This window comes from Adiantum capillus-veneris, chromosome 9 (genome assembly GCF_014529385.1).
Source record: "Adiantum capillus-veneris isolate H3 chromosome 9, ASM1452938v2, whole genome shotgun sequence".
NCBI classification, from domain to species: domain Eukaryota; kingdom Viridiplantae; phylum Streptophyta; class Polypodiopsida; order Polypodiales; family Pteridaceae; genus Adiantum; species Adiantum capillus-veneris.
The window spans coordinates 436,213-724,570 of NC_140939.1; the positions used below are offsets into that span (position 1 = coordinate 436,213).

General features: G+C 45.0%; 1 protein-coding gene across 3 annotated transcripts; it reads left to right on the plus strand.

Annotated features, from left to right (window-relative positions):
* Positions 1–27,306: 27,306 nt before the first annotated feature.
* LOC147450014 (C2 domain-containing protein At1g53590-like) lies at positions 27,307–217,199 on the plus strand. 3 transcript variants are annotated; one of them, XM_086519382.1, is made up of 12 exons: positions 27,307–27,502; positions 57,145–57,219; positions 57,291–57,434; positions 119,634–119,729; positions 119,806–119,937; positions 120,027–120,179; positions 120,296–120,337; positions 162,953–163,031; positions 215,289–215,381; positions 215,512–215,695; positions 215,763–215,877; positions 215,954–217,199. In XM_086519382.1, the coding sequence occupies exons 1-12, from the start codon at positions 27,323–27,325 to the stop codon at positions 216,836–216,838; spliced, it is 2,178 nt and encodes a 725-aa protein (XP_086375508.1). In that variant the 5' UTR covers positions 27,307–27,322; the 3' UTR covers positions 216,839–217,199. The 3 variants fall into 3 exon arrangements, with proteins under 3 accessions (XP_086375508.1, XP_086375510.1, XP_086375509.1); XM_086519384.1 differs by having other exon boundaries at positions 57,145–57,200; XM_086519383.1 differs by lacking the exon at positions 120,296–120,337 and having other exon boundaries at positions 27,308–27,502.
* Positions 217,200–288,358: the final 71,159 nt, after the last annotated feature.

Genomic DNA, 288,358 nt, shown 5'->3' on the forward strand with positions numbered 1-288,358 from the left:
CTACTGTCACTATATCAGTTTGAGAGAGAGAGAAAGAGAAAAAATAAAAACTTGACACTAGACGTGGTCCTAGAGCATTTCACACTTGACACCAAATTAAGCCATAATAGAATTTTGAATAACAACCCCTAGCTTAGGTCTTGGTAATATAGGCTCTATATCCATCGTTTTACAAAATTTTAAACTTGAAAAGTTTGCTAATGTGATGAATATATTTTGACAATGACGTGAACATCAACTCTAAGCTATGAAAATGATATAGAACACGCACAGTATGTGTGTGTGTGTATGCATATTTCAAAAGGTCATACAGATCAAAATGAGGCAATCCTTGTGAATCTAATCCAATGCTTGGGTACAAAAATAAAATTAAGTAAAGCGAAAGACTAAAAGTCTAAAATTTTTGGAGTAAACCATTATCATCATCCTCATTGCCCGCCAGTGTAAGCATGGGGAAGACAAAAATAGAGAAAGTGGGATGCAATGTTGATATTCTTTCCACTGAGGACAATCCACCTAATCGCATGGCAGTTCATCCAAAAGGGCATGGTATTGTGTGCTTTTTCACACGAAGCTGCCGGCTTTTTGAATGGTGAAGACCAAAGGGTCGGAGCCTGAGAATATGAAGCTTTAACCAATCCACATAATCGCAAACCAATGTTGCAATATCCAAAGATGCCAAATATATAACCAAATTGCGAAAAAGAGGTTGTTTGTAAAAAAAGAAAAAAATATAATAAAGAAATCATATGAGGGACATTAATCACCAAAAAGTACAAATAATTCAGGCCCACCACGACATCCGGCCATTGGCAAATCAGTGCCAGTAATGCAATATACATGGCATTCAGCTATGTCGATTGATATAAACTACCACCCAGAAGTCAATAAAAGGAGACAATCGATATCACACGCAGTACAACTCTCAATATTGGACTTTCCAGTTCTTCATAGAACTGATAGAGATGTCAGTTGTGGCACAACGCTCATTGGATTTTCCAATGCTATTACACATACATATATCATGGCGTCATGGAATTGATATATCATGGCGTCGACAATGTACATATTGGCCATCATAAGCAACAGTGCAGCTTCTCTATGTCTACAGGAATGATTTCACGAACATAGTTTCTCTCTGAAGATCGCGTCCATGTGTGCCTAGACTTCAATACATAAATAAATTGACTAGTATCAGTAGACTTGGGGTCCGATATGCCTGCAACCTTTGTCAAACTGCTGTGAAAATTTGTATGCAGCTTTGAAGCTCTCGGCATACTGCTAGAAATAGCTGCTTGTCATGCTTCATAAATTTTCGGGTCCTCCTCAAAAATGGATTTTAAGCTCTCCACTGGTGGTGGTGAGAAAAAAATGAGAGAGAGAGAGAGAGAGAGAGAGAGAGAGATAGAGAGAGAAGAGGGAGAGAGTAGCTGTTGTTGCTTGTTAAGGAACAGACGGGTAAGGGTAAACCAAAATACGGTGGAGAAAAAAAAAAGAGAATGGCAGATGAGAACTGCAGTTAACAAGCTGGAAGCCGCCAATTTGCTCATGGTTGGAAAACGAATGTGGGGTGTGGTCGAGAGAGACTGGGTTTCTTGCAAAAGCACAGGTGGGGGACATGTTTAAAGGCTTGGTGGTTGAGAAGGTCCATTCGAGTTGATGGCGCATGCAATATGCAGCTGCATGGGGGGGAGGACGTTGAGTGAGTGTCCATCTGGCTTAGAGAAAGAGAGCAAGACCGACTGCCAATTGATTGTGAGAGAGAGAGAGAGAGAGAGAGAGAGAGAGAGAGAGAGAGAGAGAGAGAGAGAGAGAGAGAGAAAGAGAGGAGGATAAAATTGCTATGGTTGGTGAGCAGGTGGAGAGGCAGCCGCCATATGGGCTTGTTGGCATGGTGGGTGATTCTGGGAGTCAATTGGGAGGAGAGATAAGCTGGTTAGTACAAGTAATTCGTCCGCTAAGAAATAGAGATAGAGTGGGTGGGATGTTGATGCCACCGAAAAAGGGGGGGGGAGAGAGAGAGACGTAGATAGTGATTCTTCAAATCAAAGTTGAGTTTTGTGGCAGTGGATGGAGCCACGACCGAGAGTGGTTGGCGGGAATGCATGCATGCAATGATGGAGGGTGGCCCACTCCAGCTTCTTCACCCCCCATCCGACTCAGCTCCTCTCCGGGTTCTTCTTTTGTCTGCGCCATCCTCTAGTGGAGTGGGCCACCCTCCATCATTGCATGCATGCATTCCCGCCAACCACTCTCGGTCGTGGCTCCATCCACTGCCACAAAACTCAACTTTGATCTGAAGAATCACTATCTATGTCTCTCTCTCTCTCTCTCTCTCTCTCTCTCTCTCTCTCTCTCTCTCTCTCTCTCTCTCTCTCTCTCTCTCTCTCTCTCTCTCTCTCTCTCTCTCTCTCTCTCTCTCTCTCTCTCTTCCCCCCCCTTTTTCGGTGGCATCAACATCCCACCCACCCTATCTCTATTTCTTAGCGGACGAATTACTTGTACCAACCAGCTTATCTCTCCTCCCAACTGACTCCCAGAATCACCCACCATGCCAACAAGCCCATATGGCGGCTGCCTCTCCACCTGCTCACCAACCACATCAATTTTATCCTCCTCTCTTTCTCTCTCTCTCTCTCTCTCTCTCTCTCTCTCTCTCTCTCTCAATCAATTGGCAGTCGGTCTTGCTCTCTTTCTCTAAGCCAGATGGACACTCACTCAACGTCCTCCCCCCCATGCAGCTGCATATTGCATGCGCCATCAACTCGAATGGACCTTCTCAACCACCACAAGGAGCTTTGGACGGCTTACCATATGGCAAAAAATATATAATTGCTAGATATTTTACTAGTTTCAATACACACATCTAGCAAAAGTGCAAACTAGTAAGCGTGAGACAACTCCTAAATGCTTCAAGTAGCAATCCTCTTACCATCTAGTAAGTTGAGTAGCTATATGGTAAGATAGTTGCTAGATGAATCAAGAGAGTTCAAGCTCACTTGCTAGTTTGAGATGTATTATGAAACTAGTAATACATCTAGCAACTCGAATACGTAAAATAGTAATTCATCTAGTAACTTCAAGACGAAAAGTCCTAGCCCTACTCAGCGTGTCTCCCGAAATTACCTCAACCGTGTGAAAATATGTGGACTTTCAATAACTCAATCAACCCACGACATTTGGAACAATCCACAGCAAGAGACTTGACTCTCAAGTAACCCAAAACCCTACACACCCACACACAACTATAGCCAGATGTATTGTGCCTGGTTCACAATCACCTTGCAAAGCCTTTGACCTGACAAAATAGTCCTCATATGGTAAACGTCAATCCAACACGACTGCCCACAGGCAATAGTATACTTCTGCAAGAAATCTCCCATCGTATACATCAACCCACCATGTAAGCTGAAAGTTCCACCTGCTGCTCCAGGATCAAACCACAAGGGGTTACCCTTGTCCTCGGTAGAATTTGTTTTGGTCTATCCTTGAGCAATGACTTACGCGAGTACTCCAAATCCAGCTTCACCATGTTGCTTCGCTCAGCACTTCACACTCATCCCTGCACTCTTACAACCCTGCATTTATATATATAAGCAATCAAACAAACACAGCGTAGATAATCCATGATTATTTATTTACATAAGAACTTTAAAAACAAACAATGTACAATCAAGCCTTGTAATTCACTTAAGAATTTAACAATTACTACGTGAGTTATGCTTGATTTGCAACAAGCACGTCAAAGGAAAATGTCACCTTAACTTAAGCTAGATTATGGAGTCACGGGAAGCATTTACAATCGTTTTCCACTTCTAGTACATATACAAGAATAATGTTCCGCATATCAATGAGGTATTCTCTGCCATTTGATTCGATGAACTGTTATGACCTCCTAATAATCTCCATAATAAATCTGGCACTAATGTTGATAGAACTAAATAAAGTGCTTAATAGTAATGATTGTCACAAATTTTAGCTTAAATAAAAAATTTCATTACATGATGATAATCACACATCTTTCAAGCTATCCAAACAAAGAGATTCCAACAAGGCTATTTTCTTCAGCTAGGAAATTGCAAGGAATTCACAGCAAGGACGAAAAGAAATCCACCTAGGGTACCTCAAGCTAGAACCTAAGACACTGACGAAATGAAATAGTAATGGGTGGGTAGAGTACAGCATAAATAAGGGAGCCCTCTGTAAGGATTTGCATCAGCAAGTTCACCACTGCCATCATATGATCTGTAAAGACAATTCGTTGGATACAAACAGCCATGCAACATAAATCAACCTTCAAAGTAAAGGAATGCATGGGGCTTGTTTTACCTGAATGATTCCATCATCGATCAGCACCAGAGCTTGGTGTTATCTCTTGCACAAGATGGCCGTCCTCTCCCGCAGTGGCACCACCCCTTTAACATCAGCTCTTGCGTTGCTGAAATGTCCACCAACGTCATGAGCCGCCATGTCTACTCCTAGGATCGTGCCATCGAACTCGGCAAAGTCGTTCAGGTTCTGCCGCAACTTTTCAAGGACATGGAGCAAGTGGCTTTCCCGTTCGTCAGTGACTTCATTTCCTGGCTGTCATGGCTTGACATACTTACAAAGCGGCACATGCATTATCTCCAGCATCGGATGGATGCCATTGCGACTAGCATAATTGCCAAGCACAAGCAAGCCATGATGCAGGATCATACTCCCAAATATGACCTTCTCCATGCCCTGCTCAACAAAGAAAGCGAGGGCTTCATCGCCATGGATGAGGTCAAGAGCATTGTAATGGCGCTCTTTGCTCCCATCATCTCTGTGGACATGACCATGCATGCTGCCCGCAAGATGATGACATCCATGATTGTGATGCATGCTGTCACAGTGGATTAAAACATCCCAAAGCTTCCTTGCACCAGCCATGGTGAGCATATGCTACAATACACGCGCTCCACATCAGTGATTTCCTAAGGGAAAACAAAGGAAGCAAAGGCAAAGCTAGGAGGGAAGGGTACTCACACAGTAGCAGTAACGTCAACCTTGCCAAAGATGGTACTGATGCAAAATCGAAAACACCTCATAAGGGAGCCCTCTGTAAGGATTTGCATCAGCAATTTCACCAGTGCCATCATATGATTTGTAAAGACAATTCGTTGGATACAAAGAGCCATGCAACATAAATCAACCTTCAAAGTAAAGGAATGCATGGGGCTTGTTTTACCTGAATGATTCCATCATCGATCAGCACCGGAGCTTGGCGTTATCTCTTGCACAAGATGGCCGTCCTCTCCCGCAGCGGCACCACCCCTTTAACATCAGCTCTTGCGTTGCTGAAATGTCCACCAACGTCATGAGCCGCCACGTCTACTCCTAGGATCGTGCCATCGAACTCGACAAAGTCGTTCAGGTTCTGCCGCAACTTGTCAAGGACATGGAGCAAGTGGCTTTCCCGTTCGTCAGTGACTTCATTTCCTAGCTTTCATGGCTTGACATACTTACAAAGCGGCACATGCGTTATCTCCAGCATCGGATGGATGCCATTGCGACTAGCATAATTGCCAAGCACAAGCAAGCCATGATGCAGGATCATACTCCCAAATATGACCTTCTCCATGCCCTGCTCAACAAAGAAAGCGAGGGCTTCGTCACCATGGATGAGGTCAAGAGCATTGTAATGGCGCTCTTTGCTCCCATCATCTCTGTGGACATGACCATGCATGCTGCCCGCAAGATGATGACATCCATGATTGTGGTGCAGGCTGTCACAGTGGATTAAAACATCCCAAAGCTTCCTTGCACCAGCCATGGTGAGCATATGCTACAATACATGCGCTCCACATCAGTGATTTCCTAAGGGCAAACAAAGGAAACAAAGGCAAAGCTAGGAGGGAAGGGTACTCACATAGTAGCAGTAACGTCAACCTTGCCAAAGATGGTACTCATGCAGAATCGAAAACACCTCATAACTTGCAGCTTGCTGACCTGCATCACGGGAGTCGGGAGATTCAAAGCGTGCTTCAATCCCGCCAGAATGCTTCAGCGTTAAGCTCTGCAGGTTTCGCACTTCTTGATAAGTGTGTCCGGCCACTATCACAGATTCGCAAGCTCTAAGTTGAAGTTGAACTGTGTCCGGCCAATGTCCTCCTACGCTCTAGGTTGAAGTTCCATGGCCTAGGATTAATGTAATCCCCCTATAAATTTTGAGATTGACCTCTAAATTTGAATCTGAAGGTGAGAAAACCTGCAAATTTAGTCAACTTACCGCTATTGTTTCCCATCATTAGGTTTGCTAATTTTTTGGAAAAACGTTTTTTTTGAGCACTAGCTCTACCTTCTAAGGTTCTAAGTAGGTTTTTTTTTTGTCGGACGTGTCTGCCATAGAAAGTTGTGGAGCATTGATGTGTGGTTGCAAGTGAGGAACGATATGCTTGGGTAAAAAAACCTTGGGCTACCTATGCCACGACTTCAGACTTTGATTCCCTACCCACAAATAAGTAAAATAAATCCCTAAAAGCCAAAAAAAATAATGGGTTTATATTGGGCAATTTACCTGAGATGCCATACCTCTAACACCCTCTATGCAACTCATAGTGTACAAAAATAGTGAGACGAAGTCGATGAAGAAGCTACCATGGACACTCCAGTAGCAATCAACTATTGCGTATACCCTGATTTTGCTATTTTCAAGTTTTTACCTTAAAAGAATTACATCTTGAGCATCTGTTGTCTTTAGAATATTGAATTGCAGACCACAAAGAATCCCCATTCGTGAACGTCACATCCAATACTCCAAGATAAAGAACTGGTGAACACATCCTATCCATGACTTGACCAACAACAATGGATTGGTGCACTCATGCATAGTGTTTTAGATACGACTGATTGCTTCCCTACAAGATGCATGTTCCTTGAATTTTGACCCTAGTTTCAAAAATCGATAAGTTGGACTCCAATACAAGGCAAGGAGAACAAGAGAGGAGAACGAGAGGAAGCTAGTGACCTTTCCTTTCTATGCATGATCATCATGAGCTGCAGAGAGGGTAAAACTTTTCTCCACAAAGAAAACCTAGCCTTTTCCAAGAAGCTGGCTTTTTGGTTAAAACTCTGTGGGGCGACATCAGCTAGGCTATGAGTGAATGTGAGAGATAGAGAGAGAGAGAGAGAGAGAGAGAGAGAGAGAGAGAGAGATCTAGGATCTTGATATCTCATGACTCTAGCCAACGGTCCAAAGCCCTCTCTAAATAGACAGTGAAAGGTCCCTCGTATCTCATAGTATACCAGACAATGACAATGTGATGTAACTCTGCGGATCTGGCTCTATATGTCATAACTTGCATATCCTCGCTTGTGTTGGTACTCTCCTAAAACACTCCTCGTTGTTGTACCCTCTTCAGTGCTCCACCTCCTATCAACTCAAAGGAAGAGACAAACACTGTCGCCTTCCACGTTTACATGATGCACTAGAGTTTTGGGAGAGCAGCCCAACAAAGGCCATGCCAACAAGATCTACACCTGTGTGCAGGCCTATGACTCACGCGTTCCAAGCACTAAAGTGCTCCATTTGGGGAAGTCACTACAGTGCGCATTGTACATGCTGTACATTTGCAATGTGTGTTAATAGAGAGAGAGAGAGAGAGAGAGAGAGAGAGAGAGAGAGAGAGAGAGAGAACATGGGCTTTAACTTATTTTATTAAGTATGGGCTTTAAAGAATACGTTGTGTGTGCGTTTCTTTGCAACCCTAATTCCAACAATTGGTATTAGAGCAGGTTACGTTCTCCCGGGCTTAGTCCCCAGAGCTGCTCCAGCACACGCCTGCTCACTTTCTCCGATTACAGTGAGGTTTGGTGAGCGTACGCAGGTCGACAAATGTTTCGGGCTCAGATTTTCGATTCGGACTCATTTCGGCCTCCGTTTCCACTACAGGCAAGTCTGCACAGACTATTTCGTCATTTTGTGCAGAATTTTTGTCAGTGCCATTTTCTGCATAACAGGTGCCTTATAGTCTTCTATGGTTTGTGCTATATAGCACGTGTTGTTCCCGCTTCGTTTCTCCTCTTTTTGGGCAGTTTTCACATCAGGTGCAGCATTTACCATGGCTGACAACAACACAGATGTGTTCAAGATGTTTGCTACTAAGGATAGGTTGGATGGGGACAATTACCCTATGAGGGCTTACATGATGCAACATGTTCTTGTGTCAAAGGGCGTCTGGATATTGTGCAGGGCATTGATGTACGTCCTGGTTCTGAGGATGCAGGCGATGTTGAGGATGTTGCAGGTCTTCCTGCAAGGATTGCTGCTATTAGAGTTGTTTTGCCTACGACAGAACAAGCTCGTTGGCATGTAAAGAATGCACAGGCTCATGCATTGATTGCGTTGTCTGTGAAGCGCACCATTGTTCCTCACATCTGTTCAGCAAAATCTACAAAACAGGCTTGGGATATTTTGGCTGGTCTTTATGCAAGTCGCAATGACGTTAAAATTGCTTTGCTACGTAAAGAGTTGGGAGTCGAAGATTATGCATGAGGAAGATGATATGGACACTTTCCAGCTAGTATCAAGGATATTAATGAGCAACTTTTTTCTGCAGGTGAAATCGTTTTTAGACAGTTCCGTTGTGCCGACTGTTCTTGATGCCTTACCAGATTCTTACCAGACTTTTGCTAGTACTTGGAGACTTATTACCCAAGGAAATCCAGAAGTTGTCAAGTTTGATGCATTATGCACATTGTTGTTGCAAGAGTCACTTTCTAGAAAAAACACGACTAAACAGCGTGCAATTGAACAGGCTTTTATTGCTTCTCAAAGAAAGGGTGGTAACAGCAATGCAGCCACTTCTTATGGTTCTGCTGCTAGTGGCAAAACTTCTGTTCCCAATGCTTCTGCTGGCAGCACTTTGTCTGGCAATTCTGGTGATAAGGGCAAAAAGAAGATGCGTTGCCATTGTTGTAAAGCTAATAATCACTTGATCAAGTCGTGTCCTAAGTTGAAGGCCAAAGAGGCTAAGAAGAAAGAGGGTGGTTCCATTTGCAAATGCTGGTTCCACTACAAATGCAGCCATTGTTGAGTCTTCTATGAAAGTAGATTGTAATGCTGATGTTGATGTAGAATGGGATTTTAGCGCAGAGTTAGGTTGCAAAGTGTAGATATGGAGCAGGCGTAGAACAATGTCAAAAATTGAAAGGGAAGGGTGAATACTTTATACATTAAAATGATGCTCTTATTGAGAAATGAGAATACCATAAGTCAGGGAGTTAAAATGACGAGGTTTCTATGATGGACAATGTAGGTTCCAAAATACAAAGATGAGGGACAATGGTAGACGTTCTTAGTGAGCACAAGGAACTAATGGCTCTGACTTGCACATTTGTTGGTGCTTCAATCGTTCAGTGCCTTTGTGGGTGATTATGAACTTGAATTCTATATGAAATCATCCCACCTATAAACGGACTTGAGAGAGAATGGATCTCTCCTCGGTGTCATGAAATGTTGAATTTGATCTCATAATACGAAAGAGCTAATGACACACGTGCATGGAAAAGGTCAAACAGGTCTCTCTCTCTCTCTCTCTCTCTCTCTCTCTCTCTCTCTCTCTCTCTCTCTCTCTCTCTCTCTCTCTCAAACACACACACACACACATACACACACACACAAGACGTGCTTGAGGTTGCAAAGATCCCTTTGTGCTTATTGTTGCAGTCAAGGAGCACAAGAAATGTAGACGGTCTAAATCTCAAGGCTGGGGCTACAATTTGAAGGCTTTCGTTGGGTGGAGTCAATATAGTAGAGAGCTTCTATGTTGTTTAGAGTTGGCACAATCCTCCATATTGTCCATAATATTGTAATACAGAGAAGAAAATATGGAATCAAATACATCATATCCATTTTGATCAATCGCAAGGTGCCTCAACGTCTTCTCTCCTCTCCTTTGGACCCATAAAGCGAGCCTTTCTTTTAAAAAGGCCACACATCCATATAGAGAGGTAGGGCTTCAATTTCCTTCCTCTTGGCTTCTATTCCCCTTTGATCTATGTATGCTAACGGTTATGGAAGATACTTTATGGAAGCTTGGCTCACGCTCATGCTACTATCATTAGGTTATTCTCTTTGTAAACTCAAGCATCCACTTGGAACCACCTCAAAGATTACCTCCCGTTTTGCATCATAGTTCCCTAGAAATAAATCCCTCAACTTGCTTCATTTAAAGCTCTTGCTCTAACATAGTTTTGAGGATAGGCTAGTAACAAGTGTGCTTTAATAAATGTAAGATTATATATTTGGATCAAAATGATGGGTCTCTTTTTAGATAGCCTTGGATATTGCATTCTAGCTATATGCTAAAACAAATCATTTCTATTGGAGATTGCAACTCATAAGCATAGGATCATTCTACAGTCTCTTATATTTTTCAAAAATAATACATGCCTAGAGTGCCATACTGTGAAAACAACATCATAATAGGTGTGTTTTTTAGAGAGAATGGTGTCTAGTAGTCTTGGGGCATATGTATGAAGGAACGGGGCTAAGCACAAATGGTGGATCTATTGCACTACATACCCTCCAATAGCTTTACAAAAAATAATTGCACCTTCCTACCGCTTATGTTGTCTCATAAATTACCACCTTTTTGAGGGAGTCTACTTCCCTTCATTGAAGCTAGTGAGACAATGGAGTCAGATATAGAAGTAGAACATGATGCTCGTAGTATACTAAACACTGAGAAATCCAAGAAAGCAATCCTCCTCTACTACACAACCACAAGAAAACCAACTAGCATATGAACCCTTCAATGAGAAATGGGCAACCCTATTCTGGAGAGAGGTAAGGACTAAGCTAAAAGAAATGCTGAAGTGAATCCCCCCCCCCCTCCTCCTTTATTCATTAGTACCACCTTCTAGGGACTGTGGAAGCCAAAAAGCGATGAACAATCCCATGAAAACGTTTAAGTAAAACATGATAATACAATGATGCAATGTTGTCTTTAACAACCGTCGATTATGCTACTTCAGCTCCTTGCCCTTTCACCCCTTCTCAACACCAAACGCTATGTCTCAAGGCCCTTGGCCTTCCTTCCGAGGATCCTAGAAGGGAAATCTCTTTTGTCATTGCAACTATGGACTCACATTGCCTACAAGTGAATAATAACAAACCACACTCACTACAGAGGCCACACACTACTAAGCACTTGATAGGCAACTAAAACCTTTGAAAGACAAGAATGGAGGAGTGAGAGCCAAAATCTTGTTACAACAATTTGTAGTGAAGACAAATGAGAGGAGATACACAAAATTTGCATCCTTGAGCATTTTAAGTCAATGTGTGTGTGTGTGTTTTTTTTTTTCCGAAGGGGGGGGGGGGGACGTCGTGAGGATGAAGAGCCTACAATAAGGTTTGGGAGGGCATATCAAATTAAGAGTGAAATATAAGATAAAAGAAAGGTTTTTACCAGAGGAATATGGAGAGAGAGAGAGAGAGAGAGAGAGAGAGAGAGAGAGAGAGAGAGAGAGAGAGATGTCTACGATTACACGTATCAAATTAAGAGTGTGAGATAAGCTATCATAATGGTTTTTTGAGGAACATAGAGAGAGAGAGAGAGAGAGAGAGAGAGAGAGAGAGATCTACGATTGCATATTGTAGCATACACCTCCCCAAGGCTTTCACTGGCATTAATTTGTCTGTGCACAAGAGCTAGAAAGCTGCAAGTATTAAACTCCAAGCCTAGCCTCTTTTTTACTAGACTTTTACCACAGTAATGCTACAAGGCTACAAGTTTAAAATTTAACGCTCCTCTTGAGAGTCTTTTCTATATATTTTTTAAAAAAATACTTCCAATTTTTCTAACTTAGAGAATCTTTGAAGATATCAAAGATATTAATTGCCCTAGTCCTAGTCGTAAGGGGTATATTGCTACATGCTTAGGTTTTGTTAGGAATGTATATTGAATATGGAAAACCAAAATTGCTATAGAGTAACTATATTGGTATTTCAAATTGCTACTTCCAAGTAGCAACTACACAACGTTACTATATAGCAATTGCATAGCTCCTATGATATTGCTACTTCCATCTAGCAAACATTATACTACTATATAACAAATTCATAAGAACCTTCGATCACTTTGCTAGTTGCATCTAGTAATTAAAGTACAAAACCTCACATTTGCTAGCTCCATGAGTTGTTTTTCCAACTTCTATCTAGAAAAATCCCTAACGTGCCAAAAGTATCCATATGGTAAGTCGTCCAAAGTTCGTTGTGAAGTGGAGTGGGAAAGGGGGGGAAAGGTTTGCCAAATGCCTCATCGGTGGGTAGGACTCTCCGATACGTTACTATAGCTTTACCTGCAATCGCCATTGGATAACCATGGATGGCCTGTGCTAAATAGCCAGTAACAACATCTCACGTCAGGTTGTGTCAGTGGGTGTCGGAAGCCCAATATTATGCATCGTTTCAGCGGAAAAAGTGTGTCGTACTGTGCCGGTGGTTGTCGATGGCTAATTGTGTATCGCACAGAGGCTGCTCTGCTAGCACTAAGTATGCCAGACACAGGCAGGCTATAGAAGACAAAAAAGAAAAATGTTTTACTTAAGTATATAGTGCTCAAAAGAAATTTTAAGTGGGGTGGTTTCTCACGGGCCTTATCCTTCCGCAATGATGGGGTTTCTCTTTTGGTCGAGTATGATAGTTGATTATCATAGTTCCCTATTGAGTATCAGGTTTTAAATTTTAGACTAGGTCTTTGGGCGTTGTTCTAACGGCATTAAAGTTTCCCAATTTTTCCTCTATCAGACTTAAGACAAAATTCTTAAGCTTCATCTTCTTCTTCTTCTACTGTTATACAGATCCTTGATCTAGTGAAGTGCTCTCTTAATCATATGCAACCGCAAGTGCATCCTATTACCTTTATTTTTTCCCTTTTATAATCACAAGCTATGGTCTATATACATATATGTATTAACACTATATAAGCTCTTCTCACGATATAAATACCTAATCAGATATCTTTTACTAATTACCAAGTGAAGAGGATTGGCAATAAGTTCAAAAAATTTACAAGAAAGTAATATAATAAAGGATGTATAAATGATAAGCGCACTTATCTTAAGTTCATAATTGCACAAATCTTTGCTCGAATGCCGATTGTGGTATCTCCTTGATTAATCCATACCAAGAACGTAGCTCTCAGCTCTGATACCACTGCTACAGACGGGAGCGCGATGGCCCTGCAAGATACTCAAAATAGTACAATACATACCATAAAATGATAAATTGGCATACTTGAATCGTCGCACAGGCACACAATCGAGCTATTCATTTAACAGCTTCACTTGGATTACTAATGGCATAGTCATTATCTTTAAATAATTTTGAAAAAATTTCACCCGCTTCTACTTTTTCTTTTGATGGCCCTTCATCCTGCTTAATCTTCCAAAGTGCACTATCATGTGAGAAAAAATTTGAAACCCAATTTAGCATAATTGCTTCAACTACGCTAGCATCATCTTGTAGATCCTCGATATTAGTTTCATCATGAGCTTCAAATAACCAAGTTAACTAATACTCACACGATTCATCCCTGGGAATCTCCTTAGGTTTCTTGAAAGAATTCTGATCGCTACTTTGAAAACTCTCATGCTCACTTTTTCCATCATACAATCTGAAACTAGCATACCCGGTTTCAACTATGTCCAATAATTTGTTGTCCCTCAAATCACTCAAACCTAGAAGACCTTCTAGCTGGGTACATACCGTTGTAGAAGCACTTGATTTATCCCTTAAATCATCTTCACATTGCCTTTGTTTGTTGGATGTAAGCTATTCAATCTCAAGATCTAGTACCATAAAGCTTGCATGGATCAAAGCATTTGCAAGTTCACTCCACTACTGGAAAGAAAATTTTGTTATCTCTTGGTACACTACTTTGAAATCCAAATCCACAAGTTGTTCAAAAGCCAAAATCATTTGGTCCTCGTCTACACCTCGGCTTTTCATCTTTGCTTTGTAGTGCAAGGTGACCTTCGGGATCGTACCCTGCAAAAACATTCCGTTCTTCATACACAACATCTAGTGCTATGTCAACACCCTTGTACTAGTTCTAGCATCTTTTGCATAGTCTGGAGTCACAATCATCCCATATTTTTTATTTTCCATCTTTGTTGCTCTCACCTGGTTGCTCTCACCTCGTTGCTCTCACCAGGTTCCAGTTATTCTCATCTCTTCAATCTCCCACCTGGTTCCTTTTGCGTCAGTTTCACCAAACATGTCGGGGGATACATGTTCGAAAGGTGAGTCGGGAAGGTGTGGGGCCTCTAGCTGTGAGAGATGTGTGTGAGAGAGAACAACAAATGCTGATAGCTTCAACAACCACCATAATCATAAATAAACCTTGAGTATAGTTTAATTAAGATCGAAAGCGAGTGTTAACGACACCATAACTTGGATTACATCAGGGTTGAGTAGTTTAAGCTCCTTAAAACACGTTAACCCACTTTATCACTGCAATTAATAGGAAAAAAGAAACTTTGATGATCTTAATGTTGATGGTGGTGTTGATGATTATGGAGCTCTCCTCTGTCGCAATTGACATAAGCTCTCTCCTCCTCTCTTCATTTCTCCTCCTCATCCTCTTCTTATTTTCCTACTTATGGTCCTTCTTTATGCCTCCCTTCTCGCTCTTCTTAGTACCGAGAGAGAACAAAAACAACATTTTAGCCCTTTTGATGCTTTCCTTCAATTATGGGGGCTAGTTTATGGCAATGAGACCAAGAGATCCTTGGTTATGGATGCTTATACTTGTGAAGGCGCATATGAGAGTTTATCCCCTGAGCATGACGAAGAGAGAGTTCACTTAAACCGCTTGAACTAAGGTTAAGGGAGATCAGCTATGGCAGTGAGAGGAAGATAGGAGAGCATAGGGCAATTAATATTATGGTTTCTTAAACATGAGAGAGAGAGTAGGCTGTGGGAGCTTTGAAGCTCAAGTTGTGGCTAATTCCCCACGAAAGAGAGAATAAATCCTAAAAAACAACTTTTTCATGGTTTTATAACCCCCCCATATGCATGCACTAAGTCCCACTTCTAAATGTTGCTGAAAAATATCCAGCTCCCCCACCCACCCTTACCACTAGCGCTAGTGCGAGGGGGGGTTCTACCTCTTGATGATGTGGTAAGCCCAACTTTGGACATCACCAAATCGACCAAGAACGGTGCCAAATGGAATTGCCCCAACCTCCCCTACAATTCTCGTTTCTTGGCCACTCTCATCCGAGCTCTGGAGCGATCGCTGTGAGCACATCTCCTGCTTCCTGCGTTGATGCTCATTGTTTGAGGCCTTGCTTCCCTTATTTCTCTTTTTCACATTTATTACCCAACCCCCCCCCAACCTCTTGGGCAGCCACTCCAATGGCCTTGGGCAACCTTTGGCCCTTAAGTGCACCTCATTTGGTTTACATGTTGACCAAGGCATTGCCAACCACATTATTTATGTCTCCATTAGCCATCCGACATACAACTCAAGTAAAGCATTACCAAGCTTCGCATCTTTTTCCAACATTCCCCCGATCATACCCTTCATCAATGAATTACAAGTAATGTCTTCTTGGATGGAAGCCCTTCAAGAACTCTGTGCTTTCTTAAAAGCATCACACTTATCATACATATCAATTCCAAACACAAATAGAGATCATCAATAACCTTATGTGCTTCCGTAAGGGTACTACAATGGATTACATATCAGCCAAAGCATCACATTTGGTAGACATGTCATTGAACTTTCTTGTTACTGAGCCATGATCACTGCTCAATAAATAAGTAGACTTCAATTAGACTCAATCTCAATCCTTTTGTTCTTTTTCCCATTATGAAAGTGCAGCGGCACGACATTGTCTTCTCCAAGCCGTGTGTGTTTCCCTGCAACCCTAATTCCAACAATTGGTATCAGAGCAGGTTGCATCCTCTTAGGCTAAGGGGTTAGTGTTGCCAGCACACGCTTGGTCACTTTCTCAAATTTTAGTGAGCTTTGATCAGATTTTTAATTTGGGCTCATTTCGGCCTCTGTTTCCACTAGAGGCAGTACTGCACAAGCAATTTCGTCATTTTGTGCAAAAAAGAATTCAGTGCCCTTTTTTACATAACAGGTCCCTTATAGCCTTTTATGGGTTGTGCTATATAGCACGTGCTAGTCCTGCTTCATTTCTCCTCTTTTTGTGCAGTTTTTACATTAGGTGTAGGCATTCACCATGGCTGAAAACAACACAGATGTGTTCAAGATGTTTAATGTTTGAGGATAGATTGGATGGGGACAATTACCCTATGTGGGCTTACATGATGCAATGCGTCCTTGTGTCGAAGGGGCAATTGTTATTGTGCAAGGCAATGATGTACGTCCTGGTTCTAAGGATGTAGGCGATGTTGAGGATGTTGCAAGTTTTGGTGGCAGGGTTTTTGCTGCCATAGCTATTTTGCCCATGTTGAGTAAGCTCGTTGTTGGGATGTAAGAGATGCGCAGGCTCATACATTGATTGTGTTGTCTGTGAAGTGCCCTATTACTCCTCACATTCGTTTAGCAAAATCTACAAAACAGGCTTGGAATATTCTAGATGGTCTTTATGCACGTTGCAATGAGGCTAAAATTGCATTGCTGCGTAATGAGCTGGAATTGAAGATTATGCATGAGAAAGATGAAATGGAAACTTTCCTTGCTGGTATCAAGGAAACAGTTCCCTTGTGCAGATTGTTCTTGATGCTTTGCCAGATTCTTACTAGACTTTTGCTAGTACTTGGAGCCTTATGACCCAAGGGAATCCTGACAATTTATTGCCTCTTTTTAGTGGTGGAGTTTGAATGTAAGCTCTAATGAGGCAAATGTACAGCCTATTGGGGTTTCTGAAAATGTTACAGATCACCCAATTTTTGATGCAAACGTACATGATATACTTGATGAGGAAAGGGCTCAGAATGAGCAGGCTAGAGGCATGTCGAAATGGTTGTTGCATACTTTGAGTGACAGTAAATTGGATACACCTTTGTCTAATAGTACTCGTTCAGGTTCTTTCCATGCATCTTATGCATTATATTGTTATGCTTGGCTTTTTCTAGCTTATGTGATGTTGAGGAACCTTTGTCTTTTGATGAAGCACGTATTTTAAAAAAGTGGATGGCTGCCATGCAATCGAAATATGATGCACTTATACAAAATGACACATGGACTTTATGTCATTTTCCTCCTAGCAAAAAGGCCATTGGTGAAGTGGGTTTACAAGTTGAAACAAAAGCCGGATGGTGAAATTGATCGCTATAAGGCTCGACTTGTTACAAAAGGCTATGCGTAGCTGAAAGGCATAGATTATGAAGAGACCTTTTCTTCCACTTGTTGTGAGACTATTGTGCATTTTCTATGGGCATTGGTAGCTCATTTTGGTTGGGATGTACATTAATTAGACATTGCTAATGCTTTCTTGAATGGTATATTTGAGGCAGTGTACGTAACACAGCCTCGTGGTTTTGTTAAGAAAGGACAAGATGATAAAGTGTGCAAATGTAAGAAATCTTTGTATGGGTTGAAGCAGTCTTCTTATGCTTGGTATGAGAAAGTTGACACTCATTTGGTCAAACGAGGCTTTTGTAAATAGTCCAACAGAAAGCACCTAGTATATAAAGCGTAAGGATGATGTACTTCTCATCGTTAATCTATATGTGGATGATTTCATGATCATGGTCCAAATGAGGCACATATTGCGAAATTTAAGGCTTGAATACTTTTAAGATGAAATATTTGGAACTGTTGCATCATTACTCGAGGGTGATGCACTTCTCATCATTGTTCTATATGTGGATGATTTGCTGATCACTGGTCCAAATGAGGCACATATTGCTAAACTTTAAGGTTGATTTGAATGCTACTTTTAAGAGGAAAGATTTGGGACTGTTGCATCATTACTCAGGCATACAATTTAAGTAGCGTGATGGTGGTTTGTCTTGTGTTAGACAAGCTACATAGAGACATTGCTATGTAGCTTTGAACTTGAGGATTGCAAACCTATTGCCACTCCCATGGTAACAAGTTTGGAATTGAGTCTTCATGATGTTGGTGATATTGTGGATGTCACTCTTTACCAAACTATTGTTGGATGCCTTATTTATGTATGAACACAAGGGCAACTATTTAGTTTGCAGTCTCACAGTCAGAAATATTATGCATAACCTAGGGTCTAATCATTGGCAGGATGTCAAACAAATATTTTGCTACTTGAATGGCACTTTATATCTTGGGTTGTTTTTATCCCAAGGGGTAATCATTGCCGCCTAATTTACATGCTTTTTTGGGTTCTTATTGGGCTAGTTGTTTTGACAAGCGAGTGTCCACAAGTGGTTTCTGTTTCATGCTTGGTAGCTCATGCATATCATGGTTGAGTAAGAAGAAATTTATTGTGTCTGCTTCCAGTTGTGAGGCTAAGTACAAGGCAGTCTTCACAACTACGGTTGAGTGTGTATGGCTCAGACTCCTTATGGCTGATTTGGGTGTCAGATAGGACACTACCAACATCATCTACATTGACAATCAGAGCGCATTGGCAGGTTGTGAGAAACCCAATTTTTTATGCTCGCACAAAGCACATTGAGGTGCATTACCACTATGTCAGAGAGAGGCTCTCGACAAGAGAGATCAGCTTGGCTTATGTGCCAACATGACAACCTCGCAGATCTTTTCACAAAGGCATTGTCTCGTGAGAAGTTCGAAGCTTTTTGCAAATCTTTGGGCTTACTCCTCTTTGTGGACTGATCATGTCCTCAGGGCATGGCACTTCCCTATACTTTAAGTACCAACTCACGTTCATCGCATCACTCCAAAGGGGGATTTGTTACCATATACATGTGGTAGTGATGTGTGTGAATACACTTAGGACCGCCAAGGCATTTTTTCCCTCATCAGGAGGTTTTTCCCCCCGTGCATTGTATATACATCCATCACTCTAGGGATATCTTATCTTTCCATTGCACACTAAGTAATGCTACTCTCTATTGTATGCCTTGAGATTCCTTCGTCTTCTCCAACCTGTGTGTTTTTCCCTGCAACTCTAATTCCAAGAGACACCTTACAATCTATCTAGGTTGCAAGGTTTGCCCTTTTTTAGAGCTCACCCTAGGAAGGAGAAATTACACAACAATTATCTACAGCTACCAATCATGACATTTTTTGACACAACCAAGAACCAACACATAGCATCTCATTGGTGAAATTGCTCTAGTTGGGAAATGGGAAAGAACCACTTGAAAGTGTGGTAATACTACTTTTTGACTACATATGCTATAGTCTAAACTCAAACCAGCTTCATATTCAACTCCTCATTATAATAGTTATGGTTAGCAGCATTGCCAATGTAGTCGAATTGAACTATGTTTACTTTCTATTTTTATAGAAATATCAAAACTTATTCACCTAAAATGACATGGTCTAGGTTGTAAAGGCTAAGCTGAAAAGGCAGTTGGCTATAGTAGCGAACACAAAGGACTATTTTGATGAGTTCCACATAGCCATGCAATACCTACAATACAGGTTGCCATTGGACCTAAACATAAAATTACTCAAGGCATAAATGTGGAAGTGGCCACCGGAAGAGCTACCACTTTAGAAAACAATGATTGGCTCACAATGCATAGTGCCTATAACTATTAGATAACCATGAAGCAGGAACACTTGAAATAGACACCAAATATCCTACTCACCTTATGATGTTCACTCAGATGATCAACAAGCATGGGATCTACAATAGATCAATCTCAACTTCATGAACATTGAGCCTCTTCACATCAATGATGCCCAAGCTTTCGTTAAAGGATACGACAATCAGGATATCAATGTCACATAACAACACTCAAAGAGATAACGTAGATTTTGATTATCTGGTTGGCCTAAGGCATTATTTTGAAATGAGCTTGCACACTACTCCACGTAGCTAAATCTGAGTCATGGAGCACGTACTTGAATTGTACGCTGCACCGTTGGGCCTCTCTTTAATGTAGCCAACTCTACGACTGAGTGCTTTTCGCATGTCACTTTTTGCAACCTATTCCAATTACATCAATGGTGCTTTCCAAGGATTATATTTTGACTCTCCTCACTCTCACCATAGCCAACATTCTTTTTAGGTAGACTCGATCAAAGTGTTGTTGCCAATGGAGGTGCTAGACGAAGTGCTTAAACTACAAGTGGCTGAATTTTGTATGGGCATGGATGCTACCGGTGCACTGCGTATAAGAATGAGGGAACTACCATGAAGGATTCTCTACCCTACCACCCATAATATATGCCCTTGACCATCCATACTTAGAATCTTCTATCCACAACTGGCAGCCGGCCCTTGGCCTGGGTCCATGACACCCCCCGGGTTTCCCCATGGCACTACATTACTCCCCCCTTGGAGAAACTTTTTGTCCTAAAAAACAAAAGTGGCGATATCTTCATAAGAACACTAATGTTTTCCACAGTGGCATCCTTCATGGATCCAGCTATTCGTTTGATCGAAACACGGTTCAGAAGGAGGTTCAATGAAACCAAGAGTAACTTGTTGATTTTTAACATTATTGTCCCTTTGCAGCTGTCTTGTGTAATCGGCTCATATACAACATAGAATATAGACTCCATTTAGAACTCACTTGAATATGCTAAATGTGTAATCACAACTACGATGTACTTAAAATAGTACCTCTTTTCATTTTCCATGAAAGTAAATGGCTGACGTAATTTATCAACAAAATATACGTCCTTGACTTGTTATCAATTTTCATCAGTAAACAACCCCACCATAACCAATAATCAAAGTTGATAACCTAACTTAAACATGAAGGGACTAAACCAAGTCACAAACATGTTTTACCTTGTGGTAAGCGAACTCCAACTAGAGTGACACTTGCTTGCTAATTGGATTGCTTGGTGCTAATGTACGCTCTTTGCATATCCTTTAGCACAAGATTACACTTGTAATCTGTTTATCCTCTTTGGATAACTAATGTTTAAGTTTATTTTCCCACGGTTTACAATCAGTCACCCAAAATGACTAGTAAACGGGGATCACAATGTCTTACAGCATTGCTAAGGAATTGACAATGTCCAGAATAACCATAACTTGAAAGATTCACAAGCACCCAAACCGAGCCACGACCTCTATTATTGATTGGTAGATCCAAAAGTAATCTCATAGAGATACTGCACATAGAGTGCAAAATGATTTATAAGCAACTAATGTGATGAATATGCATGCCGCTCCAAATCAGCCTTTGCTAAACACTAGGACCCATAATACCTAGTGTGCATGCATTAGCAAAAACAGATATGAACCTACATATCCATGATCATGCTTGTTGCCAATACTCATGGCGAATGTGATGCCCCTAGCACACATGAAAGGAGAGCGTAAATAAGAATGAAAAGAAACTAAATACTTTCTACTGCGATCATTTGCAAGCCTTGCCGAAATGTTTGAACCATAGTAGAAGATGAAACATAAGTCACTTCTAGGTACAAACAGTGAAACTTTTTTGTTAACAACACATAGCCTTGCAATATGCATTAACAACCATCTGTTAATGTTGTTTAACAGCACTTGTAACCCTAACAAGTCGTTCTTAGTATCTAACAAATTTTTACCATTGAAAAGTGTCAATCCCAGATTCTCATATTCTTCACTTATGGAATATGTCTCAACTAAGGATATCTAAAAAAAAGATCATCCTTCAAGTATGAGATGGATGTACTTGAAGGGTGGTGGTAACTGCAAAGACTCTACGGGAGTAAGAGGGACCCTCATTAGCCTTGCTCCACACTGGCTAAACTGGACCCCTTGAGTTGTTAGACCATGTTGTATCCCATGTGACAACATGTGCCAAAACTGCATAATGCAGGAAAGTGTATTGGAAACTAAGGTTCATAATACTTTGCTCCTACATGACCTTGTCATGTCTCTTAAAGAGAAAAATGGATGAAAACATAGAAATTTATGCATCCTACTTGGAAAAGCAAACAAAAACATATTCAAAAGAGAAACAAAACCAAACCAAATGCGTACCTGGAAATTGAAAATAGTGTTCATTTACCTATAGTCAAAGGCACCTACCCAAAATTCCAGCATGCAAAGGCCTAAGAACACTAGTTGAATATTAGTAAAATTCAAGTAGTATTACACATGTAGCCCTGGGTGTTGCCTTTGCAATCCAAACCCCTTGGTTAAACGTTGCAAAGAAGCTACTCAACTAACAACCAATAGTAATTGAAGTCAACTTTGGAAGTTGAAACTGTCCATGGCCCCTTGGCAACTTATGGACCTCTTTCCTTGAAAGTGCAAGAGTGAAGGTTCCAAGAATTGACCATCAACACTTATAAGTGATTTAATAATCACGAGCTGGGTCTTACTCCAAAAATGTACTCGTATAAACACTCTTAGTGATATAGATAAAATAAGAGATCCATTCAAGTTGGAATCGTATTCACAACTGGATCTTTTCTAGACCCAAAAATCCATAATGTTGGGTTTTTGTCAATAGCCATGCTGCCTGAAATGCTTGCTTCATCTATACACCTTGGTAGAGATAAGCCTTTATGAGTTTAAGACTTTCAAAAACTCAACGTGATCTTTAGACTTAAAGTATGTAGTGCTAAAATAACACCCAAAAAATCAATAATGGCAAGACTCTTGCTTGTCAATTAGAATTGATGGGAACTCAACTTAAAAAATAGATGGCTCTTAGCCCTTCTTGTTACTATGTCGACATAGAAAGATTTTAGTAAAATCATGGCTAGTTTCACTTTTCCCGTAGAGAATTAGGAAAGAGAGAGAAAGAGAGAATGATGGACTGAGGAAAATATCTTATTCTACTGTGTTGTATGCCCCATGCGTATGCCTCTATGCAGACAATGGTTGTGGTAGAGCTTATCCTATAAGCGTATAACAATGTGCTTGTACAACGCTCTCATAGAGAGAGGTAATATAAAATCACGTCTTGACCCAAGCACTTTGGATGTGGTCGTGATCATACCAAGGTGACTTAAGTATGAAACTTTTCCTGTGAGTAAACATAAAATAGAAATGTTTTAAGACATCAATAACTTACCTCGTCCTTGACAGAGTAGCTAGTGTTATAACAAAAGCGTAAACAGTAATGAGATGGAATTTGTCGATCTCACTAGAATGCAGTGCATACAGGAGATCTAAACCCTTGGTAACAATGACGGCCCCTATAGATTAAGATGACATTGAAAGTGCCTTGCACAAGCGGACATGGATACATCACAATTCGTCGTTGTCATATGTAAATTGTGAGCTTATATCCTCATTTTGCCAAATTTCTACAACTGTGTGACAATGTTGTTGATTCGAAGTCAATGGCAGGATCTCAGCATGGGTTAGAAGCCTTGCTTCCCATGAATGCTATTAAAGCATTTTGCTTTATACAACAGGCAATCCTTTCCAACTTAAAGGTTAAAATGTAGAAAAACAAGAAAACATGAAATTATCTAACCTTGTTGCTCTGCTGTGGTTAGTTGTCTTGAGTTTTTCAAAGAAAAACTCGGTTGAATCTGGCTTGTAGCCATATCTGCTGCACGAGAGAGAGTTATCGTATGCACCATATACGTCGTCTTGGCACATAGTGAACTAACATGCAGACACTTGCCAAGTCCTCCCCCAAGTTCTTATGCTCATAGCATATTCCAAACGTGGGAAGTCTTGTCTTTGCATAATACATCTCAGTAGCCCCACTTTGGATGCTACCATGGCTCATAGTGAACAAATACTCTTGCTCACAATTAGATATCATAGCAAAAGAAAGTCGACCTTGTCGATCATTCACAAAAAATTGACCTTGGCGATAGATGCTCTATTTCTCTTGCCGAGGGCCTTGCCCGATCTGCAATTGAATTGGAAGCTCGTAAAAACTTAAATGCTCTAGTTGGGTTACACAAACTGTGCCCATGAGCGTCTTCGGATCGAGCCTTGCTCCCTTGTCCCAATTATAAACAATCTAAACAATCTTTAGAGAGATAGGAAAGATAGTCGTACTATCTTCCTCAATTGCATAGAATGTTTTTGCAAAAATAAACTAAATAAATCTGCGTGACCACGACCTTGTCGACCAATTGAGGTTGTCCTTTGGTAGTCAATATTTGATCACATGATCCATAATCAAGCATAATCGAGGTGTTGTGGCCAATTTGATGGCCCCAATCTGGCACCTTTTAATGCAATTTTTTGTAAGCTACGCTTGCCTCATGGCACCTTGGCTTCAGCTTTTGGCACCTTGTCAATCCTGTAATTCATGGTTGCATGAAGGAAGAGGTATCTTGCATGTTGCATGGCTTTCCATGCAAAAAGAGTCGTCCATGTCAAATCCCTTGAATCCCTTGTTGATGGCCTCCACGATCCCCAAGAATGTGCACTTTGCCCAATCATGAACCCTTGTATAATCAAAATGTGACTTTGAACAGCTAATTTGAATACTGAAGTTTATCATCCACCATCGAGTATGTTGGATGTTCCACTACCATCATGCCTTGCACGGATTGTGTGACTGTCTGATGAAGATGCCCTGCGTGGACAATCTCCCCGTGATTTTGAGATTATGAAATAGAATTTTCCCCACGAGCTGGTGTCAAAACAGTTAGTGAGTTTTTGCAAACATCACGTCTTTGTGGCCCATAACCAACTCGGCCATCTCATCCTTGTATAGCCTTGGCATGAGTACCTTGCCAAGATAGTTGCCTCGGCATAAGCTTGGTGGGAACGATCCTTGGCCAATAATAAGGACCAATTAAGGTGAGTAAGTGTGAACCCTACACCCCCACAATGGGGAATCAGCGAGTCGTCGCACAGAAGGAGGGAAACACCTTATCGCTCACACAGAGGCCGTCAGAACAGGGTGACCCTGTGTCAAATTTTTGCCCTGACGTCAGAGCGATCCCGTAGAGCCAAGCCACGGTTGATTTGGTGGCCCTTGGATTTTGGCATGCTTCCCTTCCAAGTGGTGGTTCCTGCATGTTTCCTGTAGCATCTTCATCCTTAGATAGCCTTGTGTCCAAGGGGCCATGCATGCTCCCCCTCCTCCTCCATAGTTCCCCCCTCCCTGAGCTCTGATACCAGTATAAGACTGAGGGAATTTCCGTGAAGGATTAACCACCCTACCACCCATAATATAGCCCACATTGCAGCATCCAGAAGAGGATCTCCTCATGGAGCTTGCACACACACACACACACACACACACACACACACACACACACACACACACACACACACACACACACACACACACACACACACACACACACACACACACACACACGCACGCACGAGAGAGAGAGAGAGAGAGAGAGAGAGAGAGAGAGAGAGAGAGACAACGCATGCAAAGCCATGCAACGCTTCTCCCTCCTTCTCCATAGTTCCCCCCTCCCTGAGCTCTGATACCAGTATAAGACTGAGGGAACTACCTGAAGGATTCGCCACCCTACCACTCATAATATAGGCCCTTAGCCATAATACACTCATAATATAGGCCCTTAACCTATATTACGAGAGAGCACGCATGCAAAGCAATGCAATGCTCTCCCTCCTCCTCCATAGTTCCCCCCCCCTTAAGCTCTGATACCAGTATAAGACTGAGGGAACTGTAGTGAAGGATTAACCGCCCTACCACCCATAATATAGGCCATCTATACTTAGAATCCCCTGTCCACAACTAGTAGCCGGCGGCTCTTGGCCTGGGTCTGTGACCCCCCTTGCGTTTGCCCTTGGCAATACACCGCAAGAGGAGCTGAAGCTGGTGACGAGCCTGACTGTTGACAAGTACAACATGATGATAGAGATTGTGGTAGACATGATCGACATGGTATGAAAGATGAAGAGATCATGTTCAATAATTGTTGACTATGTCCTGTTTTTCCACTACATAACTGAATGTGCCAGTCAACAAGATGACATTATTAACAAAAGAGATGATGATCGAGATCATAGTAGACACGATCAACACGACGATGGAGATCCCATATAGACATGATCAACATGAGAGAAGGTATGAAAATTGAAGAGAGCATGATAGAGAGGATGAATGTGAAAGGGCTCAAAGCCATAGGGTGTCACCTATGAAAATCGTAAGATATCCAGACGGTTCATTTCAGAGAGTTTCCATGACACAATTTGCTTTAGCCAGAGAGAGCAGAGTGTTGCGAGAGAACAACAACGAAGGACCATGCTTGATTCCATCCCTGAATATTTGAATCGTCCTTGGGAAGCTCTTGCTCGAGTGGAAAAAAATGCATTTGGTAAGGCCAACACATTTGGCCAGTAGTCAAAGCTTTCATAGAGGAGCAACAACAAAGTCTTTCCATTTACAAGCTGAAAAATGAGCTGGTTAGAGTACTTCATGAATACCTGGCTTTACTAGTGATTGAAGAAACTGGTTTTGGGGAATCATAAAAGTTACATCATCATATCTAGTAGAGCTCTTACCCTTTGTGCCACAATATACTCTGTCTACAATGAGGAAAAGCTTTTCAAATGGACAATGAGAGCATCTACAAAGTGATAGACAAAACTCTGTATTTGCAAGTCATATAGGCTCTTTATCTGCATCCCAATCTCCATGTCTGTGTGTTTGCTTGGACCTCACAACGAGACTACGGGGGAGGCACGACATAGCTTAAGTTCCTTATAACTTTTGGGGAGACACAATGCCAACTCTCCACCATACTTCTGTATGGCATTTCTGTTTGATGTGCACTATCTGTCTATAATTTGTGTCATTTTCTCATTCCATGACAAATTAACTACTGGCGTGGTTTTCATGTATTTGGACAAAAGAACATTCTCTGCCTTGCACTTGGACAAGATGCCTACTCAACTACTAGGTCCGTAGTCCAAGTTAATTTTTGCTTTTCTCTACATTACATTCTATTATATGTAAACATATTGTTTTTGTCTTGCAACAACACATCAATACTAAATCGCGTCAACAAATTTCTTTGGCAAGGCGAAACAAGTAAGACTAGTTTCTCATGTTGTTGTGTCTTGCCATTTCTTGGTAACAAGCGAATACCTTGAGTGCATGAAACCTTTCTTAAATATAGAAGTCCGGATGCCATCCAATAACTATACGAAAGCTTGTGTTGCATTGACAACTCTAGGCATCTATAATAGCTACTCTAGTTCTCTCTCTCGTTTTCATATTTTAACATTGCTCTACAACGCCACCCAGCATCTCTACTATTTTGGCTCATAAAGGAAGGCCGTAAAACCTTGGAAATTTGCACAGTTAAAAGGTCAATGTTAGACGTTTGACTTTGCGCTGATGGGATTGCGTATTGGAGTTACGAAGAGAGAGCACACCATGCACGCCTCTGGCAGAATTTTAAAGCAGCAACCTATGGTCGTGTACGTGGGAGTAGTGATGTTCCTGCTATGGCTGGCTTCCATCTTTGATATCTCCTCCTCGTGGCTCTTTGCCATGGCGTTTCTATTTTTATTTGAGGTGAGCTTTGTACACAGTATGATAATCGTCATCTAACCAGGATGTTTACACCCCCCCCGCCCCTTCCCCGGCGACCCCCCAACACTTTCTTCCATCTTGAAATACAGACATTTGGCACGCTTTAGAAGGGGCTAGTTAGCCACGAAACAGTGCAAATGCATGAGGATTTGCGCTGGTTAAGAGGTGCGAGTTACCATTGGCTTGATCTAGCAACATGCAAACTGTTACGGTTCCTGGCAGTTGTATGGCTTTACTAGTGGCTAGACATCCATTGCGTTGAAAAAGTTGAATGTAGGGTGCATGGCTGAACACTTTCAGTTTGATCCGGTCTGTCATTTAAGTTCTAGATTTGGTTTTCCATTTTTACCCAGTTTATGGGGTTTTTAGGTTTTTCTCAAAATTTGTATTTTGGGTGTTTGCCCTACCCAGCCCTATTACATCTCTCTCTCTCTCTCTCTCTCTCTCTCTCTCGTATTTTGGGTGTTTGCCCTACCCTTCCCTATTACTCTATATATGGGCATATGGTGGGCATTAATTCATTATGATTTTAACTTGCAGAGTTTGCTCACATCTCTCTCTCTCTCTCTCTCTCTCTCTCTCTCTCTCTCTCTCTCACACACACACACACACACACACACACGCACACACTCTTTCTCTCTTTTTTTTTTGTAATGTCAGATTGAATTACAAATGGGAAACCTCAAAGCGAGGAAAACCCATAGAAAGTATTACAAACTGTAACTCAGAAACAATCAAAGTAGAGTTGGTAATGGCTAACAGGGAGCTCATTCAAGTCATAGGCAACTTGAAGAGACTTCTTGAAGAAAGAAACATATTCCACTTGAATTTGCTGAAACATGAGGAAATTCCGTGCTCTCCACACTGTCCATAGTACCTAGAATCTAACCCAGCCAAAGCCAAAAAAGTATGCATACGACCAAAGCAAAGGCAGAAGCACTCCAAAGATCGAGAAACAATTACCAAATTGTAAGCCAGGGAAACACAAGCAAAGAGCTGAAGAGATGCTATCCACAAACTGTCGCATACGAGAACAAGACCATAGTAGATGTGGAATATCCTCAATGCCTGCACCACAACGAATGCATCGCGAAGAGGCTAATCTCCTAGAGCGCAATAATTTACTAGTGGGGAGAACCCCAACAATACATCTCCACATAAACAATCGCTCCTTGAGAGGTAGCTTAACATGTCACACTTTCATTTTCTTTACTCCGCCACCAAGTAACACTTTTATTCATATTCCACTCTCTCTCTCTCTCTCTCACACACACACACACACACACACTTTTTTTGTAAATCTGATTTGATTAATTTACACGTGGGAAACCTCAAACCGAGGAACACCCACCAAAAGGATCAGATACAAGGGGAAGAATACATCTGTGTTCTGCGATGTAAAATCGCTAAAATCAAATATAGAAGAGTTGCAAGATTGTCAGGGATATGTCCCCAGTGTCAAAGGCAAAATGTAACGATTGCCTCAACGAAATCTTGAAGGATGGAAAAGGATCTGCCTCACGACAGTGAAACATATGGAGATTGCGATGGTGCCGCAGAGACCATAGCGACCAAAATCTGACTCACGTGAAGAAGATGGTAAAACGCTGGAGGGAAGTTAGAAGAATGCCAAAAAGCCAGAAACGTTTGTGGAAAACCGCCGAGGGAAATCGAAGATTCATACAAGCAGAAACGCATCGAATGAATGTCCTGGTGCAGCGACAATCCCAAAGTAGATGTCTGACATTCTCATCAGCAGCGAGGCAACTGACACAACGAGAGGAGCTAATGCGACGCGCTGCAAGGAGAGTTGCAACGGAAGAACTTCCAACAAACAATGCCAAAGAAATAGACGCTCCTTAAGAGGCAAGCGAGACTTCCAAATCGCAATGAGAGCCTGTCTCCACCATTGTTCAGAAATGTGCAAAGCCCAGAGCGCATTACAGTGATCAACCTGCCAAGAGTCTTGCACAAGAGAAGCATAGATATGACGGGCAGAAATTGCATCCATAGGAGTATCCCATAGAGTCCAACCCTGAATAGGACAACCACCTGCAAGTGGCGGAATAGGGAGAAAATCAGCCGTCACAAGCTGAAGCAAGCGCCAAATCTGACGATAATGCAAGCCCAACCCAAAGCGTGCTGTTTGTGCGCTCCTTGCCGCACTGTCGAAGCAAGGGACTTGCCAATACACCGTGTGCGAGCCACAAATGGCTCCAAGCACACAACAAGCCTAAACTAGCAAGCTCAAGAGAGCAAAGGGTGTGTCACTCACCGCTCTACGCTCGCCTTCGTGGTGGATTCCTCGCCGCGATGAAGAAGAAGCTGCAGTCGTGCCGTGCTCAACCGCTTCGCCGCCGTCGTGCCTTCGTAATGCTCGATCGCACACACACTCTCCCTCTCTCTCTCTCTCTCACACACACACACAAGGAGGTGAAGAAGAAGAAGATGGAGATGGAGGTAGAGCAAGAGCACTCTTCTATTGCACAAATGAGAGAATGAGTAAAAATTAGGTTTAGTTGGCTTTTATAGGAGCTCACCCCATTCACACTTGGGCGCCCATGCTTAGCCAACTAACCCTAGCATGTTCGTGTTAGAGTGCGCCTCTCATCGGCGATCACTCTACCTTTCCCTATTGGACCGACAAGCCCGGTACCTGACTCTAAATAATACAACGTTTATAGATCATAGGATGTCCGTGTGCCGTGAGGGTTAACATGCCCCCCTTCCTGATGTAGATTCCGTCCTCGGAAGCTATTGAGTTGAAGCTGGTTCGTCGAGGTGGAAGAGCATTTGAGATGAATGTCCTTAGCCTTCTTCAGTCACTGCAAAATCAAACAACATTGGCACAGTAATTGCATTCTCTTAAAAAGCATATGCAGTTTGAGGTAGACAAATTGATTGGTAAAAGAATTTCAAACAATTTGGCAGCAATGAACATTAAATTGCAATGTAATCAAATGCATAAACAGATGTAAAGGTAAAAAATTAAACAAGTCTGGGGTCGCTAATTTGACGGTCGAAAGGCACTAGAGATCGAATATTAATACCATGGGTAAGCTTCTTAATTTTCTGTGGTCAATTAAGTTGTTTAATCGCGAGAGCCAAGTATTCATGTTCGAGGGCTGACTAGAGGCTATATCTAGAAGACCTTGTAGTTAAGCTACCATAAAAGGAATTTCTCATGAAATCATCGCCTGACTGATTACTTTTTCGTTGACCCCCCAAAGTCTTTTCACATTGATTCAATTATGATGTGTGTGCTTATTTTGTATGCCTTGGGTTTTTTGCTTCTCAAGGAAAAGCGCCCACACTGGGAACCTCTAGGGCTCTAGTACCATAGGCGATACATGTGAGTGAAGTACCAAATTAAGCCGAGATTTCTCTTCCAGCTTAAGATTTTACAGTGTGGCACTTTGATTTTTTGTTTGTTCATTTTCAGCATTTTAATTTTGTAACTTTGGGGGGTCATATAACACTGTTACCCTCCCCAGGCTCATCACATTAGTAAACTCCCTTTATAATACTTAAGCTAAAGGTCACTAGGGTTAAGCCCACTAGAAAGCCCTAGTACATTTCATACAATGCTGCCTAAATCGGATTAAGAACCTAAGTAACCATTGTTTATTAGGAAGGCATTCCCCATGGTATTAAGAGAAGATTTCTAATACCTAGCTTGGTCAAACTAGCTTAGTCGGACTGCTTGATTTTTAAACCTAGACAAGTGACTATGACAAAACACTACATTGAATTAAATGTTTGATACTAAGCAAATGCGCTGAATATTATGCTACCAATCACAATCAAAGCAGACAAACATGGATGCAAAAAGATAAGGGCAATGCTAATGGACAAGAAACACCTGTTTGTGTTGATGGTCGCGCTTGATCTGAAGGTTTCATGAAGGTCCAAATCCTAACCACAGCAACACGTTCCTGTACACACTATGAAACACAAACAATACCTCTAGGAGGCACATCAGTGGGAAAAGAGAACTTTGCTAATCACTCAACTCTAAAACAGAAACACTCCTATCGTACTAATCTTACCTACCCTCCATCATTCAAGTGATGAGGATCAAAGGTGTTTTATGGCATAGGTTTCTGTTTCACTGTACCAATTGTGACATGTGTAGGTCTGAGTCAATGTTTTGACTTTTATTGTGCATACTCGTTTGCTAATTGCTCTTGCTCTTTATTTTTTTTTAATTTTTTTTTTGTGAGTATAAAGCTTTATATGTACATTCCCTAAGATCGGAGATTAAGAGGTCAGGGAGAAAGGTTGAGAGGGAAGCAAGTGAATGATGACTGTCAGCAAACACTCCCCCCTTCCTTGGGTAGATCATACCGTTTGAAATGAGCTTGTCACCCTTTGAAACCAATTGTTCCAGTTGGTAATAGGTGAGGATTTTTGCCAGTAGTTTTCTATTACCCTAGGTGCCTCGTCAAGTTGCAAGGGTGGTAAGGTACTCTCCCAGGATCGAACTTGAAGTGGTTCATCAGGTGATTCTTGAACACTGGGAGGTGTGGATTCTTTTGTAGCTTCATGGAGGTCCACTACTATAGATGGAGGTTGTGTAGAAGCTTTTACCTCTATGGATGTATTACATGAGGAGCTAGAAGCTTCATGGGACTCCCCCATTCCTGAGCTAGGTGGAACAAATCGTTCTTTCTTTGGTACCCAAACTAGCTCGGGAGCGGGTGTGTAGCATTCTGTGATTTTTTTCTTTCCACGATCATTGATTCGTTTTGGAGCTACGGGATTGGGCTCACTTGGGTCAGGTGATAGGTAAGAGCACAATCTATGTTTTGGCACCCAGATTTGATCATTTCCTTGATAGTAGCCTTGGGCTTCCAATAGTCGTTTAGGGATCCATCGCAACATTTTCTTACTTTTCTTGGAGCGAGTGGTACGTTTCTTACAAGGCTTCTGTTTTTTAGCACTAGCTATGGTCACTAAAGAAGCTTTAGGGACCCACTTGTATGTTTTCTTCGCTACATTAGGATGAGTCTTGTCGGAAGCGATATGCATTGCTTGTAGCATATTTAAGGGTATAGGCATTTCATCTCCCTCAGGTGTTACCCAGGTCGTCCCCCTATTTCCCCAAGTATCTATGGTTGATGCTAGGTGGACCCAATCCACATTGTCTGATTCCGTCATCCCAGGTAGGATATCCATATAAGGAGAATCTTGGCCAATGTCTGTATCCTTCTTACAAGTGTAACAATATTGTAGTGGGGCAGAGTGAACTGTGGTGTCAGAGCGATGATCAATAATGGTTTTACTCCCTAAGGGGTGTACCTTACCAGTCACCAAATCCACTCTAAGGACAGAGTCTTGGAATTGTAAATAGACATGATTTTTAGACCAATCATGAACCATTTGTGCTTCCCTCATGAATGGTCGTCTTAAAATCATTTCATATGACATAAGGTGTTTAGAGAAATCCATTACAATGAACGTATGTCGTACCTTGTGTCCTAAAACTTTGATCTTAAGATCCTTGAGCATCCCCATAGGTTTGGCTATGGTACCATTTGCCTTCTTTACCACAATGTTAGTAACACAGGCGGGGTTTTCCCATGGATTCCCAACAATCTTTTGTAACGATGCTAACTCCCGCACCACCATCAAGAATTCCCTTTATAGTTAATCCCTTGGTAGTGATGGGTAGGGTCGCATTAGACTCGTCGCCTTCAAAATACTGCCCTAATTCGTTAATGGGTACCTCAATCACAGACTCGTGTCCATCTAAGTCAAGTGATTGCACATGATTTTCCTCATCAATCATAATCGAGTCAGGCCTATTTGGTTGCGCAAACTGCGGTAATCCCGTTCGTAGCTCTCCGTTAAGGAATGCTCGAAGTGCAAGGAATAACTCAGAATCTCCATACAGCTTTGCTATGATCGTGGTTCGGACCTCAGAAGACATGAAGTCCACTAGTTTGGCAACATTCATTGGCGTTTTGTAGGGTTTAGGTCCTTGACTAAGAACTGGTGAGGATGGAATCTCATATTCCTCAATGGGATTAGGTATTCCTTCGTTAAACATCCTTTCCAACAAGAAAAGTGTATGCTCACTTTCTGATGTCCCGTCCTCACTCCCTTCTTTGATGATACTAGATATGGCTAACGGTCTATGGTTCATGTGGGGTGGATGAACTTGTGTGGGAAACACTGTGTCATGAATTTTGACATGCATGGGTTCTGGTTCTAGTTTCCTTTGAGTCTCCTCCACTAAACCTCTTAGATGTTTCACCTGCTTAATCTCGTCTACTGGGTTTGGGTACGTCCCAATCTTCTTTTTACGATTCTTCCCTTTTTGCCCCTGCGGTTTATCTTGGGGGTCTTGGATTGGATTTGGAAACACTTGTGGTGTTTTCAGAGGCTCTTTATGATTTTCTCTTATTCGGTTTTCATTTGGTTCCATGTTACGGTTTTCTGTGTCGGTCTTTCCTCTTGTGGTATTGGTTCTAGTCTCCATTGTCTCGATTGAATCTGAATCATCCTCGAGGCCATTCATATACACAGGGTCATCTCCTGTTCCTATGTTTGTTTTGGAACTTGGCTTTGAATTTTCCGTATTCTGCGACTTCTTCCTTCGTGTCTTCTTTTTCTTTGCTTGGATAATTGACGCGGTATCTCTCTCTTCGAGGATATGGCCTGGCCCTTGAAGCATGGACCGTGTAATCGCATAAGCGGGTGCAACGGGTGGTATTGGCGATGTCACACTAACAATTTCGACCAAATTCAGGGGTGTGATTTTAGGCGCATTTGGGTTATAGGGGCATTGGGCAATCAAGTGATCTATGCCACAACGATTACATGTGAGTATTGGCATTGCAGACGTGCTCCCTTGATTCATTTGCATCTGTGCAGCATTCTTTTGCAGCCTAATAGGGCACTCCGCTGCTCGATGTGGTCCACCACACTCGTAGCATTGAAGAGGTGGCCTCCTAGCCTGGGTGTTGATATTTTGACCTCTGGATGCGAGAGCAGCAGCTTGATAAACCGGCTTGACTTACCCCCAACAATCTTCCATGTAGTATATAGGACACTCTTCCAATGTATCAAGTCCGTAAGCAATACTAGTGTCTATTTCCTTCTCACAGCCATCTGGATAAGCATTTGATGGCTCGCAACCCACTTGGTTCATAGGGGCGACTCTTGGATGCGGGGGCTGCGGTCCTAGCACAGGAGGTGGTAGCGGTGTAGCTTGTACAACATTTTGAGATCTAGGGACCATGTGTTGCGGTAGTTGCTCAACAGGTGGAGTAGGCATCAATACAGGAGCTCGAGGCGCATCCGTCCAGGCTACAGGTGGTCTATTTGCCATCATACGTTTGATCATTAAACAATCCTTAGCTTGGTGACCATACCTACCACATGCGTTGCAAGTTCCATTAAATTTTACTCTAAACGTAGGGCACTCACTAGTGCTATGTGGACCTAAGCAAATGGAACACCATTGTTGCTCCTTTCTTGGATACATGTGACTATTTTGAGGGGGTCGATTATCCTTAAGAGACTCTTGGATTGCCTTGGTGAGGTCTGTCAAGAATGTCTCAAATACCTTTGGCTCATTGGCAATGGGCTTTGCAGTCATGGGTTCATACTCAATGGCTTGTGAGCTAGTGGATCTCGTGTCAGTAGACACCCTCATGCCTGCTATCATCAAGTTGTCCTCTAATTGGATTGCATTGGCAGTGACATCTTCCCAGGTTGTGATACCTCTAATCACTAGTCCATTATAGATTCCTTCATTCCTCAACCCTCGAATGAATCGATCAAGCAGTTGGTTATTGTTGAAGCGCTCATTTACAGGGCAGCGAGAGTTTAAGTGCTTTAGACGACTAATGAAGTCCCTTACTGACTCTCCTTCCTTACGTTCGGCCTTCTGTAGCTGAGATGCTACACCCCAAAGCACACCTTCTCGTATGTACTCCTTTAGAAACAACCTTCGAAGGGTAGGGTAGATTGTTTTCTCGTCCACCCTTAGGGTCCTATACCAATCTCCAGCCTTCCCACTTAATGTCAAGCTTAAGGCATTGCACTTATGTAGTTCGTTGCGTTCCCCTAAGGAATCACATACTTGTTCAAACACTTCAATGTGTTTTCTAGCATCTTCGTCCCCATTGAATTTTTGCGTGAGTTTGGCAATTTGTACTGCCTTACTTCTAGGCTCTCTATCAGATGCGTGGCGCATATTTTCCGCGATAGATCGACCTATGGTTTGAGCAAACGCTGCCAAGTCACCTATGTGAGGAGGCAGGGCCGGTGGAGGTACTCTTGGAATCATATGTGGGAGAGGAACGGGTACCGGTCTTGGCATATGTGTGGATGATGCAGGATATGGAACATAACCGGGCATAGGTCCACTCGGATAAGGGCTAGGGAGCGGCACTCGAGGAGCATGAACAAGTGGTACAATTGGAGGTGTGGGGGCCATGTGTGCATAAGGGGCTAGAGGCACATATGGTCGAGGCCCCATATTAGGTACTATGACACTAGGTAGTGGCACTGCGCTAACCGTAGATGTCATCGGTACATTCTCTGTCAGGCCTATCCCTGGAGTGAGCACTGAGTTTTCCTTGATAGAGGGTTGAGCCAAGTTAGGGAAGCTAAAGTTTTCTCTCGGAGGCTCAGATTGCATAGAGACCCCAGGTGAAATGACGTAAGATGGGTCCATGGGGCTCATTAGAGGAGTCTCCATTTGTGATAGAATAGGCTGTTGAGCCTTGCTCGTATCCAGAAATCTCATGGGGCCAGTTGAGAGTATATTTACCCCTCGGTTTTGCCTTTCTGATTGAATAATGCCATGGATAACATTACAGATCATTTTCTGTTGATCTTCGATGCTCGTGGCACTAGAGGTGGATTATACAATCTCTATCCATCCTACATGGTAGGCGTGGCCAGAGTGTAGATCCGTCAACACCTCAGTGTGGAGGTCGTATGTCCAATGATCATTCATGAACAATCCTTCTAGAGTCGACGTGTTAACGGTTTCTTGTGAGGTAGAAGCAATGTTGCTCCCCGTGGTTTTACTTGTCACCAACGGTACTCTAGAGAGAACTTCTGAAGGAGGCAGCTCAACAGGGCCTTCTTGGTAAGAAGTTGGTAGGATATCCACATGGACACTCTTTGGGGGTGTGGGGTCCACGTGCGATGTGAAAGGAGAGTCCACTTCCCCACCCCCTTCGTGTGCTTCATTTGCATCAGGTTTCGAGCGAGTAGCTCTACCTAATGTTTCCATGAAACGGCTAAACATACTAGTACTAGGCTGTGGAGCTTCGGGAGGTGCATGGCCTTCTCTCTCAGTGTTTTGGTTAGGGTATGCTTCCATGATTTCTGAGTCGGAGGAGGAATCACTAGTGGCTATTTTAGGGTCTTGGGTGGTGCTACCTTGTGTCCCCGCTGAGGGTCTAGATCCTATCGTGGATGGGTAATGGGTGTCCGTATGAACAGAGGCACCCTCAATATGCTCGTGTTCTAGCACCCGCCCAGAGCGTAAGTGCATGTGCTTTTGATACCCTAAGGTGTCAAAAAGCTGCTCTAGGAGGCCTTGTGACTAGTTTTTAGCGTGCTTTTTGTTTGTTTTTTTGCTAGATTTTTTAGAGTGTCGTGGAATGGGCCGTGTGATAGCTCGAAACGAGCGTATCGCTAGGAGGGACGCGCCGTGCTTTACAGCCCTCCGTTTGGTCACTCTATGCCCTCGGAATCCCTAAAACTGTCAATTTCTAGTAGGGAACTAGGCCCAAACTAGAAAGTCTAAGGGTGCAAGTGGGAAGAGAAAGGAGGAGAGTGGAGGACTTGTCCCACATGCTCTCATTCTCTCTTGACGGAGTAGGGTATATATATAAGAGTGAGTCTAGTATATATCATAAGACTGAGGACTGAGGCCTGGGCTTGGGCTTGGGCTTGGGCTTGGGCTTGGGGAAATGATCCCGATCCCGATCTATCTTTTATACAGACCAGCCCGTCCGTTTTAAGAGTCACGTTTTTTATTTTCGAAAAATTTCACCGCCCGCTCACTCGCGTTTTTGTTTTCCGAATTTTTTTTTTATTTATTTATTTTTTTTTCAGATTTTTTTTTCAAAAATAAATAAATAAATAAATATATATATTTAAATATATAATGCAGAAAACGCAGAAATTGCAGAAAATTGAAAACGCACAGAAATTGTAGAAATTGAAAATTGAAAACGCAGAAATTGCAGAAATTGAAATGCAGAAAACGCAGAAATTGCAGAAATTGAAATGCAGAAAACGCAGAAATTGCAGAAATTGCAGAAATTGAAATGCAAAAAACGCAGAAAATTGAAAAAGCGCAGAAAATGCAGAAATTGGAACTTGATAGAAAATTTAACACAGAAAACGCAGAAAATTGCAGAAATTGGAACTTGAAAGAAAATGCAGAAAATGCAAAAACGCAAGAAATGCTAACTGTGCACTGCAAACCAGAAAACGTAGAAAACGCAAAAAACAGAAATCTCCACACAACTACACACCCTCATTCCCTGCCTTTCCTATGATAGAAATTGCACCACAAGAAAGCGTAAAGTGCTAACCGAGCTTAGTGTAGGGCATATCCCCGGCAGCGGCGCCAAAAATGTGCGCTCCTTGCCGCACTGTCGAAGCAAGGGACTTGCCAATACACCGTGTGCGAGCCACAAATGGCTCCAAGCACACAACAAGCCTAAACTAGCAAGCTCAAGAGAGCAAAGGGTGTGTCACTCACCACTCTACGCTCGCCTTCGTGGTGGATTCCTCGCCGCGATGAAGAAGCTGCAGTCGTGCCGCGCTCAACCGCTTCGCCGCCGTCGTGCCTTCGTAATGCTCGATCGCACACACACTCTCCCTCTCTCTCTCTCTCACACACACACACACACTAGGAGGTGAAGAAGAAGAAGATGGAGATGGAGATAGAGCAAGAGCACTCTTCTATTGCACAAATGAGAGAATGAGTAAAAATTAGGTTTAGTTGGCTTTTATAGGAGCTTACCCCATTCACACTTGGGCGCCCATGCTTAGCCAACTAACCCTAGCATGTTCGTGTTAGAGTGCGCCTCTCATCGGCGATCACTCTACCTTTTCCTATTGGACCGACAAGCCCGGTACCTGACTCTAAATAATACAACGTTTATAGATCATAGGATGTCCGTGTGCCGTGAGGATTAACACTGTTGCTTCAGAAAAGGTAAGAAAATTCCCAGATGAATCCACCACATCATCCACTGTCATATGCCACGACCAGAGAGAAAGTAGGCTTGACGAGGCGAGTGATCAACCAAGGTAAGAGAAAACACCTTACTCCAATGAATGCTTTCCAAACGCAAGGAATTGCCATCTGCTTGCTGCCTACCATGCCAGCAGAGATGATCCGTAACAACTTTCCAAGCGGTACACACACACACACTTTTTTTGTTAAATAATTTGATTAATCTACCTGTGGGAAACCTCAAAGCGAGGAAAACCCACCAAAAAGATCAGATACAAGGGAAAAAACACAGACGTGTTCGGCTGTAGAAAATGGCTAAAAGCATTCGTAGGAAAGCCAATGTATCTCTGCAATGATATCACCAACTTCCGAGGCGAAGCGTAAAGACTGCCTAAGAGAAAGCTTGAAGAACGGGAAGGGATCTGCATAAGTGCAATGGATCATATAGCCATTGCACTGCTGCCATAGGCTCTAGTAAGCCCAAAATCTGACCCACATGAAGAAGACCGCGAAGCACTGCAACACTGGCGAGAAAATGCCAAATGCCCAAAACAGTTTATGGAAGACCGTCGTGGGAAAACAAAGCCGCATGCATGCCGATACACGGCGAAGGCAATTTGGAGTAATGCAACAATCCCACAAGTGACAAACATCCTCTTCTACAGCCGAGCAATGGACACAGGATGAAGGGCGGATATGGCGCATTCTAAGAAAAGTGCCGACTGGAAGGACACCAAGCAAACAACCCCAAAGAAACAACCGCTCCTTCAGAGGAAAATGGCTTTTCCATAAGGCAGACAAAAGCTTCCTCCACCAGACATCAGATTTATGCATGTGCCAAAGAGCATTACAATGATTGGCAAGCCAGCGTTGAGGGAGAAGAAGAGCATAAACTCCACTGGCAGAAAGATCCTGAAAGCTTTTCACTGCCAGCTTTTGGGCCAGATGCTTTTAGAGTTCGATGCTTTTCATATAATTGCTTTTCAGAGGCCAAGGGCCTCTAAATGTGAGCCAAGGGCTCATTCTCTCACTCTTCCGGTGAAGGTGTAGAGGATGGAGTACCGGCGTTGTACTGAGTTCAGGCAATATAAAGAAATACCGAAAGGGGCGCCAAGGTTTGAGGCTAGTACCAAAGTTACATGAAACGGGAACGGGGACCTCCGGAACATTTTCGGAACTGGGGGCCCCTAGAAAAGTGGAACAAGAACGGGGGCCGGAACGGTAAGCTTAAAATATGCTTAAATTAGGTTTTTATTTAACTTATATGTTAGTAGAGACTCGAGAGCCATACTCACCCAATAGTCCAAGTAGAATTCTTTTAGGCATGCTTTGCAATGATTCTTCAGTCTTAAGGCTTACACGCGATTACGCCACACGCCGACACAATAACCGGTTACAAATGCACTGCACACAACACATGAACTGGGATCATCCTTCACAAAAGCATCTTGATTCTTCATAGAAAGAACATTTACTTAAAGTTGAATAGAGTCTAGTCTCCACACAAAAGCTTGGAGCAAAAAGATGATAGATTATGAAGATGGCTTACAAGGCCAGCCAAGGCGCTACAAGTAGCTACAAAAAGATATGTAGAGGCTAGAGTGCTAAATAACAAGTCACTAGGTGACATGTCAAGACTAAATCACTCATATGGTGGTGCAATACAAAAAGGGGGCAAAACCGGCGACAGCAAAGGAAACAAATGTCAAAAGCCAATGAGCAATGAGTCACGACTCATGCTTGATGTTCACCTTTGGGTAGGGGCATAAGAGCATCCCACCTCCCAATTTGTAGTGGTGTTCTGGATGTCACGAATATCATCCCAATCCTCCTGCATAGGGTCATCCTTATGCATAGATCCTCCTGCCTCTCCAAGCACCTCTACCTCTGCCTCCATCTCCCATTGTAGAAAAGGGTCTGTCACTTTGGATGTTGACTTGCAAAGCATTCTTAAGTTTGCACTGACAAAAAACAAGGTCATTTGCTTTCTTCCCTCCAAGTCGGTTCCTCTTTTGAGATGCAATGTGGCTATATACACTCCACAATTGCTCCAAGCAAGAGGAGCTAACCGCTTGGCTGAGAATACAGATGGCAAGTCACTGAAGATCAGGACCATCTGAACCATTTTCTTGCCACCACAAGACGAAGGAAATTTTGGTGCAATCAATTTGGGCATTGGCTGTCCCAAATGATCCTCGCATATCCTTGTAAAATACAAGCTGATCCTTGATTTTGCGCTGCATGTCACGATCAGGGTGAAGCTTCTTCAAGTTAGTGTTCCACTATGTATTCACCTCCGAATCATGCTCCTATCTTGCACCCTGGAACTTTGGATCCAACACAAAAGCTGCACCATGAAGAGATGAACTATAGGCGTTCCACCTGCTACTGCGAAGGTCTTTGATTTCTTCGAGCCTATCTGGATCCTTCTCAAGATCTTCAATAGCCTCCACCATGCGATCCATTGCTTCATAGACCTTGCCAATGCAAGGTTGCATACCATCCATCACCCTAAGCAAGTGGATCACTGGTTTCACCATCTTGTCAAGAGTCTGGAGAGATTCTCAAAACTCAGGATCCTCTACCTTCTCGTACAAATGATCCCTGTGGCTGTACTTGCATGTGAAGTCTCAACAAACTCTGTGCTAATGAAGAGTTGATGCACTGCACTTTGATACTCTACAAAGCGGTTCGCCATATGATAGTTGTGGGTCTCACAATACTTAGGAAGCACTTTGCCCCCCGACTGCTTCAAGAACTCGGCTCGAAGCACGTTGTGGTTGTTGATGGAGGAAACCACTTTGGACGTAGATAGAATGAGAGGTTCTATCCAAGGTAGTTTGCCGAAATCCTGCAGGAGGTTGTTAAGGCAATGTGCCATGCAAAAGGACATCGTGATATGAGGATAAATGCCTTCCAAAATAGCTCCGGCTGTCCTGTTTGATGCCTCCCCATCGGAGTAGCCCAATCACAAGATCTGTCCCAATGGTCTCTATGGCGGAGGTCCACTCTCTCGCAAGGACATGTGCTGATTTTTCTGTTTCCTGTGAGAGTGCACGTGTACGGAAGAGAGAGAGAAATGAAATGAAATGTTATATTAACGTCTTCAAAAGGCCAAAATGACCTATGAGACCAATCAGTTACAAAATAGTGAATCTAATACCATGTCTGGGTACAAAAGAACTAGAAAAGAACTAGAAGTGGAACAAAATACTACTACTACTACTACAATCTAAAACTACGTGGGTGTAGCAGCTGATACATTAGGTACCCGGTAAACTGGATGTAACAGTGTGTGAAACAAAGATGGAAGAAATGGTGAGGATCCATCCTCATCTGCACTCTGGATGTCGAGAGAGTATGGCTCGAATCTTCTGTTGTAGTCTCCGTCGATGCTGTGTAGCTCCTCTCCTCAGTCGCGGTCGTCTGTATCTCTGTAGCTCCAATGCTCGGTCGATGAGAGTGCCAGTAGTGGTCGAATGAGTGTGGGACGAGCTCTGTGGTGGTGGCTGCTCCTCTGGCTGTCCCATATCTAGTGAAAAGAAATCTGTAATGTGTCTCTGGGACTGCCTCTCTCTAGCTCTCCCCAGTAAAGTGTCTCTATACCTGTGTAACTCAAGTAGATATAGTCCAAGACATCTCTGATCCTCATAACTCATGACCCTAGATAGAGGACCAAAACCCTTTCTGAATAAGCAGTGGAAACGCCCCCGTATCTCATAGAACACTGTGCAATGACATATGTAGTGCAACTCTGTCTCTGGCTCTCTCTGGCATAATCGGCATATCCTGCTGTCTGCTGGTATCCCTCTGAATCTACCAGTCTCAATCTCGAGCTGATGTGAGGATGTGCGTATCTGACCAATGGCACAACGCAAACCATGAGACATATGTGTGTCCATGTAGCTGGGTCGAATCACAAACCCATCTCCTGTGAGGTGGAGAAGATGCTCTCTATAGAAAGCCATCTTCGTGCTCAACTCTTGAGGCGGCACTATCCATGTCCTCCTGGTGTCGAGCTGGATCAGGTCCTGATGAATGAGTCTAGTGATCTCCACCCGTGTAAGAGACAGCGAGGGTGCCTGAAGAGAATACTGGAAAGGGGGCAACCTGTCCATGGTGAAGCCATGCGTCTGAAACCATGAAGTCATCTGTGCATACCAGCATGAAGCGTCCCCCTGTAGAGCTAACTGTCTGGAAGACTCAAGGGCCAGTCTAGCATATCTGTCTCTAGTAGTATCCCATAGGCTGTGCACAAAGGACACTGATTTGGTAAGCGCCTCAATCTCCATGGGGGGGGCAGCTAGCTCTGCTCGAATGATCGCGTGAGGTACGGAGGCCTTGGCTCTAATCAATCGGGAGATCATAGATACCAAGGGCCTCTCCATACGTCTCCAACCATCCTGGCCTACAGAAGGTCCCCATACCTGTACCCCATACATCATAGCTGAGGCTACTAAAGTATCAAAGAGCCATAACTTTGTCCGAGGTTCCTGGAACTGAACCTGCGAACACATCCTCTCCAAGCCTCCCAAGGCCGCATAAGCTCTGGTCAGTCTAGTCTCTGCTGCTCTCCCCAAAGAAAACCTCGGCCCAGTGAAGACTATCCCAAGGTAAGTGTATGCATGAGAGAGAGAGAGAGAGAGAGAGAGAGAGAGAGAGAGAGAGAGAGAGAGAGAGAGAGAGAGAGAGAGAGAGAGAGAGAGAGAGAGAGGGCGATCACCCTCCCATGACTACCATCAACCACAAGACCTGTCAGTACATCAGATGTTGGAAGTGGGTACCCCCCCTACCCCCATAAATAGGTGCCCAAGGGGAGGTAGGGCAATGCGTGGAAAAATCCCCCACAACCCAACAAGAAAATGCGATATGGAAATATATGAGGGCCCCCGGACAAAGTGGGTGGCCGGACAATGATGCAGTCTAAATGCATATGCAAAGGGTGTCCAGCTCGGAGGCACATTAGCCGTATATGTATGCCCTAGACCTGTGAAGCAGCAGAGTGGTGCATGTCTAACACCCCCTCTCAGCACCTGATGCTGAACAAACCGCGTGAAGTCGAAGATGTGAGGCAAATGATGAAGATGTCTGTTGCAATGTCCACTGAAGAACAATACTCCGGCGAAATCTGCGAGTGTAGCAGCAGTCTGGGGTGTCCCTACCGCCAAGAAATCTCTGTGGTAAAGTACCGTCACGAGCAGTGTAGCAAACTGCTGTACTTCGCTAATGCAATGTGAACGTACTGCGTGAAGGTCCCGAACTGAGTGTGAAAACAACTCCTTATCGTAAAAAAAGTGCCAATAGACCTGTAAGTGTCCTGCCCAATATGACATGTGGTGTCAAACAAGATAGTTAGGTACGTAGTGTTCGGTACAAATTCGGTATGTAGGTACGTAGTACAGAATGGATTGAGTTTTTAGGTCCGTAAAAATTCGTCCTTTTTTTCACAAAGCCTAAAACTGAGAGTACTTAATACATTTACTTATGCATTCACCAAGACTTCAAATAAAGACTAGCAAATCAACAGTACACCGTTACAAATGCCAAAAACTGGAGTCCACGTTCCCAATCCGAATGCTCTCGCCGTGTGCTATCAGGATCTGCAGCCTCCTGCTGCAGAGGGATGCTCGATGCCCGAGCCCGTGACTTGGTGACTCGCCTATCCACACTCTCCAACTCTCTATGAAGCTCTCGCAGTATCTCCTCCTACTCGTCGCTGATACGAGTATCTATCTCATCTACTGTAGGGTCTGGAACCATCTTCATCCATGGTAGGATCCACCTGCACCAACATTGATAAAATTCCATAAAGATTTAAAGATGCTTCAAGTAATTTAACCTAGTCTATCTACGAGCCTTTAGTGGACTGAAGCATGGAACAAAGTTCAAACCTGCTTGGGATTTCCCAAAGCATGGAAAGAGCGCACTAGCCTCATGTTCGCTCGACAGTACACCAACTTCTCTAGCTAGGTCGTGCTCAATTTGTTCCTGATCTTCGTGTGCACTAAGGAATATGCACTCCAATTGCGCTCACAAGCACCAACTGAACAATCCTGATGGCAATGTACACGAGGTGCAAATTTTTAGAGGACAAAAGTGCACAAGGTCAACATTTTAGGCACAACTCACAAACATGTTACAACTCGAGTACCTGAGAGAGAATACGTAGAGCTAGCTTGCAAAGCTGTGGAAGACCTGAACTTCCATAGTTCTTCCACCAATTGAGGGGAAGCTTGGTAGCCTCGGGTCTCACTGCAACACTCCTCATGAAAGTAGAACCCAAGTTGTTCATGAAGCTTAGCATCCCACCATCTATGATTAGCTGCTCATCCTCACTGAACATGAGATTGAGGTACTCCGAACGAAGGGTCAGCAAGGCCATGTTTCCAAAAATCTTGGGCTTCTTGTAGAAGGGACGGAGTATAGCCGCCATCCCATGAATGGGACGACGCATATAATGCCATCGACTATCTACAATAGTTAGAATGTCGTTCTCTCTGCAAGTTCAAAAAGAACAATCATTGAATCTGAGATTGGCAGATTGCCTATTATTCTATAAAAAAAAAAGCAAGGTAAGCAGCCTAATGATTCTTACTGCTCTAGAAGTAGTGTCCTGCACGTCTCAACGTGTCCTCTCATCTGCATGAAAAGGTGAAGTACTAGACCAAGGGTAGATCCCTCCATATCTGTCACACATAAGAGAACAAAGAGTGGCTGAAGGGCCACGGAAGCTATGCACCTTTGTCCAGAAGGCTTCATCTAGAACCTTCCTCTGAATGGCCTTGGTAGGCTCCTATCTTGCATGGCGCATTAGACGCCACTTTGGATCCACAATAGTCTGCAAAAGTGGGTCCCTCAACCTGTACAGTCTCTGAAGAACAAGATACATGTATGCAAACCTGGTCTTCGAGGGCCGCACCATATCCAATGTACTGTGGCTCCTGAAGATCGCTAGAGCTTGGTGCTTCTTGCGGAAAAAAGTGGTAATCCTCGTTGCCTCAGACACAATAGGTTGAACCCACGGCAATTTTCCTATGTCCTCCATGAGTAAGTCTAGGCAATGGGCGGCACATGGAGTCCACACAATGCGAGGGAAATCCCCCTCTACCATCTCAACCATGGCCTTGCAATTGCTAGCATTATCGGTAACAACCTGCAAGTAGCCAAACAATGTACATTGTAATTAATGTGGACTCGTAGATATACAAGTCTGAAGAGGTGGTCCTCTTGAAATAGTAGAGATAGAACAAAAAACACAAGGAGAAGAGATGCCAGATGGGGAGATTGAGTTTACCTGCACCACATTCTCCTTTCCCACCTCAAGAATGGCCTGATGAATATGTTTGTAGATGAACTCTATAGTGATCTTCTCACCTGCCTCTCCGGCATCCACGGCTCTCAGAAAGTACGTACCAAGGCAAGATGAGACTAGAATGTTGATGATGTGGCGTCTACATACATCACTTCATCCATCAGAAATGATAGAACACCCAAAAGTCTGCCACCCAGCTTTAACTGGAGTGACTGCTCTGTCAATGACTGCTTTCTGCTCATCTAGCATAATTGTACGCATCTTGTTGTAATCCAAGCTAGTCCACGACTCCGTGGGGCCAACCTGAGAAATGGCTCCGACCATCCTCTTCCATTGATCTGTTTGAAGCACATTGAAACAATATTGCACTCTACAAGAGTGCGAGCAATCTCCATCTTTGCTATCTTTTGTCTCTCTTTCACCCAAGACCGAGAGTTTACGCGTGAAGCCAACGTGGTCTGCCTCGGTGCATTGTTGGGAGCTGTAGACCGGTCATCCCCAATCTCCTCCTCATCATGCCCTGCTACACGAGCTCTTTTCCTACTAGTGCCGACACTGGAGGGCACAGTAGTCTGAGAGCCAGAACCCATCCCTCCATCTCCTGGATTGTCACCAAGGTCCCCAAGTAATGCATCTTGCAAGGCATCCTGTGAAATCGAAGACCCCCTCGAAGGTGCATTCGATGCTGAGGAGAAATGCTCTCGAATTAGGTTTTCCTTGATTTGAGGTGGGACCTTCTCACAGCCATCGCAATGATTTGTAGTACCTATGCCTATAAGATGCTTTAGAACACGAGTAATAGTACTTGTCTTGCTTTCCCCACAGTACTTGCACTGCCATTGACGAGTACCCGACCCTTGCTGAATAGGCGTAGTAACTACTATGATCATGTGGGTGTGCGTGTCCCACACTGGGTTGGGTTTGCGAAGCATCTTGTTGATCACCTGCAAGAGAGGAGCACTCACTGATCAACTGCACAGTGCACAGTACATGCAAGTTCTAACCAGGAGCTCTGAAGAATCAGGCGCAAAAGGCGTTTTGCGAAAATAGACCAAATGCCTGAAATAGGGCTGATTTTTTTATTATGAAAAGACAATGGTGTGGAACCTATCCTACGTACTGAACCGTACGGTACGGCTGTATGGTACGGATACAATCCATATGTACATATGGATGCAACCTTGTAGTCAAACCGTCCGGAGAAAATGGAGAAGCCTAGGAAATTGTCATGAGAATGACCGGAATCTTGTCAATGCATGAACCTGCAACCTAGGGTAGCTAGGTGGCTAAGTTGTGTAAAACTCCAGGAAGGCCAGATGTAGCAATCTGCGCTGTACACGTCCTCCGAATTAAGGAAATCTAGACTAAATAGTCTGTACTGTAGAAGCTACTGTAAGCTGCAGTAGTCAACGGGAGACTGCACAGACCACCACCAGATGGTGTCCTGTCAGTAGGTAGGGTAATCCAAGATGAGGGGAAAGCCAGACTTAGCAGTCTGCACTGTGGAGGGCCTTTGAGAAGAGGTGTGGTTAGACCAGCTGTCTGCACCGTAATTATCCTGTATGAAGAAGGGAAGCCAGACTTAGCAGTCTGGCTTGCGAAGATCCTCTGAGAAGGGGAAAGGCTAGAACAATTTGTCTGTCCCGTCTTGCCTGTATTCTGTAAGGTCTAGCGGAAGTGAATGTTGAACTTTGCTCAAGGTTCCTTTTACTTACGGAAGGGAGAGCCTTCCGTTTCTTTAGTGAGAGAGTGCAATGGACACAAACAAAGTGGTGAACACTGTGAATGAAGGTGCTGAGACTGAGAGAGAAGAATACGACACCGGAATGTTGTCAAACCCTCCTTCGAAGGCCCCACTCTCTATGGCGAGAGCGGTCTACTATTGATTGCACAAATCTCTACAATGCTTTGGACTTGCCGACGATGTCGACGACGATGAGGACGACAATGAGATGGGCTGAAATCTGCAAACCTTTATCTGCTGAATTCTGACTCTATGTCGGACGATGTCAATGGCGACGATGCAACGACGACACACTGAAAATGCAGATGCTGAAATCTTCGTTTTCGTTGCTGAATCTACAAACTACGCGGGATCTGACCGTGCGGCGAGGATCTGCTGTGGGAAGGTGAGATCTGCGAGGTTTGGGGGCTCTACTGCAGAATCTGACTGCTGAAAACTGAAAACGCTGGTGCTATTCTTGTCGTGATGAATCTGCAAAACGCTAAGGTTGTTGCATGATCCAAAAACGCTAGGGCTAAATCTGTCTTGCTGTCGCCAGATTGTCTTGCAAATGCAAAACGCTAGGCTGGTTGTTGGAACCTGCTACTGCCGGGCTGATCTGCTGTAAGGTGCAACGGAAGTGAATGTTGAACTTTGCTCAAGATGAGTGCTCCGAACTGTGCTCAAGGGTTCCTTTTACTTACGGAAGGGAGAGCCTTCTGTTCCTTTAGTGAGAGAGTGCAATGGTCACAAACAAAGTGGTGAACACTGTGAATGAAGATACATGAGACTGAGAGATAGAGAGAGAAGAATACAACACCGGGAAGTTGTCAAACCCTCCTCCAAAGGCCCCACTCTCTATGGCGAGAGCGGTCTACTATTGATTGCACAAATCTCTACAATGCTTTGGACTTGCCGACGATGTCGACGACGACGAGACGAGCTGAAATCTGAAAATGCTAAGGGCTGAAATCTGCAAATTTTTTATCTGTTGAATAACGACTCTATGTCGGTGACGATGTCGATGGCGACGATGCGGCGACGACGCGCTGAAAATGCAGATGCTGAAATCTGCGTTTTCCGCGCTGAATCTGCAAACTTCGACGGATCTGACTGTGCGGCGAGGATCTGCTGCGGGAAGGTGAAACCTGCGAGGTTTGGGGGTTCTACTGCGGGTACTGACTGCTGAAAACTGAAAACGCTGAGTCTAAAAGAGGTTCTGTCGCGAAGGTCTGCAAAAACGCTGATGGATTCAGGTTGATGCAAAAACGCCAGGGCTGAAAATGGTCTTGCTGCGGAGAATCTACTACGCTGGGGAGTCTGTTGCTTCTTGTTGTCAAAGCAAAAACGCTGGCTGATCTGAGGTTTTGTCCAAAAACACTAGCCTTCTGTTGTGGAGCAAAAACGCTAGGGCCTCTTGGGGGTTTTGCTTAGAAGTAGCCTGTTGAGCGAGTGCTCCTGCTGCCTCTTCTGCCAGAAAGTGCTAGCTCTGGTTTTCTTATATATTATCTTAGCAAAATTGCCCTACCTAGTTCCCAACAAAAGTCACTTAATAAATAAGTGAAAAATATCAAAAATAGAAAAAATAGGTCTATGCACTGTAAAAATGCTACTGATGGGATTTGACTGGAATCTGATGGTCATGCTGTGTGCAACCAGAGGATATGCATCTAATCTAAGTGTCTAGACATGCACGGTCTGCGAACAGACTCACAAAAGTGCCAGATCACTTCCTATTCTAGACTGACTAAACTGAGCTGAACCCTTGTCATGAAGTAGCTTGTCCACGTACACATAGGGTTAGAAGTGTCACGTGACATCTGCTATCCAAAAACGCCAGGGCTTTGCTGTTGATGAAAACGCTGGCTGATCTTGGCAAAAACGCTAGGCTGGTCTTGGGGGGGGGGATCTTGTTGAGAAGGTGCCTGATGAACAAAGTGTTCTTGCCCTCTTCTGCCAGAAAGTGCTAGCTCTAGGGTTTCTTATGTACTTGCTTATCAAAATTGCCCTACCAGTTTCCCAACAAAAGTCACTTAAAAATAATAAGTGAAAAATGTCAAAAATAGGGAAAATAGGTCTATGCACTGTAAAAATGCTCCTGATGGGTTCTGATGGAAATCTGATGATCATGCTGTGTGCAACCAGAGGATATGCATCTAATCTAAGTGTTTGGGCATGCACGGTGTGCGAACAGACTCACAAAAGTGCCAGAACACTTCCTAATCTAAGTGAACTGAACCCATGTCATGAAGTAGCTTGTCCACGTACACATAGGGTTAGATGTGCACGTGACATATCCCTTGTCTCCAATTCTCCACTGTCAACCAAAACAGAATCCGCGCCAACAACGCCACCAAGCCACATCTCGGTGTGGCTCTCAAGGTGAATGTAAGGTGCAGCGGAAGAGAATGTGGATACTGCTTAAGATGAGTGCTCCGAACTGTGATCAAGGGTTCCTTTTACTTACGAAAGGGAGAGCCTTCCGTTCCTTTAGGGAGAGAGTGCATTGATCACAAACAAAGTGAATGCTACTATGAATGAAAGTGCTGAGTCTGAGAGAAGAGAGAGAGAGGAATACGACACTAGGCGGCTCTCAAACCCTCCTCTAAGGGGCCCCCTCTCTATGGTGAGAGAGGTCTATGCTATAGATTGCACAAATCTGGTACAATGGTCTAGATGTAATGGACTTGCCGACGATGTCGACGACAATGATGACGACGACGAGGACAGGCTGAAAATTTAAAACGCTAGGGCTGAAATGCTGAAATCTGCAAAACACTGACTTTCTGCTGAAGATTGACACTGTGTCGGCGAGGATGGCGAGGACGACGACTCGACGATGATGCGCTGAAAACGCAGATGCTGAAATTTGAAAACAGCGGGCTGAAACTGCAAACGTTGGCTGACTTGACGGTACGACGAGGATTTGCTGCGGGTAGGTGAGATCTGCGAGGCTAGGGGGTAAATTTGCAATGGCTAAGTGCTGAAATCTGAAAACGCTGATGGTCTTGGCTGATCTAGCGTTGTGAAACTGCAAAACGCTAGGCTTGATCTGCAAACTGAAAACGCCAGGCTGATCTGTTGCAGAAAACGCTAGAGGATCTGGCTGCTGCTGTTGGCTGAAAATGCTAGGTTGTCTTCTGCCGGTCTTGCTGAGGAAAGAACACTGCAAGTTGCTGGAACTTCTTTTGTCTCTTCTGCCTTCTATTGCTAGCGCTAGGTTTCTTTTATATTCCCTTAGCAATTTTCCCTACCTACTTTTCCAACAAAAGTCACTTATTGATAAATAAGTGAAAAATGTGTATTTTGGGAAAAAGGTTCTATGCTCTGTAAAATGCTCATGATGGGTACTGAATGCCATGCTAATGAATATGATGTGTGCAACCAGAGGATATGCAACTAATCTAAGTGCATGGACATGCACGGCCTGCGCACAAGCTCACAAGGGTGCCATAACACTTTCTAGGTTGACCTGAACATTGGACCTGAGACAGCTTGTCCACATGCACATAGGGTTAGATGTGCACGTAACATCCCCTCCTTTTCAAAGTGAGGTACCGGTACCGAACTGTATGGCGTCGACAGAGTGCGCCAACAACTCCTTGTATCCTGCGAAGAACTCTTCGCCGGCCCACTCTGATGCGTGGGCCATGTGATATTTGAACTTCTTGAAGGTCTGCTATGCTTGCTTCTTTGGGCCACGCCGAAAGCAACACAAAAGAGATCTGTGGCGGCTTCAATGCTCCAATTGCGTCTATGGTCGTGGGTCCATCTTCGTCAAGAATCTTTGAGGAGGAAAATTCTTGAAACCATTGCCAACACAAAACCATAAACATACCCATTCCATGTAGAGTAACTGGAAAAATACTAGTCTTCCTAAAAGACTGTGCATGCAATGCAGATGAACAAAGTGACGGAGTCAAACCGTTCTCCAAACACATGCAAAAAGTGAGATTGAATCTTGACCTTTCGACCTAAACCTATTAATTGTGGAAAATCACAACGGAAATGCTGATGCTTGATGGACAATCTTTCTCAAGCTCTCTGTAAGAGTGTGTCATGCCAAGGAAGAAACATGTAAAAGTGATTGACAAAACGGACAATCGGAAAACGAAAGTGAATTCCTTGAATGCAAACTTTTTTCCTTTTCGAGAGTGATTCGCATATACCCGTGCTCATCCGTGAGTGAATCATGTGCATCGTACAATAGGGCATGCTTGTGAAAAGGGAACACATAAAGACGCTGACAAAAAGACAAGAAACCGTCACGAATGAGAAATTCGAACAGTGCATTCTGACTAATCATGCGAACACACAATACTTCTTGAATGATTTCTTTGGACCTCGACTCGAGAGCCAAAATCGGTCCGCCGTTTGACTGATCGTATCTGCAATGAGGTTAGCTTCACTAGAAAAATCATCATGCAAACCATCACCCTTGCGAACAATCACATCTTGTCATGCAAAAAATGTGTGTCGTGCTTCGGAGAAGAAAGGACTGAGAGAGTCTCCTTCTCACGTTTCTTTTCAAGCTTCGCTTGCACATTAGAAATGAGAGGGAAAGAATGAATGCCTTCCTTACCACGAATGATTACATTTGGCATTTAGAGTGAGTGTATTGTTTGCCCAATCAATGAGAGGGTTATGTTTACAAAACCATCGAATGCCCAAAATTATATTACATCTTGAGAGAGGAGACACGACAAATTTTCTACGGAAGGACGCTTGCTGAACAATGAATAACACATAAGGCACTCTCGTGTAATGAGAGTCCATAACGGGAGCGAAGCCCGACACCTCGAGAGGAGTTGCCTGCTAACCTCCAAGCGGGCTCTTTCTACAAGAGAGGCACCAATCACATCATGCATACTACCTGAATCAAACAAGATCACCATGCGTTGACCATTCACATGACCATAACATTTCATGAGAGACTCATTAGCTAGATGATCATTAGAAACTTGGGACACACTAGTGTTCTCATTTATGGCATTAACAAAGGATGTGGGTTCTGTGGGTTCTTGAGGTTCGTTGGATGCGTTTTTAGGACATGTCTTCTTTATATGACCCTTGACGGGACATTGATAACATCGACCTTCCTTAGCATAAATGACTTGTTCTTTTGGCGTTATATATCCTCTTATAATTCCTTGTGCAGCTTTTTCATATGGGGTTAGCTTAGGTTTAGCAGGTGTTTTAGCTTTACCCTTAGATTCATTTTGAGATTCCGAAGGATTAGAGGAAGATTGGCTAGAAGAGTTACCATTCTTACCGTTCTTACTGTTCTGTGGGTTCTGAGGAGTCTGAGAGGTACTGTGAGAAGATTTGTTCTCCTTAGCTTTTCCTTTGTTGTGCTTCATCTCCTGTGCGAGAGCATTCGCTACTGCCTTGTTGAGATCCACGGGGTCGAGTACTTCGGCATCAAACTTTGATATACTCGTCCAACCCAAAAAGGAATGCCTCTTTGCGCTCATCATCTGATTTGCGTAATTGGGTGCCGTGCTGCAAAACACGGTTAGAGAAATACATGACTGGCATACCATTTTGCTTGAGATTGCACCAATCTTCTTTCAACCGTGCTAAGTACTAAGGTGGCATAAAACGAGCCTTGAGCTTGTCTTGGAAGTCAGCCCAATTGAAAGAAAGGGGCACGCCATCTTAGGCTTCCTCTAGGTGCGCGGCCAACAATGCCTCTTGCCATGCGTGATACCAATTAATGGCATCACTGGCAAGATACATGGCTGTCGTCAAAACATTGCTATTTCCTGTTTTCTTAGTTGTCGCAAAGTAAGCATTAAATTGATGCAACCAAGAATGAATAACATTAGCATCCATCTTACCGTTATACTTACTGAACGTCAACTTCTTAGTGATTGGATTGTTGGAGTGTGCATCTCTACTTGTGCTACCTGATGAACTGCCCACATCTTTGACCGGCTCGGATTTCGAGGTGAGTACCTGTAGGACCAACTCTTGCATACGTTGGTCTCTCTACGCCTCACGCTCTAATTCCAAGGCCGCTCGCCTTTCTTTGGCCGCTATGCGTTGGGCTTCGTGTGCTTGCTCACGCTCAAGCTCCATGACTGCCTTTCTTTCTTCAACCGCCAAGCGCGCTTGATCACGCTCGTAATCCAAGGCGGCGCGTTGTGCCTCTTGTTGTAGCATCATGTCCATCATCGACTTGACCAAAGCCTCCATAGGATTTGATGCAATCCTTGGCGTAGATGGAAAAGGGGTAAGGATCGGGAAAAAATTCTCCTAGTAGGGAAAATTCTTTGTCACCAACTCCACTCTCGTCACCTTCACTCAAAGTATTCATTCCGCATCGGGTGATGACCATACACTGAGATCTTGGGTACTTCAGTTCTTGAGGAACTTGGGTTCTTGAGGTTCTTGGGTTCTTGAGTTCTTGAGTTCTTGAGGTTTTCGAGTTCTGTAGCTTGGAGTCCGTGTTTGAGAAGGCTTTTCTCTTACCCGAGCTCGACTCTTCCCTGCGGGCGTGCACCCCTTGGTGGCCTTGTGCTCACACCAAAGTTGCTTTTTCCCACCTCACGTCGATTGGCCGGCCGTTAAGTGAACGGTCCGCTCTTAATGAGTGAAAAGAGGAACAAGGGGAGACTGGACAAGCCTTTCTTTCTTGGGTTACCTATCACTCTTCAAAAACACGATTAGGAATCGACACGCCCAAGTGGACTTGGGTTATGTGCGACCGCAACAAGCAAAAAAAATTCTTGTGGTTCTTTCCTTGAGTGATACAGAACACTGCCAAAAGCTCTTATACCAATGTAAGGTGCAACGGAAGAGAATGTTGATATTGCTCAATATGAGTGCTCCAAACTGTGCTCAAGGGTTCCTTTTACTTACGAAAGGGAGAGCCTTCCGTTCCTTTAGAGAGAGAGTGCAATGATCACAAACAAAGTGAATGCTATTGTGAATGAAAGTGCTGAGTCTGAGAGAAGAGAGAGAGAGGAATACGACACTAGGCAGTTCTCAAACCCTCCTCCAAGGGCCCCCCTCTCTATGGCGAGAGAGGTCTATGTTATAAATTGCACAAATTTGGTACAATAGTCTAGATGCAATGAACTTGCCGATGATGTCGACGACAAGGACGGGCTGAAAACTGAAAAACGCTAGGGCTGAAATGTTGAAATCTGCAAAACGCCGACTTTCTGCTGAATATTGACAGTGTGTCGGCGAGGATGGCGAGGACCATGACTCTACGATGATGCGCTGAAAACGCACATGCTGAAATCTGAAAACAGCGGGCTGAAACTGTAAACGCTGGCTGACTCGACGGGACGGCGAGGATCTGTTGCGGGTAGGTGAGATCTGCGAGGCTAGGGGCTAAATCTGCAATGGCTAAGTGCTGAAATCTGAAAACGCTGATGGTCTTGGCTGATCTGGCGTCGTGAAACTGCAAAACTCTAGGCTTGATCTGCAAACTGAAAACGCCAGGCTGATCTGTTGCAGAGAACACTAGAGGATCTGGCTCCAAAGACGCTGGCTGCTGCTGTTGGCCGAAAATGCTAGGTTGTCTTCTGCGGGTCTTGCTGAAGAGAGAACACTGCAAGTTGCTGGAATTTCTTCTATCTCTTCTGCCTTCTATTGCTAGCGCTAGGTTTCTTTTATATTCCCTTAGCAATTTGCTCTACCTACTTTTCCAACAAAAGTCACTTATTAATAAATAAGTGGAAAATGTGTATTTTGGGAAAAAGGGTTCTATGCTCTGTAAAATGCTCATGTTGGGTACTGAATGCCATGCTAATGAATATGATGTGTGCAACCAGAGGATATGCAACTAATCTAAGTGCCTGAACATGCATGGCCTGCGCACAAGCTCACAAGGGTGCCAAAACACTTCCTAGGCTGGTTTGAACCCTGGACGTGAGATAGCTTGTCTACATGCACATAGGGTTAGATGTGCACGTGACAGTGAATGAGCTGGGAGTGGCCGACTGCCCAGGTTGGGGAATAAGTCTGCTGTAAGGTTACCGAGGGTGAGTGTAAGAAACTCTGAAGGTAGCAATCCAAATGATCAGAAGTGTAGCGGAGCAATTGTACTACCATCCAAGCCAAGCTCCGGGTGACTCCGGATGTAGTCGCGGGATGCTCGATCTCCCGCATCTTGCAGGTAAACTCTCCAAGAGAGTCCAAAGCACTGAAGTCCCACTAGATCCAATGAACCTATCTAAGAAGAGATCCAAGATCCTTTCCCTGAGGCCATGTAGATGCTCCTATGTAAACAAGTGATCTGATGTGTTGAGGTCAAGTGGTAAGTGTCTGTCCACCCAAGATGGTGGTGTCTTCTCTGGGAATGTCGGAATCTCATATGCCATGAGCATGGCCATACCTCGTGTGAACTCCTCTGATGAGTGCATAGGTGTGCCCATAGCAAATCACAAGTCACTACCCCCTCTGGAGTGCGCAACCGCCGAATGATGGCTGGAATGAATGGAATGATGGCTGATGAGTGCATAGGTGTGCCCATAGCAAATCACAAGTCACTACCCCCTCTGGAGTGCGCAACCGCCGAATGATGGCTGGATCGTACGCCTGTAGATGAGCAAGCTGATGTTGAAGATACCGTGTACTGCAGCAGTCACTGAGAGACCGCATGGGCCACCACCGGATGGTGTCCTAGCAGGAGGTAACTTCATCCTCCGTGAAAAACACAAGCCATGTGGCTGCCGTCCACCCAAAAACGCAACTGCGAGGTGATGAAAATGTTGCTGTCCAGCGATTTTCAGCATGCTTGTACGCTCCCGGCAGGGTCCGGAGCGGTGCAGAGGATGTAGGGTCCGTGTGCACAGCCGTCGGACGGCTGAAACAGAGAATCGAGGGCTGAAAACAGAGAAAAAAACAGCAGGTGTATATGGTTGAAATCTGTAGCAGATGAAGAGGAATCTTGCCGGGAAGGCACTGGATGCCAAGCTGGGTAGGAGGCAAGATCCAGTGGGGTACGGCTAGCGCTCCCCCTCTGTTGCACAAAACGCTGCCCTGCTGTCCAAAACAAAGGCATTTCAGCCCAAAACGCAGATTTGCCAAAAAAGCAGATCTGGCTGAAAACGCAGGTAGAGGGGAAGGGTTTTTCGGCAACGAAATTGCCCAAAAAGCCCAGTGTACTGGAAGGTACTTAAACTGGAACTCTATGCATGGTGTAAATTGTATGTCGAAACATTCATGTATCATTAGAACTTTGTTGGGTTACTATTTTGGACATCACAGGTTTTGTTAATAATAATTACTGGAAGGTACTTAAACTGGAACCTCTATGCATGGTGTAAAAGACCCGTGTTATTGAAGCCACCACAATCTTGTGCTAGATTATGAAGGTTTCCCTTGACAACTTCTCGTGCTTATGATTCTAGGTGGATAGAAACTGTACAAAGAAATTACGAAGAGAAATACGCAGTAAAGAAAGAAGGTTTGCATCTCAAGGACGGGTAATTGAAAAATTGCTTAGTAATCTGTTGTATTCATACATTTAGCATGCTCATAGTTTATCCTGTCACAGCCGCTTTCTGATTTCGAGTCAGCTGAGTGGATTAATCAAGCCGTGGAGAAAATTTGGCCTCTTTTTCTGGAAAAGATTATTTCGCAAGAGATTTTAAAGCCTATGGTACCATGGTTTCTGGACAAACATAAGCCATGGACAGTAGTGAGTTCTTTTTGAACACCCTAAGATCTTATTTCACTTGTAATAATGTTTCTATCAATTAGTGTTGCAGTTGCACCATGTACAGTCGTTTAATTCCTACTATTAACTCACTGAGTGTCTTATGCAACTTAACAGGTCAATGTCAGGGTCAAGTTATCTAAATAACGTGTATGAATGTGTGCCTTTTGTCAATGTGATGCCCCATATTTGAAGTGAAGTAACAAACGTAGCAAAATTTGTGTAGTGAGTTGACATATCTGTGGGTCCTCATGTCAGAGCTGGATGATGCTGATGCGTACCATTACCTCGTCCCTCTGATCGAAAGAGGGGCAAAGTTGGCTTCAGAATTCTCTCTGCAGCTCAGCTTCATTTTGTCCTTGTAAACAGGGGCTCTTACCTGTCTTTAGTTAAGACCACCTGAATGTCTAGTGTAGGTTCAATTTCTAGTGATTGTAATCAACTCATGGCTGAGATTGAAAAAGAGAATCTGCATAAGGACGTACGTATCTATCTAACTTTTGTATGATTCTAAACATGTTCATAGTAACTAATAGGAGTACCTTCTAAGTGTGTAAGGCACATTTTGAACACTGGCATGATGCAGCCATAGCCATAGAAGGTCTCAGTACAGAAAACTTAATGCATAGTTCAAAAAGTTGGCCCAGGCAACCATTATGAAATGAAATAAGTAATAGCACAACAAGGCAAGAAAGGGATGTTTGCATTAGTTTGATTTGCAATTTTGCCACCTTTCTCATCCATTGTGCCTGACATTGGTGTTACAGCTTTCTCTCCTGAGAGCTTTATCTTGATTTTCGAACTTAAGTCTGACCATAACCCAAAGAAAAGAAATTAAGTTTGACTGTAACCCAATTTTTTTTCTTATGTTTAGTGTTGGCTTTCATTGACTACCTAAGGTAAGACTCCTCCAACTCTAGGAACTACAGGGCATGCAATTGCATGTAGGACCATCGCCTTGAGTGTATAGGCAAAATTAAAGACATTGTATACCGGGTGTTGCAGTTGTGGTAAACTTGCGAGTGATAGATAGTTCCTCGGAGTGATGGCTGTTACCACCTAAGTCACTCAAGTTTTCCCTTGCATGGTTGTGACAGGTAGTGGCATGGATACCTCATCAAACAGAGATCCCCAAAAGAAGAAATCTTGTCAGTTAGAGAGTATCAAGAAGTACCAAACAGTCCTGTCAGCCCTCCACCACCTCCACCTAATTCCATGGAAGTCGTGATGAAGATGATGGTGGAAATCATGATTCGGTAAGAGGAGCCGTGCTGCTAGGAGGGGCAAGAGGTAGCAGAGCGAAAAGAATGACGCTTAGCTCATGAGACTTAAAAAGATGTAGAGAGGCTTGATTTGGAGACCAAAAAAGAGGGTATGCATGAGGAGTCCGCAAAAATCTTGTTGCGGCTCTGGGGGACCATAAGGATACACCGTCAAGATTTGAGCCGAAAATCTTGCCAAGACAATCACATAGGCAAATGGTGTCTTCACACATCGATGCACAATTTGAGAGACGATTCAGACAATAAGGATGATGATAAGATGGATTGGTTGCATCAATTCAATGTCTATTTCGAAGTTGTTCCATAGTGTGAAAAGATTAAGGTTCTTGTTGCTATGCATCTTTGGGTTGATGCCATTATATGGAAAAAAGAGTGGATGGAAAAGAAGTTGGCTGTGCATAAGGTGACCAATAAAGTTTCTTTGCTAGATACCTGTCTCACAAGTTCTAGAAATACCTCTAGGTGCACTTGTTGCCTCCACAATATCTGAAAAGAATGAAAGAGGAATTTTGGTCTTTGATGCGAAATCGTAAATGTGTGGTCTTTTGCTAATTGAGTGTCACAGCTAGGTTGATAACTGAGAAGGAGAGTCCAGAGAAAATTCTCTTTGGGTTTGACCACTCAATCGACTTCGATGTGGAGACTGATGGCCCATTGATGTTTGGAGAAAAAGGGAGACTCTCCCATGCTGAAAAAATAAATATACAACGGCTAAGTAAAAAATGGGAGGGGGAAGAGCCACGCATGATGTCGATAGGCCCACTAGATGCCCTGGTCCACCGCGAAGAAAGACCCTGGCCAGTGGGTCTGCCATACAAACCATAGGCGTAAGCAATTGATAAACTCCCATTTAAAGTCTCTCTCTTGTGTCCAAGATGCTGTCAAGAAATCAAGCACCGAGCAGTGCTGAGGTTCTCCAGCTTGGAGCGTGATCTCTAAGTTGTCGTGCTCTCTCTCATATCCAAGTGCTGGCGCTGAACAAGCTGACCTTGCTACCACTCCCCAAGTGAAAGCAAAAGGGACAACATCAGTCCCATCACCTGAAGAATCCTGCTATTGTAATGGCTTGCTGTGTGGACATCAATATACTGAGCAAAGCCGAGTCATATACTAGAGGGAGGGAATCCCTACATGGTTGGGAGAGGCAAGGGATCTCGTAACCACCACCCACCAGGGTCCCATTGGAGCTGTACTAGAGGTTGAACTCTGAAGGCCCATAACAGCGAGTCCCCTTTGACTACCGACTTTGAAACTGGGTCAAGAACTATTGCCATCCAGATGTAGTAAGCACCCTAATCATTTGAAGCATACACTCTAAGACCACAGGTGCCTTGCACTGATAAAGACCTTCAAGTCTTCACTTTTTAATGCTCAACATATCCGACAAAGTCACGAAGGAGGTTTGCAAAGAGGAGCATGCCAATGGCCTCGGATAAAGGATGTCGCAAGCTGCTACGTCTCAAGCCACTGAAGACCTAGGGGGTTGGGCACCCTAGCCCTAACCCTAGCCAAATTGCAGATCCGATTCTCACCAGCTTACTGATCCTCACCGAGTGGCCCATACTTATGGAACCCTTGTCCAATGGGGCCTAAAATAAAAGGCGCACACACCCACTCAGTGAAGATCCAACGTGGAGATCGATGACATGGTGCTGTTCCGAAGCCCGCAAATTATGCTGACATGCTGACATGGCCTGCAGTACTGAAATGCTTGCTACGGAAACCCTAACAGATTACAACTTGAAATTTCTAGACATCTATCAGCAGGTGTCTCTCCTCGAGCTGATAACCTCGGAGGCCTGTGATTGCTATATCATTGTACTTCCAGCACCGCTACAAGAACACTGTCTGTCCAAGGTAGCTTCGACCATTCAAGGCCTTATGGACCATGTTGCGGTTGGCTACAACCTTATGGAAGGAATATAACCCTAAGTTTGGTGCAAGTCTTAGCATGGAAAGCGAGTCGTCTTTTTGAGCACGACTGACCAAGTGTAAGGTGCAGTGGAAGTGAACGTTAAGTGCTCCGAACTGTGCTCAAGGGTTCCTTTAACTTATGGAAGGGAGAGCCTTCCGTTCCTTTAGTGAGAGAGTGCAATGGTCACAAACAAAGTGGTGAACACTGTGAATGAAGGTACATGAGACTGAGAGATAGAGAGAGAAGAATACGACACCAGAATGTTGTCAAACCCTCCTCCGAAGGCCCCACTCTCTATGGCGAGAGCGGTCTACTATCGATTGCACAAATCTCTACAATGCTTTGGACTTGTCGACGATGTCGACGACGATGAGGATGACGACGAGACGGGCTGAAATTTGAAAATGCTAATGGCTGAAATCTGCAAATCTTTATCTGCTGAATTTTGACTCTATGTCAATGAGATGTCGATGACAACGATGCGACGATGACGTGCTGAAAACGCAGATGCTGAAATCTGGTTTTCTGGGCTGAAACTGCAAACTTCGGTGGATCTGACCGTGCGGCGAGGATCTGCTACGGGAAGGTGAGGTCTGCGAGGTTTGGGACTTCTACTGCGATGTTTGATTGCTGAAAACTGAGAATGCTGGTGCTTATTGAGGTTCCGTCGCGATGAATCTGCAAAATGCCGAGGCTGATCTGCAAACCAAAAACGTTAGGGCTGGTTCTATCCTGTTGGAGAAAACTGCTATCGCTAGGGCTGATCTGCCGTGTTGCTGTGGAATCTGCCAACGCTTGGGCTGATCTGCTATCTTGCTGTCGCCGGGGCTGATCTGCAATGCAAACGCCAACGCTGATCTGTCATGCAAAAACGCTAGGCTTTCAGATGTGTTGAAAACGCTAGGTCTGTTGCGGGAAGGTGGTCTTGCTGAGAAGGTGCCTGTTGAACGCAAAGTTCTTGTTGCCTCTTCTGCCAGAAAGTACTAGCGCTAGGTTTCTTAAGTACTTGCTTGGTAAAATTACCCTACCCAGTTTCCCAACAAAAGTCACTTAAAAATAATAAGTGAAAAATGTTAAAAATAGGGAAAATAGGTCTATGCACTGTAAAAATGCTCTCGATGGGTTCTGATGGGAATCTGACGATCATGCTGTGTGCAACCAGAGGATATGCATCTACTCTAAGTGTCTAGACATGCACGGTCTGCGAACAGACTCACAAAAGTGCCAAATCACTTCCAAATCTAACTGAACTAAACCCATGTCATGAAGTAGCTTGTCCACGTACAGATAGGGTTAGATGTGTCACATGACATCCCCTCCTTTTCAAAGTGAGGTACTGGTACCGAACTGTATGGCGTCGAGGGAGATTGCCAACAGCGTCTGGAATCATGGAAAGGACTCTTCTCTGGCCCACTCTGATGCGTGGGTCATGCGATACTTGAACTTCATAAAGGTCTGCAACACTTGCTTCTTTGGGCCGCGCCGAAAGCGACAAAGTCTTCTGTGGCTCCTTCAATGCTTCAACTTCGTTTATAGTCATGCGTCTACCTTCTTCAAGAAACCACTTCCAACACAAAAACATGAACATACCCATTCCATGTAAAGTGACTGGGAAAATTTTAGTCTTCCTGAAAGACTGTGCATGCAATGTAGATGAACATAGAGATGGAGTGCCAAACCGTTCATCAAACACACGCAAACAATGGGGTCAAATCTTGACTTTTTGATCTAAATCAATCAACTTTTGCAAATCACAATGGAAATGCCGATGCTTGATGCTCAATCCTTCTTGTGCTCTTTCGAATACTGTGTCATGCCAAGGAAGAGACATGGAATATGAATTCCTTGGGAGCAACATTTCATATTTTTATGAATCATCCACATATATCCGTGCTCATTCATGAGTGAATCGTGCTCATCGTACAATATGTCATGCCTATGAAAAGGGATCACATAAGGACGGTGATTAAAATACAGGAAAGCATCACGAATGAAACACTCGAACAATGCGTGCTGACTAATCAATCGAACACATAATACTTCCTGTGGGGGTTCTTTGGATGTTGACTCCAAAGCCAAGATCGGTTCTTCGTGATCTATCGAATCAGCAATGAAGTTAGCTGCACTTGAAAAAGTATCAACTAAACCATCATCCTTGTGAACAATCACATCGTTATCCTGCAAATCATCATGATTGTGAACAATCACATCTTGATCATGCAAATCATCATGCTTATCATTATCATGCAATTCATCATGCTTATCCTGATTATGCAACGAATCATGCTTATCATTATCATCCAAATCCTGTGTCATGCTTTGGAGAAGAACACTGAAAGAGTCTCCTTCTCTTGTTCCTTTTCAAACTGCACCTGCACATTAGAAAAAAGTCGCAACAACTCTTTCAGGTGTTGGTCGCTCATCTCTTTTCTTGCTTTGTTCTCGCGATCAAATTCTGCTTGTCTTTTTTTGTTCTCGCGATCAAATTCTGCTTGTCTTTCTTCGCGCTCACGATCCAATGTGGCTTTTCTTACTTTGGCTTCCAAGCGTGCTTGCTCGTGCTCACGTGTGATGGGTGCCATTCTTTCTTCATATTTGCGCTCTATGGATGCTATTCTTTCTTCTCTTTCTAACTTCCTGTCCATCATCATCTTGTTGAAAGCCTCCATAGGAGTTAGTGCAATCCTTGGCGTAGATGGGGAAAGGGGAGAAAAACCTCGTGGTGGGGAAAACTCTTCTTCGCCACTCCCATGCTCACCACCTCCATGCGAAGTATCCATTCCGCTTCGGGTAACGACCATCCACTGAAGTCTTGGGTTCTTAAGTTCACGAGGAACTTGGGTTCTTGAGGTTCTTGGGTTCTTGAAGTTCTTGAGGTTCGGGAGTCTTGAGGTTCTTGAGGTTCTTGAGGTTCTGGAGTCTTGAGGTTCTTGAGGTTCTTCTTTAGCTTGCAATCCTTGTTAGATAAGGATCTTCTCTTACCCAAGCTCTTCTCTTTCCCGCGGTGTCGGGGGATATGTGAAACGTGAGCCGGGCAGGCGTCGGGCCTTTGGTTGTGAGAGGTGTAAAAGAGAGAGAACAAGAGACACTGACAGCTTTGGCTATCACCGTAATCATCAAATAATTGAATAATACTTAATCCTTAGCCAAGGCGGACTGTTAACAGCACCGTCACTTGGATCATCTGCTAACTAGGAGTTTAAGCTCCCGTTTTACAGGATTAACCGGGCTGTTAACGACACCGGGCTGAAAATGAAAATGCTGGTTCATCTGGTAGCGTTAGTGGAAACGCTGGCCAATCTGGGACTGTGGCGACGACTGCAATGCTGAAAACGCCGGAGGGCTGTGGGCGATGGGGGAAATTGAAAACGCTAGGGCTTGGAGAGGGAAATCGCCAAGGCTTGATGGTGCTTGGGGGTTCTTGTTGAGAAGACGCCTGTTGAGCGGGAAGCTCCTGCTGCCTCTTCTACCATTGAGTGCTAACTTGGGTTTGCTTATGTATTTTCTTAGCAAAATTGCCCTACCTACTTTTGTTGGAACACACTTAAAAAGAATAAGTGGAAAATGTCAAAAATAGGGAAAATAGGCTAAATGCACTGGGAAATTCCCCTGACTGAATTTGATGGATTCTGGAGGGAATACTGATGATCCTGCTGTGTGCAACCAGAGGATATGCATCTACACTAAGTGACGCACGGTCTACGAATAGACTCACAAAAGTGCCAGATCACTTCTAATTTAGACTGACTAGACTGACTGAACCGTGATCATGTTGTAGCTTGTCCACGGACACATAGGGTTGGATGTGTCACGTGACATCCCCTCCTTTTCAAAGTGAGGTACTGGTACCGAACTGTATGGTGTCGAGGGAGATCGCCAACAGCATCCGAAATCCTAGAAGGGACTCTTCGTCGGCCCACTATGATGTGTGGGTCGTGCGGTACTTGAACTTCATAAAGGTCTGCAACGCTTGCTTCTTTGGGCCGCACCGAAAGCGACACAAAGTCTTCTGAGGTTCCTTCGATGCTTCTTTGTTCTTCAAGAATCTCCATGGCTGAAAATTCCTGAAACCATTTCCAACACAAAACCATGAACATACCCATTCCATGTAAAGTGAGTGGAAAAAATCTTGTCTTCGCTAAAGACTGTGTATGCGATGTAGATGAACATAGAGACGGAGTGACAAACCGTTCATCAAACACATGCAAACAATGAGATCGAATCTTTCTGTTATGATCTAGAGCAATCAACTGTGGCAATTCACAATGGAAATGCCCATGCTTGGTGCTCATACTTTCATGTGCTCGTTCGGAAACTGTGTCATGCCAAGGAAGAGACATGGAATGTGACTTCCTTACATACATACCTTTCAGCTTTTCATGAAAAATCCGCATACATTCGTGCTCATCCATGAGAGAAACGTGCTCAACATACAATATGTCATGCCTAGGAAAAGGGATCACATAACGATGCTGACTAAAATATAGGAAACGATCACGAATGAAACATTCGAACAATGCGTACTTATCAATCATGCGAACACATAATACTTCCTGTGAGGGTTCTTTGGACCTAGGCTGGAGAGCCAAGATCGATCCTTCGTGATTGATCGAATCTGCAACGAGGTTAGCTTCGCTAGAAAAAGCATCCACTAACACATCATCCTGGTGAACAATGATATCTTCTTCATGCAACTCATCATGCTTGTGAGAAATCACATCTTGATCATGCAAATCATCATGCTTATCTTTGTCATCCAAACCATCATGTAAATCATTATCATTCAAATCATCATGCTTCTCATAATCATGCAAATTCTGTGTGTCATGCTGTGGATAAAAAGAGACTGAGAGAGTCTCCTTCTCTTGAATCCTTTCAATCTTCTCCTTCATATTAGCAATGAGAGATGGAGAATGAACAATGTCCTCTCCATGAATGACAATAGGAGAATCACTTTTGGCATTGAGAGTTTAAGTGTTAGCCGCAAAATCAATGAGAGCGTTATTATCACGAAACCATCGAATGCCCAAAATCATCACACATCCTGAGAGAGGAGAAACAACAATCTTCTAGTGAAGGCAGCTTGTTGAATTGCAAACAACACATCAAGGCACTCCTCCGTGATGAGAGCGTCCATACCGGGAACAAAGCCAGAGACCTCGAAAGGAGATCTCAGACTAACTTCGAGGCGGGCTCTCTCAACAAGAGAGAGACTGATCACATCATGCATACTACCGGGGTCAAACAATATGACAAAACGCTGCCCCGACGTACGACCATAACATTTAATGAGAGAATCATCAATGGGAGGGTCATGAGAAACTTGGGTCACACTCGTGTTATCATTTATTGCATTGATAGAGGAAGTGGGTTCTGTGGATTCTTTAGATTCATTCGATTCAAGCTTAGGACATGTTCTTTTTATGTGACCCTTTATGTGAAGTTTGATTTCTAGGATTAAGTTTTTAAGATGTCTTATTATTTTTTGCTTAAAGTTGAGTACTCGTTTCAAGCCAAGTAAGTTGCGTCAACTTATTTTACACATGCCTTTTCTAAAAACATTTTGAAGTTAATAATGTTTTGTTTTATCTAGTTTTGTTTCGTAGCAAACAAAGTGATTTAGTTAGTTAGTTAGTTTGTTTGTTTGTTTTTGTTTTTCTTTTCTTTTCTTGCGTCCCTTGCTTTTATAGTTTTATGAGTGTTTTATTTCCTCTTATAATTCGTGAGTTCAGACTATTCTGAACTTATGAAGGTATATACACGTTCTTTTTATGTGACCCTTAATGTGACAATGAAAATAAGACATCATCTAACCTCGCGCTCGCTGCTGCTACCCTCTCGTTGCGCCATCGCTCCCCCCCCCCCCCCAAGCGCTGCTCGTGTCCACCCTCCAGCGAAGGATCCGAAATTGGCAAAATATATGAGCGAGACTTCTTTTTAGGAAGTGCATGCGCAGAAAACCACTACACCACCCCTGAAACCCGCTCTCAAGAAACCTTCTGATCACAAACAATATTCAAAGAAGGAATTACAAGAGGCGGTTGATGTACGAATTGCTCCGCTTTTTGACGCGCAGAAGAAAGCCAAAAAGCACGGCAAAAAGCAGAAGAAAGGCACTGACTTCCCGGGATATTTGGGTCGTCAGTCGACATTTGACAAGGCAAAGAAACTGAAGAAGCGTGTTCGATTTGAAGGAGTACCCAGTTCTTCTTCTTCTTCTTCTTCTTCTTCTGACAGTTCTTTAGCTCTTCAAATTTGAGCGAAGAAGACAGAAAAGGTAAAAAGCGAAGCAAGAAACAACGCTTCGGAAAGGGCAAGAAAAAGGCAAAGAAGGGTAAATCTTGTATAGAGACTGACAGTCCTACTGAGGACTCGTCTACAGACAGCTCAGATTCCGACGACGGAAACTTTTATGTGAACAAGAAGAATTTTTATAAAGCCAACCAGTATGACTTTCTCGAAGATAAAAGCAAGAAAGTTCGAGAGTTTAAGGAAGGTGGCCACTCGATCAAATTTGACAATTTTTCAGGATACTCAGATGCTTCGAAGGCTTTGTCTTTTATACAGCAGTTTGACATCGCTTTTGTGGGAGGACGCTACTCAGAGCACTCCAAGATTCAGAGAGTTGCCTCTTACTTCAAGGGGAATGCTCGTACTTGGTGGTCCACGCTTCTTCTAAACAAGACTACGCCAGTTAAATGACTGAAATTTAAGAAGCTTTTTATTTCTTCTTGGTTGACGCAAGAGTATGAACGAGATATACGAGTTGCTTGGAACCATCTTCGGATGACCAAGAAAGATACAATCAATGCTTACTGTGAAAGATTCTGGAGCTCTTTTGTACCCGCCTCTTCATTCAAGAAGATCTCGTTCAGAGAACAGATTGAGCGGCTCACCTTGGGTCTACCTACAGAGATCCGAGATCACTGCTTGGAGCAGAAGTCAACTTCTATTCAGGAGTTGATGAGTCATGCGAAGCGGGGCTTTGCCATTCACTCTGGCAGTCTGACCTACCCCACAGATGAGGCCATGACACAACGAGCCGAATAGACTTCTGGGATATGAAAGTAGGAAGAAAAAGAGCAACCCAGAGAAAAAGGATGCACGACCCAAGCTTACTGCTCAGGAGAGAGCTCGCTTCATCAGAGAGGGGAAGTGCTTTGGATGTGGGGAACATGGACATATCTCCGCGAAGTGCCCTAAAAAGGCACCGAAAGAACAGAAAGATAAGGACGACGACAGGCCTGAGACTTCGAGAGCAGCTGAGGAACGTGGCAGAAAAGGCAGATAGAAAAGCAGAACTGGTACCACATGGCGTGGGACCCGCACCGAATCAAACGAATGAAAGTACAAACTTTACCGGTTTTTGGGGAAAGTGAAGGATTAGGAAGCTCTTTTGAAGGAGCCAAGGCCAACTTCTTTTCACTTGGAATTGGCGGCTCGATTTGGAATTACGCCCGACAGACTGACGTCACAGGCGGAGGTAGTTTGACTGGCACCCGGATGGGATGTTGCCATTATACCGTGCGGTTTGCAATGACAGGGGTGTTCAGCGCACGCGAGTGACGTTCTACTCGGAATCCCTTGGTACCACCAGAACTACGCCGTGGTTGACTACCGGGCTGAGAAAGCGACTTTGACAAATGAAGGGCTCAGAGATTGTACTTGATGAACTTCAGTTTTCTTTACTCATTCTTATGGGAGAGACCTGAACGATGGATAAAGGTTGAATATGTTTTGACCTGAACAAAAGAATGCCAAGATTTTTCTCCACACTCATGCCGATTGCTTTTTAGAGGGCCTGAAGATCATACCATTGATCTGATACTTGGAAGCACACCACCGAACCGGCCACCTTATTGTGTGAGCCGAGCATAGAATGAAGAGATTATGAACCAAGTGAAAGACCTCTTGGAAAAGGGTCTTGTCCAACCTAGTACTTCACCATATTGCTCTCCATTGTTGTTGGATTTGAAGAAAGACGGATCTTGGATGTGCATCGATTATAGAGCTCTCAACAAAATCACCATCAAGAACAGATTTCCGATTCCTAGGATCGATGATATACTTGACAGGTTACAGGGATCCTCGTACTTTAGCAGGATTGACTTAAAGAGTGGATATCATCAGATCTGAATCGCGCCGGGAACGTCTACAAGACAGCCTTTCGGACTACTTTTGAGTTTTTGGTGATGCCTTTTGGCTTAACCAATGCTCCTGCAACATTTAATCGGATGATGGACATGATTTTTCGAGAGTACAGGCTATTTGTTGGCACTTTCTTTGACGACATCATTGTTTTCTCCAAGAATGAGGCAGAACACAGCGATCATTTGCTTCAGGTCTTTCAGGCATTACGAGATCACAAGTTAGTGAGATTTTTTCCTACCAGAGATACACTTTTTGGGACACATTGTTTCATCAGCAGGAGTGCAAATGGACCCGGCCAAGATAGAGACTATCCGTGATTGGCCCGATTTTTAGAATGTCCATGAAGTTAGAAGCTTCTTGGGACTGTGTTCGTACTACAGGCGGTTCATACGAAAGTTTGCAGAGGTTGCTTCCCCTATGTATATCTGACATAGAAAGGAGTCCCTTTCTCGTGGGGATCCACAGAGGTGATTGCCTTTCAGACATTGAAAGAGAAATTGACTACCGGACCAGTTTTGACTTTGCCGGACTTGCAGAAGTCATTTGAAGTATATTGTGATGCTTGTGATCGTAGTCTGGGTGCGGTCTTAATGCAAGAAGGCCATGTCATTGCTTACGAGAGCCGATTGTTCTCTAGGCCGGAGATGACAGCACAGATTTATGAGAAAGAGCTTTTGGCGGTTATCCATGCTCTTACTCAGTGGCGGCATTACCTACTCGAAGCGGATTTTACTGTCTTCACAGAGCATCAGATTTTGCGCTACTTCTTGTCACAGAAGCAGCTTTCGCAAAAGCAGATGCGGTGGGCGAACATCTCTTCACAGTTTCACTTCCAGATTATCCATGTGCAGGGACAGAAGAATGTGGTGGCAGATGCTTTGTCTTGAAAGCCGTTGGTTCTGGCTATTTCCGCGATACATCATAGGAGCTTCGAGGATATGGTCGATCAATATGCCACAGATACAGATTTTGCAGATATTTTCACACGAATACGGGATGGGGAGATAGTAGCAAGATACTCCATTCGGGAAGGCTACTTGATGAGAAAAACTATGTTGTGCGTTACACGGCAGTTGAGGGAAAAGGTTATGACTGAATGCCACTGTCCACCTTTGATGTGGAAGAGTTTGTGCGCAGTTGCTCAGTATGCCAGAAGGTCAAGTTTGAAAGGCATAAGGCACAGGGATTGTTACAGCCTTTACCCATACCCACCCGCCCCTGGGAAAGTATTGAAATGGATTTCATTTTTGATCTCCCGAGAACACAGAATGATCACGATGATTTTCCGATTACATGGCATGTCTGAGACGATTGTCTCCGACAGAGACCCTAGATTTATGAGTTTGTTTTGGAAGGCAATTTGGGAGAACATTGGCACGCAGTTGCAGTTCTCGTCATCGTTCCACTCGCAGACTGATGGGGAATCTGAGATTGCCAATTCAGTGGTTTTAGATTTATTGAAGTCTTGTATCTCGGATCAGAAGACTCAATGGGAAAAGTACTTACCTTTGGTGGAATTTGCCTACAATAACACGATACACTCTTCGACGGGGAAGATGCCATTTGAGATTGTTGAAAGTGCCGCGAAGGTTCCACCCTTCTTGAGCACGAAAGATATGATTTTTTGAAGCGGATGAATATACCTGAGACTTGGATATGGCTTTTGCCAAGGTTTGCTAGACTCTGCAGAAGTCTCAAGAACGACAGAAAAAGGCAGCGGATCGCTATCGTCGCGACTTGAAATTGAGGGAGGATGATTGGGTGCTCTTATGTTTTGAGAAGGCACGCCTAAGAAAGAAAAAAGGAAAGGAGAGGCTTTTTCCAAAGCTTAGTATGCGATACTACGGACCTTTCCAGATCACTGAAAAGATAAATGATGTCTCCTTCTGATTGAAACTGCCAGATACTTGGAGGATTCACAATGCATTTCATGTGAGTCTCTTGAAACCTTTTAAGGGTGATGTGCCTTATGATGGGGAGCCTGATGAGCAACCCGAAGTTGAAGAAAACAAGAGATCCTTGTTCTTGAACAGATTTTGGCACATAAGGATACGAAGAATAAAGGTAAAGTCTGAAGGCGGTTCTTGGTTAAGTTCAAGAACTATCCTACATTAAATGCGAAGTGAATGGAGGAGGAGGACCTAGCAGATACTCCTTAGATTGTGAAACTTTACCTCGATGCTTTTGGTTTAGCATAGTCTACTCCAAACAGAACCCAGAATTCAACTTGGCCGGAGATCTGATGCAGTGGGATGCACAAGAGGGGAGTCACTCCACTCCTTTGTCAACAGGTGCCTTGATTTTGATACTAAAGTCACTGATGTCTCTTTGAGCTTCAGGGATACTGAGAGCTTACAGTATTCTACTGAATGACTTTATGAAATGGAATTCTTGATTATGATACTGATTTGTTCTTGACTTCTTTTAAGTGCAGGAACTGATAGACGAAATGACTGCAGCATTTTGGTCTGATTGATCTCGAAAAGACATGGTTGCAATAGGGGTTAGTCAATCGAACATCGATGAGGTCCCGATTGGACCTAGATGCGATTGCTAGCTACATTGCCGATAAATCATGGTCTAAGATCCGAATGAATGTTGAATGTCATGTGATGTCCTGTGGTGTCTAGTGATGTCCTGTGATGTCGTGTGATGTGACTGTCGATTTGGTACATGTGCTAGATATGTGTTCCTAGTACGTAGGTACTAACAGTCAGTGTCTGCTAAGACGGGTTATGGCTTCTGTCGGTTTTGCAGGCGCAATCGTGGTCGATTACAATGCTTTCAAGAGGGGGGTATGTCACAAAGTGATGATGTGGCTACCGACAGCAGAAACCCTAATTCTGCCATAAATCCTAAAAATCTTGCAAACCCTAATTTTTGCCAAAAGCCCTAATTTTGCAGAAACCCTATTTCTGGAAACCCTAACCCTAAACTTCTGGTTGAAACCCTAAGTGGTTGGAGACCGTAGTCAGGCGAGAAATGTCACGTGGTAGCAGGTACGGATTCCCGGAATTTGTGGAGGCTGAAAAGAAAAGCAAGCGACGTTTTTGGCAGCTTTTGGCCACGCAAAGAATTGGAGAGAGAGAGAGAGAGAGTTGATTTGCTTTACTTTTGGCTCTTTCTTAAGAGAGAGAGAGATTGCTTTTGAACTGGAAGCTTTTTGGGGCTCTGCTTTTGGGCATCCCTTGTAATCTTTATATACGCGGTGAGGGCCTCACTTCTCAGAGCATCTGGACGCAGAGTCTGAGAGTGAAACCCTAACCGCTCTTTGTACTTTGACATTGATTTAATACATAAAGAAATACCAAAAGGGGCGCCAGTCTGTGGGGCCAATATCTCTAGGCACGGAACTCCGCCGGGCTAGTGCAAATCTATTATGATATGTGAATTGTTTTGAAGTGGTTATTTGGTGCTGTGGTGATTGATTCTTGACTTGGAGTGTCCAAGTCTGTTACAGCAACAGACACAAACAAAGTGGTGAACACTGTGAATGAAGGTGCATGAGACTGAGAGATAGAGAGAGAAGAATACGACACCAGAATGTTGTCAAACCCTCCCCCGAAGGCCCCACTCTCTATGGCGAGAGCGGTCTACTATTGATTGCACAAATCTCTACAATGCTTTGGACTTGCCGACGATGTCGACGACGATGAGGAAGACTGCGAGACAGGTTGAAATTTGAAAATGCTAATGACTGAAATCTGCAAATCTTTATTTGCTGAATTTTGACTCTATGTCGATGACGACGCGCTGAAAACGCAGATGCTGAAATCTTCGTTTTCTGGGCTGAAACTGCAAACTTCGGTAGATCTGACCGTGCGGCGAGGGTCTGCTGTGGGAAGGTGAGATTTGCGAGGTTTCGGATTTCTACTATGATGTCTGACTATTGAAAACTGAAAACGCTGGTGCTTACTAAGGTTCTGTTGCGATGAATCTGCAAAACGCCGAGGCTGATCTGCAAACCAAAAACGCTAGGGTTGGTTTCGTCCTACTGGAGAAAACTACTATCGCTAGGGCTGATCTATTGTGTTGCTGTGGAATCTGCTAACGCTAGGGCTGATCTACTATCTTGTTGTCGCTGGGGCTGATCTGCAATGCAAATGCCAGGGCTGATCTGTCATGCAAAAACGCTAGGCTTCTAGATGGGCTGAAAACGCTAGGTCTATTGCGAGAAGGTGGTCTTGCTGAGAAGGTGCCTGTTGTACGCGAAGTTCATGCTGCCTCTACTGCTAGAAAGTGCTAGCGCTAGGTTTCTTAAGTACTTGCTTGGTAAAATTGCCCTACCCAGTTTCCCAACAAAAGTCACTTAAAAATAATAAGTGAAAAATGTCAAAAATAGGGAAAATAGGTCTATGCATTGTAAAAATGCTCCTGATGGGTTCTGATGGGAATCTTATGATCATGCTGTGTGCAACCAGAGGATATGCATCTACTCTAAGTGTTTGGACATGCACGGTTTGCGAACAGACTCACAAAAGTGCCATATCACTTCCTAATCTAACTGAACTGAACCCATGTCATGAAGTAGCTTGTCCACGTACACATAGGGTTAGATTTGTCACGTGACACCAAGATACACCGAAAATGCTTATTAAGTTTGATTTAGACACTTTTTGAACTTTGTTTGAGAATCTTGTTTTTTTTTCTCGAGAAAAAGATCCTTCCATTAGTTAATAAAACTGCCCATAGGGCTACAAACCACCTCTACTAGAGAGGGTGACATCAGAAGCATGGGGACACTCTCCCAGTGGGTAAACAAAATATGGACAATGAGGCTAAATCACAAGAGGGGAGGAGGGAAAAGCCACATAGGTGGCCGAAAATGCCATCGGGGCACATTCTGGTCCAAGGCGAAGAAGGGTCTTGGGTGCCAGAGACGGAAGAAGGCCTCTCTGCGCTCCCTCATGTGGTCGGAGCTTCCCTGAAGTCTCTTAAACTGACCCCTGAGAGTATGGATCAGCTCCAACCAAAAGTCACGATTAGTCTGTGTCGGTGGGACAGAGCGAGCCTCGAAGATGCGGAAGCAACGGGCCCGCCAAATGAATCAGTGTGTCAGGCACAGACGAGCTTCCAACACACCTCTCTCTCACTGCACCACTCCTGGGGGGTAAGCTTTGTAGCAGGCTGAGGTGTAGGTCGATCCCCTTGGGTCACTATCATCCTGCTGGTGGAAGATAGCTGAAACTAGAGCGCATGGCCCGCGAGGGTGGACCACGCAGCAACACTGCAAGTGTACTCTTGCACTGTGGAAAGAGCCGGCATTAGCCGAAGAGAAGGGGTCTCTCCAAAACCACTCTCTTGGGTCCCACTACATTCGTGCCAGAGGGCAGCTCTCCCAAGTTCAAAGCCTCCAGTGGCTTGTCTCGAGGTCTATTGGGTCAGGATCTGTGACACAGGTCCTCCCACAGATGCCCACTACTTGTATCCTTTGAAAACAACACTCTGCAACCTGTGGAGCCTCTACTTTCACGTGCACATCTAACCCTATGTGTACGTGGACAAGCTACTTCATGACATGGGTCCAGTTCAGTTCAGTTAGCTTAGGAAGTGTTCTAGCACTTTTGTGAGTCTGTTCGCAGACCGTGCATGTCCAGGCACTTAGAATAGATGCATATCCTCTGGCTGCACACAGCATGACCATCAGATTTCAGTCAAAACCCATTAGGAGCATTTTTACAGTGCATAGACGTATTTTCCCTATTTTAGCCATTTTTCACTTATTATTGTTAAGTGACTTATGTTGGGAAACTGGGTAGGGCAATTTGACAAGCAAGTATATAAGAAAACCCAGCGCTAGCACTTTCTTGCGCTAGCACTTTCTGGCAGAAGAGGCAGCAGGAACCGAGTGTCCAACAATGCATCTTCTTAGCAAGACCCCCTGGCAGCAGATACATAGCGTTTTTGCAGCAAGATCAGAATCAACCCCAGCGTTTTTGGATCAGAAGACAACCTAGCGTTTTCAGCCACCAAGAACCAGCGTTTTCAGCATTGCAGATCAGCCCCAGTGTTTTGCGTTGCAGATCAGCCCGGCGACAACAGAACTCAGTAGATCCCCTAGCGTTTTTGCTGCAGGTCAGAAAACAGCCCTAGTGTTTTTGGATCAGCAGAGCCACATAGCGTTTTGCAGATACTCTGCGACAAGACCATCATTAGCATCAGCGCTTGCAGTTTTCAGCAGTCAGACTCCGCAGTAGGACCCCCGAACCTTGCAGATCTCACCTTCTCGCAGCAGACCTTGGCGCACGGTTAGATCAGCCCAAGTTTGCAGATTCAGCCCGGAAAACGCAGATTTCAGCATCTGCGTTTTCAGCGCGTCGTCGTCGCATCGTCGTCATCGCCGTTGTCACTGACATAGAGTCAGAATTCAACAGATAAAGATTTGTAGATTTCAGACATTACGTTTTCAGATTTCAGCCCGTCCTGTCGTCGACATCGTCGGCAAGTCCATTGTATTGTAGAGATTTGTGCAATCAATAGTAGACCGCTCTCGCCATAGAGAGTGGGGCCTTCGGAGGAGGGTTTGACAACCGTTTTGGTGTTGTATTCTTCTCTCTCTATCTCTTAGTCTCAGCACCTTCATTCATAGTGTTCACCACTTTGTTTATGTCCATTGCACTCTCTCACTAAGGGAACGGACGGCTCTACCGTTCGTAAGTAAAAGGAACCCTTGAACACAATTCGGAGCATTCATCTTGAGCCGAGTTCAACATTCACTTCCGTTGCACCTTACATTGGTATCAGAGCTTTGGAAGTGTTCTGTATCACTCAAGGAAAGAACCACATAATTTTTTTGCTTGTTGAGGTCGCATGTAATCCAAGTCCTCTTGGACGTGTCGATTTTTAATCGTGTTTGTGAAGAGTGACAGGAATCCCAAGAAAGAAGGGCTTGTCCAGCCTCCCCTTGTTTCTCTTTTCACTCATTGAGAGCGGATTGTGCACTTAGCGGCCGGCCACTCGATGTGAGGTGGGAAAAAGCAACCTTGGTGTGAGCGCAAGGCGGCCAAGGGGTGCGTCCGTGGGAAAGAGAAGAGCTCGGGTAACAGAAGATCCTTCTCTAACACAGATTGCAAGCTAAAGGAGAACCTCAAGAACCTCAAGACTCCAGAACCTCAAGAACCTCAAGACTCCCGAACCTCAAGAACTTCAAGAATCCAAGAACCTCAAGAACCTCAAGAACCCAAGTTTCTCGTGAACTTAAGAACCCAAGACTTCAGTGTATGGTCATACCCGACACGGAATGGATACTTCGCATGGAGGTGATGAGTATGGCAATGGCGAAGAAGAATTTTCCCCACCAGGAGGTTTTTTGACCCTCCCCCTTCCCCATCGACGCCAAGGATTGCACTAACTCCTATGAAGGCTTTCGACAAGATGATGGATAGGAAGTTAGAACACGAAGCAAGAAATGTAAAATTGGCTCGTGAACACGAAGCAAGAAAAGCAAAACGGGATTGCGAGCACAAAGAACGAAATAGCCGAAGTGGATCGCGAGCGCGAAGAAAGACGGTTAGCCTCTGAGCGTGTGCGCAAGCAAGCGCGCTTGGCGGATGAAGGAAGAATGGCAACCCTAGAGCGTGAGCGCGAGCAAGCGCGCTTGGCGGCCAAAGACAAAAGGGTAGCCTTGGAGCGTGAGCGCGAGCAAGCGTGCTTGGCGGCCGAAGATAGACAAGCATAGAGAGACCAACACATGCATGAGTTGGTCCTACTATTTTCTAATGTGCAGGTACAGATTGCAAAGAATCAGGAGAAGGAGACTCTCTCAGTCTTGTCTTCTCCAAAGCACGACACACATGATTTGCATGATAATGATAAGCATGATGAATTGCATGATAATGATAAGCATGATGATTTGCATGATCAAGATGTGATTATTCACGAGTAGGATGAATTGCAGGATAAAGACGTGATTGTTCACAAGGATGATGGTTTAGTTGATACTTTGTCTAGTGAAGATAACCTCATTGCAGATTCGATCAATCACGAAGAACCGATCTTGGCTCTCGAGTCGAGGTACCAAGAACCCCCACAGGAAGTATTATGTGTGCGCATGATTAGTCAGTACGCATTGTTCGAGTGTTTCATTCGCGACGGTTTCCTCTATTTTAGGCACCGTCCTTATGTGATCCCTTTTCATAGGCACGACATATCGGATGCTGAGCACAATTCACTCATGAAAAATGTTTGCACCCAAGGAATTCACATTCCATGTCTCTTCCTTGGCATGACACAGTATGCGAAAGAGCACAAGAAGGATTGAGCATCAAGCATCAGCATTTCCATTGTGATTCGCCATAGTTGATTGATTTAGATCAGAAAGACAAGTTTTGAATCCATTGTGTGTGTGTGTTTGATGAACGGTTGGGCACTTTGTCTATTTGTTCATCTACATTGCATGCACAGTCTTTCAAGAAGACTAGAATTTTTCTAGTCACTTTTCATGGAATGAGTATGTTCATGATTTTGTGTTGGAAGTGGTTCCAGGAATTTTCCTCGGAGATTCTTGCAGAAGATGGACCTACGTCCATAGACGAAGTTGAAGCATTGAGGGAACCACAGATGACTTTGTGTCGCTTTCGGCGCGGCCCAAAGAAGCAAAGCATTGCAAGCCTTTATGAAGTTCAAGTATTGCATGACCCACGCATCAGAGTGGGCCGGCGAAGAGTCCTTTCCAGGATTCCAAACGCTGTTGGCAATCTCCAAATAATGTAAAAGTTCAATGTATTGGTGTTATAAATGCAGTTAAGGTAAAGGCGTTCAACACCGAGGTGGATGTGGACATCTTTGTCATGCCACACAAGGGGGAGGGCTATCCTATCAATCTAGGGAGGCCTTGGCTTATGGCTATGAGAGCTAAGCAGGATTGGGACATTGGCATAATCCAGATGAAGGATGCAAAAGGGAAGCCATAAATGGTTCCTCTAATTGTTGTAAGTTGCAACACATAGAGTGACACATGATGATTTGATCTTTATAACCAATTCCCTAGCATCAGATTAGTGAAGGATGTACTTGGTACAAGGTCTGACTATGTATCCACCAACATGTTTGTGATCCTTCTACTAAGAGTCCTTGTCTTTCTCAAGAAAAAATCAACTCATATGAGTGCTAAATGTGCAAAACTTCTTACCTTTTCCTACAATTTTGAATTGGGCCATTGATAGTGCCATAAATAAGGCAATTAACAGTGTGTTCAATGGCATTTACAGCCCCCATTAATGTCTGCACCCCTCGATACACCCCTCCCCCCCACACCCCCCTCACTCTAGGAAAGGCCATGTTCACTCAATGGGTAAAAGCATGAAAAGGTGGTCAGGTTTTGGGGCAAAATTGGTGGATCTTTCATATTGTGTGAGGGTCTAGTCTAAGTCGATTAAAAAGGTACCAAGATTTGAAAACATCACTTCAAGATTTTATCATTTTTTGAAATGCAAGCATGTAGCAAAAGGTAATCTGCTCAGTGCCGACATGTGCCAAGGTCGCGTTGCATGGCTTGCTCTTGCTTGCAAATCTTTCAGAGCTCACTTTCTGCTGTGCTGTGCCGCTAGTGCCACGAGACTACTGATAACCATTTCTTCCTCAAGATAGTGAGCTCTCTCTCTCTCTCTCTCTCTCTCTCTCTCTCTCTCTCTCTCTCTCTTCTGATGCTTGCTCATCTCTCTTGGGTCAGATTTCCTTGCAGTTTTAGACTGTTGAAATGTTGGATTTTCTTCTCTCTCTCTCTCTCTCTCTCTCTCTCTCTCTCTCTCTCTCTCTCTCTCTCTCTCTCTCTCTCTCTCTCTCTCTCTTTGAAAAGGAGGGGATGTCACGTGCACATCTAACCCTATGTGTACGTGGACAAGCTACTTCATGACATGGGTCCAGTTCAGTTTAGTTAGCTTAGGAAGTGTTCTGGCACTTTTGTGAGTCTGTTCGCAGACCGTGCATCTCCAGGCACTAAGAATAGATACAAATCCTCTGGTTGCACACAACATGATCATCAGATTTTAGTCGGAACCCATCAGGAGCATTTTTACAGTGCATAGACCTATTTTTCCTATTTTAGTCATTTTTCACTTATTATTATTAAGTGACTTTTTTTGAGAAACTAGGTAGGGCAATTTGACAAGCAAGTATATAAGAAAACCCAGCGCTAGCACTTTCTGGCAGAAGAGGGAGCAGGAACCGAGTGTCCAACAGTGCATCTTTTCAGCAAGACCCCCCGGTAGCAGATACCATAGCGTTTTTACAGAGGATCAAAATCAGCCCTAGCGTTTTTGGATCAGCAAGACAACCTTGCGTTTTTAGCCACCAAGAACCAACGTTTTTCAGCATTGCACATCAGCCCCAGCGTTTTGCATTGCAGATCAGCCTGGCGACAACAGAACTCAGCAGATCTCCTAGCAGTTTTGCAGCAGGTCAGAAAACAGCCCTAGCGTTTTTGAATCAACAGAGCCACATAGCGTTTTGCAGATTCTCCACGACAAGACCATCATTAGCATCAGCGTTTTCAGTTTTCAGCAGTCAGACTCCGTAGTAGAACCCCCGAACCTTGTAGATCTCACCTTTCCGCAACAGATCCTCGCCGCACGGTTAGATCAGCCCAAGTTTGCAGATTCAGCACGGAAAACGCAGATTTCAGCATCTGCGTTTTCAGCGCGTCGTCGTCGCATCGTCGCCATCGCCGTCGTCACCGACATAGAGTCAGAATTCAGCAGATTAAGATTTGCAGATTTCGGCCATTAGCGTTTTCAGATTTCAGCCCGTCCCGTCGTCGTTCTCATCGTCGTCGACATCGTCGGCAAGTCCATTGCATTGTAGAGATTTGTACAATCAATAATAGACCGCTCTCGCCATAGAGAGTGGGGCCTTCGGAGGAGGATTTGACAACCCTTTTGGTGTCATATTCTTGTCTCTCTATCTCTTAGTCTCCACACCTTCATTCACAGTGTTCACCACTTTGTTTATGTCCATTGCACTCTCTCACTATAGGAACAGAAGGCTCTCCCTTGCGTAAGTAAAAAGAACCCTTGAGCACAGTTCGGAGCACTCGTCTTGAGCAAAGTTCAACATTCACTTCCGCTGCACCTTACATCTATTGAGACTCTAAGTAGTCGACCCTCGCCCTGGATCTTGAAGAACATGGGGGGTACTTACTCCGAGCAGGCCCGAACTGTGATGAGGACCTCCAATCGCGTGTAGGCCCTCATTCATTTGGGAGCTGCTGTCTCTAGGGGGTGAGCCACTCAGCTGGTAAAGCCTCTGTAATATCCTGGCCCATGCTCTGCACCTCTTTGATGCCTTGTAGCTGGATGCTCTTTGCCTCCTCTAATAAACCCGAAAACTGAAGCCAATCACTGAGAGTGCGGGTTGGGCCCTCTGCCATGGGATCCCAAGAAACATGAGGCCTACTACCAACCAAGTGGCTTCTCTGTGTGCAAACCATGGGGCTCCAAACAAGGGGCTGTCTCAAGCGCTCCTCCATGCAAGTGGGCTGGTGCTGCTCCAAGCCTCTCCGTAGCTGCTCCCGAGAGTGAAGCAGGCTCGCAGCAAATCGATCCTCTAGTCTCTTGCTCAGACCAACTCTGTGCATCTCTGTAAAGATCCACCTAATGGAAGAGCACCAGGGGCCTCTTGCATGATTCACTTTAGCTCTAAGCCGCTAAAGCAACAACTCCGCCCCTGGAAGCAAGCCTCTGACAACAACAAACTTCCCAAGGAGGGCTCTATTCTGCTGTGCTCGGTCCATGATCCCCAAACCCCCTTGACAACATGGACCCTTGACCAAAGAAATTACCCGATCAACCTCTCTAACGGGCTGATACAGGAGCTCGAGAAGATCCAACAAGATGTAATGTACCACAGTAGCCAATAACGCTTGGTTGGCCCGGACTTATTTCCTGAGCAGCAGACTGTCCCCCTCCTCCTGTCCATTAGGAGGAAGTTACTACATTGGAGTTCGGCACGACTCTCTTTGGCAGGCAGAGTTGTGCGCCTTGACCAAAGAAAATACCTGATCAACCTCTCTAACTGGCTGATACAGGAGCTCGAGAAGATCCAGCAAGATGTAATGTACCACAGTAGCCAACAACTCTTGGTTGGCCACTATAACCCTGCCTACCAAAGAGAGCCATGCCGAACTCCAATGTAGCAACTTCCTCCCGATGGACAGGAGGAGGGGGGCAGTCTGTTGCTCAGGAAACAAGTCCAGGCCAACCTGGCAACCCAAGTAGCGAATTGCAGTCCTTGGGGGAATCCATCTAAAACCCTCACCTGGCGACCAATCAAGCGTAGGAGCACTGCCAACTTAGAAAGCAATTGTCCTCCTCCAGTTGATCAGTGCACCTGACGCACAAGAGAACACCTCAAGAGCGTGCTCACGTCTGTGCAAATTGGCCTCTTGGCCCTCCAAGTACAAGGCTGAGCCGGTGGCAAACTAAGCGTCAAGAAGCTCATCTACCCTAATAGGGAGCTCAAGACCACGGAGGCTAACCTGTTGAGAAGTCAAGAATTTGCTCATCGCCTCGGCATAGAACAGAAAGAGAAAGGGGGCAAGCGGGCAACCTTGTGTGACCGAACGCGCGAGCAAGAAGCGCTCCCTCGTCCCCTTGCCAAAAGCACCTGATTGTGCGCACACCTGTAGAGAGCTGACACACCTCTGATCCAAGCATCTGTGAAACCCATCCTCCGTAGAGTGTCCTCTAAGAAGTCCTGGTCAACTCTGTCGTAGGCCTTCTCAAAGTCGAGGAGTATCACCAAGTCCTCTCCTCAAAGACGTGCAAGAACAAACGCCTCCCAAAAATTGAAGATGTTATCAAGAATACTACGCTCCTCGACAAAACATGTCTGAGTTCCATGTAAAATGCTCGCTAGTAGTGACTGAATCCTCAAACACAGAGCCTTTGCTAGAATTTTGTAGGATGAGTTGAGGATGGTAATGGGTCGCCATTGTCGAATCTCATCCGAGGAGCCTCCCTGCTTAGGAATCACGTAGATCAAGCTCTCACTCATGCTATCAGGCATCTCACCAGTGTGCAAAACGTCCTGGAATGCGCTGCAAAGATCTGAACCAAGCAAGTTCGAGTACTTCAAGAAAAAGCTGGGAGTCAAACCATCCTCCCCTAGACAACTACCACGGGGGAGTGCTCTGAGGGCCTCATGGAGCTCCTGTAGTAGCTGGAGGGGAAGCTCAAGTCTTTGTCGCATCTCCTTGGTAACAAGGCAAGGCATCTGTGCCCAAACCTGCTCTCTGCATACATCCTGTCGATTTGACTGTGGCTCAGCTGACAACGGATCGCGGTAGAAATCGATAGCAACTGCACGCATATCCTCAGACTCTGATGCAATTGACCCATCAGGTCTCCTCAACTGACTAACACTGGTGTTTGCATGGCGTGGCCCCACTGTCTCAAAGAACTCCCCAGTAACTTTGTCACCTACCTGGGTCCACTGAGATGCCTGTGGATGGAAGGCAAACTCATGACACCGCTCCTCAATGCTAGTCAACTCCTGCCTAGCCCGTTGCAACTACTCCTCCAACCATGAACTGTCTGGATGCTGCTCTTGCATCCTCTGTAGGGAAACAATGCCTCGTCGAAGACACTTCTCCTCCACAATGGCTGCAGCCAAAGCGAGCTACAGATTCCTGAAGAAAGAAGCGACTAAGCTCTGCCAGACAAGAGGCCACTCTACGAGCAGGGGTCTCCTGCATGTTTGAACTCTCTGTCCAAAGTGCCTCCACTCGTTCTCTAAGCTCCGGATCTAGCAAGATCCTCTCGGGGATGCGTAGCATCGCATCCCCTTCCTCTGTTTGTCTGACGCTATGAGAACCACTTTACCGCGTGGTCGGAAAAAGTAGTCCCTACCAGGATGCAAACAAATCCCCCCATGCCACAAATTTGGTCACTGGCATAGAAGCGATCTATCCTAGATAGATTCACTCCTTCTATCCTGCGGTCAGAGCGAGAGAAAGACAAGCTGTTTGGGGGTCTCACAAAATTTGAGTGCTGCCAAACATTAGAAACCCTCATAGTCATACATAGCGGCTCCCAAGCTGCCAACTCAGCCCCGTGCATCGTAGCATGGCCACCTCCAATCCTATTAGAGGGGTCCTCCAACATATTGAAGTCCCCCACAACACACCACTGCTCTGCATGCGGCAAAGACTCAACAACATGAGACCAAAACTCTGCTCGTGCACTTGCCATATTGGACGCATATATGTTCAAGAAACCCATAAAGCAACCTTGAACCTCCATAGTAATCCACTGAGCTTTGCCTGACACAATAATACCTCTGTCACAATGGCCTGCTGCCAAGAATCTGCCATAGTCATACATGCCCCTCCCTGGATACCTCCAGGTCCAAATGCAGCTGACCAAAACGTCTCATAGCGACCACGCAAAATCTGACCACATTGTCCAATGCGGCTCTCACACAGATGATGCTCCTATAGCATAAGAATATCAATCTCACCACCCACGAGGCATCGCTGAAGCTCTTGACGCAACCGACCTCTCTGACGCTGAAATTGGGGCCCTCCCAATCCTTGCTTATTCCATGAGACAATCCTCATGGAGTCGGTGAGAAAAAACAGATGGTGCAACAGCAGCCAACCTCGCTATCTTTAAGGCGGATTTGGATGGGGAGTAATCCGCATCCGAGCAACCTCTAGACAAGCGCGTTTGAAGTGACTGTCCTACCCAGGCCCAGGCCGAGCGTGCAGCCCGTAGGGCTACATCCTTTGTCCAGGAATCCTCATGTACGAATACATACCAAGGGGGGACTCTAAGTGTCAACAAACAAAATGCACCACAATGTGCCTGCAACATGCTGCATCCAGCGGCGTCACACTGAACTTGGCTAAAGGCCAAAGAGTCTGTACCAGAACTATCATCCCTAGGTCCCCTGTGTGGGCTGAGAACTCAGTGGCCTTGACCTGGAGGCAGTTAAGAACTGTGTGCAAGGTCCACTCTGTAGGATCCCTGCCGCATAGCGAAAAGGAGAAGCCTACCGCTATGTCTAGAGCCTCAGTGCCTCAAGCTGCTAGAAAGAGGACGTGGACTCAAAAGAAAGTCTCCAGGTCGGGAGAAGGATTACCTTGAAAACGTGTGAAGATGTAGTTGAAAAAGTCCCATCGTCTGCAAATGTCAAAGTTGGTCAAACTGTGAGGGACTGTTGCAAAAGGAGAAGTCTGAACTAGAAGAGGGGGCCTCAAATGGGGCTATCCCTTCCGAGCCATGCAGCTCGTAGCGAAAGCACCACCCAGAGATCACCTCGCTGCAAATGCATGCCCAGACCCCTGTGTCTGAGGAGGAGTGTGGGATGGTTTGGGAGATGAGGCTGAGGACCCCATCAGGGAGAGAGGAGCGGGAGGTGGGGATGAAGGTGGAGGAGGGGGAGGTGTCTGAGGGTGGCGGAGGGAGCCTCCTCAGGGGGGTCCTACTAAAGGGAGTCAAATCAGTTCCCTGTCGGAACCCAATGTTGCTGAGCTGTAGGTCGTTGGCCACTAGGGGGAGCAGTGTGGCGAGCCCGTCCCTGTTGGCAGCGGCTAGGCACCTGTTGCCAACCATCAGCTGTCTGATCGTTGGCTGCTGTCGAGGTACCAGCCTGTGTGTCCTGGGTAGCTGTCTGTTGGGCATGCTCAGCCTTGGGAGGCTGTGCATGCGCTGTGGGTCGGGTTCTCCTTCGAGGAAAGGCCTTTGCTCAGTGACCCATTTGTCTGCAAATGAAGCACTGATTCGGGAGACCCGAATACTTCACACTCTGTCTGATCCAACCCCTGCTCGCCCGAGGCAACAGTATCATCTTCGAGAGGGAGTGCGTCGAACAAGAACCTGCACAGTAGGTGGACTTGCGGCCTTGGCCACAATTGAAGCTGCAGTGCGGAGAGACTCCAAAACTGTCGTGAACATGGAACCAATCCTAGGGAGAAGAGGGAGGTACTCTCGCCTCAACTCCCCCCCACCCCTAATATTGCTCTCGCCCCCTCACCAACTCGTCCCCCTTTTTCAAATTGGTCCCCTCACCAACTCGTCCCCCTCTTTCAAATTGGCCCCTCACCAACTTGCACTACCTCTCCCCAACTCGTCCCCCTCCCCCTCCCCAACTTTCCCAAACCCCCCCCCCCCCCCCCCCCCCCCCCCCCCCCCCCCCAACTCGCCCAACCCCCTTCCCCTCCCCAACTCGTCCCCCTCCCCAACCCGTCCCTCCCCTTATTCAATTCGTCCCCCTCCCTCCCCCCCCCCCCCCCCCCCCCCCCCCCCCCCCCCCCCCCCTACCCCTACCAGCCCTCGCCCCTACACTCTTTCTCTCGCCCCTAGTCCCTCCCCCTCACCCACCTACCCACTCCTCGCCCCCTTGCCCCTATCTAGCCTAACCAACCGCCCTACCCACCCCTCCCCTACCTACCCTTTCTCCACTGGAAAAAATTGCAGAAAAAAAAGAACCGCAGCTTGGCAATCTTCAGTTCCTACTTTTTGGTCAGCTTACCTAGCGGGCATTACTTCTTCAACATACTTTGCAAATATCGGCATTGCTTCATTAGTACTTCCTCCTTAAAAACTCGAAATCTTCTCCAACATCACCTTCTTCAGTCAGAGTGTACTGCGTTTTTTTTTCCCGTTTTTCCGCTAGCATTGGGTGTTTGTGTGTCACCAACGTTGCAAACGGCTGCAGTACCTCTATGTGGCATTTGCCCGATCCTCATTGTGACACCTCTGCCGACACTAGCTAGCTCTAGGCAACAACCTGCAAACATCAAGCATTTGGAAAAAAAGGGGTGGGCTGCGCGGACGATTGGGGGCTCCAGCCTACCCCTTTTTTTCCAGATGTTGTGAGCACACCACATTTAGCATCTCGACCCAGGTAGCACGACGTTCACTGTTGGGGAAAAATCAATTTCACAAACATATAAAATTCCCATTATGGTAAATTCAAAGAGGATTTTTTTCCAAATAACGGGCATATTTTACAATTTAACTCTATTTTCATGAATTTTCCAAGCGGATTTTCTCATTCTCCCCCTTCCTTTTCTTATTTTTCAACTGGCTCAAGGCATGTCTATAAGATGCAAGCCTAAGTTTCTTAGCTTCGTTCGTGAATTCGAAAAACAAAAGGGGAGGCTAATCCGCGTGCACATAGATGATGGAGAGGCTCCAACCCCCCTTCTTTTTCCAAATTGCCCACATCTCTTTCAAGCACACCACATACATCTCTTAGAAAAAAACCGAGGTACAATGTTTTTTAACCGGTTGAAATTGTAAAATCCTGGTTAAATTTTGAGCTTGCCTTTAAGGAAACCAAAGAATTTACTCAAATTTTAGTGTAATTACTGGCAAAAGCATCATATTTTGACTTGAAAACCGGGAGAATTTCAAGTTTGCCCTTATTTTTACCGGTAATGGAAAATACATTTTTCCATCCTTGAGGTCCAAGGTAGTACCAAGCATATTGTTTTTTTGCAACATTGCGATACATGTCGATTCAAGCAGTACTAAGTATGACGTTTCTTTGCGATGTGCTTATGAGATCTAATACAAGCTTCTTGGCTTTGTTCGTGCATTTGGGTGGGACTAGAGACCCCTCATCATCCGCGTGCACGTGGATGATGGGGAGGCTCTAATCCTCCCTTTCTAATTCAGATTGTGTGGGAACTCATCTCTCTCAAGCACACCACATTAGGCATATATCTCAACCCAGGTAGTACGAAGCACATTTGTTTCTTTGCGACATTTGGCATACATGTTGATTAAGGCGTACCAAGCACGCCATTTCTTATCGACATGCCTATAAGATGTAAGATTATGCTTCTTGTCTTTGTTCGCACATCAAAGAAAAGAGGGGATTGAAGCCCCTCCATCATCCATGTGTGCATGGACGATGGGGGGGCTCCAACTCCCCCCTTTTTTCCCAAATTGTGTGGGCACCCATCTCCCTCAAGCACACCACATTTGACATACATCTCGACCAAGGTAGTACCAAGCACAATGTTTCTTTGCAACATTTGGCATATATGTCGACTTAGGCAATCAAATTGGACAAAATATTTTGGAAAAAAAAGGAGGGATCAAGCCCCCTCTTGCCGATTGTTACCCCTCAGGGGGTAACATGCACATGCACTTAGACTACATGTCCACTGGACGATTGAATTCGCAAATTGCTGAAAAAAATCTAACAATCGTGTGAGTGCATGTGGTCTTGTTATCTAACAATCTCTGTCTCCATATAGCGGAGTACTAGCAAAGGCTAGGACATTTCCCCTATGTCACATGCACGGAGCCTGAGATTGAGTTGCACTACACATGCCACTACCTAGTTTACTATGAGATCCGATGTCTCTTTCACTGCTTGTTCAGAGAGGGCTTTGGACCACTCTCTAGAGTCATGGGGTATGAGGACCAAAGATGCCTGGGATTGTTTTTGCTCCATTTGTGCAGACACAGATGTAAGAGAGAGCCTGATGAGAGGAGAGGCTACTACCACACCAGAGTCCACATTCTCCTCACACCAGAGACATGTTGATCAATCAAGCGGCCAAGCTAGGGAGTTCCAGACACCCACGACTGCGGAGGACTACACAACATCGACGAAGGTTGCATCACAGGATTTCGATCACTCTGGCTCGACCTGCATGATGCTCGGTTAGAGTACTGACCATGGAGGAGATTTGTGAGATCTGTCAGCGATCGATGATGGATCTCTTGTGATTTAGCTTCTTTTGAGGATACACCCACATTGTGTTGTATTAGTCCCCATTCACTAATTTCTTTTTTTCGACACCTTTTTAGGTATTTTTGGTACTCAGAGTTTGTATCAGATTCACCACATTGTAACTTTTTGGTCTCACAAGTCACTTTGGCCTTTTGAAGCTGTTAATATAACATTTCATTTCATTTCTTTCTCTCTCTCTCTCTCTCTCTCTCTCTCTCTCTCTCTCTCTCTCTCTCTCTCTCTCTCGGCATAGCATACACTAGCGTCTTGTCCTTGCTAACACTTACCCAATATTTTTGCACAAGTTATGCAATGTAAGACGCTTTGTAGACGATCTTTTTGTTCCTGACGTTCCTTCTTTTCAAGATTTTATGTACTTGAATTCGAGTTCTGTAGGCGGAGGAATTTATCCAAAGGAGTGTTGTGAACTTAACTGTACCATAACTAGTGATTGCTGTGCCTTTTTAGACCTTAAGATTTTTTAGACTCCCTTGGGATTAGAAGTAGATATCTATAATAAGCGCCTTGAACCAGAATATGCCAATCTAAATATCATCCGTATGCCTCACATTTCTTCGAACATTTCTCTTTTAGCTAAGTACGGTGTCATTTGCTCTCAACTATTTAGATTTTCTCGTGTTTGTTCTAGTAAATCTGCTTTTGTTGTTCAATCTTGCTATCTTATTTCTTTACTAGTTGAAAAAGGATACTCATTTAAAAGAATCATGAAAAACGTTCGTTCATTTTTGCATTGTAGTAAGTTTATTTTTAATGTTTCTTCCTTTGGAATGTTCAAGATAATCAGTAGTCAATTCAATAGAAATGGGGAGCTAAAAAGCCCACTTATTGTTTGACTTAATAACACCTAAAGTTGTTGTTTTGATCTCTAGCGCTTCTAGTATTTTTACTATAGCTTGACAAATGCTAGCCTTTATCATGACTGAGTATGCCCATCACCTCTAGAGGGTGATAGAAACTCAGCTCGTTGGTTTTATAGAGTACGTTCAAAGTATGAATGACCTCTATACAAACTTGCACCTACTCTTGGGCACTGACGATGTGAGTAGGGATGTCATAGCTGTTCTCCAAGCTATGCATGATAAAAGGTGATAATCTTATTCTTCCTGTTTTGACAAGCAGCTAAGTTGCGGTCACATATTGTCAAGTTTGGATCTTTGCTCTTTGTAGGTTTGTAGTAGTATTCATTTTTCGATTTCGTATTTAGCTTACCTAAGGACTTAAGAATGTGTTCCTTTAGAAGTTGTTGTGTGAAGTTTGTTTTAAGCCACGTAAGTTGTGTCATCTTATTTTACGCATGTCTTTTCTAAAAACATTTTTAAGTTAATAATGTTTTGTTTTATCTATTTTTGTTTCGTAACAAACAAAGTGATTTAGTTTGTTTGTTTTGGTTTTTCTTGTGTCCCTTGCTTTTATAGTTTTATGAGTGCTTTATTCCCTCTTATAATTCGTGAGTTCAGACTATTCTGAACTTATGAAGGTATATTTTTCAGTCATCTAGCGGACATGCAAATCTTTTTGATTTTCGTTTGAGTGGTGACCAAGTGTTGAGCTTCATGAAGATATATTGGGATTGTGTGCATACCCCAACAGCTACCGATCTTATATTCATGTGTCGATGTGATTTTATGTGTGTATCACTTTTATTCCTTGTTTTAAATAAACTTTTTTATAAGTAATGGGTCTTTTTGTAATTTTGGTTATATCATGATTTATTGTGTAGAGCTTCTTTTCGTCTTGATTTTTGTTTGTTTGAGTGTTATGTCTTTTATTTTTTAATTTTTCTTGATTTATCTATTTGTTGTTTTTTGCTTTTGATTGTGTTTGTGTGTGTTTTTTTATTTTTATTTTTAATAAAAAAAAATAAAATTGGTTGTGAGAAAGTTATAAATATAACTTTGTAGAATGCATGTTTTTAATAAATAATGGTTTTCTCTTAAAACTCGTAAAAAATAAAAATAATATCTTAATTTGGGTCCCTTGGATCAAGGGTTTCTTGTGTGGTTTCATGAAATATCTCTTATGAGAGGAGAGGTTGAGTAGTGATTCTAGCAAGGGATCATGGAGACTCGATTGCACGCTATTGTGATGATCTTTTGAGTGTAGCAAGCAACCTTACTTAAGGACCTCACTGCTTGGCAGCAGCCTTGCTATACAAATGAGGGATGTGGTTAGCACCAATCTAGCCTTAGGATCTTTAGCCTTGAGGCGGGCGTTGATCTGAAACATTGACCTTACTACAAAAATGAAAAACACTTTTACTTCTTCTTTAGCTCCAACCAACAATGTTGATGACTCTCAGGTACGTCTTTTCGACCCTCCTTTGTTTTCAGTAGCTAGAGGTAGTTATAATCTATATCAAGAAAGATTTAAGTTTTTAGCTAAGTCTAATTTGAAGAATTTGCATGTTTTTGGTGATGGTCCTATTTTTTTTTTGAGAAAAAGATCCTTCTATTAGTTAATGAAAACTGCCCATAGGGCTACATCCACCTCTGCAAGAGAGGGCTACAACAAGCATGGTGGGGAGACTCTCCCAATGAAAAAACAGTATATGTACAGTGGGGCTAAATCAAGAGATGGGAGGAGGGAAAAGCCACACAGGTGGACAGTAGTGCCATCTGAGCACCCCCTGGACCATGGAGTAGAACGGCCCAGGGCGCCAGAGTCGAAGGAAAGCCTCGCGGCGCTCCCGCATGCGGTCGGAGCTGCCCTGTAGTCCCTCAAGCTGTCCTCTGAGAGTATGGATCAGCTCTAGCCAAAAGTCACGAACAGTCTCTGCTGGTGGTACAAGGCGAGCCTCAAAGATGCAGAAACAACGGGCCCGCCAGATGAACCAGAGAGCTAGGCCGCTGATGAGCTCCCAACACTCCGCTCTCTCACTGCTCCACTCCTGTGGAGTAAGGTCTGTAGCAGGCTGGAGTGTAGGTCGACCCCCCTGTATCACTATCATCCTGCTGGTGGAAGATAGCTCAAATTGAAGTGCCGGGCCCGTGAGGGTGGACCAAGCCGCTGCCCCCCAAGTGTACTGTCGAGCCGTGGAGAGGGCAGGCATCAGCCGAAGAACTCGTAGCCACACCTGCTGGGCCGAGGGACAGTCCCAAAGAGAGTGACGCTGACTCTCCACCAACTGGTCACAAGCTGTACATGCGGCCGAGAGACCACTATGTACAAGCCAGCTCCCTACTGCTGTGGCTCTGTGTGCAACCAACCACTGGAACAAGGTGACGCGCCTCGGCTGTCTGGAGTCCCACAGCCTCTGCCAAAAAGCTGCCAAGAACTCAACTGTGAGACCCTCCTCCTGCCAATGACGTGCTGCAGCGGGGCGGGCCTCACTCTGTGCTGCAAGTATATGACGTCCAAGCCGAACAGTGTACTGAAAGAAAGGGACTCCTGGGCGGTTTGCAGAAGAGAATGGGTCCCTCCATAGCCACTCACCAGGATCCCACTGTACTCGTGCCAGTGGACAGCACTCCCAAGCCCATAGCCTCCAGTGTCCTGTCTCAAGAGCTGCTGGGTCAGGGTCTATGACGCAAGTCCTCCCACAGATGCCCACAACTCGGATCCTCTGGAAACAACACTCTGCTACCTGCGGGGCCTCTACTGCAACTCTCTGTAGTCGTCCCCCACCCTGAAGCTCGAAGAACAGGGCTGGGACAGTCTCTGAGCAAGCCCTGACTGAAATGAGAACCTCCAGTCGTGTGAAGTCTCCTATCCACCGGGGTGCTATTGGCTCGAGAGGCGTGAGCCAGTCAGCTGGAACTGACTCTGAGATGTCCTGACACATGCTCTGAACCCCTCTCATGCCCTGTAGCTGGACAACCTGCACCTCCTCTGACAAACCTGTGAACTCTAGCCAGTCACCTAGAGAGCGGGCTGGACCTGTTGCCATGGAACCCCAAGAAACATGAGGCCTACTCCCAACCAAGTGGCCTTGCTGAGTGCTAACCATGGGGTTCCAGACGAGGGGCTGCCGTAGGCGCTCCTCCGTGCACGTCGACTGTCTCTGCTCTAGGCCACGCCGTAATAGCTCCCAAGAACGAAGCAGACTCACAGCGAATCGGTCCTTCAGTCTCTTGCTCAAACCAACTCGACGCAACTCTGTAAAGATCCATCTGGTTGAAGGTTGCCAAGGGCCTCCTGACTGAGGCACCCTGGCACGAAGCCTCTGCAACAAAAACTCCTTCCAGGGCTCCTCGCCTGGAAGAAGTCCTCTGATGACGAACTTCCCAAGAAGGGCTCTGCTCTGCTGTGCTGGATCAATGATCCCAAGCCCTCCCTGAGAACAAGGAAGTGTGATGACCGACCAAGCCACCTTGGCTCGGGCAATCTGAGTGTCGCGACCTGACCAAAGGAAGTTCCTGATCAGCCTCTGTACCTGGCTGATGCAAGAACTCGAGAAGATCCAGCAAGAAGTGATGTACCACATAGTCGCCAACAACACCTGGTTGGCAACTACTACTCTACCAGCTAGCGAAAGTCGGGCTGAGCTCCAATGTAACAGCTTTCTCCTGATGGACAGGAGAAGAGGAGCAATCTGCTGCTCGGGGGACAAATCCAAACCAACCTGACAACCCAAGTACCGAACTGCAGTCCCTGGAGGAATCCACCTGAAACCCTCTCCTGGCATCCAATCTGGCACAGGAGCACTACCAACCGAGAAAGCCACTGTCTTTCTCCAGTTGATCAGTGCGCCCGATGCACAGCAGAAGGTCTCCAAAGCCTGCCCACATCTGTGTAAATTGGCTGAGTCGTCGGCAAACTCAGCGTCCAGAAGCTCATCTCCCCGTAGAGGGAGTGCTAAGCCCCTCAAACCAACCTGCTGTGACACCAAAAATCTGCTCATCGCCTCCGCATAGAACAGAAAGAGAAAGGGGGCAAGAGGAAAACCCTGTCTGACCGATCGTGTGAGCATGAAGCTCTCACCTCTACCTCCTGCCAAAAGCACCTGACTATGAGCCTGTCTGTACAAAGCTGACACCCCTCTGATCCAAGCCTCTGAGAAGCCCATCCTGCGTAGCGTGCCCTCTAGAAAGTCCCAGTCGACTCTGCCGTATGCCTTCTCAAAATCGAGAAGAAGAATCACAAGGTCCTCCCCACGGAGCCGTGCAAGGGCAGAAGCCTCCCAAAAAGTGAAGATGTTGTCAAGGATACTGCGTTCCTTGACAAAACCTGTCTGAGTCCCATGTATAAGGCTCTCCAAAAGTGGTTGAATCCTCAAACTCAGAGCCTTGGCAAGAATTTTGTAGGTTGAGTTGAGGATGGTGATGGGGCGCCACTGTCGAATCTCATCCAAGGAGCCACCCTCCTTTGGAATGAGGTAAATCAGGCCCTCACTCATGCTGTCAGGCGTCCCTCCTGTGTGGAAAATGTACTGAAAGGCACTACAAAGATCTGGGCCAAGCAGGCCCCAATACTCCAAGAAAAAGCTGGGAGTCAACCCATTCTCACCTGGACAGCTACCACGAGGGAGGGCCCTAAGAGCCGTGTGTAGCTCCTCAAGCTGAAGTGGCATCTCTAGCCTCTGGTGCATCTCCTCTGTCACAAGACAAGGCATCTGTGCCCAAACCTGCTCCCTGCATGCATCCTGCCGCTTTGACTGGGGCTTAGCCGACAGTAACTCACGCTAAAAGTCAGTAGCAATTGCACGCATATCCTCGGGCTCACAAACAACTGACCCATCGGGTCTCCTCATCTGATTGACCTTGGCATGCGAGTGCCGAGGTCCCACTGTCTCAAAAAAACCACCTGTCACCCTGTCACCCACCTGACTCCACTGAGATGCCTGTCGATGAAAGGCAAACTCATGGCGCCTCTCCTCTGTGCAAGCAAGCTCCTGTCGAGCCTGCTGTAACTGCTCCTCCAACCATGGACTGTCTGGATGCTGCTCCTGCATCCTCTGTAGTGAAGCAATGCCTCGTCTGAGATGCTGCTCCTCCTCTCTCGCTGCAGCCCGTCGAGCCAGAGACTCCTGGAGAAAGAAGTGGCTAAGTTGAGCTAGGCGTGAGGCCACTCTGTCTGCAGGTGGAGCCTGGCTGTCCATGCCCTCTGTCCATAGAGCCTCGACCCTCTCTCTGAGTGCCGAGTCCAACAAGACCCGCTCTGGGATGCGAAGCATCGTGCTCCCACTCCTCTGCCTATGTGCCACTGTGAGAATCACTCGTGCATGGTCCGAGAAGGATGTCCCTGCCAGGATGCCCACTGATCCCCCCAAGTCACTGAAGTGGTCACTAGTGTAGAAGCGATCTATGCGCGATAGATTCACTCCTCCCACTCTGCGGTCCGATCTAGAGAAGGCAAGACTCTCTGGAGGCCTCACAAAGCCAGAATGCTGCCATGTATCCGAGACCCTCAGCGTCATACAAAACCTCTCCCAAGCTGCTAACTCGACTCCATGCACAGTAGCATGGCTGCCTCCGATCCTGTCAAAAGGGTCCTCCAACATGTTGAAGTCCCCTCCTACACACCACAGGTCAACCTGTGGCAAAGACTCAACAATCTGTGACCAAAACTCTGCATGAGCACTCGCCACATTGGGCGCATAGATGTTCAGGAAACCCACAAGGCTACCCTGAACCTGCATAGTAATCCACTGAGCCCTGCCTGGTACAATAATCCCTCTGCCCACAATGGCCTGCTGTAGTGAGTCCGCAATAGTCATACATACCCCACCCTGGATGCCTCCAGGTCCAAAAGCAGCTGACCAAAAGGTATCATAGCGTCCATGCAAAATCTGACCACATCGCCGAATGCGGCTCTCAGACAAATGGTGCTCCTGAAGCATAAGGAGATTAATCTCTCCTCCCACAAGGCAACGCTGAAGCTCCTGACGCAATCGGCCCCGCTGTCGCTGAAACTGGGGCCCACCTAGTCCCTGCACGCCACGAGACAATCCTCATGGGGAGCGAGAGAGAACAGATGCTGCCGCAGCAGCAAGACGAGCTATCTTCGAAGCAGGCTTGGATGGGGAGTAATCCGCATCCGAGCGTCCTCTAGATAGGCGAGACTGCAGTGAGTGCCTGGTTCAAGCCCAAGCAGAGTGAGCCGTGCGTAAAGCAACCTCCTCTGTCCAGGAGTCCTCATGAATGAATACATAGCAAGGCAAACACTGCATATCAGCAAAAAAGTACACCACAATGTGTCTACATCCTGCTGAGTCTGGGGGTGTCACCGCAAACTTGGCCAGTGGCCACAACGTCTGCAGCAAATCTGTAACGCCAAGTTCTCCCATGTGGTGAGAGAACTCGAGAACCTGTGTATGCAACCATCCCACCACTGAGTCGAGGGACCACTCTGTCTCAGTCCTGCCACAGAGGGGGAAGGAGAAACCAACTGCTGAGTCCAAGGCCTCTGTCCCCCTAGCGGCGAGGAACAAAGCGTGGACTGTGAAGCAGGCTGCCTCGAGGTCTGCTGCGGAGTCGCCAAGAAAACGAGTAAACCCGTAATCGAAGAAATCCCAGCGGCGTCGGAGGTCAATGCTCGTCAAACCACGCGGGATAGCTGCAAGAGAAGATGTCTGAATCTGCAGAGGGGGCCGCATGAAGGGCTGACCCTCTCTCGCTAGGCGACTCGTGGCAAAGGCGCTGCCAAGAGATCTCCTAGCCGACGGCGAGGGTCCAGTCTCCTGAGCCGACTGAGGTACTGAAGCAGGAGGAGGGGGAGAAGGGGCTGGGGGGGGCGGGGGAGAGGAGAAGCGGGGTGGGGCGGCAGAGACATGGGGGGGGCGAGGTGGGGGGTGAGCGGTAACAGAGGGCGGGGGAGGGCATGAGGAGGAGGAGGGGAGATCGGAAGGTGGAGCGGCTGGCGAGGGTGAAGCGGAGGTGGAGGCTGGCGAAGGAGGCTCCTCGTGCTCAAGAGTCCCAAAGCGGTTCCCCGTGGGAACCCACTGCTGCTGAGTAGGCACTTGGGGGCCACTCTGAGTGCCAGGCTGTCACTGTGGCCCCTGGCGTCGACGGCCACGGGCCTGCTGCCACCCCTTCTCCGCTGGAGCCCCAGGCTCGGAGGGTGGCGCTGAATCTGTGCTCTGTGTCGCTGGCTGTGGCTGCGGCCCAGCCTTGGCAGGTTGGGGCTGAGGCTGGGGTGCGGGTCGTGGTTTCCTCCGTGGACAGGCCTTCGCTAGGTGGCCCATCTGTCTGCAAATGAAGCACTGGTTCGGGAGACCCGAGTACTCCACACTCTGTCGAAACCAACCCCCACTCACCCGAGGCAGAAGGATGACCTTCGGGAGCGTGTGGGTATCTCTGACCAAAACTCGAACTGAAGGGATGCCAGCCGCCTTGGCAGCTACTGATGCTGCCGTACGAGGTGTCTCTAGGACTGTCCCGATGGCGGAGCCAATCCTGGAGAGAAGTGGAAGGTACTCCCTCCGTAAACCCGGAAAGCAGACTGAGATGGGGATGTCTGCCTCCTCTACTAGCACATCCGAAGTCGGGTCAAAACCATGTCGCCACTGTCGAAAGTGGGCGCGTGATGCTCGGATGGCCAGTGGACTCATAGCAATGACCTTGGAGGCCATCTCGGAAGTCTCGAACTCAATCTGGTAGTACCCCCGTCCGAGAATCTGGACATCCAAGATCTTGCCCACCTCTGCGAGAAGGCGGGCCTGGAGAAGGTCTCTCAGCTCTCCTCTGCTAGGTCGAGTGCCGAGAACCTTGCAGATGACCGAAGTCGCCTGCAAGCGCTCTACCTCTGCGGCAAGGCTCGCTTGCTCTGTCGACGAAAGAGCAAGTCGAATGGTGGGCTCAGCGGGGTCGGGCGAGGGGGCTTCAGGCGAGTCCCTCTGTGGCGAAGCTGGAGCCTCCATCTGTGTCTACTGCTGTGGCGTAAGAAGAGGACGACGGGAGGATGCTGCAGAAGGGCGCGCAAACACTGCTCCAAGGAGTTGGAACAGATGCCGAGAGTGCCGAAACTGCAGGGAGCAACCGAGGCGGGGGGCCCAAACTGATGGGTGAACGGGCCGAGACGGGGGGGGGGATAAAACGGGTTTGGGCTACGGGATGAGGGCGTGAGGCGGCAGCATGGGATGAGGCTGAGGGCGGGCAGAAAGGCTGGAACAGGGCAGCGCGAGGGGGGGGGGCAGCGGGGGCAGAGGGCAGGCGGGAGGGACAGCAGGCGGGGGGCAGCGGGGGCTGAGGGCAGCACGAGGAGGACAGCGGGTAGCACGTGAGGGAGGGAGGGAGGGGAGGGGGGGGGGAGGAGGCGATGGCGATGGCGATGGCGCAGCGGGAGAGTACAGCAGTAGCGAGCTCTACAAAGCGTCTTACATTGCATCGGTGATGGTCCTATTCGTTGGGCTTCTTTCAAGAACGTCTTAGTTAGTTCTCATTACACAAGTTTTTCCATAAAAGCCCTCAATCGTTTGAGGCGTTTAAGGAAAAAACATCTTGTGGTAGATCGTCCTTTAAGTCCGGTTCATACCTCTCAAGTTATTTATGTTATTTATAGTATTCATGATAGTTCTATGATGTATGTTGGCCAAACCTTTCGAACAGCTTTTGTCCGTTTTCAGGAACATGTAAGAGAAGCAAGAAAAGTTCAAAGTAAGAGCACCATACGTGAAAGTGTGAAACCCTTGTATGCGGCAATAGCAAAACATGGCTTTGAGTCTTTCCGTTGTTTTCCCATTGAGCATATAGAGGGTAATTTTAGAAACTCTAAGGTGTTCTATAAATCAGTATGGCCTTGAGAGTTGTTTTGGATGAGAACTTTGCATACTTTCTTCCTAGAGGTTTCAACTTGGAAGAAAAGTCTTCTCTACGTAAAAATAAGACAATTTACCATAAGAAACCTATGCTTTGGCGAAGGCATCCCAAACCCGAGTTAGTTCTCTCTTCAAGTCGCTTTAAGAGAACTTGGATTCCTAAAGATTCTTGTTCAGATCCACCTTCTATCTCTGAAATCAATCCAGTTGTCTTGCACAACACTATTTCTAGTAGAGTACAAGGTCTCCCTAGGGCTTCAATCTCTAGAATTGAGAGTGATGGCCCTGCTAACCATAGAATTTTTGCTTATAGGGATTTCAAATGTAGATTGATTTACCTATCTAGAGCCATGGAGTTGGGTTCTTTTTCTTATAAATTATTTAAAAGGTATACTATAAGGATCCTATTTAAGCTCTTGTATACCCTTGAGAACTACTCTTATGAAGATTTGGAGCTAAGAGAGTCTCATAGTACTCAACTTCGAGTACTGCTAGGCAAATTTCTGAAGTCCAAGTGTCCTAATCTGAAAAATCCCTTGGTTGGAAAGAAAGATTTGTTGATAACTATTTTTACCTCCCTTGACTTAGACAAGATTGGATTAAGCTCTATTTTGAGATCTCAAGAAGCTTTAGATGCTCTCCCTCCTTGTGTGAGAAAGGTATGGAACCATCCCATCCTAACTTTCAAATATGTGGAAACTTTTGGACAAAAAGCTTTCAACTATAGTGACATCGGACGTAATCTGAAAAAGCAAGAAATGCTAGCAATCTCAAGTATTGATTGCCCTTGTAGTAAAACTGCCTTATCTTTTTACGTAAATGGAGCTTTGGGTCATGTAGTTACTGCCGATTGTTCTATTCTTCCTTCGGATTCCTTGAAAGACCTTTTCTCAAGAGGTACTAAATATAGGCTCCCTTCCTCAAATGACTCTTGCCTTCTCAAAGCCATAGACAAAGGAATTTCTAGTTTCGTAGTAAAGTTTGAGGAGGCTTTAGGAGTTCAAGGTGTTTTTACCCATTGGAAGTCTGTAGTCCTCAAGAAAGCTTCTTTGAAATTAGCATCTTGCTCTAGGAATGTTTCTTCAGGAAAGAATAGCTTATCTTCTTCTAATCGTGATGCTCTTAGGAAAATTCATTGTGATTTTGTAATATCTTACGTAGATAAGTGCTCTAATAACTTTGTTGTTACGAGAAAAAAGTTCTATTTAGAATGCTTGTTAGGTGAAGTAAACTCTCAGACTTACAATGATTGTGATCTTTTGATGCAAGAGGTTATCTTGAAACATCAGAACTTTTGTAAGTCTTTTGGTTTCAAGTGTTAGCCTAAATTACCTTTTTTATATACCGTTTGGAAGTTCCACAAGAATCCTATAAAGCCTAGATTTATAGCTGCTTCTTGTAACACCTCTTTGACTGAGGTTTCCAAATGGCTTAGTTATTATTTCAAAGCCATTTTACCTAGCGTAAATGAATTGTGGAAAAATATGCTAAAGGAAGCAGATGTACCTACTGATTCAAGTTGGATTTTAAATGATTCAGTAGGTGTGATTCTTGTTATAAAGTTTTTGAACCCTTCAAGAAGCCTTAAGGAGAAATCTTCTCCTTTACGTTTCCATACTTTTGACTTTACAACGCTATACACGAAGCTAAACTTAGAGGACCTTAAATTTAGAGTCGAGTCTCTTATTTCAAAAGTTTTTGCGTACAAGCTTGAGAAGAATAGGTACAAGGCATTGCTAGTAAAAAAGTAAGCCTTGAACTTTGACTTCTTATGGCTGAAAAGTAAGAATGTAGATGTAGACAAAGGAAGAAAGAGATTCACCAGGATTGTAGATGACATTGACATCATATCTTGGTTAGATTTTCTTTTGGACAATTTATATATAACCATCGGCTACTCTCTTTTCAAGCAAACAATTGGTATCCCTATGGGGGCATCAATTGTGCTGTTTTTCTTGCTAATTTCTATCTTTTTACTTATGAGTTTGATTTGATGGAGCGTCTTGTCCTTGCTAACGCTTGCCCAATATTTTTGCACAAGTTATGCAATGTAAGACGCTTTGTAGATGATCGTTTTGTTCCTGACGTTCCTTCTTTTCAAGATTTTATGTACTTGAATTTGAGTTCTGTAGGCGGAGGAATTTATCCTAAGGAGTTTTGTGAACTTAACTGTTCCACAAATAGTGATTTTTGTGCCTTTTTAGACCTTACGATTTTTCAAACTCCCTTGGGATTAGAAGTAGATATCTATGATAAGCGCCTTGAACTAGAATATGCCAATTTAAATATCATCTTATGTCTCACATTTCTTCGAACATTTCTCTTTTAGCTAATATGGTGTCATTTGCTCTCAACTATTTAGATTTTCTCGTGTTTGTTCTAGTAAATCTGCTTTTGTTGTTTAATCTTGCCATCTTATTTCTTAACTAGTTGAAAAAGGATACTCATTCAAAAGAATCATGAAAAACGTTCGTTCATTTTTGCATCGTAGTAAGTTTATTTTTAATGTTTCTTCCTTTGGAATGTTCAAGATAATCATTAGTAAATTCAATAGAAATGGGGAGCTAAAAATCCCACTTATTATTTGATTTAATAACACCTTATGTTGTTGTTTTGATCTCTAGCGCTTCTAGTATTTTTACTATAGCTTGACAAATGCTAGCCTTTATCATGGCTGAGTATGCCCATCACCTCTGGAGGGTGATAGAAACTTAGCTCGTTGGTTTTATAGAGTACGTTCAAAGTATGAATGACCTCTATACAAACTTGCACCTACTCTTGGGCACTGACGACGTGAGTAGGGATGTCATAGCTGTTCTCCAAACTATGCATGATAAAAGTGATAATCTTATTCTTCCTGTTTGGACAAGCAGCGAAGTTGAGGTCACATATTGTCAAGTTTGGATCTTTGCTCATCGTAGGTTTGTAGTAGTATTCATTTTTCGATTTCGTATTTAGCTTAGCTGAGGACTCAAGAATGTGTCCCTTTAGAAGTTGTTGTGTGAAGTTTGATTTCTAGAATTACGTTTTTAAGATGTCTTATTCTTTTTTGCTTAAAGTTGAGAACTTGTTTTAAGCCAAGTAAGTTGTGTCATCTTATTTTACGCATGTCTTTTCTAAAAACATTTTTAAGTTTAATATTTTGTTTTATCTATTTTTGTTTCGTAACAAACAAAGTGATTTAGTTTGTTTTTTCTTGCGTCCCTTGCTTTTATAGTTTTATGAGTGCTTTATTTCCTCTTATAATTCGTGAGTTCAGACTATTCTGAACATATGAAGGTATATATAGCGCGGGGGGTCTTCTCTCTCCCCCCCCCCGTCGCTCTCTCTCCCCTTCCCCTCCTCTCTCTTCCTTGATGGAGGCTAGTGCTAAGCATCTTACTACCATCACCATGTCCATATAGTTAAGTGCAGGGCTGGTGTCAAGAAAGCTATCAAAATACTCCTCCAGTGTATTTTGCTATAACGAGAGGGCACTGCATGCCAATTGAAAAGAATAGACTAGAATATGATTCTAACACTTCAAAACTAGAAATAGAGAGAGAATCCATGTGAGAAACATGGAGTGGTGGCAGTGTTCACTGTTTAGGAAAAATGCTTCTTAGCTAACAAACATGTCTCTTTGATATTTAAAAATGCTTGTTGAAGTAAAAAATGTCGAACGGTTTTATAAAATGTATGCTCATGATTAAAGGATAGTGTGAAGTGTAAACCAAGTGTTTCAAATGCCATAAATTCCCTGTGGAAGCCCACATGAGGGTGGACATTTTTTTAAATTTGAGGCTTCATGAGGCTCGCCATTTTTTTTAATTTGACAAAAGTGTCCTTGGTACAAAGGGGACATGGTCGATCTTTTTGTAGGAAAAGTATGGTCATATGAGATCAATGAGTATTAATATTTGCTTGTTTGATTATGTAAAATGCCTTAAGTTTCCCATGGAAATCCATATGAGGGTGGTCCTTTATTTTTTTGGAAATTAAACCCTTGATACAAAGCAGACCACTAAAATTTTTGAGTCAAGGGGCGAAAGAAATTGTGGTTTAAGTAAGTATCCTATAATTGTGTGTGTAGATGGATAAAAAGTTTTTTAGAAGAGGGAAAGATTGATATTGTGCCTCCAATCAGATGTTTATGAAGATATATTAGTGTATGGCCTTATTCTGTTCTAAAAAAAATGTTAAATAGCGTTATCGATCCGTTTTTGAATTTTTCGGGTTCTTGATCTCTAGTTGTGTCTATGGGATTGCTAAGGCATACTACATTCACCTATGACAAAAAGATGGGGGAGGTGGTTGAGCTTGTTTTATTTTTAACCGATCACAACCACATTTTGGAATGGATCAATCCACCTAATTAAGATTGATGGAGTCCATATAAGAGGCAATGCAAAACGCTCCATGTGGTTCTTTAAGTGAGATGGGTAGCTCTTACATGTCTACCACATATGCATGTGAATTGTTGAACTTAGAGAGATACTATGATTGGTACTTGAGTATTTTGTGGCATCTACAATGAATAGGTGGTTGATTATTACATTCACAAAGTGGCACAATTGCGAATCGAATGGATGTGCAGAGTGTGATGTATTGGGACAGGCGAGCATAGACTGAAAACATCCTCCATGTATAGTGTTTCTCCACCATTCGTTGTGGACAATTGCCATGCACATATGGTGCTTAGTTTATTAAGAGAATATTGTACAGACATTGAACTTTGAATTTCCCTCTTGTTAAATGTATGCTTCAAGGTTCACACATTTCTAGATGTTCAAGCTTAAAGTTGAGACTTTGTGAAACTTATGTATGTTTTTTGGTGTCTATCGTATGTAAAGTATATGCTTTTGGTTTAGTATTTTGTGCCATTAAAAAAGGCTCTAGATTTAATTTTAAAAAGCTCGCAAAAATTGTTCTAATTGTAAAAGCTTGAAATCAGAAGCTCGCTAAAAAAACACTCCTCATCCCAAGAGGGGGTATAACCGGCATGTACACCATAGAGGGTGGTACTAATTCAATTACCTGTTAACTTTACACAAAGCACTGAGAAGAAAAGAGAACACAGATGCGTCCAGCGATTAGAATGCCACTGTGCACACAAAGACAGACACCCTGTAGGCCCCAAAGGCTAGCGCCCCTTTCTGTATTTCTTTATTCAATTAAGAACAGACAATCTGGACACGTGGATCAAAGTCTCACAAAGCTGTCCAAACCTGGCGAGGGCTGAAATTGCAGGTTTTTGACCCAATTTCGGCAGCGTAACGACACCGAAACCCTTGCAGTCAAAAGCTCATGTCTAGGACGGATTTCCTTGCAATCTAGAAGCTTTCTGGTGAGCTGTAACAGAATTTCAGCATGTTGTAACTCCCTGTTTTGTCACTTCCAGGTGGCCAAAGGCCTGTCTAAGCATGCCAAGGCCTTCCCGAGGCTCCCATGGTGTTGTCTTGCAGTTTAGGTGCAAAAACCTAAAGCTGCAGAAAAACACAGCAGGCTGTAATTCTCTGTTTTGAATCGTTTTTAGGGGAGCCAACACATCTACCGTGTCCCAAGGGCTCCTGCACGGAATGGGACAGTCCCCCTGTGATTTGGACGAGTTTTCACGCGAGCAAACTCTCCAAATTCACAATCTTTCGCAATGAAACTCTTGCGTACTTGTGGGGGATTAGCAATTAGCTAATCCGGTTCCTATTTAGAAGGCTCTTGCCTTGGCAAACGTGCATAAAACCCCAGAACTGTACATAGTCAACTGAGAAGCCCAACTAGTGGGACATTACCATATGTGCAAAGGGAGAGAGATGCGCGAGAGCAAATCATCGCGCTACATGAGACAAAGGAGAAGGCAAGCTTTCCATTAAAGTTGTGAACCTTCACCCACTACTCACACACACTCTGTAAATGCACTTAGTCAAAAATCAGCCTCCACTCTCAATTTGGATGCCCCCTCTTGCTGAGGTGTCTTGCAAGTTGCTCTCCAACTGCCAAGTGTCCAGTTTCCCCTTTGGTTTAATTCCCTAGTTCCCATCAACGTATAAAGTTGTAAGTAACTTGCCGAGTGGCCCAAATTCCATTTGGTGCACACAGACTTCCATATTCATTAGAATTCAGTGCTAACTAGCCCAACTAGTCCTAGACTGACTGACCTAGATTCCTTATGTGAGAAATCCGTTCGGCAGTAGCTGTTTCACACTGGCCATGCAATGTCCAGTTTTCAAGGGTTCCGGGGAAAACAAGTAAAAATAAAAAATATAAAAAGCGTAAAATGCATTTACAGTGATTTAAAGATTTTTTGGCACTCGCTACTGTTGACACTCCTTCTCGCCATCGCTACCTCTACCTACCGGCCAACCCCCCTCCCCTCCTTGCGATTCTATTAGCAGCCTGCCACCCCCCTTTTCTCGACTCGCGCTGCCCTTGGCAGCCCGCCAGCTCCCCTCTCCAACCTCGCGCTGCCCGCGAGCCCCTTTCCTGCCTCGCGCTCCACTCGACCTACTCACCTGCCCCCTTTGCTGTAGCCTTTTTGTAGCCTTTCCCGCCTCGCACTCCACTTGACCTACTCACCCGCCCCCTTTGCCGTGGGCTGTTTGTACTATGTAGCCTATTGGCCAAGGATTTGACACATTCGCCCCCTCTTCGACAGCAGGAGACATAGAATGGCGGCCCTTGCTCCACCACAGAGGGACTCCTCAGAAGCCCCCTCGCCCGACCCTGCGGAGCCGGACCCTTCGACTTGCTGTTTTGCCAGAAGAGCAAGCGAGCTTGATGGCCGAGGTGGAACGCTTGCAAGCCACCTCAGTCATCTGCAAGATTATTGGCACTCGACCCAGCTGAGGCGAGCTTTAGGATTATCACCGACCTCCGACTCCTCTCCGATGTGGACAAGGATCACCGATATCCAGATCCTTGGGAGAGGGTATTATCAGATAGAGTTTGAGTCTCCAGAGATGACGGCCAAGGTGATATTGATGAGCCCGCTCGGTATCCGAGCAGCTCGAGCTTAATTCAGACGATGGCATCATGGTTTCGACCCTACTACAGATGTGCTTGAGGAGGTTGCTGACTTGCGTATTTTGGTTTGCTTCCGAAGCCTGAGGAGAGAGTACCTCCCTCTACTTCCAAGGATTGGTTCCATGTTCGGGACAATTTTGGAGTCACCGTGCATTGTAGCTTCAGTTGTGGCCAAGGCCGTAGGTTTACCTACTGTCTGGGTTCTTGTTGGAGACACACTCCCTCCCGAAGGTGATATTGTTGCCTCGAGTGAGTGGTGGTTCGAGCAGATAGAGTGTGGAGTATTCTGGTCTCCTGAACCAGTGCTTTGTTTGCAGGCAGATGGGCCACTTAGCAAAGGCCTGTCCTCGCAGGAGATCTCGACCCACAATGTAGCCTCCCAAGCCTGAGCATGCCTAGCAGACAGGTACCTAGGACACAGAGGCTGGTACCTCGACGGAGGCTAGTGATCAGACAACTGACAATTTGCAGCAGGTGCCCGACTGCCGTTGACAGGGGCGGGCTCGCCACACTGCCCCCCCTGGTGGCCGACCTCCTGCAGCTCAGTAGCATTGTGTTCCGATAGGGAACCGTTTTGACCCCCTCCAACAGTACCTCCCTAAGGAGGCTCCCTCCACCTCAGCTCTGCCGCCTTCACTGCCTCCCCCCCTACCACCTTCAGACGCCTCCGTCCTGGCCCCCCCCCTCCACCCTCACCCCCACCTCCCGCTCCTCTCTCCTTGGTGAGGCCCTCAGCCTCATCATCCGACCCAGCTCACACTCCTCCTCAGACACAAGGGATTGGACACACGAGACGATCTCTTGATAGTGCTTTCACTACAAGTCGCATGGCTCGGGAGGGACAATCCTACTTGAGGACGCCACTTTTGGTTCAAATCTCTCCTTTTGCAGCAGTCTCTTGGGGTTTGACCAGCTTTGACATTCGCAAACGATGGGACTTCATAGCTTCACACGCTTCCTAGGTGACTTTTCTCCTGACCTGGAGGTTGCTTGCTTTCGAGTTTACGTCCTCTTCTAGCAACCTGAGGCACTGAGGCTTTGGATACAACATTAGGTTTCTCCTTTCCGCTGTGCGGCAGGGATCGTACAGAGTGGACTCTGCACACAGTTCTTGACTGGCTCCAGTTCCAGGCCATTGAGTTCTCACACCACAGGGGACTTGGGGGTGACAGATCTGGTACAGACACTTTGGCCTTTAGCCAAGTTTATTGTGACACCGCCGGATGCAGCAGGTTGTAGGCACATTGTGGTGCATTTGTTTGCTGACACTCAGAGCCCCCCTTGCTATGTATTTGTACATGAGGATTCTTGGACAGAGGATATAGCCCTACAGAATGCACACTCGGCTTGGGCCTGGGTGGGATAGTCATTTCAGACACATTTGTCTAGAGGTCGCTCGGATGCGGATTACTGTCACAAGACGCCCGGGCACCACGTGCCAATAGAAAAGAACAGACTGAACAAACTTTTAGCACTTCAATAACAACTGAATTGAGAGAGAGAGAGACGACACGCGACACGGAGTGGCAGAATTCCACCCCAGAGAGTATTGGCCCCAAACCTTGGCGCCCCTTTCGGTATTTCTTTATATTGCATCAACACAGTACAAGCCGGTACTCCAGACTCTGCACCTTCTCCAGGAAGCATGCCAGAGAATGAGCCCATGGCCTCATATTTAAAGGCCCTAGGTCCCAAAAGCAATTTACAGTGAAAAGCCTTCAAACTCAAAAGCATTTGGTCCAAAAGCAATGCCCAAAAGCTGCTAGTGTAAATCACGGAAATCTGTACAACTGCCACGTCAACAGTCAACTCAAAACGCGGAAATCCTACAGTTTTCCACGTCAGCAATCCAACATGAAATCCGGGTTTTCCGTACAGTTTCCACGTCATCAGCTGCTACGCAATTCCTTCCTTGTGTGTGTGTGGTCCCGCTTTATTTATATTTCCTTTATGTCACTTGGGCTTCATCGAATGGGGTCCCATAAGTTGGTAGGACTTCTTCTTCCTCTGTTACTTGTTCTTCTTAGGGTTTAGGCCTCTCGGACGTGATTAGAAGGTTGGCTCTGTTCTTCAGTGACTTGACATGTCAGCATTTTGTGACATTACTCCCCATCCAAACCGGCCTCGAAGATAGCAAGATTTGTTGCTATTGTAGCATCTGTTTATCCTCATTGACTCCATGAGGATCGTCTCATGGAATATGCAGGGATTAGGAGGGCCCTAGTTTCAATGTCAGAGGGGTCGGTTGCATCATGAGCTTCAGTGGTGCCTTGTGGGTGGTGAGATTGATATTCGTATGCTACAGGAGCATCATCTTTGTGAGAGCCGCATTAGACAATATGGTCAGATATTGCGTGGTCACTATGAGACATTTTGGTCAGCTGCATTTGGACCTGGAGGTATCCAAGGAGGGGTATGTATGACTATTGCGGATTCTTGGCAGCAGGCCATTGTGGGCAGAGGTATTATTGAGCCAGGTAGAGCTCAATAAAATACTATGTAGGTTCAGGGTTGCCTCATGGGTTTCTTGAACAAATATGCGCCCAATGTGGCAAGGGCATGAGCAGAGTTTTGGTCTCATGTTGTTGATCTTTGCCGCATGCAGAGCCGTAGTGTGTTGGCGTGGGCTTCAACATGTTGGAGGACCCCTCTGACAGGATTGGAGGTGGCCATGCTACAGTGCACGGGGCTGAGTTGGCAGCTTGGGAGCGGCTATGTATGACTATGAGCCTATGAGGGTTTCTGATGTTTGGCAGCACTCAGGCTTTGTGAGACCCCTAGACAGCCTTTCTTTCTCTCGCTCTAATCGCAGGGTAGGAGGAGTGAATCTATCTCGGATAGATCGCTTCTACTGACATGGGGGGATCTGTTGACATTGGGGGATCTGTTTCCATTCTCGTAGGGACTACTTTTTTGTCCATGCGCCAATGATTCTCACTGTGACAGACAGACAAAGGAGGGGGGTGCGATGCTATGCATCCTTGAGAGGATCTTGCTGGATTTAGAGCTTAGAGAGCGGGTGGAGGCACATTGGACAGAGAGTTTGGACATGCAGGACACCCCTGCTGGTAGAGTGGCCTCTGTGCTGGAAGAGCTTAGTCGCTTCTTCCTTCAGGAATCTGCAACTCGCTTGGTTGCAGCCATGGAGGAGAAGCGTCTTCGACGAGGCATTGTTTACCTATAGAGGATACACGAGTAGCATCCAGACAGTCCATGGTTGGAGGAGCAGTTGCAGCGGGCTAGGGAGGGCATTGAGGAGCAGCGCCATGAGTTTGCGTTCCACCAACATGCATCTCAGTGGATCCAGGTAGGTGACAAAGTGACTGGGGAGTTCTTTGAGACAGTGAGGCCACGCCATGCACACACAAGTGTTAGTCACTTCAAGAGACTTGATGGGTCAATTTCTTCAGAGCCTGAGTATATGTGTGCAGTTGCTACCGATTTCTACCGCTATCTGTTGTCAGCTGAGCCACAATCAGAGCGCCAAGATGCATGCAGAGAGCAGGTTTGGGCACAACTGCGTTTGCCTTGTTACCGAGGAGATGCGATAGAGACTTGAGCTTCGCCTCCAACTAGAGGAGCTCCACAAGACCCCAGAGCACTCTACCGAGGTAGCTGTCCAGGGGAGGATGGGTTGACTCCTAGCTTTTTCTTGGAGTACGTGGACTTGCCTTGTTCAGATCTTTGTAGCGCATTCCAGTACGTTTTGCACACTAGCGAGATGCCTGACAGCATGAGTGAGCGCTTGGTCTACCTGATTCCCAAGGAGGGAGGCTCCTTGGATGAGATTCGACAGTGGCAACCCATTACCATCCTCAACTCATCCTGAAAATTCTAGCAAATGCTCTGAGCTTGCACTCCTAGAAAGCATTATACATGGGACTCAGACAGGTCTTGTCAAGGAGCGTAGTATCCTCGACAAAATCTTCACTTTTTGGGAGGCGTCTGCTCTCACGAGTCTCCGAGGAGAGGATCTGGTGATACTCCTTCTCGATTTTGAGAAGGCCTATGATAGAGTTGATTGGGACTTCCTGGAAGGCACTCTACGCAGGATGGGTTTCTCAGATTCTTGGATTAGAGGTGTGTCAGCTCTCTACAGGCGTGCGCACAGTCAGGTGCTCTTGGCAGGGGGAAGAGGGGAACGCTTCTTGCTCACGCGTTCAGTCAGACAATGTTGCCCTCTTGCCCCCTTTCTCTTTTTGTTCTATGCTGAGGTGATAAGCAGATTTTTGACTTCTCAGCAGGGCTGTTTGCATGGTCTTGAGCTTCTTATTAGGGCAAATAAGCTTCTTGACGCTAAGTTTCCTGACGACTCAGCCTAGTACCTGGAGGGCTAGGAGGCCAATCTGCACAGGTGTGAGCAGGCTGTTGAGGTGTTTTGTTGTGCATCAGGTGCACTGATCAACTGGAGGAAGACTGTAGCTTTCTCGGTTGGCAGTGCTCCTACGCGTGATTGGTCTCCAGATGAGGGTTTTAGATGGATTCCCCCAGGAACTGCAGTTCGTTACTTGGGTTGTCAGGTTGGCCTGAACTTGTCCCTTGAGCAGCAGACTGCTCTCCTCCTCCTATCCATTAGGAGAACGTTGTTGAATTGGAGTCCAGCACGGCTCTCTTTGGCACGCAGAGTTGTAGTGGCCAACTAGGTGTTGTTGGACGTCTTGCTGGATTTTCTCGAGCTCCTGTATCAGCTAGCTAGAGAGGCTGATCAGGAACCGAACGGCTCTCTTTGGCACGCAGAGTTGTAGTGGCCAACCAGGTGTTGTTGGATGTTCTCGAGCTCCTGTATCAGCCAGCTAGAGAGGCTGATCAAGAACTTTCTTTGGTCACCGCGCGACACCCAGTAGCCCGCTGGCCAAAGTAGCCTGGTAGGTCATCACTCTACCATGTTCTCAAGGGGGGCTGGGGATGATTGACCCAGCACAGCAGAGCAGAGCCCTTCTTGGGAAGTTTGTTGTGAGAGGACTGCTCCAAGGGTGGAGCCCTGGAAAAGATCTTGCTTCATTGACTTCGAGCTCGAGTGCTTCATGCAAGAGGCGCTTGGAGCCCTTCCATTACGTGGATCTTCACAAAGATGCGCAGAGTTGGTCTGAGCAGGAGATTGGAGGATCAGTTTCCTGCGAGCCTGCGTCGGTCTTGGGAGCAGCTGAGGAGTGGCCTGGAGCAGCACTAGACCACCTGCACGGAGGAGCGTTTGAGACAGCCCCTTGTTTTTTTTTCCCCAAGAAAGAGATCCTTCTATTAGTTAATGAAACTGCCCATAGGGCTACAACCACCTCTGCTAGAGAGGGCTACAATAATCATAAGGGGAGACTCTCCCAATGAAAAAACAGCATATGTACAAAATGGGGCTAAATCACGAGATTGGAGGAGGGAAAAGCCCCATGACACAACAGGTTTGACTGCGGGTTCTTCAATTGATGCCAGCTCTTTCCACAACGCGGCAATACACTTGGGGTGCTGCTGCCTGGTCCACCCTCACGGGACCTGGAGGCCTGCACTCCAGTTTGAGGTATCCTCCACCAGCAAGATGACAATGATCCAGGGGTGTCGACCTACACTTCAGCCTGCTGCAGAGCTTAGCCCCCACGAGTGGTGCAGTGAGAGAGGTGTATTGGGAGCTTGTTTGTGGCTTGGCACTCTGGTTCATTTGGCGGGCCCGTTGCTTTCGCATCTTCGAGGCTCGACCTGTCCCACCGTCGGAGAGTGTTTGTGACTTTTGGTTGGAGTTGATTCATACTCTCAGGAGTGAGTTCGAGAGACTTCAGGGCAGCTCCGACCACATGCGGGAGCGCAAAGAGGCTTTCCTGCGACTATGGCACCCGGGGCCTTATTTCACCATGGTTCAGGCTGCGCCCAGATGGCATTACCGGCCACTTGTGTGGCTCTTTCCTTCTCCCATCTTGTGATTTAGCCTCATTGTACATATTTTGTTTACGCACTGGGACAGTCTCCCCATGCTTTTGATGTAGCCCTCTCTAGTAGAGGTGGTTTGTAGCCCTATGGGCACATTTATTAACTAATTGAAGGATCTTTTTCTCGGAAAAAAAATTAAGTAAATAAATAAAAATGTAGTACATATGTAAAGAAGGAAATAGGAAAATACACTTCCTGGTGACACACCCACCCTTGAAATACTAAGCGACCTCGCTTGCATGCCAATAATACATGCTGATGTCTCCTGATATCACATTTATTCTATGATGGGAATCAAGGATATACATGCTTCTGGAGATGTAATGTTGAACCATTAGACAGTCCCACCAACCTAGCTATCACACATATATCAAGCATAGAAGTTTTCTGGTGTACTCTCAAGCACAAACTTCTCTAGCCAAATTCTATATGGAAAGAGTAGATACAATTGCTAAACTACTCCTTTGAGCATCATGAACCCTCTCACCTTGCTCCATAGGGCAACATCAAGTCACTATGGGTTCCATCTAAAAGGCTTCAAGATATAGTTGCAATAGCTGAGGTGAATCAGCCAGTTCAGACTCTTCTATCTATTTAGCATCTAAGATGGATAGTTCTTGAACTTCACCAACTAGTGTCTTGCAACCTTTTCTTTAACCTTCCTTTCCTTATGTGCCAATATCTGTTCAGGATCAAGAATCTCATCCAATTCTTCCACTTCGGGCTGTTCCTCATCAAGCATATTCTCTGGCACATCACCAACAAAGGGCCTTAGAAGGCTGACATGAAATGCATTATGTATTTTCCAGCCTTCTGGTAGCTACAACCTATAAGCTACATCGCTGATCTTTTCTGAAATCTGAAAAGAACCATAATATTGCATACTCAGCTTTGGAAACAAACATTCCTTGCCTTTTCTTTTCCTTAGCCTGGCCTTTTCAAAGCGCGAAAGTACCCAATCACTAAGTGAAAATACAAGTTCACGATGGTGACGATCAACAGCTTTCTTTTGCTTAGCCTGAGTCTTCTCGAGAGCAATCTTTATCTGCTTGTATGTTTCATCCATATCTTGCACATACTTGTCTGCCTCAAATATCTTGTCCTCATTTTGCAAAATGGGTGGGACTTTCTCCCTCCTACTATCCAAATGGTGCCTTACCTGTTGACGTATGCACAGTCTTATTGTAAGCATATTCAAACAATGGGAGATTGTGTTCCCAAGTTGCCTTGTGCTCTGATACATAACATTTGAGCAGATCTAGGACACTAGAATTTTCCTCTTTCCGAATAATAGTCATCCAAGCGGCAAGAGCAAAGTCTCATCGAAGTCCACGCCAAGGTGTTGTGCAAAGCCCTTAGCCACAAGTCTCGCCTTGTGCTTCTTTATAGAACCATCAGCCTCGTATTTCATCTTGAAGATCTATATGGTCGTGACAACTTTTTGTTTCATTAGGCGAGGAACCAACATCTAATTGCTGTTTTCGTCTATCGCGTCAAACTCAGAATGCATGGCACACATCCAACAGTCATGCTCAAGGGCTTCTTCCACTGTAGAAGGCTCGGTAGGGACAGACCAAATCTACGACCGCATCAAGCCTCTCGTCGGCCATTCCCTCGCTGGTATCGAGTGCTCCCATTGCTGTCCATCATCGGAATTGTCGAGATCTGCATTTTCAACCCTTCATTCCTCTCACATCAGGAGTGCAAATCAGCCCTAGATCTACTCCTTGGTGGCCATCCGCAATCCCACATTGAGACGGATCCAAAGGTGGATCAAATTATCCCCAGAGGTGCTTCATCTTGAAGAGATATCGAGGCGACATTCCCCATTCGAGTCAGTAGAGTCTGCACTTGAGGTATTGCATGTGTGTATATTCCATTTATGCGATCTAAAGGAAAAACCACATCCGCAACGGTGTGGGAGACCCTTGCGAGGGTTGGTTGTGACCCTTCGGGTTTCATTCGCCTCCTTCTCCTCCTCCTCTCTCTCTCTCTCTCTCTCTCTCTCTCTCTCTCTTTCTCTACTGCTCTCTCTCATTCCCTCTCTTCATGAAAAGTAAAAGGAACCATCATTCAAGTTAAAAGCTATCATTAATGCAAGGAAAGAAGTTAAGATTTGTGGAATTGTAAAACCTAGATCTTCACCATTTCAATTCCGTTGCACCTAACAATTCATTGGGCCTGCCCCAGAAGTTTGAAACTTTCAGGGGAACTGAGGATCAACTGAAGGCTTTGACCTTCATACAACACTTTGATGCAGTTTATGCTGGAGGAAACTTCACAGAGTCTTTGAAGATGTGCAAAGCTCCCACTTTCTTGAAAGGGAGTGCGCTTCAATGGTGGACCGCATTGTTGAATCTGGGTCAAGCCCCTAGAACATGGGTCCAGTTTAAACAGCTTTTCGCACCTGCATGGATTAAAAATACTTTTGAATTGGATGTCATGACGGAATGGCACGAGCTGAATGTTGAACAGAGTGCGAACCTTGAAGAGTACAATAAACAATTCTCGGCCGCACTATTGCCAGTAACCTCCTATAGATTTGTGCCATTGACCCATAACAGATTGAGAAGTATTGTTGCGTATTGCCCAAGAAAATCAGGAACTACTGCACAAAGACTACTTTCATGAATCTGGTGCAGCTGATTGAGAATGCAAGAGTGGCCAGCAATCAATCGAAAGGAGATTTCGATGGATTTAATAGAAACAAGAAGGGGTCCAAGGGCAAACAATTTTCAGCCAAGGGCAATGCTGCAGCAAAGTCTTTTGTGCCTCCCACATAGAAAACCCTCCACTGATGAAGCTGATACGTCCAAGAAGCAGTCTAAACCTTCTTCTAGGAGAGGACAAGGACAAAAAAGGCATTTTTCTGGCAAATATTTTGAAGAAAGGAAAGCTCTACGAGAGGCCAAGAAATGCTTCATTTGTGAAGAGAAGGGACATTTTGCGACTGAATACCCACAAAAGAAGTCACAGGATAAAGATGACAAGTCAAACATAAAGAAAAGAAGCCAGCCCAGTGCAGGACTTGTCCCAAATTTGATCGGTGACCAACCAAACATAGATGCCACGGAATTGTACAGAGCTTGGGGCAAAGTTAGAGACCAGACAGTATTGATTTTCTTTGATTGAGGAGCCCATGCAAATTTCATATCACCAGAATTGGCATCAAAGTTGGGCATTGGTGCAAAGATGGGTATGACAGGTGAAGCAGGTTTGGCATGCTCCGGTCATTCAGAGCCTGTTACTCCCGTTTTGTGAAAACTTTGTTTGCACATTCAGAGTTATGTGGATGTGGAAGAATTTCATATTATGCCACTTGAGGGTTATGATGTGTTATGGAATATCCCATAGTGTTACATGTTGCATGCCATGGTGGATACTTACAACAAAAAAGATTACCCTTGTACATAGAGGAAAGACTCATGTCCTTGATGTAAAGCTTATAGGCGAGTTTGTTCTAATTGTTTCTGCTTGTACTATTTCACCTCTAATAAACAATCATCTTTCTGCGTACTTGATCTTTGCAAAAGAAGTACTTGAAGTTGTATCTAATTTGTCTACCTTAGATAAAGATAGGTCAACTTTTCTGAGTGGTTTCAATGATTGTTTTTCGGAATCTTTGCCAAGGGAGTTACCTCTTGAGAGACCTGAGGATCATACCATAGATCTTGTGCCAGATTCTAGTCCACTGAATAGACCACCGTACAGGGTTAGTGCAGCCCAGCAGAGAGAGAGTCAGGTCAACGAGCTTTTAGAGAAGGGGCTGATTCAGCCCATTTCATCCCCTTTTGTTCGCCTGTACTCCTAGTGCAGACGAAGGATGGTTCATCGCGTATGTGCATTGACTATCGTGCCCTGAATATGACATCCTTGATCGGCTTGAGGGAGCGTCACTGTTTACCAGGATAGACCTAAAGAGTGGGTACCACCAGATATGCATTAGGCCAGAAGATGTCCACAATACTAATGGACAGGACAACATCTGGTCTCTATGAGTTTCTTGTCATGCCATTTGGTCTCACAAATGCTCCTGCCACGTTCAATAGAATGATGGACATAATATTTATGTCACGTGCACATCTAACCCTATGTGTACGTGGACAAGCTACTTCATGACTAGGGTTTAGTTCAGTTAGCTTAGGAAGTGTTTTGGCACATTTGTGAGTCTGTTCGCAGTCCGTGCATGACTAGGCACTTAGAGTAGATGCACATCCTCTGGTTGCACACAACATGATGATCAGATTTCGCTCAGAACCCATCAGGAGCATTTTTACAGCGCATAGACCTATTTTCTCTATTTTAGCCATTTTTCACTTATAATTATTAAGTGACTTGTGTTGGGAAACTAGGTAGGGGAATTTTGATAAGCAAGTCGATAAGAAACCTAGCGCTAGCATAATTTGGCAGAAGAGGCAACAGGAACCAAGTGTTCAGTAGGCACCTTCTCAGCAAGACCCCCCCGGCAGTCAACACAGTGTTTTCAGCCAAAGATCAGCCTAGCGTTTTTGCCAAGGACAGCCAGCGTTTTTGCATTGCAGCAGCCTGGCCACAGTAGGCAGATCAAGATCACTAGCGTTTTTGCAGCAATACCCCAAATCAGCCCTAGCGTTTTTGGATCAGCATAGTCCCCTAGCGTTTTGCAGATTCTCCGCGACAAGACCATCAGAAGCATCAACGTTTCCAGTTTTCGGCGTCAAGACTCCGCAGTAGAAGTTCCCAACCTCGCAGATCTCACCTTCTCGCAGCAGATCGTCGCTGCACAGCCAGATCCAGTGTAGTTTGCAGTTTCAGCCCGGAAAACGCAGATTTAAGTATCTACGTTTTCAGCGCGTCGTTGCATCGTTGTCATCGCTGTCGTCACCAAGATAGAGTCAGAATTCAACAGATAAAGATTTGCAGATTTCAGCCATTAGCGTTTTCAAATTTCAGCCCGTCTCGTCGTCGTCCTCATCGTCGCCCTCATTGTGGGCAAGTCCAAAGCATTGTAGAGATTTGTGCAATCAATAGTAGACCGCTCTCGCCATAGAGAGTGGGGCCTTCGGAGGAGGGTTTGACAGCATTCTGGTGTCGTATTATTCTCTCTCTATCTCTCAGTCTCATGCACCTTCATTCACAGTGTTCACCACTTTGTTTGTGTCCATTGCACTCTCTCACTAAAGCAACGGAAGGCTCTCCTTTCCGTAAGTAAAAAGGAACCTTGAGCACAGTTCGGAGCACTCATTTTGAGCAAAGTTCAACATTCACTTCCGCTGTACCTAACAATTTAGACCACATAAAAACTTCGTGGGTACCTTCTTTGATGACACGATTCTCTACTCAAAGTCTAAAGAGGAGCATAGGGATCACTTGACCGCGGTTTTGAATGAGTTACGCAAGAACAGGCTACTCATTAATGCGAAGAAGAGTGAATTCTTTTTGGAAGAGATTCACTTTCTTGGGCACATTGTTTCAAAGGATGGGGTACGCATGGATCCCGCCAAAGTTGAAGCAATTAGGTCATGGCCAGACTTGAAGTCCGTACATGACATTCCAAGATTTTTAGGCTTATGTTCCTACTACAGGAGGTTCATCCGAAATTTAGTTGAGATTGATTCTCCACTCCATGTATTGCTAGGGAAAGGAGTTACTTTCAAGTGGACAACCAAGGAAACTTTAGCCTTCAAACACTTGAAAGGAAAGCTTACTTCAGATCCGGTAATCATTTTGCCAGACCTTTCGAAACCTTTTGTGGTTCAATGTGATGCATGTGGCCACAATTTTGGTGCAATTCTAATGCAAAATGGCCCAGTAGTCGCATATGAGAGCAGAATTCTTATGAAGAACGAAAGAAACCTGCAAGTACATGAGAAGGAATTGCTGGCAGTATTTCACGCTCTCACTAGTTGGAAACACTATCTGCTAGGGGCTGATTTTGTTGTCCAAACAGATCATCAAACCTTGCGATATCTTCTCACACAGACGAAGTTGTCTGAGAAACACATGTGCAGGGCAAACATCTTGTCAATGTTCCATTTTCAGATTGTGCATGTGCAAGGGAAAAAGAACATGGTGGCTGATGCGTTTTCACAAAAGCCCAAAATTTCAGCAGTGTCAATTCGGTGCCATTGTGAACTAGACGAAATGAAGACACAATATAATGAAGATGTAGATTTTGCAAGGAGTTATGATCAGCTTGTTGATGGGCAACATCATGAGCCCTATATGCTTAAGAATGAATTTCTCATGATGCATGGAATGTTATGCGTTACTAAACAGTTATGGCCAAAGGTTTTGATGGAAAGTCATGCTCCACCATATGCTGGGCATCGTGGAATTGATGCGACAGTAAAAGGGGTTGAGGCATTGTTCTATTGGCCAGCTTTATGTCAAGATGTTGACACATTTGTAAGATCATGCTTAGTATGGCAAAAAGTCAAATTTAACAGGCAAAAGCAACCAGGATTGTTGCAACCATTGCCAATCCTTGATAGGCCATGGGAAAGCATAGCGATGGACTTTATCTTTGATCTTCCAAGAACACAAACAGGAAATGATGGGGTTTGGACTATCATTTTTAGGTTCAGTATTTCATTCCTGTTAGGAAGAAGATAAAGCCAGAACACATGGTCAAGATATTCATGAGCATTATCTTTTAAGTATCACGGGACGCCTCAGTCAATTGTCAATGACAGGGATCCAAGTATGACGAGTCTTTTCTGGAAGGCATTGTTTGAGAACATGGACACTACGCTAAATTTCTCATCTTCGTTTCATCCACAAACTGATGGAGAATCAATGATCACATTAGCTACCTATCACGGTTGGCCTACCTTTCAGATGGACAAAGAGTGCGTTTCTCAATTGCTCTCTCACCATAGAGGTTTATGTGAAGCAGCGGCTTGGGCCCTGGCTTCAGGGTTGCAGGCAAGGAGGGTCATGTATATCGATTGCACAAGGCACTGTATGGCCTCAAGCAGGTCCCTAGAGCTTGGTACCGGAGGATTGATGATTTCTTCACATGTATCGGGCTACACCATTCTCTTTGGGATTTGAATTGCTACGTTGCTTCCCACAGTTTATGGGTTCCCATCATTATTGTGTATGGTGATGACGTCCTCTTACAAGTTCATGGTTCAACAAGATTTGGAGCATCATGCAATCACTTGAGTCAGCTTTTGAGACGACCATTCTTGGGCACCTACAGTTCTTCCTTGGTTTTGAGAGCTGTTAGACCCCATGGGGTGTTTTCTTCTCTTACTGGAAGTCTTCTTGAGACATTCTTGACAAATTCAGGATGACCTGCAGATCCAGGACTCTCCACTGGAAGTCTTCCTGAGACATTCTCGACAAATTCAGGAAGTATTCCCTTACTGGAAGTCTTCCTGAGACATTCTTAACAGATCCAACGACACTCCTCTTGAGCCCAGGGAGAATGAATCTTTACTCGATCCCTCATCCCTGGTTGATGGGTCTCTGTATTGGAATGTTGTGGGCTGCCTTGTATGGTTGACGTACTCCCATTGTTGCCTTTTAAGTTTTCAGTGCTGAGTTATTCTTCGACAAAGCCTCGACAGCGGCATTGAGAGTGTGCTTTGTGTACTTTACGGTACATCTCTGGCACTTTGGAGTATGGGCTGGTAACTGAGATTCTTGGCGCTCTACCTCAGGACTAGTTTTCATAGTCAGGCTTGGGACCGATTTCTTGGAGCAGCAAGAATGATGGTGCCTTCATTGATAGAAGCGAAGCACAGAGCAGCTTGTTTCACTGCTTGTGAAGGCATATGGCTGCAGATATTACTTGGGGAGTTGGCATTTCCTGAGACTGCATGGTGATTGCCAAGAACCCAATGTTTCATGCTTGAACGAAGTATATAGAATTTCAATACTAGGGGGTTGCTGCAGCAGCAAGTGCTCTACAGTTTTCCTGTGGATCAGAAAGAGAGAACTCACACACTTGGTTGGTTCCATGAAAGCAAGAATAGTAACCTAGAGTAGGAGGTTTCCTTCTTCTCTCTCGTGGCTTTGCTCCTCCTCTTTTCAGCCAAGCTTTAGGCAGAGAGCTGTGGCTTAAGCTTTTGATGTATCATGTATGCCCCTCAAGTTTCACAAGGATGGTGTATAGTCATCTAACATATTTCATACATTCCTTGACAATAGTTGTATTTCAACAGTTTATGCTGAGCTCCCTTTGAAACCTTTGATCACCTTCTTGATGTGCCTCTTAGTACTTCAGCCCAAAAACTTACTTTTACCTCCGTATCCTTTTGGACATCCTCGAAGAGTAGGGGATCTCAAACTTTATTGCCTCCTTTTCTATTTCTCACTCCTCCCCTTGGCCTCAAGAAAGTTGTTACAGACAATGTTGATGGTGTCATCTTTTGCTTCGCTTTGTAGTCCAACCCCTTCAGTGTCTTGTCACCCTTTTGACTACTCAAAGGGTCCCTCATTGCAGTTTATATGCAATGCTCGCAATGAGGAAAAATCAATTGAAGATGCCTCATAATTTGACACCGTTTTCTAGGTGTTCGTAGACTTTGTGTTCCTACAAAGAAAAACATGGAGCAAAGTGGAACTGCAAAATTCAATGTAAATGCATCTAACTCATCAATTTTGATGCAATCAAATGCTCCTAGATTACCATTAGAAGGTCGGGTTTTCAACCTTGAGTTCATGTGAGGAACAATCGACTTGGCTTTCCACTGGAGCTTGTGCTCACATGTACATGCTCGACAGTTCCACGTGGGCTAGCTTTCTGTAGGGTCTAGTATCATTATGTACTTGGCATGGGAGCATCGTCTTGTCATAGACTCACGAACGGGAACTGTCCATACCAGTGTTGCATTGCATAGATATATATGTGCTTGCGTGCCCTATTTTTACATGCTGCCTTCTTGCATGAATGCTGTGAATAGTTTCGGGAAAAGGGGACGGCGCCCGAAACTGTGCGTATGCTATTTTCTGACACTTATTGTGGCTTGTGAATAGGTGGTACGTATAATCCTCTTTTTGAGATCAGAAAAATCTTAGGCCTGAAGTCTTGGGCAACCAAAAAGTCATCTGGAACATAAATAAATGTGTGTTCACACACACTTACAACTTAAATTAAAGCGCTTTCACCAAATTGAAAATTTTAACCAGTGGCAAGTCAAAAAGACTTGGAGGAGAATCTGCGAGTTTGAGCTTTTAGGGCACTTTTGGGGGCTGAAAACTCTGATTTTGCAGCATTTTGAAGCTTTCCTAGCCTTATCTTGCCTTGGGGGGTCTCTTTTCATCATCCTCTACTGATTTCTCACCATATGTGAGCTTGGAAATGCTTGTGGGATCAATGAGAGTGACTTTCAACAATGCATTCTTTTTAATACCCATTCTGAGAGAGGGATCATATCATATTAGATACTTTACACATTGGTGACTGAAAACTCTATGGTTGCACTCTATGGACCTATTATCCTTTTGGCCAACTGAGGTGGCCTTGTTCATTAAAACAGTCAGTAAAGAAGTTTTGACTGTTAATTTTCAATTTCTGATTGTAGAGGAGAGCCACACTGCAGCGTCTGGAGTTGGGGCAAAATCCACCGAGGTTCATGGGTGTCCGTACCCTAAGGACTACTTCAGGAGATGATGATCTGGTAACTATTTCCATGTACCCTTTCTCTTTTGCAGGTTTTCGATTCAGCATTATAATGGCACCTCTTTATATTGCAGGTTATGGATTTATATTTGGACTTTGCACCAGCAGAAAACATGAATGCAGTTTTAAGTGTGCAAATGAAGAGGCGCCTAGGTCTTGGTATTAAGACCAACATACATATTTCAAGGCTACAGATTGAAGGAACGGTATGAATTGTAAAAGATGTTCTTGAGCAACGATTTTGTACTTTTCCAAGCTATTTTGGAGCTATTTGATGAGAATTTCTGTATGGTAGGTTCGCGTTGGGCTAAAATTCTCAAAAGGTTGGCCTTTCGTTAGTCGTGCTCGTGTGTGCTTTGAAAATTCTCCTTACGTGCAAATGACTGCTCGACCACTATCTACACATGGTGTCAATGTCAGCGAACTTCCTTTGATAGCAGGATGGATGGTAAAGAGAACCTAGATTGGTGACACTCATTTATTTTTGTCAGTTACTATTTATAGGCCTTTTAATGTCTGAAATTCCAGCAATATGGCTTACCTAGTTCAGTCTGTTTTTTCTAGGAGCGAATGGTGGCAGATGTTTTTGAGCAGTGTTTGGTGGAGGTAACACCTCATTTGAATGTTTAAACCACAGCACATTGTCGTGATATTCTCCTCAGCATGGTGATACCAACTTTGACCATTTCCTAACAGCCACATAAGTCCCTTTTCCCTCTAGTCAATGGACGAGATAGCAAGAAGGCTTCACTTTATATGTTATTACAAGGATAATCAATCTAACACGACTCCAATTAACGATCGCATGCAGTTCATGTATGGTTGAAGTGGCATGTTACACATACTGCTGCTGTTATTGAGATATTGTTGTGCCGGATGGTAGACAAGCGCTTAATAGGAGGCTTAGGCATATGGTGGTCTGATCAGCTGGGGGACTGGTGAAAGGTGAGTGATAGGTAGTGGAATGCAGTCAACGCTGGCTTATTGCTCATCCTCTCGCCCAAGTCCCAAGGCTCAAGATTTTATGACATGATGGAAGTCCTGAGTTGCAAGATAAGAAACCCAATATTTTCTCCCTCTCCATATGAGACCTCTCAGGATGACATTCTATTATATGCAGATGAAATTGTGGAGTTAGTCAGGAGTACAAAAACATCTAGATGCATCAGAATCCTTCTGTGTGGATGGAGACCTCGCAGTGAACTTGACAAAACTAAAGTTCTGCTGTTCGACACCACACAAGCATGGGTAACCAGATCACAATTGCAAGTCACGTTTCGAGGATAGATTTTGGGGAGAGCCAGTTGAGTATGTGAAATCCTATATGTACTTGGGAGTCACTTTCTGTAATGTGCAGCGGAAACGAATGATGGTGAATGCTCAGGATGAGTGCTCAATGCGTACTCAAGGTTCCTTTTACTGAATGAGAGAGTTCCTTTTATGTCATGAGAGAGATGCAAAGACTACAGAGACGAGAGAGTGATACTGTGAGTGAAGGAGAGAAAGAGAAAACTAACAATGGATGGGTCTCAAATCCCCCTCCAAGGGCCCCCTCTCTATCCCTAAAGAGGTATTTGCTTTAGATTGCACGAATGCTGATACAATGGTCCTAGATGCTGATGGGATCGGGCTATGGATGCTGAAAACGGAAACGCTGGCCTTTGAGGGGTGATGGCTGGTTCTGCTACCATGCTGAAAGACGCTAGGGGATGTGTACTGATGGGCTGGCTGCCTATAGGGTATTGTGGGTACTGAATTTCGATGATTTAATGGTGACTGTGAGGGCCACCTTTATATGTAATCAAGGCTGGGTCTAGCAAGGCATAATAAAACCCCACAATTCTACAAATGGTGGATAAATGTCAACTATTAATAAGTTTAAGAACCTACTAATAAGAGGTGCTTCGTATGCGTGAAACTACCGAGGCTTGGTAGTACTAATGATCTGTATGGGATCACTCCCCAGTGCTTACACCTACCAGACACTAGCTGTGCTCATGTGCAATCAGAGGGTATGCAACTAGATGCCTAGGCATGCAGGTCCTTCGTATAGGCTCAGAAGGGTGCCATAACACTGTTCCTAAGCTGTCCTAAACCCTAGAAGTAGGAGTTAGCTTGTCCACATGCACATAGGGTTAGATGTACACGTGACACTTTCAAAGTCCGCCGTTCTCGATGGAGGCGGCAACGAAGGCCACACTTGTACGTGGTATGGTTGTTCGAACCATGCACAAAGCTATGGTTGTTTGATATACACATAGCTATGTTAGGTTATGTGGACTTTGGCTTATGTGGTATGCTTCTGAATGTGTACCACTTCGAGTCTACTTGGATCCTCGTTGACATGGAGTCATGTGCTTAGTCTTAGGTGTACTAGAGGACAATTGGAGTTATTAGCACCCCCTCTTCTAGGGTCGACCTTACATTCTTGGTGTTGATTTGAGAGAGTTCTTGGACTCATATGGACTTGTTGTAATGTGCAACAGAAGTGAATGATGGTGTGTGGCTCAAGATGAGTGATCAGTTGGTGCTCAAGGTTCCTTTTACTGACGGGATGACTTAATGAGAGATTGTGCAATGACCAAATAACGAGAGTGGATTGCAAACTGTGAGTGCAAAGTGCATGAGAGTGCTAGAGAGTGAGAGAGAAAAAAGACTACACTAGCTGGGGTCCCAAGCCCCCCTCCAAGGGCCCCCCTCTCCATTGCTAGAGAGGTATTTGCTTTAGATTGCACAAAGTTTGGTAAAATGCTTCTAGATGGTGTGGTACTTGATGACGACGACGATGACGATGACGATGTCGACGACGACGACGTCAAGGCTGAAAATTGAAAATGCTAGGTAATCTACTGTGGATCTGCTATTGTGGCGGTACTGTGGGGCTGATCTGCAACCGCTGTCTCATGCAAGGCTGAAGGTGCAAAAACGCTAGCTGATCTGGGCTGAATCTGCAAAACGCTGGGTGCTTTGGGCTGAAACAGAAAACGCTAGGCTGATCTGCTACTAGTGGTCGATACGAAGAGGATCTGCACAACAGGGCAACGGAAAGTTGCGGTACGGCGAGCCTCAGGGCTGAAAACTGAAAACGCTGATGGCTGTGGGCTGAAAAGGCTGATTGCCTGATGCTGAAAACGTTGGCCTGATCTTGAGAATACGCTAGAGTTCCTAAGGTGTTGCCTGGCTGCTTGGTGCCTGCCTCCTTGTGTCTGTGCTTCTTCTGCCCTCTATTGGCGCCCTGTGCCTTCTTATATAGCTGCAATAAACTAAGTCGAGCAGCTACACTTCAGCCCCCACGATTCTAGATAAAAACAATAAGTCACTTATTACATAAATGACTTATTAGAGGTGGTTCACACGTTGGAGCAAAAATTGGGTTCATGCAGTGGGAAATGCTCATGGTGGGTACTGGGTCATGATGCTAATGATCCTGGGTTGTGCAATCAGAGGGTATGTAGCTACTCTACGTTCCTGGACATGCACAGCCCGGCCCACGTACAAGCTCACAAGGTTGCCAAAACACTTCCTAGGCTACCTAAACCCTAGAAGTAGGAACAACTTGTCCACATGCACATAGGGTTAGATGTGCATGTGACATCCCCCCTTTTCAATGTGAGATACCGGTATCGAGCTGTATGGCGTTCGTAAAGTCTGCCAACAACTCCCAGGGTCCTACAAAGTGCTCCTAGCCGGCCCACTCATAATAAGACTTCATTTCTTGGAACATTCTATGGTAAGAGACATTATCATCAGGTTGTACGTTGTTGTGGTCTCATGGGTCCATTTGGCCTTCAAGAGACGTTAATATATCTTTCTTTCTTTCTTGTTGAGATACCCCTTATATAAATTATACCTACTTTGTTTTTGTTGTATTTTCGTGGTTTGCAAAGAGCATAAATTTTATGATGTTTTGCGTCATAAGCTCATTTTTACGTAACATACTAGACATTGTTGTGATCTTTCTTATACTCTTTCTTTTGTCAATTATTGTCAGTTGTAATTTTGCAATGTCTAGGCATGGAGACGTTTGGACAATTTTTTTTTTTCCCCGAGAAAAAGATCCTTCTATTAGTTAATGAAAACTGCCCATAGGGCTACAACCACCTCTGTAAGAGAGGGCTACAACAAGCATGATGGGGAGACTCCCCCAATGAAAAAACAGCATATATACAATGAGGCTAAATCAAGAGATGGGAGGAGGGAAGAGCCACACAGGTGGACAGTAGTGCCATCTGAGCACCCCTTGGACTATGGTGTAGAAAGGCCTAGGGCGCCAGAGTCGAAGGAAAGCCTCGCGGCGATCCCGCATGCGGTCGGAGCTGCCCTGTAGTCCCTCAAGCTGTCCTCTGAGAGTATGGATCAGCTCTAGCCAAAAGTCACGAACAGTCTCTGCTGGTGGCACAGGGTGAGCCTCAAAGATGCGGAAACAGCGGGCCCGCCAGATGAACCAAAGTGTCAAGCCACTGATGAGCTCCCAACACTCCTCTCTCTCACTGTCCAAACCAACCTGACAACTCAAGTACCGAACTGCAGTCCCTGGGGGAATCCACCTGAAACCCTCTCCTGGCATCCAATTTGGCACAGGAGCACTCCCAACCGAGAAAGCCACTGTCTTTCTCCAGTTGATCAGTGCGCCCGATGCACAACAAAAGGTCTCCAAAGCCTGCTCACATCTGTGCAGATTGGCCTCCTGGCCCTCTAAGTACAAGGCTGAGTCATCGGCAAACTCAACGTCCAATAGCTCATCTCCCCGAATAGGGAGTGCTAAGCCCCGCAGACCAACTTGCTGTGACACCAAAAATCTGCTCATCGCCTCCGCATAGAACAGAAAGAGAAAGGGGGCAAGAGGACAACCCTGTCTGACCAAGCGTGTGAGCATGAAGCGCTCACCTCTACCTCCTGCCAAAAGCACCTGAGTGTGAGCCTGTCTGTACAAAGCTGACACCCCTCTGATCCAAGCATCTGAGAACCCCATCCTGCGTAGAGTGCCCTCTAGGAAGTCCCAGTCAACTCTGTCGTATGCCTTCTCAAAATCGAGGAGAAAAATCACAACGTCCTCCGCATGGAGCCGTGCCAGGGCAGAAGCCTCCGAGAAAGTGAAGATGTTGTCAAGGATACTGCGTTCCTTGACAAAACCTGTCTGAGTCCCATGTATAAGGCTCTCCAAAAGTGGTTGAATCCTCAAACTCAGAGCCTTGGCAAGAATTTTGTAGGTTGAGTTGAGGATGGTGATGGGGCGCCACTGTCGAATCTCATCCAAGGAGCCACCCTCCTTTGGAATGAGGTAAATCAGGCCCTCACTCATGCTATCAGGCGTCCCTCCTGTGTGGAAAATGTACTGAAAGGCACTACAAAGATCTGGGCCAAGCAGGCCCCAATACTCCAAGAAAAAGCTGGGAGTCAACCCATTCTCACCTGGACAGCTACCACGAGGGAGGGCCCTAAGAGCCGTGTGTAGCTCCTCAAGCTGAAGTGGCATCTCTAGCCTCTGGTGCATCTCCTCTGTCACAAGACAAGGCATCTGTGCCCAAACTTGCTCCCTGCATGCATCCTGCCGCTTTGACTGGGGCTTAGCCGACAGTAACTCACGCTAAAAGTCAGTAGCAATTGCACGCATATCCTCGGGCTCACAAACAACTGACCCATCGGGTCTCCTCATCTGATTGACCTTGGCATGCGAGTGCCGAGGTCCCACTGTCTCAAAAATAGCACCAGTCACTCTGTCACCCACCCGAGTCCACTGAGATGCCTGTCGGTGAAAGACAAACTCATGACGCCTCTCCTCTGTGCTAGCAAGCTCCTGTCGAGCCTGCTGTAACTGCTCCTCCAACCATGGACTGTCTGGATGCTGCTCCTGCATCCTCTGTAGTGAAGCAATGCCTCGTCTGAGACGCTGCTCCTCCTCTCTCATTGCAGCCCGCTCAACCAGAGACTCCTGGAGAAAAAAGTGGCTAAGCTGAGCTAGGCCTAAGGCCACTCTGTCTGCAGGTGGAACCTGGCTGTCCATGCCCTCTGCCTAGAGAGCCTCTACCCTCTCTCTGAGTGCTGAGTCCAACAAGACCCGCTCTGGGATGCGAAGCATCGTGCTCCCACTCCTCTGCCTGTCCGCCACTGTGAGGATCACTGGTGCATGGTCCGAGAAGGATGTCCCTACCAGGATGCCCACTGATCCCCCCAAGTCACTGAAGTGGTCACTAGTGTAGAAGCGATCTATCCGCGATAGATTCACTCCTCCCACTCTAAGGTCCAATCTAGAGAAGGCAAGATTGGCTGGAGGCCTCACAAAGCCAGAGTGCTGCCATGTATCAGAGACCCTCAAAGTCATACACAACCTCTCCCAAGCTGCTAACTCGACTCCATGCACAGTAGCATGGCTGCCTCCAATCCTCTCAGAAGGGTCCTCCAACATGTTGAAGTCCCCTCCTACACACCAATGGTCGGCCTGCGGCAAAGACTCAATAATCTGTGACCAAAACTCTGTACGAGCACTCACCACATTCGGCGCATAGATGTTCAGGAAGCCCACAAGGCCACCCTGAACCTGCATAGTAATCCACTGAGCACTGCCTGGCACAATAATCCCTCTGCCCACAATGGCCTGCTGCAATGAATCCGGAAAAGTCATACATACCCCACCCTGGATGCCTCCAGGTCCAAAAGCAGCTGACCAAAAGGTATCATATCGTCCACGCAAAATCTGACCACATCGCCGAATGCGGCTCTCACACAGATGGTGCTCCTGAAGCATAAGGAGATCAATCTCTCCTCCCACAAGGCAACGCTGAAGCTCCTGACGCAATCGGCCCTGCTGTCGCTGAAACTGGGGCCCACCTAGTCCCTGCACGTTCCATGAGACGATTCTCATGGGGAGCGAGAGAGAACAGATGCTGCCGCAGCAGCAAGACGGGCTATCTTCGAGGCTGGCTTGGATGGGGACTAATCCGCATCCGAGCGTCCTCTAGATAGGCGAGAGGGCAGTGAGTGCCTAGCCGAAGCCCAAGCAGAGCGAGCCGTGCGTAAAGCAACCTCCTCTGTCTAGGAGTCCTCATGAATGTATATAGCAAGGCAAACATTGTGTATCAGCAGAGAAGTACACCACAATGTGCCTACATCCTGCTGAGTCTGGGGGTGTCACCGCAAACTTGGCCAATGGCCACAAAGTCTACAGTAAATTTGTAACTCCAAGTTCTCCCATGTGATGAGAGAACTCGAGAACTTGTGTATGCAACCATCCCAACATTGAGTCGAGGGACCACTCTGTCTCGGTCCTACCACAGAGGGGGAAGGAGAAACCAACTGCTGAGTCCAAGGCCTCTGTCCCCCTAGCGGCGAGGAACAAAGCATGGACCCTGAAGCAGGCTGCCTCGTGGTCTGCTGCGGAATCGCCGAGAAAGCGAGTGAACCCGTAGTCGAAGAAGTCCCAGCGGCGTTGGAGGTCAATGCTCGTCAGACCACGAGGGATAGCTGCAAGGAAAGATGTCTGAATCTGCAGAGGGGGCCGCAAGAAGGGCTGACCCTCTCTCGCTAGGCGACTCGTGGCAAAGGCACTGCCACGAGATCTCCTAGCCGTCGGAGAGGGACGAGTCTCCTGAGTCGACTGTGGAACTAGAGCAGGAGGGGGGGGAGAGGGAGCTAGGGGGAGCGGAGGAGAAGAGGAGCGGGGTGGGGCGACAGAGTTAGAGGGGCGAGGTGGAGAGGCGACGGGAGCAGAGGGCGGGGGATGAGGAGGAGGGGGGAACTTTGAAGGGGGAGCGGCTGTCGAGGGTGAAGCGGAGATGGAGGCTAGCGTAGGGGACTCCTCCTGCTCAAGAGGACCAAAGCGGTTTCCCGTGGGAACCCACTGCTGCTGAGTAGGCACCTGAGGGCCACTCTGAGTGCCAGGCTGTCGCTGTGGACCCTGGCGTCGACGGCCACGGGCCTGCTGCCAACCCTCCTCCGCTGGAGCCCGAGGCTCGGAGGGTGGCTCTTCATCTGTGCGCTGTGCCGCTGACTGTGGCTGCGGCCTAGCCTTGGCAGGCTGAGGATGAGGCTGAGGTGCAGGTCGTGGTCTCCTTTGTGGACAAGCCTTCGCAAGGTGGCCCATCTGTCGGCAAATGAAGCACTGGTTCGGTAGGACCGAGTACTCCACACTCTGTCTAAACCAACCCCCACTCACCCGAGGCAGAAGGATGACCTTCGGGAGCGTGTGGGTATCTCTGACCAAAACTCGAACTGAGGGGATGCCAGCCGCCTTGGAAGCTACTGATGCTGCCGTACGAGGTGTCTCCAGGACAGTCCCGATGGCGGAGCCAATCCTGGATAGAAGTGGTAGGTACTCCCTCCGTAAACCCGGAAAGCAGACTGAGACGGGGATGTCTGCCTCCTCTACTAGAACATCCGAAGTCGGGTCAAAACCATGTCACCAATGTCGAAAGTGGGCGTGTGATGCTCGGATGGCCAGTGGACTCATAGCTATGACCTTGGATGCCATCTCTGAGGTCTCGAACTCAATCTAATAGTACCCCCGTCCGAGAATCTGGACATCCAAGATCTTGCGCACCTCTGCGAGAAGGCGGGCCTGGAGAAGGTCTCGCAGCTGTCCTCTGCTAGGCCGGGTGCCGAGAATCTTGCAGAGGACCGAAGTCGCCTGCAATCGCTCTACTTCTGCGGCAAGGCTCGCTTGCTCTGTCGGCGAGAGAGCAAGTCGAATGGTGGGCTCAGCGGGGTCGGGCAAGGGGGCTTCTGGCGAGTCCCTCTGTGGCGAAGCTGGAGCCTCCATCTGTGTCTACTGCTGTGTCATAAGAAGAGGGCGACGGGCAGACGCTGCAATCAGGCGCAGGAGACATTACCCCAAAAAGTGAAGCAGTGCCGAGGAGGCCGAATTGCAGGGGATGACGGGGAGAAATCGAGGCGGGCGGGAGGACGGGCCGGGGGGGGCAGCGGGATGGGGAGGGTGGAGGCACTGGTGGCTGCGGGAGGAGGGGGTGACGGGGGTGGCAGCGCGGGGCAGGCAGTGGGCGGGTTGGCAGGCTGGCAGCTCAGGCAGCAGGCAGCGCGAGGGTGCGTAGCGGGGCAGAAGGGCCGGGGGGGGGGAGGCAACGGGCTGAGGTGAGGGGGGGGGGGGGGGGGGGAGGTGGGGAAGCGATGGCGTGCGCAGGTGAAGCAACAGCAGCAAGCGGCGGTTTTCTAAGCTTATAAAATTTTTATGTTTGGACAATTTGCATGCCTTTGGATATTAATATGTTCTTTTTTTCTTTCATTGCCTACTCAGCAAGAGGTTTGGACCTATTTGAAGATTCCTCAAGTATCCAAAACAAAGATACCTAGGGCTCTATGCGATGGCGGTTGAAGGATGGAGATACAAGAAATCCTTGAGAAGAGAGTAGGTGTAGCAGGGCTACAGTGTCACTTCACAGGACAGACAGACAGTTGGACAATTAGTTACAGTTGGTCTGGTTCACACTAGACGGACCCTTTTGGGATGGGGAGTGACACGTGGCAGGGTATCGACGGTGGTCTAGTGGACATTGTGGCCAGGTCACCACCACCATTCAGTTTGGAGATAGACTTAGCTGACTGGACATTTATGAGCCGTTGGTGGCTCTTTATGGTTGTACATATGAGTAGTCGTTTTGGGCCAGTTGCATTATCTTGTACGTAGTCGTCTAGAGTGAGTCTATGCACAGAGCACTGCTTCACCATCCTTGCACATCTGAGCCTCGACACCCCCATTGCACCTGTGAGTCTTGGGCTGGAGCTGAGTGTGTTGCCACGCCAGAGTCTGTATCAGTCTTTGAGATAGTCGAGTCATATGTTCTGGTCTGCTGTTGTGTCTTTGTGAGGTTTGTTGATGGCTATTGTTTCTTTTCTGTTCAGTTTGTTTGAGTGAGATTGTCACGCACATTGCACTGAGGACCACCCACTATAGAGAGCACGACACATTATCCGCGCTATAGGTGCTCTCATTTTGGTGATCACGGTGGGACCTCTACAGAAATCTCACTCTGTGAGGTGCAAATCTTGAAGCTAGTTAGGATTATCTAGCTTTGCCGACCTTGCCTTGCACTGTTCTCCTATAGCCTGGTCCAACTGTTCCCCTCTCGCCTGGTCCAACTGGTCTAGTCCTCTCTCGCCCTGGTCCAACCTGTCCTCGTCCCTGTCTAGACCTCCTCGACCTTGGTCTAGTCCTCCTCGTCCCTGGTCCAGCCTGGTCCAATCACTTGCCTGGTCTAGTACAATCTAGACCAGTCTTCAGACAGTTCAAGGTTTTCTTGCCCGAAGGTTGGTGGGATTGGTTGTCACTACATGACACATACAAGGCGGTCTGTCGAGCGTCAAAGCGCACTACTGAGCCCTCTGAAGTACTATAACAGAAGACGACCTTTGGTACCGAGTAGAAGTCCTTCAACCTCATCACCTATCTCTGCACATACATCACCGATTCCTTCATCCGCTTCCACATCTTCGAGATCTCCTTCTCCAGTAAAGCTCTCTCCTATTCTGCTACAGGCTACTGAGCTACAGGCTCAGCAAGGGGCCATGGAGCCGTTGGCTAGCGTTTTGGCTAAGGTAAACATCAAGTTCCCTACATTCAAAGGACTCTCTTCAGAAGATGCTGACGACCATGCAAGGAGATTTGTCTCTCTCTGTAGGGGTTGTGGTCTTAACAGGGAAGATGCCTACTTGGTACTCTTTCCATCCACCTTGGATGGCTTAGCAGAGAAATGGTACAGCCAGTTTGCAGAGAACCATTTTGCAACTTGGGTAGCCTTAAGGCAACAGTTCTGTGCAGCTTTTAGGCCCGGTGACTACCAGGAGAAGGTGTTGGATGAGTTAGCCAACATGGTGCTCCAGCCAGAGGAGACTTTTGCAGAGCTTATGACTAAGACCAAGTCTCTGGTTGCCAAGCTTCCTCAGCAACCCAGGGAATTCATGGTGAAGAAGTGGGTGGAGAAGGCGCTTCCCAAAACTTCTCAACAAAAACTCCGAGAGTCTCCGGCCCGACACCACTTTGGAGGAGTTCATCGCAGTTGCTACTAGGATAGAGGAGGCTAGGAAGCTGTTCAACAACTCCCCTCACATAGAGACCTCCTCTGTGTTTCCAGAAGGTCCTGCTGATCCATTGACTTTTTTACGGAGAGAACTTGAAGCCCTAACACTACAACGCGCTCTTCAAGAGGAGAAAAATATCTCTTCGCCAGGAGAAACCCCCACATCTTGAGGCTTTAGATCAAATCAAGAGAGAGCTAGAAGAGCTTCGGTCTCAACAAGAGACTACAGCTATGGTATGGTGCAGCTCGTGTCGCTCTCAAGGGCATCCTCCACAGGACAATCCCCTTCGGGCTTATTGCCACTTGTGCGAAAAATCTGGGCACGAAGACAAGGATTGCTACTATATCAAAGGGTTGCGGCAAATACAACAAAGTCTAGGTCCTCTCCAACAAGGGCTAGCACCTGCATCGAACATGGTCTCACCCTATGGCCATCAAAACCCGTTGCCACCTTTGCTGACAACACCTCCTATGCAGCAAGGTATGCACAATAACTTTGCATCTCCCAGCTTTTATCATGCTAGTACTCCTTCAGTTCCCCAAAGCTTCTACACGTCAGCCTCCGGCTTCATGCAGCAATGGCAGAGACCACCTCGCCCCTCAAATAGGCCAATTTTGTGCTACATGTGCGGAGAGTATGGACACTATCAGAGCAAATGTCCCTTACCAGAAGGGTCCCCTGCTTGTCGACATTGCCCTGAAGCTAAGGATCACTATAGTAAGGATTGCCCAAAACAACGAGCGTCCACATCTACAAGCACAAGCCAACAGGAGTTTACATTTCCAAAGCTTAACATCATCACAGTAAGCTAAATTCCACAGGCACCGCCTTCCACTCTTGTAGTTGCCTCTCAAGAAGGGTTGAAGCAAGTGGAAGAGCCGGCTGGGGTGCTCACACGGGCACATAGAGCTGCTCTAGGCCTCAGCCTCCCTGGTGGTCCAATCTTTCCATCTCCTGTCACACAAATGAGTCAACCTCCAGTAGTAACTGACAAACCAGCAGGTAGTGTCAAGAGCCAGCCTACCTCGCTTCTATTAGATATTGATGGTGCTTTCATCGAAGCAGTAGAGGACTTGTAGAAGCTTAACATACCGGAGCAAGCTCTAATCATAGGAAACAAGCCCATAGCAGAGTCTATCTTGAAAAACAATTTTCAACAAGTGTCACTGTACGACATGCTTCGACTTGATGCAAATTTTAGAAGTGACACCCTTTCCATCATCCAGTCTCTGTACCCTGGTGCAGGGCCTAGTGGCGGGCACCTACCTGTGCAGCCCTTGGAGTCCTATATGATTTCATATCCAGCTGCTCCCCTCACCGACTATAAAAGTCCTTGTCTCACTGTGTCTATTCTTGGGCATCAATTCTCAGCGTCATCGTCATTAAATATCTAATATCTAACCAACCCAAATGATTTTCTCATATTAAATTGATCATTTAATATGGGATAATAGACGGGAACAAGGGTTAGAATATAGACATGTGCTTACGGATCTCTCAACACGGGGCCAATGGTAAAGGGGCCCAAATGAGAGATGGTTTGTCAAAGAGCAAGGTTAACTAATGAAGCTTAAAAGACCTTAGGGTTAGCTTCATTAAAGACCTCCAATGGTTAGTGTTAAAAGTCCTTTTGACCTTAAGCAAGCTAGGGTTGTGCTTGAGGTGAGAACCTTAAGCAAGCTAGGGCTGTGCTTGAGGTGGGAACCCGACCTAAACTTAGGCGAGATAGGGCTGTGCTTGAGGTGGGAACCTGAAGCAAGCTAGGGTTGTGCTTAAGGTGGGAACCTGACCTAAACTTAGGCAAGCTAGGGTTGTGCTTGAGGTGGGAACCCGACCTAAACTTAGACAAGCTAGGGTTGTGCTTGAGGTGGGAACTCCACCTAAGGTGCTTGTCATGCTTGATGACTAAGGTACTTGAGGTACTTGTCACATTTAATGAGGAAGTTGCTTGAGAAGCTTCCTATGCATGGGGGGTAAGATGCTTGAGTCAAAAAGAGAACCTACTCACTTAATGAGGAAGTTGCTTGAGAAACTTCCTATGCATAAAAATCTCAAAGTTAGGGGAATTCTAAAAGAGCACATGGGACACATGTCAAACTCTCACTAAGCTTAACCACATGGGTGCTTGAATGCTATTGGTTGGGCTAAAGAGGGGTCCAATGAGCTTTTACTTCCACCTAACAAATATCTAGATATTTTCAAGCTCTCTCTCTCTAAGGGGTAAGGAGGACACTTGTCAAAAGGCTACCCATATGCTTGACTGCATGCTGGATGTGATTGGCTAAGGGGAGAGGGGTCCAATGAGCTTGTAGCAAGAGAATTTTCGCCCAAAGCAAGGAAGGGGGGTGCTAGGGGGATATACACCATCACACACACTCATTGGAGACACCATTCTTACTTGGTGAAAGTTGAGGAACACCACCTCCTTGTCCAAGCTTGTGAGAGTGAAAGCCTACATCAACACTCTTGGCTATGGAATGCAAATCCAATCAAGAGTCATGCTTCAATGGTTAAGCTTGCCATCTTCTCCATCTCCATTACTACGCTATTATGTATGCTAGCAAGAAGAGTAACGATACGTGAGGAACTACTTCTTTCTTCTATGGAATGTTTCTTCTTCCTCTTCCCTATCCTCATTCCCCGCTAGCTCTCTCCACCTTCGAAGGTGTTTGAGGCCTTGGGACTGAGGCTTGGAATAGTTAATGCTTTCTTCAAGTTTTTGTTATGTTATGTTTGTGCAAGGACATGGCTATCGTTCTTGCTCCAAAAGAAATGCTCGCAATGAGATTCCTAGAGCTTCCACTATCGAAGCTTCAAAAGAGGATACTCATTGCAAAGGATCACCTCTCTCCTATGCTTGGGGAAAGGTAAGGGAGCATGATGCTTTCATCCTGTTTGACCCTGGTTCTGGTCTCAACTTCATATCGATGGAGTTGGCCACTAAGTTGGGCATTCAAGCTTTTGAGATGGAAGATGCTGTAACAGCCGATGCCACTTTCAAGGAACAACAAGCCTCCATTATTCCCTTGATTGGGAAGTCGAGGCTTTATGTCCAAAGCTATGTCGACAAAGAAGACTTCTTCATCTCTCCTCTCCAACATGAGGATGTTATCCTAGGGATACCATGGTTCAACCGCATGGCTGCCAACGTGAAGTTCCCTGAAAGGAGAACCTACTTCACCTACAGGGACAAAGAATATGTATATAGATGCTAATGAGTCTGGTCGTACTATACCACTTGTAAATCCTCTCGCCCTTGATAAATCAATGAAAAGCTCAGTTTCTGTGTACATGATTTTTGTCAAAGAATCCCAAAATGGTCCTAATGTTTCATCAAAGGTGAATGGTAGAAATCAAGAAGAGTTAGACTTGGCTAACTTTCTAAAAGGATTCCAAGATGTGTTCATTGATGATATCCCTATGGACTTACCTCCAAAATGAGGGGATGATGACCATCGAATTGAGCTCCTATCAGGAAGCTCACCGCCTAACAAACCTCCCTATCGAGTTTCACAAGCTCAACAGGAGGAGATCATGAGGCAAGTACAAGAATTGGTAGACAAAGAAATGGTGAGGCCTAGCTCCTCTCCCTTTTGCTCTCCAATCTTCTTAGTGCAAAAGAAAGATGGTACATACCGCATGTGTGTGGACTATCGCGCACTAAACCATATCACTGTCAAAAACAGATTTCCCGTACCCCGGGTAGAAGATCTGTTTGATAAGCTACAAGGCTCTACCTACTTTAGTAGGATTGACCTTAAAAGTGGCTATCATCAAATAAGGATAGTGAATGAAGATATCCTAAAGACTGCGTTTCGAACAACGTTTGGCCTTTATGAATATCTAGTCATGCCTTTTGGCTTGACTAATGCACCAGCTACATTCAATCGATTAATGGAGAAAATTTTTAGACCCTACCGCAAATTCACTGGAGTGTTCTTTGATGATATCATCATCTACTCCAATTCCTTGGAGGAACACAAGCAACATCTCCAAGTGATTTTTCAAGCATTAAGGGAGAATAAGCTTTTTCTCAATCAAAAGAAAAGCGATTTTTTCCTTCAAGAGATTCAATACTTAGGTCACATTATCTCTCGTGATGGTATCCGTATGGATCCATCAAAGTTGGAGGTAATAAAAGCATGGCCTAATCCAAGGAATCTACATGAGCTAAGAAGCTTTATTGGTATGTGTGTATACTATAGACGCTTCGTAGCAAAATTCTCTCAAATAGCAGGACCATTACATGACTTAACAAAGAAAAACGTTAAGTATTCATGGACTGCTAAGGAGCAAAGTGCTTTTGACAAGCTCAAAGAGAAGCTTATCTCCCAACCAGTCCTCATGCTTCCGGATCTCTCAAAGCCATTTGAGGTCCAATGTGATGCTTGTGGTGATTGCTTTGGAGCAGTCTTGCTTCAAGAAGGGCATGCCATAGCATATGAGAGCCGAAGGATCAACACGGATGAACGGGTCTTCGGCATTTATGAGAAAGATCTGTTAGCTGTTCTAGATACCCTAGACACATGGAAGCACTATCTATTGGGGACTCCATTCATCTTACGAACAGACCATCAAAGTCTCAAGTACTTCATGACGCAAACAAAGCTTTCCGACAAACAAATGAGGTGGGCAAATTTTCTTTCAAATTTAAGTTCCACATTGCTCACATTGCTGGAAGCACAATCAAGTGGCTGATGCACTTTCGCGACGACCAAAAGTTAATGCTGTGTCAATAGCAACTCACAACGATCTATCTTCTATGATAGATGAGTATGCTACTGACCCTGACTTTAAAGATATAATGTCAGCCCTTGCTTTGGGAAAGAAAGAGGAACCATTCACCTTGCAGGATGGTTATCTTCTCCATGGCAATAGGCTATGTGTTACCCACTCCCTTCGTGAGAAAGTCATGTATGAATCCCATGCCCCTCCCTATGCAGGGCATAGAGGCATTCAACCTACTCTTCGAGGAGTAGAGACGTACTTTTATTGGCCTACCATGAAAGTGGACATACAAGAGTATGTTTCAAAATGTGTAGTATGCCAAAAGACCAAGTATGATAGAGGGAAGCAACCTGGATTACTCCAGCCATTGCCAATTCCTAATTCACCATGGGAGAGTATATCCATGGACTTTATCTTTGGATTACCAAAATCTATCCATGGGAATACGGGAATATGGACAATAGTCGACAGGTTTAGCAAGCAAGCACACTTTATCCCTGTCAAGAAGACTATTAAGGCACACCAAATGGCAACTCTCTTCATATCGTAGATTTTCAAACACCATGGATTGCCAACATCCATCGTGTCAGATAGAGATCCTAGAATGACCAGTAATTTTTGGAAAGGTCTCTTCGAAAATCTAGGTACAAGATTGAATTTCTCTTCGGTCTATCACCCACAAACGGATGGCCAAAGTGAGGTAGCCAATCTTACGATTCTTGATCTACTAAAGACCTATGTTACAGAAGTAGATCAACGCTCACAATGGGAAAAGTACTTACCTCTTGTAAAGAATGCGTATAATAATACTATCCATACTTCTACGGGAAAAGCACTTTTTGAAATCATAGAAGGAAAACCTAAAAGTCCCTTGCTACTTAAAGTACATGGGAAGATCTTCGTTGCCGATGAGTATAGCCGTGACCTGCAAACATCTTTTCAAAAGATTAAGGAGGCTATATCCATCTCCCAACTAAGGCAAAAAGCTGCTGCTGACAAACACAGAAGGGCCTTAACGTTCAAGGAAAATGATTGGGTCTTACTTAAGTTTCTTAAGGCTCGATTGAGGCAAATGACGGGCAAAAATCCTACGGGCCATCAAAAGTATTATGCTAAACTAGCAAAAAGATACTATGGTCCTTTTCAAATTTTGAAGCCAATCAATGAGGTAACTTATCAACTCAAGTTACCTAACCATTGGCTCATACACAATGCTTTTCATGTGAGCCTACTTAAGCCCTACAAAGGAGAGCCTCCAAATGACCCAATTATTGAAGACCCTCCCGAAATCGAAGATCAAGAAGAGGTACTACAACCCGAAGCTATCCTTCGACATGAAGACAAGGTACTACGACATGGTAAGATTATCCGATGGTATCTTATTAAGTTCAAAAATTATCCTTTTAAAAATGCTAGATGGATGCAAGGAATGTAGCTTAAGGATAGTATGAACCTTGTCAACGCTTACAATGCTACCTTAGAGTAACCAAATGTACATGTTTCTTTTAAATGGTTAATGTTTTTGTCTTATAAGACTAATTCTCTCTTTACTGTGCACAAATTTAAGTAGTATGCATACTAAGGATCATGTTTGAGATGACGACGTCTCTCAAACACCATGTAGAATTTGTCACTCTACTTGGAAGGATGACATGGACTAAAGAGCAGACATGCTTGCGGCAGCTATGTCTCCCAAGCACCAAATGGATTAGTCATCTTGGAATGATGTCGTAGGGTAAAAAGGGATCCTCTACCCGCTAAGACAAATTGACTAATGACTATGACTTTATCTCTTTTACCTCATAGTCGAGGACGACTATGATTTCAAGAGAGAGGTAATGTCATTAAATATCTAATATCTAACCAACCCAAATGATTTTCTAATATTAAATTGATCATTTAATATGGGATAATAAACGGGAACAAGGGTTAGAATATAGATATGTGCTTACGGATCTATCTCAACACGGGGCCAATGGTAAAGGGGCCCAAATGAGAGATGGTTTGTCAAAGAGCAAGGTTAACTAATGAAGCTTAAAAGACCTTAGGGTTAGCTTCATTAAAGACCTCCAATGGTTAGTGTTAAAAGTCCTTTTGACCTTAAGCAAGCTAGGGTTGTGCTTGAGGTGGGAACCTTAAGCAAGCTAGGGCTGTGCTTGAGGTGGAAACCCGACCTAAACTTAGGCGAGATAGGGCTGTACTTGAGGTGGGAACCTGAAGCAAGCTAGGGTTGTGCTTAAGGTGGGAACCCGACCTAAACTTAGGCAAGCTAGGGTTGTGCTTGAGGTGGGAACCCGACCTAAACTTAGACAAGCTAGGGTTGTGCTTGAGGTGGGAACTCCACCTAAGGTGCTTGTCATGCTTGATGACTAAGGTACTTGAGGTACTTGTCACATTTAATGAGGAAGTTGCTTGAGAAGCTTCCTATGCATGGGGGGTAAGATGCTTGAGTCAAAAAGAGAACCTACTCACTTAATGAGGAAGTTGCTTGAGAAACTTCCTATGCATAAAAATCTCAAAGTTAGGGGAATTCTAAAAGAGCACATGGGACACATGTCAAACTCTCACTAAGCTTAACCACATGGGTGCTTGAATGCTATTGGTTGGGCTAAAGAGGGGTCCAATGAGCTTTTACTTCCACCTAACAAATATCTAGATATTTTCAAGCTCTCTCTCTCTAAGGGGTAAGGAGGACACTTGTCAAAAGGCTACCCATATGCTTGACTGCATGCTGGATGTGATTGGCTAAGGGGAGAGGGGTCCAATGAGCTTGTAGCAAGAGAATTTTCGCCCAAAGCAAGGAGGGGGGGTGCTAGGGGGATATACACCATCACACACACTCATTGGAGACACCATTCTTACTTGGTGAAAGTTGAGGAACACCACCTCCTTGTCCAAGCTTGTGAGAGTGAAAGCCTACATCAACACTCTTAGCTATGGAATGCAAATCCAATCAAGAGTCATGCTTCAATGGTTAAGCTTGCCATCTTCTCCATCTCCATTACTACGCTATTATGTATGCTAGCAAGAAGAGTAATGATACGTGAGGAACTACTTCTTTCTTCTATGGAATGTTTCTTCTTCCTCTTCCCTATCCTCATTCCCCGCTAGCTCTCTCCACCTTCGAAGGTGTTTGAGGCCTTGGGACTGAGGCTTGGGATAGTTAATGCTTTCTTCAAGTTTATGTTATGTTATGTTCGTGATGCATGAAGCTTTCCATCTTCATTGCATCACCAAGGTCACAAGGAACACAAAAATGTATTGTACCAAGTCTCTCTTGATGAGAGAAACTATAATACAAATGCCTATTGGAGGGGGGACCGGCTCCATATGAATCCGGTCCTCAACTATTGTCATGTTCTCTAAACTCTCTCTCTTGCAAAAATATTGTTCATGCCAAGTTAACTAAGTACCACGTTTATGTTGCTACCATCAATTAAGCTCACCCGCTATGCTCACAAAGTAATCTCTTAAAAGTGCTTCACCTACTTTCCTAATTCCGCTACTCTCAAAGTTCATAGGCCATTTCCATTACACGTCATAGTGGATGGTGGATCTGGGATCAATCTGATGCCATAATTTACTATGTTGGCTTTAGGCTTGCAGCCTGCCCGCCCTGCTCCATTCACTGTTACATTGACAGACCAGAGGACAGTCTACACTGTGGGCATAGTAGAGAAGGTGCCTCTGATGATACAAGACTTCACATTTAGCTTGGATTTTGTGGTGGTCAGTCTTCCTCAGGTGGAGGGAGGATTTCCTTTGCTGATTGGTCGACCATGGTTGAGACATACTAAGGCACTTCATGACTTGGGCAACGACGCCATGTGGATACATACTCCTGGCTCCCCCATGCAACCAATTCGGCTCGAAGGAGGTATGGATCCAGTGGTTCATCACAGCTCATTGTCAGTTCAGTCCAACCTCGACCCTGAGCAGCCCACCCCCCCTGACGGGTATGACGACGACCTGCTGCAGTGGTTGGAAGCTACCGCCTCGATGCCATGCTATATGGTCTCTATTCAAAAGTCACATGTGCCGGTAACACTCTCTCTTTCAACTCCTCAGGCGGACACAGATGTCACAAATCCTACACTAGACAGTAGTCCTACAGCAGACAGTGGACCAGTCCAAGCAATAAGTGGATCATTCCCAAATTCTCAAGATTAAGATGATCCTCCTATGGAAGCCGTCGGCCTCGGGGAACCTATCACACATCACCGAAGGGGGAAAAAATCTCCTCTGCATGAACTCGCCAATGATTGCCCCCTTCCTCTAACATCTCCCAGGTCGGATGCCCCGCCCACTCTAAAGCACCCGGTTATGTCTGTGTTTGAAGATTTACCTTTCGATGAGCTTCCGCCTGGATGGTTACAAGAAGAGTATGCGGAGTTTCCAATCGATCAAACGCCGGCACATGATGTCTCGAAGCTGCAAGAGGCAGCTCATGTTTCAACTCTTGAAGTACCCTCCAAAGTTACACCTCCTGACCCTGTCAAAAAAGTCATCCTGGGCGACCCTGACAACCCTCAGCATGTCCTCTTAGCAGCTTGGTTATGGGAGCATCTCGCATTACTCAATCAGGTAGTCTCTTTCATACACTCTTTTAAGGATGTTTTTGCTTGGTCCTACAAGGATTTGGAGGGGATCCCACCAGAATTGGGTGTCCACACTATACCTCTGGTTGAAGGGGCTAAGCCTGTAAGAGGCCGAGCTTACAAGCTCAACCCAAAGTATGCTGAGGCAGTAAGAGTTGGAAAAAATGCAAGAGGCAGGGATCATTGTACCTGTGGAGCACTCTGAGTGGTTATCACCCATGGTGATAGCGCCTAAGACGCAGTCCAACAAAATCCGTGTGTGCGTAGATTACCGTGCTTTGAATAAGGTAACTATCCCATATGGTTTCCCAACACCTTTCACTGAGCATGTGCTCGAAGATGTAGCAGGGCATGTATTGTACAGTTTCATGGATGGGTTTAGTGGATACAATCAGTTGGGCATCCATCCAGGTGATCAGCTGAAAACGGCCTTTGTGATTCCCTGGGGTATTTTTATCTACACTAGAATGTCTTTTGGGTTGAAAAACGCTCCACCTTCTTTCAATTGACCGGTGTATCTCATCTTTTGTCCTCTGCTTACGGATCATCTTCACATCTTCATGGACGATTTTTCGACCTTCTTAGGTGCTGAATGTTCAACCCCAGTGGAAAATTTAGAGGAACACCTCGCTCAGCTCTCTGCTGTCTTCCTCAGGTGCAGAGAGGCACGGCTAAAACTCAATCCTAACAAATGTCACTTTTTGGTCACTGAAGGCACACTTCTAGGCCATGTGGTGTCTGCCAAAGGTTTAGCACCAGACTCAGAGAAGATCGTGGCAATCTTGAAGTTACCACCTCCTATCAATCCGAAAGGTGTTCAGAGCTTTGTAGGCCACACAGGATATCATCGTAGGTTTATACGGATGTATGCACAGGTGGCTCAACCATTGACCCGACTGACTAGTGCTACAATACCCTTTCAATGGTCAAAACCTGAGGCTGAAGCATTTGAATACCTCAAAAAGTGCCTCACTGAAGCACCTATTTTAGTGGCTCCAGATTGGTCTCTTCCTTTTCATGTGCATACGGATGCCAGTCAGTTGGCTGTGGGGGCTGTGCTGACTCAGCCTAGTAAAGAGTACAACCTGGATCGCCCTGTTCACTATGCAAGTCGCCTTCTCACCAAAGCAGAGCACAACTACAGCACCACAGAAAGGAAAGGTTTGGCTATGGTGTATTCTTTACAAAAGTTTCGTCATTACTTGTTAGGGGTTCACTTCACTATCATCACAGATCATCATGCGCTACGCTATCTTCTAAATAAACCCCAAGTTGCAGGACGAGTGTGGAGATGGCTACTCATATTCCAAGAGTTCGACTTCGAAGTAGTTCTTAGTCCAGGCAAGTGGCACGTCATGGCTGACCATCTCTCTCGCACCCACAGGTGAGCCTAATACTGGGGTTGATGATGATTTTCTTGACAGTCATCTTTTTAAGGTGGACACAACCTCAGAATGGTATGGAGATGTGTTACATCTGCTCTCTACTGGCCTATATCCTGAGAATGCTTCTCCTTTGCAAAAAAGAAGACTTTTACTGAAATCTAGACCGTTCTCTTTGATTGGTGGACAGCTCTATAAATCAGGGCCAGATGGTGTGCTGCAAAGGTGCGTCTTCCCTCATGAGGTAGACCACATTCTAGAGGATGCACACAGTGGTCCTACTGGTGGCCACTATCCAGGTCACATCACGGCACAAAAAATCTTACAGAGGGGCTTGTGGTCGCCTTATATATTTCGAGATGCTATTGCTCATGTCAAGATTTGTGATGTCAGCGATGTGCACCTAAGCCTAGCAAGCAATCAAATTGCCCTCTCCATGTATCTATGGCGTGGTTGCCCTTTGAGAGATGGGGTTTGGACTTTGTTGGTCCAGTTACTCCATCTCCTCAACCAGGCAATTGTAAGTATCTCTTGGTAGCAACAGATTATGCAACGAAATGAGCCGAAGTGGTTGCTACCATCGATTACACAACCGCCACTGTCGCAAAATTTTTGTATGAAAATATTTTTTGCAGGTTTGGGTGCCCTCTAGAAGTCACCAGTGATCGAGGTAGTCATTTTGTCAACGACTTGATCTCCACTTTCCTCACAAATTACAAGATTTTTCATCGCAAATCTTGCTCTTACTATCCTAGAGCAAATGGGCAGGCTGAAAGCACTAACAAAGTGCTAATCGCGCTTCTTAAGAAAGCTTGTCATCTGCATCCAACCTCTTGGGCTCAGGCTATCCTCGGCACAGCTTGGGCTTATCGCACCTCTTTCAAGGCAACCACTAACTACACCCCATTCCAGCTAGCTTTTGGCTTAGAGGCAATTGCACCATATGAGTTCAACTCAGGTTCAGCAAGAGTGGGAAGCGTTCGTGTCAGTTGGGAGTGCTTCAGCAAACCTCTCGCGACTCTCAATGTTAGAAGAAAGCAGGAGATTGGCTTCACATGCTCTCCAAGCCGAGCAGATTCGTCGCAAAGCGTGGCATGATCGCCATCTCCGAAGGCCGAAAATAATGAAGGGCTCGCTGGTGCTACTATATCAAGCTAAGTATCTGAAGAAAGCTAAGAAGTTGATCCTAGCCTGGCAAGGGCCCTTCAGAGTAGAGGAGATTTTGCCACAGGGGGCTGTCCAGTTAGTCACTTTGGAAGGCATTCCTTTGCCATTGGTAAATGGCTCCAGAATCAAGTGCTATTACTCCTCTGAGTAAAGGGTCTGCAACTATTCCGCCATCTGTAGGTTCTATGTCCCATCTCTCTCCTCCCCACTATCTTTCCATCAGAACGGGTGTTCTGTTACTGTCTCAGTTTCTGCTATGTCTGTAAGTTTCTGCCTTTCCTCTAAGTGTAGCAGGCTATAGTGTCACTGCTACAGGACACAATTACAGTTAGTACAGTTGGTCTGGTTTGTTCACACTGGACGGACACTCTGGGCAGTGACACGTGGCAGGGATACGGATGGTGGCCTAGTGGACATGTGGCCAGGTCACACTTAGCTGGCTGACATTTATGAGCCGTTGGTGGCTCTTTACGATTGTATCTATGATTAGTAGCCGTTGGGTCATTATCATTATCTTTTATAGATGGTCGGGTCATCGTGGTCGTAGCGAGTCTTACACAGAGCACTGCTTCACCATCCCTGCACATCTGAGCCTCGACACCCCCATTTGTACCTGTGAGTCCTGGGCTGGAGCTGAGTGTGCTGCCACGCCAGAGTCTGTACATGGTTCTTTGCGGTAGTCGAGTCCACATGTTCTGGTTCACTGTTGTGTCTTTGTTGTTCTGTTGTTATCCATTGTTTCTGTGTTTCATTCTGTTTGAGTGAGTTTCCATTTGTTTGAGTGAGATTGTCACGCACATTGCACTGACGGGCACCCACATTGTAGAGAGCATGACACATTATCCGCACTACAGGTGCTCTCATTTTGGCGATCACGGTGGGGACCTCAACTGAAGTCTCACTCTGTTGAGTAGCTGGTTTCTTCGCTTCGCCTGTGCAGCCTGTTTGTCTGGTCCAGTTTCACCCTTGACAGCTTACTCTAGTTGGTCTAGTCTCTCGCCTTGCTGGTCTGGTCCTCTCTCGCCCTAGTCCACCTAGTCCTCGTCCTGGTCTAGTCCTTCTCGTCCCTGGTCTAGTCCTTCCTCGTCCTGGTCCAGGAAAGGTGGTCTAGTCACTCGCCCTGGTCTAGTAGAGTCTAGACCAATGTTCAACCAAGTGAAGGTTGTCTTGCCCAAGTGAAGGTCTTCTTGCCCAAAGCTTGGTGGGGTTGGCGGTTACTGCATGACACATACAAGGAGGTCATTGGAGCGTCAAAGTGCACTACTGAGTCCTCTGAAGTACTACCACAGACGGCGTCAACCCTTGGTGCTCAGTAGAAGCATATTAACCCCATCACCCATACCTACTCATACGGCTACCTCCATTCCTTCGACCGATTCTACATCCTCCAGGTCACCTTCTCCGGTAAGGCTCTCCCCCATTTTGTTACAGCAAGCTAGTGAGCAATAGACTCAGGAGCAAGAGGCCATGGAGGAGCTCACAAGTGTTCTGGCAAAGGTGAATATCAAGTTCCCTACCCTTAAAGGTCTCTCCACAGAAGATGCATACGACCATGCTCGAAGGTTTGTCTCTCTTTGCAGAGGTCGTGGCCTCAACAGAGAAGACGTATACCTGGTGCTCTTTCCGTCCACCTTGGATGGTCTTGCAGATAAATGGTACAGTCAGTTTGCTGAAAACCACTTTACTACTTGGACCATGTTAAGACAACAGTTCTGTGAAGCTTTCCGACTAGGTGATTATCAAGAGAAGATTCTAGATGAGTTGGCCAACCTGTTGCGGTAGCCCAAGGAGACATTTGCAGAGCTCATGACCAGAACAAAGTCCCTGGTCGCCAAGCTACCTCAGCAACCAGGGGAATTCATGGTGAAGAAGTGTGTAGAGAAGGCTCTGCCTAAGACTTCTCAACAAAAGCTCAGAGAAAGTCTCCGTCCTGAAGCCAGTTTGGAGGACTTTGTTGCTACTGCTACTAGAATAGAGGGAGCAAGAAGGCAGTTCACTGACTCTCCTCAGTTAGATACTGCCCCTGTACTCGTGGACAGTCCATCAGACCCCTTGACTTCTTTACAAAGGAACTGGAAGCCCTAAAGTTACAGCGGGCCCTTCAAGAAGAGAGATCCTTCTCTCTCAGACAGGAGAAGCCTCCACATCAAGAGGCTTATGATCAACTTAAAAGAGAGTTAGAAGAGCTCAGGTCTCAGCAGGAGACTAAGGCTATGGTATGGTGTAGTTCATGTCGCTCTCCAGGACACCCTCCACAAGACTGTCCCCTTCGCTCTTATTGCCACTTCTGTGAAAATTCGGGTCATGAAGATAAGGATTGCTACTATATAAAGGGATTGCACAAAATACAACAAAGTCTTGGTCGTACTCTCCAACAGGGGTGAGCACCAGCACCCAACATGGTTTCCCACTAAGGCCATTCCAACTACCCCTGCTGTCCAAGGTATGTCAAGTACTTTCCCGACTCAAAGTTTTTATAATGCTAATGCCACCTCAACCCCTCAGAGCTTCTACAATTCAGCCTCCAACTCCATGCAACAACCACGTCGTCCCCCGTTTCGTCCTTCCAATCGGCCCATACTCTGCTATAGATGCGGAGAATATGGTCATTATCAGAGAAAGTGTCCTTTACCTGGGGGGTCCCCTCCTTGTCGTCATTGCCCTGATTCGAAGGATCACTACAGTAAGGGTTGTCCCACGCAAAGGGCATCCACGTCCTCAGGCTCGACTCAGAACCAACAAGATTTCACCTTCCCGAAGATAAACTTGATTACTGTGAACACCGTGCCTCAACCATCACCTGCTACTCATGTGGTTAAGCCACTGCAAGTGGAGGAGCCTGTTGGTGTCCTTACTCGGGCACAAAGAGCAGCTCTTTGTCTCAGTCTGCTCACAGGTCCACCTCGCCAGTCCCCACTTCGTCAATCTGGTCTACCTGACCCAAAGGACGAGTCCTTCAAAATTGCTCGGAGCAAACCAATTTCCCTGTTATCTGACATTGATGGAGCCTTCTTGGCAGCAGTGGCTGACTTAGAACAGATTAAGGTCCCAAAGGGAGCCCAGTTCGAAGGTGCCAAGCCCACAGCAGAAGCCATCTTGAAAAATACTTTTCAGCAGGTGTCACTATACGACATGCTAAGGCTCGACGCAACACTCAGAAGTGACACCCTGTTAGTCATTCAGTCTCTGTACCCAGGGGCTGGGCCTAGTGGCGGGCACCTCCCTGTACAGCCCTCGGAGTCTTATTTGGTTTCCTATCCAACTACTCCCCTCACCGATTATAAAAGTCCTCGTCTCACTGTATCTATTCTTGGGCACCAGCTATCCGGCGTCATGTTGATGGTGGATCTGGAATCAATTTGATGCCCTAATTCACTATGATGGCCTTAGGTCTACAGCCTACCCGACCTGCTCCTTTCACTGTTACATTGGCCGATTAGAGAACAGTCTACCAAGTGGGTATAGTCGACAAGGTGCCTCAAAACGTACAAGATTTCACTTTTAACTTGGATTTTGTGGTAGTTAATCTTCCCCAGGTAGAGGGAGGTTATCCCTTGTTGATTGGTAGGCCATGATTGCGACATACGAAAGCACTTCATGACTGGGGAAACGACGCCATGTGGATACATACTCCTGGCTCTCCAATGCAACAAATTCGTCTCGAAGGAGGTATGGATCCGGTCGTTCAGCATAGTTCTTTGTCAGTAGAGTCCAACCCTGACTTGGAGCAGCCGGTCCCTACTGATGGGTCGGTTGAAGACTTACTGCAATGGTTAGAAGCTACCTCTTCGATGCCATGCTATGTAGTCTCTCTTCAACCTTTGCCAACAGATTCACCCTCTCCCCTTGATCCTGCACCTGAAGCTACCCCTGAAGCCAGTAATCCCAGTCAGCCAGGTGCGCCAGAACCAAGTGGACCGGTCTCTGGTCACCATCCTTCAGAGGGTCCCTTGATGGACACCGTCGGCCTGGGTGAGCCTATAACACACCATAGAAGGGGGAAAAAGTCTCCCTTGCAAGAGTTGGCCAACACCCCAGCTCCTTCCTTAGCCTCTACTCCATCTGACTCTCCACCCATGCCGGAGCACTTTGAGGTATCTGAGGATTTACCATTCGCAGAGCTTCCATCAGGATGGTTGCAGGAAGAGTATGCTGATTTCAACATTGATCAGACGCCAGCTCATAATGTCCAGAAGCTCACAGAGGCGGCACGGTCTTCTCTCCCTGACGCAGCCTTGCCCACTGCACCGCTTGACGCAGTCAGAGAGGTCAACCAAGGCGGCCTTGACAACCATCAGCCCATCTTCTATGCCGCTTGGTTATGGGATCACCCTGCTCTACTCGACCTGGTCATCTCTTTCATGCGCTCTTTCAAGGATGTGTTTGCATGTTCTTACCTCGATTTGGAAGGAATCCCAGCAGAGCTAGGAGTCCACACAATTCCTCTGGTTGAGGGCGCTAAGCCAGTCAGAGGACGGGCTTACAAACTGAATCCCAAGTATGCAGAAGTGGTCAAAATCGAGTTGGAAAAAATGCAAGAAGGAGGTATTATTGTACGAGTAGAGCACTCAGAATGGTTGTCCCCTATGGTTATTGCCCTAGAGAAGCAGTCCAACAAAATTCAAGTTTGCGTCGACTACTGAGCTCTGAATAAGGTCACATCCCGGATGTATTTCCGACCCCTTACACAGAGAGTCCTCGAAGATGTCGCTGGCCATGAACTGTACAGTTTTATGGATGGGTTCAGCGGCTACAATCAGTTAGGAATACATCTTGACGACGAAGTCAAAACAGCTTTTGTGACTCCCTGGGGTATTTTCATCTACACTAGAATGTCTTTTGGGCTTAAAAATGCACCGCCTTCTTTCAATCGCATAGTATATCTCATCTTTTGTACTCTGCTTACTGATCACCTTCGCATATTCATGGACGACTTTTCGACCTTCTCGGGTGCTCAATGTTCGACCCTAGTAGAAAATCTCTTGCTACTTTCTGCCATGGTGAGGTCCGGGTGGATGAAAAACAGTGAGCAGATTAGTAGACCAGGTGGAGTATAGAAACCCTGGGACGAAAAACGCTAGTAGTGGTGATGGTAGGGAGCTGCTCAAGTAGGGGAACAGCCAGTGGCGATTTGGGATTGGGCTAGGCAGAGGCGCTCAATAGAAGGTGAGTTGGGGCGAAGTAGGATGGGGCTGGGCGAGAAGATTCGACTGAGGCTAGGCAGATGGGTTAGGGTCTAGGTGCATTGGGTAAGGGTGGATCAAAGGGGTAGGGGCGAGTTTAGGGTATAGGGACGATTGGGTAGGTAGGGGCAAATCAAGAGGTTAGAGGCGAATGAAGTTAGGGCTGGGACTGTAATAGGGTAGGGGCGAATGCAATAGGGTAGGGGCGAGTAAGTGATTCGAGGCTGGGGCGAATCCAATAGGGCTGGGGCGAATCCAATAAGGCCTGGGCGAATTTTCTTGGGCTGGGGCGAATCCAATAGGGAACTGGGTAGGGGCGAATGCAATAGGGTAGGGGCGAGGGGGTGAGGGTGGGTAGGGGCCAGAGGGGTGGTTACAGGGTAGGGGCGAGTGGTAGAGTGTAGGGGCGAGAGGGGGTGCTTAGAAGGTAGGGACGAGAGGGGGTGGGGTAGGGTAGGGACGAGGAGACGGAGGGAGGGTAGGGGCGAGGGGTTTTAGGGAGGGTAGGGGCGAGGGGAGTAAGGGGAGGGTAGGGTCGAGAATTTAAGGGGAGGGGGTTAGGGTAAGTTAGAGTCGAGGGGGTGACGGAGAGTAGGCCGAGAGGTTCGGTAGACGGATAGGGTCCAGGGAGAGAGTAAAGGCTGCGCAGATAACCGAGAAGAGAAGGACGCAGTGGTCAGATGCAAGGAGAAGACAAGTGGTCAGATGCAAGGAGAAGAAAAGTGTAGGTTCTCAAGCAACCAAGCAAGTTTTGGAATCAAAACTCCAGAACTCTAATGGCTCCTTCCTATAGCTAGAACACTAGCTGCACTGCTTGCTAATGGGACCAAAAGATTTTTGACATACTCCGTCATATTCTTCACATAGAGAGTTTTGCATTGTGAGCCTCATCAAGTCCAAGTCCTTGATTACATGTGATCCCTGTCTCAATCGCCATCTAAGCAACTACACTTGTTCAAGCTAAACAAAACCACGACTTTTGGAGACTCCCGAACTGGAAAGATTAACACTGCAATTAACACTGAGGATACAAACGATTAGAGGAGGAGTGATTGGACTGTAGAAGCTCACGACAACACCCAATTACCAAGACTTAGTGGAGAAAAGATATCTTCAAGGAAAGGCGGAAACTTACAGACATAGCAGAAACTGAGACAGTAACAGAACACCCGTTCTGATGGAAAGATAGTGGGGAGGAGAGAGATGGGACCTAGAACCTACAAATGGCGGAATAGTTTGCGGAATAGTTGCACACTTTACTCAGAGGAGTAAAAGCATTTGCTCCGAGAGCCATTTACCAGTGGCAAAGGAACGCCTTTCAAAGTGACTAACTGGACAACCCCCTGTGGCAAAATCTCCTCTACTCTGAATGGCCCTTGCCAAGCTGGAACCAGCTTCTTTGCTTTTTTCAAATATTTTGCCAGATAGAGTAGCACTAGCTTGCCTTGCGTTATTTTCGGCTTTCTGAGGTGGCGATCATGCCACGCTTTGCGACGAAGTTGCTCCGCTTGCAGAGCATGTGAAGCTAAACGGCGGCTTTCATCCAATAAGGTGAGACGGGATATAGAAGCAGATTCCATGCCCCAACTTGCATGCAGACTGCCCACCCTAGGGGATCCGGAGTTAAACTGAAATGGAGCTATGGCTTCCAAACCGAAAGCGAGTTGAAAAGGCGTGTGATTCGTTGTTGCTTTGAAAGATGTGCGGTATGCCCAAAGAGTGCCGTGCACAGCCTGCGCCCACGATGCTGGATGGAGATGACATGCTTTCCGCAGTAGGGCGATGAGAACCTTGTTGGAGCTCTCGGCCTGCCCATTGGCTCTAGGGTAATGAGAGCACGACTTGCGATGAAAAATCTTGTAATTGGCCAGCAAAGTTGAGATCATGTCATTGACAAAATGACTGCCCCTATCACTGGTGATCTCTAAGGAACATCCGAATCTGCATAAAATATTTTCATATAAAAATTTGGCTACTGTATTGCCGGTGCAATCTACTGTCGCCAGTACCTCTGCCCACTTTGTTGCATAGTCTGTAGCCACTAGCAGATATTTGCGATTACCTGGTTCAGCCGGGGGATATATTGGACCCACAAAGTCCAAGCCCCATCTTCAAAAGGTAGCCACGCCATCGAGACCTGTAGAGGACGGTTGGATTGCTTACTTGGCTTCGGCCCACAGCGCTGGCACACATCACAAACCTTAGAATATGCTATTGCATCCTTAAAAACATAGGGCCACCATAGACCACTTTGTAGAATCTTCTGGGCGGTGATGTGACCAGGGTAATGGCCACCAGTGGGACCATTGTGGGCATCCTCCAGAATATGCTCCACCTCATGAGGCGAGACACAACGCTTCAGAACACCATCTGGTCCCGATTTGTAGAGCTGGCCCCCAATCAGAGTGAAAGGCCTGGACTTCAACAGCAATCTCCTCTTCTGCAGTGGAGATGCCTTCTCTGGGTACAGCCCAGTAGATAGAAAATGTAAGACCTCGCCGTACCATTCCAGTGTTGTATCGATTTTAAAAAGACTGCTATCTGGAAAGTCATCCGCAATCCCGGTAGCTTCTTCACCTGTGTGAACACGAGAGAGGTGGTCAGCCATTACATGATGCTTACCAGGACCAATTACCACTTCAAAATCAAACTCTTGGAATAGGAGGAGCCATCGCCATACTCGACCTGCGACCTGAGGCTTATTAAGCAGATAGCGCAAGGCATGGTGATCAGTAATAATTGTGAAGTGGACCCCTAGCAAATAGTGACGAAATTTTGTAGAGCATACACTATAGCCAAACCTTCCCTCTCTGTGGTGCTATAGTTGCGCTCCGCTTTGGTGAGCAAGCAACTTGCATAATGTACAGGGCGATCCAAATTGAACTCTTTGCTCGGCTGCGTCAGCACAGCACCCACAGCCAGCAGACTGGCATCTGTATGCACATGAAACGGTAGGGCCCAATCTGGGGTAACTAGAATAGGCGCTTCAGTGAGGCGTTTTTTGAGGTATGCAAATGCTTCAGCCTCACGTGTTGACCACTGGAAGGGAACAGCAGCACTGGTGAGCCAGGTCCATGGTTGAGCCACCTGTGCATACATACGTATAAACCTGCGATGACAGCCGGTGTGGCCCACAAAGCTCTGAACACCTTTGGCATTTATGGGAGGAGGTAACTTCAAGATTGCCACTATCTTCTCTGGGTCAGGTGCTAATCCTTGAGCAGACACCACATGGCCCAACAGTGTGCCCTCGGTGACCAAAAAATGACAGTTGTTCGGATTGAGCTTCAAACGTGCCTCTCTGCACTTGAGGAAGACTGCAGAGAGCTGAGCAAGATGCTCCTTTAGATTTTCTACTGGAGTCGAACATTGAGCACCAGAGAAGGTGGAAAAGTCGTGAATCATGAAGAGGAACAATAATAAGGCTACTGATGAAGGGATAATACCACCATATTCAATGAAGTATACTATCACCAGGGCCGGTGATGATGGCAAGTCAGCTCTAGTGACGGTAAATCTTGAGTCTGGATCCATTTACTAACGGTAGGGAGACACCTTCTAGAGTGACTAACTGGACTGCCCACTGTGGTAAAATCTCTTCCACCACGAAGAGCCCTTGCCAAGCTGGAACCAGCTTGTTTGCTTTTCTCAAATATTTTGCTCGATAGAGTAGCACAAGTGTGCCTTGCGTTATTTTCGATTTTCTGAGGTGGCGATCATGCCACGCTTTGCGACGAAGTTGCTCCACTTGCAGAGCATGTGAAGCTAAACGGTGGCTTTCATCCACTAAGGTGAGACGGGATATAGAAGCAGATTCCATGCCCCAACTTGCACGCAGACTGCCCACCCTAGGGGATCCGGAGTTGAACTCAAATGGAGCTATGGCTTCCAAACCGAAAGCGAGTTGAAAAGGCGTGTGATTCGTTGTTGCTTTGAAAGATGTGCGGTATGCCCAAAGAGTGCCATCCACAGCCTGAGCCCACGATGCTAGATGGAGATGACATGCTTTCCGCAGTAGGGCGATGAGAACCTTGTTAGTGCTCTCGGCCTGCCCATTGGCTCTAGGGTACTAAGAGCACGACTTGCGATGAAAAATCTTGTAATTGGCCAGCAAAGTTGAGATCATGTCATTGACAAAATGACTGCCCCCATCACTGGTGATCTCTAAGGGGCATCCAAATCTGCATAAAATATTTTCATATAAAAATTTGGCTACTGTATTGCCTACTGTCGCCAGTACCTCTGTCCACTTTGTTGCATAGACTGTAGCCACTAGCAGATATTTGCGATTACTTGGTTGAGCCCGGGGATATATTGGACCCACAAAGTCCAAGCCCCATCTCTCAAAAGGTAGCAACGCCATCGAGACCTGCAGAGGACGGTTGGATTGCTTACTTGGCTTCGGTCCACAGTGCTGGCACACATCACAAACCTTAGAATATGCTATTGCATCCTTAAAAACGTAGGGCCACCATAGACCACTCTGTAGAATCTTCTGGACAGTGATGTGACCAGGGTAATGGCCACCAGTGGGACCATTGTGGGCATCCTCCAGAATATGCTCCACCTCATGAGGAGAGACACAACGCTTCAGAACACCATCTGGTCCCGATTTGTAGAGCTGGCCCCCAATCAGAGTGAAAGGACTGGACTTCAACAGCAATCACCTCTTCTGCAGTAAGACCTCGCCGTACCATTCCGGTGTTGTATCGATTTTAAAAAGACTGCTATCTGGAAAGTCATCCGCAATCCCGGTAGCTTCTTCACCTGTGTGAATGCGAGAGAGGTGGTCAGCTATTACATGATGGTTACTAGGACGGAGTACCACTTCAAAATCAAACTCTTGGAATAGGAGGAGCCATCGCCATACTCGACCTGCGACCTGTGGCTTATTAAGCAGATAGCGCAAGCCATGGTGATCAGTAATAATTGTGAAGTGGACCCCTAGCAAATAGTGACGAAATTTTTGTAGAGTATACACTATAGCCAAACCTTCCCTCTCTGTGGTGCTATAGTTGCGCTCTGCTTTGGTGAGCAGGCGACTAGCATAATGTACAGGGCGATCCAAGTTGAACTCTTTGCTAGGCTGAGTCAGCACAGCACCCACAGCCAGGAGACTGGCATCTGTAGGCACATGAAAAGGTAGGGCCCAATCTGGGGCAACTAGAATAGGCGCTTCAGTGAGGCGTTTTTTGAGGTATGCAAATGCTTCAGCCTCACATGTTGACCACTGGAAGGGAACAACAGCACTGGTGAGCCGGGTCAATGGTTGAGCCACCTGTGCATACATACGTATAAACCTGCGATGACAGCCGGTGTGGCCCACAAAGCTCTCAACACCTTTGGGATTTATGGGAGGAGGTAACTTCAAGATTGCCACTATCTTCTCTGGGTCAGGTGCTAAACCTTGACCAAACACCACATGGCCCAACAGTGTGCCCTCGGTGACCAAAAAATAACACTTGTTCGTATTGAGCTTCAAACGTGCCTCTCTGCACCTGAGGAAGACTGCAGAGAGCTGAGCAAGATGCTCCTTTAGATTTTCTACTAGGGTCGAACATTGAGCACCCGAGAAGGTCGAAAAGTCGTCCATGAATATGCGAAGGTGATCAGTAAGCAGAGTACAAAAGATGAGATATACTATGCGATTGAAAGAAGGCGGTGCATTTTTAAGCCCAAAAGACATTCTAGTGTAGATGAAAATACCCCAGGGAGTCACAAAAGCTGTTTTGACTTCGTCGTCAAGATGTATTCCTAACTGATTGTAGCCGTTGAACCCGTCCATAAAACTGTACAGTACATGGCCAGCGACATCTTCGAGGACTCTCTGTGTAAGGGGTCGGAAATCCATCCGGGATGTGACCTTATTCAGAGCTTAGTAGTTGACGCAAACTTGAATTTTGTTGGACTGCTTCTCTAGGGCAATAACCATAGGGGACAACCATTCTGAGTGCTCTACTCGTACAATAATACCTGCTTCTTGCATTTTTTCCAACTCGATTTTGACCGCTTCTGCATACTTGGGATTCAGTTTGTAAGCCCGTCCTCTGACTGGCTTAGCGCCCTCAACCAGAGGAATTGTGTGGACTCCTAGCTCTGCTGGGATTCCTTCCAAATCGAGGTAAGAACATGCAAACACATCCTTGAAAGAGCGCATGAAAGAGATGACCAGGTCGAGTAGAGCAGGGTGATCCCATAACCAAGCGGCATAGAAGATGGGCTGATGGTTGTCAAGGCCGCCTTGGTTGACCTCTCTGACTGCGTCAGGCGGTGCAGTGGGCGAGGCTGCGTCAGGGAGAGAAGACCGTGCCGCCTCTCTGAGCTTCTGGACATTATGAGCTGGCGTCTGATCAATGTTGAAATCAGCATACTCTTCCTGCAACCATCCTGATGGAAGCTCTGCGAATGGTAAATCCTCAGATACCTCAAAGTGCTCAGGCATGGGTGGAGAGTCAGATGGAGTAAAGGCTAAGGAAGGAGCCGGGGTGTTGGCTTCAGGTGTAGGATCAGGGGGAGAGGGTGAATTTGTTGGCAAAGGTTGAAGAGAGACTACATAGCATGGCATCGAAGAGGTAGCTTCTAACCACTGCAGTAAGTCTTCATCGGACCCATCAGTAGGGACCGGCTGCTCCAAGTCAGGGTTGGACTCTACTGACAGAGAGCTATGCTGAACGACCGGATCCATACCTCCTTCGAGACGAATTTGTTGCATTGGAGAGCTAGGAGTATGTATCCACATGGTGTCGTTTTCCCAGTCGTGAAGTGCTTTCGTATGTCGCAACCATGGCGTACCAATCAGCAAGGGATAACCTCCCTCTAACTGGGGAAGAATAACTACCACAAAATCCAAGTTAAAAGTGAAATCTTGTACCTTCAGAGGCACCTTGTCGACTATGCCCACTGGGTAGACTGTTCTCTGATCGGCCAATGTAACAGTGAAAGGAGCAGGTCGGGTAGGCTGTAGACCTAAGGCCATCATAGTGAATTCGGGCATCAAATTGATTCCAGATCCACCATCAACGATGACGTCGGATAGCTGGTGCCCAAGAATAGATACAGTGAGACGAGGACTTTTATAATCTGTGAGGGGAGCAGTTGGATAGGAAATCAAATAAGACTCTGAGGGCTGTACAGGGAGGTGCCCGCCACTAGGCCCAACCCCCGGGTACAGAGACTGAATGACTAACAGGGTGTCACTTCTGAGTGTTGCGTCGAGCCTTAGCATGTCGTATAGTGACACCTGCTGAAAAGTATTTTTCAAGATGGCTTCTGCTGTGGGCTTGGCACCTTCGAACTGGGCTCCCTTTGGGACCTTAATCTGTTCCAAGTCAGCCACTGCTTCCAAGAAGGCTCCATCAATGTCAGATAACAGAGAAGTTGGTTTGCTCCGAGCAATCTTGAAGGACTCATCCTTTGGGTCAGGTAGACCAGATTGAGGAAGTGGGGACTGGCGAGGTGGACCTGTGGGCAGACTGAGACAAAGAGCTGCTCTTTGTGCCCGAGTAAGGAGACCAGCAGGCTCCTCCACTTGCAGTGGCTTAACCACATGAGTAGCAGGTGATGGTTGAGGCACGGTGTTCACAGTAATCAAGTTTATCTTCGGGAAGGTGAAATCTTGTTGGTTCTGAGTCGAGCCTGAAGACGTGGATGTCCTTTGCGTGGGAGAATCCTTACTGTAGGGATCCTCCGAATGAGGGCAATGACGACAAGGAGGGGACCCCTCAGGTAAAGGACACTTGCTCTGATAATGCCCATATTCTCCGCATCTGTAGCAGAGTATGGGCCGATTGGAAGGACGAAACGGGGGACCAGGTGGTTGCTGCATGGAGATGGAGACTGAAGTGTAGAAGCTCTGAGGGGTTGAGGTGGCATTAGCATTATAAAAACTGAGTCGGGAAAGTACTTGACATCCCTTGGACAGCAGGGGTATTGAGCAAAGGTGGCATGTAGTTGGGATGGCCGTAGTGGGAAACCATGTTGGATGCTGGTGCTACCCCTTGTTGGAAAGTAGGACCAAGACTTTGCTGTATTTTGTGCAATCCCTTTATATAGTAGCAATCCTTATCTTCATGACCGGATTTTTCGCAGAAGTGGCGATAAGAGCGAAGGGGACAGTCCTGTGGAAGGTGTCCTGGAGAGCGGCATGAACTACACCATACCATAGCCTTAGTCTCCTGCTGAGACCTGAGCTCTTCTAACTCTCTTTTAAGTTGATCATAAGCCTCTTGATGTGGAGGCTTCTCATGTCTTAGAGAGAAGGATCTCTCTTCTTGAAGGGCCCGCTGTAACATTAGGGCTTCCAATTCCCTTCGTAAAGAAGTCAAGGGGTCTGATGGACTGTCCACGAGTATAGGGGCAGTATCTATCTGAGGAGAGTCAGTGAACTGCCTTCTTGCTCCGTCTATTCTAGTAGCAGTAGCAACAAAGTCCTCCAGATTGGCTTCCGGACGGAGACTTTCTTTGAGCTTTTGTTGAGAAGTCTTAGGCAGAGCCTTCTCTACCCACTTCTTCACCATGAATTCCCCTGGTTGCTGAGGCAGCTTGGCAACCAGGGACTTTGTTCTGATCATGAGCTCTGCAAATGTCTCCTTGGGCTGGAGCAACAGGCTGGCCAACTCATCTAGAATCTTCTCTTGATAATCCCCTGGTCCGAAAGCTTCACAGAACTGCTGTCTTAACATGGTCCAAGTAGTAAAGTGGTTTTCAGCAAACTTACTGTACCATTTACCTGCAAGACTATCCAAGGTGGACGGAAAGAGCACCAGGTATGCGTCTTCTCTGTTGAGGCCACGACCTCTGCAAAGAGAGACAAACTTCCGAGCATGGTCGTCTGCATCTTTTGTGGAGAGACCTTTAAAGGTAGGGAACTTGATGTTCACCTTTGCCAGAACACTTGTGAGCTCCTCCATGGCCTCTTGCTCCTGAGTGTGTTGCTCACTAGTTTGTTGTAACAAAATGGGGGAGAGCCTTACCGGAGAAGGTGACCTAGAGGATGTAGAACCGGTCGAAGGAATGGAGGTAGCCGTATGAGTAGGTATGGGTGATGGGGTTAATATGCTTCTACTGGGCACCAAGGGTTGACGCCGTCTGTGGTAGTACTTCAGAGGACTCAGTAGTGCACTTTGACGCTCCAATGACCTCCTTGTATGTGTCGTGCAGTAACCGCCAACCCCACCAAGCTTTGGGCAAGCAGACCTTTACTTGGGCAAGACAACCTTCACCTGGCTGAACATTGGTCTAGACTCTACTAGACCAGGGCGAGTGAGTAGACCACCTGTCCTGGACCAGGACGAAGAAGGACTAGACCAGGGACGAGAAGGACTAGACGAGGACGAGGACTGGGTGGACTAGGGCGAGAGAGGACCAGACCAGCAAGGCGAGAGACTAGACCAGCTAGATTAAGCTGTCAAGGGTGAAATTGGACCAGACCAACAGGCTGCACAGGTGAGGCGAAGAAACAGCTACTCAACAGAGTGAGTCTTTAGTTGAGATCCCACCGTGATCGCCAAAATGAGAGCAACTGTAGCGCGGATAATGTGTCGTGCTCTCTACAGTGTGGGTGCCCTTCAGTGCAATGTGCGTGACAATCTCACTCAAACAAATGGAAACTCACTCAAACAGAATGAAACACAGAAACAATGGATAACAAAAGAACAACAGAGACACAACAGTGGACGAGAACATGTGGACTCGACTACCTCAAAGAACCATGTACAGACTCTGGCGTGGCAGCACACTCAGCTCCAGCCCAGAACTCACAGGTACAAAATGGGGGTATCGAGGCTCAGATGTGCAGGGATGGTGAAGCAGTGCTCTGTGTAAGACTCGCTACCACGACGATGACCCGACCATCTATAAAAGATAATGATAATGACCCAACGGCTACTACTCATAGATACAATCATAAAGAGCCACCAACGGCTCATAATTGTTAGCCAACTAAGTGTAACCTGGCCACATGTCCACTAGGCCACCATTCGCCTGCCACGTGTTACTGCCCAGAGTGTCCGTCCAGTGTGAACAGACCAGACCAACTGTACTAACTGTAACTGTGTCCTGTAGCAGTGACACTGTAGCTTGCTACAATATCTTTTCTCCACTAAGTCTTGGTAATTGGGTATTGTCGTGAACTTCTACAGTCCAATCACTCCTCCTCTAATTGTTTCTATCCTCAGTGTTATTTGCCGTTAAGTACTAAGGTCTTTCCAGTTCGGGAGTCTCCAAAAGTCGTGGTTTTGTTCAGTTTGAACAAGGGGTATGTGCTTAGATGGCGATTGAGACAGGGAACAATATGTAATCAAAAACTTGATGAGGCTCACAATGCAATAATGTCTATGTGAGGAAAATGGTAGAGTTTATGTCAAAAAACTTTTAATTCCATTAGCAACAGAAAACCTTTGGTCCCATTAGCAGTGCAGCTAGTTTTCTAGAGGCAAGAAGGGGCCATTAGAGTTCTGTACTCTTGTGCTCCAAAGCTTGCTTGCGAAACTAAACTTGTCTTCTCTTTGTATCTGCCCACTGCGTCCTTCTCTTCTCGGTTATCTGCACCTTACTGTCTCCTTGGACCCTATCCCTCTACCCAACTTCTCGCCCCTACAATCTACTCAACCCTAGCGTCCTACTCTCCCTCACCCCCTTGACCCTACCCTACTCTAACCCCTCGCCTTACTTCCTTCGTCCCTACCCTCCTATTCTTGAACTACCCTCCCCTTAAACCCTCGCCCCTACCCTCCCCTTACTCCACTCGCTCCTACCCTAAGCACCCCCTCGCCACTACCCTCTACCCACCCCCTCTCGCCCCTACCCTCCCCTTACTCCACTCGCCCCTACCCTAACAATCCCCTCGCCCCTACCCTCTACCCATCCCCTCTCGCCCCTACCCTCTAACCACCCCCTCTCGCCCCTAACCTACCTACCCTCGCCCTACCCTCAACCCACCCCCTCGTCCCTAACCTACCCTCCCTCGCCCCTACCCTACACACCTCGCCCCTCCCCTCTAACCACCCCCTCTCGCCCTACCCTACACCCCTCGCCCCTACCCTCTACCCACCCCCTTGCCCCTAACCTACCCTCCCTCGCCCCTACCCTCTACCCACCTCCTCGCCAATACCCTCTACCCTCGCCCATACCCTACCCTCCCTCGCCCCTACCCTACCCTACCCTCCCTCGCCCCTACCCTCTACCCACGCCCTCGCCCATAACCACCCCCTAGCCTCTACCTTTCTGTACCTGGCCCCTACCCTCTCTGCCCTTTGTACCTATCCACCCTCTCCTTATTTCCGTTGGCTTTCTACCCACCCCCTAGCCTCTACCTTTCTGTACCTGGCCCCTACCCTCTCTGCCCTTCGCACCTATCCACCCTCTCTCTTCCTTTGCACCTATCTACCCTCTCCTTATTCCCTTTGGCTCAAAAACGTACCACAAATCTCAGACATACCAGAAACCAGAATACTCAGAAACGTCTATAGAATCTACTGCTCCCTACATCAACCTCTTTCTACTGTCGGGATCTCGCACCTGACAAACTCTTTCAATTGTACTCACTATGGTAGGAGGTAGCAAGAAACAGACATCAGAAGGTGGTAGCAGCAAAAAAGAATTGTTGCGAAAGAAGAAAGCTGTGGCTGAGGCATCAGAGGAATGAGAGAGTGAAGAGATGTCAGCCAGCAGTAGCCACGGCTTGGATGACATAACTTCCAGCGATCCAAGTGATGAAAGCTACAAAGCAGACTCTCCCTCTGAGTCAGAAGCACACTCCGAGTCAGATGCTTCGAGTGATCAAGAGGACCATACAAGAACAGCTCAAAAGAAAGGGAAACAGCCAATCATGAGTCATATAATCAAGGGGCCTGCAACATCCAAAAATCGCACCGCATTCTCTTTGGATTTTTATTTACAACAGCCTCGACCATCTCTGAGCGAGGTATTTTCCAATGCTCAGCTGCACACTCTAGGTCTCACAGCATTGGCTGATGCCAATCTACCTAACAATGTTCCTGTGGAGATGATACATCAAATGTTAAAGGATTTTCCCAAAGTAAGGAGCCACAAGTTGACAGCTGAGAGGGCCATGGGAATGACTAGCTTTCCATCTGTGAAGCCGGCTACACGCACTTTTTCTAAGCTATCCAAGGATGCCACAATTCAAGCATGTCAAGAACTGCTCAGTTCAGATCACCCAAACTATGAAAGGAGCAAACGGATTCTGGCAATCTTCAGGTATTACTTTCTCGCTAGAGAAGCCAAATAAGATAAAGAAAAAAGTGATCTTCCCACTATCTTCTCCCACTACGACGGCCTCTACTGTTTAATCCACACCATTCCCTATGGATTCCACCAGATTCTCTTCACCTCATTGCAGTCTAGGGCTAAAAGATTTCGGGCCCAAGTGCAATCGGTGTAGTTAAGTTTGAAATGTTTTGCAGCACCTCTTTTGGCATGGGTCATAAATATTGAAGATCCACAGGAACCCTCGAAAGGGAAAAGAAAATCTGTAAGCATTCAGGCTGACCCTACAGTTACCAAGAGGAAGAAGATAAAGGCAAAAGTGGCGAAGGATACAGTGCAGTCTTTACTCTCCTTGCCAGTTTCAGAGAGCCAACAGACTAGGGTGACGCGTCTTCCTAGTGACACTCCATCTACCTCTACCCCTAGTTCTACTGTGCCAGCAGCATCAGTGTCTACAGCACCAGCACTAGTCTCTACTTCCACCCCTTCTCAGAGCAGGGTGGCCGCTGCTACCTTACATGATCCTCTCCCTTCTTCTCCCATCTTCACTCATATTCCAGTCAACATATCTCACTCTCCATCTACAATAACCATCTCAGAGGTACCTACCACACTAGTTATACCACCTCCTAGCTCGCAGGCTGTGCCACTTACACGTCCTACAGCATCCCATGCATTTGAGGGATCTTCAGGGATGCTCGACTCTACTTCTCTGTTTCAGCTTTCTGAGAAGTTACTTCAGGACTCACAGGCTGCTATTGCCACCATAGAACTAGGTGCGGAGCAGCTAGCCGCCACGCACCAGCGTCACTTCGCCACATATGCAGCTATGGAAGGATCTCTGAGAGTCGCCGAGAGTGCCTTCGCAGATAGAGATGCTACGATTTTCGTATTACAACAAGCATTGAAGATTAAGTCAAAGATTATTGACGACCTAAGAGCACAGCTATCAGGCTTCCAAGAGATGCTTTTGTATGGTAATAGGTCCACACAGGTTCCTGTGGGATACAGATGGATTGGGCCAGGGACACGGTCCAGACTCAGGTACAGACTCCTACAGGGTATGGGTATGCAGGAGCAGCAGGTCTCACTCAGCAGTTCTTGGGATCGTACACACAGCCAGGGACACAGGTCCCGACACCTGCAGGGTATGCAGGAGCATCAGCAGGTCCCTCTCAACAATGCTTGGGATCGTATACGCAGCCCCCAGTCCAGTACTATACTTCACCGGGGCCTCAAGGTCAGGTACCACAGAGCGTTCCTTGCTGTGACGGTGTTGCTGGTGCACACCGCCATGGTTGTGTCACTAGGCGTCTCGAGTACACTTCAGGGCAGGTGCTTCCATCCGCTGTGGAGCAGGTGGCTGCTCCAACCACAGGGAGCCAGTTTGTTCAGAACATAGTCCAGCAGCCGCAGCGTTACACGATCGATTTGATGGCTCCCCTGGACGTCGAGACTTCCGGTGCGGCAGTGGTGACGATACTTTCTCTTGGATGACTGGACCGCACTACTTGCTACTCCTTTCATTGCAGGGTTTGGGTCACCGAGACGGTGACCAGTCTTGTGGCGGGCAACCTGTAGCAGGGCTACAGTGTCACTTCACAGGACAGACAGACAGTTGGACAGTTAGTTACACTTGGTCTGGTTCACACTAGATGGACCCTTTTGGGCTGGGAGGTGATACGTGGCAGGGTACCGACAGTGGTCTAGTGGACATCGTGGCTAGGTCACCACCACCACTCAGTTTGGAGATAGACTTAGCTGACTGGACATTTATGAGCTGTTGGTGGCTCTTTATGGCTGTACATATGAGTAGTCGTTTTGGGCCAGTTGCATTATCTTGTACGTAGTCGTCTAGAGTGAGTCTATGCACAGAGCACTGCTTCACCATCCCTGCACATCTGAGCCTCGACACCCCCATTGTACCTGTGAGTCCTGGGCTGGAGCTTAGTGTGCTGCCACGCCAGAGTCTGTATCAGTCTTTGAGATAGTCGAGTCGTATGTTCTGGTCTGCTGTTGTGTCTTTGTGAGCTCTGTCGATGGCTATTGTTTCCTTTCTGTTCAGTTTGTTTGAGTGAGATTGTCACGCACATTGCACTGAGGACCACCCACTGTAGAGAGCACGACACATTATCCGCGCTACAGTAGGATGGTCATTATTTATAAAGGGGCACAAGACACAGGCTAAGACACCTATCAAAGGGATGGAGTAGCCACATGTATCTAGGAGAAGATCCTCATTGGAGGTGACTATTAAAGCTAGAGCTGATAGAGGCCAGAGATGACCTAGAAAGAGGCACCGCCCTAGGACATATGAGTAGGGAAAGGAAGTAATCTACATAGTTTGTTCGATGTAGATACTCCATAGAGCATGCTTATTGTACATTTATAGATTACAATATAGGATGCATTGGGCAGACGGTAGACAAAGATGACATCATTAGCCATCTTTTTGAACACAATATTTTCACTCTTTGCTGTTCCATGATACATAGAGACATGGGCTATTGTACATTTGGATTTGTTGCATTGGACAATTTTACCTTTTGTGGCTCTTTTAGTCGTCCTTAGTAGGCGTTAACAAAGCTTTTTTTCTCTCTTCTACCGAAAGAGTAAATATTCGGGATAGCGTGGCTGTTAAGCGAGTTGCCTCAAGAGGTAGAGCCTTCATGCAAGTTTTGGTAACAAGTGGGCTTATCCCTTGTTTATTTCTTAAGAAAAGCTAAATTGCTCTCTTTTTGTGCATATCTATGTTGCATTTGTCAAAAACCTTCTTTGTAATGTTAATGAGGTCCTATATCAGCAAACATACCTTAGCTCTTTGTGTGTGTATTGTCCTACTTGAAACTGTTATGTGCTTCTTCTCTGGTTACTCAACCGTGTTTGCTAACTTACATATTGTTGCAGCCAAACATGCTTGTTCTTGATATAGAAAAGCTTGTCAGCTCCGTAACCAGTCTAAAGGATCCTGAACCATCAAAGCAAGGTATAATTCTTAACTCATTGAAAGTTGAATAGAAAAGTGCCAAGGTACTTGCTCAATGTTTTGAAAGTGGTCTCTCTCTCTCTCTCTCTCTCTCTCTCATTTGTATCAATTTTGTTTCATTTGTCTTTCCGATAGACGGATGACATACACACAATGTACATTTGATTTGTCTCATAGGCCGATTTCGGCCTGACATAGACGTTAAAAATCTTTCTTTCTTTCTTTCTTTCTCTCTCTCTCTCTCTCTCTCTCTCTCACACACACACACACACACACACACACACACACACTTTTTTTTATATTGTAATATCAGATTGAATTACTAATGGGAAACCTCAAGACAAGGAAAACCCATGAGAAATACTACAAACAGGAAATCAGAAACAGTCAAAATAGAGCTCGTAATGGGTGACGGGAAGCTCGTCCAAGTCATAGGCAACTCGGAGAGACTGTAAAAGAGATGTCTTGAAGAAGGAAACATAGTCCACTCAAATCTGTTGAAACATGAGGAAATTACGTGCTCTCCACACCGTTCAAAGCGCCCAAAATCTAACCCAGCCAAAAAAGTATACATACGGCCGAAGCAATGGCGGTACTCCAAAGATCCAGAAAGATCTACCGAAATGCATGGCAGGAAAACGCGTGCGAAGAGTTGTAGAGATGCAATCCACAAACTGTAGCGTATGAGAACAAGACCATAATAAATGTGGAATGTTCTCAACTCCTGCACCACATCGGACACATCTCGAAGAGGCTAATCCTTTAGATCGCAGAAATTTGCCAATCGGGAGAACCCCAACGACGCATCTCCACATAAACAGTCGCTCCTTCAGAGGCAATTTCTCATGCCACACTTTCATGACTTTACTCCGCCACCATGTAACACTCTTGTTCATATTCCATACCTTATCACAGTGTTCATGGATCCAGGAGGACGACGCAAATGACATTACACTTTCTTTGCAGAGATCGAAGAGATCGAAGAAGCAGCGTAGCACCAATCACAAATACGGTTTTCCATCACCAGCGGTGGAACAGGAGATAGAGAGTCAACCAGATTTTTAATGTTGTCCCACATGCGCCTATAGTGCGTCCCAAGCCCAAAGGTAAGAGCAGCCTGTCTAAATGAGAGCACCTATCTATTACGTCCGTCACATCGGTTATGGTGTCAATACCTTTCTGGGAGAGAAAATTAGCCTGTCTAGGAGAGCATTGAACAAGAGTTTGATCAAAAACCCGACTCCAATGCAAACTTTTTAATCGAAGTGAGTTTCCATAGGCATCATCTCTACCATGCCACAACAATTCCCGTGCGACCAATTTCCACAAGACTGGAAGCAAAGGGAATCAAGGTATCGTGGCCTCAAACTTACCAAAAACCACATCCCAATACGACGGCTGCTAATGGCCAAAAGATGGTGTAGAAACCGCATGAGAGCACAGAAATGCAAACATTAGCGTCCAAGGCTGCTTTTGCTCAACCAACACCAACAACAAAGTGGCCGTTCTTGCTATAACATGACAGCCCAAATGCAAAATATTTAGACCACCACAACGCTTTGGAGTACATAACTTATCCATCGCAAGCAAACACAGACCCTTTTTCTGAGAGGAAGTACACCAGAAGTGCTCCAGTATCCGAGACATCAAGGTCCGAAGACGACGGGGTGGCCAATGCAACATAGGTAGGAAAAATTGCACGTATGCCACCAATATGGACTGTACTATTTTGAGTCTTACCTGTAGCGGCCAAGTGGATAATTTCCAATAGTGCAATTTAGACCTCAATTTGTTCTCAACCCAATCCAATAATTTTGCATTGTTAACTGACCAAGCCAGCAGATATCCAAGATGTCTGACAATTTGATCAGGCTTCACTATCTCACCTGACCATAATACCGAGTGCCAATCTGTAAGGTTTAATGGCCATGTGGCCGACCGCCCATCACTAACTGCCACTAACCCTAAGTGTACAACTATATACTTGTATGAGCCACTAACACTAAGTACAATGTGTATTGTGTCTCAGTGCATAAGATAAGAGAAGAAAGAAAGGGGGCATACAGTACGTTGGCTCTCCCCCTTCAACCCGTGTGTGGCTATGGTGGTGTGTGTGTGAGTGTACGTGCGTATTCTTCTTCCGTTGTGCTCCCAGCTCCTCCCCATCATCTGGTATCAGAGCGGTTTCATTCCCGAAATTGTTTGCGCACGCGCGCGCACTTTCAAGAGTGCAAACAAGATTCCGATTTCGCCATTGGCAAGTTCAGCTTCTCGAGAGCATTTTCATGAGGTGTCCTGGGGTTTTTACCCCCTTTCGGAGCCATTCGAGCCATCAGAAACCCCATTTGAGCTATGGTTCAGGAGCTGAAATTTTCAGCCCTCTTGTGGTAGTTTGTGCTGCAGTGCTTCCATAGCCAGTTCCAGGTACCATTGTTGCAGTCTCTTCCATCTACGAGATCCCACGGCTCATTCGGGAGTGTGTAACCTCTTTCGGAGTGGCCTCATACACACACATAGAGTGGGAGCTTGACAGTATTGTCTTCTTCGACTACAGGTACAGGCTACAGGTTTCAGTGCTTGCGATATTATGGTTCCAGTGGGAGCAGTTGTTTATGCGTACATGCATATGTTGACACTTTTGAAAGTGTTTGAGCTCTTTTGAGAGCGGATTGACTCCCCGTAGGGATGTTTAGTTGCAGGCACATGCTTTTGACGCATGTTTGAGCGTCTTGACAGACTTGTACGTCTTTGTGGATACTACCATTGTACGCTTTTGTGGAGCCATCTTTTGGCTAGTACGACAGTCCCGGCCATTTCTGAGACTTGGTTTGGAAGATAGCCATTTCTGAGACTTGGCTATACGTTTTTTGCTGCATAACCTACGTTGTTGAGGGTCGATAGCGTGAGGTTTTCATCGAGCTGGGGTATTCTCAAATGTGGAGATACCTTCGGTGATACAGGTAGCTGGAGCATCCCTTACGAGGCCTCGCCATAGGATATGTATAGAATATGGCAGTAAGCTTCTGAAAAGTCTCTATGGCTTGAAGCAATCGTCCAGACAATGGTATCAAAAGTTTGATGCATTTATGCGTTCCCTATGCTATAAGCGCAGTAATGAGGATCCATGTCTTTACATGAAAAGACAACCAAATGGACAGCTTATTATGCGTATCCTTTATGTAGATGACATGCTTATTGCTGGTCATTCTAAGAAGGACATTGCTGACTTGAAAACCAAGCTGAAAAGTCAATTCGACATGAAAGATTTGGGTGAAGCCAATCACATTTTGGGTATGCGCATTACTCGTGATCGTAAGAAGAGGTTGTTCTACCTTTCTCAAAAAGAGTATGTGCACAAGGTTCTTGATCGTTTCCTAGCTCCTCCCCATCACAATCCATTTGACGCAACGGTAATAATTTAGATTTTCGGAAATTCACCTGCAGACCTGCAGCTAGCCCATAAAGATGTAAAGCTTTCATGATGCATTGAACATCCTCACGTTTATTTTTAGGCCAAAACATGGAGTCATCCACATACGCCTGCGCCACAAAATGATCACAAGACGGCAATTCCAATCCATGCAAATACCCAGACGTGGTTAAGGAGTCCAGATACAAGAATAGAGGATGCGTAGCAATAGCATAGAAGATTGAAAAGAAGAGTTATCATTTTGCTTACCATTGGTGGGTTCTGAAGGTTTTGAGAGGTACTTTGAGACGACTTGGCCTCCTTAGGCTTGCCTTTTGTTGTGCTTTATTTGTTGGGCGAGAGCTATCACCACTGCGGTGTTGTAGTCCGTAGGGTTGAAGACTTGCACATCAAACTTGATGTACTCGTCTAATTCAAAAAGGAAAGCTACTTTCTTTCGGCATCCAATTTGCGCAATTGGACGCCAATCTGCAAAATACGGTTAGAAAAAAGACATAACAAGAGTGTCATTTGGCTTAAGACCACGCCAATCTTCTTTAACCGATCTAGATACTGTGGTGGCATAAAGCGAGCCTTGAGCTTGTCTTGAAAGTCGCCCCAACTAAGAGAAAGGGGTACGTCTTCCTCAGCATGCCTAATGTGCTTAGCCAACTGTGACTCCTACTAAGCTTGATACCAATTAATGACATCTCCTACTAGATACATGGCAACCGTCAAAACTTTGCTGTTACTTGTTTTCTTGTTAGTCGCAAAGTAAGCATTAAATTGATGCAGCCAAAAATGAATCACAGATGCATCCATCTTTTTTCTTCCAAGAAAAAGATCCTTTATTAGTTAATGAAACTTCCCACAAGGCTACAACCACCTCTTCAAGAGAGGGCTACAACAACCATGAAGGGGAGACTCTCCCAATGAAAAAACAGCATATGTACAATGAGGCTAAATCAAGAAATGGGACGAGGGAAAAGCCACACAGGTGCTATCGGAGTACACCCTAGACCATGGTGAAAAAAGGACCAGGACGCCAGAGTCGAAGGAAGGCTCTCTACGCTCCCACATGTGGTCGGAGCTGCCCTGGAGTCTCTCGAGCTGCCTTCTGAGAGTGTGGATCAGCTCTAGCCAAAGATCGCGAACAGTCTTTGCTGGTGGTACAGGGCGAGTCTCAAAGATGCGGAAACAACGGGCCTGCCAGATGAACTAGAGTGTCAGACCACTGATGAGCTCCCAGCACCTCTCTCTCATTGCACCACTCCTGTGGAGTAAGCTCTGTGGCAGGCTGGAGTGTAGGTCGCCCCCCCTGCATCACTACCATCCTGCTGGTGGAAGATAGCTCAAACTGAAGTGCCGGGCCCGTGAGAGTGGACCAAGCTACTGCCCCCCAAGTGTACTGCCGAGCCGTGGAAAGAGCAGGCATCAGCCGAAGAACACGAAGCCACACCTGTTGTGCCAAAGGACAGTCCCAAAGACAATGACGCTGACTCTCCACAAGGTGGCCACAAGCTGCACATGCGGCCGAGAGACCACCATGCACCAGCCAACTCCCAACTGCTATAGCTCTGTGTGCGACCAGCCACTGAAACAAAGTGACTCGCCTCGGCTGTCTGGAGTCCCATAACCTCTCCCAAAAAGCTGCCAAGAACTCAGCTGTGAGACCCTCCTCTTGCCAATGAGGTGTTGCAGCGGGGCGAGCCTCTCTCTGTGCTGCCTGTATGTGACGTCCCAGTCGAACAATGTACTGAAAAAAAGGGACGCCTGGGTGGTCTACAGAAGAGAAAGGGTCCCTCCATAGCCACTCTCCAGGGTCCCACTGTACTCGTGCTATTGGACAACACTCCCAGGCCCACAACCTCCAATGTCCAGTCTCAAGAGCTGCTGGGTCAAGATCGATGACACAAGTCCCCCCACAGATGCCGACCACTCGGATCCTCTGAAAACAGCACTCTGCAACGTGCGGGGCCTCTACTGCAACTCGCTGTAAGCGTCCCTCACCCTGTAACTCAAAAAATAGGGAGGGAACAGTCTCTGAGCAAGCCCGAATAGAGATGAGAACCTCCAGTCGCATGAAGGCTCCCATCCATCTTGGTGCTGCTAACTCCAGAGCCGTGAGCCACTCAGCTGGTACTGCCTCTGAGCTGTCCTGACACATGCTCTGCATCCCTCTCATGCCCTGCAGCTCCTCTGACAAGCCTGAACACTGTAACCAGTCACCTAAAGAGCGTGCTAGACCCGCTACCATGGAACCCCAAGAAACATGAGGCCGACTACCAACCAAGTGCCCTCTCTGAGTGCTAAACATGGGGTTTCACAGAAGTGGCTGTCGCAGGCGCTCCTCCGTGCAAGTAGGCTGGCGCTGCTCCAGGCCTCGCCGCAAGTGCTCCCAAGATCGAAGCAACCCTACAGCAAAGCGATCCTCCAGTCTCCTGCTCAAACCAACTCTACGGGCAGGGCAGCACAACACAAAAGATTGGAGCAGTAAAAGGGTGGAAGCAAGGCCACAAAGGTGTGCAGACTAGAAGGGAGGGCTGCAGCCATCAAACCAAGGAGTGCCGAGAGCTGCCTTGATTGAAAGCTGCAGAGGAAGGCCGTCAGTTGCAAGGAGGGGAGCTCGGGGCTTGGAGCAGTAGAAAGATGACAGGCTGGCTCAAGAGGGAGGCGCCACAGGAGGTGTAGGGGGCGGGCGTAGAGCAGGGTTGCGAGGGCGACCCCTCAAGGGCTTGGAGAGCTGAAAAAACGGGGCTGCAGGAGGCAAGAAGGAGGGCGGCCAGTAGTGGGTGGGCTGCCAACCCGTCAAAACAAGGCCAACCAGGAGGAGGCCACAGCATGAGTAGGGGAAGCCGCCAAGAAGCATGACAGAGGTGGAACGTATTCTACAAGGGTCGTTACAGGAGCGGACTACATGGTGAGTGGCTAAGAGGTGCCGCCAAGCGTGTGGAGAGAGAAGAAGGTACCAAAGGCCAGAGTCGTAGCCATTGGATGGGAAGCAGGGGAAGGCAGCCGGTCATACGGGTTACCAATAGCCGAGGAAGGGTATCCAATTGCACCAATGCACGCAATTGACAACAATCATGATTGTATCAGAGTTCTCTTTTTTTGCTTTGCATAAGTGAGTTTGCGGTTTGGTTGAGATATTTGGTATTTGGCTGCCATCTTCTCGTCTACTCGTCGTCTCGTGCATAGCACCTGTGGTAGCATTGGCTCCGGGTCTTTTGTGTGTGTGTGTGCAGAGAGAGAGGGAGAGAGAGGTTGGGCGAGCTTACTGTGTTTGCAGATTTGATGAGTGTGCTATGCATTAGCAGTTATGGTTGTATGTTGTCGAGACAGTTATGCTTGGAGTTTATAAGTGATTGTATATAGCCGGTGGCGCTCGTAGGCGAGTCGGTGCATTGGAGATTGGCAGAAAGTGTGCGTGTGTGTGAGTTTCTGTGTGGTTAGGGGTGCGGGTTAATCCTTGAGCTATAGAGAGGCAAGCTTGGAGTGTGCTGGGTTTGTTCCCCCTTTCCCCTTTCCATCAGTGGTGCCCCCACTGAGGAGCTATTGATTGCTTCTTGGTGAAGTCGAAGAAGGTGTCGCGGTTTGAAGAGCAGGATCTAACAAGAATCTCATGGTCGGGTTTTCCGACTTTTACAGGTGCTGAAGATGCTGAGGTTTGACTGCAAGACTATGGTCTTTTTATGGTGGAGAGCGGCTTGTCAAGAGAAGAGTGAGTGGCCCAAGCTTTCCTGCTCCTGGTTCGTGGAAAAGCAAAGGTATGGTATGAGGGCTTGTAGGCTGAAGAAAAATAGGATTGGATCATATTGGAAGCGGCATTCCGAAGCTGATATGTGGCCAACACGCAGTGGAGTGAAGTGAAGCAGATGATGGACGACCTAAAGCAAATCCTTGACGGTGATTTCCGAGCATTCGTATGGGAGTTCGAGGCCATATGGAGCAAGTTGGTTAAGGTAGCTGTTGTAGAGAATGCAGATTTTTTGAAGATGACCAAGTTTGTGGACTGCTTGCATGTAAAAGTACGGGATAAAGTCGAGATAGATGGACCGTGCACGTACGAGGAGGCACTAGCCTATGCGCAGAGTAGGACGAAGAAGGTTTTAAAGAAGCAACAGGCAAAGCAGGTTCTGGCGAGTCCATTGGTACCAAGGCCAATTGCTAGGGAAGAGATTCAGTTAATCCGACCCTTTGTTGATGCACATGTGATAGCAGCGGATAGGTGTGATGATAGAGTAGAGACGATACCGTGTGGGCCTATAAGGCCTCAGCAACTGCAGAGAGGAGTCTACCGAGTACCGACTGATGTGCTTGACCAAGTGACTTCCGAAAAGCAATCAGTGGAGAAGATAATTGAAGTGCCAAAGCCAGTGAGTTTTGTGGAGAAAGCCGAGGTGTATTCGAGCTATAGCAGTGCCTTGGATACGGACAACTGGGAAACGGAGTCTGCTTTCTCAAGGTATGAGACATATGATGTTATGCATGTGGATAAGGTGGTCAAAGAGCAACAGATTGAAGGTGAAGAGACATTTTGTGCGGACCAGGGGGTTGGGCAATCCTCTCTCTTGCCTTGTGATGGTAAGGCCATGTTGATTGAAGAAGAGTGCTTCGATGAAGCAGACTGGGGGTTCGATGATCCAGTGGTCGATGTCGATGACGAGACGCAGATTTTGATTGTTAAAGCGATGGCGAGGATACAGGATATGCAAGGCTATGTGCCTGCTCCAGTGCTGTTTGAAGCGCCTACAGATGAAGTGGCTATGCAAGCGCCGCTATGCCAATTGCTACAGGTTGTTTTTCTTGAAGATGGTGATGCTATGGAGGAGTCTCTAGCCGATGGCTGGAGAACACAGGATGCGGAAGCTGTGCAGGGTGTACAGGCTTATTTAGGGTGGGAAAATGATTCATGCATGCAGTTTTTTGAAGGAGGGTGTTATCAAGCTTTACAGGAATGGTTGGCTTACAAATTTATAGGTGCAAAGCAGGGGTGGTGTGCATATGCTTTACAGATGGATGATGATGAGCAATACCATATCTTTGATCCAGGTGGCGTTTACACTATGCTTGGGGAAGCCTGCGGCTTTCCATTTGACCCCGGCGGGCTCTACAACAGATGAATATCTCTCTCTATCTATCTAATGCATCTTGTACATAATCTCTATCTATCAACTTCTTATTATGCAATGCTATTTTACCTAAATAATGCCATGGTTGAGCATCAATGCTCAACGAGGAGGTGGGCAATGATGGTACAGCTCGAATATGTCGACCCGTGGAAAGGCTCATTGCAGGTGTATGGCAGCATGTAGTGTCGCGACAATGTGCTTGAGCCTGTGTCGGGCGCCAAGTGTGACAGGTACCGTTGGATGTGTATGCTAAGTGGGGCATTTAACAGGCCGGACATGGTGCAAAAGATTTGCGAGTCAGAGTGCTTGAGGATGCAAGGCAGATTTCGTGAGGCGTCGTATATTGTGGCGAGGGAGGAGATCAACCAGGTAATCTCTTTGGTGATCAAAGTGCTGTGAGACACCGATTGTCGGCAATCGGAGGCTGTTCGATGATCTTTGCACGTGAATGCTCGCCATATCAAGGATTTTTTGAAAAAAGGAACATATGTTTGTTGTAGAGAATGCAAAAAGAAGGTATGGCCGTGAGCTGCAGTTTGCATGAGGAGAAAAGTTCGCCATCTGGCTGGTTCTGCATGGGAATGTGCTGCCAAGTGGACTTGCATGGAAAAGAGTGACTGGGCTGGCCAACAAAGAGCTGCCAAGAGGACCGAGGGTAGTTCGCCAGACAGAGCGGAGGGAGAGCAAGTGACGGGGCTGCAGCAAGGAAGGGCCGCCATCAAAGGGTAGAGAAGTGGTTGCTGCATGCCGTGAGGGAGTTGGAGCACTCTAGAGAGGATCCTGGAACGGGCATGCAGGGAAGAAGAGCCGCGAAGGGCTGGCTGTTGCAAGGTAGAGGTTGAGTGGGAGCACGGGTTGCTAGAAGGCCGGGAGGTGCTGCATAACAGGTAGGGGGACCACCTGGGTGTCGGGCATGAGCTACAAGGAGCTGCGATGGTCACCGGCTGCATGGTGTAGATCAAAAGGGAGTACAAGAGCGGCAGAGAAGTGGGGCTGCGTTGCATGACAGGAGGGAGCCAGTCCGAGTTGATGAAATGAACCAGGGCCGAGTGCAGGCTGAAGGCTACCCGTAGAAGAGTCGGTAGAGGCAGGTCTCTGAAGGTTGGAAGGGATGAGCGGGCAGCGTGCTGCTTGGGATTGGTAGCTGCATGGGTGGCCACGAGTGAGCATGAGAAGGAGCGTGGACGGCAGGGCAGCACAACACAAAAGATTGGAGCAGTAAAAGGGTGGAAGCAAGGCCACAAAGGTGTGCAGACTAGAAGGGAGGGCTGCAGCCATCAAACCAAGGAGTGCCGAGAGCTGCCTTGATTGAAAGCTGCAGAGGAAGGCCGTCAGTTGCAAGGAGGGGAGCTCGGGGCTTGGAGCAGTAGAAAGATGACAGGCTGGCTCAAGAGGGAGGCGCCACAGGAGGTGTAGGGGGCGGGCGTAGAGCAGGGTTGCGAGGGCGACCCCTCAAGGGCTTGGAGAGCTGAAAAAACGGGGCTGCAGGAGGCAAGGAGGAGGGCCGCCAGTAGTGGGTGGGCTGCCAACCCGTCAAAACAAGGCCAACCAGGAGGAGGCCACAGCATGAGTAGGGGAAGCCGCCAAGAAGCATGACGGAGGTGGAAGGTATTCTACAAGGGTCGTTACAGGAGCGGACTACATGGTGAGTGGCTAAGAGGTGCCACCAAGCGTGTGGAGAGAGAAGAAGGTACCAAAGGCCAGAGTCGTAGCCATCGGATGGGAAGCAAGGGAAGGCAGCCGGTCATACGGGTTACCAATAGCCGAGGAAGGGTATCCAATTGCACCAATGCACGCAATTGACAGCAATCATGATTGTATCAGAGTTCTCTTTTTTTGCTATGCATAAGTGAGTTTGTGGTTTGGTTGAGATAGTTGGTATTTGGCTGCCATCTTCTCGTCTACTCGTCGTCTCGTGCATAGCACCTGTGGTAGCATTGGCTCCGGGTCTTTTGTGTGTGTGTGCAGAGAGAGAGGGAGAGAGAGGTTGGGCGAGCTTACTGTGTTTGCAGATTTGATGAGTGTGCTATGCATTAGCGGTTATGGTTGTATGTTGTCGAGACAGTTATGCTTGGAGTTTATGAGTGATTGTGTATAGCCGGTGGCGCTCGTAGGCGAGTCGGTGCATTGGAGATTGGCAGAAAGTGTGCGTGTGTGAGTTTCTGTGTGGTTAGGAGTGCGGGTTAATCCTTAAGCTATAGAGAGGCAAGCTTGGAGTGTGCTGGGTTTGTTTCCCCTTCCCCCTTTCCAGCGTGCAGTACAATTCCTTACTGTTTGGACCATGAAAGGAACCGTGAAAGTCTTAGAGAGCAACCCTTGCCAAAGACAAACAAAGAATTGAAGGACTACAGGGATATGAGGGGTTTTGGCCATGTACCTGTAGAGCGGGATTGTAGTGGTACAAGAAGGGAAAGGTTCTTGCATGATGTATATGCAAAGGAGATTTTTTCTACAAGTTTTGTAGGATTAACAGACTATGGATCTAATGCTTTTACAAAGTGTGAGGACTTAAAGCGGGGTGAACGACTACATGTAAATAGTGTACAAAGAGGTTTGAAGATGAATGGTTTGCTAGAAGATGATGAATGAATTGCAGGTGTGTTTGATGAGTATTCGTTTGTCGATACTATGCAAGACTTGGAGTCTTTAGTGGATTGCAATTTTCATATGATGGGAAGTGAGGTTGTGAAAGTTTGCTCAATAGAAATGTATAAAGTCATTGAGGATTTCAAAAATGTTCAAGGTGTTGATGTACGAGTGGAGACCAAGTACAAGTCTGTGGCAAAGAAAGTGAAACCAGTGGCATTACCTCTACCAAAAGATTGTACGGATAAGATGGATCAAGCTGCTTTGCAACCTAGTCTTCGTCAGCCGAGCAAGATTGGACATACATTTACACATGATACTTTCAAGGAGTTAAAGATTGGTTGCAAGGATAGTTTGACAGATGTTGAAAGGGTATGCTTTGAAGAAATGCTTGGCAAACATGGAAAGGCTTTTGCATTCGAGGCGCATGAGATAGGATGTGTTGATCCATCCATTGCTGCTCCAATGGTGATCTTCACTATCCCTCATGTACCTTGGAACTTGAGGCCTATTCCAGTTCCAAAGGCTCATTTGCCAAAACTCATTGAGCTGCTTAATGAAAAGATCAAGATGGGTATTTTGGAACCTTCTTGTTCTCCATATTCAAACAGGTCGTTCACAGTTCTGAAGAAAAATGGTTCTTTACGCTTTATTCAGGATATGCAACCTATAAATAAGGTGACAATCATAAATGTGGGTACAAAGCCAATTGTAGATGAATTTGCAGAGGCATTTGCAGGAAGGGCAATATATTCTATGGGAGATTTGTACTCAGGGTATGATCAGTTCCAACTAGCAACGGAAAGCAGGGACCTGACTACCATGAGGACACCTTTGGGCCTGGTAAAGATGTGCACCTTACCTCAGGGAACAACTAATTCAGTTGCACATATGATGAATGGTATGAACAAAGTCCTACGTGACTTCATACCTGAAACTACAATGCCTTTCCTTTATGATGTGCAAATCAAAGAATGTGATGTAGGTGATATAGATGTGGCTCTGGATTCGAGAGGGTGTCGCAAGTATGTGGCAAACCATATCAATGATTGTGATAAGATCTTGGAAGAAGTGAACCTTACCTTGTCTGGCCAAAAGTCAGTGTTTGGTGTGAATGAAGTTCTTATTGTAGGACATATGTGTGGGCCATATGGTAGAAGGCCTTGTCCTGCAAAGATTGATGTAATTCAAAGAATGAAAGGGAAATGCATAAATGTCACTTAGATTCGAAGGTTCTTGGGTGCATGCGTGTTTTATGTTATCTGGATTCCGCATTATGCACATGTAGCAGAGCCTTTGTATCAACTTTTGAGAAAGAACCAAAAGTTTCAATGGGAAGAAATGCATATACATGCCATGAGGAAATTAAAGAAGTTGTTGCTTATGTCACCAGCTTTGAGGAAAGTAAACTATGATTGTGGAAGACATGTGATTGTGACAGTAGATACTAGCCCCACAGGAATTGGATGGGCGATTGGCCAAGATGATGAAGATGGTAAGCGATATGTAGTGAGATTTGGAGCAAAAGTCCTAAGTGCTCGTCAACGCAATTATCCAGAGTTGAAAAGGGAATCATGGGGAGCAGTTACAGCCTTGAAATGTGATAAAGAGTATTTGATAGGTGCAAATGTAATAGTGGAGACTGATTGTCTACCTCTTCTTGGAATGACCACAAGCTGCTCAAGTGCCGACATTGCTATGTTGAGATGGATTGCCTACATAAAGTCCTTAAATCCAGAATTTAAGCATATTGAAGGGAAAGATAATCCAGTTGCGGATATGCTTTCGAGAGCAAGGTATGAAAATGAAGAAGAAATGGTTATTGAGGGTGATGATGTAGGCACAAGGTTTTATTGTAGCTCTTATGCAAAGGGTGATCATGTTTGCCTATCAAATGCACTTGAGTCATTTACAGAGGACCTATATCAAGGTGACCGGTTGCTCATTGGACGCTATTTGAGCACTTTGACAAGGCAAGAAGGGTGGACAGATCAAGAGTTCAAAAGAATACGCAGAAAAGCCTATGGATACTTGTGGAAACATCCAAAACAAAGAAATGGAATGCCGTTGAGAGTTGTGAATGATAAGGATGCTCAAAATGAGCTTATGAAAAAGTTTCATGAGAGTCTTTATGCTGGACATAGAGGTGTAAGGGCCACCTTTACTAAAATGAAAGAGAGGTATTGGTGGAAAGGTATGTATAAAGATGTATCTCACTTTGTGGAGTCTTGTGAAACCTGTCATATGTATTCAAATGTACGTCATCGTGATGGGTTGCACCCTACTTACCCATTGGCAATGCACTACAAGTGGGTAGTAGATCTGGTTACAATGCCATTGGGCTTATGGCAAATGAGATAAATAGTGCTTGCACGAGAAGACTTAACCAACCAAGTTGAAGGTCGTGCTCTAAGAACAAAAAGCACAGAAGGGATATGTAAGTTCCTCTTGGATGATGTAATTAGCGGTTATGGATGTATTGGGAAAATAACAGTGGACAGGGGTGAGTTGGATGTTGATAAAGCAAGGGATTTTTTCTCTAGATTGGGCATTAAACTCGCTCTCACTACTGCATACAATCCTGAAGGGAATGGTAAATTAGAACGTGGGCATCCTCCTATCATTAAAGCTTTGGCTAAGGTGTGCAAAGGTAAAATGGGAGAGTGGCCTAGGTTATTGTCTTATGCTTTATGGGTTGATCGTACAACTCATAGCTCAGTTACTGGTTATATGCCTTTTGAGTTGATGCATGGTCAGAAACCTATAATGCCAATTGAGGATGTAATTCCCACATGGAATGTATTGCCTTGGGAAGATGGAATGAGTAGGGAAGACCTTCTTGCTTTGCACAACAATTAGAAAGAAGGCCTCAAGATATTGAGATTGCAATAGCACGATTAAAAGATGCACAGATTAGAAAGAAGGCCTCAAGGTTGAAGAATAAGGACAGATTTGATAAAAGGCACAGGCTCAGACCTAGAGCTATTGAGGAAGGTGATTGGGTGTTGGTGTATGACAATAGTCTTGATAACCAATATTTAGCGATAAGAAAGCTTTCAAAGAGATGGTTCGGCCCTTATGTGGTTAAGCATGTACCCGGGAATGCAACGTTTACCTTGCATGAGTTGGATGGTACAGAAATGAAGATTCCCATTGCAGGGAAAAGAATTAAATTGTTCAAAAGAAGAGGCGATACAAATCCCTTTGTTTCACAAGAAAGTCAAAATGAAGGCTCTGATGAACATGTTATGGAGGATGAGGATGAAGAAAGAGATGATGATGCACTGGACTTCGCTGCAAGTGATGATGAAATCGATATGTATGTTGACTTAAATGAGGACTGAACCTGCAAAAGCTATGTGTGGCACATGTCGGAGGATGTGCAGTATAGAGGGGGTGGATGTCGTGTCATGGCACGTGCATTATGTGAAACTAAATTATGCTTTTGCTATGTGGGACCAAATGCTATTATGTATATAGTGTGATATATGCGAAATAGATGCCACGGTTGCAGCTCTGTATATACCTTGCGGGGACAGTGAGGCTCTCGACGTGGCACTATGGCATGCTTTTTCACATAAATATATGCCTATTTTGCTTTAGAAATTTACAAAATGTCAAGTGTATCGAAGTGGCACACTCATTTTTCCTAGAAAATTCAATACGGGCAATCTCGGTCAAAAATAGTGGGTTTCATGTGCGGACAGAAGAGATGCATCCAGAGTGCTTGGCAAGTGGTAAAATAAGGTTCAAGATGAAATTTAAGCCCAATGGGATTTTTCCACAATTTCAGGGATTTTTCCCAGCTCGTTTGGGCTTTTTACGAGCAAAAAAGGGTATTCTTGGGCTAAAAATGATCGAAAATGGTAAAAAAAGACCCAAAAATGCTGAAAAATGGCTCAAAATGCCACATCACTCACGGTGCCGTGAATATGAGAAGTGAGGGAGCACTTTAGAACATGAATATCAGCACTAGAAGCTCCTCTGTGAAGGGGATACAAAGCCTGTACCTAAGGTATGCTAGTGCAGTCCCTTGCTGTTCCAAACCTGTATTCGAGGCTGTGAGGCCACCAATTAGGGTTTCCCCTCTTCAAATAACCACTTGGGAATGAATAATGAAGTTCTAAAGCTTCCATGAAATGGCTACGACGGAGAATTGAAGCGTTTGTGTAGGGTTTTTATCAGGGCGAAAGAGCACTGCAATTGTGTAATTGGCAGTGAGGCTACACCAAATCATCACACACACAAGAGTTTTGAGTTGATCTTGGTTCTTTTTCAAAGAGAAGCTTTCATGGCTGGAGTTTTGTTCTTTTTGAGTGTGTTTTTAGCCTCAAATCTTCTACGACTTGCTTGATTTTGCTGCGAACTCTCTCAGTCAGAGGCCCGGCGCTTTCCTAGCCACACTCAGCACTTCTTGACACCGAGAAAAAGATCCTTCTATTAGTTAATGAAATTGCCCATAGGGCTACAACCACCTCTACAAGAGAGGGCTACACCAATCATGATGGGAAGACTCTCCCAATGAAAAAATAGCATATGTACAATGAGCCTAAATCAAGAGATGGGAGGAGGGAAAAGCCACACAGGTGGACGGTAGTGCCATCTGAGCACACCCTGGACCATGGTGAAAAAAGGCCCAGGACGCCAGAGTCGCTCCCGCATGCGGTCAGAGTTGCCCTGGAGTCTCTCGAACTGTCCTCTGAGAGTATGGATCAGCTCTAGCCAAAGATCCTGAACAGTCTCTGATGGTGGTGGCCTCGAAGATGCGGAAGCATCAGTCCTGCTAGATGAACCAGAGTGTCAAGCCGCTGATGAGCTCCCAACACCACTCTCTGTCACTGCACCACTTCTGTGGAGTAAGCTCTGTAGCAGGTTGTGTAGGTCGACCCCTCTGCATCACTATCATCCTGCTGGTGGAGGATAGCTCAAACTGAAGTGCCGGGCACGTGAGAGTGGACCAAGCAGCTGCCCCCCAAGTGTATTGCCGAGCTGTGGAAAGAGCTGGCATCAGCCGAAGAACACGAAGCCACACGTGCTGTGTCAAAGGAAAATCCGAAAGACAGTGACGTTGACTCTCCACAAGATGGTCACAAGCTGCACATGCGGTCGAGAGACAACTATGTACAAGCAAGCTCCCAACTACTATAGCTCGGTGTGCAACCAGCCACTGAAACAAAGTGACTCGCGTCGGCTATCTGGAGTCCCACAACCTCTCCCAAAAAGTTGCCAAGAACTCAGCTGTGAGACCCTCCTCCTTCCAGTGAGGTGCTGCAGCAGGACGAGCCTCTCTCCGAGCTGCTAGTATGTGACGTCCCAATCGAACAATGTACTGAAAGAAAGGGACACCTGGATGGTCTGCTAAGGAGAAATGGTCCCTCCAAAGCCACTCTCCAGGATCCCACTGTACTCGTGCCAGTGGTCAGCTCTCCCAAGCCCACAGTCTCCAGTGGCCAGTCTCAAGAGTTGCTGGGTCGGGATCCATGACACAAGTCCTCCCACAGATGCCCACCACTCGGATCCTCTTAAAACAACACTCTACCACCTGTGGGGCCTCTACTACAACTCGGTGTAAGCGTCCCTCACCTTGTAGCTTGAAAAGCAGGGAGAGTATAGTCTCTGAGCAAGCCCAAACTGAGATGAGAAACTCCAATCGCGTGAAGGTCCCCATCCATCTGGGCGCTGCTGACTCGAGAGGTGTGAGCCACTCAGCTGGTACTGCCTCTGAGATGTCCTGACACATGCTCTACACCCCTCTCATGCCCTGTAGAGCTGAATGCCTTGAAGCTCCTCTGAGATGTCCTGACACATGCTCTGCACCCCTCTCATCCAGTTAGGCGTAGGAGCACTACCAACCAAGAAAGCCACTGTCTTTCTCTAGTTGATGAGTGCGCCTGATGCACAACAAAAAGTCTCTAGAGCTTGCTCACAGCTATGAAGGTTGGCCTCCTGGCCATCGAAGTACAAGGCTGAGTCGTCTGCAAACTCAGCGTCCAATAGCTCATCTCCCCAAATAGGGAGTGCTAAGCCACGTAAATCAACCTGTTGTGAAAATCGAAAACTTGCTCATTGCCTCACCATAGATAAAAAAGAGAAAGGGGGCAAGAGGGCAACCCTGTTTGACCGAACGTGTGAGCATGAAACGATCACTTTTACGTCCTGACAAAAGTACCTGACTGTGTGCACCACGGAGCCGCGTGAGGGCAGAAGCCTCCCAAAAAGTAAAGATGTTGTCAAGGATACTACGCTCCTTGACAAAACCTGTCTGTGTCCCATGTATAATGCTCTCCAGAAGTGGCGGAATCCTCAAACTCAGATCCTTGGCAAGAATTTTGTAGATTGAGTTGAGGATGGTGATGGGGCGCCACTGTTGAATCTCATCCAAGGAGCCACCCTCCTTGGGAATGAGGTAAATGAAGCCCTCACTCATGTTGTCAGGCATCTCTCTTGTGTGCAGGATGAACTGAAAAGCACTGCAGAGATTTGAGCCAAGCAAGTCCCAGTACTCCAAGAAAAAGCTGGGAGTCAAGCCATCCTCACCTGGAGAGCTACCACGGGGGAGTGCTCTAAGAGCAGTGTGTAGCTCCTCTAGCTGAAGAGGTAGCTCAAGCCTCTGGCGCATCTCATCAGTCACAAGACAAGGCATTTGTGCCCACACCTGCTCTCTGCATGCATCCTAACGCTCTGACTGAGGCTCTGCAGACAGTAGATCATGGTAGAAGTTAGTAGCAATTGCATGCATGTCCGCTGGTCTAAAGCAACTGACCCGTCGGGCCTCCTCCAACTGGCTGACCTTGGCATGCGTATGTCGGGGTCCCCCTGTCTCAAAGAAAGCGCTTGTTACTCTATCACCCACATGGGTCCACTGCGATGCCTGTCGATGGAAAGTAAACTCATGGCGCCTCTCCTCTGTGCTGACGAGCTCCTGGCGAGCCTGCTGTAATTGCTCCTTCAACCAAGGACTGTCTGGATGCTGCACCTGCATCCTCTGCGAGGAAGCAACGCCCCGTTGGAGACGCTGCTCCTCCTCTGTCGCTACAACCAGGCGAGTCGAAGACTCCTGAAGAAAGAATCGACTAAGCTGAGCAAGTCCCAAGGCCACTCTGTCAGCAGGAGAATCTTGCTGACACAGTGGGAGAATCCTGCATGTCTAAGCTCTCTGTTCAAAGAGCCTCCAGTCGCTCTCTGAGCGCAGAGCCCAACAAGACTCGCTCAGGGATGCGTAGCATCGTGCTTCCCCTCCTCTGCCTATCAGTCATTGTAAGGATCATTGGTGCATTGTCCGAAAAGGAAGTCCCTGCCAGAATGCCAATTGTTCCACCCAAGTCACAGAAGTGGTCACTAGTGTAGAAGCGATCTATCCGAGATAGATTCACGCCTCCCACTATGAGTTCCGAACGAGAGAAGGCTAGGCTGTCTGGGGGCCTCACAAAGCTAGAATGCTGCCATACATTTGAAACCCGCAGTCATACAAAACCTCTCCCACGCTGCCAGCTCAACTCCATGTCACAGTAGTACGGCTACCACCAATCCTGTCAGAGGGGTCCTCCAACATGTTGAAATCACCCCCTATGTGTTGGGGTATAAAGCCCAATGTGGTCGCCCAGGTAAGTGGGCGGGCCGCCAGGTATGTACACATATTCTTTTGTAAAAACCTAATAAGAACTCACTATGCTCTACACATTACAGTAGAGCGAGTTCACCATATCGTCGTGCTCCTCTTCTCGCACTCTCTCTCGCGTCGCACTTCCACTCGTACTCCTTCAGCTGGTATCAGAGCTCAGATCGAGGCTCGAGGCAGCACTGCAGGAGGCTAGAGTCATCAACTCAGATTGGAGTGAAATTCGACAGGCGAAGACACGGCCCCAAATTTCGTGGGCAAGCCCGAAGGGCTTGGTGTTGTCAGAATTTCATTCTGAGGTCATCTCGGCCACCGTTCGGCTTCGACAAAGGTCTGCGCAGGCCATTTTCGACTACGTGGTCTCGACGGGTGGAGATCCGACTCTGCAAATTTGGGGTTTTCGGCCTACGACTGCAGGTGCTGAGGATATCGACACTCCCAGAGTGTTGATTTGTGGCTGTCTTCACATCGAAGGACGGCTCACAGTTCTTGGAGGCGTGTCACATACGACACGGGCGCATCTACACACAGACTGTAGGCGACATCCACTAGTTCATTAGGTAGCTTGTGTTTGCTGCTTGATATTCCAGATTTCATCCTGACATTGCAGGTACTTCCACATAGGATGTATTGTCAGAGATGATGTATGTCTGTTGAGGGTTTGCTGGCTGTGAGTCACGCAGCAAACAACCGCCGTAGCGGGTGCTGAGGATATCGACACTCTCAGAGTGTTGATTTGTGGCTGTCTTCACATCGAAGGACGGCTCACAGTTCTTGGAGGCGTGTCACATACGACACGGGCGCATCTACACACAGACTGTAGGCGACATCCACTAGTTCATTAGGTAGCTTGTGTTTGCTGCTTGATATTCCAGATTTCATCCTGACATTGCAGGTACTTCCACATGGGATGTATCGTCAGAGATGATGTATGTCTGTTGAGGGTTTGCTGGCTGTGAGTCACGCAGCAAACAACCGCCGCAGCGGTTACAGCATACAGTGGGAAATTTGTGGATGTATGACTTTGTGGGAAGTCTATGTACTGTCAGATTTACTGCAGCCTTTGTTGAGGGTCGAGTGAGGTTTTATTGAGTTGGGGGATTCTCGAATGTTGAGATCCTTTTGGTGATACAGGTCTTGGAGCGATCCCTCGAGCACCCTTAGATAGGTAGCTAGGATGTATTGACTGTGAGTTAGACAGTTGGGATTGCATCTTTGCTTTACTGCCGTTGAGGCATTGTCGCAGTCTATGCTTATAAGACAGTGAGAGACAGTACAGGTGCAAGACAGGTTTACCCGCAGCTTACAGTGTTTTTTGAGCTGTTTTTGGTCTGTTTTTTAGTACACCAGAGCCATTTTACAAAGGAGACTCTGCCAAAATTTCTGCAGAATCTGAAGCTTTCTTGGTTCATTTGACAGGTTGATATTGGTTCAGAGGTCAGTTTACAGGGGAAACTCTATCGAATTTCTCCCAGGAAAGTAAACTACTGTGAAGCGTAGCTATGGCTGGATCACAGGACACTGCTCTTTACAATATCAAGAAGCTGGATGGAACCAATTTCCCATTGTGGAAGAAGCAGATTTGGCACGTGTTGGTACAAAAGAAGCAGATAAAACCTATAAAGCTCAAGGGGATAAAACCAGAAGATATGGACGAAGATGAATGGAGCGAAATGGATGAATTGGCACTTTCTACCATTATGTTGACTTCGGCAGAAAGCGTTTACTTCAATGTAGCAGACGAGATGTCGGCTTATCAAGCATGGTTAAAGCTGAGTGATCTTTATGAGAAGCAGAGTGCAGCTTCACAGGTATACTGGCTTAAGAAGCTTGTTGACTTGAAGATGAAAGAAGGGACACCTATGTCCAATCATCTGAATGAATTCAACACAATCTATAGTCAGTTGTCAGCTCAAGGTGTCAAGTTTGATGAACCTGTTAGAGCTATGTTCCTGTTGATCACATTGCCGGAAAGTTGGGACACTTTTCGCACAGCTTTGAGTAATTCTGCACCTCCAGATGGTTTGAACATAGCAGGTGTAGAAGGAAGTCTGCTTAGTGAAGAAACCAATAGAAAGACAATGGACAAAGGCAAAGGAACAACCTTAGTTGTCAGGGGAAGGACCAAAGAAAGAGGAATCAGTCTCGTAGAAAGTCCCGCAGTGCTAAAGGCAAGAGTGACATAGAATGCTACCATTGTGGCAAGAAGGGTCACATGAAAAGAGACTGCAGAGAATGGAAAGCAGAAAAAGGCAAAGAGAAAGCTGAAGACCATGGTGAGAAGAACGAGTCCTCAGTGAAGATTCAAGAAATAAATGTGACAAACACTGTTGCAGAGGATGACAGTCTAGTGTCAGGAGACATCTACTTCTTGAAGAATACAATGGACTCAGCTCTTCTTACAGCATCTGATGGAAATGCACTGAGTGACTGGATTATAGACTCAGGGGCATCACTTCATGTGTCTCCAAACAAGGAGTGGTTTACTTCTTATGTGACCACTAAAGATCATGTTCGGCTAGGCAATGGGCAGACATGTGAGATCTTAGGTGTTGGAGATGTTCAATTGAAGTTTCAGAATGGCTCTTCTTTCATGCTGAAGAATGTGAGACATGTTCCCGCAATTACAAAGAGCTTGATCAACACAGGTTTACTTGATGATGCTGGCTACGTCACCATTTTTGGACAGAACATGTGGAAGATATCCAAGGGTTCTATGACAGTAGCACATGGGAGTAAAGTCTGGAGGACTTTACATGATTTATGTATCAAATGTCTCTAAAAATGTAATCAATGTAACCGAGTAGCCGAACGTTTCTTTGTGGCATAGCCGGTTAGGACATATGTCCAAGAAGGGAATGGAAATCTTGTCTCGTTCTGGTTATTTGCCTGGCTTTTCATTTAATGATTTTGAATTCTGTGAACATTGTCTGTATGGTAAGCAAACACAGCAGCCACATAAGCATAGAAGCAGTAGAAGAGATACATAGTTGGCACTTGTTCATAGTGATTTGTGTGGACCTATGCCTAACCTATCTCTAGGGGGAGCTTCTTACTTTATGACATTTATAGATGATTACTCGAGGAAAGTATGGGTTTACTTTCTCAAGCACAAGGATGAAGCGTTTAGTGTTTTCAAAACGTTTGTGACACTTGTGGAGAATCAGAGTGGCAAGAAGCTTAAATGCTTACGCACTGACAATGGTGGAGAGTATGTTTCAAAGGCCTTTCAGGACTTCTGTGAGTCAAAAGGTATAAAACGTGAACTTACTGCTCCTTACAATCCTCCTCAAAATGGTGTTGCTGAGAGGATGAATAGGACCATACAAGAGAAGTTCAGAAGTATGTTGTCTAATGCACAGCTGCCAAATGGGTTTTGGGCTGAAGCTGTATCAACAGCTATTCATCTTGTAAATAGATCTCCTAGCAAGGTTTTGCAGAAGGATTCAGTGCCAGAGATGGTATGGTCAGGCAAAATGCCCTCATATAAGCATCTCAGAGTCTTTGGCTGTGAGGCATATACTCACCTTCCAAAGGAATTTAGGAACAAACTTGAGCCAAAGAGTAGAAAGTGCATCTTTCTAGGCTATGATAATTCTAGTGAGATGGGGTACAGACTTTGGGATCCCGAATCCAGAAAGGTTGTCCGCAGCAATGATGTTCACTTTAATGAATCCAAATATCATTCTAAACCAGAGAGGGTTGAGGAGATTAGAAGAGTTGTCTTCCAAGAAGATGGACCTGCATGTGCAAGACAAAATGTCAGGGCTCAAGAGGAGCAAGGACAGGATAGAGTGGAACCACAGGTTGTGGCTGAGCCTGAGCCACCTATCGTGCGTAAATCTAGACGTGTCACGCGACCTCCTGATAGGTTTGTTCCATCTGTGAATTATGTCATGTTGACTGATTGCAATGAGCCTTCATGTTACAAGGAAGCAGTGCAAATGAAGGACTCTGGGAATTGGCAATTGGCAATGGAGTCAGAGATGACAGGTCTGCATAAAAACCAGACATGGAAGCTAGTTAAATTACCACGGGGCAAAAAGGCTCTACCCTGTAAATGGGTTTACAGGTATAAGATCACCGCTCATGATAGTCAGCCAAAGTACAAAGCAAGGCTTGTTGCCAAGGGCTTTAAGCAAGAACAAGGCATTGACTTTGATGAAGTCTTCTCTCCGGTGGTCAAGATGACTACATTGAGATACTTTCTTGCATTGGTTGCCATATTAGATTTGGTGTTGCACCAAATGGATGTCAAGACAGCGTTCTTGCATGGTGATTTAGATGTGGAAATTTACATGCAGTAGCCAGAAGGGTTTGTTGAGAAAGGCAAGGAAGATTGGGTATGCCAGTTGTTAAAGAGTCTTTATGGCTTAAAACAATCACCGAGGGCATGGTACCACAAATTCCACAAGTTTATGCTTTCTCAAGGCTACAAACGTAGTGAGTTCGATCACTGTCTATATACAAAGAAGGCTAAGGATGGTAGTTGGCTGATCCTTATTTTGTATGTGGATGACATGTTGATTGCTGGCAAGCACTTGGAAGAAATTTCAGCTTTGAAGTCAAAGATGGCAAAATCGTTTGACATGAAAGACATGGGTGAGGCAAGTTATATACTTGGTATGCGCATTGAGAGAGACAGATCAAAGAAGTTGATTTGGTTATCTCAAACAAAGTATATTGACAAGGTTTTGCAACGTTTCAATATGGAGAAGGGAAAGGCACTGAGTGTTCCATTGCCACCATATGTGAAACTTAGCAAACAAGATTGTCCTGTGTCTGAGGAAGAACAGGCTGAAATGGATAAGATTCCATATGCGTCTGCAGTGGGTAGTTTGATGTATGCAATGATTACTACTCGCCCAGACATTGCATTTGCAGTGGGAGTAGTAAGTCGATACATGTCAAACCCAGGCAAGAAACATTGGGAGGCAGTGAAAGGAATATTGAGATACCTGAAAGCTACAAAGAGTATGCGTATATGCTATGGGAGTCAGGAGCTAAGTGTAAAGGGTTTTACAGACTCAGATTATGCAGGTGACTTAGACAACCGAAGGTCTACGTCAAGGTATGTCTTTACATTGGCTGGTGGAGCAGTATCATGGCGTTCTAGATTACAAGATTGTGTTACTCAGTCTACTACAGAGGCTGAATATGTTGCAGCATGAGAGGCATGCAAAGAATCAATTTGGCTTAATCGACTAGTAACAGATTTGGGAATCAAAGAAGAGATGCCTGTGTTATATTGTGATAGTCAAAGTGCTATACAATTGGCTCGCAATCCAGTTTATCACTCAAAGACAAAGCATGTGGATGTGAAGTATCATTTCATCAGGGAAATGCTCGAGGATAAGCAACTTCAGCTTGTCAAAGTTCACACCACAGAAAATCCTGCTGATCTACTTACAAAAGGACTTCCCTCAGAGAGCTTTGCGCATTTTCGCAAGCAGTTAGGTGTAGGGTAGTACATCAATTCTCTACATCTCTTGTATATTAGCTTGTATAGTAGCTTCTCTCACACTTAAAGTACCACATTGGACTTTAAGTGGGAGGTTGTTGGGGTATAAAGCCCAATGTGGTCGCCCAGGTAAGTGGGCGGGCCGCCAGGTATGTACACATATTCTTTTGTAAAAACCTAATAAGAACTCACTATGCTCTGCACATTACAGTAGAGCGAGTTCACCATATCGTCGTGCTCCTCTTCTCACACTCTCTCGCGTCGCACTTCCGCTCGTACTCCTTCACTATGCACCATTGCTCTGCCTGCGGCAGAGACTCAACAATCTAAGACCAAAACTCTGTACGTGCACTCGCCACATTGGGCGCATAGATGTTCATGAAGCCCACGAGACAACCCTGAACCTGCATAGTGATCCACTGAGCCCTACGTGGCATAATAATCCCTCTACCCACAATGGCCTCCTGCAAAGAATCCGCAATAGTCATACATACCCCGCCCTCGATGCCTCCAGGTCCGAATGCAGCCGACCAAAAAGTCTCATATCGTCCACGCAAAAGCTGACCACAACGTCTAATGCGGCTCTCACACAGATGATGCTCATGTAGCATAAGAAGGTCAATATCTCCTCCCACAAGGCATCGCTGAAGCTCCTGACGCAGTCGGCCCCTCTGACACTGTAACTAGGGCCCACGTAATCCCTGTACGTTCCATGAGACAATCCTCATGGGGAGCGAGAGAAAACTGATGTTGCCATAGCAGCTAACCATGCTATCCTTGAGGCAGGCTTAGATGGGGAGTAATCCGCATCCGAGTGTCCTCGAGATAGGCGTGACTGCAAAGAGTGTCTAGCCCAAGCCCAAGTAGACCGAGCCGTGCGTAAAGAAACCTCCTCTATCCAGGAGTCCTCATGTATGTGTACATAGCATGGCGGGCTCTGCGTGTCGGCAAAGAAGTGAACCACAATGTGTCTACATCCTGCTGCGTCTGGAGGTGTCACAGAAGACTTGGCCAATGACCAAAGAGTCTGAAGCAAGTCTGTAACCCCTAGGTCTCCCATGTGGTGAGAGAACTCTAGGGCCTGTGTCTGCAGCCACTCTAACACTGAGTCTATAGTCCACTCCAAGGCCTCTATCCCCCTAGCTGCAAGGAACAGTACATGAACTCTGAAGCAGGTTGCCTCAAGGTCTGGTGAGGGGTCGCCGAGAAACCGTGTAAAGTCGTAGACAAAGAAATCCCAACGACGACAAATGTCGAAGCTCGTCAGACCACGAGGAACTGCTGCAAAGGGAAACGTCTGCGCCAGAACGGGGGGTCGATGTCCCCTCTCGCCAAGCGACTCATGGGGAAGGCGCTGCCAAGAGATCTCCTAGTAGCCGAACAAGGCCTTGCCCCCTGGGACGGCTGCGGGATTGGAGTCGAAGGAGGTGAGGGAGCAGGGGGACAGGGGGACCGGCAAAGGTAGGAGGGCGAGATGGAGAGGCAGAGGAGGCGGGGGGGGGGGCGCCGAAGAGGGGGGGAACTCGGGGGAAGGAAGGGTTGTTGAGGGTGAGGCTGAGGTGGAGGCTGGAGCAGGGACCTCATCCTGCTGAAGAGGGTCGAATCGGTTCCCCGTGGGAACCCACCGTTGCTGGGCAGGAGCCTAAGTGCCAGGCTGGTGCGGTGGCTCTTGTTGACGTCGACCAAGAACCTGCTGTCAGCCCTCCTTCGCTTGAGCGCTCGGAGGGTGGCTTTGACTGCGTACTCTGTGACTCTGCCTGCTGTTGTTGGCCAGTCCTTGAGGGTGGGGCTGGGGCTGGGCCTGGGCCTGGGCCTGGGGTGTAGGTCCGGGTCTCCTCCGTGGAGAGGCCTTCGCAAGATGGCCTATTTGTCGACAAATAAAACACTGATTCGGGAGGCCCGAATACTCCACGCTCTGTCGGAACCAACCCCCACTTACCCGAGGGAAGTAAGATGACCTTTGGGAGAGTGGGTGTCCCTAACCAGAATACGTACTGAGGGAATGCCGGCCGCCTTGGCAGCTATTGAGGCTGTCGCGCGAGGTGTCTCCAGGACAATCCCAATCTCTGAGCCTATCCTAGAGAAAAGTGGTAGGTACTCCCTCCTCAAACCAAGAAAGCAGACGGAGATGGGAAGGTCTGCCTCCTCTACCAGAACATCTAAAGCTGGGTCAAAACCATATCTCCACTATCGAAAGTGGGCTCGAACTGCTCGGATGGTGAAGGGGCTTATCGCGATGACCTTGGATGCCATTTCGGAGGTCTCAAACTCTATCTGATAGTAGCCATGTCCGAGAAACTGAACATCCAAGATCTTGCCCGCCTCTACGAGAAGGCGGGCCTGGAGAATATCAGGCAACTCTCCTCTACTGGGTCTGGTGCCGAGAATCTTGCAGATGACGGAAGTCGCCTGAAGGCGTTCCACCTCTGCAGCTAGGCTTGTTGCTCCGTCGGTGAGAGAGCAAGTCGAATGGTGGGCTCAGCGGGGTCGGGCGAAAGGACTTCATCGGAGTCCCTCTGTGGCGGAGCTTGAGCCTCATCTGTGTCTACTGCTGCGCACGAAGAAGAGGGGGGGGGGGGGGGGGGGGGACGGGCGATGTAGCTGGTCAGGTCCCTTTTATTCTTACATAGGAATGCTAAAATCAGAGCCCCAAAAAGCAAAAACTCAAAAGCAATGGGTTCCAAAAGCAAGTGGCGTTAAAATCTGCCAAAACCAGCTAGCGTAGATTTCGGAATTTCGTACAGCAGGCCACGTCAGCATGTGTGCGCAAAAAGCGGAAATCGGTACGGTGTGCCACGTTAGCCTGTTAGTGCAATTTATGGGGATCCGTACAGCGTGCCGCGTTAGCGTCCGTAGAGTGTGCCATGCCAGCGTCAGTACTCTACTTGCCATGTCAACAGTTTGCCACCTCATCGTTTTGTGAGAGGAAGATCAAAGAAGAAGAGAAGCAACATGAGGCGAAGACTTCATCGTGGGTAGATGTAATGATGAAAACATAAAAGAAGGTAGATGAGGCCAAGAAATGGATAGAAGTCGCCAAGAAAGCGAAAGGGAAAGGACCAACAACCATCCCCACTCCCACAATCATCAACATGACCCTAGAGGAAGAGCTTTACACGTACGAGTGACCGGTCTAAGAGATTGTGATGATGTGGAGGGGGAAGTCAAAGAACTTCTAATTATGATGGGTAGTGAGGCCACTCACACAAAGGCATGGAGAGTGGGGAAGAAGAGAGAAGGAAATGGATTTCAAGGAGAGAGCATTGATCTTTCATTTCCCTTCCATGGAAGCAAAGAAGGATTTCTTGAAGAAGCGCCCTACACTAAAGAAGACAGGGATATTCCTTGGGGACGACCTCACACTCTCACAGCTTGTTCATATGCAAGAAGTTATGCTTGAGATAAGGACAGCTTGAGAGAGAGGAAAATTTGCCCTCTATAGAGACGGACGAGTGGTTATTATGGAGAGGCACTCCGCATGACGGTGCGAGACCTATGGGACCACACGCAAAGTTGCTACTTGGAATTGTAATGAATCTCTACGCCTTGATGTGGGTGCTTTTGAGGATAATTTCACGGGGAGGGACATCATCTTCTATTCTGAGACACATCAGACCCTCGGGCAGTCTATGCCACATGTCAACGGATACAAATGGGAGCCATCTTGTAGACAGGAAAGTCGATCAGAGCACAGAGGTCAGGGGGAGTGGCAATCTAATTCAGGGAGGTGTTGCAGCCATTGATACATATAGTCCGCAGGGATGAGCAAGCTAGGTACATATGGGTAAGACTGAGGGCACAGACAGGCAGATACCCCTAGATTGCTATTTGCTACTTTCCTCCAAGTACGTCAGTATATGCACCACCTAGAGGATAGTCCCCCTTTTCTATTTTGGATGATGACATATGGGAGTTCTCGTGACATTATCATCCTGGGGACTTCAATGCTAGGACTGCCATCACCAGACAATAATTTATGATACTTCAGAGGAGACGCTTAGGGAGCTAGATTTTGCAGAGATGGGCCTATCTAGAATATCACAAGATGTGGAGCATACTGAGTATGGACGGCACTTGATAGACATGGGGAATGCACATGGATTGGCCATTTTGAATGGCCTACAGAGATTTCCTGTCACGAGAGGTTTTACATGCTTTCGACACAGACATGGAGCCAGCACAATGGATTATGTCATGGCACAGTCGAGCTTTATCTCTAGTATCCAGGACCTCATAGTTGGACTTAGACCTGTTGGTGTGGCAGCAGATCATGCCCTTGTGTCGATGACCATCTCTTTCCAGTTTAGTGTAGCACACATACCATGGACAGCAGCCCCTACTTGCTACACCTTTACATGGGAGACGGACTCTGTCTACATAGATGGGATCTACAGATGCCTGTGCACTGAGGAGCCAGGGTGACCTCTGGAGGAGCTTAATATTATACTGACACAAACATTGCATGATGCAACAACAGAGGCATACCCACACACCCAGCCTGAGTAGAGACGACGTTCTGGGAGCATGCCCCAAATGGATGGTATGATGAGGAGTGCCGCGAGACGAGAGCCAGGCTTCAGAGGGAGGTGCTTTTGGGGGACATCACTCATAGACAGTCACAGATTGCCTTTCGACGCCTAGTGCGACGGAAGAAGAGGGTATTTTGGCTCGACTGGAGCAGGATCTGTATCAACTATTCTTGAGTCGGCTTGCTCGCTGCTACTGTACACTCCCACTGCACCATCGCCATCGCCTCCCCCCCCCCCCTCGCGTGCTGCCCGCTGCCCCCCCTCGCGCTGCCCTGTTCCAGCCAATCCGCCCGCCCTCAGCCCCTGCTGCCACCACACGCCCTCAGCCTCAGTCCCTGCTGCCGCCACACGCCCTCAGCCCTCAGCCCCAACCCGTTTTATCCCCCCCCCCCCCCCGCCCCGACTCGGCCCATTCACCCATCAGTTTGGGCCCTCCGCCTCGGTTACTCCTTGCAGATTCGGCACTTTCAGCATCTGTTTCAACTCCTTGGAGCAATGTTGGCGCGCCCTTTTGCAGCACCCTCCCGTCGTCCTCTTCTACACCACAACAGTAGACACAGATGGAGGCTCCAGCTTCGCCACAGAGGGACTTGCCAGAAGCCCCCTCGCCCGACCCCGCTGAGCCCACCATTCGACTTGCTCTCTCGCCTACAGAGCAAGCGAGCCTTGCCGCCGAGGTAGAGCGATTGTAGGCGACCTCGGTCATCTGCAAGATTCTCGGCACCCGACCTAGCAGAGGAGAGCTGCGAGACCTTCTCCAAGCCCGCCTTCTCGCAGAGGTGGGAAAGATTTTGGATGTCCAGATTCTCGAACGGGGTTACTATCAGATCGAGTTTGAGTCCTCCGAGATGGCGTCCAAGGTCATAGCTATGAGTCCACTGGCCATCCGAGCCTCACGTGCCCACTTTCGACAGTGGCGACATGGTTTTGACCCAGCTTCGGATGTTCTAGTAGAGGAGGCAGACATTCCCATCTCAGTTTGCTTTCCAGGTTTACGGAGGGGGTACCTACCACTTCTTTCCAGGCTCAGTTCCGCCATTGGGACTGTCCTGGAGCACAGCAGCATCAGTAGTTGCCAAGGCGGCTGGCATTCCCTCAGTTCGAGTTTTGATCAAAGATACCCACACGCTCCCGAAGGTTATCCTTCTACCTCGGGTGAGTGGGGGTTGGTTTCGACAGAGTGTGGAGTACTCGGGCCTCCCGAACCAGTGCTTCATTTGCTGCCAGATGGGCCATCTAGCGAAGGCCTGTCCACGGAGGAGGCTGTCACCAGCGTGTGACTACTATCTATCCTTTTTGTTGATTTCTTTCTTATTATCTATTTACTTTCACTTTTTGGAAACACCCCTCGGGAAATCTAACTGCCCTGCATTGCATAGCTAGTGTGGAACTGTCCAGAGGGAGTCCAGGCCTGAGGGCAAGAGAGCACTAAGGTTGGACAAGGACTATGGTTAGCCAAGTGGGGTCATTGACTAGCCAAAGTGGAATCCTTTGCTACAGAGGCTACATTTCAGTTTTGGATGTGGCCACAGTGTACAAAGAGGGTCGGATGACCTAGAAAGATATAATGGCAGCATCTCCTAAAATTTAGGGAACTGCTATTTTGGGACCTGAAAATGTCTTCGCGTCATTACGTGCAGTTTGACATGGGGATCATTTTGTTACTCTGTGGCCAAGTCAACAGAGGCTGCAGGTGAGATATTTTTAGACCCGAGGGTCTAAAGCGGGAAAATGCACAAATGAGTGACACTTGGCACTCTGAGGCCAGTTTACTACTTATAGAGAAGGCAAAAACGTGATTTATAGTTGGGAGGCTCATTTTGCAAGTCTCTGTCACAGGTTAAGAGCTATGGAGTGCTTGCTTTCCCTCTTATGCACAGTGCGGTGCCAGGAGTGATGCCCTGCACGCTACGCACTGCCCTCTCTCTCCCCTTTGGCAGTATGTTATGCCCCTCTAGTGGGCTCTTCATTTGACCAATGTACAGTTGTGTGGGTTCATGCGCGATTGCCGAGGCAAGAGCCTCTTGCACAGGTACTGGATTAGCTAGCGGCTAATCCTCCCGCAGGTACAGGTGAATTCGGAGAGGTTTCACGCCAGAAATCTCGTCCGATTCAAAGGGCAAGTAGCCCTACAGGTGCGGGAGCTCGAGGACTTGCTACGGATGCGACCGGCACGCGGAACGGAGCCCGAAACAGTGAATTACAGCCTGCTGTGTATTTTTGCAGGTTTAGGGTTTTGGCCCTAAACGGACCCTAATACCCCCAGGAGGTTCGGGGACGCAAGGGGACCGCTGTACAGGCGATCTGGAGCATTTTCAGGGCTGAAAACAGAGAATTCAGCGTGCTGCAGATTCTCGCCAGGTTTTGCAAAGTGCCCGTATGCGTCGGGAAAGTCAGTCAATGCGTGGGAATACTGACCGTGAAGGGTTCTAGTACAGTTATGCTGCCGAAATCGAGCTGGAACAGTGGAAATTCAGCCGAGTTTGTGCGGGGCAGCTTGTAGGAACCACAGCGTTTATTCCCTCTTTTGAACAATAAAGAAATACCGAAAGGGGCGCCTAAGTTAGGGGCCAATCTGGTGTCTGTCTACTCATACAGGTGCAATCTAGCAGCCTGTATCCCTCTCCCCTTTGTTGTGTCTTGAAAGTACAGGTAAAATAGACGACTAATAATGGGTGAAAGCTAAATCAAGGTTTAAAGTAAAGTCTACCGCCCTTTTTGGATTGAACAGGCCGGTTTCATGGTTCCATCGACGGGATTAAATCACTTTTTCCCATAGAAGTGAGCCTTGGGCAGTTTTCGGCTTGAAGACACAGGGGATCATAGACGAGACACAGGGAATTGTAATTATGGCTGACAGACCAGATGATGTGACTGAAGAGGTTTCCTCTTCACAGGGTCAACAGACACATGAAGTGGGTGAGTCCTCAAGACCACCACAGACTGATGATGATATATTCAGGACCCAGTTGGTTACTGCTGTGGCTATGTTCACACAAGTAATGCAGAATCCGAGGTTTTTAGCCTTTCTGCAACCTCCGGTTCCGTCTCAGCAAGTTGGGTCACTGGATCATATTCAAAAGCCTGTTAAGGCTCGAGCACAGGTGATTCATACCGCACAGTCAATGGAAACACCTGTACACTTGACGGAGAATATGCAGTCTCCACAACTTATGCCTAAGGTGCAAGAACAGGTGGCTGAGATGCCAGTCTTTCAAACTGTACCAGTTCAGCCCGCCACCTTTCAGCAGCCTATAGCTGGTTCTAATGGGCAGGGAAGCAACCTACAGGCTATGCAACAGGTCTTCCCACCACCTTCAGTACACCCTGGCTATTTTGGAGGTGGATCCGTATTCCAAAGCATGGCTGGTCATGCACCTGGAAATCAGTTTTATACGCCAGGAACAGTGTTTGGGGGTGCTCAAACGATGATGCCTAACCCCATGTACAGTGTCATGGGTATGCAACCAGGGTTTCAAAGCACTCAGGGACAATTTGGGATGCCACAAGCAAATTTTGGTATGGCTGGAATTACAAATCAGCAGCCAAATATGGCATTTCCAGGTCAAGTTAATAGCGGCCAAGGAACACAGATGAACCTTAATAGTGTTCCCATGTTTCAGTCACTTCCATATGACAATCTAACGCCGCTGGAGAGGCCAACTCCGTACAAAGAAGGTGGCAAAGGTGTGACATTCACGACCTTTACAGGGTTTGATGACAGGAAGAAGGCTCTTTCATTCCTCCAGCAATTTGACAAGGCCTATGCAGGGGGAAACTTTACAGAGGCTTCAAAGGTCCGCAAGGCAGCCACTTTCTTGACAGGGAATGCGGGACAATGGTGGACAACTTTATTGCTTCAAGGGCAAGCTCCGTCCACATGGATTTACTTTAAGCAGATTTTTGCAGCAGCATGGTTATCTGATGATTTCGAAGCAGATGTCATGACAGAATGGCACCAGCTTAATGCTGCCACTTGCAGAAATCTGGATGATTACAATCGGAAGTTTTGGAAAGCTCTACTTCCAGTAACTTCCTATAGGTTTGTGCCATTGACAGAACAGATTGAAAAATACTGTTGTGGCCTACCTAAAGGATTGAGAAAGTACTGTACGAAGACAAAAGTCACTACTTTGACGCAGCTCATCGAGGTAGCAAACACTGGCAATGGTTTGCTCAAGGGAGAAGATTGTGAATTTAACACTGGCGTCAAGGCAGGATCAGGCAAGAAAAATTCAGCCAAGAAGCACGTTCCCAATGAGGCTCCTAAAGGGACTCAGGAGTCGGCCAACGCAGGGAAAGACAAAGCTACGGCTGAATCAGAAAAAGGACCAGCAAAGAAATGGAAAAGACGTTTTCCTCGCAAGTCAGAAGAGCAAAAGAAGGTCCTGAGGACAGAGAACAAATGCTTTATATGTGAGTAGCCTGGCCACATTGCTTACAACTGTCCTACAAAGAAAAGGCCAGCTGATTCTGAAGACAAGGAGGACAGGAAGGGAAAGAAGCCCATGGCTGGTCTAGTGCCAGATATGGTGGGCGACAAGCCAAATTCAGATGCAAGTGAGCTTTGCAGAGCATGGGGAAAGGTTAGGGATCAAACAGTGCTTATCTTCTTTGATCCAGGTGCCAAAGCCAACTTTATTTCCCCAGAATTGGCTTCAAAGTTGGGAATCAGACCTGAAGAGATGGGGTATACAGCAGAGGCAGGTTTGGCATGTCCTGGCCATACAGAGGCTGTGACACCCATCATTGGAAAGTTGCGTCTACATATCCAGTCCTATGTAGATGCTGAAGAATTTTACATCATGCCACTGGACGGATGTGATGTGTTGTTAGGTATTCCTTGGTTATTTCGTGTACAGGGAATCATGGATGCCTACAACAAAAAGATCACTGTACAGAGCAGGGGAAAGACTCATATTCTGGATGTAAAGCTTAAAGGGGAGTCTATTCCTACTGTATCAGCTTCTGCTATTACTTCTGTAATGAAAAAGCATCTTTCTGCGTACTTGGTTTTTGCACGTGAAGTGTCAGATTGTGATGAATCAAATTTATCTGTGCTAGATAAAGAAAGGTCAATGTTTTTACAACAGTATAGTGACTGTTTTTCCGATTCATTACCGTCTCAATTACCGCCAGAGAGACCCGAGGACCATGCGATAGATTTGGTGCCAGGCAATAGCCCACCAAATAAGCCTCCGTACAGGGTTAGTGCGGCTCAGCAGAAAGAGATAATGGGCCAAGTACAGGAGCTGTTAGAAAAAGGGCTGATTCAGCCCAGTTCATCTCCATTCTGTTCTCCAGTGTTGTTGGTGCAGAAAAAGGATGGCTCATGGCGTATGTGCATCGACTACCGTGCACTGAACAAGAATACCATCAAGAATAGGTTCCCTATACCTAGAATTGATGATATTATGGACAAATTAGAAGGAGCAGCTATGTTTAGCAGGATAGATCTAAAGAGTGGGTATCATCAGATCCGCATTAGATCAGAGGATGTGCACAAGACTGCTTTTAGAACAACGTTTGGCCTTTACGAATTTTTAGTGATGCCCTTTGGTCTCACAAATGCTCCTGCTACGTTCAATAGGATGATGGACAGAATTTTCCGTCCACACCAGCAGTTTGTTGGTACATTCTTTGATGACATGATAGTCTACTCAAAGAATGAAGAGGAGCATAGGCATCACTTGGCCATTGTGTTCAAAGAGCTACGCAGTCATAGGTTGCTCATCAATGCAAAGAAAAGTGAGTTTTTTCTGGAAGAGATTCACTTTCTGGGACACATTGTCTCAAAGGATGGTGTCAGAATGGATCCTGCAAAAGTTGAAGCGATCAAGTCATGGCCAAATTTGAAGACGGTGCATGATGTCCGAAGCTTCTTGGGACTATGCTCCTACTACAGAAGGTTTATCCGAAATTTCGCTGAGATTGCTTCACCTTTACATGCTCTTCAAAAGAAGGCAGTCACCTTTAGATGGACACAAAAAGAGATTTCAGCTTTTAATCTCTTAAAGGAAAAGATGACTTCGGATCCAGTCATTGTGTTGCCAGATCTTAGGAAGTCATTTGTTGTCCAGTGTGATGCCTGCGGTAGTAGCATTGGTGCTGTGCTAATGCAAGATGGCAGGGTAGTAGCCTATGAGAGCAGAATTTTGCAAGGGCCAGAGATGACCATGCAGGTCTATGAGAAAGAGTTACTGGCTGTGATTCATGCGCTCTTAAGTTGGAAACACTACCTGCTAGGTGCAGACTTTGTTGTCCAAACGGACCATCAGACCTTGCGATACTTCTTGACACAGACAAAGTTATCTGAGAAGCATATGCGATGGGCAAATATCTTGTCCATGTTCCATTTTCAGATTGTGCATGTGGAAGGCAAGAAGAACGTTGTGGCTGATGCCTTGTCAAGAAAGCCACAAATTTCAGCTGTGTCGATTCCTTATCATCATGAACTTGATGATATGAGAGAACAGTATGCAAATGATGAAGATTTTGCAAGGGTCTTCGAGCAACTAATGGATGGACAACGTCATGAACACTATCTTCTTAAAGACGGGTTCATGATGATGCATGGCAGATTGTGTGTCACAAAGCCATTGCGACGCAAAGTTATGGAAGAGAGTCATGTCCCACCGTATGCAGGGCATCGTGGTATCGATGCTACACTGAAAGCGGTTGAGACATTCTTCTATTGGCCTACATTGAGAAGGGATGTGGATGCCTTTGTGCGAGAATGCCTAATATGCCAAAAGGTCAAGTTTGACAGGCAAAAGGCACCAGGGTTATTGCAACCACTACCTATTCCAGATAAACCATGGGAAAGTATTGCTATGGATTTTATCTTTGATCTTCCAAGAACGCAGACAGGAAATGATGGTATTTGGACCATTATTTGCAGATTCAGCAAACAGGCTCATTTTATTCCTGTCAGGAAGAAGATAAAGCCAGATCAGATGGCACGCTTGTTTATGAGCAATATTTTCAAGTATCATGGCATGCCACAGTCGATTATTAGCGACCGTGATCCACGCATGACTAGTTTGTTCTGGAAAGGCTTGTTTGAGAATATGGGCACCACGCTCAAATTCTCTTCGTCATTTCATCCTCAAACAGATGGGCAGTCGGAAGAGGCAAATTCTACTGTCCTAGATCTGCTGAAGTGCTATGTGTCAGAACATAAAGGAAAGTGGGAGCAGTATTTGCCATTGGTGGAGTATGCATACAATAATACAGTGCATTCATCAACTGGCAAGGCACCTTTTGAGATAGTTGAAGGTGGCAAGAAAGTTCCTCCCATACTGCATACAAAGGACAAGATATTTGAAGCAGATAAGTATGTTCAAGACATGGATGAAATGTACAAGAAGGTCAAAGTGGCCTTAGAAAGGACTCAGGCAAAGCAAAAGAAAGCAGCTGATCGTCACCGTCGTGAAGTAGTATATTCACTTGGTGATTGGGTGCTTTTACGCTTTGAAAAGGCAAGGTTAAAGAAGATGAAGGGCAAGGAAAGAGTGTTTCCAAAGCTCAGCATGCGTTACTATGGGCCTTTTCAAGTGTGCGACATAATCAGTGATGTTGCATATAGGCTGAAATTGCCTGACAGTTGGAAGATTCACAATGCGTTTCATGTGAGTCTTCTCAGACCCTATGTGGGTGATGTGCCAGAAGATATGCCAGCTGAAGATCAGCCGGAAGTCGAGGAACTTGACGAGATCTTGGTCCCTGAACAGATTTTGGCACACAAAGAAAGGAAAGTGAAAGGCAAGGTTGCTAGGCGTTACTTGGTAAAGTTCAGAAACTATCCACCAATGGATGCTAAGTGGATGGAAGAAGGTGAACTTGCAGAGTCACCAACTGTGTTATCACTTTACCTGGAAGCCTTCCATTTGCAACCTACCTTGACCCCTTGAGTTTCAAAGCTAAATGGATTGTCAGTGTGACAATGGCTTCTGAAACAAATGATGTACATGGTATTTAAAGTGAGCTCAAATGAAATACCTGTTACATGAATGTTAGAGCTGTACAGATTGTCAGTTTGGCAATTGCTCTTATGGAATGTCCAAAAGTTTGGTTAGTGCTATACAAGTGAGTATTTCTTGTCAGTTTGTCAAGGATACAGTGATTGCTTCTATTGAAGAGTACATGTGTAACTGCATTCTTAAACTGTCGGTTTGGGTATGCTCGAAAGTGTTACGGGATCCAACGTGTACTATAAGACAGTGGCAAAATGTGCAGCTACCATTTTGTCATTGGAAAGTTAGTGACTCAAAGCAATGGCAGAGTGCGAAGCTACCACTATGTCATTGGGACAGGGTTCACACGCAGGCAATACATGAGTCGACGAGGTGTTGAATACACCAGGGTTGACAATGAGCATGTATGTGTCGTATATGTGTCGACAGGTGTTGACAGTAAGCATGTACGACATAGATGCAAACGAGGACGTTTGAGATTTCAGGAGGGGGGTATGTCACCAGCGTGTGACTACTATCTATCCTTTTTGTTGATTTCTTTCTTATTATCTATTTACTTTCACTTTTTGGAAACACCCCTCGGGAAATCTAACTGCCCTGCATTGCATAGCTAGTGTGGAACTGTCCAGAGGGAGTCCAGGCCTGAGGGCAAGAGAGCACTAAGGTTGGACAAGGACTATGGTTAGCCAAGTGGGGTCATTGACTAGCCAAAGTGGAATCCTTTGCTACAGAGGCTACATTTCAGTTTTGGATGTGGCCACAGTGTACAAAGAGGGTCGGATGACCTAGAAAGATATAATGGCAGCATCTCCTAAAATTTAGGGAACTGCTATTTTGGGACCTGAAAATGTCTTCGCGTCATTACGTGCAGTTTGACATGGGGATCATTTTGTTACTCTGTGGCCAAGTCAACAGAGGCTGCAGGTGAGATATTTTTAGACCCGAGGGTCTAAAGCGGGAAAATGCACAAATGAGTGACACTTGGCACTCTGAGGCCAGTTTACTACTTATAGAGAAGGCAAAAACGTGATTTATAGTTGGGAGGCTCATTTTGCAAGTCTCTGTCACAGGTTAAGAGCTATGGAGTGCTTGCTTTCCCTCTTATGCACAGTGCGGTGCCAGGAGTGATGCCCTGCACGCTACGCACTGCCCTCTCTCTCCCCTTTGGCAGTATGTTATGCCCCTCTAGTGGGCTCTTCATTTGACCAATGTACAGTTGTGTGGGTTCATGCGCGATTGCCGAGGCAAGAGCCTCTTGCACAGGTACTGGATTAGCTAGCGGCTAATCCTCCCGCAGGTACAGGTGAATTCGGAGAGGTTTCACGCCAGAAATCTCGTCCGATTCAAAGGGCAAGTAGCCCTACAGGTGCGGGAGCTCGAGGACTTGCTACGGATGCGACCGGCACGCGGAACGGAGCCCGAAACAGTGAATTACAGCCTGCTGTGTATTTTTGCAGGTTTAGGGTTTTGGCCCTAAACGGACCCTAATACCCCCAGGAGGTTCGGGGACGCAAGGGGACCGCTGTACAGGCGATCTGGAGCATTTTCAGGGCTGAAAACAGAGAATTCAGCGTGCTGCAGATTCTCGCCAGGTTTTGCAAAGTGCCCGTATGCGTCGGGAAAGTCAGTCAATGCGTGGGAATACTGACCGTGAAGGGTTCTAGTACAGTTATGCTGCCGAAATCGAGCTGGAACAGTGGAAATTCAGCCGAGTTTGTGCGGGGCAGCTTGTAGGAACCACAGCGTTTATTCCCTCTTTTGAACAATAAAGAAATACCGAAAGGGGCGCCTAAGTTAGGGGCCAATCTGGTGTCTGTCTACTCATACAGGTGCAATCTAGCAGCCTGTATCCCTCTCCCCTTTGTTGTGTCTTGAAAGTACAGGTAAAATAGACGACTAATAATGGGTGAAAGCTAAATCAAGGTTTAAAGTAAAGTCTACCGCCCTTTTTGGATTGAACAGGCCGGTTTCAGAGGCCGCGACCTGCACCACAGCCTCAGCCCCAGCCTGCCAGGGCTGGCCCGCAGCCACAGCCAGCGGCAAAGCGTACAAATGCAGAGCCACCCTCTGAGCCTGGGGCTCCAGCGGAGGAGGGGTGCCAACAGGCCCGTGGCCGTCGACGCCAGGGGCCACAGCGTTAGCCTGGCACTCAGAGTGGCCCTCAGGTGCCTACTCAGCAGCAGTGGGTTCCCACGGGGAACCGTTTTGGTCCTCTCGAGCAGGAGGAGATCCCTACGCCAGCCTCCACCTCCGCTTCTCCCTCGATAGCTGTTCCCCCCCCCCCCCCCCCCCCCCCCCCCCAAAGTTCCCTCCCTTTGCCTCATCCTCCCTGTCTTTTGCTCCCGTCGCCTCTCCACCGTGCCCCTCTACCTTTGTCGCCCCATCCCGCCCCTCTTCTCCTCCACTCTCCCCAGCTCCCTCTCCTCCTCCTGCTCCAGTTCCTCAGTCGGCTCAGGCGACTGGTCCCTCTTCAACGGCTAGGAGATCTCTTGGCCTCGCCTTTGCCACAAGTCGCCTAGCGCGCGAGGGTCAGCCCTTCTTGCGGCCCCCTCTGCAGATTCAGACATCCTCCCTTGCAGCCATCCCTCGTGGGCTGACGAGCATTGACATCAGACGCCACTGGGACTTCTTCGACTACGGGTTCACTCGTTTTCGCGGCGACTCCGCAGCAGACCATGAGGCAGCCTGTTTCAAGGTCCATGTTTTGTTCCTCGCCGCTAGGGGGACAGAGGCCCTGGACTCAGTAGTTGGTTTCTCCTTTCCCCTCTGTGGTAGGACCGAGACAGAGTGGTCCCTCGACTCAGTGGTGGGATGGTTGCATACACAGGCCTTAGAGTTCTCTCACCACATGGGAGAACTTGGAGTTACAGATATGTTGCAGACTTTGTGGCCACTGGCCAAGTTTGCGGTGACACCCCCAGACTCAGCAGGATGTAGGCACATTGTGGTGTACTTCTTTGCTGATACGCAGTGTTTGCCTTGCTATGTATACATTCATGAGGACTCCTGGACAGAGGAGGTTGCGTTACGTACGGCTCGCTCTGCTTGGGCTTGGGCTAGGCACTCACTGCAATCACGCCTATCTAGAAGACGCTCGGATGCGGATTACTCCCCATCCAAGCTTGCCTCGAAGATAGCCCGTCTTGCTGCTGCGGCAGCATTTGTTCTCTCTCGCTCCCCTTGAGGATCGTCTCATGGAACGTGCAGGGACTAGGTGGGCCCCAGTTTCAGCGACAGCGAGGCCGATTGCGTCAGGAGCTTCAGCGTTGCCTTGTGGGAGGAGAGATTGATCTCCTTATGCTCCAGGAGCGCCATCTGTGTGAGAGCCGCATTCGGCGTTGTGGTCAGATTTTGCGTGGACGGTATGATACCTTTTGGTCAGCTGCTTTTGGACCTGGAGGCATCCAGGGAGGGGTATGTATGACTATTGTGCACTCATTGCAACAGGCCATTGTAGGCAGAGGGATTATTGTGCCAGGTAGGGCTCAGTGGATTACTATGCAGGTTGAGGGTGGCCTTGTGGGCTTCCTGAACATCTATGCGTCCAATGTGGCGAGTGCTCGTGCAGAGTTTTAGTCACAGATTGTTGAGTCTTTGCCGCAGGCCGATCATTGGTGTATAGGAGGAGACTTCAACATGTTGGAGGACCCTTCTGACAGGATTGGTGGCAGCCATGCTACTGTGCATGGAGTCAAGTTGGCAGCTTGGGAGAGGTTTTGTATGACTTTGAGGGTCTCAGATACACGGCAACACTCAGGTTTTGTGAGGCCCCAGACAGTCTTGCCTTCTCTAGATCGGACCGCAGAGTGGGAGTGAATCTATCGCGGACGGATCGCTTGTACACTAGTGACCACTTCAGTGACTTGGGGGGTTCAGTGGGCATCCTGGCAGGGACTTCCTTCTCGGACCATGCACCAGTGATCCTCACAGTGGCAGACAGGCAGAGGAGTGGGAGCACGATACTCCGCATCCTAGAGAGGGTCTTGTTGGACTCAGCACTCAGAGAGAGGGTAGAGGCTCTCTGGACAGAGGGTATGGACAGACAGGATTCACCTGCCGACAGAGTGGCCTCAGGCCTAGCTCAGCTTAGCCACTTTTTTCTTCAGGAGTCTCTGGCTCGCCGGGCTGCAGCGAGAGAGGCGGAGCAGCGTCTTAGACGGGGCATTGCTTCACTGCAAAGGATGCAGGAGCAGCATCTAGACAGTCCATGGTTGGAGGAGCAGTTACAGGAGGCTCGATAGGAGCTTGCTAGCATAGAGGAGAGGCTTCATGAGTTTGCCTTCCACCGACACTGGACAGGCATCTCAGTGGACTCAGGTGGGTGACAGAGTGACTGGTGCTTTTTTTGAGACAGTGGGGCCTCGACATTCGCATGCCAAGGTCAGTCAGTTGAGCAGGCCCGATGGGTTAGTTGCTTGTGAGCCCGAGGATATGCGTGCAGTCACTACTGACTTTTACCGTGAGTTACTGTCGGCTGAGCCTCAGTCAGAGCGGCAGGATGCATGCAGGGAGCAAGTTTGGGCACAGATGCAATGTCTTGTGACAGAGGAGATGCGCCAAAGGCTAGAGATGCCACTTCAGCTTGAGGAGTTGCACACAGCTCTGAGGGCCCTCCCTCGTGGTAGCTATCCAGGTGAGGATGGGTTGACTCCCAGCTTTTTCTTGGAGTACTGGGACCCGCTTGGCCCAGATCTTTGTAGTGCTTTTCAGTACATTTTGCACACAGGAGTGATGCCTGACAGCATGAGTGAGGGCCTGATCTACCTCATTCCCAAGGAGGGTGGCTCCTTGGATGAGATTCGACAGTGGCGCCCCATCACCATCCTCAACTCAGCCTACAAAATTCTTGCCAAGGCTCTGAGTTTGAGGATTCAGTCACTTTTAGAGAGCCTTATACATGGGACTCAGACAGGTTTTGTCAAGGAACGCGGTATCCTTGACAACATCTTTACTTTTTGGGAGGCTTCTGCCCTAGCACGGCTCCGTGGTGAGGACCTTGTGATTCTTCTTCTCGATTTTGAGAAGGCCTACGACCGAGTTGATTGGGACTTTCTAGAGGGCACTCTTTGCAGGATGGGCTTCTCAGATGCTTGGATCAGAGGGGTGTCAGCTTTGTACAGACAGGCTCACAGTCAGGTGCTTTTGGCAGGGGGGAGAGGTGAGCGCTTCATGCTCACACGCTCGGTCAGACAGGGCTGTCCTCTTGCCCCCTTTCTCTTTCTGTTCTATGCAGAGGCGATGAGCAGATTTTTGGTGTCACAGTAGGTTGGTCTTCGGGGCTTAGTATTCCCTATTCGGGGAGAGGAGCTACTGGACGTTGAGTTTGCCGATGACTCAGCTTTGTACTTAGTTGGCCAGGAGGCCAATCTTCACAGATGTGAGCAGGCTCTGGAGACCTTCTGTTGTGCATCGGGCGCACTGATCAATTGGAGAAAGACATTGGCTTTCTCGGTTGGTAGTGCTCCTATGCCAGATTGGATGCCAGGAGAGGGTTTCAGGTGGATTCCCACAGGGACTGCAGTTCGTTACTTGGGTTGTCAGGTTGGTTTGGACTTGTCTCCCGAGCAGCAGATTGCTCCTCTTCTCCTGTGCATCAGGAGAAAGCTGTTACATTGGAGCTCAGCACGTCTGTCGCTGGCTGGTAGAGTAGTAGTTGCCAACCAGGTGCCATTGGCGACTATGTGGTACATCACGTCCTGCTAGATCTTCTCGGGTTCTTGTATCAGCCAGGTAGAGAGGCTGATCAGGAACTTCCTTTGGTCAGGACGTGACACTCAGATGACCCGAGCCAAGGTGGCTTGGTCGGTCATCACGCTTCCTTGTTCTCAGGGAGGGCTTGGGATCATTGATCCAGCACAGCAGAGCAGAGCCCTTCTAGGGAAGTTCATAGTCAGAGGACTTCTTCCAGGTGAGGAGACCTGGAAGGAGTTCTTGTTGCAGAGGCTTCCTGCCAGGGTGCCTCAGCCAGGAGGCCCTTGGCAACCTTCGACCAGATGGATCTTTACAGAGATGCGCCGAGTTGGTTTGAGCAGGAGATTGGAGGACCGTTTCGCTGTGAGTTTGCTTCGTTCTTGGGAGCTCCTACGGCGTGGCCTGGAGCAGCGACAACCGATGTGCACGGAGGAGCGCCTACGACAGCCCCTCATCTGGAACCCCATGGTTAGCACTCAGAGAGGCCACTTGGTTGGTAGTTGACCCCATGTTTCCTAGGGTCCCATGGCAGCAGGTCCAGCGCGCTCTCTAGGTGACTGGCTAGAGTTCACAAGTTTGTCAGAGGAGGTAGAGAGTTTCCAGCTGCAGGGCATGAGAGGGGTGCAGAGCATGTGTCAGGACATCTTAGAGTCAGTTCCAGCTGAGTGGCTCACGCCTCTCGAGCCAGTAGCACCCCGGTGGATGGGAGCCTTCACATGATTGGAGGTTCTCGTTTCCGTCAGGGCCTGCTCAGAGACTGTCCGAGCCCTGTGCTTCGAGCTTCAGGGTGGGGGACGATTACAGCGAGTTGCAGTAGAGGCCCCGCAGGTAGCAGAGTGCTGTGATCCTAGTTGTGGGCATCTGTGGGAGGACTTGCGTCATAGACCCTGACCCAGCAGCTCCTGAGATTGGACACTGGAGGCTTTGGGCTTGGGAGTGTTGTCCACTGGCACGAGTACAATGGGATCCTGGTGAGTGGCTATGGAGGGACCCCTTCTCTTCTGCAGACCACCCAGGAGTCCCCTTCTTTCAGTACACTGTTCGGCTTGGACGGCATATACTAGCAGCACAGAGAGAGGCCCTCCCCGCTGCAGCACGTCATTGGCAGGAGGAGGGTCTCATAGTCGAGTTCTTGGTAGACTTTTGGGAGAGGTTGTGGGACTCCAGACAGCCGAGGCGAGTCACCTTGTTTCAGTGGCTGGTCGCACATAGAGCCACAGCAGTAGGGAGCTGGCTAGTGCATAGTGGTCTCTCCGCCACATGTGCAGCTTGTGACCATTTGGTGGAGAGTCAGCGTCACTGTCTTTGGGACTGTCCCTCGGCCCAGCAGGTGTGGCTACGAGTTCTTCGGCTGATGCCTGCTCTTTCCACGGCTCGACAGTACACTTGGGGGGCAGCGGCTTGGTCCACCCTCACGGGCCCGGCACTTCAGTTTGAGCTATCTTCCACCAGCAGGATGATAGTGATGCAGGGGGGGCGTCCTACACTTCAGCCTGCTACATAGCTTACTCCACAGGAGTGGTGCAGTGACAGAGAGGAGTGTTGGGAGCTCATCAGTGGCCTGACACTTTGGTTCATTTGGCGGGCCCGCTGTTTCCGCATCTTTGAGGCTCGCCTTGTGCCACCAGCAGAGACTGTTCGTGACTTCTGGCTAGAGCTGATCCATACTCTCAGAGGACAGCTTGAGGGACTACAGGGCAGCTCCGACCGCATGCGGGAGCGCCGCGAGGCTTTCCTTAGACTGTGGCGCCTTGGGCCTTTCTACACCATAGTCCAAGGGGTGCTCAGATGGCACTACTGTCCACCTGTGTGGCTCTTCCCTCCTCCCATCTCTTGATTTAGCCTCATTGTATATATGCTGTTTTTTCATTGGGAGAGTCTCCCCTTCATGCTTGTTGTAGCCCTCTCTTGTAGAGGTGGTTGTAGCCCTATGGGCAGTTCTCATTAACTAATAGAAGGATCTTTTTCTCGGAAAAAAAAAAACTATTCTTGAGTCGGGACTCGGGTGAGGCATGGCGACTCTTTCATGAGCACTCCTCCCCTCCTGCCATTACTTCTACAGAGGTTTGGGGCCAGTATGCGTCATCTCTGTACACAATTCTTGGACAGCCGCCTCTTCCCAACCCCCTCGAGCCATGCCCACACACATGTGCTTTTTTTATCTCTGAGATGGTGAAGAAGACCATTGATAGGATGAGGACTGGGAGAGCATATGATCATGATGGCTTAGTGGCCGTTATACATGCCAGGGATCTTCTCGCAGAGCTTCTAGCAATGATGTTCAACCGTGCCATGTATGAGTGTTTTCTTGATACTTGGAGTTTATCTACTATTGTATCTATCTTCAAGTCAAGAGACACTATGGAGCTTGGAAATTGTCGCACTATCATGATTGGACACACCTTGGCAGGGTTGTATGCATCCATTCTTGAGCAGCAACTAAGTAGATAGGCAGAGAGGGAGGGTATACGCGCAGCCGAGCAAACAGGGTTCAGGAGAGGTTGTTCTACTCTTAACCACATTCTGACACTTAGAGCCATTATTGAGGAGGGCAGATCACACGGGAGATGGATCTATTGTAGCTTTGTGGACTTCCGCAAAGCATTTGACACAGTGCCCAGAGCTAGATTGATGCGCAAACTACAGGAGATAGGAGTACCCACAAAGTTGATTTGGGGGATTATGGCATTATACAGGTCAATAGTGGGTCATGTACGCACTGTAGAGGGGTTATCTACATTAGTTCACTCCACTATCGGGGTGAAGCAGGGCTGGCCGCTCTCTCGTACTCTATTTGGTATGTATGTCGATGAGGTTTCTGACTATGTTGAGAGAGAGGGTGATAGAGGTGCTTAGTTGGCAGGGATATGGATTCCACTATTGTTATATGCTGATGATCTTGTGTTGATCTCCTACTCTCCGGAGGGAATGCAACTTCACTTGGATGCTTTGCATAGGTTTGCTCACGACAGTGGTCTGTCTGTCAACCTTGGTAAAACCAAGGTTATTGTGTTTAACATCACCCCACAATGGACCAGGAGATCAGCACCCACATTCACAAACGGCCATGAGATAGTGGACTATACAGATGCTTACACCTATCATGGGGTGGTCTTTAGTGGACCAGCATTTTCATTGAGGAGAGCAGCAGACACTAGAGTGACTAGAGCACATGCAACATTCGCTGGATTGGAGAGGATGTGTTCACAAATTCAGTTTCAAGAGCCTTGGACGAAGCTCTGGCTTTTTGACACTTCGGTGGTGGCTTCCGCATTGCTCTACGGAGTTCAGATATGGGGGCCTTCATTGGACCATCACGGGAGGTCGGGTCGCACTGATGGATGGGGAGACATGGAGAAGCCTCTAGTCTTTATGATCTCGCGGCTTATTAGAGCCAAGGCTTCAGTACCACATGACATTATTCGAGCAGAGCTAGCTGCCTCCCCGCTAGTGGTTGAGACGCTTACAAGATCAGTCTCCTTTTACACCGCTTGTGGGACCTCCCCAGAGATAGATGTGTCCGCCTAGCACTTGAGTCCTCTCGACAGTTAGCTTTGCAGGGAGACACAACATGCTGGTATGGGGGGATGACATCATGGTTTTAGGTACGTGGGTTCAACATGGACAGATTGCCCCCCTTCCAGTACTCATTGGATGCACCCTCTCTGACTCTTACACGATCCGAGATCAACAGGCTCATCCGCCAAGACCTGATTCAACTAGATACTAGGACTCAGGAGGACTTGGATACAGCCGGCTCTAGAGTTGGGCACGAAGATGGCTTTCTGTAAAGTGCAGTGGAAGTGAATGTTGAACTTGCTCAAGATGAGTGCTCCGAACTGTGCTCAAGGGTTCCTTTTACTTACGGAATTTCCGTTCCTTTAATGAGAGAGTGCAAATGATCACAACAAAGTGGTAAACACTGTGAATGAAGGTACTGAGACCGAGATAGAGAGAGAAGAATACGACACCAGAATGTTGTCAAACCCTCCTCCAAAGGCCCACTCTCTATGGCGAGAGCGGTCTACTATTGATTGCACAAATCTCTACAATGTTATGGACTTGCCGACGATGTCGACGACGATGAGGATGACGACGAGAGGCTGAAAACTGAAACGCTAAGGGCTGAAATCTGCAAATCTTGTATCTGCTGAATTCTGACTCTATGTCGACGACGACGATGCGCTGAAAACGCAGACGCTGAAATCTGCGAATAGCGGCTGAATCTGCAAACTTTGGCTGATCTAACCGTGCGGCGAGGATCTGCTGCGGGAAGGTGAGATGGTGCGGAGTCATAATGCTGAAAATGCAAAATGCTGATGCAAAGGGTACTTATGTCGCCGGGAATCTGCAAAACGCTAGGTGGTCTGCTGTCCCAAAAACGCTAGGGCTGGTCTGATGTTTGATGCAAAAACACTATGTATTCTGCTGTGTCTTGCTATCGCCAGGCTGATCTGCAAATGCAAAACGCTAGGCTGATCTACAATGCTGAAAAACGCTGGTCCTTGTTGGCTGTTGAAAACGCTAGGCTGCTTGCCCAGGGGGTCTTGCTGAGAAGGTGCTATGTTCAACGCCCGATCAGACTTTTCACCATGGAGGAGATTGATGAGATCTACTAGCGATCGATGATGGATCTCCTATGATTTAGCTCTTTTGAGGATTGTACATCCTACTCATCTTGTATCAGCCTTTGTATCAACTCTCACCCATTATATTCCCACACGCACATCCACCTTGTGTTGTATTAGCCCTCAGTCACTACTCTCACCCCCCCTACTCATATCCTACACAGTTCGAGCTACCTGTTTAGTTCACATCTAGCAGTTAAGATTTTGGTTTTCACTTCATTTTATTTTTGTACCCAGACATTGTATTAGATCCACCAAGATTGTATCAGTTTGGTCTCATGGGTCATTTTGGCTTTTTGAAGACAATTAATGCAACATTTCATTCTCCCTCTCTCTCTCTCATGGATAGCGCGACAGCATGGCGCACCCTGCGCGAGCCACGTCCGACTACAACTATTGAGGATCCACAGATATGGCATGATTATGCAGAGCGACTTTACGAGGTGCCAGGACAGCCTCCTATCCCACAGCCACACGAGCCACGCCCCACGTGCTCCTCCTTCTTTACAGCACAGATGGTAGAGAGGGCCATACGCCGCATGCAGCACAGACGATCAGCTGACCATACTGGATTACAGAGTGAGCACATCATTTATGCGGCCTCCACTATAGCCCCGTTGATTGCACATGTCTTCAACCGGGCTATAGGGGAGGGCTTCCCAGAGGAGTGGACACAGCACACCATAGTGCCTATCCACAAATCTGGCGACACCCTGGATCCAGGGAACTACAGGACTATCATGATTGGCCACACGATGGCCAAGCTATATGGAGCAGTACTTGAGGCACAGCTCAGCTGCTACGCAGAGATCGAGGGTTTACGAGCTCCAGGCCAGGCAGGTTTCAGACGAGCTTTCTCCACCACTGATCACATCTTCGTTCTGCGTTGCCTCATTGATGGGGCAAAGGCGCGGAAGAAGAGGCTTTACTGCTGCTTTGTGGATTTCCGCAAGGCCTTTGACACAGTCCCACGCGAGAGACTCTTCCAGCGCCTTCACAGCATTGGGGTACCAACAGAGATGATTTGGGCCATATATGCTCTCTACGAGAAGGTGACGGGTCGAGTTCGTTGCCCAGGCGGTTTTTCAGAGACCATTGCTAGCACCATTGGTGTTAAGCAAGGATGCCCACTCTCCCCGACACTCTTTGGGCTCTACATCGACGAGATCTCCGACTACATACTGCGAGCAGGGGGAGAGGGGAGCGACTTGGCAGGTACTCCGGTCCACATCATGTTATATGCTGATGATATTGTGTTGATTTCAGAGTCACCCGAGGGCTTGCAACGCCATCTTGAGGCCTTGGACGAATTCAGCACACACAGGGGGTTGACTGTGAACCTTGGCAAAACCAAGGTTATGATCTTTCACACATCCAGTGCAGTGAGGAGCGCTGCCACCTTCACAGCAGCAGGAGGAAAGGTTGATGTAGTCACCTCCTATGTCTACCTTGGCATCACATTCACCAGCCTACCAGGACCCTTCACTATGAGGCAGGCTGCTGCTGATAGGCTCACCCGAGGATATGCAGCTCTGGCCATGCTAGAGCGGAGATGCCACCAAGCACACTTTCAGGAACCCCGCACGAAGGGGTGGCTTTTCGACACCTTAGTCACCCCGGCCTTGATGTACTCGGCGGCAGTATGGGCACCAGGATTGACAGCTGACCAGTGGACACAGCTTGAGAGGCCACAGGTATGTATGATCTCACGCTTGCTCCGCAGCAAGAAGACAGTGCCACATGACATTATTAGAGCCGAGCTCGCCACACCACCCATGGTGGTAGAGGCACTATTCCAGACAGTCTGCTTCATCCAGAGGATGAGAGAGCTACCTCCTGACAGACTTACTCGTAGAGCATTTGAGGCAGCTATACAGCTATCAGAGAGTGGGCATGAGAGAGCATGGTACTCACAGGTCAGAGCATGGTTTGAGGGACACGGTCTTGACATGGAGAGCCTACCACCATTCCAGTACGACCCCCACTCACCATATGTTCACCTCTCTCGCAGTGAGAGGAACTTGGTACTGAGACAGGATCTGTGGCAGCTATACACTAGGAGAGTCTGGGAGTCACATGGCTTGGGGACGAGGATGTCAGATTACAGAGACCAGTTTCTCACCATATTGTCCGGGGGGTTCATACAGAGACCACGCTACATGGACACATATATGCCACATAGCTCACGGGTGGCGATTGGTCAGCTGAGAGTGGCTTCACACAGGTTAGAGATTGAGATCGGGAGACATACTGGTGTTCCCAGGGAGGAGCGCGTCTGCAGAGCCTGCACAGAGGAGGTGGAGAGTGAGGAGCACTTTGTATGTAGATGCAGAGCATACACTGAGATCAGAGGCAGGTATGAGGCCCTATTCAGAGGACAGCCCACTCTCCGAGAGATCATGGACTCTCGAGATCAGAGACAGCTCGGATGGTTCTTACTAGAGATACAGAGCCATCGGGACACACTACTACAGCCACACACAGCTACACAGACAGAGGGGAGACAGTCGCAGCTCACAGACTTCTTTCAGAGGATTACCGCCCCTCCCCCACCAGACACTCAGAGGGGAGTGACACTCCCACAGGCGGAGGTGAGCCGAGCTAGACGACGACCACGAGTCACAGGCTACAGGGGCGCGAGCTCCCACCACCGACAGATCGAGGAGATCCGAGCCCGGGAGCGCCGTGCCACTGAGGAGCGAGTGGCCCGGATGAGGGCCGACCCGACAGCTTTCATCCGGGCAGCCTTGGCACCAGACCCGCCCATGTACCACATCTTACATCCCCCCATTAGTACAAGATGGAGCTAGATAGCTTGATGCATTCTCATGATTGTACTACCTTGAGCATATAGACATGCATATACCCCTAGAGATAGAGCTCCATCCCTCCTCAGATACCCCACTACCTACACTCAGTTCAGTTTTGTATCAGTTTTTGTTTCATTTGTCTTTCCGATAGACGGATGACATACACACCATGTATATTTGATTTGTCTCATAGGCCGATTTCGGCCTGACATAGACGTTAAAAATCTTTCTTTCTTTCTTTCTTTCTTTCTCTCTCTCTCTCCCCCTGCCCCCCCTTTCTTTAAAGGACTCAAGTACTAGTGGGGAATCTCAATGTAAAAAATTCACAATTGGGGGAATCCCATAATAAGTGAGGATACAAAAGAGTAGATCCTTCTCTTTGGTAGGGAATATCAAAGAGTATACACCTCCATGTAGGTGAGGGGAGTCAGAAACCAGGATCTGTCAAACATACTTGACGATGTGAAGTGGGTGCTCTACGAAATCCATTGAAAGTGTCTACAACTTTTGGGGAGAAAGATTGAAGGTATTTAAAGTGGCTATGGTAGTGATTTGTAAAGGTGAAACATCATCGTCATGTGCAATTGTAAGACAATGCGAAGACACCAAATACGTGAGCGAGACTATCTCTCACGAGCATCACACACCACACTTTTTTTTTATATATAAATCTGGTTTGATTAATTTACTTGTGGGAAACCTCAAAGCAAGAAAACCCACCAAAAAGATAAGATACAAAGGGAAGAACACAAAAGTGTTCTGTGATGTGAAAGTGCTGAAAGCAAACATAGAAGAGTTGCAAGATTTCTAGGGATATGTCCCCAATTTCAAAGGCAAAATGTAACGATTACTTCAGCGAAATCTTGAAAGATGGAAAGCCACAAGTACCATAGCGACCAAAATCTGACCCGTGCGAAGAAGATGGAAAATCGTTGGAGGGAAGTCGGTAGAATGCCAAAAAGCCAAAATCGTTTGTGGAAAAGTGCTGAGGGAAATCGAAGGTGCATACCATTAGAAACGCAGTGAAGGAAAGCCCTCGTGCAGCGACACTCCCAAAGCAGATGTCTGATAGTCTCATCAGCAGCAGAGCAACTGACGCAACGGGAGGGGCCAATGCGACGCACCGCAAGGAGTGTTCCAACTGGAAGAACTCCCAGCAAACAACGCCAAAGAAACAAATGCTCTTTAAGAGGCAAGCGAGACTTCCAGGTTGCGGCAAGAGCCTGTCTCCACCATTGATCAGATTTGTGCAAATCCCAGAGCGCATTGCAGTGATTAGCCAGCCAAGAGTCCTGCATGAAAGAAGCATAGATATAGCGAGCAGAAATCGCCTTGAAATGAGTGTCCCATAAATTCCAGTCTTGCATACGGCATCCAGCCAACAGTGGAATGGGGAGAAAAATATCCAGTATATGCCGAAGCAGGCTCCAAATCTAATGGTAATGCGGGCCCAACCCAAAGCGTGTTGTCGCTCGAGAAAAAGCAAGCAAATTCCCAGATGAATCCACCATGCATATGCCACGACTAGAAAAGAAGTAGGCTTGACGAGGCGACCTATCAACCAAGGTAAAAGAGAATACCCTACTCCAATGAATGCTTTCCAAACGCAACGAATTCCCGTCTGCTTGCTGCCTGCCATGCCAAAAGAGATGATCCGTAATAATGACTTTCCAAGCAGAGAGCAAGTCAAAGGTGATCGAGCAACCAAAAATATTATCGACCATCTTGCCAAACACAATCTCCCAAAGGGAAGTTTGCCAATGACCAAAAGCAGGAGTCGTAACATGCCGACATAGATCAGCAACCATAATTGTCCATGGGTGAGACTGCAGTGCAAGAGTAGGCAATAACATAGCCTTCCTTGACAATGCATGGCGACGAAGGTCCAAAATATTCAGTCCCCCCAAGACGCTTTGGAGTGCAAAGTTTCTCCATTGCTAACAAACGGAGGCCTTTTTTATGAGAACTTGTGCGCCACAAGTGAGATATAATGCTAGACATAAGCAATGAGAGGCAGGAGCGAGGCCAGTGTAACAACGGCAAGTAAAACTGAACATACGTCATCATGATACTTTGCACAATACGAAGTCGAATAGTGCAATTTAACATTCAATCGTTGCATGACCCAGCATCACACACACACACACACACACACACACACACACACGTGCGTGCGTGCGCGTGAGTCGTGACACGCAAATCTTGCACGAGTGCGTCTCTCGCGCAGCTTTCATCTAGTGATGTAATCTCTCTTATTAAATCTTATAGGTCAAGTTAGCTCAGCATTTTGTAGACCTTGCAATAGTATGCTTTATTCATCTCCTTCTCAATAACTCATGTGGTAATATGCCGTAAATTCTCTATCTTTTTTCAAAAAGTTTTCCTAGAGGTGTGGGCTCTCACTTATGGTGTTTCAGACGATTGGTTTAGCATTCAAGAGAGGGACCCAATTGCGATCTTACACCTCAAGATCCTAGAAGCATCAAACTTGAAACCTTCTGATACAAATGGTACGCCTATTCATTCTGGAGGTTCAAACAATTTTAAGAGCTGAGGCTCCCCTTTAGGGAAGGTTTTGCAGTTCTTGAAGCAATTTACAAACTTATTGAAAAAAATTGAATGTTTGTATTGCAAGCTTAGGCTTGGCAAATCCTTTTGTCAGAGGCTCTTTCGCTACTTGTCAATTTAAAACCAAAGTTCAGAAAAAGACCTTGAACCCCAGGTGGCTTGAAGAGTTTGAGGTTCCCATTGCTAGCTGGGAATTGCCAACCTTGTTGGTCCTGCATGTGCGAGATAAGGAACCGGTTCATGATGATGACCTTGGGTAAGGAGCTGGTGTTTTTTTTTTTTTCTTTGTAGAAGAAACAAACGATGTAAATTTTGTATTTCAGGTTTTGTGAAATTGATGTCAACCAATTCAGAAATTGTGAGCCTAAGGAGCTCTCCATTCCTCTTCAGAACACCAAGATGGGGCAGTTGCACGTGGTTTTTCATATAACCGAAAATGTAAGTCTTGTGTTGTATTCACGTATGACATGTGACATTTCAGCTTTGGCCATAAGCTGTGTTTGCTTTAACATAGGTTTCTACCAAAAGCTTCCCTTCTACCCAAGAAGCAGAAAGTGACATCAATGTTGCAGACGATAAAACCCTGATGACAGACAGATTTGAGCTTATCAATCTAGGAAAGGGGAAGGATGGGTACTTGTCTGTTGTAAGCCCGGGGCAGCCTTCAAGTACAAAGAGCTGGCAACAAAGGCATGGCGTGTGTAGACGTGTCAGTGCGGCTAATCAGAAAGAAGTTATAGAGTCTATGCACATGGAAACATTAGCCTCTAGTAGCAGTGAAGAGGATGATGATGACCGAAGGTCAAAGATCAAGCCAAGAAAGAGGGTTTTCTGGGGTAGACGGTCTCGGCCGCGCATAGCTCTGGGAAATGCCAATAAGGATGGTTCCCCAAATTACAATGAACGTAGAGCCGTAGGAACTAAAGGTACAACAGTGACAATGAAAGTAGAGGAGCCAAGTGAGATTATTAGTACAAAGGACCTGGGTATTGATGACCGGGATGCAATCACAGTGTCTGAAAGCCAGTCCAAGAGAGGTCGCATGAAAAGAATGGCAAAGGGGTTGATGAAACATGCTGCACATAATGTAAGCTCTGCGTTGAATCCAAAGGAGGATGTTACAAGTGCATTTGCCTTATCAAGTTCTGCCAGTGAGCCAGCAGATTCTCTTGACACAGCCATGGCATTAGAGAGCGCGAGCGCGAGCGCTCACAATTTGGGGTGTTTTAATGAAACACTGGCTGAATCAAGTATGTATGATAAGGAAGTCGCAGGAACTCATGCCTCTCTAGAGGCAATTTGTCCGCCAGATGAAAAGAGTGTGGAGGCCAGAGGTCAAGATGACATACTGATGAAGCCCCCGATGGATGAAGGCCTTCACACAAGAGAGGAGTTCTGACCTCATATAACATTTTCAGCCAAGTAAATTCGTTGCACATTCGCAGCATGCACTACACATCCCTTTTCTATGTGAAACCCTTTCATTTTGAATCATAAAAAGCAGCCCATAAAGAAAACTTATCTGACAATGTGTATCAAAGAGCAGCTGTGGGAAGTGTTTTCCCCCTTCTGGTTAAAATTTGTAACTTCCTAATTATAGCCATGAATGTAATCAGATGCTTTGTGGACAGTGTGATAGAACCAGTAACCCCCTTTTTTGTAACAATCCATGTAGGCTTCCTTGCCTACTGCGTTTGTAATATTTCAATTCCTCTCTAATATAATTCACCTCGCCTTGGTTGTTTTTAAAAAAAAGAGCAGCTCTGAGCACTTCATACTAAAAGTGTCTTGGTGGGGGGGGGGGTGGACAAAGTAAACGGTCTAGGGGCTGCGTTTTGTTTTGTAATATATATGGATGTATGAAATATACATGCAAGAGAGCTTATTCGGGTTTTGGATGGTAAAAGCTTGACTTAGGCAATGGTCACATGATTCATGGTTATCAAGTACTTTTTGAAATAACTATGCTTCATGCATGGTTACACGTGAACCATTTATTTGACTTATATGCAACTATGCAAGGCCTTTTGTAATTATGTTGATTAATGATCAATATGCTTCGTGTGACCACATCCTTATGACTAACAAGTGCAAGTGTTCTAAGTCACTGTTCTACCATGTCATCAACAATCTCCATTGATAAAACCAAGTCAGAACTCAATATCTTTGGAAAAAAGTTTCATCATTTCAGGTACATCAGAGCAACTTTGATTGGAGACAGCTTTGTACATATGGGTTGCCCTTCCGCATAATTGGACTCTGGAAGTCTGGTAGCATGAGACTTATTAGTGCTCAACGTAGCCATTAAAGAACAGACATGCCTTGTAGGAAAATATTGAAATGTCCTCGCTTTGTAAGAGAGTGTCTTTCAAGCCTCCCCTCCCCTGACGGAGATAGTAGACCAGCTCACACCTCTTTAATTGAGAGGAGTTATTGTCTTAGTCAAAGGTTGATATTTTATGAAGGTGGTTGAGGGACATAACCATTTAATAATTCACAAAGTTGCTTTATTGTTTTCCAAAGTTTCTATGTAGTGCTTCCAGCACACACTTTAGAGGACGCACAAAAGCTTATGGTTGTCCTTAAGAACTTTTGTATGCATAGTGGATTGATTGTGAATGAATCCAAAACAAAGGTTATGTTTGTGAAAACCAACCAGGCCATGCAGTATGTACAACAATGAGATCCTTGAAGTTGTTGAGAGATTTAAGGACCTTGGCCTTGAGGTTCCAGCAAATCACAAGTGGCATGAATGTACTATGCGCCGTTTGAAGCGGGAAAGAGCGTATTATGCATTTGAGAATATATGTAATGCGGGAAACATTAAGTGTTTGGTTCTCAAGAAGTATCTTTTTGACACATTGGTGACACCGGTCTTTCTTTATGGAGCTGAAGTGTGGGACGGGAGCATCTCAAATTCATGGAAAGAGTTTTAGAATATCCAAAAGCGTTTTCTTACAAACTTTCTCCAAGTTAAGACACAAACACCATATATTCTCCTACTTCTTGAGACGGGATCTCTTTCAATAGAGCTTATAGGTTTGGAAAGGGTTGTAGAGTACATGACAAAGATGCGTCAAAACCCCTCATATTGGTCCATAGGTCATATTTGACCTTCGAGGACGATAATAAAATCTATCTATCTATCTCTTGTTGTATTTCTTTAGTGAAACCATTTTTGACCTAATGTACAACAACTTACTGTTTTGATCATAACTTCTCTATTTGAACTTTGATTTGGGTAATCTATAACTTCGATTGAAGAGCAAAACGTCCTCTATGCATTGATATGAAAATAGAATTTTGCAAAGCAATTGGAAAGGATTTTTTGGAAAAGTTTACTCTCATATCTTGTTTTGCATACAATGTCTTTTGGTATTTGTAAAGGTTTCTCTTCTTTAATAAAGATCACAACCATTGTAGAAAATGATCCAAAATTTCATAGTATGGAGACATGATTATGACATACTTGATATTAAACATTGCAAGAGAACATGATTATGACATACTTGATATCATTGCAAGAGATCGTAAACAAACATGATGAAAATTTACAGACACTTGTAATTGAAAATGATACGTTAAGAATTTCTATTGTTGAGAATGAGAATTTTAAGAGGGTACTTGAATTCAAACAACACGTTTGATGCAATTTGAAGAGGAATTCAAAGAATATAAATGCTCTTTTGTGTACTTTAATGCTTTAACGGAGCGCATGAGCAAAGTGGATGATGACAATGTATTGAAAGAGGAGAAATTTGACACCATGAGTTGTGATGTATGCAATATGAAAATTATATGTACAAACAAGTTTTGGGTTCATATATATGGTATGAATGTAGTTTTCAATTTCTCTCTCATGCAAGTTATGGCTCAAACAAAAAATGTTGAAAATGTGGATGTAGAGGAGTTGAAGGTATAGGAGCGACGTTTCAAGAATATCATTATTCATGGAATTCCCAAAGAGAAGTCAGAGACATTAAAAAAAAGTTAGAGACGTCTTCTTTTCTTGCAATTGTTATTGAAGATTTCTTCAACACTCACTTTGGTATGTCAAGAGTTATAGTTTATGAATAAAATAGAGTGGATAAACAAGGAGCTCATCGCTTGGGACAACAGTGAATCATATGCACTATGCTAGATGAGACCAAGCGAAACATTATCTTCAATAATAGTTTGATTTATTGAGAGATACAAAATATTCTATATGTAAGATTGCATAATTATGTAACAAAATGCTCGTCTCAAAGCATGAGGAAAAGAATAAGAAAAAACAAAGATATGTCTCATGAAGAAAACATCTCTAAGAAAGAAGAAAGACCTTGGAGAAAATAGGTACATGTGACCTATGAGGTCGAGTTACAATTGAAAATATGCTTTTTGAATTGCAATAAATACCCATGGAATGTGGGAATTGTCATAGATGAACTAACTAATAAAACTGATGCTATACTTCTTGTTGAAACTTGGGAGCATGATGCACAAAGGATCAATGGGATCGAGGAATACAATGTACATTTATTGATGTGGTCAAAGAATCTCAAGCAACAAAGAGGATAATGAGGGGTACCATGTATGATTAAGAAAGGGTTGAAAGATTTTGTATCAATTGTAAAAGATGACAAATATAAACATTATGTATGGTTGAAAATTATGACACAAAAAAATCACCCAATTTTGTAATTAGTTGTTACATTCTTCATCATGATTTCCCTTTTTATGCTTACATGTATAGAGTTGATATGAAGAAGGACATTTATTATTTTAAAAGTGATGGTGAATTGTCTTTGGGGATATGAATGCCCGTATATAAAAATATTAGAACATGATATGCAACAATTTGATATGCCATACATGCATAGAGTTGATATAAAGGACATTTATCAATTTAAAAGTGATGGTGAATTGTCTTTGGGGATATGAATACACATACAAAAATATTACAACATGATATGCAACAATTTGATATGCCATTTACTTCAAGGAGTTGGAGGAATTTTACTTGTATGATCGTACTTCAATGGATGAGAAAGAGTTGTATTACTATGAATAGTACGGGTATGCTTATAGATATAAAAAACACAATGAGGATAGTAAGATTGACTATATGCTACCCTTTGTAGCCATTATATATCACATAAAGAGTTTTACACTTGGTCAATGGGCCTCAAAATCAGATTATTGAACCTTATTATTGACCTTACATGTGGAGAAACAAGTGAGCATGAAAATCTCATCGAAAGTGAGGAAAACTTATCTTTTTGGATAGATTTCAAGAGAGCACAGATATATATTGAAATGGTTGAGCAAAATTTATGGATGGCAAAGTTCCAATATATTAGACCATTGAGTTGTAAATGGCAAGCTTTCAAGAAATTTATTTATTCTTTTGTCAAAGAATTCTTTTTTATAAATCATATCCATGGTATCAACAAAGACAGATCACACAAAATATGGTTTGATAAAGAGTGTCAAGATGTTCGAAAGTCCTAGATGTACATATGAACAAAGATAACTACTAAAGTCATTTTTGTGCATATAAGGCATTTATTCAAGAGAAGAAAAGAACATGGAAAGTAAAACGTCAATTTTTTGAAGTCCAAGAAAAGACACGTGCATGTAGAAGATTTTGGAGAAGCTTAAAGGACAAACAGCTTGAATCTTATGGATATGTACACTAAGAGCAACCAAATATAAAAAGAATGCCATTTTATGGTTCACTTCCATACATATCTTGTTTTTTAGTATTGAAGATGTGTATGATGGGCTTGAAAAGTCGATCACTCACAAAGTGCGATATCTTCAATGTATCAATTTAAAAATGACCAAAATGGAAGATATATCATGTGATTGGATGTGAGATATGCTCAACTTTGTACTTCAATATGATATGCCTTATAATTAGAGTACTAATTGTGTCAAGCCTTTGATAAAGGGAAGGGATGTAAAGAATGTAAATAATTATCAAACTATAATAATTGGGTCTATGGCAAAGTTATTTGGGTACATAATGGAGCTAAAATTGAGTGATTGTGGTGGAAAAATGACAAGCATGCAAAGAGATAATTGGGTTTTTGTCAATGTCATAGTATTGTTGACTATCTTGTCACTTTTTGTGTTCTCGTGAAGGAAAGTCAATTGAAAGAAAAATGATTGTATTATTGGATGTATGCATGATAAGATGCACCCACTTTGAACAGTTTTTTTTAGCAAAACTATCAAAAAACAATCTTTTTTTTTATACTACTACCACGTATATTTGACTTGCTTGCACGTACTTGAAGAGGCAAGATTTGGTATCCACACAAGACACATAGTGTTAAACACTATGAAAATTTATGATCTTCAATTTTCCAAATCAAAATGAAAATTTTAGTGTGCAAGGACTACTCTGGTTTAGCCTGTCATGCCCTGTCACAACACTATAACCTTGATGAAAACATACATAGATCTTTAGATGTACTTCTTTACTGAACTTGCTCTTTTGCACAAATTATTCACTTGATAAGCAGTTTAACTTGACTTTTTGGTAATTTTTTGGGTCTCTATGTAATTATTATTTATTTCTCTCTGTTAGAATTACTATTTACAAAAGCCATAATATTTTACACCAAATATCTAATGATGTATATATTATTTTGCAAGATCCAATGGTCATTTGATAGATTTTTTATCCGAAGAATTTGATCATGTAAAAAGGTGAAATCTTGAACGTTTCAAAATAACAAAGTCTATTCAGAGGATCTTGAGATAGTCTTTAAAAAGTTCTAATGTATAGTATAAATTGCCACTCATTTTGATTTTCATGTATCTTATGACTCTTACCATAAGCTCCTTATGGAAAAACATTTGAGTCGATTTGAGTTAGGGAAATACATTTTTTCACTATTTAATTTTTTTCACTTACACAATTAACTTAGCAATTTATTTTAAGCTCTAATGAACATTTTTCAATTCAAATTTCACATCAAGCAACGAATGACGCCAATGTTTTGAAGCATGAACAACAATTCTTAATTCCAAATCATGCACATGATATTTCACTTCATGTCCTCTCAACTTCTTAGATCATATGCGACAACTCTTCCCTCATGATATAAGACACACCCCATTTGTTCACCATACTTGCATTACATGTTACCAAAAAAAGTTTCCCAAAGTTTTGGAATTTTCAAAATATAATTTTCAGCCACCTTTTCTTTTAGTGTTTCAAATGCATCTTGACATGCTTCAGACCATACATAAACCTTGTTTTTCTTTGTTAGTTAAGCTAAAGGACTCGCAATCTTTGAAAAATTCTTAATATGCACATGTTCATACTGTGCTAATCCCATAAAACTCCTCACATCCCTCACAGTTTTTGGTGTTGGCCATTCTACAATTGCCTTGATCTTATCAGGATCCATTCGAACTTGTTTGGGATCATCTTGGGCCCTTTAAATTGGACGCCTAGTAAAGTTCTTAAAATGCTAATGAAGATTTGACCAAGCTAATGGCATGGGCCTAAAAATATATATTTGCATTTCCTCTAAAAAGAAAACAGGTCTCAATCATATCTAGCCACTAGATCCTCTCAACTTTTTGGATGTTAGTGCATCCCTACATACCACTCCCTCACTTTTGAATTTAAAAATTTTAGTCACTCCCCCCCCCCCCCGCGGGATTGGAGATGCTGCAAATGACTTTCTCTCTCTAAAATGAGTTTGGGGGATTATGCTTGGGTTTAGGCTTCTTTACCTCTCTAGAAGCTATAGCCTGTATATATGAAGCTCCTCTACCTCCCTCTCTCTCTCTCTCTCTCTCTCTCTCTCTCTCTCTCGTAATAGCTCACCATAACTCTGTCTCTCTCTACTGTGGATTGGTGCAGACTTGCACATCCTTGCAAGCTCCATCTCCATCTCCACCTCCATCTCTAGCTCCACCTTCATCTCCACCTCCACTTGCACCTCCATTTTCAACTCCATTTCCATGTCCATCTTGAGATGCACCTACACCTTCATCTCCATCTCCATTTCCGTCTTCATTTCCATCTCCATCTTCAGCTACAATGGCTATGCAAGACATCACCAACAAGCCTTCAAAGTTCATATTACATGTTGATTTGGAGCAGGAATTCAACTTTGGCGAAGCAATCGAGACAGTGGGTCTATTCGGATGGACATGCTATGATTACAAGGGAGGAAAGCCTTTGACCTTTGGACGGATGGTGCAATTTACCCCCTTAATCCTCAGATAGGTGCATCTCCACCATTCCACAACATCAGACAACTCTTATGCTTTTTGGGTGACAGCTACCACAGATTGTTAGGCTATTGCGAGAGGCTTTACACTTTGTACTTGCAAGAGATCTCGGCACGTAATCAGATTCAAACAAAACTAGACATACTGTAAGTCACAAGCTTATCTGAAAAGGAGCAACTTTGGGCATCAGCCTTGATGGCAAAGGAGAAATTCATGATGCAAGTAGTAGAATTAAGGAAGCAAGTTGCAAAGCAAAAGGTGAAGCTTGACAACGAAAAAGAAAGAATCGATTGAGTTGTAGAAAATTACATGCATCTTCGGCATTCCACTCGAAATCTCAGGCGGCATGTTGACCATTTCACTCACCTTCCTATGGGATTCAAAAAGAGACAACAAAAGTACAGGGCTATGGGGCTCCTTGTTAAAATGGAGGCGTTCATAAGAGACGTGTGCACCAAACAAGGTAGGAGCATGTTGTAGGAGTGTAATTTGTTAGTAGAATTTAGTAATTGACTCCTTTTCTATTTGCTTTTTGCAAAGAATGTGAGAACAATTCTAGGTTGCAAAAGTACCAAGGAGTCGGTCAATGTGTCCATATTTCGGCACATGGTTGATGAGAAAGAAATTCTAAATATAATCTCTGATGTTGTAGACGCTACATTGCAAAAATCCCTTCAAAAAGTGTTGCTGAAGGACTTTCAAAATATTATTCCTCCTTGTGACATGCTTATAGTGTGTGACTCAGCCAAGGAAGTGATAAGGGATAGAAAGCAGTGTATACATGCATAACAGGACATCTATGGAGATGGATCGATCAATGTTACCAACCCCATACAATATGGCTATGCAAGAAAAAGTGCAAACAATGATGTTTCAACCCTGCTAGGTGGGTCTAAGTGGGTAGATAGCAACATGCCAATGTCCTCAAATAATTTTGTTTACAACAGGTTCAACAATCTTTACGTTGAAGTAGAAGCCTTGCAACGAGCTATGATCCAACATTACGATATCACAATAAAGGAGATAGGTGGAAAAGCTATATTTGTGTTAAAATTAGATGAATGTCAGGTTGTCAAAGGCCATAGGGTGGAACACACAAGCCTCACACTGATGAGCAGGGCACTAGTGGGAAAGGGGTTAGAATGTGTAGAGGCAGTCGAGTCGCTTGGCAGGAAGCAACAAAGGCAAGATTTTTATGGGGTGTAATCAGAGAAGAACATATGGTGGCAAGCGGCTTCCACACTTCCACACAAGTGCCATGACTATTTGAAGTGGTATTTCAACAATTCAATTATTCAAGAAATAATAGATCGACAATAGAATGGGGAACTCCTCAATGTCCCTAGCATTGGCGAGTTTGAAATAGAGTGGCACCTTGGTGAAAAATTGAAGACCTTAAAATGCATGTTGGGCACTAAGAGCGGCGCAAATACTTTATCTCCATGCATTTTCTGTTGCCATGCAAAGATGCCTAGGGGATCCATTGGGGAAGGGCACAGGGGTCGGAAGATCAAAATTTCGTAAGCAAGCAGGGGATAGGAGCCCAAGAACAAGAATCAAAAGGTAAGTGGAGGGCACGTGTGGTTCAATGGCATCATGACTTGCGACCAAAGCAAGCCACCATCTCGTGCAAAGGAGGATCCAGATTGGCATCCCATTATTTCGATTCTCCTTAATTGAGTGCATATGTGTTCCTTGCATTTGAGACTTAGAATTTTGGACAAGTTGCTAATGCTCCACATAAATTATGCAGAGCTAGAGTTGTGGAAAGCGGTGTGCATTCATGCACTTGAAATGACTTTGTCATCGTGGCTTCTCACGTAGTAACGATTGTAATTTCCACTTTTTGGAGCATATTAATGATAAATTGTATTTTTTTTAAAGTTGGGTCCTATAGATGTTAAAGTGAGTTTTTAAAGTCTTGCTCTCTTGCCCTTTGAATATCTTGTTGATCCCGATCAAAGTTTTGTTGCCATGGTGGGAGGTGAGAGTAGGGAGGAGGAGACGAGAGGGAGAGAGAGAGAGAGAGAGAGAGAGAGAGAGAGAGAGAGAGAGAGAGAGAGAGAAGTATCTGATTATAGAAGCAAAGAGGTCTTACAAGGCACTCCAAGAGTGATGATACCCACTCAAAAATATTGCTAAGGTCTTAAGAACAGAAGTCAGTACAAAATACAAGAGACATCAAGAAGAGAGGCCTAACACATATTCACAACTACTCATGGATGAGCAGTTGGTTGATCTCATAGAGAAGGTTTGTAATAGCATGATTCAAGAAGTCTATGAGAAGTTCTTGAGCGACGCGAGGAGGACGAAGGAAGAACAATGGAGGGCAAGGATGGAAGAGGAAAGCCACCTTGCAAGGGAGAGAGAAGAAGAAAAAAAGAGAGCGAATGAGAAAAGGTACAAGAAGGCCACCCAAAAGAGCCCCTGAAGCTGCCCTAGAAGAGTCCAAAGAAGGCCAAACAACCCCTAGCTAAAGCAACAAGTGAAAGTAGTCACGCACCAAGAGGGAAGACGGTGAAGAAGAGAAAAAATCCTCCACAAACTGCAGAGAAGGCCAACCAGTGTGATGAGAGGTGCAAGAAGTACCACAACGATTATGCCCCATTAGAAAAATTTGGAGGTCATTTAGAGGGCCATATGAAAGAGAGAGAAAATAGAGAGCATCCAATGAGCTTCAGGGCTACGTTACATAGGAAAATACGTGGAAAGACTCAAGGAATAGGAAAATACTTTAAAAACTTTCACGAATCTAGGATTGTGGCATCGTAACTTCTTTGCTTTTACTGAGCTGTTAGGTGCATGTGTGGTCCCACTGCTGATATTCTCTTATGGTCATTAACGTACTGGAGGGTGGCCATTAAGCCTGCACAAGATATTGAAATTGTAAAACACTTTTCCTCCATTAGGATACTTTCAAAGTGAATCTCCCTCCACTAAAGCTTTTCTCTCAGAGCTATGGCTTCCACGTCTTCCCGCCCAAGAAGCTCTAGGTGTTTATGGTCTCTCACCAACTAGGAACACCTACACTTTGCCTAGAAGGCCAAGTAGTAGCATAACATCAATTACAATAGCAACTGCAATAAGTGCAGAGAACCAATGGGTTGGACAAAGGATAAGCAAAGGTTCATGGGTCCTAATGCAACCAAGAAGAGCCAAGAGGTCTAGTGCTATCAATGTTTACCGCTTAGCATGGAAGGCCAGAGTGTTGGATTTCAAAGTTGAAATCGGCAAAATATCTGTAAAGGAAGTTCTTGTTCAGCATGTATTTACCCATCCAGATGTGATAGCAAACTGTGGAAATGTGTAAGATATACATCAATCACGTTGCAATTGTAAGTATTCTTCACATCTCAACTGCATTTGATTTGTCATTTCACTTATTGATACTCTCAGTTTAAATTTTGTTATATATTTTGCAACGTTTATCCCTCTTCTTATGAGCAATGGCTCCATTCTTCACATCTCAACAACATTAGATTTGTCATTTTCACTTATTGATACTCTTAGTTTAACTCTTGTTATATATTTTGTAGATGTTTATCCCTCTTCTTATGAGCAATGGGAGCCTGTGGAGTGCATAATAGGCCTCTTCCTTGTCGTTCATGCCCACATTGGTTCTCTACAGTATTCAGGGAGAACCAGCAAAAGCCTGGTTGATGAAGGAATATTTTTCTATGACCACTTCTACCAACTCTGCCCATGGAATAAGAATGGTATGTTGGTGAAAGTGCCACTACCAACCGACTGGAACACTGTGGACTGGCCAGTTTCTTAGGGAACAATGGTGGAGGCAATGTGAAGTAAGCTCTAGAAGGATATATAGAGGTATCTACGTAGCTCTATTCCCACCAAACTGGTTAGGATTGCAAACTTTTGTCCTGCTCCACTGTTCATAGAGTTGTTTCATAACTACAATATACGTGTTATGAAAACTATGTTCGTGTGCAAGTCATTTTAGCAGTCATCCTGTGACAAACTTCTTGACAGAGGATGGTATGTAAAGGAAGAGATTAGCATACGGTGTGAGGTCACGCTTGACACTCTAGTTGTCAAGTACATGATTGCAAGCCAATCACTGTTAGTCTCCTTTTGGTATATGCGATCACAAATGCTCAAAGGTAAGTACATTCCTATGGTCCAGGTTTCTGCAGGTTTGGAAGACAACCCTGTTGTGGGTGTGGAAGTGTTTGGTAAAGAGCATGGCCTAATGTTGGTGGTTACAATAAGGGAGCTATGCAGTCTTCTGCAGTTGCTGCATGACATAATTGAAGAGTCAATGGACAGGGACCTTTCAGATTTTTCCTTTTTCCTAGCTGGCCGTAAGCTGATGCGGCGTAGGGAGAAAGATATTTTGTACAAAGAGTTGGATGGTCGGGTTGAAATAGTGTCAATGTAATAGAGATTCTTGTAAACCCAAATGTATATGAGTGACTTTCAATACATGAAGTTTTTTTGAGCTCATTTGTCAATTGTGGTCTGTGAATATAAGTGTTCTTGAAATACATTTCTTTAGCCATTGCCACATATCTCTCTCTCTCTCTCTCTCTCTCTCTCTCTCTCTCTCTCTCTCTCTCTCTCTCTCTCTCAATGTAAGGCAACACAAAGACATGATAGAAGAGTCATCTTAATTCATTAGAAAGTACAAACTCGTCCGTGAACATTGGATTGAGGTACAATTTTTGTAAGTATGGAATCAAAATGTCTTCAAGGTAAAAATAAAAGGTATGCCCTTTAAAAGAGGGTGGTGAGATAGTTGTTCCTGGTGGATTTAGTCTCCCTTTTCAGGAGTATCATCAATCAGTAGTGTATTATTTTCATCAAAGGGTACATCGATTTGGTTGAACGGTTTGTACAAAAGATGTAAGTTGGGTTTTTTAGGTTTTTAGTGGCCCCCGATGCTAACGCATCTTCTCTGATCATACAAAAAGGAAAAATCTCCCATATGAACACCGGATACAACACAAACTATTCTAACTAGTGGAAACAAGTTTTACGGTTGCACTGAAGACCATACGGCAACTCTGAAGCGCAGAAGAAGAAACTGAATAAATTCTTTTGTTCGTGGACGAACCACAACTCGACGAGTACCCATCCGAAATGTTTGGAAATCCTCGTAGGTGTCTTTATACCTAGAGGCAGACGCATCAGCAGCAATCCATTGATGTCCAAGATAATCAACCTCTGTAAAAGTTGACAAGTACATATAAGTAGTTAGAAGCTGAACATATTTTTCCATTCTTGAATAGACATTACCGGAACAACCATATCTACAGGTAGCAAGGGTCCATACTGGGTCTCTATAGTGTTGTTGTTGTTGTTGCTATCCTCTGCTTTTGCTTCGTCGTCGTAGTCATCGTTCTCATCTTCATCAAGGGTCTCCCCTATGGCTCTTTGTGCCTCATCAGTTCGCTTGTCTTCCATGGTTTCCTCCAAGGTCTTTTCTTCACCCTCTGTTGGCCGGCTTGCCTCATCCATATCCTTTTGGGGCTCCTCCATTGGCTGGATTGCCTCATCCATAGGCCTGCTTTCCTCATCCATGCTTGCGTCATGCAAAGGCTCAGATTGCCTCATCCAGGGTCGCATCCATGGGATTTTGGGGCTCCTCCTGAGACTGGCTTGCCTCGTCCAGGGCTTTTGGGACTCCTCTTGAGACTGGCTTGCCTCATCCAGGGTTTCCTCCATGGGCTTTTTTGGCTCCTCCTCTGGCCTACTCCCCTCCTCCATTGTCTCCTCGCTGCTTGTGTCATCCAAAGGCCTGCTTGCCTCATCCAAGGTCGTATCCATGGGCTTGTGGGTCTCCTCTTGAGGATGGCTTGCCTCATCCATATACCTGCTTGTCTCATCCAGCGTCTCCTCCATGGGCTTTTTTGGCTCCTCCACTGGCCTACTTGCCTCTTTCATTGTCTGCTCCATAAGCCCCTCTGCTTGTACACTAGCACCTTGTATATCCTCGTTTGACCTTTTTGTGTCCTCAACCCTTTCATCTTTGGCTGGTATGACCTCCTCAGTCCATTGTGGTTCCATTGTGTCTGATGCAGGGGCTTGTGGTGGCGGCTTGTCACGTATTGTCATATAGATTATGCAGTCATCCAAGCAGCTATCTTCAGCTTCTAATACTCTGGGATTCGACATAGTGAGCAGGTGTTGTATTAGAGTTGCCCGATATCTTTACAAATAATCATATGTGTAGTTCTCCACAGCACTCTGCAAAATTGAAAGACCACATAGTGAGAAGTCTTGTATAAAGAAAACCAAAACTGACTCAATGCATTGCCAAATGGTTACCTTAGTCATGAAAGGTTGTAATGCAAAGTAGCTTTGCAGGAAATATTCTGCATGGAGAAGACATCTCCAGCTGCAAGAAGTTGCATCGGTTTGATTTGGTACAGGCACATCTTTGATTGGGGCCTTGTATAGTTCGTACCTTCCAGATAGCTTGCCATAAGCAAGCAACAATCTCTTTACACAACTGCATAAAAGAGTATCAGGATGTTAGCTTGAGGCTTTCAAATTTAGATGGATATCCATAAGAAACACTTTCTGATACATAACAATTACAGCCTAATTTCATGGTGGGTTCCTTTTATTGAATTGAACACCCACACTGCTGGCTGGTCAACATCAAGGCATATGAGACTCCAGTGATGGTTGTTCTCATAAGGAAAGATGATGACGGTTACTTCCAGCATAGCACAGTGGGAAAAAGAACTTTCGAATGTGTTAAATAGAGTGTTCTTCTGTCTAATAATCACAGACATTTGTGGATCAAGAAGAAACACCTCCGTGTGGTGTGTAGTGGAAGTTGACTTTTGATCAAACTGCAAGGAGTGTACCTGATTTAGTACACCTATCATTTGAGTTTTCAAAGTTAGAAAAATATTAAAACTTACTTAAGACAAATGTAGAAAATTGAATCTGTTATCTGAGCATCTATATCCAGCAATATATTAACGTCCATTGTATCCAGAGCCAGCTTTCTGGCTCCATCTATAAATGGTATCTCTACAAGCAAACCATCCTTCATTGATAGTAGAGTATCTTTGTTGCTGGCATCTATGGAGCGGGTCACATTGCATTCTCTTTGCCTATGGGACTCCACTGCTGCTTTCGTTTTCTCCTTGTGTTCTGCTTCCCTTATGTCTTCTGTTTGGCGAGCAGCTCTCTGCACTTGCCCTTGTATTAACATCATGTGTGACATCTACAACTGTGACTTGTGGCAATAGTTCAGGGGGGTATAGCAAAATTTCCCTCATTTTCTTATCCCTGCAGTCATTGGGTACCAGGAGTTTGTCATACCTCCACCTTACCCTTTTTAGTGTCTCGCTATCTTTGTCCATTATAGTCACCCTGTGGGCATGGGCTGCTACAATGGTCATGTCACTGAAGTATTCAAGCAGGAAGTCCTCTGCTGCTTCCTGTAGAGCCATCAGTGCAACCACTTTCCACCTTTTAGTGCCCCAGATCGCTTCCTCACAAATGGACCTCTCTGGAAGGGCAGCTTTGGTATGCACAAATCAACACATTTCTGCACCTTCCTGATTTCTCTGAAAAGTCCCATGCAGCTTTGTAACTTCTTCATCCTTGGACCTTTCAAAATCTTACTTAGTTTTCCAGGTCTCTTCTTTGGGGTTGCAGATCTACTACTTGCCTTAGCTGCTAACCTTGGTCCCTTGCCCCCCTTTCTTGCAGTGTCCTTTGTTCTAGCCATCCCACTGTATACAAATAGAAGAGTCTCTCTCTCTCTCTCTCTCTCTCTCTCTCTCTCTCTCTCTCTCTCTCTCTCTCTCTCTCTCTCTCTCTCTCTCTCTCTCTCTCTCTCTCTCTCTCTCTCTCTCTCTCTCTCTCTCTCTCTCTCTCTCTCTCTCTCTCTTTTCGAAGCTAGGGTTTCGCCAAGGCTCTGCTGCCACAACTCCCCGCTGGGCACAGGGCAACATCTTGTGGGGGGGTTACGTTTTAGCTTCTACCCCCCTCACGCCAGCACTAACAGGTCGGCCCCGCTCGAAGCTGCTACTACAGTGTCGTCCATGGCACACTGCTCGAAGTTGCGGCTGTCGTCCTCGGCGCATTGCCCAGCCCTTCTAGCAATACACAGGTCTTCAGCTTCAGCAGCGCCATTCTGTCGTCCTCGGCAGTCTGTTCGAAGCTGCAGCCTCGGTCGTCCTCGGCACTCTGCCCAGCCCGTCGAGCACTACACAGGCCCTCAGCAACGGCGGTCACGAACATCAGCAGCAACAGATTCGCCCTCAGCAAACCCTGTCGCCGACTCAGGCCGCCACCTTGGACTTCATCCACTTAGTCTCTTCGTTTGTAGGTTAGGTCTTTTGACCCGTAGCACCAGTTCGCATGCAGTTTTGCGACAATGACTACTCCTAGCACTCCGGCTTCATGTGCTCGCAAAATTTTTCTTGTTGTGCCAGCTGCCCCCAGGAAGGACTCCTTCGTCCGTCAAGAAGCCAGAATATCGGCTCTTGAGACCCAAATCCAAGAGCTCATTAGGGTAAACGTAGCCCTCAAGAAATGCCTACACAAGCTCGAGGTCACAAAGGAAGAAGAGAGCCAGGCTCTCCTTACAAAAACATGAGAGGTTGAAGCCTCCATTGCGGAGTCTGTCACAAAGGTCCAAAAGGAAGTCCGAGAAGTCACAGAAGGCATCACACAAAAAATCGGCACCGAGTTAAAGGACGCCCTCCAAGAACTCCAGCTACGAGAATCCCTCGGTCTTAAAGTAAGGATCGGAGGGCTCCCATCACCATGGTGCACCACCGAGGACACTCTCGAAGAAGCGATCATCAAGCTAAATGACATCCTGCAGCCAATCACTATTGAGCCCAACACAGTCTCTTGGCTCAATGACACAAACAGACGCTTTCCACCTGGGCAATGCACACTTACCTTCAAGGACAAAGAAGAGCGGTTGAGGCTTTTACGCCAATCCCGCCTCCTCAAGGGAACGAATTTTTGGATCTTCGAGGAGTTAACTACAAACCAACTCAAACTCAAAGCAAGCGAGCTCAAGAAAATTCATGAGGCTCATAAACAAGGAAAGTGGGAAGTCTATCGAGATGGGTGAGCTCTCATTCAGGATTTTTGAACTCCCAAGAAGACCCCGTTGCTATCGGCAACAATAACCACTTAGGATTTTTCCCCCTTGTTGTGTCATTTTGTCCCCCTCCTTCCCATTTTAGGATACGCGGGTCATGTGCCCATTTGTATGACTCCCTTAAAAGCTAGTACTCCCACGTAGAGTCTTTACACCCACCAATTGAGTTGTACCAGTCATATGATGGAGCTATCTTTGTAATTTGTGTTTTTGGTCCCATAGGTCATATTTGACCTCCGAGGACGATAATCAATCTATCTATCCATCTATCTATCTATCTATCTCTCTCTCTCTCTCTCTCTCTCTCTCTCTCTCTCTCTCTCTCTCTCTCTCTCTCTCTCTCTCTCTCTCTCTCTCTCTCTCTCTCTCTCTCTCTCTCTCTCTCTCTCTCTCTCTCTCTCTCTCTCTCTCTCTCTCTCTCTCTCTCTCTCTCTCTCTCTTTCCTTTTCACTAACGACGCACGGAGGCGTATTTTATTGTCATAAAATTCTTTCACGCGTGCCGTTAGTGATGAGATAAGTTTTGGTGAGAGACAGGGAGAGTTTTGGGGGGGGGGGGGGGAGAGAGAGAGAGAGAGAGAGAGGGGGAGAGAGAGAGAGAGAGAGATAGATAGATAGATAGATAGATTTTATTATCGTCCTCGGAGGTCAAATATGACCTATGGGACCAAAGTTACATGTGATGTAGTATATGTATGGCTGATGAGTGACTCTCGATGCTCCAAAATTGTAGTGATGAGAGTCGCAATGGAGAGCCCACACTTTGGCTGGGAGAGGAAAGTGTGTAGGTCTAAGTTATGGCTGAAAATGTGAGAGAAGCAAGTTCGGATGTGATCAAAAGCTGAGCACTCTAGTAGTGTGTGGTACTCAGACTCTCGAACTTGCAGTGAGCATAATGTGCACAATTGATTTGACTCTTCTCCATTGCCCCAACGCCCTATCTCGCATCGAAGGAAATGGGAGCTAAGCCGAATTGCTGCGATAGTGCGTATCGCGGACAAGGGAATAGGCTCAAGCATGTAAGTGTGAGTACGGTTTCCTCTCTCAGCGAAGAACATGGTTTTGTAGTTGGGGGCAATATAGGTGGTGTAATGTATGAAGCGTGACCCACCGGATTTCTCCCAAGCCGTAATACATTGGCGTTGTAGAAAAGCTTCATTCACTTGAGAGTCAATTGAAGCATCATGTAGCAAGTGTAATGCATCCCATCTCCCAAACCACTTCTTTATGTCTTGCATCCATCCCGTGCTCAAGATCTTGCTTTTATGTGTCTTTTGAACTTTTTTGCTTGCTTCCCATGCAATTGTAGGAAGTCGATGTGAGGGGTTTTGACGCATCTTTATCATGTACTCCACAACCCTTTCCATGCCCATAACCTCAATTGGAAGAGATCCCGACTCAAGAAGTAGGAGCATATATGGTGTTTGTGTCTTAACTTGGAGAAAGTTTGTAAGAAAACGTTTTTGGACATTCTCAAACTCTTTCCAAGTAGACTTTGAGATGCTCCCACCCCACACTTCAACTCCATAAAGAAGAACCGGTGTCACCAATGCATCAAAAAGATACTTCTTGAGAACCCAACACTTGATGTTTCCCACATTACACATGTTCTCAAATGCATAATATGCTCTCTTTCCCGCTTCCAAACGACGCATAGCACATTCATGCCACTTGTGATTGGATGGAACCTCAAGGCCAAGGTACTTAAAGCTCTCAACAACTTCAAGTGTCTCGTTGTTGTACACAATGCATGGCTTCTCCTTATGGTTGGTTTTCACAAGCATAACCTTTGTTTTGGATTCATTTACAATCAGCCCACTATGCAAGCAAAAGTTCTCAAGGACAACCATAAGCTTTTGTGCATCTTCTAAAGTGTGTGCTAGAAGCACTACATCATCCGCATACAACAAAAGCATGATTACCACATTGCAAATAGTGACCTCTTCAATGCCTTCTTCTTGCATAAAGTCAAGTACCATTTGTTCCAATTGATCGATGCATAGACCAAAGAGAGTTGGTGACAATGGACATCCTTGTTTAACCCCAATAGTGCTTACAAAAATTTCTGAAATTTCTCTTCCCATGCGCAATTGACAAATCACCTTCTCATAGATTCGAGAAACCGCAAGCATAAACTCACTTGGCACTTGGAGTTCTTCCATCCTTCTCCACAAATTGTTACGTGGAATCATATCAAAGGCTTTCTTAAAGTCCACAAAACAACAATACAATCGCTTGCCTTTCAACCGACTTTCCTCCATGAGAACACGAAGAGTGACAAGATGATCAATGGTGCTATGGCATCGACGAAAACCCGCTTGTCCCTTTGCACGCTTGTCATTCTCTTCAGCCCAATCACTCAATTTCATCTCCATTATGCACCCAAATAACTTTGCCATAAGAGACCCAATCATTATAGTCCGGTAGTTGCTTACATTCTTTACATCCCCTCCTTTATGCAAAGGCTTAACCCAATTAGTACTCCAATCATAAGGCATACCATGTTGAAGTGCAAGGTTGAACATATCACACATCCACTCATGGGTAAAATCTCCCGTCCATTTGATCATCTCCGGCTTGATACCTTGAAGATCTCCCGCTTTGCCAGTGGCCAACTTTTCAAGCCCACCGCATACATCCTCAATAGTAAAAAAAGACGGCATACATGGGAGTGAACCATAAAATGGTATTTTTTCAGTATTTTCTTGCTCATATAATTGCCTACAATGTGTGTACATATCCACTAGACTCAAGTTACCAAAATTCTCAACCCGCTTGCCTCTCAAGTTTCTCCAAAATCTTCCACATGCATGTGCCTTTTCTTGGACTTGAAATTCTTGTTGCTTTACTTCCCATCTTCTTCTCTTCTTTTGAATCAATGCCTTGTATGTATGCAAATGACTTTGATAGTTGTCTTTGTCCATAGTTGCATCAAGCTTTATCAAGGACTTTCGAGCATCTTGACATTCTTTATCAAACCACCTTTTGCGTGATCTATCTTTGTTGATACCATGGAGATGCTTTATGGCAAAGCATTCTTCCACACAAGAACAAATAGCTTTCTTGAAAGCTTCCCATTTAGTTTCCAATGGTGCATCACATTGAAGCTTTGTCATCCATAATTTTTGCTCAACCATTTCAATGTACATTGGTGCCCGTTTGAAATCCATACATAGTGATAACTTCTCTTTCCTTTGGCTGAGATTATCATGCTTAGTTGCTTCTCCACATGAAAGGTCAATACATAAGGTGCGATGGTCGGATTCCGGGGTCCATTGACCAAACATAAAACTCTTTATGCGATACATGATGGCTTCAGAGAGTAGCATATAGTCAATCACACTATCCCCATTATGTCTTCTACATGTAAATCCATTGGTTCCACTCCACAAAGATACACCATTGGCAATGAGCATACCCGTGCTATTACTCATGTGTAAAAGTAAATTTCCATAGTGATCCGGCTCTCTCTCTCTCTCTCTCTCTCTCTCTCTCTCTCTCTCTCTCTCTCTCTCTCTCTAAAGCAGACCAAAACACACACACACACACACACACTCCCTCTCTCTCACTCATTTTCTCTGCCTCTCCACAGTCCTAAAGGCGTGCGTAGAGACATCCAAAGGGTAGTTGGTTGTCTCTGCACGCCTTTAGTACACACACACACACACAGACAGAGAAAGAGAGAGAAAGAGAGAGAGAGAGAGAGAGAGTCTGTGTGTGAGTGTGTGTGTGTGTTTGTAAGAGAGAGATATGGAAATTTCTTGTGAGACAGAGAAAGAGAGAGAGAGAGAGAGAGAGAGAGAGATAGAGAGAGACCTTTGAGAAAGAGAGAGTGATAGAGAGAGAGAGAGACAGGGAGACCTTTGAGAAAGAGAGAGAGAGAGAGGGCCAGACCTTGGTTTTTGTTGTCACAGAGAGACTGTCTAGTTGACTTTGCTATGTCTCAGTCTGTCTCTCTTTCTCCTTGCAGACCCACTCTCTGTTGCGGACTCTCACTCTCTCACTCTCTCTCACTATCTCTGTTGCTCTGTCTCTCACTCTCTTTCACTCTCTCGGTCTCTGTCTTTCTCTCTCATACTTTTTAGGTTTCACTCACTAACCGTTATCGATAATCGCGCCGCATTAAATGACCAAACCCACGGTCGGATACTGATTGATATCCGTAAAGATACTATTTTTATGTCACATGTGGGGCGCTGTCGGGTGTTAACTGTAACACGTCTCTAGAGGGAGAGAGAAAGAGAGCGAAAGAGAGAGAGATAGATAGATAGTTATATTATCATCCTGGGAGGTCAAATATGACCTATGGGACCAAATGAACATGTCACGTGGTGTGAGTGGAGTTCATAAGTGACTCTCGATGCTCAAAAATGGCTAAAATGAGCGTCGCAATAGAGAGTCCACATCGTGGTTGGGAGAGGAAGGTATGTAGGGAGAGATCATGGCTGAATATATGGGGAAAAGAGGACCTAATGTGGTCAAAATCTGAGCACTCAAGTAGTGTGTGGTACTCACTCTCTTGCACTTGACGAGGGCATAAGGTGCAAAGTCGCTGACACTCCTCGCCAGTGCCCCAACGTCCTGTCTCGTAGCGTAGAGAATGGGAGCTAAGACGAATGGAGGCAATGGTGCGGATCGCACTCAACGGGATGGGCTCAAGGATGTAGGAATGGGTTCGGTTACCTCGTTTTGAGAAGAAGAGAGATTTGTAGTTTGGGGCAACGTGTGTGGTGTAATGGCTGAAGCGAAAACCTCCGGATTTCTCCCAAGCCATGATACATTGGCGTTGTAAGAAGGCCTCATTAACTTGGGAGTCGATCGACGCATCCTTGACCAAGTGACATGCATCCCATCTTCCAAACCATTTCTTGATATCAAGCATCCACCCCGAACTTAGTATTTTGCTCTTGCATGTCTTTTGAACCTTTTGACTTGCTTCATATGCGATTCTAGGAAGTCGATGCAAAGGGCTACGTTGTGTCTTACGCATGTACTCCACAACCCTTTGCATGCCCAAGACCTCAATGGGAAGCGATCCGGACTCAAGAAGTAAGAGCATGTAGGGTGTTTGTGTCTTGACTTGAAGAAAGTTGGTGAGAAAACGCTTTTGAACATTCTCAAACTCTTTCCAAGTAGACTTCCCGATGCTTCCACCCCACACCTCCACTCCATAAAGAAGCACTGGTGTCACCAATGTGTCAAAGAGGTACTTTTTGAGAGCCCAACACTTGATCTCTCAAACTCCTTGGGAGGCGTATGCTCCATTGCTCTCTCTCTCTCTCTCTCTCTCTCTCTCTCTCTCTCTCTCTCTCTCTCAGACCAGAATCAGTCCCTCTCTCTCTCTCTGTGTGTGACAATAATAAGTCTCCCTCTCTCTCTCTCCATTTCTCTCTCTCTCTTGCTCAATTTCTGTGTTTTCACTCTACCTGTCTCTCTTTCTATGATTTTCTCTCTCTCTCTCTCTCTCTTTCTAACAATAGCTAGCAGTGTGTGTGTGTGTGTGTGGAAACAAACAAATCTATACTGTTGAACACACACACACACACAAACACACACACACAGAAACTCTCTCTCTCTCTCTCTCTCTCTCTCTACAAAACACACACACACAGACACAGATACACACACACAGGGACGCACTCTCTCTCTCTCTCTCTCTCTCTCTCTCTCTCTCTCTCTCTCTCTCTCTCACAGCCATTTTTTGACCTAGTAGACAACAGTTCACTCTTTTGACCATAACTTGCTCATCCGAACTCCGATTTAGGTGATCTATAGCCTCAATCGAAGAGCACGAAGCCCTCTACGCATTGATGTAAAGAAAGAATTTTTATGTGTAATGGAAGGCTTTGCTGTAATAGCATCTCAGAACTGAAAAAACTGTCAAAACTTTGCATTTTTGTTGCCGACTTGAAGGCAATGTCAGACAAAACTCGCAAGGGTGGAAAAGCCACACTCGCCATGGAGAATGATGCAAAATCTCCAAGGAATTTGGATGCTAATCCAACCACATCGTCTACAACAACGGAAGCAATGATCATGGCTTACTTGATCTCGTTACAAGAAACCGTCAACAAGCAAGGTGAAGAGTTACGCGCACTTGCAATGGAGAATGGTACTTTAAGAGTTCTCGTTGTGGAGAATGAGCACCTCAAGAAGGTTCTTGAAATGCAAACAACATGCTTGATGCATCTTGAGAATGAAGTTCAAGAATGTAAACGCTCTCTTGTTGACATGAATGTAGTGAAAGAGCGCTTGAGCAAAGTTGAGAGTGATCATGTATTGAAAGAGGAAACGATAGATACAATACGACATGATGTATGTGAGATGAGAAATGCATCCAAATCATGGGTTGATATATGTAAGGATAATGTGGTTTCTACATCTCCTATCACGCAAGCCGTTGTCCAAGCAAAGAATGTAGAGAATGTGGACACTCAAGAATTGCAAGAACGACAAAAACGCTCAAAGAACATCGTCATTCGTGGAAGCAAGGAGGAAAGCATGGAAACACCCCAATCTCTTGCGGATGCTATTGAAGAGTTTTTTGCTACACACTTTGGCATGTCAGGAATCATGGCTTATGGTGCACATCGAGTTGGAAAACAAGGAGTCCCTCGCTCGAGAGAAAGACCTATTGTATGTACCATGGCTGATGAGGTAAAGAGAAAGATCATCCTTGACAATGGTTGGATCTACCTCAAAGGAACGGGTTGTAATGTATATGAGGATCGCACTCTTATGCAACAAAATGTACGTCGCAAAGCATACGAGGAAAGAAGCAAGAAGGTTAAGGTATCATCTCAAGAAGAAAAGGCACTTGAGGAGGATGCAAGTCCACCCAACAAATAGGGACACATGATCTATGAGACCAACTCACGCTTGCGAATAAGCTTTTGGAATTGTAACGGGTATCCATGGAATGCGGGAATTGGCATTGATGAGCTTACCAATGACTCCGATGTGATACTTCTTGTCGAAACATGGGAGCATGATGCGCAACGAATTCTTGGATTTGACAAATACGATGTGCATTCTTTGATGTGGGCCAAAAATGCAAAGCAACGAAGAGGGCAAGGAGGCGTAGCATGTATGACCAAAAAGGGTTTGAAAGATGTTTCCATTGTCAAAGAAGATAAGCATAAACGCTACTTATGGCTGAAAATCAGCCCACCAAATAGTCAAGTCATGTTTGTGGCCGGTTGCTACATTCCTCACTATGACTCCAACTTTTATGCTCGCTTGAATATGGATAGAGATCAGCCCTTTGTTGAACTAGAGGAAGACATTGCTCATTACAAGGATCAAGGTGAAGTCATTGTTTTTGGAGACATGAATGCTCGCACAAATATGTTACAACACGACACACAACAAGTCGACATGCCGCATGTATCAAGAAGAGTGGATGACTCATACATGTATAATCGAAGTTCTAATGATGCAAAAGAAGTGGATCACTATGGAAAGTCACTTCTACATATGTGCAATAGTACTGGAATGCTCATTGCAAATGGTGTATCTCTATGGCAAGGCACCAATGACTTTACATGTAGAAAGCACAATGGTGCTAGCGTGATTGACTATATGTTGTTCTCAGAAGCCACTTTAGAATGCATACAAAGCTTTACACTTGGTGAATGGAATCCGGAATCGGATCATAGGATGTTATGTATTGACCTCAAGTGTGGTAAACGGCCCGAGCATGTAGCCTCCAATCATGATGTGAATCATTTGTACCTACGTCTAGACTTCAAACGAGCACTTATATATGCTGATATGGTGGACCAAATGTTAAGCATGATAGAGCATCAAGGGAGCCCAACATTAGAATGCAAGTGGAAAGTTTTCAAAGAAGTAATTTTCTCTTGTGCGAAGGAATGCTTTTCGGCGAAACACATGTCTTGCAAAAGGTCTAAGAAGGGTAGCACCAAGAAGAAATGGTTTGACATGGAATGTAGTCAAGCCCGAAAACACTTGCTAAAATTGGATGCAACCAAAGACAAGGAAGTTTACTCGGAATGTTCACACACATACAAAGCACTTGTTCAAAAGAAGAGGAGAAGGTGGGAAGTCGAAAAACAACTTCTTTTAGCACAAGAGAAAGCACATGCATGTGGCAAGTTTTGGCAAAATCTAAAAGGCAAGCGCGTTGAGAGCTTTGGTGACTTGACTCTTGAGGATATGTATATGCATTGTAAGAACCTCTATGAGCAACCCAATGTTGATAAGATGGAGGGTTGTAGCTCCCTTCCATTTATGTCTCCCTTCTTTACCATTGAAGATGTATGCCGCGCGCTTGAGAAACTTGCTACTCGCAAGGCAGGTGACCTTCAAGGTGTCAAGGCTGAGATGATTAAATAGACAAGCAAGAAAACACGATATTGGATATGCGATATGTTTAACCTTGCACTTCAGTATGGCATGCCTCATGATTGGAGTGCAAATTGGATCAAACCTTTGCACAAAGGAGGAGATGTAAACAATGTGAACAACTATCGCACTATAATGGTTGGTTCTTTGATGGCAAAGTTATTTGGATGTATCATGGAGATGAAGATAAGTGAATGGGCTGAAAAGAATGGCAAACGTGAGCTTGGCCAAGCAGGTTTTCGAAAGCATCATAGCACTATTGACCACCTTGTCACTCTTCGAGTTCTTATGGAAGCGTCTCGATTGAAAGGAAAAAAGTTGTATTGTTGCTTTGTGGATTTCAAGAAAGCTTTTGACATGGTACCGCGAGGAAATCTTTGGAGACGTATGCAAAGCCTTCAAGTGCCGAGAGAATTTATGCATGCAGTCTTTCGCATCTACCAAAAAGTGATATGTCGATTACGTATGGGAGATGGAATTTCAGAATTTTTTGCAAGCACTATTGGTGTCAAACAAGGATGCCCACTTTCCCCAACCCTCTTTGGGCTACTCATTGATGAATTGGAATACATGGTTCTTGATTTTATGCAGCAAGAAGGCATAGAAGAGGTTAAGATTGGAAATGCGGTGATCATGCTTTTGCTTTATGCCGATGATGTAGTGCTCTTGGCACATACCTTAGAAGATGCACAAAAGCTTATGAGTGTCTTGGAACGCTTTTGCCTACATAGCGGGCTGATCGTGAATGGATCCAAAGCCAAGGTTATGCTTGTAAAGACCCTCAATGACGAAAATCCATGCATTGTATACAACAATGAGAAACTTGAAGTGGTAGATCACTTCAAGTACCTTGGCCTTGAGGTTCCATCCAATCATAAATGGAAGGATTGTGCAATGCGTCGCTTGGAAGCCGGAAAGAGGGCTTATTATGCATTTGAGAACATGTGCAATGCAGGAGAGATCAAGTGTTGGGCTCTCAAAAAGTACCTCTTTGACACATTGGTGACACCGGTGCTTCTTTATGGAGTGGAGGTGTGGGGTGGAAGCATCGGGAAGTCTACTTGGAAAGAGTTTGAGAATGTCCAAAAGCGTTTTCTCACCAACTTTCTCCAAGTCAAGACACAAACACCCTACATGCTCTTACTTCTTGAGTCCGGATCGCTTCCCATTGAGGTCTTGGGCATGGAAAGGGTTGTGGAGTACATGCATAAGACACAATGTAGCCCTTTGCATCGACTTCCTAGAATCGCATATGAAGCAAGTCAAAAAGTTCAAAAGACATGCAAGAGCAAAATACTAAGTTCGGGGTGGATGCTTGATATCAAGAAATGGTTTGGAAGATGGGATGCATGTCACTTGGTCAAGGATGCGTCGATCGACTCCCAAGTTAATGAGGCCTTCTTACAACGCCAATGTATCATGGCTTGGGAGAAATCCGGAGGTTCTCGCTTCAGCCATTACACCACACACGTTGCCCCAAACTACAAATCTCTCTTCTTCTCGGAACAAGGTAACCGAACCCATTCCTACATCCTTGAGCCCATCCCGTTGAGTGCGATCCGCACCATTGCCTCCATTCGTCTTAGCTCCCATTCTCTACGCTGCGAGACAGGACGTTGGGGCACTGGCGAGGAGTGTCATCGACTTTGCACCTTATGCCCTCGTCAAGTGCGAGAGAGTGAGTACCACACACTACTTGAGTGCTCAGCTTTTGACCACATTAGGTCCTCTTTTCCCCATATATTCAGCCATGAGCTCTCCCTACATACCTTCCTCTCCCAATCACGATGTGGACTCTCTATTGCGACGCTCATTTCAGCCATTTTTGAGCATCGAGAGTCACTTATGAACTCCACTCACACCACGTGACATGTTCATTTGGTCCCATAGGTCATATTTGACCTCCCAGGACGATAATAGAACTATCTATCTATCTATCTCTCTCTCTCTCTCTCTGTACTAAAGGCGCGCGGAGACAACCAAGTACACTTTGGAAGTCCCTACGCGCGCCTTTAGTACTGTGGAGAGGTGGAAGTCCCTACGCACGCCTTTAGTACTATGGAGAGGCAGAGAGAGAGAGAGAGAGAGAGAGAGAGAGAGAGAGAGAGAGAGAGAGAGAGAGAGAGAGAGAGAGTTTTTGTGTGTGTGTCTATGTGTATGTGTGTGTTTTGATGTGCTTTGGAGAGAGAGAGAGAGAGAGAGAGAGAGAGAGAGAGAGAGAGAGAGAGAGAGAGAGAACAAAGACTTGACATTGATTCTTGATGAATAGAAGTAAGGTGCAGTAGGCAGAAGAGTGAAAAACCGGACCCAGAGCTTTTGCCAGGATTCCAACCTTTATAGGCTCAGTTGCTTGGAGCTTCTGCCAAAAGAACTGTTGACTTTTGTCATGACTTTGATCAAGAAGAGTCAATCTGTGAAGATGAGCTAGACAGGTCGGCTAGCCAAGAGGATCCCTCACCCTACAAGGTCCCCTCACCCTCTACAGTACTTGTCAAGAAAAGTACAACAAAGAGGAATATAGACTTCTCAGATGATGAACATCTCCCAGCAAGCAGTCCTTGTGCAAGTAAAGGTAAAGCCAAAGAGGATGTGCCTTCTCTGGAAGAGCCAGCTGTAACTGATGAGAGGCTGTTCAATTTTGCAGCATCGTGTGGTGTTGGGGACAAATATGATCTAGTTCATTCTATGTTTAACCCAAAATTTGATATTGAAGACCTTTTAGCTCAGCACAGTGAATTCTTGTAGCGCTACAGAGATCAATTTGAACTTAAGTTGCAGGTAGGGAGGGTTGTTCTGCCTAGTATGGCTGTGGTTCATTTAAATGACTGCGGTGGCAAAGGACAGGGACTGAAGAAGTATAGGGAATTACCACCTGCTTGCCGACAATATTCAACTTGCCCTTTGCACCAAAAAGAGTGCAAACTTATTCAGGAATCCTTTGGCTTTATGATTTACATGAACAGCCAGTTTGGATTCCTCGTGCAAAATCCTGATGAGGTGATAAAGGAGCAGGATGCACCACAAGACGAAGAATACGAGCAGACAACACACATTCAAGAAGTGGAGGAGGTTGAAGATATAGTCGACCTTGAGGTTGAGGCAATTGAAGTTCAAAGAAGTAAGATGCTCTCTGTGAAAACAACAGAAATCAAACTACCCTTGGATGTCAGTGGCTTCACTGAGAAGCATGCTCAAATGATGTTGCCTGTTGTGCCTGAGTTCAGAATTGGAGACAGGACCTATATCTTTTTACATGATGTGCAAAGCATCTTTTATTTAAGGGAGGAATTCTCCCTGGCTATCATTTCCAGAATCCAAGAGGAGAGGAGTGGATTTGTTTCAGAGGAAGTAGTGATGATGAGGCAATGGAAACATCCAGCAATCCAATGGAATGCCTCCGAAGTTGCTTTGAGAAATCTGAAAAATACAAGGAGACACTACCGGATGAAGCCACCTTCCAAGCAATAAGACAAAGCCTAAGACCATCAACAAGTCACAAAGAAGTGGAGGATTGGTTTAACCATTTAGGTCAGGAGTCAACTACGTCTGTGGACCTGTGGTAGGAAAACCTCTTTTTGCAGGATGAGAGCTTCATGGTAACTCTCTCTCTCTCTCTCTCTCTCTCTCTCTCTCTCTCTCTCTATCTCTCTCTCTCTCTCTCTCTCTCTTACTCAGTCATGATATGTGCAGTCTTGGATTGCTGACAAGGATGACTTCCTTCGACAATGGACTCGAGAGTATCATGGAAGGAATGCAGCCCTAGCACAGTACCTTTCAAAGCTTTGCAAGGCCCCAATAATAGTTTTTCACAATGGAATGTCACAAGAGGGTACAACAGCAGCTTACACATTAAAGACACTATCATGCTTCTTGGGTGGACCCGTACTGCCCAAAAGTGCAGATAAAGTCATTCTTGTGGACAAAGTGTTTGCTAGAGATTGTTTTGGTTCTTGCCCGGGCTATACAGGTGGTCGGGCGACGTATTACTATACTTACACAGCAATGGCACTAGCTCTTAGCAGACAAAACCCGGATGAACTGTTAGAGTATGGCAAATATCTCATGATTCGTTACAAGGGTGATGTGCCAAAAAACAAAATTGAACCTTCAAAATCCTGATACACTGCAAGTAGCAATTGTATTAAGAGCATGTATTACAAAAATATTGAAATTTTGTACAATGTTATCCACTCAGAGTATCTTTCTCCACTTGTGGTTCACATACACCATTGTCTCTCTCCACCTTCGTTGACCTTCACGAGCACTGGAGTTGTTGTATGCCATTGATATTTAATTATATTTTGTTGTAAATGTCTGATGGCTTGTGCTGTTGCTGAAGAGGCCAAGACTTATTTTGTCTGCATTCGATGAATGATTCTACGATAGAACCATTCAAATAGTTCTCTCAAATTGCTAGCATTGATTCGAGAGCCATCATGTCGTGTGTGCCTGAAATAGGCATTTTTGGCCATGTAATGAGACTTTTCCATCCCTTGGGTATTCCATATGGCCGGGTTCCCATACTTTTGTATAAAATATGGTAAATGATTGAAATGATGTGCTGGATATGAAAACAGATTACTTAGAATGTTTTACATTCACATAGTTACACATAAAAGAGAATCAAAATACACAATAATACCATGTAGTGAGTAATCTGGGTATCTGTCCATGCTGTCTTGAATGATTTCTTGAGAAGGTTGAGATTCTCCTTGAACTTCTTCATATCACCTTGTGACCAGTCATCTTTGTCGCACATCAAAAATAGCATGTCTATCGATCGCCAAACCTCAGCCTTCGCTTATGAGTAGTTGGTTCTTGATCTTTGACTGCAATATGTAGCTTTTTCCAGCTCTGATACTCTACCTTGCTAACATAAGATGTGTTATATATTCTTCCATGCTTTGTTAGCTTCGGATCTTGTATTCCTAGGGGTTTACATAAAAACCTCCGTGCCTTCATCCCACCGATGGATGGTTTGCATGGGACATCCTTCTCAGCAGTTGATCTCTTTTCATCCCGCTGGATTTTCACATTGACACCATGAAGCCCTATATCTGACAGTAGCAATTCTAAGCACTGCAGGGCCATCTTTCGCTCTTCTGAGTTCTTGATTTTCCAAGAAAACCCGATATATAAGTAGACCAATTTCTCCACAATTCTACAAAGGGCATGCATTGTACAGATGTGGACATTCACAAGTGGTATTTTCAAAACCGATCGAAAAGCAGGGTCCTCAATGTGACGTGTTGGAGCTTTTCTCCACCACATTGGGTCCATGACCTTTGCAGGCTCCATGCAGAACAAACACGGCAACTTTGTCGTTGCACCCATTCCACAATTATACATGCACTTTAATGTTTTGAGGTCACCTACAAGATGCCACTAAACTTTAAAGTCTCCCCTTCCATCTAGACGTGGTACCTCTCCCTTGTTAGTCTGTCGATCAATCACCTCTAGAACATTAGTTTGATGGAACACCCAATATAGAATGTCATGATCTTCTTTCTTTACTTGCAACACAAAATAAATGAGACTTAAGTATATGTGAACATTTGAGCTCAGCTGAGAATCTCTCTTACCTCAAAAACACCAAGCCACCATATGTTAGATTTTGATTGAACACTAAAATACAAAGGATCATCAGTGGGACACTTTGAGAGGGCTCTATTCATTAAAGTAATAGTAACACGCTCTAGCTTCTTGTCTTTAACAAGCTCACACTCATCTAGTTTCAACACAAAATGAATACCCCTCGTGACTCTTCAAATGTGATGTTGTAAAACTCCACCATTCTCTTCTACAACATCTACAGGTCCATAAAAATATTATTGAACTACCATATGCTATGTTTGCTCCACGGCCACTGTAAGTTGCTTTAATATGAAACGGTTGTCCAAGATATTCTCCCTGTGTGTCGTTAAGTTGAAGCCTCTCTTTCCAAACACTTGAGGCTGATGGTAAAAGTTTGGACTTTATTCCCTTCTTAAGAAAGATGGATGAGACAGATTTCTATATAGCCAAATATCCTCTTTTTCTTACACCAAGTGAATCAAGTGTGCCTTGTATCTCTTTTGCAGGCACTCAGTTCTCTGAAATAAAGCGGTCCACTAAATTTTGTTGTAAGACCTTAAACTTCTTGTCATGTACTATATCTGCTGCAAGGCTTCTACTTATAAGTGGCTTCAATCTCTTTCCTATATTGGCTTTGGGGTCAATGTTTTCCTTGTCAGGATAGATTGAATCTCTACATGAAGATAATGCATAACTAAATAACAGAAAATTTACTTAACTAACACTATTTAGACACATGAAAACAATGCATAACTAGAAAAACAAAAAATTTACTTAACTAAGACTATTTAGTCAACCAAGAACCATCACCTTAATGCTCGGATTCTTTTCTTAAGACCTCCGGATGCAACCTGCAATGTTTCAAGATTGCACAATTTCTTCTTTCGGATACGACCACCCAAGATGGTGTCCTTCATTTGACAACTTCGTACCTTTCCTTTCAGTTCCTGTACCTTTGTTTTGTGTTGCAAAATTGTAACCTGATCTGTAGAATTCAAATAAGAAAGACGAGCAATCTCACATTGTTGATCTTGGAGAATGCCCTTATAAGTTTCAGCTTGCCTTGTAAGAGATTTATAATAACCCAGCAGGTTGTTTTCTCCATCATCAGCAAAGGTCAATAAGCTTGTAGGATTGACAAATGCTGGAGACTCATTAGTCATTGGATTCTTAGGATAGAGAGAGCCTCTTGTCCAGATATCTATGTGTTTAGCTCCCTGAGCTCTGAGTGTGCCTATGGATGCGCGAGGTATATGTGTGTTTGTTTTACTCCGCTTAATCAATGGTTGGTACTCGTTGTCCAAATCAATGTGAAGGTGATATTTGGCTCGTTTCTGCGTAACATTTGTGCCATTTGAGGAGTGCGCCATTAGCCAAAGATGCAGGTTTAATGAAAAGTGCATAGTTGCTGCGGCTTCGTCCCTCCATGTTAGCCTCGTTCCCTCCATGTTAACGAGGTTCATTCAATACAACTGAAAAGAAGATTATCCCTCAATCATTACGGACGAATGTTCAGAAGGGTAACATTAGAAAAAAATTGGACTCCCTTGGGGCCATGTAAGGTTCCCTAATTTTAAGGGATTAAAGCTAATTTTGTAGGGGATGGAGGGAACAAAGACAATAAATAGGGCTACTTTTGTAGCTCTCTCTCTAACTTCTCTCTAGATAGGGGAGGGGGAGAAAGTAGGGAATGAGGGTGGTAAAGTAGGAGAAATAGGGGGGATAAAGTAGGAGAGAGAGGGGAGTAAAAAGAGAGATAGGAGTAAAGGTAGAGAGAAGAACCATTCTCTCTCTACCTATCACCAAACAAAGAGAGTAAGTAGTTATGACAAAAGCCACTTTTCAGTTCGTGCATCAATTTACCCCCAAAAAATGAATTTTTTATAAAATCTTCAAAATGGATCTTTTAAGCTTTCAAAAGGTCCGTATATATATATATATATATATATATATATATATATAACATTATTTTTAGAAGAATCTAGCTTTTATAAGCTCCAAATCTAAAATTCCTTGGGTCCCTCTTTACATTAACTCCAAGAATAAATAGACAATGCCACATCATCAAAACGTCCATCTAATAAAGCCTAAAAATTGAAATTTTTAAAATTTAAAAATTTCCCTCCTTTGAGCTCAAAAATTGAATCTATATATGAAAAAATATATTTTTAAGTCTTTTTATCCCAAAAATTTTCTGTTTATCCCAAAAAGTATATCTTATCAAATTTTTTTCCCATCATAACTTTTCACCATGTCTCTTCGCGACATAACCAATGAATCACATGCGCCGTCATCTACTAGGTCAACTAATGTCAGTCTGCGTCTACTGATCGAATTTGCTCCCACAAAAAAAAATGACGAGAAAGCATCTCAATCAGCATCCGTACGACGGTTTCGAGGAGAAACCAATGTTGACTTGTGGCTTGATGGAGGGTTGTATCCAAAAGATCCGCTCGTGGGCTGTCATCCGACATTCCGTACACTCTCAAGCTTAATCAAATATGTGGGAGAAGGAGAACGTGGTCTTCTTGGGTATTGTAAGAGATTGGACTCCAATCACGCAAGTGCGTCGGCATATTTCCGACAACAATGTCAAGTGTTACACAATCATTCCACAAATCTCCAACAACAACAACTACATTCCACAGAGAAAAAACTCAAAGATCTTAAAGAGGAGATGAAAGCTACAGAAACAGAGGTAACTAAGCTACAGATTGCAATGATGCACCTAAAAGTCACTCCATTTGGCATGCGTGAGCGTAAGAGGGAGTTCTCTTCCATTGAAAACTTAGCATCTAATGGAGGGGCACGTAAGAAGCGGATCACGGCAACCAGGTATTTTTTTAAATTCACAATGTTCATAACTCTCAAATAATTTTCATCGATTTGTAACTCGGTTCACCTTTTGAAATAGGACATATATACAAGATGTGTGTGGAAGTTTTAGACAAGAGGACCGTTGCAACCTTCTCCTAGGATGCATCTCAAAGGAAGATATACTTTACATCATAGGTTGTGAAAAGGCCAAACACATGAAAGATGCCATCACAAAGGAGATCCTAAAAAAGATCTCTAACCTTGTGTCTGAGGATGATGTCCAGAGAGCTTGTGATGAGGTTGGGATCAGCACAAATGCATACCATGCACTTCATGGATTGATGAAAGATGCATTACGAGAGCAAGGTATCACCGAGAATTTATTTCCTATTCCACATAGGGTCCGACTTGCAAAAAAAGCAAACAATGATCTCGTTCGGGAATCCCTTGGCGAATACAAACACATTGAAGGATCCATGGTGTACTCTTCCACGAGTGCCAAATCACGTGGTAATATAAAGAGAGGCAATACTATTCCTAATGGGACAAAGTCTTTTAGTTATCATCAATTCAACAATATTTTTTTTGACTTGAAACGACTACAACGAGCTATGGTTAAATTTTATGCTTTGTCTCCACAAGGTAATACAAATTGTAATGTTGTTTTTTATTTGTATTGAATATCATTTAGTATAACAATTCAATTCTTTTGTTGTTTCAGTACTTGGAGAGAAGCTCATATTTATTCTTAAGCTAGATGAATGTCAAATTGTCAAAGGACGGAGATTGGAATATATGAGTGTGACACTCATGAATAAGGCAATTTTTTTTGCAAAAGTCGATGCTATCGGTGATCATTCTCAGAAACCATAATTTAGTGTACAATTGGAAAAAGAAATATGGTGGTTAGGAGCTTTTGAAGTTTCGAAGGAGACCCATGAGGTGTTGGCATGGGTCTTCTCTATGATTCCGTGGATCACAGAGGTTATTAAGGCACAACTAGCGGGAGAAAAGCTAGAAGTAGATGGAGTAGGTACATTTGATGTTGAGTGGCACTTAGGAGGTGATCTAAAAACAATCAAATGTATACTTGGGTGTAACCAAGGTGCTTCATCACTTCTTCCTTGTCCATATTGTGTACGAGGATACAAGGAGAGTACTCGTGGCTCCACGTCTTCAAAGAAAAATGTCAAAGGAAGTCAAGCAACAGGGTCAATGGATGATGATGCAAGGGATTAGGTGTGCTCGGTGTTGAAGTGTCCTATCATGGAGGTCCCCAATCGATCGACAAAAGATAAAACATGGCATCCCATTATCAATTTTCCACTTACAAATGTACACTTTTGCACTTTGCATGCCTTTATGCGTATATTTGATCGCTTGTTAAAGCTTCACATAGAGTACGCTTTCACAATGAAACCACTTTCCAGATCCGTGGAAGCCATTGGAATAGTTGAAACAATTCTAAATTCGATTGGATGTCATGGTGGCAATGTTTCTATCATCGGTGAGGTGGATAATATGCATGAAGTGCCACAAAAAGTATCTATGAATGGTGTGAAAGCACGTAGGTTTTTCAAGAAACCAGAGATGTGAAAGGAGAGGTGTGAAGAGGATGCTCCATGGGAGCTATGAAAAGCTCTTTGCAAGTGTAGGACCGATCAAGATTCAAATCCCATGCTTGTAAATCTACGTAGGCAAGTGTGGCATCTCTTGGTGTTAGTGCTTCAAATCATGTGGAAACCCCAAACCACGAGCGAGCAACAAAATTTTTTCAAAGATCACATTTCGAATTTCACTAAAGCATTTGTGCAAGTGTGGGGAGAGAGCAATATCACACACTACATGGTAAGTTACTTTGTTCAGTTGAAATTTTGATGCTATACATAAATATTTATTTGATCTAAGTATTTTTTCTTGATGCAGCATATTTTGTATGCGCATGGAGCATTCTTTATGTCAAAATATGGTTCATTAGACATGTGGAGCACTCAAGGAATGGAAAAATCACATTATCAAGCCAAAGGTGTTTACTTTAAAAATACACATCACGGTGGTGGAACTACGAGATCCAACTACATGAAGGAGATGTTTGATTGGTTCTTTCGTTGTTCTTTGGGGAGATGTCATGCCATAGAGCGAGCGCGAAAGTCAAGTCTTGCCAAGGAGGTTAGGAGACAATCTCGACTTACTGCTAAAGAGAAATGGAGAAACTCCACCGGACCCCTTAATCATGCTAGGTGGCGTGAAAATCGCCATAGAGTAGGCAAACGTTGGTTACCCAACATGTAAAACAAATGATGCTATGCAATGTAATGTTTATGTTTGTAGATGTCTTTGTTGAGTTGCATATAATACTTCTCCATTTATCTATTTTTTGTTTTTTATATTTTGATGATATTAAGAGTTTTATTAAGTGGCCTGGTCAAGTGTGAAGAGACCTTTTAAAAAAAAATAGAGGGCTTTTAGAGAAGAAGGAGTCTCATTTTCAATCTTGCCCCTTCTTACACCATGGCACGCACAAAGCAAACAGCAAGAAAAGATTAACCTTTTTTTGTTCACCCTCACTCAACCGTCCAAGGTGCTCAAAAACCACCTTGGATACACGAACAAGAGCTTTTAGAAGAGATGGAGAGAGAATGGTCAGGTGAAGAGCAACAAGATGGACAACCTTCACGCAAGAAGAAACGGGTAGTGACATCAGACACAGAAACCGAAATGGACAACGAAGCACAAAGCCCACCATGGAGCGGACATGAGATCCTAAGCAATCATCGAGTTCCGACCGGGAAGACATTGCCACGTGGCTTCGGTGCTCTGCCGTCAGATCAGCCTAGAGGTGATCATGGGTTACTAAATGAAGAGGATTTTGAGGATTTAGCAGACGAGCCAGTTGGAGCGCAGAGTGGAGAGGAAGAGCCAGTCGGAGCGCATGGTGGCCTTGAAGATGCGCAAGCTCCCCTTCGCAAGCCCTCCCGTAAAAAGAAAAAGTTTGTCAAGGTTCGCCCTCGCAAGGCCCATGTCCCAGATCTTACCATCCCTCAACAACGGGCTCCTGCGGTGAAGTGACACATTCCAAAAGCGTTGCAAGAGATTCGTCACTATCAAAAAACTTCAGACCTTCTCATACGCAAGGCACCATTCTCACGTTTGGTAACAGAGATCATGCAAAGTTATCGAATGGAGTTTCGAGTTCAAGGTATCGCCGTAGAAGCTCTGCAAGAAGCGGCAGAATATCATCTAATTTCTATTTTTGAAGACACCAACTTGTGTGCTATTCATGCAAAACGGGTGACAATAATGCCCAAAGATTTAGCTCTTGCGCGTCGAATCAGAGGACAAAGAGATTGAATTTGACTTTTAGACAATTTTGCCAATGTAAAGATATCTTTTTGAAATATAACGAGTCGTGGCTTTTCCAAATATAACGAGTCGTGTACATTTGTTTTAAGTGATAAGTAAAGCTAAGTAGAGAGAGGAAAAGAGAGAGAGAGAGAGAGAGAGAGAGAGAGAGATCTGGATAAAAAAACTGTCAACCAAGTTTGGTTGATTAAATAACCAAAAAATCATTGTATTCTTACAATTTTGACATAAAAAAGCTTAAATTAGGTTGTTTAGAGGCTTGCCGCAGAGACGCGCGAGAAGCCGAAAGTAAATGTTACTTTTGACTTCTCACGCGCCTCTGCGGCCTCTAAACAGCATAATTTAAGCTTTTTTATGCCAAAATTATAAGAATACACTGATTATGTTTTTATTGATGGAGATTGGACTGAAAAAAACTCTATGTTTTGATTCAGAGAATTACACAAGTGTATCACAAGATAGAACCATTCATATACTATCTATCGTACAATAAACTCAATATAGAAGTTGAAAAGTACCAGTTAAAATCAATTTCCATTCGAATTTTGAAATAACAAAGTACAAAGATGTGATATATCTCATTACATATTTGAAGGAGTTAATTACAAGATTTATGCATCTATTGACTGCTTGAGCCATCTAAGATATGGCGAGCAATGTTTTCTCGGCGCTCTTGGGTGCAAGGAAGCTATTTGTGCAGCACATCCCAAGCAATTTGTTCCACATTGCTTAGACCTACAGTTTGGCTTAAGGCCACGTTACAAAGCACAGGACCATGAATGTGTGTTGCAAATGCAGCACTGGCCAGAGATTTATTTACAAGATATATAACTTGGGAGGATTGAGATATGGTTGACAGGCATAGGATGCGGCTCATTGCTTTCATCATTGACACCCAAAATTGACCACAAGGAGTGTACTCCTTGTGGATTATCATAAAGCCGTCCTGGGGGAGCTTGCCAAGGTAATGCGCAAGAGATGACTGCCATCCAAAAGCTTGGCGCCTACCATCTCCTCCCCGACCTGCATGCTCATCCAGCTCCACAACATTCTACAAAGAAATCAATAGGTAAATAAGACTTCAGAATGCAACAATGAAAATTAACGTAATCACAAAACAAAAATCAATTAATACCTCTTGTTTTTCGTCGTCTTCATCGTTTATGTCTTTGCTGTCAAGAGAAATAGATGAATTGGGAGCCATAGCGACACTCTCAAGTTCATCTATATGAACAGGCATAGGAGTGCGTTGGGCTTCAAGCAATGTGCGTGTAGCTACAAACTCATCCTCCGACACAGATGAGTGCGGTGCATCTGTCACCGCCACCATTGCCAACTCCACTGTATCTACCACACTCTCTCCAAGGGGAAGGGGGCTTCGATCCAAAGGATCGGAAGAGGGGTCAATGGCAGAGGACTCTACAGTGGCACAGAGGATGGACAGAAACTCATCCATGCGGATGTCAAAAGTCTTTTCAAGATCATGTAAAAACAAATATTCCTCCCCATCTATCACAATTGGGGAGAGGTGTTCAAGAAAAAACCTCCGGAGTTAATGTCTCCTCCGACGCATCTGCAGCGGGCTTAAAGGATGCTTCTGCACCCTCATCACTCATGGATTTGGCGGCATCCATGACACCTCCTAGATAGGTTAGGGCAAGAATATTGCCCTCTTTGCTTGCATCCCAGGGCGTTGTAATGGGCTCCTTTGTGTCCTTGACGACACCCCCAAGGCGCAAATGAGGCAAACTCACCTTAGATCTTTCAGGCTCCTCCGCAAGAAGAAAAACAAAAGTCGCCAAGCGACTTAGAAACTGGGTGCCGACCTTCTTCTTTTTCAAACGTGAATCTTCAATGTACTGACCTGCCTCACCCGCAATTACACAAAATCGTTGAAGTCGTTGGGTGAAAGGCCGATCGCCTTTGTGTATGTAGCGAAGCAAATCGCATGGAATCCACAATTCCCCTTGTCCGACAATTGGTACAACATACTTGTCGATATTAAATTCAAAAAATTCTAAGATAGGCTGAAAAGATTGGTTGTTTATGTGAATAGTTGCATTCACATCAGGGAATTGGGTGAAGAAATTGTGAAGATCGTCACGATCTTGCCACTCGGTTGTTTGTAAAAACGCTTGGAAGCGTTGTAACGCCGTGGCTTCGGGAGGGGTGGAGGAGGATTCCATAATGCTAGCTCTTAAAGTAGGAATGCAAAGAGTGTTGGAGCTCAAATGAGAGTGCGAACAGGCAAAGAGTGTGAAAATGGTAGGGTTTAGGAGGCTTTATATAGCACGTCTCCCCCCCCCCAAATGATGCCCATCCACCGCTCCCCAAGTGGTGCGAGCTCCCTGCCTCTACTCGCGCTCTGGCTGCATCCTTTTGTTGCTTCCACTTGTCGGGATTCTAGCGCGCTTCTTTCTTCGCATTCTTCCAATCTTCTTTGGCAAGCCAATCTGGCCTGTTCCACCCATGCTTGATTGCTTTTTGCACTTCGGAACGCTTGTGTTTGCAGTATTCGCGCATTCGAATCTTCATCAGGTCTTCATTGAAGCGCTGATCCCGTGTTGGAACGGGAAACTCATCATGAAGTATGCTGATGACTCTGTTTTTTAAATCACTTGGTACTTCACTCCATTTGTTTAGTATGTAGTGTCTAAACAGCTGAGAGCAAAGACCACGCATGCGCGAGATCACCTTCTTGCCGTCATCATCCATAATGATGCCGCCGCTGAAGTCGATGGAGTAAGGCAAGCCCTCTGGCCGGTGACGCGTGAACCAGGGTGTCTCGGCAGGGGTATCTAGCGGCGTGTCGATGGGGGTAAGGACGTCAGGTGTCTCCACCGGCGTCTGGGCCCTGAAGCGAGGAGTGTCGAGTAGGGTGGGTCCTGGCGGAGTAGGTAGAGGTGTGTAGCTGCTAGAAACAGTCAGCCGTGCAAAACCTGGCGTAGATGGCGATGCTGTGGCTGGTGTGGGGGTGGGCAAAGAAGGGGAGGGTAAAGAGCCTCATCGAACACGAGGCGGTGTGGAGGCATCGGTGGCGGAATCCCCACAACAACCGCCACCGCCACCACTAGAGCGTCGGTGTCTAGACGAGTGTGAAGCTCGTCTCGTCGATGCCGAAGCTTCGGAGCACGCCGAATGCTCCGAAATAGAGGGAGATGCGGATGGAGTAGGAACGCGCGATGATGCGCCAGAGCGATGACGCTCCACGTACCACTGTCTCTGCTGCGGTGACAAAGAAGAAATAAACTCCTCATCATCCATACCTGCATTAAACACACAAATATTTAAACTTAATATTGAATGAATAGAGTAGACAATGACGCAAAGACCATTAAATACAATGACGCATATAAATACAATGACGCAATGAATTGAGTGATAGAAGAGGCAAGTCGAAAACTCAGAATTTTCAATCAAAAGATCTGAGCGCGAGTAGAAAAGAGCGTTTTACACCATGGAAGGTACTTAGAGAGCCAGAGCTTTTACAACACGGAGAAAAATTGTTCAAATACAATATTTGTGGCTTTAAGAGATCTCTCTCTCATCCTCGCATAACTCAGCATAACTTCCTATATCTATATAGAGCTCTCCGTTTAAACACATATCCTCTGTTTCATTTTGTAGCTCCTCTGCATGCACCCCATATAGAGTAGTAGCATCTTGATGCTCGTCTGGCACCACCGCAGCGGCTTCTGATTGAGCATCTTCTCTGATCTGCTCCATTGATGCCGTTGTGATTGGCACATGGTAGCCTTCATACGTCCTTGCACTACGAGGGGCTACCTCTATGACGTACCACCATTTTGATGTAGATTTTGAAATATTACTTGCCAGAGCCACATAACTTACATGAGAGCTTTCAAGCACATAACTTGTAAAAGGGGGATGTTAACTATTTACATACTTACTTGTTCACAATGCTCGGGTAGTACGAAAGTGTCTCTTAGGTCAGTCCATTTCTTAGTAGAATCCACCTCAAGAAAACCAGACTCTCCTCTACACACAGTTGCGTTGCAACCCTCCATGATTATCTTGAACCATTGCACGTCGAACAAGTCGACAAAAAATCCTCTGTAATCGATCCTCAAAATCTCTTGTAGCGTGCCGAAGTAAGTGAGTTCCGCCACCACAGGATCTGCATCAGAGGAACGTCGTCGACTAGACTGTTCAAATTTTGCCATGATTCCACAATCTTGAGTAAAACGCTTTTTGTCGATTCGTTCCACCCTAAAATGTCGACCTTTACACCATGCTGCTGTGTATGGCTTATACTACAACGAACAAAGATTATGAGTGGCCGTTCAAACGTTTAGAAATAAAGTCACTAGCTAGTCGTACATTGCAAACTTACCTTGGTCGCGCAACCCCGAGAGTACTCCCACTCTTCCTCAGTCACTTCGTCACCGCATTGTTGTGCGCTTTTCAATTGGTTGTGCAACCATCTTAAGCTCATGAAGGTTGGTAGGCTCTCCAGAACCGTCGGATAGTGCATCGGTGGTCGTCTTCCCCGTCTTGTTGGCCAGCGTTAGAGTCCGACGAGTTATAATTGGCAACAACTCGATCTATAATAGATGGATCGAACTCGCCAAATTCGCGAACGTGCTGCAAAGAAACATGTCTTGTCCGTCGCACAGCATGCTTGCATTGATTACAAGGACATAAGACCCTCGTTGAGAGATAGGTGTTTCGGTTGGACGGTCCCACATCCTCGTCACTACTCATAATGAGGATAAACCTAAATCTTATAACCTCGACAACAAATTTAATATTCTATTGGCATTCTTCGTCTTATCTCTCTCTCTCTCTCTCTCTCTCTCTCTCTCTCTCTCTCTCTCTCTCTCTTTACCTCACATTCTCTAGTCATGTCCAATCCCCGCACACCTCGGTCTAGAGGTGCACGGAGATCAGAACCACCGGGTTATAATCTCGTCTTTATTGGTCAATACCTATATTTGTGGGTACAAGAAATCTACAAACCCACGTCTACATGATACTGCATGTAGTGGACAAAACCCCTTTGCCTCTTCTCTAGCTGTAGCACTTCCCAGCATCTTAACATCTTTTCACAGTAGATCTTTTCACTGTTCGTCTAACTCTAAACCCTAAACCGTAAGTAATTATTGCGTGGACTCGATCTAACGTAAATAAGCGTAAATCTAAATAAACGTAAATCTAACTAAAAATAAACCTAAATCTAATTTAACGTAAGTCTACATCTAACCTAATCTTTAACGTCTTTTGGAATAGTTTCCTACGGCGTTAAAACTCTCTTCTTCTTGTGTGTGTGTGTGTGTATGTGTGTGTGTGTGTGTGTGTGGGTAAACCTAAATAAACCTAAGTCTAATCTAACATAACATAAATCTAAATCTAACGTAAATTATGTTATATTAAAAACAAAGAACTAAACTAACAGGGATTATATGAACCTTAAAACTGATTTAACACATAATTTTTCACATAACTCGGCAAGAGTTGGCATTCTCATCACTAAAGATGTGAGAGTTAACTTCCGGCGGTGACGCTGCCTCATCTCCATCCACATCTGATGACAGCAATTGGTCCTTTAGACCGTTCTTGCTCTTGTTACTAACTTTGAAGTTGGTGTTGAATGACTAGAGGTTGTCTAGATGGTCATTGTGTCGGGGATGTAGTGACTCTTGCCGCCCTGAAGATCCACCTTCTTCCCTATCTTCTGAAGACATTTCACCAGTACTTTTGGATCGACGGAGCCCACCATGAGTGAAGGCAGCAATACCCTATATTCCATTGAGGTCTTTCTTCACCCGCTTCATGCAGGCATTGCAGTCTATGGAGACCTAAATCTAATCTAATATAACGTAAATCTAAATCTAGCGTAAATAAACGTAAATCTAATTAAAAATAAACCTAAATCTAATCTAATTTAACTTAAATAAACCTAAATCTAATTTAACGTAAGTCTACATCTAACCTAATCTTTAACGTATTTTAGGATAGTTTCCTACGACGTTATAACTCTCTTCTTCTTGTGTGTGTGCGCGTGTGTGGATGTGTGTGCCAATAAAAAGAGATAAATGGTATAACCTTTCTATCACCCATGCCAAGTATGATAGATTGGTTATGCCATTTCCCTCTTGAATAATAGGTCTTGAGTTCAACTCCTCGTCGGCTAGATCTTTAGGTCTTTTAATTTTAATTAGTTTCCTACGACGTTAAATTAGTTTCTCTCTCTTTCTCTCTCAATGTGTGTGCGTTTTTTTGTTTATGCATGTTTTCTCTCTCTTTTCCTCTCTCAATGTGTGCGTTTTTTGTTTATGCATGTTCTCTCTCTCTTTTCCTCTCTCAATGTGTGCGTTTTTTGTTTATGCATGCTCTCTCTCTCTTTTCCTCTCTCAATGTGTGGGTGCATTCTTTGTTTATGTATGTGTGTGTGCGTTTTTGTTTATGTTTGTACTCTCTCTCTCTCTCTCTCTCTCTCTCTCTCTCTCTCTCTCTCTCTCTCAAAAACACTATGTGTGTGTGTGTGTGTGTGTATGTGTGTGTGTGTGAGAGAGAGAGAGGGAGAGAGAAAGAGGGGAAGGGAACATGAGAGTGAGGAGAGGGAAGGAGCATACCTGGCTCTCCTTCCTCTCCTCGTGTGTGTGTGTGTGTGTGTGTGTGTGTGTGGAGAAGAAAGAGAGAGAGAGAGAGAGAGAGAGAGAGAGAGAGAGAGGGAGAGCGTTACCTGCTCCTTGCTTGAGGGCGCCGAAAAACTCAGATCTGAGATCTGATTTTTTGGGCGCTCTCTGTTATTTTTTTAGCCTAGTCGGCGTCGCTATGAGCGTCGCAAATTTACAAAGAAATTTGCAACGCTCATAGCGACGCCGGGAATTTTTTTTTTGAGCGTCATTGTGTGAGCGTCGCTAATATGAATAGCCTCTTGTAGTGTTACAAACTAAATTACAATCATTTAACTCAAAAAACACATCACTACAACTTTAAGATAATGTGCATTGTCAAAATTTGACACAACTATCTGCTTGAACTTACAATTGTGATATCATAAAAAATTTAAGTACAAAACATAACTACTCTAATGATAAAATCAAATTCTCTTCCGTCGTCCACTCCTATTCAATTTGAATCGTGCTCTCCATGCGGCTACCAATCTAACATAAAAAAAATAAATTAGCATACCCAACTTAGAGCAGGGAATAATAAAAAAAACATAAATATAACATAATTAAGAGAGAAAAATCATTCACCTTACGTCGTCCGATGCAAAATTTTGTATCTTTTCCATGCTCTAAACCCATTATCACTAAGTGCTCCCGCACATTGGCCAATGTCCAATGCTTGTTCACTTGGACGGTTTCAACAGCACCACTCGACAATTTGATTGCAATATCAAATACTTCAATTGTAGCATCGGTGGATTGCAATGGAATCCATTCACCAAGCTTGCACATCCATCTTTCATAGAAGTACCGCACGTAAAGAGTGGAGCGCACCTTGATGAAACGGATAGCAATGCCGAAACTTCCAACCTGACACCGAAAGCGATCTCCGTTGTGAAGTCCTTCAAGATATCCCCACTTCTCCCCAAGGATGGCTTCCAATGTATCGTATTGTAGATCTTTGCAAACATACATAGTATTTGTATGATGGAAAGGCAAAGATCCAAAGATGCTAGCGAAGACATGAGCAGGACAACACCATCCAAGCCCAACGGAACACGAGGCTTTTCCAAATTTTAATGATGCTCTCACATCAGTTACAATCTTGGCTTTCAAAGACATTACAGTGAATGCATCTGGCTTTGGCCACTCCATTCTACGCAAGGTTGTAGCCTCCAAAGGTTGTAGCTCTCCGTAGCCTTCCTCATCTGTAGGTACAATGTACTTGTGGGTGTAGAAGAACACCCTCTATCGTGCAAGGTTTGATGAAGTTGTGTTGGAGAAGAGAATATCCCCCAGACTTGCATGCATGGCCGTAAATGTGCCTGAAAGGCACGAGAGTGGTTTCTCCTCCACAAGGCTAGAAGGAAAAACAGCTACATAGAAACAAAACAGTCCGTGAGATGTAAAGAGTCCATTTTTTTGTTACCACCAAAACCATTGAAGTGCAAGGGACATACAATTACAAGGAAAATCCCTTGGGTTGGTGATCCCTCGTAGACGCATGTGTCCAAACATGAAAACATGTTGAACGATTGCCACCGTACCCTTGTCTCTTACTTGCTTGAAGCCTAGTAGTCTTCCCTTCCAATGGAGATCAACGTTTGTTCTTTCACGAACACGATGGGGACCGATTGCGGAAGGTTGCATGTAGACCCACACACCTTCTTGAAAAAGCTGAGGTTCCCATTGTTGCTCCTCATTCTTCGAGTTGTGGAGAACCATACTTTGAATGATGGATTTGGGGTGTCTATTTTGACCATTGTTTGCCATGAATGCTTAAGTGGGAGCTTGAAATTGCAATGGAGAGCTTGGGGAAGGAGGAGGGAGACAAAGTTTAGAGAGAGAGTGGGAGCTTACAGTTGCAATGGAGAGCTTGAGGAAGGAAGAGGGAAACAGAGTTTAGAGAGAGAGTGGGAGCTTAAAGTTGCAATGGAGAGCTTGAGGAAGGAGGAGGGAGACAGTTTAGAGAGAGAGTGGGAGCTTAAAGTTGCAATGGAGAGCTTGAAGAAGGAGGAAGGTGTAAGAGTTTAGAGAGAGAGTGAGAGCTTTGTGTTATGGAAAGGGGCTATGGAGGAAGGGAGTCTTGGAAAAAAGGTTCTAGAGTGAGAAAATGACTTTTTGATCATAGGGTAGGTTTGGGGGGAGTTTTGGATGGAATATTTTGAATTTATTTTTTTTTTGAAAATTTTGAAATTTTAGGGTTTTTGCAAAAACGTATCTGTGGACCCACCACTCCCCCCCCCCCCCCCCTTTTTCCCCCTCCCCCTTTTACCCATCCACCTCCCTCTAGGATATAAAGCAATAAATGAGTGGACAATCCTATTATTCTCTCTACTTTTTTAGGTTCTAGACTTGTATACATTGCTCTCTTCCTATTGGCTGGAGCCTAATTAACCTTAATCCTATATGGCCCAAAGAGAGTCCACATTTTTCCTAATGAAGAATCTACTAAAAGTACAATTTTTGAACTTTTACCATGACAGACCGGCCTCTATTATTCGCCATGTTTTCTAGAGAGAGAGTGCGAAAAATACATTTTCTTCGAAGGCCCTCCAAATGACCTCCGAAATTTCCTAATGCTTGGGCTCGCAATGCCTAGCCTCCACCACCGTCACCACCTTTAAAGAAGAAGCATCACTGGAGACCTGGCACATGTGCATTGTGTGAAATCCACAAGTTCTAGAAGAGTATAGAGCTTAATGATTCTGAAGGCCACATTTTTCCAGCTTGTGAAAGAGATTATGGATGAGTACTTAGAAAGTGTAACCAGGGTGCAAGCAATAGCACTAGGTGCATTGCAGCAAGGAGTGGGGGATATCATTGCATCCCTCTTTCAAGAAACTATTTTGGCAGTGGTCCATGCTAAGCGTGTGACTATTGAGCTCACATATATGTCGTCATCACTTTGTAAAATCTAGATAGGACAACCGTTGTAACTTCTCAAGCAGCATCTTTGCCAGCTTTATCATGTAACTGTTTTGACAATGAAGTTATGATATCTATGGTTGGAAATTGCAATGTATTGTTTGAAATTTTAAGCTTGTGTTGGTTATGGATTTGAATGATTACTTGGGTCAATTTCTCTAATTAATTCTCTCGTGGGGTCCATGTTAGCTGGAAAGTAGCAATAAGGGCTCATGTGGTGCCCTAATTGAGCCCCACAGGATGTATGAACCCCGTTGTCATGCACATGGCGGTGTAAGAAGCTGTTTCGTGGCCCCCTCCATGTGCCATGGAGCAACTTTTGGCTATTTGATCAGGGTCAACAAAGTCGCTCTATGGCACATGGGACCATGGAACGGCTTCTTATGCCGTCCTGTGCACGGCAATGGGGTTCATACAACCGGTGGGGCTCAATAGGGCAAGGAGACATCATGCTAGTATGTAAATGTGTCGTAACCCACAATCTATCCACAAGGTGCTCAAAACAAATGTTTTTATGCTCGTGGGATCCGTGTTAGCTAGCAAGTAGCAAGTAGAGCTCATGTGGTGCCCATCTCGATGCCCACAGGACGTATGAACCCCATCGCAGTGCACATGGAGGCATAAAAATCCATTCCGTGGACCCGTACACTACGAAGTGAATTTTGGTCAAACTGCCAAAAGTCACTTTGTGGCGCATGAGGCCACAAAAGGGCTTTTTATGCCACCATGTGCACGACGGTGGGGTACGGCAATAGAAAATCATGTTAGTGTGAAAATGGCTCGTGACACACATAGATCAAGGAAAAACTTCACTCAAGCTGATAACTTATTAATTTCAAAGTTACATCAAGACATGCAATGCACGTGGCTAAGATAGCCTTTTTACAATCTCATTGAATGCATCTTGACCTAAAGATGGTATTTCAACAAAGGTGTCTTTCTTGCTTGTTATTCCTTGCTCGAGGCAAAGGCCGCAATACCCTAAAAGGTTTCCGGCCCTTTTCTCACCAAAACTGTGGATTGCTGCCTCTCTGTTTACAAGAGTACATTTGTGGGCATCTAGGGTGTTAACCACTGAACACGAGAAAAGCCCAATTTTTTATTATTTATTCCGTCAAACTCAATGTAAGTATTTGTCGACACTCGATTGAGTTTCTAGATTGTAATATACTAAATAGGTGGATTAGTTGAACCCATGGTAGAAAGTAGGAGATGATTCTGATAAGTTAGAACCTCCAAGGTTGAGGTATAAAATCCAATTTTTGTAACCCTAAGAGCAACTTTTTTGAATTACTCAACTTTTGAGCTCAGCTAAGTGTGCCATGAGTTTTGTGTGAAAGAGTGAGTGATCTTCTTCTACTCTCTATGCGTGCTACAAATGCTACATTGTGAAGGCGTCTTCACCCTCGTGTTAGCAACGGTGAGAGCTACACGCCAATGCCAAGCTTGCACGATTTTGGTCTCTATGAGAAGAGCTCTCCCACGAGCTTCACCTATCTAACGGTGCATCCAATTAGGGATTCCTATATGTCATTGCGTTCATGGTGAGTAGAACTACACATTAGGCTTAAACATGCCTAGAATTGGTGACCTATAATTTTTGGCATATCTTCATACGTGTATTTTGCACCAAGCGTTTACGTGTAGTGAATTGGGCTAGAGACTTTAGGGTAGTGTCCTTTAGGTGTGTAGAGGTCATCCCTTAAGTTTCATGACGATTTGAAAACATTAAATCTTATTTTGGAGAGCATAGTTGTCGTAGGTAAGATAGCTTTTGTGCAAACATAGTGTGCTTTGAATTGGTTTTCCTTATTAGTGATTGTCCATAGAAGGTTGAGTAGATGATTGACACCCATCTATTTGTTTCCATGCGCCTACGGGTCAAGATCCATCCTTGGTTGACATCTTGTTTGTTGGCCTAGTTCTTACTTTGCTAGCAACTGCGAGCAGCAAATCTGCCCGACAACATTGGCGTCACTGCCAGGGACGAGAGCCCTACGTAGGTGACCTTAGACTAGTCCTATGAGGTGAGAGTTCCTCTAGTTCACCGGAGCCATGTTATTATACTCTAGGTAGGAGATATTATTTTCTTGTATGCTTGCTTGCATATGTTATCTTTGAAGAGTTGATTTTTAGAGATTACTTGCATTAAAAAAGCTTCAATAGACATTTATGCATGGTTGAGTGATGCTAGGCATAAAAGAACACATATGCAAGAGATCTGGATGAAAAATATGCAATTTTGCATCTGCAAACATCATACACGTATGATGTCTCAGGGCCTAGTAGGAGACCAAATTTGACAAACAGACTGCACTAGAGTGTTCTAAAGGGGTGTTTTACCCTAAGTATACCTTGGGACTAAAGTTTTGATCAACATGCACATGCCAAACAACATGCCCACAGAGTTTCCTCATTAGAGAATTCATGCAAAAGCATAGCGTTTGACACTAGAAATACTTACAATTAGCAGGAAAGTGCTTGCAATCGGCATCATTGATCCATAGTTGAGAAGATTTGTAGACGTGTTGTATCGGCCATCTGCTTCATCTTCAATATATGATCCTTCCAATGATGAGACTTCAGTCCAATGAATCGGCGAGAGACTTTGTGGGTTCCCTTTGTGCTTGGCTGCGTTTTCATCCACATGCCTGTCACAAAGTTTATGGTTACCCAATGGCCATTGTCGTCCTGCTCATTGCTGCAACACAATGAGTCTACCCTTGAATGAGGTCTACGACTCATGGTATCCAAGCTTCTTGCATTGTGCAAGCTGAAGCTCCCTTACCCTTAAAGCTTTGCAAGTTGAAGGTTCCTAAAGCCTAAAGCCTTTTAAGCTGAAGCTCTCTAACCCTAAATCTTTGCAAATTGAAGGTCCCTAAACCCGAATCTTGGGTCGTTGAAGCTACTAAGCTCTACAAGATGTATGTGAGCCCCCAAGATGAGAGTGGAGAAGGGGTGGAAGCATGAGAGGAAGGCCTCCATGAAGGGAAAAATGGAATGTATTACAAGCTCTCCATTGCCAGAAAGGAGCCAAAACTTAGAACTAGGATTGGGAGAGAAGGGGAAGGAAGATTGGAGGGAGAGAAGGCCAAAAAGGCACTCTTCCAATAGGGGAGAGAGTGAAAATCATAATTTTTGGTTCTAGAGAGAAGAGGGGTCAGATTTGGTATGTAGAGAGAGAATAAGTGAGTGGAGGGAGGGAAAAGTAGACCTGAATGTCAAATTAATGATGGGGGCCATTTTTGGGGCTAGCCAACTTTTTGACGGTGGCCCATTTACTCCAACCAACACAATTTAGAATAAAAAATAGGCCCAAATCTTTTATTTTTGAAGATTTTGCAATTTTCATGTCCATTTACAAAAAATAAAAGCCTAGACTCCAGGTTTGACCTCTAGAAATTAGGGATTGACAAACCCAACATTTCTGTCCACATGGCTTTCTCCTATTGCTCCGCTACTTAATCACTATCATTAGGCTTGGGTCAGAGTAAAGGGCCCAAGAAGACCCGAAACAAGTCCTATTGAAAATGAATACCCTATTTTGAGATTATCCTTCCCAAGTATACAATTTTCTCCTTAGCAAATAAACACTTACTCAGTTTGGCATACAATTGATGTTCACATAGTACTTCAAGAGTTTTTCTTAAATTCAATTCATGATCCTTTTCATTCTTAGAATAAACAAATATCTCATCCAAAAAAACCAAAATGAAGTCATTAAGATATGGATCATTAAACACATGAATGTTGGGGGTGCTTTAGTCAAATCAAAAGCCAAAATAGTAAACTTGAAGTGCCGATATTGTGTACGAAAAGAATTTTTGAAAATACCTCCTTCCTTGATTCTGATTTGGTGGTATCTAGATCAAAGGTCAAGCTTTGAAAACACTTGTGCACCACTAAGTCAACTTAACAACTCATCAATGTGTAGAAGGGGATATTTATTTTTGATATTTTTCTAATAAGACCCTTGTAGTTAATGCACAACCTATAAGTCCCATCCTTCTTTTTGTGGAAAAGAACAGGTCTGTCCAAAGGAGATACAGTAGGTTTGATTAACCTTTTCTTCAACAAGTCATTGAGTTGGAGTTTTAGTTCCTTAAGTTCATTTATGTTGAATCTATAAGGAGCTCAAGAGTACAAACTAGATCTTGGATATGGATCTACCCCATGGTCTAGTGATCTAGGAGGAGGCATACATGGTAGGTCATCAAGAAAAACATCCTTGAACTCATCAATAATATTTTCCACATACTCTAGGTTTTTCCCTTTCCTATTTCAGTTTCATCTTTTAATTCATTTGCAAAAATTGTGAAGGTCTCACACCCTTGTTTAAGTCACCTTATCAATTTCATGGCCAAAACTAGATTTAGTAGTGTGATTATCCTCATCAAATGATTTAAGAGAGATTTTCCTTTCTTCACAAAAATCAACCAAAACATGATTTTCAATCATCTAATCGATGCCAATAATTACATCATGCATACCCATGTTTACGATATAAAAATTGCCCTTATGATTCTGACTATTCAAAGAAAAAGACAAATTTTCAATTAGTTCTTTCGTGAAACTTTTATTACCACTAGTTAAGTTCACAAGTCTTTTAATTTCTCAGTTTAATTTCAGGTTTAATTCTTCAATCAATCCAGAGCACAAGAAGCAACCCATGATTTCGATCACAGAAGCTTTCAAAGGATTCATCAAAGATGTAAATCATTAGAAAAGGGGTTCAAATGACATATTACCTTTATCATGTGCATTGCCAATAGTCTTTACTTTAGTCATCTTGCTCTGTACTACCTTATCGATCACTTTGTTTGGGCATTCGAAAGTCCGATGGTCTTGCTCTCCACATCAAAAGCATAATCCAAGCCTTTGAGCTCTTCACTCCCTGCTTCCAAATCTTTGCATGTCCTTCCTATGCCATTGAATTCATTGAGTTTAGCCTTCTTAAAAACTTGTTTGATTGTAGTTTCTTCTGCATCATCATAATCTTCATCATTTTTTCTCTTTTGTTTCTTCTTCTTTGATCCTTCACCTCCTAGAGGTGGTGATGGGCCATTTTCACCACCTGACAAATCCACCCAAATTCCACTTCCACCTTCTCCTTGGCTTCCACTTCCACCCTCTGCATTAGCTAATTCCTTTTCTTTATCATCTTTCTTGCATATGGTGAGATCTTTAGTCAGCCGTCAAATAATCTATGCTTGTTCCTTCAATCATTTCTCGTATGCTTCCATCATTGTCACAAAATTGAAATTGCTCCAATACCACTTGTAATGGGACACGGGAGAGAGAGAGAGATATCATGAGCAGAGCAAAGCTAAAGAGGCTTTGAGAGGAGACAGAGCAAGTGGCATCTGCAAGAGGTCGTGCTACAACTAAAGAAGGGATCAAGAGGCCATCAAACTAAGAGCCACCGTGGAGCAAAGAAAGAGGATGAGCAAGTTGAAGAGGGACGTGACAATGGAAACTAGCGAGGAGGGAAGCTAGTACTTGTTGTCATCCAAAGACAACACTTTGCCAACAAGCCATAGTAGAGGATGAGCAAGGCGAGCATCATCTAGTAGATGAGGAGAGCTCACAAGGGCCGCTTGTAGCAGGAGAGAAGGCCGAGAAGTAGCGCCATGTCAAAGAGATTTTTTGTAGAGAGGGTACACAGGGAAATTATTTTTTTCTCTTAGGAAGTTTTTTTTTTTAAAAGTCACTTAAAATAGTTAAGGGCAGTTCTTGCACCCATTTAAAGCTTTATAAGGCAAAAAAAAAAAGCAATTAAAGGATTTTTTTGAAGCATCAGTGTTGAAAGAGGTATTTCCTAGTCTAAATAATGCTCGGTCAAAATATTTTAGTCAAAATTCCATTAGATCTGAATGTTACTTAGTTGGATATTGCAAGTCGGATTGTTGCTGGCTTGGATATGTTATGCCAAAAACATCTTGTTGGATAGTTATAACTATCATCTTACAATTGTAATTTGCATGAGTTCTGTGAATTCTGTGAATGGGAAGCTAAGCTATGGTGTTCTCCTTTTTATTAGATGTTTCTTTTGTGCTTTTTTTTGCTATCTCTAAGGTTGTCTGTCTGACTTTTGTTGAGTTTGATCATGGAGTGAGTGTTTATTCTTTGCTTAAGAGCATGTGTGAAGAGTGTTATGGAGTCTAATTTACCCCTTGTAATTTTTAGTATTAAAAACACACATTTGTAAGGCCCTCATTATGAGGATAATCCACTGTACGTGAAGAAAAATCACTCGCCAAAAAAAAATAATCAACCCGAAATATTTCTTTTTGTCAAAACATTATGGCCGAATGGCAGCCAAAAAGTGGTCCAAAATGGCCGATCGGTTGGCTGGTGGCCGATAGTCAATGGCCGGTGACCGATTTCAAGGCAGACTTGTCTTTTCAAGGGCAACCACACATGGGCGCATTGGAGATTCCAACTTGGACTTGTCTACACAAGGGTGGCTACACATGGCTTCCTCTCATGAGAGAGGGCAACCCTTTTGGCCTATAAAAGGAGGCCTCTTCTACGCAAAAAATGCATTGTGGTGTATTGTGAAGTTGATGCAACAAGGTGTGCTTGAAGTGGTGAGAGTGAAACAAGGTGGGAGCTCTATTAAGGGTATAATCCCTTTGTAACCTAATTCTTGTTTGAAGTACTAAATCCATTGAGTGGAAGCTTTCTCGTGGACGTAGCCCACATTCAATGAAGCATGTATAGTGTGATCTCTCTCTCTCTCTCTCTCTCTCTCTCTCTCTCTCTCTCTCTCTCTCTCTCTCTCTCTCTCTCTCTCTCTCTCTCTCTACTCTATGATCAAAATCAACTCTTAATGTAGGTAGAGGAAGAAATGATGTTGAAACCAATCAGGTAGCTCCATTCAGAGAGAGGCCACCATTGAGACCCCCTTGACCTAACCGTTGCTGGTATAATCCTAATAGCAAGAGTAAACCAACTCCTAATGTAGATAGAGGAAGAAATGATGTTGAAACCAATCATGTAGCTCCATTCAAAGGGAGGCCACCATTTTAGAGACTCCCTCGACCTCCAAGATCGCCATGGAGAAATCAAGACAATAATCAAAGAAGACCACGAGGAGTAATGCCATGTGTTTATTGTGGTGGACCAGATCACTAGGTTGGTTTGAATTGTGCTTTGTGGGTAAAGCATAGAGAGGAAAGAGGAATGTGAGTAGTGCCAATAATAAAAAAAGACCACGAGGAGTAATGCCATGTGTTTATTGTGGTGGACACAGATCACTAGGTTTGTTTGAATTGTGCTTTGTGGATAAATCATGGAGAGGAAAGATGAATGCGAGTAGTGCCATACAATCAGGATAACCAACAAGCTAATAATCAAAGAAGACCACGAGGAGTAATGCCACGTGTTTATTGTGGTGGACCAGATCACTAGGTTGGTCTAAATTGTGCTTTGTGGGTAAATCATAGAGAGGTAAGAGGAATGCAAGTAGTTCCATACAATCAGGATAACAAGCAAGATAATCCATAGAAGAAACAACAAAATCAGCCACATGCTCAAGCAAATGTGATAATTATTGATATAACTGACATCAAGCACCAGAGGAGGTACATAAAGAAAATCAGGAGCAACAAATCAAAGAGCATTATGATGAATGAGCATGTGATTGTAGTTAATATTTTAAAAGTCAAGATATAGATATAATGGTTGTTCCTAGGTCTAGAGCTAAGGGACTTATTGATTGGAAATAGCAGAAGGGAATTAGGGATAAGGTTCAAAAACAGGTTTAGAAGGAGCAGAAAAAACAAATTTTGGATGCAATGATTACAGACAGTCAAGAGGATCAACTAAACCATCAATATGAAGGACAATGAAAATGATGATACAGATTGGTTTTATAACAAAGTGGCAAGCTTTTTCATATACAGTCATGAATTTTGGGCTCAAAAAAATTGGATCATCATCATTCAATTTTACAGCTTACAAAACATTTGAACCTTATTTACAAGATGTCATGAGAGTCTTTGTGGAAGATTTTTCAAATATTTGGAAAGAAAGATTTGCACCTACATCATTTGAAGTTGTGTTTTAAAACGTGTAGAGAGTTCAGAATGTGCCTTAACCCTTTCAAGAATGTGATTTTTGTTAGGAGTGGAGTACTTCTAGGTCATGTGGTTTCTCAAGAGGTAATGTCAATTGATGAGAAGAAGATTGAAGTTATTGAAGCATTCCAAGCTCCACAAAATGTGAGGGAAGTTGGGTTGAACCTCAAGAGAGCTCATTTCAGATGTTGAAGAAAATGTTATCAGTTGCACCAATATTACAACCTCCAAATTGGACATTAACCTTTCATGTCTTTGTTGATGCATCGAATATGTCTATTGGAGTTGTTCTTATGCAGGGAAGAGTTAGACGATGGTTTAGACCTTTATGTGGCTTTTATCACCTCTGTCTTGCGAAAAAGCAAGAAGCCTTAAACTCCATAGCCATTGCTAATAAGGAGATTAGCTAGATGGATGTTTTTGTTGCAGGAGTTTGACTTTGGGATTGTCCATACTCCTTGCAAAGAGCATTATATAGCAGATTACTTAAGCAGAATTGAAACTGGAGAAGAACTAACATGTATTACAGATGATTTACCTGATGCTGACCTGTTTGAAGTTCAAAATGCAATATCTGAATCATGGTATGATCAGATGTTAATATTATTGACAGATGGCACAATGCCATTAGGTTTTATAAATGATAAAAGAAGGAAGTTTTCTCTTAAAAGTAGAACCTTTTTGGTGATAGCCGGAGCTTTATATAGAAAGGGTAACCACACATGGGTGTATTGGAGATTCCAACTTGGACTTGTCTACACAAGGGCGGCTACACATGGCTTCCTCTCATGAGAGAGGGCAACCCTTTTGGCCTATAAAAGGACGCCCCTTCTACGCACAAAATGCATTGTGGTGCATTGTGAAGTTGATGCACCAAGGTGTGCTTGAAGTGGTGAGAGTGAAGCAAGGTGGGAGCTCTATTAAAGGTATAATCCCTTTGTAACCTAATTCTTGTTTGAAGTACTAAATCCATTGGACATAGCCTGTAGACGACTGAGACAATTTCACTAGGTAGGAAAGCTCTCTTATGAGACTGGGAGTGAATCAGTCAGTAATTACCACGGCAATTACCATGGTAAACCCAAGGCATATAAATAGGGCCCATTACATTGTAATTGGGTCAGCATAATCGGGTTAGCGTTTTGGTGGCATTTGTTGGCAATTGTACTCGACTTGTCAATCATTGGTAGTAGTTGTCGGTTGTGCACTGTCTATCCTTTTGTTCATAAGCCACATCATAGTCATTGTAATCCTCCATCTGTAATTCCAAATACAGCAATATATTCTAGTTATACTTACTCTAGACTCAGTAATCTAAATCTGAATCTGAATCTAAATATCATTCTCAGTACATAGTCTGTTTCTGATTCCAGTAGGTGTATTCCAGTTCGGTTTTTGTTCCTTTGTCCAATCTACTGTCTGAACTCATACATCATCAGTAGCTGAAATCTTCTAACATTGGAATTAGGCGATCACGGTGGCTAGAGCTGAAGCTCATTCACAAAAACACTCTTCTCCCAGTTGGAAGTTCTCAGCTACAGCAATGGCACCCAAAACCAGTCGTGGCCGGAAATCGACCATCCGTGTTGATCCTATTCCTGAGGAGTCGGGAAGAGAATCTGACCCTAAGCAAGAGAGGGCGACTGACACTGAGTCTCATCATGAGGAGCATAGTCAAGCTGATGAGACGTAGGACTCACAGCATTCCAGTCACTCCAGATGCAGATGGGCAGAAAGGGAAGCACAGAAAGCCAAAAGTTCTCGGTCCAGTCAGGGGGATGAGGGTACCAAAGGTAGTAAAGGCAGTCGCCACACTTCTAGTAGACAGGCCAAAGAGGGCACTGACACAGTGTCAAAAACAAATATTGATTGGGACGCAGATACTGACAACTGTAAAAAAGACTCCCAAGCACCGTTTAGAATCTAAGAAGAGAAGTGGCAAGACCAGTGGTAATTGGAATGATTATACATCTTATCTGAAAATTTCTTTTCCACTATTCAAAGGGAGAAAGAAGGATGATCCAGATGTTCACATACAGGCTTTTGAGCAGTATGCCAAGCTGAAGAATATTGATGAGGATGATTGGGGGGAATACTTTCCGCAAACCTTGAAGGAGGCAGCGAGAAAGTGGTACTACCATGACCCCGCTTGTCAGCTTAGATCCTATAACAAACTACTTAAAGCCTTCAGACTGGAGTATTCCGACAACAGAGGTGATGAAGATATCCTCTGTGAACTGGATAAGATCAAGCAGCGGAATCTGTCAGTCCGAAGCTATGTGGAAAAAATCAAGGAGCTAACAAGGCAGTTACAGGAACTGCAGTCTGAGAAGCGATTGCGTGCATGGTTTTTGAATGGCTTTCGAAGCAAAAATCTTAGGGAGCAGGATGTACCAGCTCCAACCAAGAAATTCAATGATCTAGTAAAAAGGGCACTGAAGCTGGAACAGCATGCCAAGAAGGAAAAGAGTCATAAAAAGAGAAGAGCCAGCAGCAGTAGCTCTTCTACTGAGAGCTCTGATTCCAGTGAAGTGTCTAGCAGCTCTGAAAGTAGCTCTAATGAACGGTCCAAGGATAAGTCAAAGAAGGGATCCTGGACTAAGAAGATTGAAGAGATGGCTAGGTAGATTGTCGAGATTAGCCACACCAGACAACCAGTTCGGAAAATGGAGACTTGGTGTTCGAAATGCAAATCCAAGGACCATATTTCCAACGAGTGCCCACAGTGTACTTACTGTGAGGCCTTTGGTCATTTATGGAATACTTGTCGTATCAAGATTCATCACTTTAAGAAGGGGAAAGACCTGTCAGTGGTAGCCTATACTGAACCAGTGAAAGTAGAACCCGCCAAAGCTTCTCAAGAGGAGAGACCAGGTACCAGTGGTACTAGTCAAGGACGCGGCCGATTCCAAGTGGGTATGGGCCGAGGCAGAGGGCGTGGCAACTTCCAAAGCAGGAGTTTGAATTGCTACACTTGTGGAAAGTACGGTCATTTCGCGGCTCAATGCCCAGATGCACCTGCACCTGCTGCTACTGAGGCAAAGGCACCAGATCCAGTCCCAGTACGGGCTGTCACAAGGAGCAAAGACGTGGTAATTGAAGAAATTCCAGATACTCTAGAAAAACCAGTCACTGTTGACAACAGCAAATGGGCTCAACAAAGAGAGATTTGGAAGGCCAAGGGTAAAGAGAAGGTGGTAGATGAATGGCAAGAGTAGAGAGAACTCGCGGCTAAAATCATGAAGGATTTAGCCAAGAAGCTGCTAGAGCAGCCAGACAGTTCTGAAGCCCGAGTCATTCAGAAGATACCAGCCGAATCAATTGAGAAAGATCAGTCAATGCCGGGTATACCTGAGACCATGCTGGCTGTGGTACAAGGAATGATTGGTGAACTGGGAGTTGATGGAAGGATTGGGAGCAATGCAAGAGAGGAATGGCAGTGTGAAGATACAACCAGTTCTTCAAGCTCCGACAACTAGTCTGATCAGGAGAGAGAAGGAATCCATGTTAAGATCTGTGATAGAATTCAAAAGTTTACTGTGGAGCTGGAAGATATCAAAAAAACCTTGCCTAAAGTGGTAAACTTCATCAGATAGCACAGGAAAGCTGAAGTGGAGGCCAGAACAGTGGATCTGACGGCCGTCCGAGAAGATGAAGTACCGCTCATTCAGGTGGACTACAAGGTTCGGAAGCAATGGGAACCTCTTTCAAGTGTTATTTTGGATGCAGGAGCAAGAGTCAATATAATGGGGGCCCATCTCCAGTAGAGGATGGGTATTACGAATCTAAAGCCAACACCATTTAAAGTGCGAATGGCAGATCACAGAGTAGTACAAGGTACGGGCATGATTGAAAATATGCACATAAGAGTATGCAGGGAAAAATTTAGAGCCAGCTTCTTATTTCTGGATGTGCAAGGGGCATATGGGATGCTGCTAGGGCGCCCATGGTTGAGAACAGCACATGTTGTTCATGAATATGCAAATCAAACCTTAACCATAGAAGGGGCCAGCGGAATTCAAATCCAGAAAAACAATACTAGGACCTGTAGAAAAGAGCTGAGGCCAAAGGAATTATGCCAGAAGTACAAGGCAAAGAAGATTGAACGAATGTTAGCAGCTCTGAACCTATTTCCTTTAGCAGAGATTTACTTGAATGCGGTTTTACTGAATAAAGAGCAGGCCGACAAGCAAAAAAAGCAATTCCCAGATCAGTTTACTGAAATCAACACAGGGGAAAGATTAGTTCAGTTAACTGGGAGCCTGGAGGAATCAGCTGAAACTGGCATGGTAGAGGAGCCAGTACATTCTAGAGAGCACACAGTGAATCAGAATGTTGATTCAAAACTGAATGGGCCATCTTGGGATTGTGCTAAGGAATCGACCAAGCAAAAAGGAGGTGGGCCTAATTGGTTGCTTCCAGACGACCAAGAAGTTGAAGAATGGAACCTAGGCTCGGAGGATAGTCCTAGGATGATCAAGGTTAATAAGCATCTCAATCCTATAATGAAGGAAAAGGCACGCAGGATGTTTCAGAACTACAAAGACGTATTTGCTTGGGAACACATAGACCTGAAAGGGGTGGATCCTGAAGTATGCCAGCACAGGATACCGTTGAAGTCAGATGCTCGTCCAGTACAACTGCAAAGATACCGAATGAACCACAATTATGCTAAGAAGGTTAAGGAGGAGATTGACAATCTTCTCAAAGCTGGATTCATCACGGAAGTGGTCAGTAGCGATTGGCTGTTTTCCATAGTCGTATTTCCCAAGAAGAATGGGAAATTGAGAGTTTGTGTTGACTATAGGAAACTCAACACCCAAACTATCAAAGATCCATTTCCATTGCCTTTTACTGACATGTTTCTTGATGAGATTGCAGGATACAAAATGTATAGCTTTATGGATGGTTACAGTGGCTATAACCAGTTCCCCCTTCTCTACTTCCCTCTCTTGCACTCACCTCCCTGGTTCCCACATGTTGTTCAACATCCATTGCATTTGCTAGACCAACCTCAAGTATTGTGAACCATGCAATAAAACTTTGTTTCCCCACAAATTAAGGATAGGCACTAGGTAAAGTGTTGTCAACCACCACTTCAAAACCACTTTGAAGCAGTTTAGGAAAAGTGCTTTCAACCACTTTATGGGCCTATTGTTTGTATAAGCTTCTAGAAGCCTATAAACTACACTTAAAAATCACTTTCAAGTACTTTTTTGACAGCTGTTAAAATTACTTTTTGGGGGTAGGATTTTGAAAAGCTTCTAAAGGTGCTCCCAAACACTTTGAAGTGCCTTCAAAAGCCTACAACTCGTTTGAATCAATCTTAGGTGATATTGACCACTGTCAAACTATCACAACCACTTGAAAGTGGTTGTGCCTTCAAAAGCCTACAACTGGTTTGAATCACTCTTAGGTGAAATTGATCACTGTCAGATTGTCACAACCACTTGAAAGTGGTTTTAGCAACCTCAAATAGCACCTCAAAGCATTTTGGTGGTGTTGTAATACTTGAAAGTAAAATGAGGATGCACTTTCAGGTGACTGTAAATTAACCAAGTGCTTATAGGTCCTTCTAACTTCCACTTTCAAGTAGTTTGGTGACCGCTTTCAACCACCTTCAAGTGGAACTTGGAATTTTACAAAGTGCTTATATAGGTTCTCACCATTTGCAAGTAGTCTGATGTCCACTTTCAACCATCTTCAGGTGGTTAAAAATTTGCCAAGTGCCTATATAGGTTCTCACCACTTTCAAGTAGTTTCATGACTGCTTTCAACCCTCTTTAGGTGGTTGGAAATTTGCCAAGTGCTTTTAGCTCCTTCTAACTACCACTTTCAAGTAGTTTTATGATCGCTTTCAACCACCTTCAAGTGGAACTTGGAATTTTTCCAAGTGCTTCTCACCATTTTCAAGTAGTCTGATGACCGCTTTCAACCATCTTCGTGTGGTTGGAAATTTGCCAAGTGCTTTTAGCTCCTTCTAACTACCAATTTCAAGTATTTTGATGACCTCGTTCAACCACTTTCAAGTGGATCTTGGAAATTTTCAAGGTGCTTATATAGGTTCTCACCATTTTCAAGTAGTTTGGTGACCGCTTCCGGGTGGCTGGAAATTTTCCAAGTGCTTATATAGGTTCTCACCACTTTCAAGTAGTTTGATGACCGCTTTCAACCCTCTTCACATGTGGTTTGAAATTTTCCGATCGCTTTCAAGTAGTTTGATGACCACTTTAACCACTTTCCAGTGGCTTGAATTTGCCAAGTTCTTTAAGGTTGTTAACACTTTCAAGTGGTTTCGAAAGCCAAAAAGTGGTTCCAACCACTATGAGAAGGTTCTAACCACTATGAGGTGGTTAAAACCGCTTGGAAATGGTTAAAATCCACTTTAATCATGCAACAAAACTTCTATGCTAGCAACTTCAAAAGATGCCTTTTAATGAAGTTCTTCCACCACTTTCATCACTTTGAGCTGATTGGAATTTTTCCAAGTGCTAATTCATAAGTTCCTCTTTAGTGCTTTAACAAACCTGAAATTTGGTTGCAGCAATGTGTAGGTATTGGTTTCAATCAAGTTAACCATTTTTGGTAGGTTTAACCACTTGCTTAGCATTTTCAACCATTTTAGGTTTTTGTACATTGCATTGCTACTTCTATCTTTAAAATACAACAGTGGGAGCTCACATTATCTCATCATTTCCTCCGTTCTTGCGCAGGTAGAGTTGTATAGACGGTTTCAGGACATGCATCCTACCGTGCACATCTCTCTTAGATGATTTGAGAGTATGAATCCTTTCTTTGTTCAAAAACTGAAGGACCGTAATACATGCTACTGCGAGTATCATGTGCAGGTTGAGTACATCAAAGAGGCTTTCAATCAAACGCGGCAAGGAAGGTATGGATTACATGGAGGTTCTTGTCGATGTAGATGTGAGGTTTGTGGCCCTATAAATAATGGCAGTATATGTGTGGCTGCAAATTCCACATTTGAGACCCTCACAAAACTATGGGAGTCCTTATCGTGTCCCAGACCAAAAAAATCCATGTATCATTTACACAACTGCTTGATGGGAGAATGTGATCATTGTGGTGCTAAACGAATCAGATGTTGTCCTCTCAAGGAACACATCAATAACAACTTCATGGTGACTAAAAAGATTTTTGTTGATGTGAAGACACAGAAACTGGACAAAGATGGTCAGTGCCACAAAAGAAAAGATCTTGTTATTTAGCACACTAGGTGCTCCGCATTCATGTCTTTCATGAAAGAGAAGTTGACCAAGTTCATCAAACATAACTATATCTACAATTGGGAGGCCGGCCAATTCAGAGAGTGTCTAAAAACTTTTCCAAGTGAGTGGACTTTGTTGAAAATTATAGTTTTAGAATTCAAAATGAGATCCAATCCATACATTAGTATTCTAGTCAGGTGAGCATTTTGGTCCACATCTGCTATGTGCGTTCAAGAATGATAGACATCCAAAAAATTCTCCATTTCTATATATATGATGACAATGTGCATGATACAATTTTTTTTGTGCAAAATTTCTTTCTACTGCATGACAAGTTGTTAAAGGACTAGGGTTTTTGTTTGAAGCGACACTGGGTATGGTCACATGGTGCAACTACAATTCAAAGCATGAAGGCCTTTCTACTTTGTTGCCGCGTTTTCTCAGCTTACTAGGCTTGAGATGATGCACGACTATTTTGGGTCAAGTCACGGAAAAGGTGAACATGACAGTGCTGGAGCAGTCATAAAGAGGGCATTGACCATGAGCAATTGAAGGTGGATAGACACCCCTGCATAATGCAGCAACTATGGTAAATTACCTCACCATAGGAAAGGTTGTTGGTCATCCGGGAGTAAATTCAATAGAGTCTTCTAGGAAATCAAGTTTGGTGATGTGCCTAGAGATACACAATGGGATTGCAGGCCAGTGAGTGGATCACGCTCCTTGCATTGTGTGAATGGTTTCTCTGCTACTGATATGACTGCACTGAGGTGTAGAGACTTGACTTGCTTTTGTCATGCGTGTGTGCATGGTCAATGGAGAAGATGTGCAAACAAAGAACATGTAGAAGCATGGTGGTATTTGAAGATCCTACCAGTAGAGGCTAGCACATATGAAGATGTTGTTTCAAGCGATAAGGATATTGATGCAGCCATGTACGCTGGCCGTCATGATGATTTGAGTGATGTCTTGCATGTTGGAGATAACTTTACAGTCAACATTGAGAAAGAAGACTTTGATTTTTATAATTGAGGTGTTGCATAGAGAAGAGGCTATCCACCGCAACTTAGAAGGATGCATGGCACAATCAGATCAAGAAAAAGTCCTACTTTATTGAGGGAAACTTTTACAATAAAGTTAAGGGACTCTCTAATCAATACGTGTTATTAGATGATAGACCTCTTGCTTCCATAGATACCTTAAGTTCCCCTTGTATCTTGAGAAATATGACCCTAATGTCTACACCTTAACAAATACTATGTATGAGCATATCTACAATAACATGCCTTCTGATACCATGTGTTATTAGAACACATTATACTCTTGAGGTATAGTTGGGTACCCCCTTGTTGCATCTTCTCCTCACAAAAGCTTTATGTTTCTGACCCTATAGCTAAAGCTTTTTAATCCATCTAAGTATTTATAGCCATTCACAACCTATGTAAAACACTTTCAGATGGCTGGTCCATTAACCAATGGTCTAGACAAAAATTGACATCCACTTGTAAGTGCTTTGAACTACTTGAAAGTGGTTCATTCAAGTTTTAACTGATCCTTGAAATTTTCTAGAAGTGGTTGCTAGAACACTCTTAGATACATAATTCTAATCTAAAAGACCACTTGCAATTTGTTCTCAATCACTTGCAAGTGGTCCCTGATTTACATAGGGTTTTCTAGAACACTCTTAAAATAATAATTCTAATCTCATATACCACTTGTAAATTTTATCTCAACCACTTATGAATGGTTGGTTCTTAACCACTTGCAAGTGATTCTCAACCACTTGCAAGAGATTCTCATCCACTAGCAAGTGATTTTCAACCACTTGCAAGTGGTCCCTAATTCACATGTGGTTGATTGAACACTTTTTTGTATAGTTTTAATCTCAAACACCACTTGCAAAGGATTCTCTCAACCACTTGCAAATGATTTTCAACCGTTTGCAAGTGATTTTCAACCACTTGCAAGTGGTCCCAAATTCACATGTGTTTTATTCAACACTCATTTCCAAATAGTTCTAATCTGATACACCACTTGCAAAAGCTTTCATAACTACTTGTGAATGGTTCTCAACCACTTGCAAGTCATTGTAAACCACATTCAAGAAATTATCAACCACTAGTGGTCCCCAATTCACATAAGATTGATTGAACACACTTATCCAGATAGTTCTAGTCTCATACATTACTTGCAAAAGCTTTATCAACCACATATAAATGGTTCTCAACCACTTGCAATTGGTCCCTAGTTTCTAAGTGTACAACATACCACTCTTTACACTAATGATTGGTTTTAACTCAACTACAAAATCCCAAAGACAAACAACTAAAACAATCTAGAACCAAACTATAATTAGACAACTTGTAAGGCACAAGGAAAAAGTCAACTGAGTAGCAAATTAGGTTTTGCATTATCATTATACAATTTCCAAAATTTATCAGAGTTGCAAAAGCATTTGCATAGGAAAGGAGTTCTCAACGCCTGACCTAGTATGGAGTTTAAGCCATGAGCCTCGCAACTAGTGCTACCTCTAAATAGGTGTTATGAATGAAAGCATACTCAAGAAAAAATAACATTGTGGAGGGTGAATATATGTGTACACTGCATTGCCGGAATAGAGAGAGAGAGAGAGAGAGAGAGAGAGAGAGAGAGAGAGAGAGAGAGTATAATGGAGGGGAAGTAGAGTGTGCAAAGACACAGAGAATGACAAAACCCCCATCTAAACGAAACAGACAACCATGTATTAATGCAATATCAAAATCTGGGTATACCATAACATCAAAGAAATATAACAAAACAACTAGCAGAGCACCGGACCCTATGTAGGGATCGACCGGTCCACACATACACTTTTTCTCTACTATAGGCAGAGAGAATTTCACTTCACCAAGAGCGAACCAGAACACCTCCAACCTACCTGAGCCAGACATAGGCTGAGGCTTCTTCTCCTCCCTCCATTAACCCGAGCACTGAAAGGATCTTAAATACCAATAGGTGGTACGATATCAACACCAACCATACCAACTTAGGTACCACTCCTCTTTGATTCCCAACATCTGGTGTTTAGAAAAATCCAAGGGAGGATCCCCGACGCGTTAGCCGTAGGTCGGTCAACCCTCGATGCACTAACCGTGTAGATTAGCCTAACAACAAAGAAAACCTAGGCAATACCCCTGATCTAACAAATCCCCACATGAACGGCCCTTTTATCTAAGGCTTAGCAATGTAGGTGATCCTAGTCTTGTTACCATGATAAACATAACACTTGAGTCCAATCACCATAGCATCTTCCATATGCACAAACAATCTTTTCCAAGCAGTCAAACTGTACAGGGTCTCTACCCTTACACATCTACCATAAACCATCAAATTTACTTCATGATCCAATCCCAAAACCATAAACCATAATCCAATCACATCACATGGGTGAGCACTCTACCCAACTCATGGTGATGCACAACCAACCTTGCATAACTACTTAAGAACATAAATGACTGCAAAAAATTCCACAGCATTTCGGCAGCATAACCATATCCAAAAAAATTACAAGATCCACACCGGATTTGACAAAAAAATAACAATCATAATCCATGAGGGATCTTAGCCCTTGACCATAAACCATATTCACACTGATTCAACTCCCGCACTTTGAATTTGACGTATCCATTGCAATCAAACCGAGCCCTTACACATGGCCCTTAAAAGATGAACCTTTTATGCATAAAATAATTCTGACCAAAAACTAAACATGATATCAAAATCCAATTTTGACAACATCCAATCATGCATAATTGATGCACCATATTTGCACTTCACCCCTTTGCCACATAGAGCTAGTTTTGACCTAGAAAGGTGGAAAGCAATTATACACATGCACATGAGGCATCCAAATCTATCCATGAGTCTTCATACATCATATGATATCATTTCATCAACATAAGCATGATGCAAAACAGCTTCGACACTTAGGTCAACCATAAACCATAACTTCACATATATGTAAAAAACAACTTTTTGCCATTTTTGGGTGCATAGATAACATACAAATGGAATTATTTGACCTCAAAACAATGCATCAAGTTAAGATCCATAATATATACTAACACCTTATCACATCACTTTTCCCATATGATACTCATGCAATAAACGGTAACACAAAAAGAAAGCCACTTTATTCATATATGCATGTACGGTTCGGGCTCACTAACCATATACCCTCGCATAAGCTTATGTACATCTAACACTTGAAATCAACTCACCAAAATACCATCAAAATGATATAAACAGCTTGGTTAACTCACGACGTCATATGGTACTCCCCCTTGCTTGCACCTCTACACGCCTAGGTAAACCCATTGATGGAATAGTTAATAACTCGCAGTTCTGAAGTGATAGAGAAGATCTAAATATATTTATCATCAATTTTAATCAATCTTATCAATTGGCTAAGTGGGTTTTTTCATCCGGTGAATCTATATAGTGGTTCTCCAAGGAGAACCACTATAATTTTGCACCCCAAGGAGCCTGGGGTGCAAAACTTTGGCTGTGTAGTGGACATCAAGCTGTTTTTTTACCATAACTCTTAGCTCGTGCGTGATTTTTACATGACACCCAAGAGAGAAAATGTTTAAGTGGTTCGGGCTAATTCATAACTGTTTGTGAATTATGACCAAAACAATGTTCCTACCGCTTACGACATGAAACGAAAGCTTTTTATGTACACATGTTGCCATAATCACATCGTGTACATAAATCAATGTGTTAAACATAATGGAATAAGCATGAAGCAACTTCATACACACTTGAAAAGTCCATACATACACTCGTATACAAAAAAGCAACCACCGAGAGGTTATCTACTCAGAAAAGCGACATAGAGAGAGAGAGGGAGAGAGAGAGAGAGAGATAATTCCTATGGAGTTTAGAGCTTCTTACCGTGCTTTAGGATTGATTAGGAACTGTCAAAAGGCTTCTTGCTTTGCTGCAAGACCACGGTGATGAGAGCTACGTAGAGGTTTTCACCACGAGAACCTTCGAAGAGCGTGTACATCGTGAAACGAGAGAGAAGATAGTAAGCAAGTAGAGAGAAATTATTATTAATCTTCTTCTTCCCATGAATGAGAGAGAAGAGCTTATGGAGATGGTGATGAAGAGCTTGCAAGCACCACTCTGTATAGTAGGTATGTATTGCCTTGCGATAGTAGACGCAACTGATGACACTAAAAACTAAGGTCTCTTTGTCAATTTATTATTGCAGCAACTGGCCGGAGTATGTCCCAAGCCAGCAGCTAGTGCCCCCTTCTCAGCCTGTATTAGCTTCTTGATTTTTGGAACTTTGCTAGAAACATGGCTTCGCTTTTGGTGGTCAACTCTCCCACCGTCCACTGGAATAAAAAAGCGGACTTGCTTTTCACTAAAAAGCACTAAAAATCATGAAAATCTAAAAATAGCGTGAAAAACGCTCAAGAAGAAGATTTTGACATAATTGAATCATAGCTTTTCCAGACCTTGTAGATTAAGGATCCGGCCCTACTTTTTGCGAAAAAACACCTTAAAGCATAAAAAGCATGAAAAAAGCTTAAAGAAAATGGAATTTTCCAAAATTGAACCAAACGTCTGTCTGATCTACAGGGACATGGAAACGACCTTGCTTTTCACTTTAGAACCTTGCAATACTGTCAAATAAGCATCTTAAACCAAAATCTAGCAACACGAATATTAGAATCTATTTTTCTTATTTTTAAAAGAGACCCAAAATTTGGGGCTCTTACATCCTCCCGCACTTGAAAAATTTGAGGTGTCCTCACCTCGATATGAATTCTGGGTAATTTAGTCTCATTACATCATCACATTCCCAAGTAGCATCTCTCTCAGGATATGTCGATCATTTAACAAAGTGCAATAATGGTTCAATAATTGAAAGAGGCTTATTTTTACTTTGAAGTATCACTTTAAGATATATGTCAAAAGTTCCATCGATAGAGGTAGATAATAGAGATTCATCAAGAATGTGATGTGGATCATGTACATACCTCTTGAGCAAGCTGATATGAAAAACATCATGTACCTTTATGTGTGGTGGTAACAATTTTCTATAAGCTTGTTCATTGATCCTCTCTGTGATCACAAAAGGTCCACGATATCTGGCACTAAGCTTCTTATATTTACCTAGTGACAAAGAGCTACGTTTGGGTTTTACTCTAAGAAATACCATATCTCTTTCTTCAAAGAGTCTAGTAGATCGTTTAGGGTCAGCATAACTTTCTTGTCTATCTTGAGCTATCTTAATATCTTGTCATATAAGATTGGTCTGTAGTTGCATTTCATCCAGCATTTCTTTGGATGCTCAAGAACCCGTATAAGAGGGTCTGTCCATTTTAATGGATTAATACACTCTTGTCTATACAATGCTTGAACAGGAGACAATCCAATTGAGCACTGGAATGAGAAATTATACACAAATTCAACCAAATACAAATATCTGGTCCATTTATCTTGCTCATGCATACAATAAGCTCTTAACATGTCTTCAATGATTTGATTGGTCCTTTTGGTCATCCATCTGTTTGAGGATGATAAGCAGTACTAAATGCCAAGTGGGTTCTTGTAGGTGAGAATAAAGCTTTCCAAAAATTTGAGTGAACTTTGCATCACAATAAAAAATTATTTGACGAGGTAAACCATGATACATGAAGACACCTTTCATGTGAAGACTTGACCTATATCCTTAGCCATAAACATTGCCTTGAGTGGAAATAAATGGATCATTTTTGTAAGCATATCAATAACCACAAAAATAGAGTCATATCCTAAAGATGTAGGAAGTCCTATAATGAAATCCATGGATATGCATTTCCATTTCATTTGTGGTGCATCAATAGGTTGAAGCTTACCAAGATATCGAACTCGATCAGCTTTAAACGTTGATACGTTAAACATCTTGTAACATAGTTCAACACATCACACTTTAGTATTGGCCAAAAGAAACTTTTCCTTATAGTGGTGTAAGTCTTAATGTATCATGGGTGTCCTGCAATAGGTATATCGTGAGCCTCCTATAGTATTTGAAGCTTGATCCCACCTTGATTTGGGATACAAAGACGGTTATTGAAGTAAAGATCATTGTCTTTAACGTGGAAGCCTTTGATTTTCCTCTCTTTCTTCTCTATGCGATTATTCAAGTTCATCAAATACTAGGTTTTTATGTAATATGGGTCTCGAGGAATACCTTCTCAAATGAGGTCAATTAAGGAAATAGTAGAGGTTGTGACAACCGCTATAATGCTATTTCTACCTAAAGCATCGGTCACGAGGTTTTTCTTTCCAAGATTATATTCAATTTCAAAATCATATTTTCATAATAACTACATCCATCTTCGTTGCCGCATATTAAGATCAAGTTGGGTGTAGATCCACTTCAGGATTTTATGATCTATATGTAGTTCAAATCTCCTTTCAAAAGTAATGTTGCCATATTTTAAGAGCATTCACAACGGCCAATAATTCCAAGTCATGTGTAGGATAATTCAACTCATGTGTATGTGACTTATAGGATTCATAAGCTATTGGCTTCCTTCTTGAGATAGAAACATCACCGATTGCTTGTCCACTTGCATTCGTGAGTATAATGAATGCCTTTGAGAAGGCCAAAAGTTTTAATAATCAGAGCATTCACCAAAGCTCAAAGCTAGCTTGAGTATGTTCATTCCAAGTAAACACTTTAGCCTTCTTAAGTGTATAATTCAATGGAGATTCAATCTTAGCATATCCTTGAATAAAAGTACGATACCATTCAGTTAAATAAAAAAAGCCAAGTACTTCTTTTATTGACTTTGGCATAGACCAAGCTACAATAACTTGGATCTTACTTGGATCAGTAGAAACACTATCCTTGGATACAATAAATCCCAAATAATCCATCTTATCAGTGAAGAAGGTGCATTTGCAACGCTTAGCATAAAGTTGATTTTGATGCAAAAGTTCAAGTACTCATTGCATATGTTGTTCATGCTCTTCTCTGTTTCTTTAGTAAACCAGGATATCATCAAAGAAGACAAGAACAAAATCATCAAGATGCTCTCGAAACACATCGATCATAAGACGATTAAAAGTTTTAGGAGAATTTGTAAGTCCAAAAGGCATAACTGTAAATTCCAAAACAAGTGTTGAATCCTGTCTTTTGTATATGCTCCACCTTGATTCGGATTCGCTAATACCTTGACTTAAGATAATTTTTTGGAAGATAGAAGCGGCATGTAATCAATCAAGTAACTCATTCATCCTTGGTATTGAATACTTATTCTTGATTATTACCTGATTCAATCCACGATAATCAATACAAAGACGTAGAGTATCATCCTTCTTCTGATTAAAGAGAACAAGAGTACTCCATGGAGAAACACTGGGTCGAATGAAGCCTTGTTCAAGAATTTAAGTAATTTTCTCTTTGAGCTCTACAAACTTAGGTACCAACATTTTGTATGGTCTACAAGCAACATGTTGAGCTTCTAGAATAAGCTCTATTGCATGATTAAATTCACGCTTTTGCGATGACTGTGAAAGTTCTTCGAGAAATACATCATCAAATTCCGTTAGCCATTCAGGTTCAGGTGTATCTAGTTTCTTTGCCGTAGGGTTAAACTTTACTGCATAAATCATTTCATTATTCCTATAACTCTTCATAAGTTTGGTAGAGTCCACTAGTTTGAGTTTAGGTTTCCCCCGTTTCCCAGTAGCTATAACTCTGGAGTTTTGGTCCTTTACAAAAGTCAATGAAGCATCTTTACAATGTATGTGAGCATCATTGGCCTTAAGCCAATCCATTCCTAGAATTCCATCATAAACTCCTATGGGTAATTAAGACTATGAAGTTTGCAAAAGTGTTGTGACCATCCAAAACAAAATTCAAGTTACCCACTGAAGTAGATGATTTAAGCTTCCTACCCGTAGCTAATTCCAATATAAGGTCTAAATCAAAGTGTTCAGGAAAAATGAGGATTCTAACGCACCTAAGAGATAAGAAAGATTGTATACTCCCAGAATCAACCAATAAAGTAAAATGGTTACCTTGATACTCTGTTGGGGTTTAAATTATTGAAAATTGTCCATTCACTCCCTGATGTTCAATTGCAGCATGAACATACACATTTTCTTGATTCCCTTTGCCTCTATGACCTTGAGCTCTATTAACTTAAGCTCTTTCTTGAGGTTTCTGATTTCCTCCTCCTCCTAGACGAGGTTGACAGTTAAAGTTATTCCCATTATTGTTATTGTTGTTGATGGGCAGTCCGTTTTGGACAAAAGTTGGATTTCTTGGTCTAAATTTTCCTTGGTTTTGAGGTTGTCTCTAATTTTGGTTAAAGTTCTACTTATTGAATTTTGCTAAGTTGTAGGTGGTCTAGGTCTAAAATTTCCAAAATTCCGATTTAGGTTGAAGCTTATGGGTTCATAATTGTCCACCAACCCTGTGAAGCTTGAATTGTTAAATGGACAATCTTCGGACCGATGTTCAGGATCAAGACAAGTATAACATAGATGATCTCATATGGCCTTCATAAGTAATAAGCTCCTAATTAGCTTGGCATGAATAATACTTGTAAAAGCGAGAGAGAATTAGAAAAATTGACAACAATTGTACACTGGATTTACTTGGAGCTGGTCCCTCCTCCCAAAGGCTTTTGTATATAAATTATCCCATGAAGAGAGACTTGGTATAATACATGCTTTGTGTTCCTTGTCCCCAGTCTCAATCCCAAGACCTCAAACACCTTCAAAGGTGGAGAGCTCTAGTAGGGAGTTGGGAATAGTCTCCTCACTTATCATGACTCTTAGTGCATAGCATAGCATGGCATAGTAATGGAAATGAAGCAGATGGCAAGAATTTTTTTGAAGCATAGCTCTTGGTTGGATGTGTATTCCATAGCCAAGAGGTGTTGGTGTAGGCTCTCAGCTTCTCAAGCTTGGAGAAGGAGATGAAGCTCTTTCTCAACACAATGGGAGAGTGTGTGTGGGAGAGTATGAACAAAAGAGAGCCTCGCTCCTCTTCTTGGTTGACCCCTCTCACTCTCTACTCATGCTTGCACCTCATTGGATATTGCCAAGATAAGCCAATCAAGTGCCTTCATCAAAACTAGCAATAAAGGTAGCATTTGACAAGTGTCCTCCTTTTCCTTTTGAGAGAGAGGGCTTGAATAATGCTTGGATAATTAGATAATTAAATTAAATTCTCATTGGACCTCCTTAATGTTGGAATTAGGGTTGCAGAGAAACGCACACAGCTTGGAGAAGATGAAGGAAGCTCAAGGCACACAATAGAGAGTGTGTTACTTAGTGTGCAATGGAAAGATAGATAGCCCTAGAGTGATGGGCATATATACAATGCTCGGGGGGAAAAACCTCCTAAAGAGGGAAAAAATGCCCTGGCGGTCCTATTGTGTTCACACACATAACTATCACATGTATATGGTAACAAATCCCCCCTGGAGTGACGCGGTGAACGAGAGCTGGCACATGAGTAAAGGGAAGTGCCATGCCCTGAGGACATGATCAGTCCAAAAAGGGGAATAAGCCCAAAGCTTTG

Excerpts from the sequence above, each read along its gene's own strand:
- LOC147450014 (XM_086519382.1), top strand. The coding sequence starts at position 27,323 with ATGGGATTGCGTATTGGAGTTACGAAGAGAGAGCACACCATGCACGCC. Across the intron at positions 57,435-119,633 it reads AACATAAGCCATGGACAGTA|AGGAGAGCCACACTGCAGCG; the intron begins GTGAGTTCTTTT and ends TTCTGATTGTAG. Across the intron at positions 120,338-162,952 it reads TTGAGCAGTGTTTGGTGGAG|CCAAACATGCTTGTTCTTGA; the intron begins GTAACACCTCAT and ends ATATTGTTGCAG.